The 288,358-nt window shown below is 44.5% G+C and overlaps 3 protein-coding genes across 20 annotated transcripts; 2 read left to right on the top strand and 1 right to left on the bottom strand.

Annotated features, from left to right (window-relative positions):
• Positions 1-93,403: 93,403 nt before the first annotated feature.
• On the top strand, positions 93,404-200,437 carry Trim9 (tripartite motif containing 9). 17 transcript variants are annotated; one of them, XM_051147125.1, is made up of 14 exons: positions 93,404-94,403; positions 151,895-151,990; positions 153,990-154,112; positions 164,972-165,082; positions 166,168-166,321; positions 175,104-175,249; positions 178,339-178,477; positions 179,283-179,315; positions 191,691-191,879; positions 194,296-194,337; positions 194,741-194,764; positions 195,544-195,847; positions 198,292-198,454; positions 200,273-200,437. In XM_051147125.1, the coding sequence occupies exons 1-14, from the start codon at positions 93,582-93,584 to the stop codon at positions 200,333-200,335; spliced, it is 2,409 nt and encodes an 802-aa protein (XP_051003082.1). In that variant the 5' UTR covers positions 93,404-93,581; the 3' UTR covers positions 200,336-200,437. The 17 variants fall into 17 exon arrangements, with proteins under 17 accessions (XP_051003082.1, XP_051003098.1, XP_051003143.1 ...); XM_051147155.1 differs by having other exon boundaries at positions 93,405-94,403; positions 175,092-175,249; positions 179,286-179,315; positions 195,544-195,793; XM_051147119.1 differs by having other exon boundaries at positions 93,405-94,403; positions 175,092-175,249; positions 179,286-179,315.
• A 22,297-nt stretch (positions 200,438-222,734) lies between these two features.
• On the top strand, positions 222,735-257,677 carry Pygl (glycogen phosphorylase L). 2 transcript variants are annotated; one of them, XM_051147108.1, is made up of 20 exons: positions 222,735-223,124; positions 227,491-227,592; positions 230,653-230,731; positions 234,117-234,220; positions 240,076-240,207; positions 243,084-243,195; positions 243,893-243,975; positions 246,633-246,776; positions 247,242-247,334; positions 248,300-248,446; positions 248,949-249,112; positions 249,583-249,697; positions 250,380-250,481; positions 250,596-250,743; positions 250,881-250,939; positions 251,039-251,180; positions 252,460-252,667; positions 253,806-253,940; positions 254,329-254,395; positions 257,474-257,677. In XM_051147108.1, exons 1-20 carry the CDS (start codon positions 222,882-222,884, stop codon positions 257,645-257,647), a joined length of 2,553 nt encoding a protein of 850 aa, XP_051003065.1. In that variant the 5' UTR covers positions 222,735-222,881; the 3' UTR covers positions 257,648-257,677. The 2 variants fall into 2 exon arrangements, with proteins under 2 accessions (XP_051003065.1, XP_051003058.1); XM_051147101.1 differs by lacking the exons at positions 222,735-223,124; positions 254,329-254,395; positions 257,474-257,677 and adding an exon at positions 223,193-223,322 and having other exon boundaries at positions 253,806-253,971.
• A 761-nt stretch (positions 257,678-258,438) lies between these two features.
• Abhd12b (abhydrolase domain containing 12B) lies at positions 258,439-287,536 on the bottom strand. Its single transcript, XM_051147090.1, has 13 exons — positions 287,414-287,536; positions 281,775-281,902; positions 279,941-280,040; positions 277,489-277,608; positions 274,774-274,804; positions 272,787-272,832; positions 272,517-272,646; positions 271,946-271,983; positions 269,695-269,774; positions 260,784-260,866; positions 259,266-259,344; positions 258,676-258,794; positions 258,439-258,594 (listed from the first exon to the last, which is right to left on the bottom strand). Exons 1-13 carry the CDS (start codon positions 287,506-287,508, stop codon positions 258,567-258,569), a joined length of 1,077 nt encoding a protein of 358 aa, XP_051003047.1. The 5' UTR covers positions 287,509-287,536; the 3' UTR covers positions 258,439-258,566.
• Between the last annotated feature and the right edge of the window lie 822 nt (positions 287,537-288,358).

Raw genomic sequence — 288,358 nt, 5'->3', positions numbered from 1 at the left:
TCTCTGGGATTGGAGATACAGAGTTCCTGAGCCCCATGTGGGTGCTGAAAACCAATGCATGGATCCTTTACTAGAGCTGAGAACCATCACTCCAATCCCAGCTTATTCACTTTTAAGATCTGTATTCTTTCCTCTCTTCTTCAGCTCCATATCTTTTTCTTCCTCTCCCCCCCACCCACCCCTGGCCTAACCCCTAAACACAAAGCATGGGTATGGGACAATAGCACACTTACTCAAATCTGTTTATTTTTCTTTCCTGCTAACCTTTCACTGCATTGGTAACAAGCCCTATAAGAGCTGAAGTGAGTAGACCTGCCTTGACCCAGCACTGGATCCCCCAGCATATAGCAACACATGCGCCACACATTAGCCTTCAAATAATCCCTGCTCTCCACATCCACCCAAGGACAGGCAGGTTCTTCTATTCACTCTGGCCTTCTACTTGCCTATTTGATTTCAGATAGTCAACCTTGTAGTTAGGAACTACAGCTTTCTAACCACTTCCAAGATTGACCGAAAGACTTAGAAAATGTTCGAGAACATTCTGGAAAGTTCTAGATAAAATTACTCCAAGCGGCTATGAATGGCACACTCTTGGGTGAAGAAGGATGCATATCGGATGACCTTGTTAAGACTTTCCTTTGCTCCCATCAGAAGGTCTTCCTCTTTGCCCTCAACTATTGTGGACGCCTCATTAAGAGCTTCTTTTCAGAGGCTTGCTACCCAGCTGCCTTTGCTGTCAGCAGTCCATCTAATGACCTGCTTCAGCTCCTTTCACTAGAACTCCCTCTGTCCTGTGGCCTTATTCAGCTCTCACTAACTTTCCCGTTAATGCACCTGGTCTTGGATGCATTTTATTTAAAATTATAGGTGAAGATTTTGTCCTAACTCAAACCAACACCCACACCTGAATTTTGTGTTGCTGTTGAGCATGTAGAAATATGAAATAGATGCAGTTAGACTGCATACTTTCAGGAGAAAGCCATTTATAACTCCTAAACTGCAGATTATTGTTCAAGGGATTTTTACATGAGTGATTTTTGCCTCCATCCCCATAATCTTCCTAAGATATTTTATGATAAAAATGCTTCAGGCATCTCTACCTAGTTCTTTTATTGACGCCGCCAAGAATAATTTGGCTAAATATACAAATTTATATCTTCAAATAATCAGAATGAGAGAAATGAAATGGCAAGATGGAAATGCCCTTTCAATGACCTGGTTCCTAAGTTTCTTAATAACCAACTTGGCATCTTTTATCTTAAGGTTTCACTGCCCAGGTTATTTTTAATAGATTACAGATCATCACTAATACATCCTCTGGGAAGGTGGTTCAGCATCTGGCTTAGGCATGGCCAATTTTGGGGATAATGTAATTGTTCAACACAGGCCCTGGTGGTGTCCCAGCTGCAGAGCAGATGGTGCAGCGAGCAGAGGGCAGCTGAGGCGGGGGCAGGGGGTGGCGGGTGGCAGCCTGGGTTTGTACTCACAGGTAGCAGTAATCTCTTTGTCTCTTTCTGCCCATATACTTGTTTCCTTTCTGTTTATTTACTACTGTAGGCTCAGAACCAGCCCCTTCTGCCTCCCCTCCCCAACTCCCAATACAGACCGAGATGAAAGATGACTTTTTGTGCAATAAAATACTGTAGAATGACTTGCATGATTGCTGACATTGTTTTTGAATGTAGGGAAAAGGCCTGCGCTCAGGGGCTTCCCTCAAGAGCAGGTGTTGCAGTATGTTTGGATGGTGTGCCATCTGCTAGGTCACAGCCACCTGCTGGTCACAGCTGGCTGCCTGACACATTGGGGTGTCCCTGGTTAATACATTACATGAAATGTATTAACACTGTGGTTGTAGGTCATCATGGCTAGCATGGCGTGGAGTTGAAATGAAGAGAATAGGCCATAGATGACTTGCTGTGCTTTGCTGTGGTCTGATGTGGCAGCTTGCTTTTTTCTGTTGAGCACTACTGCATGTAGCTAGGAACCCTGTCTCATTTCCTCTCTTACATTATGACGTTCCAATGACACTAATCTTACAAAATGTAAAACTCTTCCTCTATAAAAATGGACATTTTTATACAACCAGCTGATGTTCTACCCAAAAGCATATCACTTGGAGATCTAACTCTTTAGTTAAAAAAAAAAAAAAAAAAAATCTCCCATCCTTAAGCCAGAATTTTGTGGTGTTACCAGAATTCAGGATTTGATTTCATGACTATATATGACTGTAGTTACCTTGTTTTGACCTCACTTGAATAGGGATCTTTTGTCTCTTAGTTCCTGCTCATGTTTTGAGTAGCATAGATGTGTGGCCACTCGCAGCCATTATCTACGTTTTCAGAATATTTTCTATGTTATCTGGGAGATCTGCTGACTGCTCTTACATCTTTCAGACAGTAAATTACTGTCCCGACTCTCTACCATGAAATACAGCCGACAGAAACTAAGGAAGCAGTTAACTACGGGGAAACATTATGAATGGATTATAATTTTCATTTCCAAAGGGAACACAACTATTTAGACATGGGAAATATGCCGGGGAACATAAACTGAGCGGCAGGAGCAACTGGATCCAGAGTAAATGACAGATCTTGTAACTTCAGTGAAATTAGAAAATCTCTTTCCTATGAAGGAAGCCATAAATAGAGCACAGCGTTCTGTTTTCTTTTTCAGGCTCTTCCTGTTTTTGTAGGAACTACAGTCATGAGTCATTTAAAGATGGGGGTGCATCACGTGGCAACGTCACTTCACCACTGGATGCGTTTACGCAGACCTAGGTGGTTAGCTTAATAACTCATTGTGGCTTCTCAATGCGCTCCAGAGTCAAGGTAGGTACGAGATGCGCAGGGCTACTGCCCGAATGACATGGCGTACCCTTTCAGTTACATGTTCCCTTAAGAAGTAGCACTGCACTCTAAAATAGCATCAGAAGTGTAGTGTCAGGTATTATATGTTGCACATAACAATGCGTCATGTGTTTTCTCTATGACAGACAGTAAATTTGTTTACACGGCAGACACAAGCCCATGAATGAGGTATTACACTGAAAGGCAGATCTGGCCAGACCCTCACACCGTGGGAATTTCCCGGCTCCTTTTCAATCTTAAGGAACAACTGCTGTGTGTGCAGTCTGCCACCAGCCATGTGGTGCGTGAGTATACAGATGGCCTGTAGTCATGTAGCCACACTCCTCAGGAGCAGAAGTTTCTGAGTTTTGCCTAGAAACCCTCATCCGGGCTCTTTTCTCCTCAGTGTAGAGCCAACCAGGTCTCCAGGAGTCTGGGAAGCTAGGAGGAGGATTTTGAAATACGATCCAAATGTCTCATGGACTCCAGCTGATCAGTGTGGGCCTCAATATATAATCAGTGCAGGCATTCAAACAACAGCAGTTGGGAAAGGGGGAAAAGAGACTGAAGAGAAAAACATAGGAAGACATAGTTCACACTTCCATGGGAAGAGCCCACTTTTGGGTGAAGGGGCAGAGGGATGGGGTGGGGTGGGCCTCTTGGTCCTGCACTGGGGGAATGCCCACATACATGAAGTCTCCATAAGAAGACTGACACTAAAGTCCAACTCCCTGGATCCTCTCCATAAAATGGAATAGCCTTCCAGCAGCAACTCTGTCAGGCTTTCTCTTAGGGCATGAGGGAAAATGACACAGCTGCTGTCATTCATAAGTAGTGCCAGAACATTCTGTGGCTTTATTAGCTGCGTGCCCTCTGGATGACACAACTCTACAGAGAATCTGATTCCAATGAAGATGGGCATTATTATAATTAGATGAACTAAAGGGTTTTTTTTTCCTCTAAAAACAAAATATAAATTTAAGGTGCTGTATGCAGCTGATGAAGGGGAGCGGAAATCCGAGCTGTGAGCTGTGCTCTAAGGAGGCATCTTCTGCAAAAGCAGGGAGGGATACAAAAATAGAAATCCTGGCAGTGGCTCACAGCCAATTTTATGCCATTTGTATTGAGAACAAATTGTACCCACCACATTCATCTTTAGTAAAGAACACATCCTGCCCAAATAGGCTGCCTGAGTATGATTTACGGGGCACTTTTGAAGAAAACTTGACTTCTGGGAAATAAATGAGAGAGAATCAATGGAACAGCTGTAAACAGTGATTATTAAAATTCAGGAAGGAGCTGGGCGTGGTGGCACATACGCCTTTAATCCTAGCACTCGGGAGGCAGAGGCTGGCAGATCGATGTGAGTTCGAGGCCAGCCTGGCCTACAAAGTGAGTCCAGGACAGCTAAGGCCACATAGAGAAATCAGTCTCAGGGAGGAAAAAAAAAAAAAAAAAAAAAAAAAAGACAAAATTCAGGAAGAAAATTCTGGAGCCATATAAATGGAAATTTAAGCAGAAAATGTATAGATGAAATAGCTTCAGACCACAATGCATCTCAGGTTCTTGGAGATGAAATTAGCATAACCAAGTCACACTCCTGGCATTTTTCCAAAGAAGATAAATTATAATTGTGTATGTCCTGAAATTACAGCTGTTTCAGGCTTCTATGTATTAAGTGCATATGCGCTCTCGCGCGCGCACACACACACACACACACACACACACGCATGCACACACACTAGCAATTTCATAGTTAAGAGAAAAAATCACCCACCAAAAGGGCATCCAGTCCACTTAAGAAGGTCAAGTTTAGAAAAGCGTAGGTCCTTTTAAGGATACAGTGATTTAAAAAGCTCAGGCGCGCTGGTCTGAAATCCTGGAAGGATCTTCTGCTCTCAGTCTCTTCTGATGGGATGAAGCGATTCTGTATTTGAGAGTCACACCAGATACTTAGTGTAGGGAATTCTGAGCCATCAGAGCTGTGGTTCAGACTGGACTATAATGAGACCACACTTACGCATGCACACGTAGCTATACATGCATACATAGCTACCCATTCTGTGCTCCATTTGACGCATGGAGCTCCTAAAGGAGTTATAACATCCTAAGTGGCAGGGGTGCTGGGCACATCTTTTGGTGTAATGTTTAGTTTGGTCCTTGCTTCTTAGTACAGAGTTCTTTTCTCTCTCTCTCTCTCTCTCTCTCTCTCTCTCTCTCTCTCTCTCTCTCTCTCTCACACACACATTTTGTTTTTTAAATAACTTTTTATTGATTCCTTGGGAATTTCACATCATGCACCCCAATCCCACTCACGTCCCAGTCCTTCTGTATCTTTCCTTTACCCTTGTAACTTCTCCCCAAAAGAAAATTTAAAAAATAAGATGAGCTGGGACTAGTGGCACACGCCTTTAATCCCACCACTCGGGTGGCAAAGGCAGGCAGATCACTGTGAGTTCGAGGCTAGCCTGGTCTACAAAGTGAGTCCAGCACAGCGAAGGCTATACAGAGAGACTCTGTCTCAGAAAACCAAACCAAAAGCCAAACACTCCTCCCCAAATCTCATCAACACCTCTAGGCAATGACCTGTCCTCTGCCAACCCCTGCCTTCTCTCTCTCACATGGTCACAGCTGTCGCGTCTCCAGTTCCACTGTGCACGCATGATTCCGCCCCTTTCTCTCTCCTACCTCTCTCTCCATCATATATTCCTTTGGTGGAGAAGGTTTGAAGCTTCCATGTGTCAAGCCGTAGCCCTTTTGTCCAAACAGCTGTTCTGTTTGTAGGTTTGTTTTGGTTTGGTTTTTGAGACATGATTTCTCTGAGCCCCAACCCCTAGAGTTCGGGGATTTTGTGGCAGCTTCATCATGTAGGCGTGAGCAATTAGCAACTCTATCGCCAATCTTTCTCTCCTTGGAAACACAAAGGTGGAGGTGAAAGTTCTGGCATTTTATTCCTGCCTTAATCCTTCTAGTAACCAGGTCCCATCAAGTAACTCACCCAGAGTTACCCCTTCAGGGCAAAGTAGGCGCATACTACCCAGGAAATCCTATACAGTTAAGAACTCTGACTGGAGAAGCGACTGCAGCAAAGAATAGCCTGGTTTGTTTTTTTGTTTGTTGTCTTCTTTCGTTCGTTTGTTTGTTTTTTGGTTTTTTGAGACAGGGTTTCTCTATGTAGCTTTGGTGGTCCTGGACTCACTTTTTAGACCAGGCTGGTCTCGAACTCACAACGATCCGCCTCCCAAGTGCTGGGGTTAAAGGCACACGCCACCATGCCCGGCCTACAACAGCCGATTTGAGTGGCTTGCACTGCCACCTGAGATCATAGTGATGCCCGTGCTCCTGTCAAGGGCTGTGTCAGGGTTCATGATCTTACTGTAGCCAGGTCTGTGTCCACCATGTTACCACCAAAGGCCATGTGAATGAACATCCATGGTCTGTACCGCAGCCTAAAGCCATATTAATGTCAAAAGCCACACTGAACCAGCCCCTCACCCTCTGCTACGTGTGGGAGAGCTGGCCACGTCCCTCACCTGGATGGCAAAGGAGAGCTGGACATGGCGGCACAGGTGCAGGAGAGCCGGAAGGATGATCAAGTCGGCTACCATCCAGGCTCAGATCCAAGGCTTTGAGTTGGCCCACCCCAACATCTACCCCATGTAGGTGCTTCTAGAGCGTATGTAGGAGCCAATCCTGCAGAACCAAAGCCACAAGGTCTCCATGACACAGGGTACCATCAGGATATTTGAGAGGAGTCTTGGTGAGGATTCAGTATTGATGGGGTAGCAGAAGCCAGAGGCCACGAACCAGACCAGTGACTCATTGAAATGAACATTTACAAGTAAAGCTGTTTGGATAGCTGGGTGTGGTGGCACAAGCCTGTAATCTCAGCACTCAGGAGGCAGAGGCAGGCAGATCTCTGTGAGTTGGAGGCCAGCCTGATCTACAGAGTGAGTCCAGAATAGCCAAGGCTACACAGAGAAACCCTGTCTGGAAAAACAAAACAAAACAAAAACCAGTTAAGTAAATGTTTCCGTTAATTCTCTGAATCATTCCAGCAAATGAATTGAACCCCAAAGGGGCTTCTTGGAAACCCCTTCTTATAGTTGTTGGTCAGTAGTTCTGGAGACCCAGACAAAATTGGCATCTGACGTTGGAGACAGTCTCATAAAGCTGAGACTTGAAGCTGTAGCATCTGACTCTAACTCCAAGTAGACAGTGCTAGAGTTGAAGTGTATGGCGTCCATTTGGTATCTGCGCAAGACTTCCTAGGTGGGGGAAAATCTTGCAATCTGGTGTCAAGTGAAATACGGTGATGAGCAGTGTGAGTGTGAGAACAGGGGAAACGATTGAGCGTCCAGTTCTTCTTCTGTATAACAAGCCCTCAGTCCACACTGTGCACAATCTCTGGCCATGGCAGGGATGCAACTCTTCAACTGCCTTCATCTTCTCTTCTCATAGCCTGCTTTCTGGCCACCACTGGCTGCTGTGGCCACTGTGCAGCATTTGTTAACATGACAGAAGGAGCAGTGAAGAATAGGAAGAGCCAGTGCTGGTGGAGGATGGGACCCTGGCTGTTCTTCACCAGGGAACTGCCCCTAGTCTTCACCTGATTCCGGCATGTCTTCAGTGCCCATGGGTGGGCTCTTGGTCTTCCAGTACTTGCTTGTGGGTGGTGGGAGGTACTTATGGCAAGGAGAGATGCCCATCGTTTTCACCATGACTTCAAGAGATCATGATTTCATCATTTACAAGAGAGAACTGCCAAGCTGAAGTACTGTAAGACCCAAGAGCACACCAGCTAACTTCCAGCTCCCCAACAATATGTTCCCGTACTCAGAGCCAGAATTTCTGAATAAAAATGTGGTCTCTGTATAAAGTGACTTAGCAAGAGGCCGGGGGGGGGGGGCGTTGGGGAGAGGAGAGAGAGAGAAATTCAAATGTAATAAATGTGTAGTAAGAAGGAAATGTATACAGATTGCATTCAATTTTTCATTGATATTTTTCTCGGCTAGTCATAAGGAAGTGAGATCTATCTATCATCTATCTGTCATTTAACTGTTGACTATGAAGATTTTCCAAAATCTCCCAGCACAAAGGTTATTACTTCATGTAAATGTAATGAAATAACAATAAGCAATAGCTTATTCTGTGTTCATAAGTATTACAAAATAATAACGGTGGTGAACAATAATTAATCAAGGAAATATAGGTATGGTAATCACTCTTTAATATATTTGCATAAATATTTTAAGCCATGCGTGCAAGGAGAAATCTGCCCTCACTCCAAGACTTGATTTTTAAAAACAAAATAAAGATTAAAAAAGATTTTTACATTCCTAAGTTGAGTAGTCTCGAGAATTTCAAGGTCTCTTATGAGTTAGATTCACTTAAAAACTAAAATAATCAACATTTATACTACACTAATTTTGTACCTGTATTTTTTTTTTCTGGATATAAACAGAAACTCCCACTTCATTTGTAGTATCTGAAAAAAAAACTATTAATAAATGAAAATAATCAATGAAATTGGCATATGCCAGGGGAAATTAAGAACTATTGTACCTCACTTATGAGTGCCACTAACTTAGAGCCCTGGTTTAAGGCTCTGTATGTGAAAGGGCCCTGACTTGCTTAATGGACAATAAGGGGACTTGTATCTGATGTTTAATAAATTATTCTGCACACTTGAAACGTGTTTTTATTAAAATTCTATGTAATGAAAGTTATACCGGTGCTTCATATATTCAGAGGGGCTGTGAGCACATGCTGCTGGAGACTTGCATCTTAAAGGCTTGTTAAACTCGCTCACTCTCCCCTTCACCTGGGGTAATTAGAGTGTGAGCCAGTAAATTCTACATTTACCTACTTGCCATGTTTTACTTCTTTCTTCTGATACTGTGGGAGTATGTTACCATTACAGGTAATGTTCTTTCTGGAAATAATACATGGGGAAGAAGCCAGAAATTATTAGCGATGAGTGAGTATTGTACTGCAGGTAGGAAGCCTTGGGAATTCAAAGCCTTCTCATGAAACCAAACTCCTGGGACATCCATCCCTCGGAGGCTTTGTTTCCCCGTGAAGGTTCTGCTATGCTTCTCTTAATAACTCTTGCTTTGCTTCCTGTGGGATATGGGTGGGTAAGAGAAAAACCCAGTCATTTCAAGCTAGGAAGGGAGTCCCATGCATCACTGTGTCCTGACGCGGTCTTAGGAAAAGCTTGTGCCAAAAGGCTCTGGAAAGGGCATAAAAGATCACACAGCAGATTCCAGCTAGACATACAAAGAACCTCCTAAGAGCCCAGAACAGGCTATGAGCTGGCTTTTACATAGAAGGTATTTATTAAAAATGTCATTGTCTACTTGTTTTGGATAACCATAGCAGCTTAACTACAGGCAGTAGCTGATGAGTATGGACAGCTGTGCATCAACAATGCTTCCTATAGGGGCCGTTTACCCTGAGTGAAGCTCCGAGTTCAAGCCCTGGCTCTGGAAGGGAATATTTGTCTCCACAGAGCTTTTTGGACAGCTAAGAGAAACGGTGCAGGGTGTGTGCGGGGGCATACGATTATGTGGGCATGCAGGTATGTGGAGGCCGGAGGTTGACACTGCCTATCTTCCTCAATTACTGTCTACTGTACTTTTTTGAGACAGGGTCTCTCACTGAGCTTGGAGTTTTCTGGTTTGGCTGAGCTGGGTAAGAAACAAGCTCCAGGGAACCTCATGTCTCCACCTCCCCAGTCCTGGGATTGCAGCTTATTTAGAAGAGCATTGGAGGTTCTGGGGGTCCCAAGGATCAAACTCACATCCTCACGCTGTGCAGCAAATAATTACTGAGTTATCTCCCTGCCCTCTACATCTGACATCCCTTTTTAAATTGCTAGCACAACATACCTATGCTCAAAGGAACATTCTGATCACAAAACATTGGGAGACTGATGAACCAACTGACTTCTGGGACAAGAAGACAAGTAATTTTTCTGTCTGTTTTCAACAAAGATAATAGATTAAAAAGGGAAAAATACTTATTTTTTGGTCCACATATGCAAGAATGTCTTGCATTCCTCAGGCTTAAATTCATTCAAGTTTATTTTGTATTCATCTAGTACATTCATTTCCCAAAAGATTATTTCTTAAATTATACTTAAAAGTTTAAAAGAAACGGATGGATAATGAAATAAAGAGAACTGTGGTTCTCCTGGTTGAATGAGAACAGCCCTCCTAGGCTCATATGTTTGAATACTTTGTCTCCGGTTGGTGGAACTGTTTTGGAAGGATTCAGAGGTGTGGTCTTGGAGGAGGTGCGTAACTGGGGGTGGGCTTTGAGGTTTTAAAAACCCGTGTCATTCCCACGGTGCTCTTTGCCTCCTGCTCGTGGATGAAGATGTGAGCTCTCAGCTACTGCTCCAGCATCAAGCCTGCCTGCTGCCATGCTCCCCACCATGATGGTCATGGACTCACTCTCTGAAACTTTAAGTTCTCAAATTAAACATATCCTTCTCTTAGTTGCCTTGGTCATGGTGTCTTATCACAGCAAAATTAAAAACATAACTGTGGAGGGCTGTGTAAAAAAATCTGTGAACTTACTGTGCACTATGGATCGCCACACCAACTCCAGTAGATTTTGTGTGACAAGTTGCACAGACTGAGGCATTCACTTCAAAGGAAGGAGGTCTCCTGGAACCGGTTGTGGAACTCTTGGCTGGAGAAAAAATATTGAGCCATAATTTTCATGACAATTAATCTATTCTATTCCTCTTCTTATCTATGAGATGTTTCTGATAGCCTAGGCTGAGATTTTTAGTGAGAAATTGGATAAAAGACCATCCCTTAAGATGGAGTCACTAGCCATGACCTTATCTCCAGGAGAACCAGCACTTCATTTTATAAATCATTTATAAAATTACAAAACAGTATCATGATTGATAAAAACTTTCCCAACAACAAAATATCATATGTTTATACATGTGTTGTTGGAAGTGGGCTTTGGTATATAGTTAAGAGAGCCTTAAATAAAACATTAAAATAGTTTAAAATCACACCTTGAAGATTCACAGAAATATAGGTTAGATACTACTGACCATAAGAATTTTTAGCCTGCCCTTGGAATTATGCCATTTGCCTTGGATAATTTTGTACTTTCCTGTGCCTAATAGCGATGATGTTCTCTGTCCTATCCGTGGTTGCTTCACTACACACGTCTTCTGTCTTCTGTGGTCTATTCGTGATTGCCTCACTGAACACAGCTTCTAAGAGTTGTAATACTTGTTTCACTGTGTATAACAATCCTTGCTTGAGAGCTGCAAAATACACTCTGATTCAAACTGCCTCTGTTTTGTTTCTGTTTGTCACTGCCGAATCCTTACTCACCTAGTCTTCTAGGACCCTCATCCCAGGGACCCCATACCTGGCTGGGGTGGTCCATGGCAATGGATGGGGCAGAGAGCAGAGTCTTCTCATAAAGTAGCCTAGAAAGAACTTCATAAACCATAGGTGAATGCCCTTGAAAGCAAGGACATAAAGGGACTACCTTAACATGTCCACATTATCTCTGTGGGAAAGACAAAGGCCTGGGAGGAATAGTATTGATCTTTTCACATGACCAAAGATGATAAGACATAACACCAGGTGTATTCCCGCACTGTACTTATATTTGTTTAAGCGAACTGTTAACATCACCTCATGTTTTACCTGCTTTAATAATAAAAGTGAGAAGTGGTCTTTTTCACTACTCTTGAGCTCAAAATGCTTGGAGTCTTCTGGTTATTCCACAGGCCTTTGGCACAGCCTTCAGCCAATGGAGGCCCTACCCTTACTAGCCAGGAGAGGTCAGCAACTAGAATAGGGATGAATAATTGTGCCCTGTAATATCTTTGGGAGAAATTGTTGAAGTTGCAGGCTTAAAATCCCCTTATGAGATAAACACTCTTTCTATCTACTCTGTGTTCTAACATAGAGAAAATTAAGTTAATGGAGATTAAATTGCTACCTGAAGCATGACTGGAGATATTTTTGAAAAGGAAATGTCAAACTGCCTTAAGATTCCAGATTCGTTAGGATCACTGCTTACACTGAGTTCTTCCTCAGAGAAGAATACAGGCAATTGAAAGCAAGCCAGGAATAAAGTTAGTGAAGTATGGCTGATCATGTGCAGAAAAAGAGAAGGGAGTCACATCTAATCCCAGGGCAGCCATAACTAGACTAAGGCCACAAAGTGGGAGGAATCCCTGAGTGAAACAATTAGAAAAGAAACACAAGAAACATATAAAATCAAGGCAACATGACTCCTCCCAATACAGCAGGTACCTTAATAATGGAGTATAATGAGAGTAAATTAGAGTAGTTCCCAGATAAAGAATCCAATACAATGATTACAAGAATGCTTAGCAAAACCAAGTAGGACAGATATAAATTTAGATAGTTCAATGACAATACAAGTAACTAAGTGAAACAAGGATCAATATAAGATATGGAAGAAGACTTCAATTAAAGATAGAAAGACTTAAAGAAGTTAAATTGACATCCAGAAATAAAAACCTTAGTAAGTCAAACAGAAAATTCAATATAAAGCCTACCAATGGAATGAACTACTGGAAGACAGAATAGAACATATTGGAAACAAGGTAGATGAATTAAAACATTTAGACAACAGTAAAGATAAGGGTAGTGGTCTGGAGAGATAGGTGGATAGTGTTTTTACAGAAGATGGAGTTTGGTCCTCAGCACACATCAGGTACCTCATGATTGCCTGAAGCTCCAGCTCCACAGGGATATGAAGCCTCCAAAGGCACCTTCACTCACATGCACATTAACTCACTCAGACACATGCACACACACATCATTATAAATAATAAAGTATTTTAAAAAGATAATAATATGAACAGAACATGAGCGTTCTGGGGTGTAATTAACAATTAAAAGTATGAATCATGGACATAGAAGGAGAAGTATAAGCTATAGGTGTAAAATATATTAAATAAAATCATACCAGGAAAAAATTTAAATCTAGGGAGATAGGCTATCATCCATGTGCAGAAAGCATTTAGAATGCCAAACAGACAACACAAGAAAAGAATCTTCCCGCATTGCATTATAAAAATACTAAGTACATTTAACAAAGAAAGAATATTGAAAACATCAAGATAAAAACATTAAGTCACACAAAGATAACCACATCAGAAAGTAGCAGACTTATAAACAAAAGCTAAAAGCCAGAAGGGCATGAGAAAAAATATGTTAAGCTCTGAAAGATAGCATATGTTAACCCGGATTACTATACCCAACAAAACTATCCCTCTTTTGAAGAAGAAGTAGGAGGAGAAGGAAAAGGAGGAGGAGGAGAAGAAAGAAGGAAAATCTTTCCATAACAAACAGAAACAAAAAGGATTAATGACTGCTAAGACAGAAGGATAGAAGATACTTAAAGGAATTTACAGACTAAAAAGAAAGATAAATACATCCACAAAGAGTCCAGAAAGAGTAAGCTGCACTAGAATAGAAGAGAAGCAATTAAATATTATGAGTGTACCAAACATGAAGAATCAAAAAAATGACAAGAATTAATGTCAGGTCTCAAAGAAACTCAGGACAAATGGCTGTGTTGCCTGTTAACATACGAAAGTGCACACTGGTGACCAGGCTCACATTACCTGTGGCTCATCTCTGTCCTTCTCACCCCACCCCCTACCCTAAACATCTCCAACCCAGGGCTTTGCTTCCCTTCCCCAGCTTCTCTTTCCTATAAAAACCTGCCAACTTAGCCACACATTCTCTTTGTCCTCTTGGTTCTTCGTCTCTTGCTTCTTTCTCTTCCTCTCTTGTTTGCCCTCCCCCTCTCACCCCTCATGGCCCACTTCAGTCTACTGGCCATGTTCTTTCTGGACCATTTCAGGTGTCTCTGGCTATACTCCTCATATCTGCAATAAAAAATCTTCTCTTTAATTATGTCAAGGATTGATCATGTCCTCATTTCCAGTCAACTAATACATACCTTTCCATGGAAAGTTTGGATGGCAATGGTCCTAACTCTCCAAACAAAAGGAACAGAGTCATAGAATGGATTGAAAAATAGGAGCCATCTATTTGTTGCATACAAAAATTAGGGTCCTGGTGCCAGCCTGCTTACCTTGGCTTGTTAGGGTTGTCAGGACTCAGGCACTGAACACCTCTAATGATAGGTCCATTTCACTTTGTGAAGTCTGCCACCTGGAAAGTAACACTTCCTAGGAGAGACTCTCAGCATCTCCCCCACTCCTTAGGCTGGACTCTAAGTGGCTCCCCAATGTATTCATTCATAGCATTAATATAGCTTAATTACTCCTTGGTCTGCAGTTTCCCCAAATAGCCACACATGGAGACTATGATTTATTCAAAAGCTAAACACAGCCCTGAGCATAGAATCTAATCTACTACCCTACTATCAGTTCACCTTCCACCCATTCAAAGTCCTCAATAATTGCAGTTATTTTCTTCTCTGAAATCCGTCCTTTCTCCTCCCTCCTGCATCTCTCTCCTCATGGTCTCTCTCTTGACCACCCCCCCAAACCATGCACCTTCACTTTGCCTCCCTCTCCCTGCTCATCCCAGTGTCAGCAATTTTATTATCCAACCAGGGATAATTTGCAAGGCAAGAGTTACAAAGGTCATTTTGGGTATGTGCGTGTGAGTGTCTGCTCGTAAAAGACAGCAAGTCCACCTTGGGGGAACAAAATAATTAACATTAGAATACATAGCACCAGACCAACCCCTAACATCCCAAAGTCCTTCCATGGGAGAAGCTCCAGGTAGCACAGCTTTTGCTGGTTGCATACTTTTTCTTTCCTCCTTCTTCATTCTCTTATCATTGCTTCTCCCACCTCTCAAATAAAGAATGCAGGAGCATTCTGGTCTAACATGGGAAACCCAAACTAACCAAACATGTGGAAGTTCATTGTGTCCATGACCACTATAGACTAGTAAAATACATTTGATTAATTAATCTCCTTATAATTTGATAATATTCTATTTGCCTTATAATACTTGCTATTTTTCTTTTCAAGGATGTACATGCATATTTTTTAAACCATACATACAATGTCCTAATTCAGTGTTCTTTCACTTCCAGTTTTTCTTTTAGATGCATTTGCAAATTAGAAAAATATTACTTTACAAGAGAAATAACACTTTACTATTGGTAGATACCTACCACTGAATGCTTAAGGAAAAACAAGAAAAATAAGGCTGTTTTGGAAGAAAAAGAGTGAGGTGAGATAGGAGGTTGAGACTGAGATTGTGTGGTTGAAGGTGTTAATTACTTCTAGCACTGAAAACAGGCCAGATTGTCTGCCTGCACCCTGCTAAGTCACTACCTAACAACTGCTCTAGAATTGGAAAGTTCTGAGGGTTTCTTTTGTCTTTGTTTTTTTGTTTTGTTTTTTCTCCACCCCCCCCCCCCCTTTTAACTGCTGTAGGAAAATCATCTCAGTGTTTCCAGAGCTCCACACCTTAGATGAGAAGAAAGGGGCTTGGGACCGGCAGAGGGAAAAACACTAGTCCCACCCTGCATAGTTAATGTAGTGCCTTACCCATGGAACACCCTTCGAGGCAGGTAAGCGATCCAGGTTTTTTGTTTGTTTGTTTGTTTGTTTGTTTTTTACTTTTTTGAGATAGGGTTTCTCTGTGTAACCTTGGCTATCTTGGACTTGCTTTGTAGACCAGACTGGCCTGGATAGCACAGCAATCCACCTGCCTCTGCTTCCCAAGTGCTTTGAGTTGGGGGTGAGGGAGTGGGGGGCAGGGGCCCCCTACTAGAGAATCCAGGTACTCTTTCCTGTTTCCCATGCAACCACACATCAGCAAGAGAAAGTGGCTGCCCCAATTAGATATGCTGATGCAATAACTCTGATCAAAACTGGTGACCCACCTACACTAGCGCCAAGCAGATTTGTTCTGGGAAATGTGACTGCTGAGCCAAGACATTTCAGAAGTTTTTCTGGGGCAGCCACAGGGTGATCATATGCTGTCTTCTGTTGGCTCCTCAAAGGTCAACCAGGAATAGGATTTGCATATTGCCTTGGGCCATCTCAATTCCAGAGCAGATTCTCTAGTTTTTCTGAAGACTCTTGGGCCACTCCTCTTACTGGACCCACTATTTTCAGCTTGACCTAGATAGAGTGAATTCTACCTGCAACCAAGAACACATCCTTCAAATGAAGAGCTATAAAGAGGTTGGGTCTGTGAAACAGTAGTAAGAGAGTGTCCTGATTGTGCATGTGTGAACTTAGTATAAGCTAGAGTTCTCTGGGAAAATGAACATCAAATGGCTCCAATCAGATTGCCTGTAGGCAAGTCTGTAGGGAATTTTGTGATTAATGACTGGTGTAGGAAGGCCCAAACCACTGTAGGTGGTACCACACCTGGAAAGGTGGTCATGGGGTGTATAAGAAAGCAAAGTGGGGGAGCCAAGGGGAGCAAGCCAATAAGCAGCACCCCTCCATGGACTCTGATTTAGTTCCTGCCTCCTTGTTCCAGCCTTGAGTTCCTTCCCTGACTTAATGGACTGCTACTTAAAATACACAAGCCAAATAAAAACCCTTTCTCCTCAAATTGCTTTTGGCCAGTGTTTTATCATAGCAATCTAAGACAGAAATAGGACCCAGGGTTTTGCAATGTTGAGGTGGCAGACCTGAACATGTTGTTTTGGGGAAGACTGTGGAAAGACTCTGGAACTCTGGTCTGGAAAAGCCACTGAGTGCTGAGAGTTTAATGCACTATTGTGGGGACTTGAAAGATAGGCATGTTGAAAGAAATGCAGATAGTAGACTTGTGACATTTCAGAGGGAAGCAAAGACTCTCTTGGGCCAATTTCTATGATGTTTTGAATTAAGACTATGTAGTGTCTGGTCATCTGGGGCTGAAGAAATGGATGTGATGAATAAGGGACCAGCACCGCTAAAATGAAACCTTTGCTTGCTGGAACAATCCATGCTGGTTAGCTGGAGCTGAGACATTACTGGTGATTACAAAGAGACCAAGAGAGTTGAGGTGACATCTTCTGGGAGCATCTCATCAGAATCACACACAGCAGCTGTGCTCCAGAAGGGGAGAAGCTTGTATCTATGCTGGCATTTGAACTTGATACTATGTGACAGTCACCTGGGTGACACTGGCATCAGTTTCCATCAGTTTCTGGGTGAAGCATCACTGATGACAGCTGTGCTAGGCTCCAGTCTACAAGTATAGCAGAATATCATTAATAGTGTCCGGGGTAGGCTTCCTCCCATGGCATGGGCCTCAACTGGGCCAGTCATTGATTGGCTCTTCTCTCAAATTCTGCTCTATCTTTTACCCTTGCACATCCTGTAGGCAGAAGAAATTGTGGGTCTAAGGTTTTGTGGCTGGGTTGGTGTACCAATCCCTCCATTGGAAGTTCTGCCTGGTTACAGGAGATGGCCGGTTCAGCAATCCCCAGTGCTAGGAGTCTTAGCTAGAGTCACCCTCATAGATTTCTGGGAGTTTTCCTTGTCCTAGGTTTCTAGCTCATTCCAGAGACACTCCCTAAATCCAGTTGTCTCTCCAGTGTTCTCTCCCTCTGTCCTCCCCCACCTTATCCCTTCTGTGCCCATCCCCACCCCCTCTCCGTCCCCTCCCTCCATCCACCACCATTGTGTAGTCTATTTCCCCTTCTCTGTAGACTCAGTGTCCCCCCTTGTTACTTAGCTCCTTTGGGTGTGTAGTTTGTAGCATGATTATCTTGTACTTTATGACTAATACCCACTTATAACTGAGTACATACCATGTGTGTCTTTCTGAGTCTGGATTACCTCATTCAGAATGATCTCTTTTCGGTCTATCCATTTGCCTGTAAATTTCATGATATAATTGTTTTTAACAGCTGAGTAATACTCCATTATGTGAGTGTTCACATTTTCTTTCTCAATTTTTCAATTTCTTACTATATATTGTTTATTATCAAAAGAAATGGCATTTTTTATTTAGACAGAAAAGGGGAACTTTTGGGGCTTGGTCTGGTGCTATGTATTCTAATGTTGGTCGGCTTGCTGTCTTTTTATGAGCAGATGCTCACATACCCAAAATGGCCTTTTTGTAACTCTTGCCTCCCATATTATCCCTGATTGGATAATAAAATTGCTGACACTGGGATGAGCAGGGAGAAAGAGGCGGAGCAAAGGTGTGCAGTTTTGTGGAGTCAGGAGAAAGACCACGAGGAGAGAGACGCAGGAGGGGGAAGGAAGGATGGTTTACTGAGAATATAACAACCGCAATTATTGGGGACTTTGGATGGGTGGAAGGTGAACTGATAGTAGGGTAATAGATTAGATTCAGCTCAGGGCTGTGTTTAGCTTTTGAATAAATCATAGTGGCTATTTGGGGGAACTTGCAGACTAAGGAGTAATTAAGCTATATTAAATCTATGGATGAATATTAAATATTAATATTCATCAACACCAATGAGTTCAAGGCCATTCCCCACTTTCTCTTCTATCAGATTTTGTGTACCCTGTTTTATGTTGAGGCCTTTGATCTACTTGAACTTGAATTTTGTGCAGGGTGATAAATATGGCTCTATTTGCATTCTTCTACATGCAGACATCTGGTTAGATCAGCAACATTTGTTGAAGATCCTTTCTTTTTTTCATTGTATAGTTTTGATTTCTTTGACAAAAGTTAAGTGTTCATAGGTGTGTGTATTACTTCTAGATCTTCAATGTGATTCCATTGATCAACCTGTTTCTTTTTATGCCAGTGCCATGTGACTGTTATTAGTATTGCTCTGTAGTACAGCCTGAAATCAAGGATGATGGTATCTCCATAAGTTCTTTTTTGTACAGTATTGTTTTAGCTATCCTGGGCTTTTTGTTTTTCTACATGAAGCTGAGTATTGTTCTTTCAGAGACTGTAAAAAATAGTGTTGGAATTTTGATGGGAATTGTGTTGAATCTGTAGGTTGCTTTTGGTAGGATGGCCACTTTTACTATGTTCATTCTGCTGATCCATGAGCACAGGAGATCTTTCCATCTTCTGATATCTTCTTCAGTTTCTTTTCTCAAAGATTTGAAATTCTTGTCATACAGATTTTTAAGCTGCTTGGTTAGAATTATACCAAAATATATTATATTATTCATAGCTATTGTTAAGGGTATTAGTTCCTTTTGTTTTTCTCAGCCCACTTATCGTTTGTATACAGAAAAGCTATTGATGTTCTTTTAGTTAATTTCGTATCCAGGCTCTTTGCTGAAAGTGTTATCAGCTGTAGGCCTTTCTTGGTAGACTTTTGGGAGTCACTTATGTATACTATCATATTATCTGCAAATAGTTATACTTTGACTTCTTCCTTTCCAGTTTGTTTCCCTGTGATCTCCTTTAGTTGTCTTATTGCTCTGGTTAGAACTTCAAGTTTATATTGAGTAGATACAGAGAGAATTGCAAGCCCTGTCTTGTTCCTGATTTTATTGGAATCGCTTTGACTTTTTATCCATTTAATTTGATGTTTGCTATCAGCTTGCTGTATTTTGTCTTTGTTATGCTTACGCATGTGCCTTGTATCCCTGATCTCTCCAAGACTTTTGTCATGAAGGAGTGTTAGATCTTGTCAAAGTCCAGAATCTAATGGGATGATCTTGTTGTTTTTCTTTGTTTGTTTATATGGTGGGTTATATTGATAGGTTTTTGTATATTGAACTATCCCTGCATCTCTGGGATGAAGCCTACTTGATGGTAGATGATATTTTTGATGTGTTCTTGGATTTGGTCTGTGAGTATTTTATTGAGTGTTTTTGGGTCAATGTTCATAAGGAAGATTTGGTCTGAAATTCTCTTTCTTGTTTGAATCTTTGTGTGGTTTAGGTATCAGGGGGACTACAGCCTCATAAAATCAATTTGGCAGAGTTCCTTCTGTTTCTATTTTGTGGAATAATTTAAGGAGTATTGGTACTATATCTTCTTTGAAAGTCTGATAGAATTCTACACTAAAACTGCCTGGCCCTGAGCTTTGCTTTTTTTGGGGAGGGGGGCTGGAAGTGGGAGACTTTTAATGACTGTTTCTATTTCCTTAGAGGTTATAGGTACATTAACCTAAATATTGTTTACCTTTATTTAACTTCAGCAAGTGGTATCTGTAGGCTTTGATCTTTTTAAAACCTACTTTATTTGCAGCTCTTTAATGTCTCTACCTCCCTTCCAACCCATCTACCCTAGATAGGAGAGGAAGAAGGTTAGTATGGACAGTAGACCTTTTTAGATTCAGTTTTTTAGGGGCAATTCTGCTCTTCGTAGTCAGGATTTCAACAGCAAACACAACAGCAGGAACAAAGAGCAGTGGAACTCAAAGTGTTCTCTAAAATGTTTCTGTTTAGGGTGCCTCAAAGCAGAGTGATGCACAGCCAAGGGATTCAAAGCAATGCAAAGTATGCAAAGTGATGTCTTTCTGTTTTCTGGGCTCCTATTTATCTCCTCTCAGAGTCTGTTCCAGGATGTTTTACAACTGGCAAAGACCATGTGAGCACTCTCTCAAGTCTATTTCTGGGGGACAAATAACTTACACCCTCACATGAAGCAGTTTCATATCCCACACTTGGGATCAAAACAAAAACATTTTTATATCCACTACAAGTATCTATCAGGAAAACAATCCATTTCATTTAGATTTTCAAATTTTATGGAGTACAGGTTTTTGAAGTAAGACCTAATGATTCTTTGGATTTTCCAGTGTCTCTTGTTATGTCCCTTTTTTCATTTCTGATTTTGTTAATTTGGATATTATCTCTCTGCCTTAAGTTTGTCTATCTTGTTGATTTTCTTGGAGTCAACTTTTGTTTCATTGATTCTTTATATTCTCTCTTTTTTTTTTTTTTCTATTTTATTGATTTTACCCCTGTGTTTCATTTCCAGCCATCTGCTCCTCTTAGGTGTGTTTGCTTCTTTTTGTCCTAGAGCTTTCAGGTGTGATGTTAAGTTACTAGTGTGAGATCGCATTAATTTTTTTATGAAGGCACTTAGTGTATGAACATTCTTTTAGCCTTGCTTTCATTGTATCTGTAAGTTTGGGTATGTTGTGCATTCATTTTCATTGAATTCTAAAAAGTCTTTATTTATTTCTTCATTGACCCAGTGGCCACTGAGTAGAGAGTTGTTCATTTTCCTTGAGTTTGTAGGCTTTCTGTTGTTCTGTTGTTGTTGAAGTACTGTTTTAATCCCTGGTGGTCTGATAAGTTGCAGGGGATTATTCCAATTTTCTTGTATTTATTGAGACTTGTTTTGTGACCAAGTATATGTTCAATTTTGGAGAAGGTTCTGTGAGCTATTGAGAAGGAGGAATATTCTTTTGTGTTTAGGTGAAATGTTCTGTTGGATCCATTTGAATCATAATGTCTGTTAATTCCATTATTTCTCTGTTTAGTTTCTGCTTTGATGACCTGTCCATTGTGAGAGTCAGACGTTAAAGGCTCCCACTATTAATATGTGGGGTTCGATGTGTGATTTAAACTTTAGTAATGATTCTTTTGCAAATGTGGGTGCCCTTGCATCTGAGCATAGATATTCAGAACTGAGATGTCATCTTGGTGGATTTTTCCTTTGATAAATATGAAGTGTACTTCTCTATCTCTTTTGATTAATTTTGGTTGGAAGTCTATTTTATTAGATATTAGAATGCCTACTCCAGCTTGCTTCTTGGATCCATTTGCTTGGAAAATCTATTTCCAACTCTTTACTCTGAGGTAATTCCTTATGTTTGGTGTTGAAGTGTGTTTCTTGTATGCAGCAGAATGTTGGATCCCTTTTTTGTATCCATTATGCTACCCTGTGTCTTTTTATTGGAAAATTGAGTCCATTGATGTTGAGAGATATTAATGACCAATGATAATTTAATCCTGCTATTTTTATGTTGATGAGGGAAGAGAGAGAGAGAGAGAGGAAACATGAGTGTACACATGCTCTCTTTCTTTTGCTTTTGCTGATATAGGGTTATTTATTTCCTGTGTTTTCCTGGATGTAAATAGACTCCTTGGGTTTTCCTTCTAGTATCTTCGGTAGAGCTGGATTTATGGATAGATATTGCTTAAATTTGGTTTTGTTGTGGAGTATCTTGCTTTTTCCATCCACGGTGCTTGAAAGTTTTGCTGAGTAGAGTAGTCTGTGCTATTATCTACGGTCTCTTAAAGACTGCAAGATATCTGCCCAGACCCTTCTGGCTTGTAGAGTCTCTGTTGAGAAGTTTAGTGTAATTCTAATAGGTCTGACTTTATATGTTACTTGGTCTTTTCCCCTTGCAGCTTTTAATATTCTTTCTTTGTTCTGTAGATTTAGTGCTCTGATTATTATGGGGTGGGAGACTTTTCTTTTTTGGTCCTATATATTTGGTGTTCTGTAAGCTCCCTGTATATTTATAGGCATCTCTTTCTTTAGGTTAGGGAAAATTTCTTTTATGATTTTGTTGAAAATATTTTCTGAGCCTTTGAGATGGGAATCTTCTCCTTCTTCTCTTCCTCCTCCTCCTCCTTCTCCTCTTCTTCTTCTTTACAGGGTTTCTCTGTGTAGCATCGGCTGTCCTGAACTTGCTTTGTAGAACAGGCTGGCTCAAACTCACAGTGATGCATCTGCCTCTGCCTCCCCAAGTGCTGGGATCAAGGCATGCACTACAATGCCTGTCTTATTCCTGTTATTCTTAGGTTTGGGCTTTTCCTAGTGTCCCAAATTTCTTGGATGTTTTATGTTAGAAACTTTTTAGATTTCACATTTTCTTTGACAATATATTATTTTCTTCTATTGTATTTTCTACATCTGAGGTTCTCTCTTTCATCTCTTGTATCCTGTTGGTGATGCTTGAGTCTATAATTTCTGTTCTCTTACCTTGGTTTTCCATCTCTAGGATTCCCCAAATTTGTGTTTTCTTTATTGCTTCCATTTCCATTAGGTCTTGAATAGTTTTTTCTTTTCCTTCAATTATATTTCCATATTTCTTTAAGGGATTTATTCATTTCCTCTTTAATGGCCTCTATCATCTTCATAAGATTGGATTTAAGTTTATTTTCTTGTGCTTCAGCTATGTTAGGATATCCAAGGTTTTTTGTATTAGGATAGCTGGGCTTTGGTGGTGCCATATTGCCCTGGTTGTTGTTGACTGTGTTCATATGCTTGTCTTTAGCTATCTGGGTTTTCAGTAATTATAGGCTTAGAAGCTGATTTCTGAGTTTATCTTGTTGAAGGTGTAATTTTTGGATTTCTCCCCTTGGTTTCTGCTTCTTCTCTGTCATATGGCCTGAGTGGCCTGGATTTCTGGTGACTAGAGAGTCTCCCTGGAGTTTCTGTGGCCTGCATGGCCTCTGGGTTTTTGGATGCTAAGCTTGCCTCTGGGATTCCTAGTACCAGTATGGCTTGGGGTTCCTGGTACCAGAGTGGCCTCTGGAAAAACAGGCAGAGTTGTGTGCCAGAAAATGGAGCACAGGGGGCAGGGTGTAGTTTACTGTTGTTGAGTGTGCTTTAGGGGGCCTTCACTTATTTTATTAATTAATTAATTAATTAATTAATTATTTTTAATCTCACAGTTGAACCTACTGTTGAGGAACTTTGAATCTTTAACAATTTGTTAGATTTTTATAAGAGAATTGGAGATTTTAAAAAAAATACTGTGTGACTTTTAAAGTTATTTATGATTTAAATTGTGATATTAATATTAATATGAGATCTTGAGGATAAATAAGAAAGGAAAGGTTATGATTTAACAATAATGTGTTCACATATCATGTTGACAGGGGGCCAATTTTCCTGGTTGTGTTTTGTTTTTTAGTCACCTTGACACAAGTAGAATTACCTGGAAAAAGGAACCACAATTGGTAAACTGCTTCCATCTAGATTGCCTGTAGACAAGTCTGTAGAGTGTGTTCTTGATTAATGATCAATGTGGGAAAGCCCAGACCACAATGGATGATGCTACTTCTGGACAAGTAGTCATAAGGTGTATATATATATATATACATATACATATAAAACAAAGTGGGCAAGCAAGGGAAGCAAGCCAGCAAGTGGAATTCCTTCATAGCATCTGCTTCAGTTCCTGCTTTGACTTCAAAGGACTGTGACCTAAAATGTGTAAGGCAAATAAATCTTTTCTTCTTTAAGGTTTTTTGGGGAAGGCAGTATTTTAACATAGCAATAGAAGGTAGGCTGGCTAAAACAGGTGGAAAGAGACAAGGTTGATGACTGCAATATACTGTAGGCTTGGAGATGGCAGAAGACTAAGGTGGTCGGGGAGAAAAAATTCTTTGGCATCAACCCTAGGACAGATCAACTGTGAATTGTGTTGTTATTTTGTTTTGCTGAAACAGGGTATTACTATAGTCATGCTTGATCTCAAACTTGTGGTCCTCCTACCTCAGCTTTCTGAATGATAGGATTACAGATGTCTAATAATATGTCCAATGTGAACAGATTTTCCTTGAACAAGTTTCTTAATATCCGTGTGTCTCCATTTTCTATCAGTAAGAGTAGGGACAGAAATACAACCATACTACAGTGTTCTGAGAATAAGAGACTTATTTGCTTCTCTATATCCATTCTTCCTTCTAGGAATACGACATGAGACAAGATAAATAGCTACAATGTACTGTAGAGTTGGATATGGCCAAAGTCTGTTGTAGGTGAGACTAAACTTCCTGGAAGCAACTCATGGCCAGATCAACTGTGAACTGTGTTGCTGTTATTTTGTTCTGTTGAAACAGGGTCTTACTGTAGCCAGGGTTATCCTCAAACTTGTGGGCACTAGATATTATGTTACTGACTAAAATTAGATCAAAAACAATATATACAACTTCAGATTTCCTTGGTTCAAAGGAACCAAGGCTTACATTATCTTGGCTTACATTTTTTTCTTTTCTTCCTAATTAGTGGTAAATGGATGATGAGTAGTGGTGAAGCTGAAAACTGAGAACATCAGCATCATCTGACTTGTCTGGAGTCTGGATCACTCTGTGGAGAATAACCCATGCGGCATTATTGGAAGGCTTAGGGAAGAAACAAATGTCTGTATTATTTGCTTATTGTCTTAGTTACTGTTAGATTGCTGTTAAGAGACACCATAACTAAGGCAGCTTATAGAAGAAAGCATTTAATGGGAGGCTTGATCACAGTTTCAGGGAGTGAGTCAATGACCATCATGGTGGGGTCTGTGGTGGCAGGCAGGCAGGCATGGTGTTAGAGCAGTAGCTAAGAGCTTATACCCCAATCCACAGGTAGAAAGCAGAAAGAGAAAGAGAGAGAGAGAGAGAGAGAGAGAGAGAGAGAGAGAGAGAGAGAGAGAGACCTCCTTCAACAAGGCCACACCTTCTAATCCTTCTCAAACAGTCTACAATCTGGAAACCAAACATTCAGCTATGTAAGCCCATGGGGCCCATTCTCATTCAGATTACCCAGCACACTCCCATATTCAACCATACTGAGAACTGAAGCTGGGTCCTTGTGTGTGCCAGGCAACTGGTCTACCACTGAGCTATAACATCATCCCTTTATTTTATTTTTTTTAACTTTCAATCTTATTTTCAGGCTGTATGTTTATTAGTTGCCAAGGCTGGTGGCCTTGAACTCTATCTATAGCCTAAACTGACCTAATCTGTGATCCTCCTGCCTCAGTCCTTGGAGGAGCAGAGATTATTTGTTTATACCATGAGGTCCAGCCAGAGACTATATCTTTTAGTCCTTTTTTATATCACCAAGATGCCCTGTCACTCAGGAATTTTTGCTTTTATCCTAAACACTATAATTATTATTGTACTAAATATACATGCTTTATACATCATAGCTAAGATAGTACCTGACTTGAAGCATGCACTAAATATGTTTTAGCTAGTTCCACCTTTCTTTCATATGAAGACACCAAGGCCCATTTCAGATTAAGCATGGAACATTCAACACGTCAGATTAAAGATTTCAGCCTTCAACTGTTCAGCTAGCTATCTGCTATGGAACTACACATGAATTTCAATTTCTGATTTTTTTTGATATGTTATTATTTTATGCAAGTCCTACACCTAGATAGGAATAATGAATCACCAACCAATCCTATGATCCAGGACAACTGAAATGTGTTAGATGTGCTTGGAATTAAGAGATGTCTTCTGTCCTAAGCTTCCCTATATGCTATCAGAGGGGCAGGGACTGGGTGATACTTAGGTGTCCTAGGCTTCTCTATACGCTATCGGAGGGGCAGGGACTTGGTGATACCTAGGTCTGTCCAGAGTAGGAGCTGATGGAAGTCTGTGAGACAAGGAGTCCAGCTAGCTAGAAAGAAAAGGAGCACAAAAGAATCAGGAGTTTTGAGCACAGGGACTGGCTGGCTGCCACTGGGAGGCTAGAAAGAGCAACCGAAGGACAACAAAGACAGAAAGGCAAGGCCATAGGGAGTGGTAGTCATAGCAGAGGAATTTAGATTTAACATGCAGTCTGCGTCGGTTTTTCTCTTTCTTTTCTTTTCTTTCTTTCTTTCTTTTTCTTTTTTCTTTTTTCTTTCTTTCTTTTTTTTTTTTTTTTTTTTTGAGTCAAAGTTTCTCTGTGTAGCCTTGGTTGTCCTGGAACTCACTCTGTAGACCAGGCTGGCCTCAAACTCACAGATATCCACCTGCCTCTGCTTCCCTGATTCCTGGGATTACAGTATGCCACTGAGCCTGGCTTCAGTTGTTTTTTTTCCTTGATGATATGGACATACTTATTTTGATTCTACTTTATCAGCCAGTGAGATTTTCTATAACTTTCATGAGAGAGTAAATTGTTTCCTATCAGCATCTCATATAATTTCCCTATAGTGAGCGTATAAAGAGATTTACTCATTTACTGGTTTATTTGCTGAGATTGACCCTTGACTACCCATTCAGATAGCTTTTCTAGGCTCGATTGCATATGGGTCTCAGGGCTTGACTGATAGCTATACACCAGCAGCAGAGCCTCTAGGGTTACAAAGGAAGGGCAGAAGGAACTTGGATTCAGTGAGCACCCACTGGTATACATTTGACATTTTGAGCATATAATTTTCTTTGCTTCTAATTACTCATGACATTTTATTATCTCAGTTTTTAAGGCGAGAAACCTAAAGTTCCAAGAAGTTACATAACTTATCAAAGATCACAGATTTCTCGAGTGGAGGAAGTGCTGTTCAGGCTCAGCCCCCTCTGACTCTACTCTGTGGTCACACCCATGAAGATGCTGGCTTTCAGACAGAACTAAAGTTCATGCGGAAAAAATGGGAGTGGTAGAGGTGCTCACCCTGTATAAAAGTGCATGATGAATCACACATGACTCTGCTTAGAAAGCATACACAAACTTCCTGCATAAAATCGTGAGAGTGATAATGATATTACATTTGTTTATTCAGGTGTGTGTGTGTGTGTGTGTATTTGTGCATGCACACACACACAGTCCACAGTGACTATGAAGAGGTGAGAGAACAACTCTCAGGAGTCATTTCTTTTTTTTTCATTACATGAGTTTCAGGGTTAAGTTCATGTTGCTGGGTTAGCGGCAAGTATCTCTACCCACTGAGACATCTGTCAGCACAGGGTTGACAAGGTTTTGATGATAGTTCATTTTTAATAGAAGATGTATGTGGCCGGCTTGTCAACCTGGTTGGGTCTCTAAACTATGGGTTCAGAGAGCTGGACTAATTGCTCCATGTTGGCATTAAGTGAAGAGTTAGATTAAGTCGAAAAGTATGTAACAATTGACTTTTCTTAGTTGCTCCAGAAGAGAAGCAGAAGAACAAGACTAAGTTACCAAAAGACAGACTCCAACAATACCAGAAGGGGGAATTCTAGTTGTGTAAGGAAATGCAGGTCACTGGACATATCCAAACTGCCCAAGGGATCCTCTAGGAAAGATGATGCATGACAGCATCCTGCACTGGCCTCCAGACTCCAATAGTCCAATCCTGTCTCCTTACTGAATGCATCTTCGTTCTGGGTTGGTTAGAGCCACTGTCTACTTCCTGGGTAATTTCAGGACATCTCAAACTTTATATGGATTATGCTGGGTTGAAGACTGTTTTCTTCTTCAAAAGCCCCTTTCCCATTCGTCTTTCCCTGCACCTTCTGAGGGAGGAACCGTGGTGAGCATCTGCTCTGGGACTCATGTCCTGTCCTCCAGCTATGCAGAACACCCCCGTTCCTGTGGGGGCGGGAGGCTTGGCTCTCCTTTTAGAAGCTCCCTTCTGTGCTGTGCTAATCACACCCTCAGTACATTTCACATCTTATTTTTAGGAGCAAAGCATAAAGAACCCCAGCACCAACAGCAGTTTCTGTGGCAACCTGCATCGCCCCCTTGCTTGTCCAGCTGTGCAGAATTAAACTCTAAAAGAGGCCATTTGCATCATGTAAAGGAGATTCGTTTGCAACAACGGCTCCTTTGAAAAGGTCTTCTAAGTGAGAACTAGATAGGAATTAGGTTGGGGGGTGGATGGGTGAATGAGAGAAATAGAACCTTTACTTAGAACTAGAACTATTATAAAATCCCAGGTGTGCCTAGGCATGCCCTAGTTGCCTTGATTTCCTTTTTCCCACAAGGCATCATCTCAGATGCAAAAATAGGATTTAGACCAATGAAAACTAGTTTGAATATTTATATCGCAGAGGTTTGTTGATGAGATCGCCTCCACTCTCTCTCTTCACAGGGTCTTCCTGTAGGACCGTCCAGGGCTGGAGTAGATTATGTTGACACAATTCTGGAGTTTTCTTGGCTCTCTCTTTCAAATCAACTGTCCTAGTTCTCCAGGATGCCTTCAGCAAACCCTCTCTTCCTGGCAGTCAATGCAAGCTAAGCTTTCCTAGGCCAAGTACAAGGGTAGGCCTGTGGAAATGCCTTCCTAAAAGTGTGACTTGGGGGGACACCCAAAGACAGCCATCCCCCAATCATCCCCTCACCCCTCAGGATTACTATGGTAACTACTGTTTGGGGTCAGATTAATTGATTATTCATGACTCTAAACAGGTGCACCCATACGCTTTGGAACGGGTGATATCTTGTTATCTTTTTTCTATTTTATGTAACACCTGCTTTTAAGGGGGGGGAAAGGCACAACCGATATTTAAAAAATATCTCTTTTCTAAGAATGTCTGCACAGACAAACAGGAATAGATATGCCCAGGCCTAGGGGGTGTCATTGTTTCCTTAACTAATAATTGAGCTACGAGTTTACAGAAGCCATTCAAAGAAAATCTTTATTATAAACCCTTATACAACTACATGGTTTATGTCCTTATATAGTTCAGAAGCCTACAGTTGGTAGTCTAGAAACCAATACTTAAAAACCATGTGAAAAGGAACCTCAGTGCCTGCCGCACTGTCCTATGACAGTTTTTCATTAGTGTAGTATCCAGTGTGTGCTGGGTGCCAGAAGATGATTTTTTATAAAGATTAACAAATTAAGTGCTGATCTTAAGGAACACAGACTTGATTTTTTAAAACGTGGACTAAGTTTTCACGTCACCTTTAAATTTCAGTGGTGCTACAGTATCAGCAAAATTGATTTAGCTGAAACAACGTGAGACCCTTGTTCTCTGTCTTTTACCTCAAAAAATAGTAGCAACAAAGATAGATCAATGTCTCACAAGGCCGCTGGAGTATAAGCAGTGTGATGGGTGATGAACTGTGTCTGAGGACCAACGGTTAGGGAGCACAGTGGGAAGAGAAAGGAGGCCAGTTCATCCTGGGTTAGTCTCTCCATTGGATCATCACAGGTGATAGACACAGATGATCCATTTTGGAATCCTTGATATGTACATACCAACACGCAGGACATCACCAAAGGAGCTGATAAAAAAACTAATTACTCAAAGTGTAATCTGTAACATTCCATCAAATTTCACATAGCACTGACCTAGATGGGTACCCTTCATGATTTTGGAAGGGAAGGGAAGACCCCTGATGAGAAGGGAGGTGGTGCTCTGTGTCTTCATCTCATGACAGTGTGGCAGCCGCTGACCAGTGGTGTTCTCTTATTTCTTTTTGTGGATGACTTGGGGGGATTTGTGTAGTCTTCCCTGGCAGAATGGCTTGCACTTGGGGCCCGGTTCTCAAAGCAGGTACTAGCGATCCAATGAAGTCTAGCCAAGTATCCTCACAGGAAGCTAAGACTAGAACGAGTGACAATAACAGCAGGCTCCTGCCCACAAGCAAACACCCAGAAACATCCAAAAGCTGGGGGGGGGGTTCTCATTCCCTCTATCCCCGGGTAACCCCAAAGGATGATCTTTTTTCTTCACCACTGATAGAATCAAGTCTGTGTTCTGTATGTCTCCAGTGGCAAGAAGCCCCTCCAAGGCACAGTTACACAGATTTCACTAAATGTACAGAGGTCAACGCTGCACAGCACGTGCATGACTTCCCTGTGCTTGACCTCATCGAGTTGAACTTGACCTGACCACTATCACCTCTCCTCTCCATCTCTCTGATTAGCCACGCTTATGTGAGAATTAAGAGCCTTTTGGCTCATTCAGGGAGTTTTCTCCATCTTGCTTTTGGGTTGAAGGATTATTCGTTTTCTTAGTCAATTTACTAACACCTGGAATTTGGCACTTTGAGTTTCTGGAAAGTGTAGTTCTTCATTTTCTGGGAAAATTCTACCCACACCAAATCCTCTCTGTTGTTGCTCCTCTGAAGTTTTTTTTTCCTCTCTCTCTCTCTTTTTTGTCTTAATGCCCCAGATTTCCCAACAGCTCATTGTTAGCAATGATGCCTGACTCACTGTCTTACCTGATGAATGCTAACATATTTAGCAGAGAAGTGTAGCCCACTCACATTTATTTTAACCATCTATTTTTAGTCATATTCCTGACTTTACATTCTTTATTTTTCATATTTCCTATATGCTGGGTTTCTCCCCCCCCCCCTTTTTTTTTTACTTTTACCTGGTGAACCAGCTCTTCTTTTTCTTTCTCTCTACAGCAGAGATTCTGTTTATTGGGGCTGTGTGATAGCGCCATTGTTCTAGGACTCAAGACCCTCTCTTAGGGTGCTGGCCTTGGCACTGCCTTCACCTTGAAGGGTCAGTCAGTGGAAAGGAGGTGGAGAACCCTTCTCCTTGGGTAGACATCCCTGCAGTCAAAGTTAGCAATGGCACACACTTGGCTTGTAAAAGGACCTGTAGATATGCAGCCAAATTCTGAGTCATATAATGGCTACAGATTCCGAGAGTATGGAACAGGAAGGATGGATATTTGCAGACAGTCTGGCAGCCTTTGCTTCTGCTGAAGTTTTGACTTGCTGACTTGCTGGAAGGATTAATTGGCAACCTAATTCCTTCTCCAATCCAAATGAAGCCATCAATATAGTGCTATGTTTTACATAAGTGCTCTGATTCAGTGCAGTTTAATATGTTTAACCTCAAATGTCCATTTGCTAAAGGTTTGGAGCCCCAGGCCAGCCCTATATGGAGGGGGTGGAACTTTTAAGTGGGGTGAACTTGTGGAGTGTCCTATCTCCCACGGAATATAGCTCTGAAGAGGATCATGGGGTCCATGCCTCCTTTTGCTTCCAGATCTGTGATGTAGGTGAGTTTGCTCTGTCACTTGCTCCCTCCCTCCCTCTACATCTCCCCCACCCCATTTGGGGCCGGAACTGCTAGGACTATGAACCAAATAAACCTTTGCTCGTCATAAGCTAGCTCAGGTATTTTGGTATAGTAGCATGATGCTGACTAACACCCATGTATCAGCTTTATTCAGGTGCTGCTAGTATTCTCCTGAGGCTCAGGTGTTTTCAACTCCCAAGTGAGATTTTGGTGTTTCATTTCTTCTTCTTCTTCTTCTTCTTCTTCTTCTTCTTCTTCTTCTTCTTCTTCTTCTTCTTCTTCTTCTTCTTCTTCTTCTTCTTCATCTCCTCCTGCTCCTCCTCCTCCTTTTGTTTTTTTGAGATAGGGTGTCTCCGTGTAGCCTTTGCTATCCTGAACTTGACTTTTAGACCAGGCTAGCCTCTAATTCACAGAGATCTACCTGCATCTGCCTCCCTGAGTGCTGAGATTATAGGTGTGTGCCACCATGCCTGGCTTCATACCTTTTAATTAATAGATATGGCTTTTATTTTTAGTGCTTATTATTTTTTATTCTTCTCTCAATATTACATCCCAATCACAGTTTCTGCTCCTTCCCCTCCCCCTAGGCTCTCCCCTCCATTCCCTCCCCCCTCCTCACCTCCCCTCAGAAAAGAGCAGAATATCCACCAAGCACACCATAACAAGGCACCATCACATCATGCTGGACAAGGCAACCCAACAGGAGGAAAAAGGTCCCACGAGTAGGCAAAAGACTCAGGGACAGATCCCATTCCCACGGTTAGGATTCCTACAAGAAGTCCAAGTTACTTATCCATAATAGGTATGCAGAGAACCTAGGTCAGACCCGTACAGGCTCTCTGATCTCTGCAAGTTCCCATGAGCCCCAGTCAGTTGATTGTATGGGCCTCATACTCCTGGTGTGTCCCCGACCCCTGTGGTTTCTCCGATCCTTCCTTCCTCTTCTCCACAGGACTCTCCAAGCTCCACCTCATGTTTGACTGTGGGACTCTGCATCTGTCCCCAGATGCAGTCTCTCTGGTCTGTTTGATGATGATTCTGCTAGGCTCTGGTCCTAGAACACTCTTCAAGCAGGAAAAGCTGTAGGTCAAAAGTCTTGTGGCTGAGTTGGTTTTCCAATTCCTCCACTTGAGGCCTTGCCTGATGACCAAAGATGGCCACCTCAGGCTCTGTGTCCCCCATTACAGGGAGTCTTTGCTAGGGTTCCTCTCATAGATTCCATGAAGTTTCCATTGCATTAAGTTTCTATCTTGTCCCAGGAATGAATATACACACACCCCGCCACCAAATTCCAGTCATTTCTCCCAGTAATTTTTTCCTCCCTCCTCATCACCAGATCCTTTCTGTTGCCAACTTTATCCATCATAGTCCACCAGTGAAACCTCTTCTAATTCCCCTTTCTAGAGAGATCCTTGCATTCTTTCTTACGCTGTCTTTGTTACTTAGCCTTTATAGGTCTTTGGATTGCAGCATGAGTAACTTTTACTTTACAGCTAATTATACCATGCCTGTCTTTCTGAGTCTGGGTTACCTCACTCAAGATGATTTTTTTAGTTCCATCCATTTGCCTGTAAATTTCATGAGGTCATTGTTTTTAAAAGCTGAGTAATATTCCATTGTGTAAATGTCCCCCATTTTCTCTATCCATTCTTTGCTTGAGGGACATCTGGGTTGTTTCTAGTTTTTATCCAGTTTGTTATGAATAAAGCTGCTATGAATATAGTTGAGCAAGTGTCCTTGCGATAGGATGGATCCACCTTTGGGTATATGCCCAGGAGCTGTATAGATCAATTTAGAGTTTTCTGAGACATTGCCATATGACTTCCAAAGTGGTTGTACAAGTGTGCATTGCCACTAGCAATGGGGAAGTGTTCCCCTTTTTCCACATCCTTGCCAGCATGAGGTGTCACTTGAGTTTTTGATCGTAGCCATTCTGACAGGTGTAAGTGGAATCTCAGAGTCCTTTTGATTTGCATTTCCATGAAGGCACAGGATATTGAACACTCTTTACGTGTTTCTTGGCCATTTGAGATTCTTCTGTTAAGAATTCTCTGTTTATAGCTGTACCCCACTTTTTAATTGGGTTATTTAGTTTGTTGCTGTCTAGTTTCTTGAGTTCTTTGTATATTTTGGATATTAGCCCTCTGTCAATATGGAGTTGGTGAAGCCCATTCTGTAGGCTGCCATCTTGTCCTGTTTGGCAGTGTCTTTTGCCTTGCCAAAACTTTTCAGTTTCATGAGGTCCCATTTATTAATTGTTGATTTTAGTGCCTGTACTATAGGTGTCTGTTCAGGAAATTGTCTCCTGAGCCAGTGCATTCAAGATTACTCTCTACTTTCTCTTCTATCAGGTTCAGTGTATCTAGTTTTATGTTGAGGTCTTTGATTCACTTGGACTTGATGATTTTGCAGGGTGATATATGTGGATCTATTTGTATTCTTTTATATACCAACATTCAGTTAGACCAACACCATTTTTAAAAGATGATTTCTTTTTTCCATTGTATAGTTTTCCTTTTTTTTTTTAAATAAAAAAATCAGATGTATATAGATGTACAGATTCATCTCTGGGTCTTCAATTTGATATCATTGATCAATGTGACTGTTTTTAGTACCATGTGGGTTTTATTACTATAGCTCTGCAGTACAGCTTGAGATGAGGGATGATGATATCTCTAGATGTTCTTTAATTTTCAAGATTGTTTTAGCTATCCCAAGCTTTTTGTTTTTCTATATGAAGTTGAGTATTCTTCTTTCAGAGTCTGTAAAAAATTGTGTTAGAATTTTTAAGGGGATTGCATTGAATCTGTAGATTGCTTTTGGTAGGATGACCATTTTTACTATGTTAATCCTGCTAATCCATGAGATGGGAGATCTTTCCACCTTCTGATATCTTCTTCAATTTCCTTCTTCAAAGATTTGAAGTTTTTAATCATACAGTTCTTTTATTTGCTTGGTTACAGTTACTCCCAAGATATTTTATATTATTTGTGGTTATTGTGAAGGGTGCTGTTTCCTTAATATCATTTCCAGTTCATTTTTCATTTGTACATAGGAGGGCTACTGATTTTTTTTTTTTTTTGAGTTAATTTTGTATCTAGCCACTCTGCTGAGGGTGCTTATCAGCTGTAGTAGTTCTCTGGTAGAATTTTTGGGGTCACTTATGTATACTATCATATCATCTGCAATTAGTGATACTTCGACTTCTCCCTTTCCAAATTGTATCCCTTTTATCTCTTTTAAGTTGTCTTATTATTCTAGCTAGAACTTGAAGTACCATATTGAATAGATATGGAGAGAAGGAACAAACAGCCTTGTCTTGTTCTTGACATTAGTGGAATTACTTTGGCTTTCTCTCCATTTAATTTGATTTAGGCTATCAGCTTGCTGTATATTGCCTTTATTATGTTAATTATGTCTCTTATATTCCTGATATCTCCAATACTTTTATCATGAAGAGGTATTGGATTTCATCAAAGGCTTTTTCAGCATCATGTGTGTGTTTTTTTTCTTTCAGTTTGTTATATGGTGGATTACACTGACAGATCTTCATATGTAGAGCCATCCCTGCATCTCTGAGATGAAGCCTACTTGATCATAATGGATGATATTTTTTATGCGTTCTTTTGTTTGATTTGTGAGTATTTTTGCATCAATGTTCACAAGTAAAACTGATCTGTAATTCTCTTTCTTGAATCTTTGTTGGTGACTGGCCTTATAGGATGAATTGGCAATATTCCTTCTGTTTCTATTTTGTGGAATAATTTGAGAAGTATTAGTATTAGATAGTCTTTGGAAATATGGTAGGATCTATGCTAAAACTATCTGGCCCTGGTCTTTTTTTGTTGGGAGACTGCTTCTACTTCCTTAGGGGTTATAAGTCTATTTAAATTCTTTATCTTATCTTGATTTAACTTTGGTAGGTGGTATCTATCAAAAACATTGAACATTTGTTTTAGATTATCCAATTTTGTGGACTATTGCTTTTTGAAGTAAGACCTAATAATTCTTTGGATTTTCTCGGTGTCTGTTGTAATGTCCCTCTTTTGTTTCTGATTTTATTAATTTGGATAGTCTTTCTGTCATTTGAATAAGGATTTGTCTATCTTGCTGATTTTCTCAAAGAACCAACTCTTTTTTTTTTCATTGATTCTTTCTATTATTTTCTTTGTTTCACTTTTGTTGATTTCACTGAGTTTCATTATTTCCTGCTGTCTACTTCTCTTAGATGTGTTTGCTTCTTTTTGTTCTAGAGCTTTCTAGGTGTGCTGTTAAACTGCTAGTATGAGAGTTCTCCAATTTCTTTATGAAGGCACTTAGTGGTATGAACTTTCCTCTTAGCACCACATTCATTGCATCCCTTGTTTGGGTATGTGTGCATCCATTTTCATTGAATTCAAGAAAGCTTTTAATTGCTTTATTTCTGCCTTGACCCTAAAGTTGTTTAATTGGGAGTTGTTCAGTTTCTATAAATTTGTAGGTTTTCTGTTGTTGTTGAAGCCCAGCTTCAACATGATTTTCTGATAGGATACAGAGGGTCATTTTTTATTTTCTTGTATCTGTTGAGACTTGCTTTGTGTATATGGTCAACTTTTGAGAAGGTTCTGTGAGGCTCTGAGAAGAAGGTATATTCTTTTGTGTTTGGGTGAAATGTTCTGTAGGTATTTTTTGGGTCTATTTGATTCATAATGTGTGTTAGATCCATTATTTCTCTCTTTAGTTTTTGTCTGGATGACCTGTCCACTGGTGAGGCCTGGGTATTGAAGTTTCCCACTATTAATGGGTAAGGTTTTATGTGTAATTTAAGTTTTAGTAATTTTTTTTTAACAAATGTGGATGCCTTAGTGTTTGGAGTACAGATGTTAAAAATTGAAACATCATCTTGGTGAATTTTTCCTTTGATGGGTATAAAATCTTCTTCTAATTTTGATTTGAAGTCTATTTTGTTAGATTTTAGAATAGCTATACTAACTTGCTTCTTATGTCCATTTGCTTGCAGCCAAAATCTTTTTCCAACCCTTCACTCTGAGGTAATGTCTATCTTTGATACTGAGGTGTGTTTCTTATGTATGGCAAAGGACAGATTCCATTTTTATATCCTTTCTGTTAGCTTGTGTCTTTTTATTGGGAAATTGAATCCATTGATATTGAGAGATATTAATGACCAATGATTTCTAATGTGAGATTATTTATTACATGTATTTTCATAAGCATACTTAACCTCCTTAGGTTGGAGGGTTTTTTTCCTAGTACTTTGTGTAGTGCTGGATTTGTGGATAGATGTTTAAATTTTGCTTTGTTGTAGGTAGAATATCTTGTTTTCCTTATATATGGTGATTGAAAGTTTTGCTGAGTATAGTAGTCTGGGCTTGCATCCATGTTTTTTAGAGTCCTCAAGACATCTGACCAGACTGTTCTGGCTTTTAAAGTTTCCATTGAGAAGTTGGGTGTAAGTCTACTCGTTCTGCCCTTATATGTTATTTGGCCTTTTTCATTTGCAGGTTTTGATATTCTTTCTTTGTTCCGTTTTATGTTCCGTATTATGTTGTACAGGAATTTTCTTTTCTGGTCCGATCTATTTGGTGTTTTGAAAGCTTATTTTACCTTTATAGGCATGTTCTTTTTTAGGTTAGGGAAATTTTTTCTATGCTTTTGTTAAATATATTTTCTGGGTTTTTAGCTGGGATTCTTTTCCTTCTTCTATTCCTATTATTCCTAGGTTTGGTCTTTTCATAGTATCCCAGATTTCCTGCAGTTTTTTGTTAGGAATGTTTTAGACCTAATTTTTACATTGACAAATAAGTCTATTCCTTCTATTGTATCATCAGCCCCTTGAAATTCTTTCTTCCATCCTTTACGTTCTGTTGGTGATGCTTGTGCTGTAGTTCTTATTGACTTACCTAGATTTTTCTATCTCCAGATCTTCTCAGCTTGTGTTTTCTTTATTGCTTCTGTTTCCATTTTCAGGTCTCAGTTTTCTTCACCTGTTTGTTTGGTTTTTCTTGGCTTTCTTGGCATTCTTTAAATGATTTATTTATTTCCTCCATTTCCCTTCAATTTCTTTAAGGGATCCCCACACCCCCATTTCTTCTTTAATGACCTCTATCATCTTCATAAAATTGATATTGTGGTCGTGTGTGTGTATGTGTGTGTGTGTGTGTGTGTGTGTGTGTGTGTGTGTGTGTGTGTTTCAGCTACATTGAAATAGTCAGGTCTGGTTGCCATCAGACAGCTGGGCTTTGGGGGTGCCATATTGCCCTGGCTGTCATTGGTTGTAGTCTTACACTGGCATTTAGGTATCTGGGTTTGGGAAGCTTATAGATCTAGATGCTGATTTCTGAGTTTATCTTTGTTGGGTGGGTGTTTGTTCCTTGGTTTCTGTTTCCTCTTTGGTATTGTGGTCTTCATGGCCTGGATTTCTAATGGCCATGGTGACCTCTAATCTCGTAGGGAGTCACTGACTGGGGGAGGGGATAGTAGAATGGGTTTGGGGGGGTACTTAGTCTAGGGAATGGGGCAGTTTTTCTGGCAGGCAGGTCACTTTCCTGTTCTTCTGACTGGTGTGGTCTTCACCCAAGCACTGGCAGTCTGCAGGAAGTGGGGCTGGGGCCCAGCTGTGGAGCGGGTAGTGAGATGGAGTGGGGGTGTAGAGTAGGTCTTTAGGAATGGAGTCTAGGAAGTGAGGCAGTTCAGCTGGCAGGTGGGTCCCTCCTAGATGTGATGTATTAATGATCATTTTCTAGTATCTGACCTCCAAACTCAGAGGACAATTAGCCTACATCTTCCTCATTTTTCTTCATGAAGAAAAAGAAAAAGGAACAAGAGAAAAGCTTAAAATATTTGCTTTGTATGGCCTCGGTTTTAATTATGGTAATTTCCATGTGAGTTTTGTGTTTAGTGGTGGATGACATGAAGTGAAATGTTTGCTGATGTGACATGACACTAAAGGAAGAAAACAGCCCTCCACAGACAACATGCGCCAGTGAATTAATTCCCTCTGGTGAGAAGTGTTCTCAGAACCTCAGCACCCTCTGCCTCTGTGAATAATTTCCCATCCATATGTATGTCTGACAGTTTGTTTACATGTGCTATGGGGGAAAAAGCCAAAATTATTTGGCTTGCCATCAAAAACAGTCTATTTTTGTTGTCTGCTGTGCCCTGATTGGATGCATTTTAATAAGCTTTTAACAATGCGTGAATCTGAGTCCAGGGAGCTAGAGGGAAGGCTGGGGTAACACTAATTTGTCATAGGATCTAGCAGGCGGAGATACCATCTATTGTTTGCCATGCCAACAGCTCTTAAGTTAATGCCCTTCTCTGCCAGAAGTGAAGTGTTCCCGTTATAGCTGGGCACACATTGCTTAGTGTAATTTGCTGAGTCTCTATAAAAGCTTTTAACTCTGAAGGCATGCTTGAGTTGTTCTCCAAATTTCATCTCTTCCATACTGACATCAAACCTTCAGTTGGGTCTAGGTTTGCAAGGCTTCTGCCCTCCATGACAACTAAAAGTTGCAGTTCACTGTGTGCATATAGCTTGATACAAATGTAGGCAAAGGGTGAAAGGAATGTCACTTCAGTAAAGGAAACAATCCCTTTTTTTGGACGCTTGGCCTCCTGCTTTTCGGAATGACATGGAACCAATTGTGAGACTTCAACTGTACAGCAATGACTTTTTTTTTCTTGACTTATAAAGTAATTTGGAGTCTTTCAGCAAGCCAACTGATTCAAGTTACTGCAGCTTTTCTCTGCTGCTAGAGAGAGAGTGTGAATTTTAAGTGGTCAAAACAGAAAACCTGCCATGTAGAGTTCTGTAACCAATTTCTGGTGTGCTAAGGTAGAAACTGCAGTATGTTCTGCAAGCAGATTCTTATTGGGTTTGACATTGCAGCTAGAAGCAAGGCAAACTGTTCTACATTGATTAGGGCAAACTCTAAACTAATATAAATACAGATGTTTCCAACAGATGTTTGCATTCAGTTTAGTGGTGGGAGCTGAACAGGTCTGTATCTTTCAAATGTAGTCCTGGATTCACTTTATAGACCAGGCTGGCCTCAAACTCATAGAGATCTGCCTGTCTCTGCCTCCCTGAGTGCTGGAATTACATGGATGTGCCATCTCATCTGGATTATATAGTTTTTATATCATAAAATATTTATTTTTATATATTTAAATATATATGTATATATTGTATATATGACCTAAGGGAGCCATTTTCATTCAAACCACCATAGATAGAATGAAGAAATGTGGACTTTGGGCTTGATTTTGTGCATATATATATGTATATGTGTGTATATATATATAGAGAGAGAGAGAGGAAGGGAAATATATACTTAAGTGTATACACACACACACATGCACACATACATATTATAAAATTGAATGTTGTTCTAACAGTGTACCTATTTAAGAGTGACTTGGACTTTAGTTAACATGCTGTCCATCAATTACTGCAACTGAGGTCAGAAGGATGGCTCAGTGGTTAAGAGTATTGCCTATTCTTCCAGAGGACCCTGGTTCATTCCCAACATCCACACTACAGTCACCATGGTCTGTAACTCCAGTCCCTGGGGACCTGATTCCTTCTTCTGGGTTCCATGGGCTGTGTACACAAGGAATGCACATGAAGGCAAACCACGCATACAAATAAAATGTAAAAAATGGAGATTTGTTTAATTCCTTATAGTAGATGAGATGAGGCATTGAACCAACACTGCTTTCCCTCATCAGTTGTGTTTGCATGGTGCCTTAGTTAGTGTTTTGCTGTGAAGAGACACTATGACCACAGCAACCCTTACAAAGGAAAACATTTGATTGGAGCTTGTTTACAGTTCAGAAGTTTAGTTCATTATCTTCATGTTGGGAAGCATGGCAGCATTCAGGTAGACATGGTGCTGGAGAGGTCGCTGAGAGTTCTGCATCCAGACTGGAAGGCAGCAGGAAGAGAGAGAGAGTCACTGTACTTGGCTTGAGCTTCTGAGACCTCAAAGCCCCCACCAGAGACATTTCTCTCCAAACATGCCACATGCCATCCATACATGCTAATCCTCTCAAATAGTGCCACTCCCTGTGAGCCTATCGGGGCTATTTTCATTCAAACCACCACAGATGAAAGATGGACTTTGACTTGAAGAAGGAGAGTGTTCTCCACCTGGAAGACTGAGAGCAGTGAAGCATCGGGCCTTTCAGAGGAACTGGCATGGGATGCATCAGGCCTGTTTATACCGACATGGCAGGAGAAATGATCTCTAAAGAGGCACGTTCCATTCGCGTTCCTTTCTATAGCCTAGAATTGCCCAGCTTAATCAAACAGGGCATCCCACCCATGGGTCACATTTGTTAATATACCACAGAATATGCCACGAGGATGGTGCTAGCTAGACTTTATCATGGCAGTCATGGAATCATCTGGCCCTTTCCACACCATGTCGGGCTCCGGTTCTGAGGACCTGAGGACCTACATTCTCACATGGATGCATGCAGATGGCTGCCAGGTCCTGAAAGGTCCTACATTCTCACACGGATGCATGCAGATGGCCGCCGGGTCCTGAGGTCACACTGGAGGACGTGCTGCAGACTGACATGGACTTGTTCCTCTTAGTGTTTCTAGAGTGACACAGACGTTGAGCTCATACCCTGCCTGAGTAGCACATGCGGGGCCTATGGGTTATGAGGACACAGAGACACCCTGCTGTTACAGATCCCAGGGACAAGGCTCAAAGGACAAGTCACCTCATTTGTAGCAAGACAATATTAGAAAATGGGCAGTATAGTTTCAAGCTTCCTCGTGGTGCTGACCATGTACAACTCCACCACGTTTTGTTTTCAAGTATGAAATAATTGAGGGGAGATGGCACATCACACATTAGTATTAGTTGTAGTGTACTGTCGTCTTGTCACCTCCTGAGCCATTTGGGCATGCTGGGCCTTGTCATAGCAGTTTCATCATGTAGTTAGTTGAATCTGAAGAGACTCAGCCATTAGGTGGTTTGGGATGTAAAGCAGCAAACAAATGGTTTTCTTGACTGTTTTGGCTGAGTTGATGAAATGCCTCAGAAAAAGCAGAAATGGCTCACTGTGCGCAATTTACATTTTTGCTTTCCAGTAATTATAGCGTGCGTTGAGCCAGGACTCCCAAAGGAACACCGCGACATGTTCTGAATGGGTATGTCATTCGCAGAACACCATTCTCTTCATTATAGTTACTGAAATAAAGAGTGACAAACACGAGACTGAAGTGCTTCAGAGCAGATGGGCGGCCTGTTCCCCCACCAAATTTCAACAAGAAAAGTTACGAAAAGTTACTCTATCTCTGTGGCTCTTCGGAGATTTGAAAGTGGTACACAACACCCCATCAGCCCACAGATTCAAATATACGTAAGATCCTCGAAGTCACTGCCTCTGGGTATAGCTGCTTACAGTCTCGAGCCCCAAGAAAACATCCAGGCCACTTAGCCTGTGTTTCAGAGACTTAGGGCGCTATCCCCCTGTCCGGTGTCTTGTAAGGTGCATCTGTGGCTGTAGGGATGTTGAGCATTCATCACTCAGCCATCCCAATGGGAGAAGTGTCATTGACTCTGTGGGTGGAAAGCACTGGCCACTGGTACCATTTTGGGGGCCTAATTCCTATGGCTGCCTCTAGCCAGTTACTAAACAAGATAATGAAATAATCATGACACTTGAATGCCCTGGTTATTGTTTGAATGTGCTGGTCCTACCAAAATGTATGCTGAAACCTAATCAGCAAGATAATGGTGTTGGCAAATGGGTTCTACAAAAGATAATAAATAATAAAATAAAATAAAAATAAAAATAAATAAAAAAGGACTCCACCCTCGTGAATGAAGTAGTGAACTTCAAAAAGGATGTGTTGAAACGGAAATCCTTCTCTCTACCACATGAAGAGATGGCAAGCATGCCAGGCCTGCTGCCTTGGTCTTGTGCTTTCCAGTTTCCAACCCTCTGAGGAAATTGATCTCTGTTCTGTCTCAGCTACCGGAGTATGGGTTACTTCTCTCATCACTTTAACAGGATACCTGACAAGACAACTTGAAGGAGGGCTTTTTTTATTCTAGCTGACGGTTTCAGTACGTGACGATCAGGGAAGGCATGGCCTAGTGGCTCTGTGGCAGTGGGAACAGATGGCGTGGACTCCATATTACAGTGGACGGGTCACAGGAAATGAAGACCAGAATTACAAACCTGCCTCTCAAGAGTGACTCTGCCAACCAGGCCCCACATCCCAGAGGACGCACACCGTCCCGAAACCACACCAGTACTTGCACATATGAATCTGTGGGGGATATTTAACATTCAAACCACCACTGCATTCTGTCCTTGGTCAGGGGCACACGTCATGGCACAGCGCAAAACATTCAGTTCCGCAGAGGCCTCTTAGTCTTAGCACTACGATGACTACTCAGGACACTATCTGGAAATCCTGAGATTAAAGTCTGTTCTGAGACCGAAGGCAAATTCTTACTGGTAACACCACAACACCAAAAAGGATGTTAGATACTTCCAATATATGATGGTCTCATATTCCACAAAGGATGGAAAGATCATGAAAAAAGCAAGATGGAAACCCACAGGGAAAACAGTACACCCTCTGGTTCCTCATCTTACACTTCCTTATTTGAGCTCCACGAGACTTGAGTGGGATACAGATATTTCTCTTATGCTGACTCCACTCGGGCGCCAGCAGCTTTCCTCAGCAGACATCCCATAGTCTTAGCCCATGCAACACCCTGGGGTTCCCATTGTGGCTTAGACTTCAGCTTTGCATGTGCATCCCACTCAGGAGCGCCATGCAGGAAATCCGACCTTGCTGCACACTGTGTCCCCACATTTTTGCAAACTTTGCTGCATGCCCTGTAGTCAAGTAACTCTTGCATTCTGTGAGCCTGCAAAACCAGCACCACACGGACAAGGTTAAATTCTGCTGCAGCCTGAGATGTCGCTTTGAACCCAAGCTTCAGGAGCCTCTGGGTACCTACATCACAGAGCTTGACAAAACATTTCCCTAGGTGGTCATTTTCTGAGCAGGGGACCCCTGGAACTGCTCTGTATTTCCAGCCACTCTTTTATTGAAAAGGATAGTCTTTTAAATGTATTTTTATACCCTTAGCCCTTTTATGGGAAGATTTTCAGCCTCCGAGAACCTTTCTCATTGTCCTGATTTAAAAAAAAAAAGTGTTCAGCATCCTTTCCAAGGTGCTAATTTGTTTGGCAACTGCCCCCTCATGGTCCCCAGTGTTTGCTCTGTTCACAACTTTAAGCATATTCACGATCTTTTCCTTAATAAGCTGCACATGGGGGTGCTGCATATGTATCTGTGGAGGGGTGCATGCGCACGTGATGTGTGTGTGAAGGTCAGAGACAACCTCAGGTGCAACTCTTTCTTATGCTGCCTCCCACCTCTCATTTGAGAAAAGGCTTCTCGTTGGCCTGGAACTTTGCCAAGTAGTCTTAGCTGACCAGTGGACACCTAGAGACTCACCTGTCCTCCGCTTCCCAATGGGGTGACAAGTGTGCACCACGATGCCTGACACTTTTTTATGTGAAGTGTGGAACTCAAACTCAGGTCCTCATGCTTGTGAGGCAAAGGCTTTCCCACATGAACATCTCCCTGGTGCCAAACTATGGATTCCTTTTATGTCACTCTGCTCTGCTTTTTCTCTACCTCACTGTAAACAACAAACAATAACAATGCCACATCCTAAATACGCTGGCTTGAAATTTCCTCTGCCGAATAAGTTAGTCCACTACTTTTGAATTTGGCCTCATTCAACTTTTCAGGACAAAGGCAAAACACAGCAAGATATTCATCAGGAGACCACAGAAATGGCCTCTAGCCCAAGCCCCGGTGGAGCTCTTGCTCCTATCGAAAACCTTATTCATTATTCACCTTCCATCCTTCCTCACTTCCACCAGAATCAACCACTAGGCCCTGCTTCTGGCATTCTGGGGTTTCTCCGGTCTGCATCTCCAAACTCTTACACATCCCTCCCAGGTCTGAAGGTCACACAGCAGTGCTCCACTTCTTACTGGGAGTCTTCTGTATTTTCTCATTATTGTGACAAAAATGCCAGCAGGAAGCCCTGTAAGGGGAAAAATGATTATTTCCATTTGTGGTTTCAGAAGGCACAGGGCCCCATGATGGGAAAGGCAGGGCTGAACAACTCGGTGCCGGTAAGATTATGTGGAGTGATTCCTTACACGGTAGTGGGTGTTGCGGAATAACTGTGAACCCCAAGATTGTGTTGTTTGCTAGAAAAACCTGTTTCTAGTTGTAGTGTGGCTCAGCCCTAGCACATTCCTTCAATCCAAGAGCTTTCTGCTTGATTATTGTAAACAAGATTAAATAAAGTACCGCTAAATCAAGAGGCGGAGCAAGCAACCAGTTGACAGGAAGTGAAATAGGTAAAAAACATAGAGAGTAAGAGGAAGTCAGGAGGATGGATAGAGAGAAGCACAGGAAGTAGAAGGGAGGGACGTTCAGCTTGAGGGTTTTTAAGATAGCGTGGAGAAGGAGAGCTTCTTTTGGGGATATCAGCTGACGAGGAAGTTCTGCTGGGTGCTTTCTCTGCCTCTCTGAGCTAGCAGCATCTGGTTCCCGAGTCTTTATTGGTAAAATGGAGCGAGTAAGACTTTATTGGAAACAGTAGGTGGATAGGTGCACATAGTACAGACTGGAACGAGAGATGGGTGAGGCTCACCTCCAGTGAGACCAGCTGTGCCCCGCATTCCTGGGATTCCACAACCTCCACACTGCCACCAGCTGTGGGGCCAAGTGTCCAAGCACAAGAACCCATAGAGACATTTTACGGTCAAACCATAACACTGAATCTCAAGTGTTCTGTTACAGCAACACATGTGGACAGAGAATGTCTTTCAACGCACAATTTGGCTTGGGGAACTGTCTCAGAGCCTTGGTAGACGGTGGGTTGATGACTTCTTTTCTCCACTGTTCACTCTTTCCCCTTGTCCTTCACCAGGGTTCTCTCAAATTTCTTGAGGTGAATTAAATATTGAAAACATTTAATATGGCAATTGCTATCCGAAGACTCAAACAGTGTCTATGAATTTTATACCATTATAAGTAAAAAATTAGGAAGAATATTATTCATAGGGAGAACAGGGTCTGGATTAGGGTAAAAAAAGAAATCTGAACATTTAACCCCATTTATTTGCCCAGTTTACAGCTGAGGTGTAAAACCATTTGTGTGTGCATGCATATGTGTGTGCATGCATGTGTGTGTGCATGTGCTCTGCAAACACTTAACACTACACATGCAGACGTATCATCTTGCTTTTCTCTATGTCTCTGCAGCATTACCAAATTTGTATTTTTAATGGCTACACACTGTTCCATTTTCTAATTACCCAACTATTTACTTAGTATCCCTTGTATTCTGTCCTTAGACTGTCTCTTATTTCCTGGCTAGTATAAGTAGCCATATACATAAGGCTTGTTTGCATTTAGGAATTTTCTCCTCATTTCCCCCCATGAGTCTGTATCTGAGAGAAAAACCCACAGGCTCGCTCCCCATATGGTGCATTAGAAGAGCATAGCCTGGGGGTCAGAAGCCTCATATTGACTTGCTGAGTCTCTTTCTTGAAGCAGGCATCTTCAACCATGGTGTCTATGACCACAAAGCCGAGGAGTTACAGTGGACAATTGTCACATCAGAGTTTAATAGTCATTGCTTTGCTTCCCATCCAATGCCATCATTTTTCTTGTTCAGGGTAGATACAAGGAAGGGATGCCATTGAGGATGGTCTAGGGCATAGTGACACTTGGTGGCCTGGCAAGTCCTCACCATTATAGTACAGTAAGGTTGATTCTATTCGTCAGAGAACTAATTGTCTGTGTCATTATTTGATTTTGTCTTGTTTTGAGACAGGATTTCTCTGTGTAGCCTTGGCTGTCCTGGACTCACTCTGTAGACCAGGCTGGCCTTGAACTCACATAGATCCGCCTACCTCTGCCTCCTGAGTGCTGGGACTAAAGGTGTGTGCCGCCACTGTCCGGTTTGTCTATATGTTTTAAAATTACCTTTGGTTCAGATAGTGAAGTCCATTAGAGCCACAAGATCCTGCTCTCCAAGCCTCACACAAACCATAGTTTGTTTTTTAGATGCCAAAACTTCACACTTAACGTGTTCCTTTGTGTTTACTGCCTTTATATTTGACTCAACCTTCATTTTTTAAAACGCTGTTTTAAGTGTCTCTCTGGCATAGCCTGTGCCAGGAACCAAGCTGCAGAGACACCACTTTGAATGTCCAGGAATTTCCATTCGAAGGGTCAGGACACCGAGGAGGGGCAGGGAGGACAAAGGGACATCTGAGCAGCCAGTCTGTGCCTCGGCGCCTGCCAAGGGCTGCCGCTGGGGACGCAGGAAAATGAGGGCAATGACAGATGCTGATCTTGGAGGCTGGAGCCAGTCCACATCCTGCTCCTCAGAGCTGAGCAGGCTCCTTAGAGCTCCTTAGAGCCAATAATGTTTCTGAAGCTTTGCTGTACCATGGCAAGACTCCAGGCCTGCCGGGGCTAGCATTTCAAGATTTGAACCCTGAATATATGGACGTCGTTTCTGATAGAGATGTCAAGAGAGCTATGTAATGTTTTACAGAACGAAAGCAAGACAGCTCTGGGATAAATAGGAATGACAAAAAATTAGGTTGTAGTGAGTGGCGGATGCACCACCTAGTGGGGACTGCGTGGAGAATGGCAGCTCAGGTGTTGGCTATGGCAGTTCTTGCCAGTTGTGCCACACTTCTGCCTAGGGATCCTCCTAGGGAATGCAGTAAGGGGTCGTTCTAGCCTCTGCTCTTGCAGAGCCTTATCCGGCTTTGTCATTAATAACTCCAGGGGCCTTTGGGAAAACACAGACCAAATGTTGCTTTCCCTGAAAACAGGTTTTGACAACAGAGGATGAGCTGTAGGGAGCTGCAGGATTTTGAGCGTGCTGGTGTCAATCAGTGCTGAGCTATGACATGTTTTCTGAATGAGATTTTTAAAAATAGACTTAACTGGTACCGAGAATACCATGCTACCCAGACATGAGTTTTATGGTCCTATCAGTCAAGCACAGAAGACCGTCTGATGAGGTTCCTCGGAAAACAGCCCAGACAAGGCCTGGGTGTGGCGGTGAATTTAGGGAAGGATCCTGGGGACCAGGAGTGAGATTGTGGAAGAAATGACATAGAACTAGATAAAAGGCCAAGGCTCAATGACTGTGAACTGCTGAGGACACCAGGAGGCCAGTCCCTACCACAGACCCTTGAAGGAACTGAGAAAAATGTCCCTCAGACTGGCCCATTGAGAAACAGAGTTAGGGAATTTATTTGCTAACTTCTGTTCCCTATTCATTGAAGATTGTCCCCAAACCAGTGGGCTCTCCAGAAATTCTAAAACAATAAGAGACAGATTAGATAGATGATAGGAGAGAGAGGGAGAGAGAGACAGAGACAGAGAGACAGACAGAGACAGACAGAGACAGAGACAGAAATACAGTTTGTCAGCTGAAAGCTGGAGAGCTGGGGGTGCTGGGAATGCTGGGCCTATAATTCAATCTGAGACCCCCAAAACCAAGTACCAAGAGCAGAAGAAAACAATTTTTTAAAACTTTTTAAAAAGGAGTAAAGAAGAAAAACAGAAAGAAAAGAAAAGAGGTGGATAGCACAGATTAAGGAGTGACCAGAGATGTCGCTTGTTTTCATCCGTCTGTTCCACCAGACCTTCATGGTGCTATGCATATTGGTGACGATAATATTATCTTAACATGCTGACTCAAATGCTAACAGCTCTGGAAACATCTTCACAATCATACTTAGAAACATTTTTTTTCCAGCTACTGGGCATCCTTTAACACAGGTGAATGCAAAAAGTTAACGGCCACAGTGTCCTAAAATATCAACCCCCTTCCGCTTTCCAGATCTCCTGTGTGTGGGATCAGGACTTTGGAGAAGATCCTTGGGGATAAAACAAAACAAAACAACAACAACAACGACAACAGAGAGGTTCCCTAGTATGTTCTTGAGGCAAGATGCTGTCCTCTAACTAGTTCCGGTGTGCCGCCTTGAGTCTGCCCTGGAGTCGATGGTTCTAATCTACAGAAGATCGCCACCGTTAGCTTCTCAGTCAGTGCCTCCCTCACTGCTAATGAATGAGGGTAGGTACGTTTTAAGGTCTCTGGTAAACCAAGAAGCCAATGCTTCTCAATCTGTGGGTCACAACCCCCACAGGGGTCACACATCGTATACCCTGCAGAGGAGATAGTTACATTATGACTCACAACAGTAGCAGAATGACAGTTATGAAGTGGCAATGAAAATAATTGAATGGCTGGGGGGGGGGGAGGGTCACCACAACATGAGGAACTGGAGCAAAGGCTCGCAGCGTTCAGAAGCTTGAGAACCACTGAGGTGAGGCAGTTCTAACATGCCTTCCTGGCTCTCCTATCCACGGGGGTAGTAGTGGCACATCTTCCTCAGCTGTTGTCATTCTTGTCCACACATTGAAGAACCTGACTCCCGCAACCTGGAAAGCTCTATAGGAGGCTAAGCCCTAGGTCAATAAACAACTTCCCTAGATGACTTTACTTTCCACCCCCCTCTCCCGACACCTTCCAGACTCACTCCTACGCACACAGGCTCTCAAGTTCCTGCTGTACATATTAGTAATGTCCCATAGTCCTCCGGAGAAAGACTGTCTCCTCCTACAGCAGACACTGTTCAGGCCGTGCTGAGAATGGATCCAATTAATACAGTGGAAATGATGGCAGGTGGGGTAGATCTTGAGAAAAGCAGGAATAGTGTTGCAGCTGAGACTTTTCTGTGCTTTGTTGGCAGGGGTGTGGGTGGGGCAGGGTTGGGGTGGGGTGTGGGTGTGGGTGGGGCAGGGGTATGGGTGGGGCAGGGTTGGGGTGGGGCGGGGGTGTGGGTGGGGCAGGGTTGGGGTGGGGCGGGGGTGTGGGTGGGGCAGGGGTGGGGTGGAGCAGGGTTGTGGGTGAGGCAGGGGTGGGGTGGGGCGGGGGCGTGCTACTACTTTCCAGCTGGGTAGCAGGGACTGACTCTTTCATCCAGTGAAGTATGGACTTGGATCTCCTCAGGTACATCTACCAACACGTCTTCTCATTTCTCAGCATCCTGCCGCTTCTGTACAAGGCCTCTGACGTCACCAGAGGACATTTGTCCAGGATGAGTGATCAGAATCCACAGAAGCAAGCTGCCCGGCATCAGCAGGAGATATGCATTCCTTTAGTGCAACCATATACTTTCTGGGCTTCATGGCTTGCCCTAACCTAAAGGTCTACAACCCTCTTTCTTCAAGGTTCTAGAGCCAATAGCCTATCAGACAACTGAGTAGTCTCCATGCTCAGCCTCTCAAGCATAAGCACTTCAGAGAGGTCAATGTCCCCACACACCGCTCATCTGCGTCGTGAGCCACTGGGACATGTCACTGCTGCGGGTTCTCGGCAGCTCACATATAAATGGCAGCAAGGTCCCTGTAAGTATCTCTTTTCACTGTTCCATCTGGGAGTCTGAAACAAGGAATTTGTGTAGTGGCTTGAAGGATGACCCCAGAAAGCTAAAGCAAAGGATTATTGAGTCAGACTAAAAAAGGGGAAAAAGAAAGTGGGAAAAGGGCATCCATTTTGATGGGCTTAATTTCCTTTGGCAATTAGAATGATGGGTGCTCACCAAGAACGAATCCAGAAACATATTTTTATAGCCATGCTTATAGAGCTATCATTCACAATAGCCAAAAGGTGGAGATGACCCAAATATCAGCCAACAGGTGAACAGATAGACAGAAGCTGGCCTGTTCACGGTGGCTGTCCTACTTTGGTTTCTGTTGAATGGGGAGTTGTGCTTTAGTAACACTAAATATCAGTGGGGACACAGAAGTGCTCTGGGTATGGATGGTGGTTGTTGCCCAACACAAGTACCCTCGAAACCACCGAGCTGATGTTTAAAGTGGTTAAAGTGATGTGTTTCACGTTATATACACGTGATTATACTTTTAAAAGCAAAGAAGAGAATAAGAAATCCTGAAAAGGAAAGCAGGATTTTGCAGACAAGATACATCAGGATGCCTTTTTCAGTCGCAGCTGCCAAGAAGTGGCATGGTTTTCACTCAGGTTTTTGTCCAGCAGCCTGGACACCTCCCTCACTGTCTGGCCCGAACGGAATGCAGAAAGTGAGGTAACAGAACCCAGTCCGTTCAGGGGGATGGGCCTGCCCAAACTCTCACTGCTGTATTGTTGCTATTAGCTCCTTAGGGAATGAAGTGACTCGCCCATGAGTGACCTCCCAGTCACTTCTGCATGGGAGTTGTCCTGGTGGCACTCCAAATCTTTTCCCACCTAGGTAAATGAGATTCCGTGGTGTTGAATCATTTCCTCGGGCTTTGAAATCATTCACAGGATAGAAACAGCAGCACCTGACCCTCCAAACTATGAAAGCACCTCTCTTGTTGGCAGCTTCTCCTGGGCTGGCTTCTGGCTAGACTCTACCTGGGGGAAGACTGAGTCAAGAGCATGTACGTGTAGTCCATTGCAGCACCTCACAGGACACTGGTCACCGTGCAGGAAACACTGGTGTGGTCTGTGGTCTGACACTGCCAGTATTCCCACTCATTCCATAAGACCTCCCCGCATATGATAGGAAAATTGAAGGATGGGAAAATATACCCTTGTCCACATTGTATAAATAATATAATTAAAAATACATGATTCCCAATGAGAAAGGGAATGAAAGAAAAATATTTTCTACATACAATAATGAAAGCAAAAGAGCATAGAAGAAATGATTTAACCATGAAATCACCATACTATAAATATTTAAAATGTTTTAAAAATATTTTAAGTGTGTGTGTGTGTGTGTGTGTGTAAGTGTGTACTTGGGAAGGCCACAAGATGGTGTTGAATCTTCTAGAGCTAGAATTATAGGCAACTCACCAGCCTTGGTTGCTGGGAACCAAACTCCTATCTGCTGAAAGAGCAGCAAGTCTCTTTAAGTGCCGACCCATCCCTCCCTGCTTCCATTTCACCATGTTTACGTCATAATTTATTCAGGAGTAGGATTGGCAACTCCTCTTGAAGCCCCTGGGTAAAAAGTTTGAGAACAAGATAGTCTCATCATCCCAAAGTATCACACCACGGATCATTTTTAATTAAAAAAGGAGGAAAGGATGCCTTTACAATGACTGCATCTGGAAGAAACTCTATAAATAAGAAACCAGATGTGATTACTTTATGGCTACCATAAGGAGTAGGTTCCTCTATGGGTGTGACTTACCACTATATAATAGATGGGTATGTCTTTCAACTGACCTTTGAGAAGCTTCTTGTAACAGGTGGTAGTTAACACAAGACCCACAGTAGGCTAAATGGAAGAGAGAGAGAGACTATAGCTGCTCGGCCTTAAAGGGAGCAAGTGTGCTGCACCTCCCCACCTCCTCTCAGGGCTCAGGTGTCATTGCAGAAGAGGGGGCAGAAAGAGTGGAGGAGCCAGAGGTGGTGGGTAAATACAAGGAAGGAGAGCAACCTCACATGTGAGTGCACAGTGACTGTGACAGCATGTACAGCATCTGTCCAACTCCAAGACAGACCAAATGCCGGTGTGGAGACACCCTGTCCCATCCCTCGCAGTGGCGTGAGTGGCAACCATTAGCTATGGGGGGGCGTGGTCTGTTTTCTTTAAGAGCAAAGCCCGGATAAATTGGCCACCCTCCAGTGGAAGACCACAGATCTAAGAATATTTGGACAGTCAAATTGGACTTGGAGTTTTTTTTTTTTTTTTTTTTTTTTTTTTTTTTTTTTTAAGTACAGAAGGTTGGGTGGGTAGAGAATGGGATGTGGGCTTGAGAAGAGTTGCAGGGAGGGAGCAGTGCATATAGTCAAAACAGTGTATGGACTCAAAACTCTCAAAGAAGTAATACAGTTTAAAAAGAAAAGGACAAATGTCGAAGAATCGAGGTTTTTGTCCTGTCTTCCTACAAGTACTGTAGCCGAGAACATTGCTTTATAATAACAATTTAACCAAAGAATGAGAGCAATTTAAAAAAAAAAAAAAAGAGTATTTCATGGTGTGGACATACAGCTCGGTGGTTAAGAGCACTGTCTGCTTTTCCAGGGGACGAACAGAGGCCATAGCAGTTAATGACTACCAGTGTCTCCTCAAATAAACCATGAGAACTGCCCCATGTCTCCTCACCAGGCCAAAGGAACCAAACTGGGACTGTTATGGTTTCTGGGAGCCAGCTGCCAATTTTCAGGAACACATGAGCATTGCAGGGGTGTGTCTGATCAGTAAATCACCGTAGAGGCCCAAGGGACCCCTAACCCCCACCCCAAAAAAAAGAAAGAAAAGAAAAGTATGATCATACTGAAACTCCAAACATGTCTTCATTGATAGTCACGACGGGATTATATAATGTGCAGGCATTCAATTTGGTGAGGAAAGTCTTTACACAGCAGCAATTACTATAAAAGTTTTGAGAGAAGCCAGGCATGCTCCAGAGGCAGAGGCAGGCAGATGTCTGAGTGCGAGACCAGCCTGGTCTAGAGAGTGAGTTCCAGGACAGCCAGGGCTGCCCAGAGAAATCCTGTCTCAAACCAAAAACAAAGTGGAACCCACCACGGAGATAAGAAAATGTGGGAAGGCTTCTAAAGTGGAGAACAAGGTTTGTTTATTCGTTTATTTATTGTGTTGCTGAGGCTGGCTTCAACTGTGTTATGGCCTTATAATCCTGATCTGCTTCCTCAGCCACTGATGTTTGGAGATTATAGACATGCCTTATACTATCCTGACAGACAAAGGTCTGGTTTTTACTTTGTTGTTGTTAGAGTGATAGTTGCAAAACTGTTATTTTAATCCCAGCGCTCAGGAGGAAGTGGCAAAAAGAATCTCTGTGAGTTTGAGACTAACTTGGTCTACAGAGTGAGTCCCAGGGCAGTCGGGGCTACCTGGAGAACCTCTGTCTCAAAAATTAATACAAACAAACAAATAAATATAAAATAAAAATTCATTCTTATAATTTTATGTGCATATGCGCACACGTGAGGGGGTGTGCACATATGTGCACGTGCAAGCTGTTGTATGTGCACTGCACAATTGTGTGGAAGCAACAGATTAGCACTGGGTCTCCCTCTGTATCACTCTGCCTCGGTCTCTCACTGAATCTGGGTCTCACTAATTGATTAGGTAGGATAGCTGCCTAGCAAGTCCCAGGGGTCCCACATCTCCACCCGGGCAGTGCTGGGATCAGGGTAGCAATGGGCACTGACTCTCAGGTCCTCATACGTGGGCTGACTGCTGCCTTTGTGTGATCTCATATATCTTTGTTTTACATCCTAAGTAACAAAATTTAACTCAAGTGGAGTATATCAAAGATACAAATAGCAAATTTAATTTTGGTTCTCACTTGGTTCCTGATTTAAGTAAACCAGAAAAAGATGTATTTATGATGTAAATACATTTATTATTTTACTGCACTTCTTACATTCTTTATTAAACAGATTTTTATTTCTTTAAAAATTTTTATTAATACGAATGTCTACATGTGCATGTGTGTGCACACACGTGCACATGTATGTGTCTGTGAGTGTGTCACAGCATGTGTGGAGATCAGAGGACAGATTCTGGGAACTGACTCTCTCTTTCCACTGTAGGTTCTGGGGATTATACTCAGTTTGTCAGGCTGGGGAGATAAACACTTATATGCACCGGGTGATCTCTTGGGCCTTGATCTTTTATATTTAGAAATTATTATATACTTGTAGGCACAACAGTGGTATGATGTGTTTTGGGAAAAGTCTGTATTGAAAATACATATAAATGTTTAGATAATATTCAGGATTTACTTTAACATAACCCACTGGGAATCGAACAAGCAGGCAGAAGTGAAATGACCTGGCTGTATGCTGATAGACTCTGACTGTGGGGGATGTGGCCACTCTTATGCTATTCCCTCTACCTCAGTGAGTACTGGACATTTCCCACAAGACAAAAATGTCTTGTATCTGTATGATTTGGATGAGAAGTTCATGGCAAAAAGAAAGGCGCATCCCACAAATCTTGTGTGTGAATTATCAGGCAGCGTCCTCTCTCTTTAATGAACTATTGAAGAAAGACAGTTAGGCAAGCAGAGCATTCAGGGCATGGGTCACCTGTCAAGTGTCCTTGAGTGTCCACTAGCACACTGCTTCTTCTGGATCAGACTGGAATCAAAACAACGCATTCTACCTTCCCCATGAAGGGTGTCATGGGTGTGCAGGACAAGCCCGGACGCCTAGATTCCATTACCTTGCAGGACAGAAAATGGCATTCCGCAGCGTGAAGCCCACGCCTAGAGCCTGTCTCTACAGTGCCACCCACACTTGCCAGTGGCTGCTTAGTCTTGTGGACACCCAAAGTAAGACACAATAAAATGTGTTGTTTTCAAGACCTTGCTGCTTTCATTCCCGGGCTGGCAGCAGCACCATGTGCCTTCTGGGGTGTCAAGCTGAGGAGAAAAATGTTTTTACTACCACCCTGCTGCTTTTCAAAATAACACATCCAGTGAGCCAGCTGTGGTAGGACAGGAAGCATCGCAGTGCTTCTGCAGTTGGTGTCGTGTAACCAGTTCTAGAACTTTCCTCCTGCTTTCCCCTACTGCAAGATAAGCACCACATGCATGGCTTGTGGGACGGGGTTAGTTAGCAACAGGACATTTGGGAAGAGCATTGTTCCTATCCAGAGGTGGAAAACTTTCCATTTCTACTGTAATTTTAAATAATTTTAAATATGGTTTTGAAAAAATGGCGCATATTTTACAGAGTAGTGCTATGAGTTCATGAAGCCCCTGTGTGATTCATCTTCCTGAAACTAGAAAGAGAGAGAAATAAAGGACTGCGCTCTGCATCTAACTATTAGCGTTGAGAATACAGATCTAGGGAGAGACAGCATGTCTGTCGGATCAGCAAGACTAGACTAGACGAGGATGAGTATATTCCAGTAGGCAAGGACTGTGTTCTTCCCAATGTGCAGGGGTGGTGAACTCCCGTAAAACAGAACAACAGTGGCGTAACATGCTAAACCATACCCAGGGCTCTGGCCTATGAGACACTGATGCCCACATGGGTTTCCACCTAATCAAGAGCCCTCACAGAGGCTTGAATCTTGAGTGAGTCAAGGTCTTGTCAAGTTAACAATCTTAGCCACCAGAGTTGCCTCAACCCAAGGCCCTGAATGATGTAAAGTAAGACTCGTGACAAAGGCCACGTCTGCTATGATCCAGAGGCATCAAACCTGGAAACTCAGGGTATGCAAACTAGAGTGTGGTACCCTACTAACCTAGCTCGTAGGTGGGTTTGTTTGGCTTCTGTAGCTTTGTTTTTAAATAAGTTAACTAGAAATATATTTTAAAATGAAAATAATTTACATAACAATTGCCATATTTTACTTTTCTTTAAAATGCCCACATTCTCATGTGGCAAACAGTTGAATAGAATTAATGAACTGTCTCCAGCAGGGTTCTTTTTCGCTTCTACTCTTTCCTCATTCTTCTTTTTTAAATGTATTTATTCAGATTATATCTCAATTGTTATCTCATCCTTTGTACCCTCCCGTTCCTCCTTCCCTCCCACTTTCACCCTATTCCCCTCCCCTATGTCTGTGACAGAAGGGGACCTCCTCCCCCACTATATGCTCATAGGGTATCAAGTCTCATCTTGGTAGCCTTCTATCCTTCCTCTGAGTGCCACCAGGCCTCCCCACCAAGGGGACATGGTCAAGTATGGGGAACCAGAGTTCATGTCAGAGTCAGTCTCCGCTCTCCACTCAACCGTGGAGAATGTCCTGTCCATTGGCTAGATCTGGGTAGGGGTTTGATGTTTACTGCATGTATTGTCCTTGGTTGGTGCAATAGTTTGAGTCTTCCTTCGTTCTTTCCTTTGCACCTGTCTTCTTTCCTTCCTGTCTGTTTGTGTATATGTAAATGTGTGTGCATAAATGTGTATGCATGTGGATAGAATACAATGAGTTGTTCCTTGGACGCCGCCACCTTTTTGCTTAATTTTTCTGTTTTGTTTTAGAGACAGGATCTAGCATTGCCTGGACCTTACCAAGTAACAAAGCTGTCTAAACAGCAAGCTCCCGGAATTCATGTCTCTGCCTCCTCAGCCATGGATTGCAGGCACACACTATCTTATCCAGCTTTTCTTTTTTTTTTTTTTTTTTTGTTTTTTTTTTTTTGTTGTTTTTTTTTTGTTGTTGTTGTTGTTTTTTTTTACATCTTTTTTTTTTTTTATTAATTTATTCTTGTTACATCTCAATGTTTATCCCATCCCTTGTATCCTCCCATTCCTCCCCCCCCCCCCATTTTCCCATTATTCCCCTCCCCTATGACTGTTCCTGAGGGGGATTACGTCCCCCTATATATTCTCATAGGGTATCAAGTCTCTTCTTGGCTACTTGCTGTCCTTCCTCTGAGTGTCACCAGGTCTCCCCCTCCAGGGGACATGGTCAAATGTGAGGCACCAGAGTATGTGAGAAAGTCGTATCACACTCTCCACTCAACTGTGGAGAATATTCTGACCATTGGCTAGATCTGGGAAGGGGTTTAAAGTTTACCTCCTGTATTGTCCTTGGCTGGTGCCTTAGTTTGAGCGGGACCCCTGGGCCCAAATCTGCCTATCATATTGTTCTACTTGTAGATTTCTAGGACCCTCTGGATCCTTTTATTTTGCTGTTCTCCCATGCGTCTCTCATTTAGAGTCCCAATAGGATGCCTTCCCCTCTGTCCCAGTTTCCTAGTAAGTGAAGGCTTTCGTGGGACATGCCCCTTGGGCTAGTATGCAGATATAAGTGAGTATATACCATTTGATTCTTTCTGCTTCTGGGTTAACTCACTCATTATGATCATTTCTAGCTCAATCCATTTATCCACAAATTTCGGGAATTCCTTGTTTTTAATAGCTGAGTAGTATTCCATAGTGTATATGTACCACAGTTTCTTTATCCACTCTTCTACTGAGGGACACTTAGGCTGTTTCCATGTTCTGGCTATTATGAATAAGGCTGCTATGAACATGGTTGAGCAAATTTTCTTGTTGTGTGCTTATCCAGCTTTTCTTAATATGGGTTCTGGAAACCAATTCATTTAACTGACTGAGATCTCTCCCTCAACCACTGTTCTCTTTCTTGTTTAGTTCTTGACTCCCTCAGGCTACCACCTTCCACTCATCATCAGTTACTCCTGCTTCCTGTATTCTTAGACCTTGCTCCTACAGTCTCCTTCCTGATTCTAACTTGATTTCTTTTGACGGTCTTCTATAGAGAGATATCAAGTTTGCCTTGATTGGAGGACTCCTATTTATGGGGAAGTTTTATGTGTGACACTATATAGAAGAATGTTAATTCAGAACATGGCTGTTCTGGCAAGAGATCACATCCAAAGATCTTCTAGGTCTGTGTGATCTAGCTGGAATACAGACACTCGTTAAATCCAGGAGACAGAGGCAAGCAGATCTGAGTTCAAGGCCAGCTTGGTATAGAGCAAGTATCAGGTAAAGAAAAGCTTAGGTCCAGGCATGTTGGTACATGCCTTTAATTTCAAATGAAGGTAAAGTTTGTTTGTAGAAGGAAGCTCCCATGTTTGAAAGTGATGTCTAATTGAGTGGCAGAAAAGGTGGTGAATCAGAGAAGATTTGACAGAATAGGATACGCTCAACTCTCACAAGAGAAAGGAAAGGGAAACTACTTAAGAGGTAGTTTTTCAGAGAGAAGAGGCAGTTGTACCAGGGCGGTAATAGAGAGATGGGTTGGAGAGATAGATAGATAGATAGATAGATAGATAGATAGATAGATAGATAGATAGATAGAACCAACTAGGGGAAGACAGAATGAGCTAGAAAAAGAGAAGAATCCAGAAGATTAGAGCAGATTGCTGAGTCAGTTTGATGCCAAGCAGAGCAATTCCGGGCCAAGATAGAAGCCAGATTAAATAAGTCAGCTGGGAGAAGAGCTTGAGCCAGAACAGCTGAGTTGAACCAGTCATCCCAGAGCTCAGAAAGAACAAGTAAGGGTGAGCTTATTCAGCAGTAAGTCTCCAAGACTGAAAACATCCTAGGCCTAGGTTAGATTGTATAGAGACTAGAAGCTTCCAGGACTAGGCCTAGGTTAGCCAAAGGAGGCAGTAAACCTCCCAGACAACAATTGAGCCAAGAGAATAAAATTACATTTACAATACTGTGAGTTTGGAAATTGACTGTGCACCTCAGTTAGTACAAATTGGCCCTCCAAGATCACTGTTGTGTGAGCAAAACCAAGTGTCAGCCTTCAAAGTTAAAGATCTCAGCTTTGTCACTAAGTCCACTGTGGTCAAGTTACTTGAGAGTAAACTACTCAGTACCACCATGTTTATATTTAGAAGGTACTTTGTGAATTGGTTAGTTTTGGTAATATGACATTTTATGGTGTGTGTGTGTGTGTGTGTTGGCATGAAAGAGCACAAAAGTGAAAGTTTCAATTAACAAAAAAGATCTCTGCCTTTGTAGTCACCACTTCCCGAAGTGCTGGGTATGTATTTTCAATTGCTTTATTTGATTAGTGTTGCATTCCACGGCTCTTTGTATTCTGAGAAGGGATTTTTTTTCTAACTCTGGAACTGTCTTCTCTCTACTTCGTTAATGCCGTTGCCTCTGCAGTCACCCACTAGCCTCCTTTATTTCGTAAATCTAGAAAACGTCCACCTACATACTGCACCTTAATTGTGTCATCTGCCAAAAGAGAATTTTAAAAACACTTCCTACACATTCACACATTGTGGAGGCCTTGCATCACGGGCACTCTGGAGTTCCACTGTGTCTGGAGAGAACTTTAGAATGATTCACGCAGAAAACAACTTGGGAAGGATGAACTCTCGAAGATTCTCCGGGGTGTGAGTGTCAAGAGTTCTGGCTCACAGATCATCTCCAAAATGGTCAAGATCTTTCCTCTCTTCCCCACCACAGCCTGGAGAGCAAGCATTTCATTCATTCATCCACTCAGTCAGTCAGTCAGTCAGTCGTCAGTCAGTCACTCACTCACTCATTCATAAAACGGGCATGAAGGATTCACCTGAGCAAGTGGCTAGAGAGCCTGTATGTACCGCGTACAAGTGGACTGTGTCATGTCTTGGGTCCTTTGTATATAGGCACTGCTTTGTATTTAGTAATAGATGTTTCCTAAGCTCAGAAGCAGTTGGTGATGTTGCTGATGATAACAACACAGACCAGATATCTCCTGTTTGCTACCACATATGTGAGCGATCACAGTTGCTTTGTTTCCTACACTCTGGGGTAAAGCCATTTGGCGGCTCGCAGGGGTTTCCAGAAAATGCCAAGGAGATTTCACTTGTACTGTGTGTTTGCCTTGTGTAAAAAGGCATCTTTGGATGACAAGTTGGATATTGCTATAAAATTTAAGCTAAGATAAGAGCTGAAAACTACTTAAAGACTATTTCTAACTACCACTTCCAAATAACCAAAAAGCGAGACAAAACACCAGAAATTAAACTTCTGTCTATTGCCCCCCTGCTGCTGCATCCTGAAGGGAGTGGCAACTGTGTGGCATGCTGAGAAGACAGTCCTGAAGACAGTTTATGAAATCAGGTTCTCGCTTGATTAACAAATCAGTCACAGAAAGAAGGGTCCTGCCCGAGCAACGGCTCAGACTTCCAGTTCCTATAAATTCAGGATTCCAGGAGCCTCGTTCTCGCAGCTGCTGTAGAGCAGATGGCAAGGCCACTACGCAAAGACTCCCAAGATTCTGTGACCCCCCCCCCCACACAAGCTCTTCAGGCACCCAGATTCTAGGAAAACAATGTTAGATTTCAGACCAGATGCACACAGACATGCTCCATCTTGCTATTTCAGCCTTCACAGCTGAGTCTGAAGTGCCCATTACTACACAGAGAGGGAGACTTCCCGCCGCTGCCACCACCGAGTGACCTTTTAAGACAGCCCAAGCAGCTGGATTTGAGGAAAATGGTAGATGCTATTCTCACTCCCTCCAGGAAGGTTTCTGGCCCAGACTACTGGGCTCCAAAACACCAGAAGGCTGCTAGTGTAACAGGAACACGTAGCCAAATGTCCTTCTCCTTAGTACTCCTGTAAGCTCTAAGGCACACACTAACAAAATTCCTTCTGCCTTTTCCAAAAATGCAAAATCTCCCTTCTCCTACCACCTAGGAATCAGAGGCCACCTAACACCAGCAGTCCCATGGACCATCAACCCAGCCCTTCCTCCGAGACTTGTAGAAAAAGGTCCACATTCTGCCTCGTGGGCTTGGACTCAGGGTCCCACCAGATTGTCTTTCTGTGATATTAATAATTCTGATAAATCTGTTGTCTGTCCCAACTCACATTCCACAAGGTCCCCCCTTACCTAATTTAAGAATCTTAAAAAAAAAAAAAAAAATAATAATAATAATAATAATAATAATATGGTGGCAGATACTCCCTAACATGGAGTCTGCTTTGACAGGCAAGGACCAAAGTGAGTCCATCTCATGCCGGAACCACAGGCTTCCAAATTCAGCATTTAAGATCTTTGTGACTTTGGCCAGTCCTCATAGTGTTAGTCCAAAAATTTTCACCTATAACTTTAATAAATTCTATTCTATCAAGACAGAATCAAACTGCCTATCCCATAATGATATAAAGCTACTGTAGGGATCACATGAATCTGTGCTTAGGACTATCCTTCATTGATCCCAAAAGCAAAGGAACAGAGATGCCCGCTTGGGGCAGTGGGGCTCTAGCCACTGCCCCCAGTTTCTGCTACAGGAAAGGGGTATACACTAGTGTCATGAAGGATTCGAGGATCTTATTGGTATTGGTGAGATGCCATTGAGGGAGCGGGCCTGCCTTCCTGAGGAGGGCCAGCGGACAGTTCCTTATAGACACTTCCGAGGAACAAGTTGTGCTGGACTTCCCAGGGTAACTTAAAATGTCACTACCACATAGCAGGCCTACATAAAGCCCCTTGTCCTCAGTGTAAGTGGGGTGGATGTTCCCCGTGCTAGCTGCCCTGACTCGTGTCACTGCTCAGACCTGACCTGCTTGATGGGTCCTCTGACCGCCATCCTGATTCTCCAGGGGTTCTCTGTGTTCCCCTTACCTAGCTCTAATAACCTGATATTTAAACAAACAAACAAACAAATCTGTTTTCAACTTTACTGCATCTGGATAAATTACCTTTCTGTCTTTTCCAAGCTGAAATATCACCTTCTTGTGGGACAAGAAAAAAAATCTCTGTCTATTTTGAACCTAATACAATTGACAATCGATTGAGTGAACAGATACATGGGTTGACTCATAAACTCTGTGCATGTCCAGAGACAGTCTGAAAGCTCCCTCAAATAGTAGGTCACAGAAAGCTGGGAGGTCTGGCAGAGTTGGAAAAACGGTAAGAGGAAGATTTCAATGTTTGCTTTTTTTTTTTAACTATGTAAGATGCATATTTGCATCTCAGACGTCACTCTGACATCACCAGGCATCTTGAATATGCCTGACTTATCTTTTCCCCTCACTCTAAAGAACCTTCCCTCCCTTTCTCTCCCCTATACCCCATAATTTCTCTGTCACATCTCAAAATAGCAAGTGTCCTTCCCACTGTATACGCATCTATACATATCTTTTTTTGTGTAAATGAATGTTTTAAGAGAAGTGTGAAAATGAACTTCAGTTTCAAAAAACAGAGATGATCTAATTAAATATGCCGTTATAACAAAACGTCTTGAGTGAGGACTCACTGAACAAGAGCAGCGACAAAGACTGAATTGATTGACAGAGGAAACCAAGCCTCTAGAGGTCTCTAGAGGTCTGAGAAAACTAATGTAAGCAAAGATGACTGCTCTGATGGGCATTAGGTCTCATTGCAGAGGCCAAGGACGAAGGTCCATTGAGTAGCAAGTAAAGTGAGCTTGGGGTTGGCCGTGGGGTTCTGGGGTACTCACCAAGCATTTTTTCTAAGGTCAGGATATCTGTCCTTCCAGGCTCCAGACCTTCATCCTATGACCAGAAAATTCATTGGTGCTATGACATCTGTGGCAAATGCCTCAGGGAGAAGAGAGAAGCAAGCAAGCAGATCTGCAGCACAGTGCAAAGAAAACAGAAGGAGAAATGAACACGGGATGCGGGGGGGGGGGGGGGAGTGGGGGGGGGGGAATGGGAGGGACGTTCGGTGTTATAAATTTATTTCCACCGTCGGCAGCAGAAGCAGCGTGATTTCAAGACAAAGATCCCAGTATGTGGAGACCTGATTGAAAATTTAAAATATATATGCATTGTCTTTATCCTTCCAGCCTCTTTTTTTTGTTGTTGTTGTTGTTGTTGTTGGAGACAGGGTCTCTCTGTGTAGCCTTTGTAGATCCGGCTGGCCTCGAACTCACAGCGATCTGCCTGCCTCTGCCTCTGCCTCCCAAGTGCTGGGATTAAAGGTGTGCACCACCAAGCCTGGCCGGCCACCATGCCCGGCCCAGCCTCTTTTTTTTCACCCCTTTCCTATACCTTTCATCTACTTTAGGCAAGTGAATTATTGTTCTACCCTAATTCGTCCAGCAAGGAAACCATAAACAGTATCCATTTTCATCCCTAGACTGTGATAAAATACCTCGGACACTGATGGTACCAGCATTTTACTGGACTTGGCTCACAGGGAGCTCATGGCCAGCCACTAATACTCTGTGCTAAGCAATGCACACATGTGGGATGCAGCCTCGTGAGGAGCACCATGAATTCCAAATTCTTAAATCTTTATGCAGAAAATGAATTTCTTCTTACTACATGAAGATCTGACTAGCTCTAGGTCCAATATCTGATTTTCATATAGTCTATGAATTTTAGTTACACAAATAAATAAAGCATAAAGGGGTCACTTTAAATATAAGACGTAGTGCAGTGAGCATCAAATCCCTACCCAGATCCAGCCAATGGACAAGACATTCTCCACAGTTAAGTGGAGAATGGGGACTGACTCTCACATGAACTCTGGTGCCCCATATTTGACCATGTCCCCTGGATGGGGAGGCCTGGTGGCACTCAGAGGAAGGATAGCAGGCTACCAAGAAGAGACTTGATACCCTAGGGTCATTTGCAGGGGGAGGAAGTCCCCCTCAGTCACAGTCATAGGGGAGGGGAGTAGGGGGAAAGCAGGAGGGAGGGAGGAATGGGAGGATACAAGGGATGGGATAACCATTGAGATGTAATATGAATGAATAAAAAAATACAATAAATAAATAAATACAAGACATAGATATAGTTCTCACAAAATTATTTTTATATATAAAGAAGTTAGTAAATTCCAGTGCAAAGAGCATATCAGAATAATACATCTCGGTGATCTAAAAATGTCTTGAATTAAAATACAGCCAAAAAATACTTTAATTGATTTTTTTGGGCTTATATTCACTCCATTGACATAAACAGTCATGTTGGTGTAATTGAAAACAGCATTATTTAAATTTTTGTGTGATGTTTCTTAGTGTTGGCTATGGCTTCTATCCTGAGGCTTTGACGTGCAGTGTGTTCTCCTAACAGGACTGCCACGTCATGCCAGAGCAGGAAGAAGTGGTTCCACTCCATTCATATCTTTGCTTCTCCCCTCCACCATACACACACTTGCTAATGATTTCTCAACTGCAGAACTGGAAGGAGAGCAGATCCCCCATGCCTCCAACTTACATCTGTACCTATCCCTGGGGAACACCCGTACCCCAGAGCCACTGGACAGCACCCTCACTGCAGGCGCTTCTCACTGGAAACAGCAACCTTGCTATGAGACGTGAAAAGGAGTAACATCTCTCTTATACTGTCAAAGTGCCCTTCAGTCTGAATACTGGGTCCTCCCAGAGGAGCCAGCAGTCACAGCTCAGTGGCCAAGGGCTGGAGGAAGGGTCCAGGCAGAACCCGGAGCTCTAGCGGTTGCCATGGCAACAGCAGGACTATGTAAAGCTTCCAGAAGCAGATCCCTCTCAAGAGTTTATAATGCAGCCATATGCTGTCTGTGTGCAACACTTGCCTAGGGAGGGGGCGGGGAGAGACTGTTTTTCCACAATTATTTGCTGACATCTGGAGACGCAGATCAGATGAGGTTTCTGACCCAGGTCTTCAAAGGATTCTGGAAGAGGGAAGGCTTGGCTCTTTCTGCTTGTTTGGAAAGAGGATGGATGACAAAGCAGACACTGCTATGTGTTTAGCCATTGGCAATATGTCTGGTCCTGTGCCAACGGATACCCCTTACTACAGTAGAGTGGTTGATCTAAGAGCAAAATTGATCCCACTGTTGTGGACAGAATGTGACCTTGCCTTAGACTGGGCCCAAGGTGAAAGCAGTCTTGGGTGGCTTGACCCCACTGAGATCCCACTGAGACCCAATTGAGATAAAGATCTTAGAGAGAGACTCTTGTATTGCAAAAAGGATCTTGGGTTAAAGATTAGGGGCATCAAAGAGAGAGGCATCAGAGGTTCCAGCCACCCGAAGGCCTGGGGTTGGAAGATTCACCAGTGAGGGGGAGCTTGGCGGAGTGCTCCGGATTTGGTCTACGGATGGTGCGGCTTCTTCTGCCAGATAGAAGGTCTGCTAGACTCCTGAGGATTACACCAGAGGATCTGCCCCATGGATCTGATACCCAGAAGGTTTCATTCTTGTTCTTCTTAATCTCCTTTTCCTCCTATTTAGGGTAGTCAGGTTTAAGGGAGGGACACTCTCTCCACAAAGTAACAGGATTACTTAGAAATACTAGGAACTGCTATACAGATGGTGCAGGGGATGCGCCGCAAATGGACATTTAGTCCAGAAACAGCGACAGAGGCTTATTTCCCTTCCTTCCTTCCTTCCTTCCTTCTTTCTTTCTTTCCTCTCTCCCCATCATTCCTCCCTTCTTTTCTTTGTTTTCTTCTTTCTTTTTTCACTGCCTCAGGTGTCCCAGCCTGCCCTTGAACTTTCTATGTACCTAAGAATGACCTTGAACTTCTGATCCTGCTGCCTTTACCTTTCCAGTGATGGTATTACAGCTCTGTGCTTTCTACAGCGCTGGAATGGAACTCAGGGCCTTGTGCACTCTGGGCAAGCACTCTACCAGCTGAGCTGGGACTTTCCACTCTATCCACTTGAGCTGACCGTGAGCTTCCCAGATTAAACATTGTTTCCAGCTCTGGTCCCCATGTATTTCCGGATAAGAACAGCATTTGGGTCTGTGAACTTGCCAAAATAGATTGCCCCACTCAGTGTAGTGTGCTTTCCCATCGTCCTCCAAACCTTGAGAATCTGGATAAAATAAAGGATGGAAGGGAAAGAAATTGCCTTTCCCCTTTCTTTGCTGAGCTGACACCTGATTTCTCTTCCTTTTTATTTATTTATTTATCTATTTATTTATTTATTTTTCATTCATTTGGTGCCAAACAAGATGAATGAAAAAACTAAAATAAAAAGGAAATCCTCTCCCACAGTCAGAGAGAATGGACTCACGGCTGCAACCCTCACCATCGCCCTTGTGAGGTCACTTAGTGAGAGAAGGAAATGCCTACTGTCAGGGAAATCAATCACCGAAAACTGCAGTGAGGAAATAAAAAACAAAGCAAGCTGCATGAATTCTTCCCTGCTCCATCTGATGCCGTGGCCTTTTCGGCAATCCCATTGATTTAGCCTCAAAAACCCATTTTTGGTTTTGGATGGAACTGATACTGTAAGAGATCCACAGGGCACCATCGGCTTAAGTTACTGCCAGCTAAAGGGAAAATATCAGCTAGACCATGGACGTCCCCCCCCCCCCAAGTAATTCCAGAAATGTAACATTCCCTCAGCCAAAGCCCTGTGCTAACCAGCCAGAGAGGTGAGGGAGATGGGAACAGGGTGGGGCAATGTGTAGGTACAGTCTTCTCTGTGTGCCTGGGACTCCGCCAATGTCCTGTGCACACCACCTTGTCATTTCCTCATAATTGCCCCACAGTATATGTGTGATTCCCTAAATTAATAGATAAGAAGATTGAAGATCTTTGCAAGTAAAAGAGGTTGCTTAAGAACGCCAGTTAGAAGACACCAAATCTGGGAGGGGGCAGGGGAGGGGCTCGGTTGGTAGAGGGCTTGCCGTATAACCATGAAGACTGGCGCTCATTCTCTGGAACCCATACGAAAATGCAAGTGTGGTGGTGCACACTTGTAATGCCAGCACTAGGAAGACAGAGCTGGGCAACCCCCTGGGACTGGGTGACCAGTCAAGCTAGCCTCCTTGATGAGACCTTGTCTTAAAATAAAATAAATAATATAATATAAAAAAATAAAAAAAAAAAAAAAATAAAAAGGAAAGAACAAGCCTGCTCCTAGGTATGGTGGAGGAAAGCGTTTATTGTAGGTGTGCAAAAGAGTGTAGCCAGAGGCAGGGACATCTGGGAGAGTTCAAAGTCGAGGTGACCCTGAGCCAGGCCATGTGGGGAGAGGGGAGAGAGGGGAATCAGGTGCAGCAGCCAGGAGCTCAATGGTACAAAAAGAGCAGGTAGCCAAAATGGTCTGATTACACAGGGAAGAGCAACCCAACCCCTTGGGCCCTGTCACAGCTAGGGACTGAGGGATGCTGGGAGGACCTGACTGCCAGCGTAGACTTTGCTATGATAAACAGGCACCTCAGGTATTTGTCTCAAGTTTGCATTAGAGAGTCAGGTGCTTGTACAGGCATTCACAGTAGCCAAAAGGTGAAAAAAAAAAAAAAAAAAAAAAAACAAACCCAGATGACCACCAACAGATGAATGAATGAGAGGAGAGACGCATATATTAGGGTACACTTCAGCCTTAACAAATGAATGCAATTCTGATATATGCTACAGCACGAATGAACCTCAAAGATGTTACGCCAAGTGAAATAAGCCAGCACAAAGGGCAAACAGTACATTATTTCTCTTATACCAGGTATCTATGAGATGGCCAAAGAAACTCCGTGTTATGCTAGGCCTCCATTTTGATACCCAATAGCTATTTGTCTCTGACCCAAATACCTGGAAGGTAAGTTCCCCAACAACTGAACTCCTTGACCTCCAAGCAGAAATGAGCAGCTATGACCTTCTGCTGTGTTATGATATAACTAACCACGGTGGTGTTTTGTTTGTTTGCTTTTTGCGTCTGTAACTCACTTAGCGGACATTCAAGAATTGTTTTGAAGTCACTTTCACTGTGTAATCTTGGCAGAGCAGAACAGCTCTTGTGTTTTCACCTTTAAAGACCCTTCCTTCATCCATCTCTGTGTGGCACACATGTCATTTGGTTTAGAGGCTGCAGCCCTGCTGGCAGTTTTTAATAAATTTGGCTAATTGTAATCTAGGTTGAGTCTGGAGGTCTTTCCCCAGGGGTCGTGGACTCTATGACATCACAGAGCTTAGAGTAGGATGTGGTTGCCAGAGGCTCCATGGAGGAAAGCCCATGACTTCATGTTAGGTACCGAGTTTCTCTTGAATTGCTGAGCCGTCCTTCTGAACATGGATATAAATGGTGGTTGCACAACATTGGGAATGTCCTTAATGCCACTGAATACTCATTTGACAAAAGCTAAAATTGTACATTTTAAGCATATTTTACCAGCATCATAGCAACTAACCAGTTTGAAATTTCTTGGGATAAAGGAAAAGTGGGATTTGTCTAATGAGCAGACTTTTCATCTGTAGGCCTGGCCACTTGTCCCAAAGAAAGATCTACATTTCCAAACTAAGCCTATTTTCTTTTCTTTTTGTACTAGACTTGGGCAGAAGGTTGGGGTGGGGACTGGCTCAGATGACTGTGGAGACTGAGGTGCTCCACCTCCCACTGCCTGCCTGCAAGCTGAGCCTGAGGAAAGCCAGTGGGTAGGCCAGTCTCCAAAAGCCTGAGGTCCAGTGTGCCTGCTGGTGTAAACCTCAGTCCCAGGACTAAGGAAGGTGGAAGATGAGAGGACAGGTGTGAGGCTCAGCACTGAAACAGGGGGAACACAATTTCGCCCTCCCCTTCTCTTTATTTTATTCAAATTCTCAAAGGCTAGATGATGAGAAAGCACACCAAGTAGAGTAATCACTTGCTCACTCCACAGACTCAAATGCTGCTGCTCTCTGGCAGAAACAATGTGTAATCTGGGAAGTCCATGTCACCTCAAGTTTACTAATTTAGATTATTAGAAACCCAAGGGTGTCAGTCAGTCTGTCTGTCTGTCTCTGTCTCGCCTCTGTCTCTGTCTGTGTCTCTCTGTCTCTGTCTCTGTCTCTCTTTGTGTCTCTGTGTCTGTCTCTGTCTGTCTGTCTCTCTCTTTCTCTCTCTCTCTCTCTCTCTCTCTCTCTCTCTCTCTCTCTCTCTCTCTCTCTCTCTCTCTCACACACACACACACACACACACACACACACACACTTACACATGCACTTATATTTTATTGAAAGATAAAAGGTTCAAGTATCAAGTATTTCCTGAGATGCACATTTTATTTTTATTTTTTATTTTTTTGATGCACACTTTAAGAATTTAGTGGTTGGAACAGTATGGTTTTGAAGTCAGGCTATATTATGTTCAGCAGTGTAGTAATCAAGAGGAAAGTGATTATGAACAAATTAAAGAAAAAAAAACATTTGAAAAGATTTCCTACAGTCATCAGTTATGGGTTGTCTGTTATTTCCCCCTCCTATTCTGGTTTGCTCAGGACCTCAGTTGCTGCTTTCAAACACAGGAAAAAGAAGTGTGCCCACTGTGAATTACCCATGGTAAAGTTTTTTTTTTAAGCAGAAACTTTTCAGATTCAGATGACTACAGATTATGCCTTCATTTTTATCTTGAAAATTCTTCAGCCACTTTTGCAATGTTGTGTGACACAGATTACAAAGTAAGTTAATCATTGTCCTCACCTTTACATTTGAAAAGCCTATGGAAAACCTACACTGAAAAGGAAGAGTGTTTTAAATTAATCAGCCCCTCTCTGCTTAAAGCTTTTTCTGGAAACTGTCTTTTCCTAGTATGGCCCTTCCCCCCACCCTCAACTTTTTTTTAACAGTCCTCAGTTTTTCACAAAAAAAGAGAAAAAGATGGATTGGGACCTTCATTTGTGCTTCAGGTACCCTGCCCTTGTTCTTAGGAAGATGGAAAGCCTTTTCAAAACCCCTTTGTGAATGGGGTAACTCCAGGCAGTTACTCTCCTTTTACAGAAATGCAAAACAAAATGTACCATTAGTCATTCAGTCTATCATCTCCCCTTGTGAGACCCAGCCGTGCCAAACTGGAGGATCATTCACATTTACCTAGTGGATGGAACTTGATAATCCCTCCCTATGCTAACACTGAAGACCAACATGGCAAGCATTACCAACAGATGCTAACTAGATAATTCTCAAGGATGAACACTGCTAAAGCTTGAGAATTAATTGCCGCAATCCCTTATACCTTTGCATGCGATTAAACGACTTCAAGAGTGCTATTTACAAAATTGCTTCTTCCAAAGCCGGTCGATGGAAAAGTTCACCACCCCAAGCAATGTTTTGCTGATACTTAGATCACTAACGAATGGCCTGCCTGGGTGCCTTTGTCAATAGACGAGCAAAGAGGCCCCCTATTTGCACCATTTATCTCCTAAAATAGTTGACACCAGGACTGAGGACCATCAGTTGGAAAGTAGAAATCTCCAGAGCAGGAAAATCCAAGACACTGTCTCCAAGTGCAACGCCATCTTCTATGGTCATCACCCATTCTCGAAGCCTCTATACTCCCTGCAAGTACGCTGTGTACGCAAGAACCCTCCTCTAAGAAGCTGAAATTTTCTACTAATTTTACTCAAACTCGTTTATTGGGCAATGATTTTCTTTTAAAAATTAATTTTAAAAAGTGGCAATGGCAGCCAAAAATAACATTACTCAATGGCAGCATTCCACTGTAAAGAACTTGTCTTAAAAAAAAAAAGACTTTTTATTGATTCTTTGTGAATTTCACATCATTAGCCCCAATCTCACTCACCTCCTAATCCCTTCGTGTCTGTTCTCTGCCCTTGCAACCTTCCCCCTCCAAAAAAAAAAAAAAGTTAACTCCCCTCCAAAATCAAATGAGACAAAAAGAACCCACACCTTCTTGTGGAACCTGTAGTGTGTCACATGTGCCCCACAGTATACCTTTTTGTCCACAGATCTTTACTTACAAATGTTGGTTGCAGGAGTCATTTGGTCTGGTTTGAGACCTCTGGCTTTTGTTATACCATCTGTTAGGGCTCTGCTTCAATCCCCCTACCTGTGATGTGGCTTACCTGCCACACGGAGTGGCCCTGCCCAGGGCATATGAAAGAATAGACCCTCCTCATGGTCTCTACTCTCTCTTCTTCTTACTCTTCCTGTCTCTGTCTCTGTGACTGTCTCTGGGGTACCCCTTCCCCTTTCCTTTCCCCCCTCCCCCTGCTCATTTAATAAACTCCTCTACAACATATCTGGTATCTTTATTACTTATCTCATCATCTTATTACCTTATATCTTACTACCTTAATTATTAATAAAACCATCAATACTGGATCCTCACCGAGACTCCTCTAGGATACCCTATTGTTACCCTGTGTCATGGAGATCTTGCAGCTTTGGATCTACAGAACTAGCCCGTTCACTTGCTCTAGCAGATCACAGATGGTGTAGGTGTTGGGATGGGTCAACACAAAGTCCTGGATCTGGTCCTGGGTGGTAGCTGAGTTGGTTAGCCTGACATCTCTCCTGCACCCACACCACCATGGTGAGCTCTCCAGCACTTTCCTGGCTAGCTCACCTAATGCTGGAGCCCGCAAGGGGTGGGGGAAGCTCTCCCATACTCACACCCTCAGAGCCTGCTCACCACACCCCTGCCGTCAGTGCCAGCTCTACTGTGCTGCCCAGGGGAGGTGCAGAGCAGTCGGTGAGAGGTGGGGCCAGCTCTGCATGGCCTTTGGACATCAACTTGGTCCCAGGTGGCAGCCCAGAGCAGAGATGCCTTTGATGGTAATATGAGAACATTGACACAGCCCCTGCTGATGTGTGGCCACTGACTCAGGTAATGGCCCTCAGAGGCAGCAGGGGCTGAGACTTGACCATGGCCTCAGGTGGCAGACTGCTCACATCAGGCTGTTCCTCTCCACCCTGGAGTCTCCAGTTCTGCCTTTCTTCACAGTGCTCAAACCATTCAGCTTCTCTTTCTCTCTGTCTCTCCACCACATACTTGCACATCACAGTGGCTCCTGCTGGGTGTGGACCTCTAAACCCTGTATTTTTGCATCAATAGCCTCTAAAGTAGTCTCTCTTCAACCCCCTTTCTCTAAACTTATCTGGGCATGACATGGCAAGACACCACTGTTTCTTTTTAATAAAATTAAACTCAGGTTGTGATTCTTTGGCGTGCTGAGAGATTCCTCTTTTCATATCTGTTGAAGAGGCAGTTCAATGGGACACGGGGCTGCGGGAGGGGGAACGTAAGCCCACTTTTCTATGAGCTAAGTGTGTTGCAGAGTGAGCCCTTTCAGTCCTTACGCCCACTCTGCAACTCAGAGTGGGTCTGTAGTTATGGAAATCAAAAAGATGAAATGACTCACCCAAGGCCACATATAGAATCAGTATTTGGTCCTACATGGGTCTGCTTTCTTCTTCTTCTTCTTCTTCTTCTTCTTCTTCTTCTTCTTCTTCTTCTTCTTCTTCTTCTTCTTCTTCTTCTTCTTCTTCTTCTCTCTTTTGAGTAAAGCTCCTGACAGAATTTCACTATGTAACACAGACTGGTTTTGAACTCCCTGCGTAGGTCAATAGGTCAGGCTGACACCAAGTACCAGTCCCTTGTCTCAGCCTCCTGCCTGGTGGGTCTTAGGTATATGCTGCCATGCCTGGCTCAAATCTTTTTTTTTTTTTTTTAATTCCCTTTGAAATTATTTTTTTAAAATTTTTATTAATTTATTCTTGTTACATCTCAATGGTTATCCCATCCCTTGTATCCTCCCATTCTTCCCTCCCTCCCATTTTCCTCTTATTCCCCTCCCCTATGACTGTTCTTGAGGGAGATTCCCCCCGCCCCATATATGCTCATAGGGTATCAAGTCTTTTCTTGGTAACCTGCTATCCTTCCTCTGAGTGCCACCAGGTCTCCTTCTCCAGGGGACATGGTCAAATACGAGGCACCAGAGTACGTGTGAAAGTCATACCCCACTCTCCACTCAACTGTGGAGAATGTTCTGCCCATTGGCTAGATCTGGGTAGAGGTTTAAAGTTTACCGCCTGTATTGTCCTTGGGTGGTGCCTTAGTTTGAGCAGGACCCCTGGGCCCAAATCTGCCTATCATAATGTTCTACTTGTAGGTTTCTAGGACCCTCTGGATCCTTCTACTTTGCTATTCTCCCATGCTTCTCTCATCTAGAGTCCCAATAGGATGTCCTCCCCTCTGTCCCAGTTTCCTGGTAAGTGAAGGCTTTCCTGGGACATGCCCCTTGGGCTAGTATGCAGATATAAGTGAGTATATACCATTTAAGTCTTTCTGCTTCTGGGTTGACTCACTCATTATGATCATTTCTAGCTCAATCCATTTGTCCACAAATTTCGGGAATTCCTTGTTTTTAATAGCTGAGTAGTATTCCATAGTGTATATGTACCACAGTTTCTTAATCCATTCTTCTACTGAGGGACACTTAGGCTGTTTCCATGTTCTGGTTATTATGAATAGGGCTGCTATGAACATGGTTGAGCAAATTTTCTTGTTGTGTGCTGGAGCATCTTCTGGGTATATTCCAAGGAGTGGAATAGCTGGGTCTTGAGGAAGCCCTATTCCCATTTTTCTGAGATAGCACCAGATAGATTTCTAAAGTGGCTGTACTAGTTTGCATTCCCACCAGCAATGAAGGAGTGTTCCTCTCTCCCCACATCCTCGCCAGCATGTGGTGTCGCTTGAATTTTTTATCTTAGCCATTCTGATGGGTGTAAGATGGAATCTCAGAGTTGGTTTGATTTGCACTTCCCTGATGACTAAGGAGGTTGAGCATTTCTTTAAGTATTTCTCAGCTATTTGATATTCCTCTGTTGAGAATTCTCTGTTTAGTTCCAAGCCTCATTTCTCAATTGGGTTATTTGGTTTGGTGGTGTATAATTTCTTGAGTTCTTTATATATTTTGGATATTAGACCTTTGTCAGATGTAGGGTTGGTAAAGATCTTTTCCCAGTCTATAGGCTGTCGCTTTGTTCTCTTGACAGTGTCTCCTGCCTTACAGAAGCTTCTCAGCCTCATGAGGTCCCATTTATTAATTGTTGACCTTAAGGCCTGGGCTGTTGGTGTTCTGTTCTGGAAGTTATCTCCTGTGCCAATATGTTCCAGGCTCTTCCCCACTTTTTCTTCTAAGTGACTTAGTGTCTCTGGTTTTATGTTGAGGTCTTTGATCCACTTGGATTTGAGTTTTGTGCAAGGTGACAAATATAGGTCCAGTTGCATTTTTTTACACATAGACATCCAGTTAGACTGGCACCATTTGTTGAAGATGCTATCCTTTTTCCATTGAATGGATTTGGCTTCTTTGTCAAAAATCAAGTGACCATATGTGTGTGGATTCATATCTGGGTCTTCGATTCGATTCCACTGATCAACCAGCCTGTTGCTGTGGCCTGGCTCAAATCTTAACAAAGCTCACTTGGTTAACATTTATATTCACCAAGATTCCTCTAACGTAATTTCTAGAGTTTAATTTTCTTTCTTTTCTTTTTCTTTTCTTTTTTTTTTTTCGGGACAGGGTTTCTCTGTGTAGCCTTGGCTATCCTGGACTCACTTTGTACACCAGGCTGGCCTCAAACTCACAGCGATCTGCCTGCCTCTACCTCCCGAGTGTTGGGATTAAAGGCATGTGGCACCATCATCCGGCTGAGTTTAATTTTCTAGAGCTAGAATTTCCCCTGTGTTTAAATTGCATCTTTCTTCTGAGACTTTTCATTGCCCCAGATGTAGGTGGTGCAGTTAAAGCATCATCTCCCACAATAAACCAAGTTGCCGTGGCCATAGGCTGGAGAACCATCCCTGTCTATGCACATCTGGAGGAAGCATCCTGTGGGGGTCTGCCTCTGGCATCAAGCAGGTCTGCGTTCATCTAGTGAGCAGTGATGTAACTCAGTAATGTTTTCAGGATGGCAAAAAAAGTGGGTCTGCTCACTGTCGCCATTACATAGCCAGGAATGTAATGAATGGGGGAGGGGGAGGGGAGGAGAGAAATGAGAAGTAAAGTGATGAGGGACACCAGAAAGATCCTTAGGGCCACAAGGTGAAGGCACACTAAAAGTACAGAGACCCAAACTTCTACTTTGCAAAGCCAAGGACAGTGGCTTTTCCTACTGTCTGAGGCTTGATAAAGCTTCCTTCTGTTGAACCTTCCAGCTCTCACTTGAGAGGAGATAGCTAAGCTTGGCAGATAAACAGCGCTGTGATGACAACAGTGCTCAGACATCACGCCTGGTGACAGAACAAGCTGCCGGAGTTCGTACCCTCCTCTACCCAGGATATCAAATTCACAAATGTCTTCTGCCACCTGCATGCATGGCAGATGTATTTATTGATGACTTTATTACAAATTAGGGTTTTCCACGTGGTGCTAGCAGCCCCTGCCATTTTGACAGGTGGAAGGGAGGCGGTGGAGGTGGGCTTACAAATGGAGCCACCATGCTACCCCCTGCCATGCCACGTGGAGGATCAGCGGGATGTGCCAACGACTCAGTTCCTGCTGGTATTTTGTTCCATGGGGGGCGGGGGGGGGGATAAGTGACAACTGCTGCTAGGAAAAAGGCTTTCAGACTGAGAGCGCCACCACCCCTGGACCCCCTCCTCACACACAACCCATTTCTCACCCCCAGGCTTCCACCCTTCCCGGGAACTCCGCTAGGGAGCTCACAGTACTGTGAGCAGGCAAGCTTGGCTGTACCGCCTTCCACAGTTTTCTTGTTTATCCACACACTGCTCTTTTGAGACCATTACTGATCTTACCCCCAGTTCACAGGAGAGGATGCTGAAGATCTGAAAGGTCAGCCAGGTTGGGGCCAGGGGGCTGTAATAGTGACGCGCATGCGCTCTGGGATCAGACAAAGCTTTACAGTGTTTGGAGCCAGCTCTGAGTAGTTTCGTAAACTTGGGTGGATTCCTTATTTCCATCTAAACCTCCGTATCACCATTTGGAAGGATACTGCTGGTAGTCATTTGCTCCGGCCCAGCCAGTAGCCCTCTGTAATCCTCCTCATAGCATTCTCTGGCTTGACATTATCTAGCTGTCTATGCGTCTGTCGCCTGCCTTCTTTAACTTGAGTGTAAGCTCCTCCAGGGCAGAGGTCACCATTGCTTACTGCTACATTCCCAGATGCACAGCACAATCTAGGTGCTTGTTGGCATTGTGTGGACTCAGTCATGGGAAGATGATCTTCCGCAAACCAGGAAGTCTGTGTTGTAGGCACGTTTCAGGAAGGAAGGGGTACACTCAGGTCTTGGGTAATGCCCTGTAGCCCACAGGCATTGAAGAGCCACTTTCTTGTCTATAGTGGCCTGAGCTCAGACCCTAGTCCCCACACTCAGTGGTTGTTCCAAAATATCTGTGCCAAGACTGACAGGGTTCAAGTCCCTGCTCTGGCTCTTACTAGAGCCCACAATTACCAAATGTCTTTCTCCTTACAGCGTGGTTACATAGGACCTTTCCTAAAGAGCCACAAAGATAAAAGGAAACAATACATGTAACAGACACAATGTGAGGCTGCAATAGGTTTTAACCCTAAGTTTATTGCTTGATAAAAACATAATTTATAGGTGACACACTATTTCTTACCTGGGGCAGACCTCACTAATTGATTAAGGCATCCCTTTGACAAGAATTAAAAAAAAAGACAGACAGACAGAAAGAAAGTCTCACAGCTTGGGCAAGACTGTCCTTGCCTAGACATTCATGGCCAATCAGTCACTGGGAGTTGGCGTGCAAACAGAAACCCATTAGCCCTTCCTGACTCAGGAAGCTTTTAACAAGCTGTCAGGCGGGATTATTAACATCAAGCTTGGGGTCCAAAAGCAAACTGGGAATTAATTTTTCTCTCTGAGCAAATGGCAAATTCAGCAGTGTGCACCCTTGGGCAAGTAGTAGCAGCACAGGAAGGGAAGGGAATGGGGACTCAGGTCTTGCTGAGTGGTGCTCCTTCCTCCCCCATCGGACTCTCCTGCCACCCCCATTGGCTCTGTCTCCCAGAGAGGTGCATGTTCTGCAGCCCTGATATATTCCTTAGGAGGAAGTAACTCTGGTGAAAACTGAGTGTTACCAGAAATAGTTTTCCATGTCGTTGACCCCTTATGATCCTTATGAAGCATTACACATACCTTCTAACAATGCTTAGATTCCTGTCTCTACCAAAGAGGCCTACACCTTTAATAACTTGCCTTTAAGTGACCATCTTGCAGGTTACTATTTTGTTGATTTTTTTTAAGACTTGATCATGGGATTTGTTAAGAGGGTGAGGTCTAAGCCCTGAGTGCCCTGTTAGTCATGGAGTAAGAACACGGAACAGAACTGGGAAAAGACGCTGGAAAGGAGGAATCACAGAAGCAGGGAGAGAAGGTGACACCTGTATTTCTTTATTTTCAGAAGGTCAGCCATATCAATAAAAGAAATTAGGAGATGCTGGCCCCTCGGGCCCACAGGGCTCCCTCTTCACCTCCACCTCTAGTGGAAGCAAAGCCTCTTGCTCTCCTCATCAGGTTCTCCATCGAGTTCTGTCTTCATGAAATCACTTGGGGCACACTAATTCACACCGGAAAGGAAATGGCCATGTGGCCAACTATCTCCGCTTCTATTTATTCCTCCACATAGGAATTTATGTTTCATGACTCTTATGAGGTGAATTGTATTTTATTATTTTTCCTTAGTTTTTAAAAGAAAATTTTTGGGCTAGAGAGATGGCTCAGCAGTTGGGTGTACTGGCTGCTCTTCCAGAGGACCCAGGTTCAATTCCCAGCACCCACACGGCAGCTCACAATTGTAACTCCTGTTCCAATTGAACCGACACCCTCACATAGACATATATGCAAGCAAGACATAAATCCACAGAAAATAAAAAATAAATTAAAAACAAAATAAATAAAGATGTTTATTTTTCAGATTTGTATTTTTGTGTTGAACGTGTGTGTTTGTATGGGTGTGTGCATCTGAGCACTTGTGTATAGAAACCAGAGGAAGGCTGGGTGTAGTCACACACACCTTTAATCCCAGCACTAGGGAGGCAGAGTCAGGCTGATCTCTGTGAGTTCGAGGCCAGCATGGTTTGCAAAGAGAATTCCAGGACAGCCAGGGCTATTACACAGAAAAACCCTGTCTCGAAAAACGAAACAAAAACCAAACAAACAAAAAGAAGAAGGAGGAGGAGGAGGAGGAGAAGAAGAAGGAGAAGAAGAAGAAAAGAAAGAAACCAGAGGAGGGTGTCTCTCCTTTGTCACAATCCAGAATCTCTCACCAGATCATGAGGTAGGCTAGTGACCAATGAGCTTCACCCATCTTCCTCTCTCCACTCTCCACAGCCCTGAGGTTGCCTGCCTTTTAAAGAGGCTGACAGAGATTCAGAGATTCGTGCTTAAGTCCTCATTCTCCCATCGCGAATCCGCTCACCCACAGAATCTTTTCCCAACCCCACAGATTCTATGCTAACCAAGAAACCAGAAGTTCTGCAGTTCTCAATTGTTTTTTAGGTTCATAGAGGAATTTGAGTTAACGTCAAAGGGTGTTACAGATTCTGTAACTGCTGTTATCTGTTGCAGGGTGTGACAAAAATCATATGTTCTCACAAGCTGTCGGTATATGGACACCATTCAGGAACACTCCAGAGGCTACAGTTAGGAGCGGCCTAATCACATTTCCCTAAGAATACCAACGAAGTAAACCAGAGGCTAAAAGGTAACTAAAAGCAGCAAATACAACAACGCACTACTCCTTACAAGCAGCAGGTAAACACACACAAGCAGATCCGGAGCTGAAGAGGAAGCCAGGCTGTGGCCGAGGAGAGCATCCGTCAGACTAGTCACTGGGGAACCACGGATGGAGTTCTTATCCAAGATGGGGCTCTCAGACCCTGCAGCTGGTGATGAGGGTGCCTGAATAGGGGAACAGAGACGGTTGAGATGTATTGTTTAGAAGCAGTGATAACATCAATGAAAAGATTGCTTTTGTTAGTAAAAATTGCCTGATCGAGCAAATGTTCATGCATTGTTTCTTGGAAAACTCCCTAGACAGCATTTGCCAGACTAAGTACACTTCAAAATGAGATGTGTCCTATTCTGCTCAGCAAGGAGAGTGGGATTTTGCTACAACAGAAGGAAGTTTAAACTCTTTATTCCTAGACTGTACTGTCTTTTAGAAGTGTCATTAATTGTAAGGCTTTTTTATTAATTTATTTATTCACTTCACATCCTGGTTGTAGCCTCCTCCCTCCTCCCTCCTCTCCTCCGAGTCCCATTCTCCCTCCCCTAACCTCCCTCCCCCATTCCTCAGAAAAATGGAGCCCCCCTACCCACCCACCCAGCTCCTCAGGTCACATTAAGACTGAGCTCATCCTCTTCCCCTGTGGCCTGGCAAGGTAGTCCAGCCGGGGGAGGGGGGAGGCGGGAGCTGAGTGAGGTAAGCCAGACCCAGAAAGACACACAATGGTATGAACTCATTTATAAGCGGATTTTAGCCATATAGTATAGGATAAACACACTACAGTTCACAGACCCAAGGAAGATAAGTAACAAGAAAGAGCCAAGGGAGGATGCTCAAATCTCACTCAGAAGGGGAAATAGAATAGACAGAGGGAGTGGTTGAAGAGAGGGAACAAAGTAGGAGAGAGAGCACTGAGAGATGTAACGATCAGACCTGGGGAGAGCAGGGGCAGGAGGACAGAAGGCCTGCAAAGAAGAGAGAAACTGTGGGTAGGGCCATCTCTGTGACAAGCTGGAGAGCTAAGTCAGGATAGGCCTCTGGGAGGATATGAGGGGGACTCTAGCTGAGACTCCCTAGTAGCAGGGGCCATGGAGACTAAAGAAGACACCTTCTAACTAGACAAGACGATACTCTGCTATGCTTGCAGACAGGAGCCTATCGGAGTTGTCCTCTGAGTCCTCTGAGACTCACAGCCAAACACTGGGGAGTCTAGTGGAAAAGGGGGAGCGAGGATAAAAGGAGCTAGAGGCAGCAAGAGCTCCACAGGAAGACCAACAGAGCCAACTGACTAGGGCCCAGAGGGGCGTGTGGAGTCTGAAGCACCAACCAAGGACCATGCAGGGACTGGATCTAGGCCCTCTATACAGATGTAGCCAATGGGCAGCTCAGGCTTCATGTGGGTCCTCTAATAAGGGGAGTTGGGGGTATCTCTGACATGGACTCAGTTGCCTGCTTTTTGACTATTGTAATAGTTAACAACAACCACAACAAACCCTGAGTATTTCAGGCTACAGAGAGGGGGGAATGAACTTTCTGGAGTGTTCAGGGTAGAGCAGAAGCCTGGCAGATGTGAACTCACTGTTGTGGAGAATGGGCATCACCTCATCTCCTCATCAATTTCTAGTGATAAACAGGGACCGCTCACCTGCAGTAATCTTCTAACAGCAATGGAGGTAGGACTGTGAGGAGGGCCTGGTTCCCCTTTGCTATGAATAGCCTTGAACTCCACTGTCTCTGCCACCATCCTACTAACCATCTTTTCCTACACCAGCATTTTAGACCTTGGTCATTTCACTCATATGTGCTCCTCCTCTCTGACCACGGCTTTGTCCTAGCTTCCTCTCCTGGAGTTCATGGCTGTGGTGATTTGAATAGGAATGACTCCTATCAGGCTCATGGATTTGACTGCTTGGTCACTAGAGAGTGGCACTATTAGGAGGTGTGGCCTAGTTGCAGTAGTATGGCCTTATTGGACGAAGTGGGTCCCTTGGGGGTGGGCTTTGAGGTTTCAAAGCTCAAGCCAGGCCCAGTGTCTCTCTCATCTTGGTGCCTGACGATCCGGATGTAAAACTCATGGCTCCTTCCCCAGCACCATGGCTGCCTGTGTGCCACCACGCTTCTCTCCATGACGATAATGGACTGAACCTCTGAACTGTAAGCCAGCCTCAAGGAGATGTTTTCCTTTATCAGAGTTGCTGTGGCCTGGCTTCTCTTCACAGCCATAATAACCCCAACCATGGTGAAGTTCTAGATCTCTCTCCTTGGAGCTCATGTTTCTTAGCTTCTGACCATCTTTATTCAGTGTGGCCACATGGGAAGAGGGAAAAACTATAGAGATGTAGTGTGTTGCCCCAAGTGCATCTTCAGGGGCCTGGCAATAATGACAAACTAGTTTTGTCTTTTGTTCTGGATGAAACCAGACTAACTCTTACATGGTGGGTTCTTATGACCTCTTTCCACAAATTAGAATCACCTGAATGAAGAACATCATCTGAAGAATTGTCCTGGTTCCCTTAACCGGTGTGGGAAGACACACTCCGAAGAGTATAGTGGGTGCCTTCTGACAAAAGCCCAGATTTTTTTTTTCAAGTGCAGCAAAGGCAAGACTGTTTGCCTTTTGCACCCTGAGCCTTCGCTTTTATCCCTGACTAGATTCATTCAGTTGCTGCTGCTGATTCCTTTAATGATATTAGAAACAGCCTTTCTAGGCTTCCACCCTTGACTGAGGAGGACCAGTGGCTTGCTGGGAACCTTCCAGGTTCTTAGCATCAGATTGGGACTGCCGAACCACCCAGTCTTGTGGATTGAGCAACTGCTGGGTTCTCAACATCTCAGTGTGAGACCATTTGTTATTAATTTAACATAAGCTGAACTAATTTTTAAAATTAAACATTTAAATGTGTATGTGTGTGTGTGTGTGCAGGCATTTGCATGCATGTGTATCTGTATGTCTCCGTGTGCATCCATATGTGTTCATCCCACCAGTTCTTTTCCTCTGGAGAGCCCTGAGAAGCACTTTCTTTCCTAACAAGTCTAAGAATCTGAACCCAAATTATTTGTGCTGGTCAACTTTGCCTCGCTTTGACAAATTCCTAAGAGAAGTCAGCTTCCATGAAGAAAGACTTACCAGCTTTCGAAGCTCCAGTCCACTGGCCCCATTGTTTCTGATTGTCCAGGTAGGAGGAGGACAGCATACAGCTCATCTTAGGGCAGACAAGAAGCGAAGGAGGGAGGGAGGGAAGAAGGGAGGGACAGGGACTGGGGATAAGCCATATCCAGAACACAGTACGAGTGACCTTCAATGAAGTCCCACCCCCTACATTCCCACCACCTCCCATAGTCCACTCAGCCTTCAGTCTGTTGGCGGGTCAACCCGTTGAGGAGATTCAGAGCCCTCATGATCCAGTCACCTCTGAACATCACAGCATTGGTACCCAAGACTGAACACATGAGCTTTTGAGGGCACTTCAGATTCAATCCATAACCTACACGTGCATCCTCAGTGTATAGAAAGGAGCTTATAGAAAGGCAAACTGAGTCTTAAGATAATCAAGAAACTTGTAAAGTGAAGAGCAAGGCCATAGTCATCTGCTTTTTCTGATGGAAAAGCCTCTGCTATGAACCTTGAATTGTTTCACACAAAAGCTTTGTGACCAAAGCCATAGAAAGTGTGACTGGTGATTAGAAAGCCTCTTTAGATCGGCTGCTTTCACTTGGTAACGTGCATTCATGGCTCTTCTTGTGGCTCGATCAGTCGCATCTTTGTGTTAAGGAGCACTATTTAGCTCTCTGTACGTTCCACAGGAATGGCTGTCCTCTTGCTTACTGAAGGGTGTGTGGATTGGAAATTATAAATAAAGCAGCTGTGAGTATGCGATGGCCCAATGTTTGTGTCCTCCAAACTTCATACGCTGAAATCCTAAACCCCAAGGTTATGGTAGTAGGAGGGTGGAGCCCTTGGGAGGCTCTGCCTTAAAGAATGGGATCTGTAACCTCATAGGAGGCCTCAGAGAGTCGGTCTGATCCTTCTACTACAGAACTGCGAGGAGGTGTCATTAATGACTCAGCAAAGCAAACCCTCACCAGACACTAAGCATGTGGACTTCCCTGCTTCACAGCTGTGCAAAGTTCTGCTGTGCAAAGCTCTGCTGTTCATGGTTTACTCAGTTCCTGGCCTTTTGTTATAGCGGCCCAATCAAACTGAAGCAGTACAGGGACATTGAGGTTTCAACACATTTAAGTAAACACCAAGAAGCAGAGTTGCTGGATTACATAGTAAAACTTCGTTTTACTTTGTAGGAAACTGCTAAATTCTGCAAAGTGATGTATTTTGCACTCATCAGCACTAAATGAGATTTCCTTTTGCTCCACATCCTCAGATGACTTGAAGTTCCCTTTTCAACACGCACCTGCTCCCCCGCCCCACTCACTCAGTAGTTATCTTGATTAAGTTTTTCCAGGAAGCATGCCTCCAGAAACAAATTTAAGTGCAAGTATTTTATTTAGGGTTACTCCCAAAGAGTACCATTAAGTCAATGAAGTAAGGAAAGTTTAGGAGGTATCAAGTTAAGGGTGAACTATGAAACCACTCTGGCTTTGTTCATTCCAATGCAAAGCTTTGAGGTATCATACAGGAGACACTCACCTACTTGGCAACTGTCTTAGTTAAGCTCTCGCTGCTGTGGACCTCGACAACTCTTATAAAGGAAAACAGTTCACTGGGGCTGGCTTACAGTTTCAGAGCTTCAGTCCATTGTCATTGTTGCTGGAAGCATGGCAGCCTGCTGGAGAAGCTGAAAGTCTACATCTTGATCCTCAGGCAGCAGAAGGAGACTGTGTGCCACACTGGGTGTAGCTTGAACATATATGAGCCATTAAAGCCCGCCTCCACAGTGACTTACTTCCTCCCACAAGGCCCCACCTACTCCACACCCACTCAACAAGGCCACACCTCCTAATAGTGCTACTCCCTATAGGGCAAGCACTCAAACACATGATTCTTTGGGGGCCATTTCTATTCAAATCACCACAGCAACCTTGTTTGAGCTATTCTCAATCTCTCTCTCTCTCTCTCTCTCTCTCTCTCTCTCTCTCTCTCATGGGTCGATATGTATGAGAATGCCTGTGGTGCCTTCCTTAATTACTTTCCACTTTAAGTTTGAAGATAGGGCCTCTCATTGAGTCTGGAGACCATAGATTGAGCTAGGCAGGCTGGCTGATGGGCTCAGGCATCTGCCTGTCTCTGCCCTTCATTGTGTTGGAATTACAGACACACACCAATGCGCTTGTCTTTTATGGCAGTTCTGGGGAGCCAAACTTATGCCCTCACCCTTACATGGCAGTCATTTTATCAACTGAGCTCTCTCCTCAGCCCCATGGGCTATTCTAAGGGAATTTCCTCCCTGAAGCCTCAGTTTGTCTGGTATGTGGATTGAGTCTGCTTCTCTGGCTAGAAAAAGTCCTCCAAGAGTCACAGAAGTTTTGTGATAGTCTTTGTCATGAAAAAAGTGCATGCTAAGAAAAACTGCATGAGCTATGCTAAACTGTGCAGTGTTATAGAAATACAACCCTCACGTATCTGGTTATCTCAGGTTAATTTCTAGGGAGGTAGAAATGGGTGTTTTGAATGGCTTCTACCCTCTCCTCCAGTTCCAGCCTGGGATCTTCAGGTGACCATGGTTTACAACTTGGTTTTCATGTTTCAATAAGTTCCTACAGGGTTATATAACCATATGAAGATATATACACATATGGATACTGTTAAAAGGACATTGTCAAGTCTACCTAAACCTTTTGGTATCTTGTGTATGTATATTCTTGTTATGGTTTGATATGAAATACTCCACTCAAGATCATGTATTAAAACTGGGAGCTCTGTTGATATTTTGTAAAGTTTTGGACATTTCAGAAGGTAAGATTGTGTTGGGGTAATCTTTTGTATGCTGTGAGAAGTGATTCTCTGTATTTTCAATTGTTCATTGCTAAACTGGCCGAGAGCTGAGTACTGTCTGGTTATTCTTATAGCTCATCACTTGTCTCATATTTTGTAAACTCTCTTCCTCCTTCACCTTTTGATTGGCTTAAAAAGATCTGATGACCAATATCTAGGTAAGAGAGGAAAGGTGGGACTTCCAGGCTGAGAGAGGGTCTCTGGGAGAAGAATCAGACATGTGCATTTGCTATCATGACATAGAGAGGAACAGGACCTTGGGCTGAGTTAGAGAGAGGTAACAGGTCATGTGGTGGGTCTTGGATTAGAATACACGGGTTAATTAAGTTAGGTAAACTAGTTGGGAGGTAGCCCAAGCTAAGACCTAAACTATAATAAAAATTATTAAGTCTTTGTGTCTTTATTCATCTGTTGGCGGGTCAGCAATGCCCTGCTACATACCTGGAGGAAACAAATCACTGTTGGTTCCTTTTTTTGCTTCCTGCTAGCCATAATGTGAGTGCTCTTTTCTTTTCTTTTCTTTTCTTTTTTAAAGGTTTATTTATTTATTATCATGTATACAGTAGGCCAGAAGAGGGCATTAGATCACATTACAGATGGCTGTGAGCCCCCATGTGGTTGCTGGGAATTGAACTCAGGACCTCTAGAAGAGCAATCAGTGCTCTTAACCTCTGAGCCATCTCTCCAGCTCCCGAGTGCTCTTTTCTGTTACACTTTCGACCCATGATGGACTGACACCTCTGAAGCTGTAAGAAAAATAAATAATTCCTCCCTGTAAGTTATTTTCAGATATTTTTGTCTCAGCAACACAAAAGTAAAAAAATTCCAATGCAAACTACTTGTCTCAAGTAACAATATTTGATAGACATTCTCTTAATCAATGCAGATAAAGACTCCATTTTTCCCTGGTCCCTATGCCAGTAGAACTCAGTACTCATACTCCTGAAAGGGAATTCAGATAGAAAATAATAGATCCAATAGTCAAAAAGCTTAATTAGAGCAAACAAGGAAGAATATATTCTTTAGAAAAATAAAAGGGCAGGAGTTGAACAACAATGACTTACCTTTGACAGAGGGGAGGCTTTTATGTCTCTTTTACCCATGCCTGCGTGAGCATTTCCAGGAAAGGGAATGCTTTTCTTAGAAGCCCATTTTACCCAGAATTCAGTCTTTTATAAGTAGATGTACAAGATGTGTGAATACGTGTCTGGGTTTAGTACCCCTAAAGTTGAGAAAGCCCTGAAGCTGATTTGAATTCAACCAGAAAGGGGGCACTACCAGCTATTGTTCTCTGTATTCTGTTTTGGGTCCTGTCTTAGTTAGGATTTCTACTGCTATGAAGAGGTGCCACAATCATGGAAACTTTTATAAAGAAAAAAAAATTTTTTTTACGATTAAAAAAAAATTTTAATATTATGTTTCTTTTTAACATATACATTTATATTATTACACACAAATAAAATAAACTACATACATCAGGAAGAATCGAAAAAATCAGGAACTATATAAATGTTACATTCATAGTGATTTGGCTATTTGTATTTAGCAAACTTGAAGTAAACATCTTTCCTATCTTGTTAGGTCTAAATTTCTGAATGAAGATCTATATCTATCATATCTCATCTCTTATAACTTAAAACATCTATCTTGGTCTAAAAATATCTTAACCCCTAACCTATTAAGCTTAATTGAAAGACTAAGTTATCTGGTCTTCGATTGTGGTTGGCTTACAGTTCAGAGGTTTAGTCCATTATCATCTGTAGTGGACGCTTTTTAAAATTCAGTTATGCTATGCAAAATGTTTTTGTTTTAATCCTAGGTATAGGACATGGGGCTCATTTAGATTGTCCACAACAGCCAACTATTTTCCTCATTCAGACTCTGAGAGGGGTGTGATCTTTGCCAGCTGCAGATAATTTAATTCTGAGGACTCTGAGAGGCAATAAATATAAGAGCCCAGAGAGAGTCTGGAGTGGAGTGGGGGGTGAGGTGGGGGGTGGGGCTCCAAGAAAGAAGAATGCTGATATTACCCCCTGCTGCTCCTGGTTTCTGTTGTTGCAGTTTGATAAGAAGGAGTTGGAGATATCCTGAAATGAAGATTGGACTTGCCCCAAGGAACCCAATGACCCTAACCAGCTAAAGAGAACTATGCCCCATCTCCCCTACTAAGTTTCTTTCTCCCCTACCTGGTTGGTGTTGGGCTGCTGGAGGGGATTGGAGTGGAGAAGGGAGAAAGTGATAAAAGAAACCCCAATAAAATAAAATAGATATTGTTAGCTGGGCTTGGTGGTGCACACCTTTAATCCCAGTACTCGTGAGGCAGAAGCAGGCAGATCTCTAAGTTTGAGGCCATCCTGGTCTACAAAGTAAGTCCAGGACAGCCAAGGCTACACAGAGAAACCCTGTCTCAAAAAACCAAAAATAAAATAAAATAGATATTTTAAAAATAGCATTACCATCATCATGATGGGAAGCAGGGCTGGGCACACATGGTGCTGGAGAAGGAGCCAAGAGTTCTACATCTAGATTGGCAGGCAGCAGGAAGAGAGAAGGATACTGGGCCCTGCTTGAGCATTTGAAACCTCAAAGCCCAGCCCCCATGACCCACTTCTTTCAACAAGGCCACGCCTACTCCAACAAGGCCATACCCTCCTAATAGTGCCACTCCTTATAAGCCTACGGGAACCATTTTCATTCAAACTACCATAGGTCCTGATCTGGTCCATTTGAAGGGGCTACAGCAACCTGTATCTTGGCCACCAGTCAGCCATGACCGTTATTTTTACATCCTTTTCCAGGACTTTGAGATGGTCCATTAGTTCTTCATTATATCCTGTCTTTGTGAGCTTGTTGGTTAATCTCCTCCCCCAAGAACTAACATCTTTTAAGTGGTTTCACCCTTTTCTGTGGTGAGACATAATATAATCTATTTGATAATATGTTCAGTTAAATGTTATTTATCTATTCATTTGCTTTTTATTTATTGGGCTGGGAATAATACAAATTCTTTCTACAGGAATATACTTACATTTTGATGTTATTTTTGGTTTTTTTGTTTTTTTTGTTTTTTGTTTTTTTTTTTTTTCACTTTGCTTTTGAGATTGAGCCTCTCTGTATGCACTGAGCTGGTCTCCAATTTATAATTTTTCCTGCCTCTGTCTTCCATGTGCTAGGATTACAGGTGTCCACTATGATGACTGGCTTGTTGATGTATTTTATAACATAGCTTCCTGCTAATTAAATTGGTAAACTGAAGATTAGATATATTTTTAACTTCAATATTTCCATAACCTTACTTAGAACTAAGTTACCATTGATATGTGAATTCTTTTGTTTCATTGATCTCTGTGTGTCCATAAGTGACTAACACAATACCTTAATTATTGTAGATTTAGAGTAGGTATTAATCAGTATAAATATTTTAAATAAGATCTTCTTTTTCAAAATACTTTAGCATTTTTGCACATTCAATTAAATATTTGAATGCTTGTCATTTTCTCCCTAAAGTAAAACTTTTGGGAGTATTGACCACAATAGCACTGGCACTGTTGATCAATTTTAAGTTAATTGTCATCTTAGCTATATTGGATTGGGCAAGCTATAAATATTATATATGTCTCCATTTATTAAGGCCATCTTTGTTTTTCCTCTGAACTATGTAATAGTTTTTAGCATACAGATAACATTTTGTTAATTCAATTTCATCTTTTTTGATGCTACTTTTAAATATCATAGAAATGGTAGATTTTTTGTATACTCCTCGCTGCTATTTATTCTGACTAAAGGGGAGTATGAATAATTCCTGGTCCTTTGTTGCTCTAAGAATTGTTTGCATTGCAATTACACGGATGGGTCTTTTTTTTCCCTGAAGTTCTTACTATCCAAGCTAGTGGGGACAACCTCCATATGTACCCTCCATGCAGATACCTGAAAACTCTCAGCTCTTCCCTCTCCTCCCTGCCACCTCTACCTTCCTCAGCCTCCTCCAAATCCATACTCTATTGAATTCATGATGACTGCTGGACTTGACTTGAATCCCTCTTCTCTCCTAGTCACGGTTTCTATTGCTGCAATGAGACACCATGACCAAAAAGCAAGTTGAGGAGAAAAGGGTTTATTTGACTTACACTTCCATATTGCTGTTCATCATTTAAGGAAGACAAGACAGGAACTCAAACAAGGAAGGAATCTAGAGGCAGGAGCTGATGCAGAGGCTATGGAAGACTGTTTCTTACTGGCTTGCTTCCCCTGGCTTGCTCAGCCTGCTTTGTTATAGAACCCAGGACCACTAGCCCAGGGATGGCACCACCAACAAACGTCTTGGCCTTCCGCCATCAATTACTAATTGAGAAAATACCCTACAGCCTTGCCTATAGCCCAATCTTATGGAGTCAATTTCTTAATTGAGGGTCCCTCCTCTCAGATGACTTTAGCGTCTGTCAAGTTGGCATGAAACTACCCAGCACATCCATGTCCAAGTTCTATGAACTGTCGTCTTGTAGGAAGCCTGCCTGGAAACAGACTCACCTCCGTCTTCCTTCTTGTAGTGACTAGTCTTGTTTCCTCTCCTATCCCATTGCTGACAATTGTTATGTCCTGAAGTTAAGCCTGATTTTTGTCACTTATGGAAAGAGGAGTATTTAAGCCAGGTATAATGGCCTATGCCAGCAGCCTCAGCACCTGGGAGAATGAGGCAGGAGGATTAGCATGTTTGATGCCAGGCTAGGCTATCCAGTGAGTTCCAAGGCCAACCTAGACTACACAATGAGACTTTGTCTTAAAAAAAAAAGCAAAATTAAAGCCAACTTTTACGTTTGGTTTAAAGTCTTGTTTCAAATATTTTTGTCTAATGAGATTCGTGATTGCTGTGTTTCCTTGGAATCTTGTAACTTTCTCTCTTTGGCTTGAGAAAGGCCCCCTAGTCTCAGAAATGCCTAGCATGTACTATGATTTCACTGTGTCTTCCAAAATTCCTGTCCTGGGAAAATTGATCCTTGATAGGGAGAACTGGGATGTGGAGCCTTTAAGAGCCGCGTTACGGGGACGCTACTCTGTGAGGGAGATTTCCATATGGCAGGAGCAGAATCCATGTTAAAAGAACACACATAGTCAGCCTTGATTTGCCTCCTCCCTCTCGCCTTTTTTTTTTTTTTTTTCCTACCTTCATGGCATGCACAACAAGAAGGCTCACACCAGATGCTGTATTGTCAGCCTCTCAGCTACCAGAACTGTGAGCCAGTTAATTTCTCTTTTCTGTAAGTTACCGTTTCTGTATTGTTACAGCATCAGGAAATGGTGATTAACTTCATATTCTTTTTGCCTTTAAGGGTGTATTTAAAAAAAAAAATCCAGAGCCATTTTTGTTACCTGCTAAGTGAGGTAGGGATTTTTATGGGGGACCACCTATCTTCAAAGTCTCCTTTCATTTTGTTTCAGTTAAAAGTTTAGGGGCTAGAGAGATGGCTCAGCAGCTAAGAACGGTTACTTCTCTATCAGAGTAAAGTCCAGATCCCAGAACTCACCAACAAGCAGCTCACAAACTCCTGTAATTTCAGTTCCAAGGGATCTGGCACTCCCTTCTGGCATCCATGAGCACCTGTGTGTACACACACACACACACACACACACACACACACACACACACACACCTCACAACCCCACTACCACACACACACCACACATACACATACCCCCACACACACACCACACACACACCACAACCCACGCACACCACACACACACAATACACACACATCACACATACACATACTTCACACACACACCACACACACACCACACACACACCACACACATACACCACACACACCACATACACACACCACACACACACACCACACACACACACACCACACACACACCATACACACACATCACACATACACATACCCCAACACACATAACACACACACCACACATACACATACTCCCACACACACCACACACATACACTACACACACAAACACCACACACACACCACACACATACACACACCACACACACACATACCATACACACACATCACACATACACATACCCCCCACACACACCACACACACACACCACACACACACCATACACACACATCACACATACACATACCCCCCCACACCACACACACACCACCACACACACACACACACACAGAGAGAGAGAGAGAGAAGGAGCCTTGGCCAGCTCCTTTCATTGCCCCTCACCCCCACCCCCACCACACAAACACCAATACATCTAAGGACAAATAGCTCTAAAAGAGAATGTGGAGAGATATCAGAAAATCCTTTCTTCATTGTTTCCATCCTTTAGACTCAAAAAGAATATGGAATTAGTCATCAAGCATCGTAGTTAAACAAAGATACAAAAGAGATTGAATTTTTCATTAGAAAACATTCATCTTTTCTTAAAAAGTGGAAAAGTTGCCAGTGTGCACTTCTAATTTGTTCAACTCATTTCTAAAGAGCACCATTTGGGTGAATAGTACATTTCATGAGATCATATCCGGCACTCTATGCAAATGAGGACATCTGCAGTCACCACCCCAGGGATGAGGAAACTACAGGGCCAGCAATCCCACACCGCAGGGCCCAGCTGGAACAGAAAACTTTCCTGGTGGGCCAGCACTTCTACAATGTCATCAACTGCATTCAGACTTTTTTAAATGGGCTTAAAGTATATTGTGGCCAATTGTACAACATGAGAGGCCATCCTTAAAGGCCTACAGAAATAGAGAAATGAATTCAAGAAAAATGGTAAGCTCTCAGAGAAGGTAAGCAGGATAGGCAAAGTGTAACAATGTCCCTACACACAGAACCTGACAAATGCAACTCAGTATTTATTTGGTGAAAGAAGAAAAGGAACCACAGCCTTTCTTAGTCGTGGGCTCAAACCGCCAGCCTCAGCAGTATTGGATCTTAAAAGATTGCTCTAGGTTCTTAGCTTTGGGGATAGTTGTGCCTATGTGTTCTTATTACAAGGATTGAATCAAGTCACGATGCTGGAGAGGAGACTTCTCAACAAAAGGCAGTCATTTTGAAAGCTCTCTCCTGGTGGGTGATGAGCTAGGTCCTGACCAACCAGATCTGCCAGTTCATCCATCTCAAGCTATTTCCTAATAGCTTAATAATAGATTAACTGTTCCATTAGTCTGCATCATTTTGAGGCTGTTTGTAGCTGACATTGAATCCTATCGTTGGACATTCCCTCAGGCCACCCTTTCCTGTGAGCCAAGCATAACCAGCCTGCTAATCACCAGACAGACCTCTTACATGGTATACCGTGATAGGCGAAGCCAAAACTCGGGAAGAATGACAGTGCCTCACTTCACTAACCAAGGTTTCTGTGACTTGTGCAGGTGAATGCAAAATACATGAAAGGATTGTAACTCCCAAGGGAACGAATATTCCTTTCCACAAATTTCTTAAGAATGAACTACTTGATATACACAAAGTATGACTGGAGTAATAGAGTCTAGGTAGCCTGCAAAATATAGATAATGCCCCAATCAAACCTGAAGAAACTCTTTCCCTACAAACAGACTCCATATACCTTTAGCAACTCTGGTCTCAATTAATTAAAATCTGGGTTTAGAAATAAACCCTGTAGGATTTGTGACTAACATAGTTTTAAATAACAATGCGAATTTTCCTCCCACACAGCCAATGATCAACTACTGTTGTCATCATACTAAACTATATATTTGCAAGATAACCCAGTTTATTTGTACTGTTTCTCCAAAGGCAAAGAAGAACATAGAAAGTACTTCTTTTAAAGGCGAAAAGTGCTTTTAAATTATACATGTAGCTATGAATAATCAAGTTATCTTCTGGAAGTTGAAAATTTGGAAAAATCCCACGGAATTTGAAAGGATTTTTGTCATTTGCTTCATGAATCGCTCAGAAAATCAACTATGTATGCCCCCAAGAACAAATTACTTCCTTGGAATGTCACTGGATTCAAAGATTCCACCCATTGATTAACAGGCTAATATCTCCATTCAAAGAGTCTATGGTCGTTGTCATCTCAAAGGTTTTGCAGGCAAGGAGCGGGACCCATTTTCTGATGCAAGTCTGGGGAAAAGAGAAATCTGCTAGTACGTAAGAGCTATCATTGGATCCCTCATCACTTCACAGAAGCAGGAAAAAAGCCTTCCCGCCCCCCCCCCCTCTTTTCTGGAATTTATGGTAGATGCTCAGAGCATGTGACATTGGATAATGTTGTTTGGAATCAAACATTGGGAATCTGCAGTTCTACAGTGATTCGTTCACACAGTTACCAAACGATAGGCACTCCAAAATACACAAACTATTCCTGCCTCAACTCAACTAATATTCCTGGGCTCCCTCGGAACCTCAAGCAGCCGCTGAAGGCCGAGCTTTAGGAAGCTGGGAGGGTGAGAGAAACCGAGGTACCTTCACCCCGAGGCGTAGGAGGTCACCGCACACTTAAAGCTTGTGGAGATGGTGGCACAATTTTGGAGGAATACTACGCCTTTGCCTCAGTGGGGTTTTAAAAAGCAACCTGGGGCGCAGGAAGTGGGCACCGCAGCTATGGCACACAACCAGCTCCTTCAAACATCCCGCAGCGGGCGCTCCAGCTGCTCCTGGCAGCTGGAGAAAAGCCCAAATGCCTCCAGGAAGGCCTGGGGGAGGTGCCTGCTCGCTGCACGCAGCGGAAGGAGAAGGGGCATCCTCCGCGTTGCACAGCGCTAGCGGGGATGCGTCGGCGCGCAGACCAGAGCTGGAAAGCAAGCGCCGAGCGCCCGCGACAGGCAACAGCCGCCCACTCGCGACTGGGAGGGGTTCTCACGCCCCATGCTCCGGGGTGACTGCACCCTAGCTCGGAAGGAAGCGGGCGGAGGGATGAATCATCTCGCCCCAATCCTCCTTCTCCGCCCGCGCGCCAGCCCCTTTCCGAGATCCCGCAGTAGCTAGTTGGCGAAGCTACCGCTCCAGCACCGATTCACTGAGCCCCTGGTAGCCTGCAGAGGAGCGGAGACAGACAGGGCGGGAGGCCAATGAAAACGCCGCTCTCACGGCCGCCGTCCAATGAACCTTCGGCTCTCTAGAGGGGCGGAGCTATCCGCGGGAGGGGGCGGGTCCGGGCAGGAGCGCAGCGCGGAGGCTCGGCGGCTCACAGAGAGAGCGCGTCGCGGGGAGTCGGCGCCTGGAGACGCGGGAAGGCGCCACCACCGCCGCCGCTGGCCAAGGTGCTGGACACCACAGGCCCATCGGCCGCTTCGCCAGGTCAGGACCCCCTCTCTGCTGCAGCCGCTGCTGCCTCGCTTCCAGCCAGGTCCCCATGGAAGAGATGGAAGAAGAGTTAAAATGCCCTGTGTGTGGCTCCTTCTATCGGGAGCCCATCATCCTGCCTTGCTCTCACAATTTATGTCAGGCGTGCGCCCGCAACATCCTGGTGCAGACCCCGGAGTCCGAGTCCCCCCAGAGCCGTCGGGCCTCGGGCTCTGGGGTCTCCGACTATGACTATTTGGACCTCGACAAGATGAGCCTGTACAGCGAAGCGGACAGCGGCTATGGCTCCTACGGAGGTTTCGCCAGCGCCCCCACAACCCCTTGCCAGAAATCGCCCAACGGCGTCCGTGTTTTTCCCCCTGCTATGCCGCCACCGCCCACCCACCTGTCACCGGCCTTGGCTCCGGTGCCCCGCAACTCCTGTATCACCTGTCCCCAGTGCCACCGCAGCCTCATTCTGGATGATCGGGGCCTTCGCGGCTTCCCCAAGAACCGCGTCCTGGAAGGGGTCATCGACCGCTACCAACAGAGCAAAGCTGCGGCCCTCAAGTGCCAGCTCTGCGAGAAGGCGCCCAAGGAAGCTACGGTCATGTGTGAACAATGCGACGTCTTCTACTGCGACCCTTGCCGCCTGCGCTGCCACCCGCCGCGGGGTCCCCTAGCCAAACACCGCCTGGTGCCCCCGGCCCAGGGCCGCGTAAGTCGGCGGCTGAGCCCGCGCAAGGTCTCCACCTGCACAGACCACGAGCTGGAAAACCACAGCATGTACTGTGTGCAGTGCAAGATGCCGGTGTGCTACCAATGCCTGGAGGAGGGCAAACACTCCAGCCACGAAGTCAAGGCTTTGGGGGCCATGTGGAAATTACACAAGGTGAGTCCTATACAACCCATCCCTGATCCCCCGCGCCCCGGGTTTGCAGCAGTGGGTTCCTCTTAGGGTCACAGCGCATCCAAGTGGGGGCGCAGTGTAGGTGCCTTTGGCGTCTGCCTTGCGATCTGGTGCATTGCAGGAGGCTCCGGGGACGTTTGAGGCGACGCAAGGAAGTTGCATGTCTCCAGAGCTGTTACAGGGATGCCTTAGCGTGGGTCTCCCTCACTGGGTACCCCGCCTGTGAGCTGGGCCCAGGGCGCCCCTTCTTCAGTCTGCAGCCTATCTATGGCCGCCACTATTGTAGGGCAAAGCCTACGTGGCTTGACAGAGGCGCGCCGGTGGCAAAGGGCCTCCGGGCAAGTGCCAGTGCAGGGTGGCTTGGGGCCCGGGAGAAAGGGGCAGGCGGGGCGATCGCGTAGCGCGGACCTCGGGGGATTGTCTCAGCAAAGAAAGCAAAAGAAGCCCTGGTGCACGGCGCTGGTAGGGAGAGACTCTGTGGGTGGAATACTGATGAGTCCGCTCTGAGCTGGACCTGAAGCCCCTGCTGGAAGGGAAGCAGGTCCCAGTCCCTGAACTCGAGATGGCTGGGAGGTCCAGCGGTCCCATGGCATATAGTCTGGGCTTTGGCCCTCGGGGGGGCGGGGGGAAGGGAACATAAGGCTGAAGCAGAAGGACCAGGTCACGTCCTAAAACCATCACTTTCCCCAAACCCTTATTCCGCCAGGGTTCAGTAGCTGCGTGTACAAACTTTGAGACACCTGTTAGCAGATTTATCTTTTGGGCCCCTGTTGATAGAGCCTCTCCCAGGGCTACCAAAAAACCAATGCCATTAACATGTTGCCATGCAACTCCTCTACTCTGATGGCTTCTTGTGGGTTCTCAGACGGTCCTTAGAACATTCTAGCAAAGCCTACTTGACATGTTCCTCTTGGCCTCCTCCACTGATTGACCCCTCACTCTCTGCTTCTGTGTTTTTGCTGTTGCTTAACCAACGCCAGAGGCCTGCCCTCGGCCTAAGCCTTTACATTGAGTGTCCTTTCCTGAAATTCTCTTCCCTAGTGCATAGACAGACGAAGGCTTTGATGACCAATGATTGCCACCTGCCTCAGACAACCCTTTCCTCCCTGTTATATTTTTCTCAGCAGTACTTATCACCATGATAACATGCCACATATATTAATTATGCCGATTTTGTCCTTACCTATTGGCCCCTCCCCCAAACACAAAAAACAGGAAGATAAGCTTTGTGAGGAAAGAGCTCTTTTGATTAATATGTCTATGTTGCTTAGAAGAAAGGAGACCACTTTCCAGAGATGTGCTTTATGTCAACCTTACTTTTCAAGTATTCCGCTTATTTGAAGGCAGGGGTGGGGTTGTTTTGGGGGGGACATGACAGCTGCCCAGCATTATCAAAGGAGAAACTGTCTTTACACCACAGGTTGTATGTCCACGAATGAGGCAGTGAACACAGCCTTGCAATCCTTTTCTGTGTCCCCACCAGTTTCCGAGCATTCCTTGGAGACTAGAAAAGCTAACTTTGAGAGATGCCCACTCTGCAGTTAAGATTACAACAGCAGTAATAATTGTGATACAAAAGGCAAATGCCAGCATTTTCAGCTATCACTAGGGTCTGTCTCAACTCTTTCCTTGTCTCCTAAGTAACAAGGAATTTATGGAATGTGCTACCATGCTCAGCTCTCCAATTACACTTTTTTGAGTGACATTTAATTTTGAAAGTTGAAAAAAATAATAGTTCTCAACCAATTTTCCCCCTTTAACTGTAGTCTGGACATAGCTGACCTGTTGTTGAATTTCTCTACAAAGTGTCTAAAAATAAATAAGTTAACCACTGTGCCTGGCCAAAGACCTTAGTCTTATATGCTAATCAGGGTGGTGAGAACCACAGCATTGCATGCTCATGAGGAAAAATCTATATTCAATCCACAAAGACCAGAAAGAACCTTCAAATCTCTGCCACACCCCATGTGTGGTCGAAATGTCAAGTCATCTGTTGAGGCTGATAATGGAAATTGTGGGTGGACATTATGGTTGAAATTTCTATATATGCTTTTTTTAAAACCCTGAGAAATGGAATAAAATGGTGAGAAGACCAAGGACTGTCTGGTTTTGGCATATTTTTCCAGAATAATGAATCAGTATCATTTTTGTCCGGTCAATATCAGAGTAACCAAATGGCCTGGAAAAGCTGAGTGGAGAATGATGGGTTTTACAATCCCATTGTCATTTGTTTAAAAAACACTGGACATGACTCCTTAAGTTTATTTTTCCTTAATAAGATAATATGGAACTGCTGCACTGTGCACAGCTAGACTCTGTGCTAATGCTTCTGTCTCTGTTAATGCTCCTGGACCAGAATTGCTCTGACCTTCAAAACACAAGAGAACAAAGCACTATACTTCCTTCTCTCAGAGTTGGCACAATCTGCTATGAGTATTTGTTCTCAGTCTATGATAGTAATCATTTCTGTTTCTGAAGAAAGTCCTATAAATAATGTACCTGTTAAGATCAGCCCAAACCTTGGCATCTAGGGAAGAAGAACCTTCTATGTGAAAATAAAATGTGCAATAGCACAATAGTTGCAAATAATATCATGTTAAAATCAATTTTATCAGAGACTGCTAGTTGTAAAGAACAGGAGGCAGCCTAGGTGATATATGAAGGTTTCATGGGAAGTGCAACAAAATCTGCTTTCCCAGGGGTGAGACTTGGGTGCTAGAGGTCACCATGAGGTCACCATGTCGGCTTAGACCAAGTAATGCTGTGGTAATAATCTCCAAACCTCGGCAAACAGGGACCCCTTTTTCTCCTTTAACTAGTTTCTCTGCCACTTTCAAACTGATAAATCCCAAGTTACAAAAGTGTGTGATTTAAAAAAAATAAAACACTTGGCCATTTGCATTGAGGATTCTAATTGTTCTTAGTTTTAGAAATTGTCTCTGGAACACTGTACTTACATAGCTGCACTCTGATGCTGTAAATACAAATACAGAGTCAGGGTTGCTGTGGTGAAGCAGAGCTGACCTTAAGTCTACCTGTTGACTTCTATTAGCTGACTTTTTGGTTTGGTTTTTTGTTTTGTTTTCGGCTTTTCGAGACAGGGTTTCTCTGTGTAACCTTGGCTGTCCTGGAACTCTCTTTGTAGACCAGGCTGGCCTCGAACTCACAGAGATCCACCTGCCTCTGCCTCTGCCTCCCGAGTGCTGGGATTAAAAGCATGTGCCACCACCTCCCCACCCGGCTTCTTTGGTTGCTTTTATTGTGAAGTTGTTCTCAAAGAAGTCCAAGGGCAGCTTTATTTAAAAGAACTCTAAATGCCCAGTGTGTGCTCTGATGCCATGTTTTAAAAGGACCATCTCTTTTACATACTAGACCAATAATCAAATTATGTCTGTTTCAAAGGCAAGAAACTTCTCATGACACATAAAAATCCAGAATCCAGTGTGTGTGTGTGTGTGTGTGTGTGTGAGAGAGAGAGAGAGAGAGAGAGAGAGAGAGAGAGAGAGAGAGAGAGAGAGAGAGAGAGAGAGACATGCATGCAAATGCTCCATGGAGGCCAGAAGAGGGTGCTGGATCTCCTGGCACAGTAGTTTCAGACACTTGTGAGGTGCCAAATGTGGGTGCTGGGAATTGAACTCCAGATCTCTGCAAGAGTAGCAAGTGCTCTTAAGTGTTGAGCCACCCTCCAGCACCACTGACCTATACTCAAGGTCAGAATTTCTTAAACTATATTCCCAGCAAGGTTGCTTCCATAGTTAAATAAGTTTGGGGCTCTCCATTCTAAACATCCTCCTGACAGTCAGTTCCTGTTGCACATCATCATAGCTTCATAATTCTATACGGTGGCCTTCGTTTGTCTATAGTTTCACTTTCTGTGGTTTTGGTTGCTGAAGCCAACCAGAGCTCAAAAGTCTTAAATAGAAATTTCCGAAAGTGAACACTTTCTAAGTTTTAATTTGCTTGCCATTCTGGGTGGCACGATGAACTCTTGCACCATTCTGGTACATCTGAGACAATCTTGTACCATTCTGGTCTGTCCCATGCAGGATGTGGTTCACCCGTTTCTCCAGAGTATCCACTGCATAGCCTCAGTTACTAGTTTGGTCCATTATCAGATGCACTGCTGTAGGACGGCAATGTCTGAGCTTAACCCTTACGGAGCAGCTCCACATTATGTCACAGTGCCAACATCATCCACCCCAGTTCTTTTCATCATCTAGGCATGGCACACATCATCACAAGAGCCACAAGTACAGCATATTTTGAGAGAGACCTATACACATGTCTTTTATTTTATATTATTATAACTATTAACGTTTATGATTGTTACTAATCTCCACCTAATTTACAAACTAAATTTTGCTGTAAATATGCATGTGCATAAAAATACACTATATATGAAGGGTTTGGCATCATACACAGCTTTGGGCATCTACTGAGAGTCTTAAATCTAGATCCCTCAAAAGAGGATAGAGAGAAAAGAGGGAATACTATGTATCAACAACAAAGTAGCTACTTGTTGCAAGGCCAGCATTTTCCAACTTAATTCAACTTTGGAAACATTTTTGAGTGGTTCAAATGTTTAGGAAACATTGTAGGGTCAATGATTAAGTCAATAACTTATTTAAGGGAAAGAGTAATTTTTTGGGTTTTTGTTTGTGTGGTTGGTTGCTTTTTTGTTTTGTTTTATTTTGTTTTTTGCCTACACACAATAGAATTCCAATAATTCCAGAATAGAATTTCTTCCTGAGGAAGAAAGCCCCTAGCAAGCCCCTCTTCACATCTTATGTTAATTCTTAAGTAAATGTTGAGTTAATTTTTTACTCTCCATATACTAAAAGTCAAAGGTAAAGAACTACCTAATCCTGTAATGCTTATATATAAGAATCTGGGTGCATATTGTCTTCTTTACTATTGTAAATACTGTAATTTCTTAAGATGATCTTAGGCATCAGAAGTCTAATGCTGTGTAATGAAAATTAACAGATCTCCTTTAACTGCTTTTGGGCTTTATATACATAATGCCAAGTGCAAGTTTAACTGAGTTTCTCACTAAACTTTATTAGGTAGAAATAGATTATTTTGAAAATGCTTTTGATTTATAAGTCAGTATTTAAGAGGTAGAGGGCTGCAGAGATGACTCAGCGGTTAAGAGCGCATACTGCTCCTCCAGAGAACCCACATTCAATTCCCAGCACTTAACCACAGCAGCTCACAGTTGCCTGGCTGTAGGGGAGTGGTTCTCAATCTGTGGGACTCAATCCCTACAAGGGTCAGATTTCAGATATCCTGCATACATTATCTGATTGCATCATTCATAGCAGCAGCAAAATTACAGTTATGAAGTAGCAACGAAATAATTTTATGGTTGGGGGGTGGGTCACCACAACCCTAAACTATGAGGAACCATATTAAAGGATTGCAGCATTAGGAAGGTTTACTACTATAGAGGAACATAGTGCCCTCCTTCCAAGGGTACACACACACACACACACACACACACACACACACACACACACCTATCCCAGCTGCTCAAGCCAACTTATAGTTGCTGTCAGGTGACTGACCCTTTCTTCTGCAGTTGTATCAGGGACAGGAGCACAGTATTTTTATTTGGCCATGGATTTGCCATCTTTCACCTTTCTGGATCAAAGCGCAATGGGTTGGCCTAAGGTTAGTCATAGTCCTAATTAACTTCCTTTTTCTTCTCTCCCCATCTGACCTCCTGACCTTCCACCTATCTCCCTACCCACTGGACTTACCTCCCACCACCTTCTTAGGCCAGAGTTTCACATCCCTAAGTGCAGCTTGAATGAGCTCGCTCTGCAACTTTGCCCCTGGCCCTCCTTCTCACCGAAAACCATGCTTCTCCCATCCCTGCAAAGGGTTCCCTTCATCCTTGGTCTCTATAACTACAGATGGCTTTAACTGCAGAGCTTTAAAAATTAACAGAAAAAAAAACCTGTAGACAGAGAAATTCCCTTCATTTTGATTTGATTACTGTTAATCTGAAAATGTAAGAAAACTCTCCTGTGTTTTTGATCTTGAATATATGCATCCTATTATATCTTATATATTATATATTGTCTGTTATATATTACTGATTTCCTCCTCTCTTCTTAATGCACCTGACTTTAGAAACTCTTCTGCATCACGGTTTTGACACCTGAGTGTTTGAAACAGACCCACTTATGTCAATGTCTTTATCTTTTCTGGTCTGATCCCAAACATCTCCCCAGCCCTGCCTTCTATTCACCCTCCTCCCTAGGGTTCCCAGTTCTGTGTTCTATAAGCGAGCATCCTTTGTTAAGTATCTGCTTATTTGAATATTTCACTCTGGAACCAAATCACCCTGTGCCATAGTATTTTTCCCCCCTGATTTTATCTTTGTCTCCGCCCATATTTTTGTCCTTAGTGGATGTTCAATAAAGATTTATTTAATGAAGGAAAAGATTGGTGAGAGGAAGATTAATTGCTAACAGCATAAGGCCAGAGTTTTAGGTTTATACGTTAGCCAGCCAGTGCTCATCAAACCATAAAACTTTTATTCAACACTTGCTGTTAAAATGCACTGAATACTCACTATATGCAAGACACTGTTAGAGGCCACTTACAGTAGATTGTTGTTGTTGTTGCTTTAAAAACATTGATAATCTACCTAGCTTCATGTGAAAAAGTATATAGGAATGCCATTAAATCGCACCAGAGCCAGAATTTGAACCTAGGCCGTCTGATTCCAGAGCCCACGCATCGACCGCTCTCCAGTTGTACCTTCTGACAAGCAGGAAATAATGACCTGGCTACCGTAACAAGTAGCCAGGATCCTTCATTTCTCACAAGATTGCTAAGAAATTAAAAGTCTTTTTTTTTTTCTAAGTTTCCTTGTGACAAAATCTATTGCAAGAGGAAAATATGAGTGAGGAAAACGGAGAGCTGAATTTGTTAGCATCCCATAAGCTAGATCATCTGAGGTGATGATAAACAGGCAAGATTAGGTCCTGAGGGGTCCAGCCTATGCCACAGACAGAACTAGGTGGCAGGTAGGGACCTGTTAGCTCAGCCACAGTCGTCTTTCAACAAAACAATACATCTTAAATTTTATAGATGAAGATAACATAAAAGAATAAAGGGATTTTAAAAATGAAAGGGGCACAGGAATACTTTGTGTCTACATCTCAAATATTTATGGATGCATGTTTGAAAACACAGCTATTTATTGAAATGCATGATCTGTGTTTGCTGTCAATCTTTTCCTGCATCCTTGTCTGTGGGACTCAATCGAGCTTCTTAAACTTACTCTCCCATGGTCCCTTTTCACCCAAGAAAATTCAACACATGTTGAATACACAGGCACATAACACAGGTACGCCAATTAAACACTTACTGATAATAAATTGCAAAGAAACATATCGTAAAATAATCCTTTTGCATACATATAATCATACTATTTATTAGGGACAGATGCAAATTTGCACACTGATGGGATGGGCGTGCCATATTTTTGCATAAGAAATTACATCCTGGCTGAGGGCTTGATACTGCGGGTCATAGAATATCTTCAGTATCTTTCAGAGTTGATCGATATTTTTATAATTAATGTTGAAAACACATAAATAAGCAAAAGGATGGCAGAAGCATGTTCAGAAACATGGGAGAAACTGCTGGAAATTCTGTCCTACTCTAAGCCGTTCATTCCATAAATTTTTAAATGAAACTCAAATGTCAACTTTGAATACTAAACACTCTAATCGAAAGGTCCACTAATTTGATACTTACATGCTTATGAATGCAATAGGAAATATTTTCAAGGCTTTGTTTCTGGAGATTAAAATATCATGTTTCTATAAGAGCAGGAAAGTTTGTAGGTACATGGCAAATACTGTAATTCATAACATTTGGGAGCCTCAGATCTGAGTGAGGTGTCTCAGGTAGTCTATTGGCATTGCTTGGCTTGGCCGTGCCCACAGTGCCAAGTGTGAATGCTCTTTATTCAGAGCTGAGCTGCAGGGAAGCCATGCATTAAAAACACCTCACATTCGTTATGTACACCTAATCAGCCTCTGTCCGGAGGCCTTTTACTGTCCCCAAATTTTCTACGACCATCACATTCAGTGCCACATAGTTAAAGAAGCCATGGGTAGTCCCTTTCACGAGCAGTCACAGTTTAGAAACAGATTCAAGCTCTGCCAAATAATATTATGATTCATAAGGCCTGCTGCTGTGAGTCGAAGGTGTCCCCCAAAGTCCATGTGTAGACCTTTATCCCCCGGTACAGCACAGTTGAGATGTGCGAGCGTTAAGGTGTAGTCAGGTCAGAGAGCTCTGCCCTCAGGGATGGATCAATGGCTTGGATTGATGGCTTTGTGATGGGATGCTGGACTAGTTACTGAGAGAGAAGGTGATGAAAGTGTGAGTTTGGCCCCTCCTTACTTTCTTTCACTCACGACATGCGTTCTGCTGTGTCATGATGCAGCAGATGGCCCTCAGCAGCTGCAGCTTCGGATCTTCCAAAACTGTGAGCCAAACACATTTCTGTTCATTATGAATTCCCCTGCCTGTGGTATTTTGAACGGCAGCACAAACAGATAAGGACGCTTGCATAAAATCAAAGCTGCACGCTCGTGCTAATGGCTCTGACCAAAGAAGAAGCTGTTCCGTAAGGACTTCGCTTTGCAAAGTTTTGCTCAACTTTGTTCTTCGATGTGGAAGCATCGTCCGTGAGCACAGATTAAGATGCGTAGGTGGCTGGTTCTCATCTGCGGCTGCTGCATACACAGAGGCTCACATTCTGCCCTGATGGCTACCATTTGGCCTCATTGAGATAGTTGCTCCTCTTCTTTTATTCTTGCTGTCCTTGAAGAGGCACAGACAAGGCGTACTCGTCACTGTGTCCCACGCTTTAGGAGAAGTCTGAGAGAGGCTTTGAGCTGCCATGTGTAATTTTCCAAGACATTTCCTGTCCTCTGAAGAAAGCAGCTGGCAGAAGTGGGTGAAGGCGGTGACCTAAAACAAGTCTTCATAGCAGGCTCTGACTTCAGAGTAAGTAAAACCCTGGCCAGTCAAATAAGAGCAGGCCCAAGAGCAAAGCTGAACAAGACTCCAGAGCATGCCCTGCCGTAATCTCCCTTTGATGGTCTGTAGTTTCTTTTCATGCCAGCAAGTGACCAACAGCTGACTGTACTACACACCCACATCTTCTGTCGCTTACTAATATTTATGCCATTGCCAGGACAGAATGGTCCCTGGAGCCTATAAAGCCATGTTTGCTTACACTCGACCATCCTCCCTCTCACACCTGTGAAGTGGCATTCCCAGAGCCTTGTCACATAAAGTCAGGTATAAAATCAGACTTCAACCTGATCTAATAAATCTGTGGCCGAGATAAGTCTGCGGAGCTTCTAACAAGCAGCTATTATTGATTTTATTGACCATCAATCATCTAGCCAAGGTTTAGCAAGGAAACACGGTAAACAGCTCTCAGCACATTGTCGGTGGGGAAGTATGGTGCTTAGAAGCTGCCCGTTGGGTCTAGCCCATTTTCTGCCATTGTAGGAAGCCAGTCCACATTGGTGGAGCTAAAATATGGGATAGTTCTTCATTTTCCACTTTGAGGAACAAGAAAAAATAGAACATTGAAACTTGTATGAAAGCTGAATTTCTAGGCTGGCTTTTATTCAAGGGTACCATATTTGACCATTCTCTGTAGATCCAAAATGGCACCTGCATGTGTATTCCTAGCATAGGGTGTGGGTCCTTTGAAAGCTACTTTTGGGAATGGCACCTATGACCTCTCCCAAGTGCTCTACTATTGAGCTATGTCCTCAGCCTGTTTCTTTTTCTTTTTTGAGACAGAGTATCACTAAGCTAGCTGCCCAGGTTGATCATGAACTTGTGATCCTCCAGCCTCAGTCTCTCAAGTAACTGGGATTACTACTTTTATTTAAATGTATTTCAAACTATCAGGATTTCACGGTTTTTTATAGTTGAGCTCATGTTTAGCCATTAATCCAACATTTGCATTGACTCTAGTGTCTGCAGTCCACTGGAACCTTCCTTTGGATGGGCCACAGCTGCCTCACACTTAGCACATCCAGAGCACAACTCATAGTCTCTTTCTCACTGGTAACCATGGGTTACTTTTTTATTCCAAATAAAGGTCTGAAGGATGCAGTTCTACAGTGGAGTGAAATTCAAACAAGAGAATGGAGGAGCAGAGTGAGGCCTAAAGGACCTTACCCAGAGTCTTAGAAAATTAGAATATGAAAAGAGAAAATTGGCAAACAGGAGGGCTGGGCCCCCTGTCTCACCCAGCTGCATGCCAACTAAAAGTAGCTGGAGCCACTGGCCCAGACAAAGAGGTGCTCAGTGTCCAAGAGTTGCCTTTGGTTGTTTTAATACTAAGATGCACACCTCTATGTGGAGATTTAAGATGCTGAGGTGTGTGACCCATGAAGTTGTATTTAGAACTAAATGTGTGGAAAAGCTGTGCTAAACTCAGGCTGTGTTTGACCCTTAAAAGCTCCCCTGTGATGTCCCCCACTCGCATCTGAGCCACTATGCACCTTTGTGAGGCCTGCTTCCTCTCTTGAAGTTTATTCTTCCTCAGTCAGTGCTCTCACTTTGCTGGCTGCTGTCTGCATGTTTGGTGTCATGTCTGAGTCTTAGTTCTGGGGCAAAAGAACTTGGTAATCCCTCAAAAGGTTTCCACCAACCCCCAGATCTGCTGGGACCAAAGTGAGGAATCCCACTTTCAAAACTAAAGATACCAGATTAAGGACTTCAAACTTGCACATACTTCAGAGCAGCAGCATTATAAAACTGAGACAACAACTCACTTGGTAGAGAACCATGTCAAGTTCTAGAATCATCAAATGAGGCAATGAGGCTAAGCAGGAATCCTGGACATGGCTTTAACGACTTTGACCACTTACACGCAAGCACGCAGAGCTCTAGGAGCTGAGGCAAGGACTTTCCCCACAGTCGCAGGTGGATTATGTCCACATTATGAGCCAAAGACCGTGGCCATCCTCATTACAAACGGAGAAGCAGACATTATGAAGCCATGAAGCCCAAAGGCTCAGCTAACAGGCGCTCAGAGTCATGCTGCTGGCTTTGTGCAGTCATGACTGCGAAGACCATGATGTGCATGCGCCTCTGGCTCTGCTCTGTCTGTGCTCATCCTCAGCCTGTACGGATGCTAATGCTCATCTGGAGACATCATGTCTTTCTCAGTAGATAAAAAGCTCACTGGAACATTTATCCCTTTACATGCTAACTCAGTAGCTTTCAGTCTACTTGTTCCCACACATGTGCAACCAACACCACCGTGAAATCCGCATTTCATCACTTAAAAAGAATCCCCATGGCCATTCACGCCCTCAACACCACTGTGTCCCCAGCTGGAGTGCTTTCTGTCTCTGTGGACTTGACTAATCTGGGTATTTCCTACAAATTTAGTACTAGGCTATGTCTACTTTTGTGTCTGGCTTCTCCCTCTCAGTGTGGTTTCAAGGTCCATCCACTTTTAGCACACTGGGGTACTTTCTCCTTTCTTGTTACGGGTTAATAATCCATAGGATTAGACATGCTTGTTTCTGTATGCACACGTGGTGAACATGGTTGCTCCCATGTCTCAGATATTATACATGGTGCTGCTTGGATCTCTATGCACAAGTTTGTGCATGGGTGTGTTCTCTATGATCTCCAGTGGGGTATAACAGACATATTTGGATCTTGTCCTTGCTTCCTATGCTGGGGCTCATCATGCCTCTACTATCCCAAATGAGAAAAAGCCCTTTTGTCCATATCCGAGTCTGTGCTAATGAGATGAGTCCAGGTGGGCCCCACATAGCTCCTAGAAACTGGGCCCAGAAAGACCAAATGCAAAACTCTCATGTGTCCCCACCACCCCTTGGCCTCTGATCCATAGAGATAGGAGGAAGTTGAAAGCTCAGTTCTGTGAAAATTCCTGAACAGCAAGATGCAGGGGCTGCAGGTGGGTAAGCACATAGGCCTTGAGAGTGCAGCACTTAGGCAGAGGACATGTGAGCTCCATTCTCTTCCTACCTTGTCCATTTTCTGCGTTCAGCTGTCCCTGAGTTCCTCGTTCTATGAGTAGCCTGCAAGCAGGGTGTTTCTGAGTTCCTCTAGTCGCCCTGGAAAATTATTGCACCTGAGAGCGAGTGTCCTCAAAGTTGCCACCAAATCAGACAGAAATCCAGGTAATCTAGGGGTCGGTGGTCTGTGACTGACATCTGAAGTGGGAACAGGCTGTGGGTCTGACACAGGCAGCTCAGGTCAAAACCTATTGATATTGGAAAGTTGGAAAATACTAGAAACGAGTATCTGGGAGTGGAATTATTGAGCCATTTTGGAGCTCGGTGTTTGGCACGCTGAGGCTGTCAACTGTTTTCTGAAGACACTGTACAATCTTGCCTTCTGGTCAGCAGTTTATGCCATTGCAAGTTCTTGCCGCCCTTGTCAACACACGCTATTGTCTCCTTTTGCTTACAGACACCCTCAATGGTGTGAAGTGGTGTCTCTGTGGTTTTGATTTGCGTTTCCCCGGTAACTACTGATGTTGTTGGGAATTTTTTCATTTGGTTTTGCTCTTGTCCCCCTCTTTCTTCTACTTTTCTTCTTAGTTTTAGGAAGTCTGTTCAAATCCTTTGCCCATTTTTAGTCTGATCATTTATCCTTTATTTTTGAATTTTGGGGAGTTTGTTATGTGCCCAGCACTTGCTGATCTTCACAACAGAAGGGTGAGCCTTTTGCCTCTCCAAAACACAGGAGTAGAGCAGACACAAAGCCAAGAATGAGGGGACTTACTTGTCAGTGCCCATGGCAAGTCCCTTGTCCAATAAACCCAAAGGGCTGCTTCCAAGGTAGAGCTTAGATGAGCTCCATCCAGCCTGGCAGAAGACGTTTCCCCGGTATCACAGCCTTCCTCCTCCTTACCCCAAGTTCCACATTTCGTGCCTGTGGTAATGAAGTTTCCTTTTGTATACCACCATAAAGTCTAGCCCTGCTGTGGTTTCTGTTAATTGAGAGTTATCATCATGGTATTTTAAAAAGCAGGTTAAGGTGCCAAAATGTAAGATTCTTCCTGCACAATTGGAAGGTATAAACTGATAGAATTGGGGCACTAGGTCTTATCCAACTCCTTCCGAGATCAGAAAAAAGAAAAAAAATAATCGAGCACTTCTTTAAATTATCAAAGTCACATAGTATTCCAACTATAAAGTAAACAACAAAAAACAACTTTATTTTATGGAATTTACATGAAGAATTTTGAATATTTAGGATCCTACTTTTAGTTACTTCTGGGTGTATGTGTATGTGTGTGTGCATGGGTGGGTGCATGAGTGTGTGTGTGTGTGTGTGTGTGTGTGTGTGTGTGTTTATTCAATGAGGCTCAATTCAAATGATTTTTCCCCCCTTTGGAGGACTCTTTCATGATCCTTGACATCCATAATCACAGGTGGTTTTTTGATTGTTGGTTTTCTATATCTCTAGTCCTGAAGTTCGTTACCTTTTTGTTGTTGTTACTGTTGTTATTATTCTTGAAGTGGGAATAGTGTACATCTATGCCATTACATTGATGATCCTTATTCATCCTAACATACTCTATTCCTATGAGCGCTAACTTTCAGGAAGTCAGAACTTTTGTCCAAAGGACCAGCCTCAGACCTCCCCCCCCCCCATTCCTCCCCTCTCTCCTGTGGTCCTCCGTGAATCTTTTGGTTTCTGCCAAACTGTCTGCAAGCCAGCTTGCTTCAAATATATGCACTTCTTTCACACTCACTGTGGTGGTTGTTTTGCAGTGCTGGGACCAAAGCAGGGCTGCCAGCATGTTAGGCAAGCACTGTGGTCCTGAACTGCATCCCAAGCCTGACTTCTTGGCCATCTCCAAGGCTTGTTCTCATTGGTGTGTCTGTGGGAAGCTCAGCCAGCTGCTGATCCTTACGCAGGGTCTGCTGGGGGATCTTCCTAGCCACCCCACGTGGCTTGTATGTCCTCTACCTTCGCGTAGCCACTGGCTTTCTCAGCCCTGGCTTCATTCCCACTGAAGGTCCAAGTGATGACAGCCCCTCAAATCATATCTAGTGTGCAGCCGCCTTAGGGCTGGCACCGATCCCAGCAATATATTATTGTAATGGACTTGGCCAACAACATGTAATGATAAAATAAGATTACAACATACACATCGGGGTTATTTAAAATGTGCTCACACACATGCATCTCAGTTTGAAAGGTGTCGTAAAGTGGTTCAGCTGCAACACAGAATCTATTGACGTATAGCCACTACAGATACGAAAGAGAATAGAGTTGTGGGTGGTGATGATTCTCGGGATTAAAACCAGGGGCCCATGCCCTCTACGCAAGCACTGTAGCTGCCGAGCTGCATTTCTGTTCCTTTTTTTTTTTTTTTTTTTTTTGAGACAGAGTCTTGCTAAGCTGCCCTGACCAACCACTACCTCCCATTCTCCTTCCTGCCTCAGGCTCCTGAGTGGCTGGGAGTCCAGGCATGCACCACACTGCCCACGTTAGAACAGATGCTGAGTGGAACCTGGCTATTCTGCTCACTGAGGGAGGCCTGGAAGTACAAAAATTATTTATAAATTTCAACTGCAAATGAGAAATGACTGAGTTAGTCAACAGTACATTATTAGCTAAATTGAAGGCTGACAAAGACTGGCCAATTAATTAATTATTCTTTCTGAGTATGGCCAAAGAGTTCAATTATATTTTCATTCCATTAAGCCATATAAATTGTTATAACAATGTTATCAATGTACTTTTAAAACTTCTCTTTATTTTGAATCATGATCTCTTTATAGAGTCCAGACTGGCCTCACACTCACACAGTCCTCTTGCCACAGTCTTATATGTGCTGGAACGGTCATGTACTATCAAACTCAGCTTCGTTTCCTTATTTAATTTGTATGCTGCAGCTTGAGATTGCTGATCTTTAAGTTTTCTAAAACTCAGTAAGTGTAACAGGCTATATGGTAAAATAGTCATAGAAAATTTGTATTCTATTTTTTTTAGATACACTTTATTTTGTATATTTAGTGTTCACAACATGATACTGGAAGACACGTGAAAACAGTTAAGTAACCAGTGGCGTGAATCAGATTGGTGTACCTGTCATCTCACATTGTTACTTTTTGTGCAGCTTTCTTTTTTATTAATTTATTTATTTATCCACTTTGCATCCTGGTAATAGCCCCATTCCTTCGCATCTCCCAGACCCATTCTCCCCCATCCCCGCACCTAGTCCTCAGAAAAGGAGAGCCTCACTTCCAGTTTACCCAGCTCGTCAAGTTGCATCAGGACTAAGTGTGTCCTTTTCCCCCTGTGGCCTGGCAAGGCAGTCACACCACAGGGGAGTGATCAAAAAGCTAGCAACAGAGTCCATGTCAGAGACAGCCCCCCACTCCCCTTACTAGAGGACCCACATGAAGCCTGAGCTGCCCATCGGCTACATCTGTGTAGGGGGCCTAGATCCAGTCCATGCAAGGTTGGTGTTTCAATCTCGCACGCCCCTCTGGGCCCTGGTTAGTTGGCTCTGTTAGTCTTCCTGTGGAGTTCCTGTCCCCTCCAGGTCCTTTTTTCCTTCCCCTATCCACACTTTTTCACAAGACTCCTACACGTTGCCCAATGTTTATCTATGAATCTCAGCATCATAACACAGTTTTCTTTACTGTAGTTCTCAAGTCTCCCGAGGCTCAATTATTCTGTGAATCTGTGGTATTTCATCATTTGACCTACAAAGTTTATTTCCCCTTACAATATTAACTTCTTGTGGGCATACTACATGTTAACAATGTCTCCAGACTCATCCATACACATATTGTGTCAAATGGAAGAATTTCCTTTTCAAGGCTGAATAACATCGTGTGTCTGTGTGTGTGCACACGTGCGTGTGCACGTGTGTGTGCACATGTGTGTGTGCACATGTGTGTGTGCACATGTGTGCATCATTTTTCTTTATTTCTTCATCCATCAGTGGATACTTAGCTGGTTTCCATACCTTGGTTATTGTGCATGTAAATAATCACAACATGTTTTTGAAGAAATTATTGAACTAACATACCTGAAAAGATCGACATAAAGCTGATCATGGTGGTGCATTCCTTTAATCCCAGCACTCAGGAGGCAGAGGCAGGATCACAGTGAGTTCAAGGCCAGCCTGGTCTACAAAGCCAGTCCAGGACAGCCAAGGCCACACAGAGAAACCCTGTCTCAAAAAACAAACAAACAAAAAGATGGGCATAAAATCTACAGATACTGGTGTCTTACTGACTGAGTACAAATCACAACCAGCATCACAACGCTATCCACGGCAGGGGGACTATGAGATATCGTTCAGGGACTCAGATTGACACACAGGAACACATAAGAAATAGGGACTAGAATGGACACAGCAGAGACGCTCACGTTAGTCTCTGGTTAGGTCTTTTCATGGCAAGTCTGAAAATCAGAGTTAGGGCTAAAGGACTGGGACTCAGTGAAGAGGTTTGTCCTGATGAAAACATGGCAGAGACCCACTGGTGTATCAGACAGCAACAGAACGGGGTGGGGGGGGGCAGGCGGAAGTGGAGGGAAGCAGGGTTTACTTACTAGGTCTACGACAATCTGGGAAACGCCGTGAAGGGTGACAATTATGTGGTGGTTAGCTCCGCATGAACTTGGGTTTCTTTGCGTTTCTCATCTCTGAAATGGAAATTGTAACAGATCCCACCTCCAAGCATTGCAGGATTGAATGTCAGATGCCTCCCTCAGGACAATGTACTAAAGCTTCGGTTACCAGCAGGTGGAGCTAATTGGGGACCTTATGGAAACTTCAGAAGGTGGCGTCCTGTGGGAAGTAGATTATAGGGCCACGCTTTTGAAAGGCATAGCTAGCCCCGTCTCTGCTCTCTGTCCGTCTTGATGTGAACAGTCTCCCTCACCACACTCCCATGTGATATCTGCCCAAGTGCCCGGGACCAAGCTACTGCAGACTGAGCTCCGAAACTGTGAGCTAAAGGAAGTCCCTGTGAGGTGCTCTCATTCGGTGTCACAGCGATGCAATCCTAACTGGTGCGGGAACGCTAGACATAGAGCCAACGTTTCATTATGTAAAAATACATAGATAGGGTCTGTCACTACAAGGCCGGGGTAGTATGGCCGCACTGCTTATGCATGGTTTCCTGAGTGTATGCGTCGATCCTCTGCGAACCAGGGGGAATCAAACAGCCAGGCACTGAGTCTTTTTCACCGAGCACACACGGGGTGAAGAAACAGAGAGACAAAGGGATCCAGGAGACATAAGGTCACCCTTGACCTTGAGTGCTCCCATTCTTTTTTTTTTAAGATTTATTTATTGATTATGTATACAGTGTTCTTGTCTGTATGTACACCTGCACACCAGAAAAGGGCACCAGATCTCATTATAGATGGTTGTGAGCCACCATGTGGTTGCTGGGAATTGAACTCAGGACTTTTGGAAGAGCAGCCAGTGCTCTTAACCTCTGAGCCATCTCTCCAGCCCATTCTTTTCATTAGAAGAGGCCAGTGAATCCTGAGAAGAGGCCTGAGCCTCGGTGCCAGGAAACCATCATCTTACTTGACTTCCTCCATAAGTGATTAGACAAACTGGTCGATGCCTCGGGTGAGTTCGCTGGACTTGCTAGAGCGACCTCAGAGCTTGTCATTGCAAAGTCCCCAGCATTCGCATGTTTTGAATAAATAACACCTCATATTATTAAAAGCCATTCAGCTCTGGTGTTCCTGTAAGGATAATGGCTATAGCAATAGATCTTTAAAGGCCTGCCCACCAAGTAAAGCTATTAAACACCCACTTGTTAGAATACCCTTTTAGCTTTTACTTGGCAAAAAAGGCCACACCAGATTTCGCAGTCGGTAGGTTCTGTACCAAATGCAGGTAAACTCATTGCTCGGAGGTTAGCCAGTAACAAGGAAAAATCAAGAGAGATCGGACTAGCCACCCAGCTCCAGAATCTTGGCGCATTTATATAGCTCAGTCATCCCTGAGGGACTTTTTTTTTCCCCCTGAATTCTGTTCAAGATCCCTGACTCACATGTGCCAATGGGTTTGCTAAAAATTTATCCCACAGTTTCAAGAAGAGCAGCAAAAATGGGAGAAAAAAAAATTAGGCTAGTTTGGAGCGAGCTGCTAACAGGGTGTTTCTGGAACACACTCCTAAGATGGTATGAGTTTCCAAGCCCGTTGTGCATACTGGAGTAGGTTTTAAACTCATGAGAGACACTTTTGCTGTGAAGATATCTTTGCTGTATATTTGCATATATAAATAAACACGTATATAAACACATTACCTTTGAACCCAAGACACCAACAAATTAGCAACATATTCTTAAATGTTTTTCTCTAAGAAGAAACAACAAACGGGAGACGGAGGTCCCAGAGGCAAGTGTCATTAGAATCCAGGTGTATTGCTGTTCCTCCGAGTCTTAGATAAAACTGCAAGCTGCAGGCTGCTGGTGTCTTTGTGAAGACACTGCACGGCTCCAGTGTTTCAAGTTTCTCAGTAGGGGCTTCAACTCTTGAGGATCAAAGGATGACTAGGGGCAGCATCTTCAATTCCCCTTTTCTTACGTGGGCCTTGGAAGTCTCCAGAGGGCTATACAGCCCTGCTGGACCCTTGTTAGAGGGAAGGGGAGAGAGGGGGCGGAAAGGCAGTCCAGTGGAGGGGGAGGGCCACATGCTGGCTGATTTTGAACTCTTTGCAGAGTTACCACTCACAGGCTCATCAGTCATGACCCCAATAGCCTTGTTCTGTAGACCATCCTTCTGCCGTTTCCTTATAAGGAAAGACAGGGGTGCACCGGAGAGGCAAAAAGGAAACAAAGGGCAGGTTTGGACAATTTACTTCCTAAAACAGGAAGTGAAGAGTGAAAGCAAAACAGGTAAATATGTATCTGCCTTCTCAATCTGAGCAGGGGACATGCAGGACTGAGGTGGGGTGTGAACCCGAAATTCTTTACCTTGGGATAATAATAATAATAATAACAACAACGATAATAATGATAAAGTGATATTCATTGTAGAGGCCAAATATGTCGCCTCCAGTCAATGTGCTTAGTGTCCTTGTCCTTGCCTGTTGGAGATAGTCAGTACTGAAAACACCCTGATTCCTGGCCTGTGCCTTGGCTGACCTCAGACCACCTGCCTGAGATCACTGCAGCTGGGAAGGACTGATCTAAGCCAATCCTAGCACAGCTTGTTGTTTTTTCAGTTTATATCAGGCAGAAGGAAAAGAAAGATTGCAAGTTTTCTAAAATTATTTCTGAAATTATTGAAGCCTGCAGCTGAAAAAAAAAAAAAAAGAAAAAGAAAAGAAAAGAAAAAGAAAAAGAAAGAAAGAAAGAAAAAAAAGTCAGAAATTTTCAGTGTAGAACCCATGAATGTACAGTATGAGAAATTTTTTACCCGCCCATCACACTTGAACAATTAGCACTGACTCAGAAAACCAAGGGCTCAGCTGAGGAAAGGCTCCTCCTCAGGCTCCCTTCCAGTCAGCAGCCCCACCCCCACACCGGCCAGAGGCAGCCAGCACCTCCACTTCTAATAGCTTGACAGTTTTACCTGTTCTTATTCCTAAAGAGAAAAAGGGATAGTTGATTCTGGAGCTACTTTGAGTGACCATGGCTCAGAAACTCAGATTTAGGTTACTCTTAATTCTACGTTCCAATGTAGAAGCCATTTCATGATGTTTTTATAGTTTTACAGATCAGAGAGAGTTATAAATCAGGGCAAGTTTAAAATGCATAGGCGGGTACCTCAGAGAGGCAGATGCAGCGAGATGGGGGACGCTTCCCAATAGGCTCTGGATGCTGTCTGATGGGGCTCTTAGCTTTTCGATTGGTAGAAGTATGCTGCCTAGGGTAATAGATTCTAAAAGCTTTCATATCTCTTGTCACAAGATACTAGTTCTGTCATGGGGAGAGGGGAGGGGATGTGTGATACGGGTGGAGAACGCCTTTTGGAGGGTTGGCCAGAATTTAGCCCGAGATGGCCTCTGGACCTGCAGTACTGACATTGTAATCAGCCAACCCATCTCTCAGGCATTATACAGCCTATGGCTTCTTTTGCTCAATTTTATTTTTGCCAGACTCATTCAAACTGTTGCATGTAGTTTTAGACCAATCATTCTTTCTCGCCCTTGTATAGTATTCCTTCATATGACTCTTCCACAATTCATCCTCTGTAGTGTTCCTTGGCTTCTGGACAAGTTTCAGATCTGGGCCATAATCAGTTGCATAGTAGTGAGCGTTACAGGTCTTGTCTTTTGTGTACCAAGGCAAGGACTCCTGTTGGGTGTACCTCAAGAGGAGGCATTGCTCTTTAATGGGACACCAGTGTGACTGAGAGAACACCATCCTGCAAAATGGTGATACTAACGGATGGTGCATCCTGCCAGCACCCTCACCCTTACCAACACTTGTTATTATTTGTCTTTCATTTTCACTTTCTTGGTGGGTGCACGGTGCTATCGGGATGCTGTAGTAATCAATGGTGTTGAGGTTTCCATATATTTTCTGGTCCTTTGCATATTCTCTTGCTCTGATGTCAGTTGGATTGTATTGGACTGTCTCCCTTTTTCTTACCATTTGAATTATTTTTAAAATCCATAAGTGCTTTAGCAGTCAGAACAAAACAAAATTTAGTTTCCAGCCTCACTGATTTTTTTTTCTTTCCTTGCCATCTTTCCTTGCAACCCAGAGAGGGTTTAGCATCTCTGTAGCGCCTCACAGCAGCCCCTCCCATAGTGCGCAGTATGCCCTCTCCCTTTATACACCATAGCTCCCTTAGACAGACCAGACAACAATCCAAGGAGAAGTGTTCTTTTTTTTTATTATTAATTTATTCTTGTTACATCTCAATGTTTATCCCATCCCTTGTATCCTCCCATTCTTCTCTCCCCCCCCATTTTCCCATTATTCCCCTCCCCTATGACTGTTCCTGACGGAGATTACCTCCCCCTGTATATGCTCATAGGGTATCAAGTCTCTTCTTGGCAACCTGCTGTCCTTCCTCTGAGTGCCACCAGGTCTCCCCCTCAACACACAACAAGAAAATTTGCTCAACCATGTTCATAGCAGCCTTATTCATAATAGCCAGAACATGGAAACAGCCTAAGTGTCCCTCAGTAGAAGAGTGGATAAAGAAACTGTGGTACATATACACTATGGAATACTACTCAGCTATTAAAAACAAGGAATTCCCAAAATTTGTGGATAAATGGATTGAGCTAGAAATGATCATAATGAGTGAGTTAACCCAGAAGCTGAAAGAATCAAATGGTATATACTCACTTATATCTGCATACTAGCCCAAGGGGCATGTCCCAGGAAAGCCTTCACTTGCCAGGAAACTGGGACAGAGGAGAGGACATCCTATTGGGACTCTAAATGAGAGACGCATGGGAGAAGTGTTCTTAAGAGCATGAGTCTGGTTTCCCCTTTCTTTAGCCTCGGGGTGGGGCGAGGGGGCAACAACAACCAAGCAAAAACCCTTTCTCTTCTATCTGCAATTCTTTAAAAACCAAAAATAACAAAACTAGGCTGCTACCATTCCTCCAAGGATTGAGTGTGGCTCCTCCCACCCCTCCCTGAGGGCTTTATAAGTTGTTAATGGTTGTCTGGGAGGGAGAGACATTTGCTGCAGACATTTCTAGCCTGTGCTGCCACAATAGCCCTCGCACATGTCCTGTAAGCAACCCTACCTGAACTCGTTGAAGCACCGGAAAATACAAACACAGTTAAGTAGGAGAACAACCAGTTGTGGATAAAGTGGGGATCAGTAGGAGCAGAAGGCGGAACAAAAGAGAACAATGTAGGATAAATACATTATATATATATATATATATATGAGAATGTCATAATAAACCCATTATTTATAATTAATAAATGCTAATGAAAGTCTTCAACTATTCATTAAAAAGTTCATTGTTCCTGGGTATCGTGTGGGTGCCTTGCTTTTTAATAACCCATCTTTAAATGCTTGGGTGCAATCTATGAATCTATAACTGATTCTATGGCAAGATCAACAGCTTTCTAGACAAATCAAAGGAAGAGAGCGCTACCTGAGGGCAGTGTGGAAGTGTTATGAATTAGCGTCCTTCAGTGTATTTTTTTATGGAATAAAATAATATGTGAGTCTCAAGACTTGTATTTCAAGAGCAATAACTTTCCATATGAAGATAAAGAAAGACATTTCCATAAACATTCTGGAAAGAATGGAATATTCTCAGATCCCCCTGATAGCTCAGCCATACTCCTGGAAGCCCAGCTCTGCCCAGTTCTCCCACTGCTTACGGCTTTGGCAACACAGGCAAATTGGGAGGCCAGGCTCTCCTCATTCACTCTGCTCCTCCTATGGGGCCACTTAAATAGCAAAACTGCCAACAAGAATGCAAAAAACTATAGTATTGACTGCACACAGAAGGAGCCTTAATTACTGTTGGGAGAGCGGACGCCAGAAGGCAGAGTGAGTACACATCCATCCTCAGCTGGACACGTGGAGCCACACGGGTTTCACTGCGTTTCCTGTGAATAGCCACGGAAGTGCTGTGTGTGAACTTTCATTTCGAGAGAAGGCCATTTCCAAACACGGAATCTGCAAGTGATAAAGAAGGAGTCCGTTATTTTACGCTGAGGAAAATAATAGTGCAAGGACAACGGTAAGTAGTAGCATGCGGTGCTGGAGCTTGGTGACTGGAGAGAAAATGAACGTTCTAAGACCGACCCCACCCGCCACCCTCACCCCTAGTTACAGTGAGATGTTGCTTCGGAGAAATGTGGCCTCCGTATGCAGACCTTCCAAGATGAGCCAGTGGGGGCCTCTCTGGTTCTAAAAGTGTTCACCACGGGACTGGGGAGATGGTTCAGTAGCTGCCTAAGCATGGAGTCCTGAGTCTGGATTTCACAGCTGGAGTGGCCACCTGTGCACATGTAACTAACCCTAGGGAGGGCAGAGACAGAAGGATGGCTGGCACTTGCTGGATGCCAGCCTAGCTCCAGGTTCGATGAGATAACCTGCATCAAAGGACTAAGGTGGACAGTGACAGAGCAGGGCGTGTTCTCCAATGACCTCTGCATGTGCACACACAGACACACAGACACACAGGCACACAGAGGGGGGTGGGAAGGAGAGAGAGAGAGAGACAGAGACAGAGACAGAGAGACAAAGAGACAGAGAGACAGAGAGACAGAGGGAGGGAGAGAGGGGGAGGAGGAGGGAAGGGGAGGAGGAGGGAGGGGAAGGAGGGGAGGGGGAGGGAGAGGGAGGGGGAAGGGGAAAAGAGAAGAATGCTTATTTAGGTGAAAACACCACCATACAACTCTCTGTGTATGACTTGCCTTGGGGACCTCCACTTTGTATTTTCTTTCGTGGCCTTGGATGAGGATCTTTCTCAGCCTCAGCACAGTGAAGGTGGATAGTTCTTTGTTCTGACCAGCATCCCGGCTACATAACATAAGGTGCCAATCCCATGAACCCATCACCCACCCTGGAGTTTTGAAAACTAACATTGCCTCCCGACATGGCTCCAAGTCCTGTGGAGCTAAGAGGAGATAGCCAAGGGACACAGGTGACTTACTTTATAATCCCCCTGTCTATGCCCCCCCCAAGATCCATATTTCTCCTGTTTCTAGTTCCTCAGTTAGCTCTGTCTTCTCCCTAAAGCCACCTCACTTGCCTGTGTCCTCTCTCATACAACTCTGGTAGATAGGTCTCCTCCCTGGGCACCACGGTCTACCCTCTGTCCTCTATGAGGTCATCACTGCCAAGCTGGTGTTTTCAGTGCCAGCTTCAAGGCCATGCTGTCAGTCTCATTCACTGCAACCCTCCCTTTAAAACATTAATTGATGCTTCACTGAACCAGGCTCTTTCTAGAGCATCCTGTGTAGTTGCTTATCAGCAGAGGCAGTGGCACAGATAGGTGTGTCCCAGAGAGTCAGGCGTTCTGGCTAAAGTGTTCTGTGTCACGAACTAACACCGTCACACACCTCCTTTTAAAAATCTTCTTGACCTTACAATGTGGTGGCAGAATAAAGTCTAGCTAAAGCTTTGGCTATGAGATGATATGTTTCTTAGCCTTACTGAACTTCTTTGGTGTGTGTGTGTGTGTGTGTGTGTGTGTGTGTGTGTGTGTGTGTATGTATTAGAAAATGTGCATAAGTGTGAGAATTCTGATACTTTGTCCAAATTCTTCTTAAATTCTGATAAATTTTTCTTAGCTTAGTTTTAGTGGCTGTTTCAGGATATATATATATACGTACATACTGTAGTTGCTAACTGACCCCTGTGGCATACAGGCAAATTCACATAAATCATTAAAGCCTTGCACAGTTCAGGTGGCTTCTCCTGCCTTTTGCTGTTTACCATTGCTCTCATGTGTATTATACATGCATATCTTGTAAAAAAAAAAAAATACAGAGCTATATTCTTGTCTTTAGCAATCACATGCCTTTAAAATAGATTAGGGGAGAAAATATGTAGTCTTTTCCTTTGCTGCCCATGCATATTTATGCCCGTTTTAGTGCTTTATTCCTTCCGGTAGATTAAAATTGCCATCTTACATCATTCCTCCTCACCCTAAGCGACATTTACATTTTCTGCAATACAAGTCTACTGGAGAGTTTAGCTTCTGTTTATTTTTAAAATGTCTTTACTTTGGGCCAGAGATGGCTCAGCATCCAGGCCATCTAACTTCAACATGCAGATCTCATGGAGTGACAAGAGAGAACTGACTCGTGGGAGGTGACCTCTGACCTGAGAGGTGCTGTAACACGAACACACTCACTCTCATACTCACTCACACTCATACTCACACACTCACAAGCACACACAGACACACAAGTATGCACATACACACAAGCACACACACACACATTATAATAAATATAAAATAAAATTTCAAAATATATTTTATCCTCATTTTTAAAGGTTATTTTTTGTTTTAATTAATTTATTCAGATTACATCTCAGTTGTTATCCCCTCACTTGTATCCTCCCATTCTTCCCTCCCTCCCTCTCTCACTCTATTCTCCTCCCCTAGGTCTGTGACAGAAGGGGGCCTCCTCCCCCACAATATGGTCACAGCCTATCAAATCTCATCCTGGTAGCCTGCTTATCCTTTCTCTGAGTGCCACCAGGCCTCGCCACCAAGGGGAAGTGGTCAAATATAAAGCACCAGAGTTCACGTCAAGGTCAGTCCCCGCTCTCCACACAACTGTGGGGAATGTCCTGTCCATTGGCTAGATCTGAATAAGGGTTGAAAGTTATTTTTTAATTTGGATTTTTTTGTCGAATTTTTTTCTTTATCATTTAAAAAGTTTAGCTCTAACCTGTCTTCCTTTGCTTCAGCTGCTGTTTGTCCCTCCCGCTCATGCAATGTGTCTTTCCTGGCAAATGTCATCATTTTTTGTTTAGCTTTGGCTGTAGGAATCTACAATGTGCTCACATATCATATGCATGCACGTTTATACCATATAACTAAACCTAGGTTCTACGGGTGAGAGCAATCGTTACATTTTTCCTTCTCTTCTCTTCCTCTGTCCAGGGTCTGGCTTCATATACACTTCTTTCATCACATCCACACACAGATGTCTGGGTTCAACTCACAAGAAAAAAAATCATCCTATGATCCTTGTCTTCCTGGGCCTGGCTAACTCTGCTTAGCATGATGATCTCGGGTTCTCATTCCCTCCCTGGAGATGACATCATTCCCTTCCTCTGTATGCTGTGGAGCCAGTGGCCCTGATCATTCCTATTCCCTTTTCTTTCAGCTTGTGTAATTGCTATAGATGGCTTTCCAGAACCCTATGTTCTGCCTACTGTATGCTGTTAAGCCCAGTAGTTGGTGCTTACCATTTATCTGCTTTTCTGCCTTAATATCCCACATGGTCCTTTTTAAAATGTCTATTTTATAGCTCCAATTTCTTTTTTAAAATTCCTGTCTGTTCATTCTTGGTCTGTCTTTGGACATAGTTATTAACCTTGTTAATTCCAACATCTGCTTATCACAGAGCCACTGCTTGTTTGTTTGTTTGTTGGTTGGTTGGTTTGGTTTGCGTTCTTTGTTTGTTTTTATGAGACAGGGTTTCTCTGTGTAACCCTGGCTGTTGTGAAGCTTGATCTATTGACCAGGCTGGCCTTAAACTCAGAGATCCACCTGCCTCTGCCTCTGCCTCTGCCTCTGCCTCTGCCTCTGCCTCTGCCTCTGCCTCTGCCTCCTGATTGCTGGGATTAAAGACATGGGCCACCACCACCTGGCTCAGAGCCACCTTTTATTGCTTCTTTTCCTCCTTTCTTCTTCTCAGTTGTGGCTCTCATTTTCTGTTCCCATACATGTTTCAATAATGTTTTATTATTTACTGAACATCTGGATGATACATTAAAAACTCCAGCATCTGCTTCCTGTACCTGGACAGTATGACTGTTACCAATAAATGACCAGGCAATCACTTTGGCCTCATAGAGGCTTAATGTTCTGCTTTGTCACAGTGATCTCTGGAAGTCCCCAGGTTATAATCAAAACTCCATACCGTCAGGGGTCAAACGCTCATGCTGCCTCCTCGGACAGCTGAAGATCCCTCTCCTTGACTGCGTCACCATGACAACGGTTGCTTTCCTCTAAACCAGTGGTTCTCAACCTGTGGGACAGGGGTCGCGGATCAGATATTTACATTACGGTTCATAACAGTAACAAAATTACAGTTATGAGGTTATGGTTGGGGCTCACCACAACATGAGGAACTGTATTAAAGGGTCATGGCATTGGGAAGGCTGAGAACCCCTGCTCTAGACTCCCCAGAATCCCTCCCGCACCCTAAATTCAGGAGCTATCCAAAGATTTGGATGGCGGTAAAATGCATATTTGAGGTTTTCCGTCTCTGTGGCACTCTTCTTCATAGGATAATTTGCCCGCCCCCATGGTTTGTAACCATTTTGGCAGACTGGCTATGAGACCTCAGTTGTTCTAGCTGACGTTGCCTTAGAAGAAAACATCCTGTAAAAGTGTACTTTCCATCAGTCTTGTTTCAATCGCTCTCCAGAGCCTTCAAATAGATTTTTAAATACGTTTTTAAAATATTTTATTTGTTATAATTTATTCACATTACATCCTGATTGTTATCCCCTCGCTCTTATCTTCCTGTTTCCACCCTCCCTCCCTCCTCTATCCTATTCCCCTCCCCTAGACCTCTAACAGGGGTGCCCTCCTCTTGCTACTGTCTGCTCACAGCCCATCAGGTCTCATCAGGATAGCCTGCATCCCCTTCCTCTGTCTGCTCACAAGGTCATCCTGCTAAGGGGCAGTGATCAAATCATGGGCACCAGAGTACATGTCAGAGGTTCAGCAGCATCCCCCCCCCCCATCAAATACATATTTTGCCCAGGGTTTTGTGATAAAAATCTATACAGGCATTACTCACATAAAAGCTAGTTTTCCAGTGAGCACTTAGGTTGTTCTTTACAATGCAGTGTTTGACATATAGCCAGTAACTATGAGATATTTGAAGAATCCCTGGTCAAGATAGGAAGAAGTCAACAAAGGCCCAAAGGTGGTCCTGATGTTGGTGTCATCAGATAAGGATCTCTAATACAGATATACACAGTAAAGCATTCAGTACAGAAATTAGTTAGCATGCATAGATGAGTGATTTCATCAGAGAGGAAACATGGAAAGAATTAGTATATTACTGTACTGGGCATGGTTTACACCCATAGCTGTTGCTTTCTTCCAGGCTCCTTGGAACGGCATTCTCTCTGCATTCTCAGTTCAGGGATTAGCCAAAGGTTTGGGCAGAGGTTAAAAGCACAGTCTCATGAAAGTAGAGCCTGCCCACTTGGCTTTGTAACTGATGTGGTACAAAAGAGAAGAGAAGTGATGAACAAGAGAACAAACCATCTGCTGGGAAGCCAAGAAGAAAAAGAAGCAAAGACACAGAATAGCGGGTTTGAAATTGGAGGGTAGTGTTTTCTGTAGTCTATTGTATGATGCATGTTTGGTGTTGTCTTAGGATTTCTACTGCCATGAAGAGACACCATGACCAAGGCAACTCTTATAAAGGAAAACATTTAATTGGGGCTGGCTTACAGTTCAGAGGTTTAGTCCATTATGGTCATGGAGGGAAGCATGGTGGCATACAGACAAACATGGTACTGGAAAGGTAGGTGATCTGGATCAGCAGACAGCAGGAAGAGGCAGTGAGCCACTAGGCCTGGTCTGAGCTTCTCAGACCTCAAAGCCTGCCCTCAGTGACACACTTCCTCCAACAACACCATAACTACTCCCACAAGGCCATGACTCCCAATAGTGTCAGTCCCTATGAGCCTATGGGGCCATTTTCAGTCAAACGACAAGTGGCATCAATATCTCATCTCACATAGTTTATATCACATATATTTAGCATCATAAAATATTATTAGACTTCATAAAGATAGAGAGGGGAGGGCAATAAAGAAATAAAAAATTGATGACTGTGAATTTTTCAAAAATTAGGAAATTACTTCAACCCTCAGACCCTAAAGTGAACAGAATCCCCAATGGGATAAACGAGGCTAAAATAACCAGTTAGTGTGTGGAAATAATGATTAGCAGGGTGCCAATTGCTATATTTATATACACATACATTAATTTTAGCTAGACCATAGCATCAAAATGTAGGTATAACCATTATGGTTCTAAAGAAAAATACAGAGGAATATCTTTGCAATTGGGGATGAGCAAAACTATATATACATATTTTTTTCAAAAATTTATTCTATAAATAAAAAGGTATGAAGGTATAGACTGGGAATAATATGACATATTAAGGGGTTACACACATATTGTATGTGTATGTGTGTGAATATACACACATATACACATATACATATGTATATATTCCTATAATAAACAACAATTTTATTTTAAAGCTGACACAGACAGATGCTTTATAAAAATATACAGGAATGTCACTAAGAACATGAGCAGATTCTCAGCGTTAGTCATTGCCATGTAAGCATGAATAATGGAAAGAACACGGAACAAGGAAGCCCCCACCATGGTAAGAGAGTGAAATGCATCTTGAAAAGCTGTTCCTTTTTTACATAACAAATCAATAAAGCCACAGTTAGGAATTTACCCAAGAAAGATGAAAATGCACATCCATAGCAGACTTGCCAGAGTGTTCACAGCTGTATTAACAGTGAGAAACCCGAGTGTCTGTTAGCAGAAGCATACATGAATAGAGGAAGAAGCCAGGCCATAGTGGTGCACACTTGTAATCCAAGCCCTCTGGAGGAAGAAGGAGTATGCAAATTCAGGGCCAAAGGTAAAGACCACCACCAAGAAATTCAATATGGAACACCAATGTAATGGCATGCTACTCAACAATGTAAGGAGTGAGCTTACAGTACACTTACAAGGTATGTGAACCTCAAAAACATTACATTGAGTGAAGTCAACTCACACACAGTATATACTGCCTGGCTCTGTACAAATGAGGATGGTATTCCTAATCCAAAAGATGAGAAGAGAAAGACCATTGACTCAAATCATCATGGTTAAATTAATTATAACCAACTAATTAAAGCAAGCTTTTTTTTTTTTAATATTTGTATACACAGGCTACTTCCCCCTAAGGGAGGGTTTGTGAGGTCAGCTTTGGATGTGAGGGAGACAAGACTGTTATAGCTCGGGGTGGGGGGGTGGGGGGGTATGGGATTTCCAAATAGGGGATTTGGTGGGCAAAATAGATGGGGTTATAGGAGCAGACATAAGCATAAGTTAGTCATAATGGCCTCCTGAAACAAAGACATGGTTGCCAGGTGGGCATAACAAGGTAGTCATAGCAACAGGTAGTCATAACAACAGGTAGTCATAAGGTAGGCATAGGTGGTCATATAGCCTTTTGAAACAAAAATAGCATTGCAAGATGGTTAGAAACAACTTTTTTGAAACAAAGGCATGATTTCCATTCCTGGACAGGCAGTACAGAACCATTTGTAGTTAAGGTGACAGGTAGACCACAGCTCAATCCTTGAGAAAGAAACAGAGGTTTAATCATAAACAGGAATGAACCTAGTTTGTCTTTACTACCAAAAAAAAAAAAAAGAAAGCTTCTAAGCCTAAGATGGAAGTGGGCTGGCTTTTCAGTGTGATACATGCACAGACTTGCTAAAACACTGACCTAAGAAACAGTAACAAGAAGGTGGACTGACATATGACTGTGAAGACCTAGCTGTGGCAGAAAAAACTAACACTAGATCTCAGCAGGTAAATAATAAGGTGAAATCGGTATGTCTCCAACATTCTCCTAGAAGGCAAGTGCAGTCTGATGTAGGGGGGGAAGATACAGCTCTGGGAAGCACATCCTGATTCCGACATGTTCCAGAGAGAAGCTGGTTCATCTATGATGAAATACCCTCAACAATCTTAACACGAAGATGGACTTCTTTTACAGAGTTTGCTCCATGTTTTCTTTTGAACGCATTACTAGGAGAGTTGTTGTTGTTTATTGTTATTTAGTTGGTCGGTTTTGCTTTGCTGGAGGGGGAACTCAGGCCCCCTGCATGCATGCTAGGCAAGCACACTGAGCCGCACCCTAACCCTGGGACCTTAAGGAGGTTTGCTGGTGGTTAGACACCCTCAGTAGCAGAACGGGCCCGTCATCTAGTCATTCTCCATTGCACTCCCAGTTCAACGCTCCGATGGGAATGTTTGTGAGCACATAGAAAACAACAATATTGAAAGAAATGCCTCCCTCAAGTGGGTGTATTTTTTTCACAGATGGCCAGCATTTCTTATTATTAATGAAGGCACCTGGGCAAACTTGAGGCTTATCGGCTCCCACAATTGCTGTTTCTGTAGAAACTAATTCAGAAGTCGTGTAGTAACCATAGCAACGTGAGGGCAAGTTGCTGTAGGGTTTAGAAGGAATGAAAAATCTTTCTCTACCCTGTTCCTTCCCTCCCAGAGGGAAGAGCTGGTTTCCAGGACACTGGAGCAGGGGTAGGAGGATGGGAGGAGGCTGTGCTGATATCAGCTTCCTGGTCATCAGTTCTTCCCTTACAGACACATTAAATAACAAGGAATCACCTCACAGGTGCTGCAATCTTAGAGGAAAAAATGCAGGCCCTATGAACTTTTTTTTTTTTTTTTTTTTTTTTTTGCATGAAGGGCTAAGAAGGACTCAATAAATGTAAAACCAGCTATGTTTTTCCTATTGTATGAAATATGTCAAATCCCTTCCATTATCTTCAGGGCATATGTCATTTTGAATTAGTGTGATAGAGATGCACCCGGCATGTTTAAACTGAAGGAGCTTACATCATTTCTCTCCTGGAGCACTCAACTGAGTGCCCTGTTAAAGCCATCTTTGGAGTCTGGCATCTTCTGTCTGTCTCTGTCACCTTCAGGGTCCAGGGTGGCTCACAGTGACATCTGCCTTCTTATCTCCACATTGGGTGAAGGAGAAGAAGGCAAGTCCCTCATGCGGCATGTGTCACTTTTGTCTCAAATTGCTTTGGATAGAAGTTAGAGTCCCAAGGCCACACCCAGCTGAAGAGAGGCTAAGAAATGCAGTCTTCATTCTGGGGAAAGAGGTCAGTTTTAGACATGGTTTCACTTGCTGGGAAGGCAGACTTCCCCATGTGGGGGTGTGTGAGAGTACAAGGTAGGAAGTGCTAATGCTTGGGCTGCATTTAAGCCTGCCTCCGAGTTCCAGAGCATAAAATGGCCCTGTAATCCTTATGGTGCTGAACCCAGATCGAGAGGTCCCCAAAAAGCCCACCAGGACTCAATACCAATGCAATATACATGAGGACCTTTAATTGACTTGAGTCTGGCTCTGACCAGTCACCAACACAGTGGTATCCAGAAAGAGCCCGGATCTCTGAGCTGAGGGTAAATATATAGGTTCCTATCCCTCCCGGTGCCCCAAAGCAGGGGAGTTCCAGTGACTATTGGCAAGTGCCTATTGGTTGGGTAACATAAAGAGGCCTAATGTTAAAGTGGCAGGCTTCAGAAAAAGGCACCAAGACTGACCGTGGCTTAGCTTTCTTTGTTCTCATTGTCCATTGGAAGTGTCTGGTTTCTTATTAACCCTACCTCAGGAGGGCAGGAAGGACTGTGGCCATAAAACTGGGTCTCCTGAGTCTCTTATCAACTCTATCTCCAGTGGGACCCTTGGGGTCAGTCACTAGGCAACGCTATCTCTAGTGGGGCTGCTTTTTGCAGCTGGCCAGATTATCTCCTGTAGGCCTATTTCTTACCCTTTGCCCCAGTAACCCTGAAATCCAATTTCAGTTCTTCTGGTATCTCAATGGTGGGAAGCTGACGTGGACTAGGCCACACTCCTCCCCAGCCACTTTGCTCAGTTCTCTGCTTCTGCCCCAACTTCTTTCCTGATGACTTATTGGGTATTACTTCTTGCTGTAATCTACTTGGAGAAGCACCCTTTCTAATTAATTGTGGGTTTAAAAACTAATCATGGTAGTTGGGATTTGATTTAAAACAATGTTAAAATTGGCTTGGACTTGGGGCCCAGAAATCCCTTTTTGAATAAACTATCTTTAGTTGATCTTCATGGATAAGTGTGAGTATCCACTTGGCTCTGAGGATATTTTTCACTTTTAGCTCTAGCCTTTTATACACATGGTTTCTTGTTAAAATGTTTAAAGCCTAAGAGTTTTATAAATGTGGCTGAAGTTTTAGTCAACAGTCTACATTACTAAGAGAAAGGTAAATACACTCAGATTAAAAGATCATTTAAAAAATGTTTACAATAAAAATGGGGAAAGTAGACCTGCTTTTCATGCCTTCTGAAATATTTTTATGCACAGTGCTATTTACACCTTTGTTTCAGCCATTTGAATGGGTCATAAGTTAATAGGTGGCAATCAAATCCTCAAATTTTAAGAAAAATTTAAATATGACAAATCATCATTTTAAGGTTAGTGTAGTCTATTTAGTGCATAGAATACTGTTTTTTAAAAAAACACAGAAAATCCAAGTTCTAATAATACTAACTACAGTGAGTGCTAGAAAACAAATCCCTTCTTCCCGGGAAGTGACGGGAGCAGTTCAGGGGAACGCCATCAATTGCACTGGAAGATAAACACATTTCAATTCTGTAAGGAAGCGGTGATACTGGTGAGCTGAGCAGCGGCAGAGTAATTCCTTAGCTGTCAGCCACTCGAGTCATTGGTTTCTCCGTGAAAATAGGGGCAGCTTTTGCATCAGGGGTTTTAGGATTTCATGGCAATGCAAGTAAGAACCGGGAGGCTTGGAGCTGTACAGGCATCTGCAGTCACACAGACAACACTCATGCCCTATGCTGGCTACCCAAAGAGCTTTAGTAATGACCACTCCAGAACAGACGGCTCCAAAGTAATTTTTGCTAATGCATGAGAGACTGGTTCATTTATTTGCTTTTTCATTTGAAGGGCTGGGTCAAGGGGAAATGAATCTTAACAGGCATGAGACATGGCCTCAAGTCTCCATTTTGCTTATTGGATATCTGCTTCCTTGCTGTCAAACTTAAAACATCAATGCTTTGGATTGGAAGAAATATAAGAGAAGACTCCATCAGACGGAATTAAGCTGGACCAAACAGTAGTGACCGAGGAACCGAAGAAGTGGGGGGGGGGGGGGGGGGGGAGGCCAGGAAACTGATGGAGAACACAAGGCTGCAGATGGGGTGCAGTTAAGATATTGAAATCCTGGAATTAGGAAGTAGGAAGATGCATAAGAGTGAAGCCAAGGTTGTCTGATTTCGTCTGCTAAGCTGTGGATGCAAACCAAGTGCCTCCTGGGTCGGGTACTTGATTGTGAGTGAGCAACCCATGCCTGGTAGCTAGCTGCACATGCGAAGTGACATTTCCAAACTGCCGGGAAGTCTGACCTTGTTTGCTGAATGGCAAACTTTATATGTGAGATTATGAGGGCAAAGATCCGGTATAACCTCACTCCATGAGGGATTTTTTTCATGTTAAATTCCCTTACTTTGTTTTGTTTTTCAGACACTCAGCATCAGATTTCATACCTTTGAGAATGGTAGATTTGAATAGAAATTAACAGCTAATGTACTGAGACTCGAGGCTAATATAAGAATTTGATTGTTTTTTTCTAATTTGGGAGGCAAATAAATATCAATTTTTTTTCATTCCCCAATAGCCTAGTCCCTGATTACCAATTAATTTATGATCTACCTAGAGAAATGAGAACTGAAAAAAAAATTACTTCTGGAATATTCTATCTTTAATCTGAATCAAAACTGAGTAACCCACAGGCATAATTGTCTTCTTTTGTGAAGGTTTGCTCTTACACGCTTGTAATAAAGTGGCCTGACCACCAGAGATGTGAGTGGACTGTAGGGTCACAGGTTAGTGTCAGGTCATGCTCATCTAATTTTATAGCCCTTCTGGGAGGCTGTGCCTCAGAGTGCATGGTGAAGCTTTCATGATTGTCTAAAATACTTAGTGCATAATAACTGAGTAAAACTCATGAATTTAAGTATCAAATGAAATATAAATATTGTCGCTTCATATTTGTAGGCGTCTGTACATATGCGTGGGCTCCAGGGTTACCGTGTCTTGGTTTCCTTGTCTTTGCATTAGCCATACAAGGAGTGGCTGCAACAGACACGGATTTATTCTCTCACCATCCTGCAGGGCAGAAGGCTAACATCCAGCTAGTCTGAGTTGCCTTCCTTTCTGGAGACTCTGGGACACAACCTACTTTCTCCCCGCCCAGCTTCTAGAAGCCACTCCTGTTGCTTGTCTCATCCACTCCCTCAGTCTTCAAAGCCAGCACATATTTCCTCAGGCGGGTCTTCTCCTGGCTCTCCCAACCTCCCTCTTCCACCCTTGAGAACACTGACTAAAATCCAGGCGCTCTCCCCGATTGCTTATGAGGAAACTAATTTCACCTACAATTTTACCTCCCCTTTGCCTTATAACGTAACATTCATGGGCTCCAGGGATTAGGGTACGGACAGGTTTGGGGCACCATTATTCTACCTACTCCCTATTGTATCATCTCACCCATCAAAATGTGTTTGACAAGGGCTAGAGAGATGGCTCAGTGGTTAGAAGCAGGTACAGCTCTTGCAGAGGACCAGAGTTAGGTCCTCACAGCTGCCTGTATCTTCAACCCCAGGAGACCTGACATTCTTTTCTGAACTCCAAAGCACCTGCACTCAAGTGCATAACACACACACACACACACACACACACACACACACACACACACTAATTTAAAAATAATGAAATAAACCTTTAAAACAATATGCTTTACAATCCATGTACTAGGGCCCTTAAATTCAGTGACATAGTAATAAGCCAAATGAGTACACCTCAGGATTAATTCATTTTCTTCTTTGAATCATAAATCACTCTCCTAAGGTGTCAACTTATTTCCACAGAAAGATAAGTCAATTCTGTGATCAGTTCCTGGACTTAAATCACCAAATTTTAAAGCAATCATTTTTTTAAACCTCAGATGGACACTCGGTTTTCTCCAGAGATGTTGGCTGATAAAGTGATATCGTACATTACAAAAGATTTATAAGGCAATAGGCTCCTTGTAAACTCACTTCTTTTTAGTGTGTGTGTGTGCGCGTGCGCGCGCGCGCATGTTTGGGGAATGGCTTGTTCTTACTGGTCATGTATATGCATATGTGAAGTTCAGAGGGCTATCTGAGGAATCACACATCTCAAGAACTGGGTGCTGGGGATCAGACTCAGGGCTCCATTCTTACACAAGTACTTGACCAACTGAGTTATTTCCCGAGCCACCTTTTTACATTTTATAGCCAATCTTTACTTTTTGATAATATTTTCTCATCTATATGAATACCTGTTGTAATCAACTTTCCATTGAACTTGCGTTTCTGAGAGATTCTTAGGGAGTGTTGAATGAACTTCTCTGCATTTGAATAGCAGTATCCCTAATGGCCAGTGCGCACTGCATAATGCTTCCCTATTCTCCAGAGTCCCAGCCGCTAGAAGCCCCCGCTGAAGGAAACAGCTGTGTGTCACTGAGTGGCATGCAGCCAACAGTGGACTGTATGTGTGATAGTGGGCCCATAAGATTCTATCACTTACCTTAACTTGGACATGACACTGATGCAAACGACAGATGGCCTCACAGTGCAGCTCTCAACACCTCCCCTTGATGAAGCCATGAAGTGATGTAAGAGAGTACCAGGAAGAGACTGAGGACCTCCCTTAGGACCTGGGGAGGGAATGAGTATTTGAAATGCTAACTTATCTCAAGACTCTTGAGGCTCTGATAAGTACCAGGAGAGGCCAAAATAAAGTCCACTCTGTTGTCATTAGTAAAACAGGCTGGTTGATCAATGGAATCGAATCAAAGACCCAGATATGAATCCATACACATATAGTCACTTGATTTTTGACAAAGAAGAAAAATCTATTCAATGGGGAAAGGATAGCATCTTCAACAAATGGTGCTGGTCTAACTGGATGTCTACATGTAAAAAAATGCACTTAGATCCATATTTATCACCATGCACAAAACTCAAGTCCAAGTGGATTAAAGACCTCAACATAAAACCAGAGACACTAAATCAGTTAGAAGAAAAAGTGGGGAAGAGCCTGGAACACATTGGCATAGGAGACAACTTCCTAAACAGAACACCAACAGCCCAGGCCTTAACGTCAACAATTAATAAATGGGACCTCATGAGGCTGAGAAGCTTCTGTAAAGCAGGAGACACTGTCAACAGAACAAAGCGACAGCCTACAGACTGGGAAAAGATCTTCACCAACCCTTCATCTGACAATGGTCTAATATGCAAACTATATAAAGAACTCAAGAAATTAATCACCACCAAACCAAATAACCCAATTGAGAAATGGGGCTCAGAGAATTCTCAACAGAGAAATAGCGAATGGCTGAGAAACACTTAAAGAAATGCTCAACATCTTTAGTCATCAGGGAAATGCAAATTAAAACAACTCTGAGATTCCATCTTACACCCATCAGAATGGCTAAAATCAAAAATTCAAAATATCTCATAAATATGAGTAAAATGCCTGTGTAGGGGCTGGAGGGATGGCTCAGTGGTTAAAAACACTTGCTGATATTCGAGAGGACCTGAGCTAAGTTCCCAGCACCCATATCAGACAGCTCACAACCACCTGTCACAACCACCCCAGTTCCAAGGGATCCAACATGCCTTCTGGTCTCTGTGGATTCCTGACACACACACACACACACACACACACACACACACACACACACACACACACACACACACACACACACACACACCCCGGCAGAGGGACAGAGAGAGAGAGAGAGAGAGCAGAGGAGAGGAGAGAGATGGAGGAGGAGGAGAGAGAGAGAGAGAGAGAGAGAGAGAGAGAGAGAGAGAGGCAGACAGACATGCATATACACATAAATAATTTTTTCAAGTGCTCTCTGTGATCTTCATTGGTTGCTATTTTTAAAAAATATGTATTTATTATTTATACAGCGTTCTGCCTGCATGTAAGTCAGTAGGCCAGAAGAGGGCACCAGATCTCATTATAGATGGTTGTGAGCCACCACATGGTTGCTGGGAATTGAACTCAGGACCTTCAGAAGAACAGCCAGTGCTCTTAACCTCTGAGCCATCTCTCCAGCCCCATTGGTTGCTTCTTTATGGGTAGCGAAGTGGCAATTCATTCCATGACCACCAGGCATGAGATCACATGACTGAAGTCATATGACTGCTTACCACCAACTCTCAACTCATAGTGATTCCTAGCTCATTTTGTCCGTGTGTAGAGTAAAAACTGTGGCTGAACAGAGAAGCAAGGAAGTCTGAGTCCATTCCAGCAGCCACTGAAATGGACATTCTGAGTCTGGGCAGCCTCTGCACCAAACCAAAGTTCTTACTTTGAAATCAAGGACTAGTTGCTGAAGTGACAATAGGCCAAATAGACACAGCTTTGGGCCATAACAATCTCTTCTTTCCTTCTCAAAATTAAATCCATAGGGATTAAAGATAAAGTTCATGTTGCTAATAGCAACAGTAGCCAGAAATAACTCTAAGGGCTGGGGCTGTTGATCATCCAATTTAATTCCCAGGAGAAGAGAAATTCTAGCAGGCACACAGTAGAAATGGAAAAGGCTTTGAACACAGGTTATTAACTCCAAAAGTTAGTTCCTAATTACAGGCACAGACCTTGGATCATGCCTCTCAGGGGATTCTTCTAGTGTTAGGGAGTCAATGTTTATAGGTAAATATTTCTCTTTTAAACCATACTGGTGATTTTGGGGAAAAAAATACACGTTGAGAGGGTTAGTTGGACACCAAACCAGGTAAGAGTTTTAGTGGCTATTCAGTAGCTGGATTGTTGCAGCTATTGCATCAAAGACCTTAGATATGGCTGGCTTACCTATTCCATCTTTTTCTTTAGCAAGCCCATATTTATAGCTCATTAACAATGACAATTTAGGAAAACTGAGCTACTTGTATTATATTTCTCTGCTAATTACACCCACTCTAGTGAGTTACGTAAATGTGTGTCTTCTAAGGAGCTTTGTGTAAAACTTCCCCCACCTTCAATGTGCAGTGAGGCATTCCAGGTAAGGCCTGTAGCTTTTACCCAACCCAGCCCAAATTCCTCTGCATAGCTTGTCTCTCCACTGCCATACTTTTGGCTAAGAAACAGATCCCTTGACATTGGGTGAGAAGCAGGGAGCAGGGGGCCCCTGAGTACAGTGGAGGCTTTCTTGTCTGAGGTGAGCATCATAGGATGAGTTAGGATTCCAGCAAACAAAAGCCACCAAAGCCACCCAGACCAGTGGCTTCCAGGTCCTTCATCTTAAAGACTTGAAGAGTGTGTTTTATGAGAAGAGAGGCGAGTTTTTAGGAAGGGGTTTTGTTATAGGTAAGAGCTTAAAACAACGAGAACAAGCTGTGCTCCTGTGTAATGAAAGTGCCGTAGCGGAAGGGGCCTTTCCAGGATTAGTCAGGCTTCGCTGGGTTGCCGCTTGGTGGGCCTGAGCTGGCACAGTCAATTGTCCCACTCCAAGCTACATCCGGCTTCTCTGCCCCTCGTGTGTGGACTGGAGTCTCTAACGCACCCTCAAATGCAGCTTCCAGGAGAGAGATCTGTAACCAGGCTTAGAAGACATGTAAGGCCATTTCTGTCACATCTCTTGGGTTGGAACAGATTCAAGGAGCGAGAACACAGATCCTTCCTGATGGTGGGTCACATTTATGAAAGCACGTTTAGAAAAAGGATTACTACATGGGTGTGAGCATCTTCAGAAAATACAGCCTTCCACTGGGCAGGCTCCCTGCAGCCAGAGCTCTGTAGCTGTGTTGAACTGTTAACTCAGATCATACCAGTCTCCTGACGAAGGCTTCACCCATAATCTCTTCCAGACAGACTCTCTTCTTTATTATAAGTAAAAATTGAGGCGCCTTTGTTCATATTGTATTATCAAACCCACATCCTTGATATTAATACATGAAGAAGCAACGGGGATTGATCTTTCAAAAGACATTTCCAAGTAGCACGGAAATAAACATGCAGGGAGACCAGGGATGCTTAGAAGCCCTCACTCTGCTGTAAGTCACTGTGAGCCCCGATGTGACCATTTCAGTCTCAGTAAAGGCATGTGAAAAGTCTATCATGGTGTTTATGCAAGCTGGAAATGATTTGCTGCTGAGATGGGGTGAGAATTAATTTGTAGGTTCTGGATCTGACCTAGTCATTTTGCTTTCAAATTCCTCATTCACTCAGGCCAAACTCAAAAAATCATCAAGGCTTTATCATAGTGGTTACATGATACAGGCACATCACAGGACTTGACAGTCATGGTAAATAGGTGCTCGAATGGGTGGTAAGGCTTGTCTCTCGGAGCCCTGGACACAGGGGAACTGTGCTAACAAGACAGTATTCCGGGCCATCCCTGCGCTAGCACAATACAAAGCAAGAAGTGTATGTGTGGTGGCTAGTTGAGAAGTTTGATAACTAGTTAATAATGGTGATGGTGCAGAGAAGAAAAACACCCAGGCACCTTTGCACCATCTCTTCCCGTGGCCTTGCCCACATCCCCCACCTGGCTAGGCCACTTACCCTCCTGCCTCTTCTTGTTGGCTTTCCTTCTCTGGAAATTCTGCATCTCGTTCCTTGTATCGGCCACGGCTCAGCACGCCGGTCTTCATCTCCAGGAGTTCTGGTGAGACATGGAGTAGACGGATGCACGCAGCAGCAGAGGCAGAAAGGGGTGCTGTTGGAGGGGTGACCACCTCTTTCCTGCAGCAAGCCAGGCATTTCAGCGAAAAGGGACAATGGACTCTAGAGAGAGGCTAGATGTGTACATGCCCAGAGCCTCAAGGCCACCAGCACCTTTTAGGGTAAATGCTGGCCCACAGGTGGTAGCAGCCAGGACTTGAGCAATGATACACCATACCCATACCTACCATCAAACAGTGTGTCTGAGGTCACTTATTGTCCTATGACTTTCTGGGCAATCTCTGTTTTCCTGTATTTACCTACCCTATTATCATGTTACTATTTTCAGACTTTCCAGTGTAAAACCCAACACTGCGGTGGGTGTTTAGAGTGCTGTGCAAGTTGTGCTGTGGGGTGGCAGGGAGAGGTGCAGGTATGTCACAGCATGTCTACTGTGGTCAGAGGAAAACTTTCAGAAGTTGATTCTTTCTTTCCACCATGTGGAGCCAAACTCAGACCATCAGGTAATTTACCCACTGAGCAATCTTGCCAACCCACTCTCATTTTAAATTGAGGTGATGTTCATTTTGAATTCGTATGCAGTTGTAAGAAATAATACACTGAAAGTCCTTGATACATTTTTTATTACTTTACTCAGATTACATCTCAATTGTTATTCCCTTGCTTGTCTCCTCCCATTCCTCCCTCCCTCCCTCTTTCACGCTATTCCCCTCCCCTAGATCTGTGACAGAAGGAGACCATGATATGGTCACAGCCTATCAAGTCTCATCTTGGTAACCTGCCTATCCTTTCTCTGAGTGCCACCAGGCCTCCCCACCAAGGGGAAATGGTCAAATAGGGGCCACCAGAGTTCATGTCAGAGTCAGTCCCTGCTTTCCACACAACTGTGGAGAATGTCCTGTCCATTGGCTAGATCTGAGCAGGGGTTCAATGTTTACTGCATGTATTTTCCTTGGTTAGTGCAGTAGTTTGAGAAGACCCCGCTGGGTCCTGATCTGCCCATCATGATGTTCTTCTTGTAGGTTTCTAGGAACCTCTGGATCCTTCTATTTCCCCATTCTCCCATACTTCTCTCACCTAGAGTCCCAATAGGAGGTTCCAAAATCTATCCCAATCTCCTGGTAAGTGAAGACTTTCATGGGACATCCCTTTGGGCCTAGTGTTTAATTATAAGTGAATATATACCATGTGAGTCTTTCTGAGTCTGGGTTAACTCACTCAGTATGATCATTTCTAGTTCCATCCATTTGCCCACAAAATTCAGGATTTCCTTGTTTTTAATAGCTGAGTAGTATTCCATAGTGTAAATGAACCATAGTTTCTTTATCCATTCTTCGACTGAGGGACATTTAGGTTGTTTCCAGGTTCTGGCTATTATGAATAAGGCTGCTATGAACATGGTTGAGCATATGTCCTTGTTGTGTGATGGAGCATCTCCTGGGTATATTCCAAGGAGTGGAATAGCTGAGTCTTGAGGTATCCCTACTCCCCATTTTCTGAGAAAGTGCCAGATTGATTTCCAAAGTGGTTGTACAAGGAAAATACAAACAGTTGAAGGAAATCAATAAATTCCTTGATACATTACTTAGTGTGCTTACATGCTAACGTGCATGTACCACAACACACACACACACACACACACACACACACACACACACATGCACACGCGCAAATCCCCTTTGCCATTTTAAAGGTAGTAACTCATTGAAAAAAAGCACTCATCTAGCTAAATCTGCTTTCTGTCTTTCTTCCACAGGGACATTGTGTTAGAGTCATTGGCATCTTTGCATAACCACATGATAGTTGGTTTGGTGGTGTTTCCTTCATGTGAACTCACAGTGGTTTCCAGGAAGTGCAGTTTTCACTCTAAATGAGCAGAGCTCTATGTGCAGTAATGGCTTCAAGGCTTTGGGATTTCCTTGGTTCACATAGAAAGTGGAGCCTCCCACCTGACCAGTCTCACTTAGGTTTTCTGTATCTGATATTTTGTAATAGCTTTACAGAGATGATTCACTTACCAAAAAAGTCACCAGTCTAGCAGGTTTTAGAATAGTCACCGCATGGGACAAACATCACAGCCATCTAAATGAGGAACTTTTCAGCCACCCTGGAGAGCAACTAGTGGCCATGAGCAGTCATTCTCAACTTCCGACTGCCCCTGCCACTGACTCCTCATCTACTTTTCTTATCCTGGATATCTGGTTTGTTTAGAACCATGGGACATGCAGCCTTCTTCATTTTCCTCCCTCTACTCTGCATTCTTTTAAGGGTCATCCATGCAGTTGAATAAATGGGTACCTCCTTTCTTTGTAGCGCATTCCACTGTGCAGTTTCATCCATCACTTGGTGGACATTTGGGTTGCCTTAACTAGTATAAAATCTTTTCTGTGGATATGTGTTTTTACTTCTCTTGGGCAAATTTAGGAATGGATTTCTGAGTTGCTGTGTAACTATATCCCTGAGTAACCACCACTCCATCTTCCATAGCTCCTGCACCATTTTACACACTCACCAGCAAGGCTCAAGCCTCCTGACTTCATATTACTGACACTTTGTCCTGCCTTCTTCCTTTATTATCTCCATCCTAGTGGGTGTAGAGTGAATTTTGTGTTTTGATTATTTATATGCACGGTGTTCTTTGTGTCATCAAAGGAGACTTAATCTGTTTATTCTAGAATTAGATGGTTTCCACATCCCTATAAAAAGTATATAACATTTTTTAAATTCCTTGAGAATTTCATACAATGTATTTTGATCATTTTCACCCACTTCCCTTCCCCCTAACTCCTTCCAGATTGCTCCTCACCTTTCTACCTGTTCCCAACACCCTGTCTTCTATTTTTTAAAATAATCCATCAAATCTGATTTGTGCTACCTATGGGGGTGGGAATACTGGAGCATTTCACACCGTCTTATCCTTCTGTGTTGAGTAGGGTTCAGTCAAATAGTTGAAATCACTAAAAGATATACTAAAGAGCAAATGAAACTATGGAGGGAGAGGGAGAAGGATGGGGGATATGGACTTACAAGGATTTACTTTATGCCACTGTGGGAGGAACTGTTCGCAGTCTCCATAAAGTCGTTGTCCCCACATGTGATCTTGCAAACTTGCAGGCCACAGGGTGGGTGGATGGGTGTAGTGTTGGGGAGAATAGGAAAGGCTGAAACTCACAAGCACCAGCTGGAGCCACTGAGGGTGAGGTAAACCTCACTTTGCTTCTTGCATTTCAGTGAAATGTTAAAAATGTCTTGCAGACTCTGGGGTCTTTTTCGTGGAACCAAAAACATTCACTTGCATGCATGCACACAGGCGCTCACGTACATCTGCCAAATATTTTCCCCCAGCCAAGTTTCAGGTGAAGCTTCCATGCCGCCCATCTCCTTTTTCCTCCAGCTCTTCAGCATCAGACTCCCTAGGGAGAGTGAATGAGAAAAAAAAAAAATAATAACTTTCTGTAGAGACTGATTGCAACTGCAGGAAGATTGGAGTGTTGTGGGTCCAAAGTCTACCTTCACCTGAGCTAGTTTCAACACCCTCCCAATCGTTCCTTATCCACCTCTGCATCAGAACCGACATCCTGTCACCGATACATAAAAACCTTTTGGAATGTATCAACTCAGCAGACTCACTGGCTTCACCAACCCCAAAGCTAAAAATGTCTTCAGATAGCATCTTAGGCCTATAGAAGAGCTTCCCACAGCTTGCTGTGATCGCCTCTCTGATGTACTCGCCAAGGCATTTTAAAACTCACCTTGATTTATGACTTTATTTGTTCTGCAAAACTATGAAACTACTTCCATGTAACATAGAATTTGGGGGTAACCTAAACCTGTATTCCTGGTCCATAGTCACTCAAAATGGCCACAGAATAAATTATCTCTTGTTCCCTTTAAGATGAAAGGGGTGGGTTTTGTTGTTGTTGTTGTTTTGGTTTGCCTTTGTTTGTTTTTGTGTTAACTACCTAGCTTTCTGGGATGCAAACAGGCCAGGCATGGAGCTGATAATTGATCCTCTGGGATCACTAAACACCACAGTGCTACCCCAGGATCCCAAGCCTGATTCATCCACTCTTTCCTCTCTATTGCTCCTGCATCCGTCTTCCTCCTTTGGCCTTGCTAGACTTAAAATAACACATAGTGTACACCTGTTCGATCCTGCCTCTTTCCCTCACCCCCTCCGTTCTTCACACTTAACTCCATTCAATTGGTCATTAGTCAAACCTGAGCTCCTTTTTAAATCTACAGATAGAAGTAGGCAGGAGGTAATTGTTCTAAATAGAAGACAGCTACATCTGTTTCCCCAGTTACTTCTCTCATTGCTGTGCCCAGACACCTGAATGAGAAGCAGCTTAAAGGAGGAAGCGTTCATTCTGGCTTACAATGAGGAGATCGTGCCATCAGGCTGGAAAGGACACAGCAGCAAGAGCAGGAAACTGCTGGCCACATCGCATTGGCAGTCAGGAAGAGAAAGTGAACTGGAAGTGGGGGCCAGACTGTAAAACTCCAAGGGTGGCTCTCAGTAACCTACTTCCCCTAATAAGACTCTGCCTTCTAAGGGTTCCACAACCTTCCCAAACAGTGCCATCAACCAGGACCCAAGCATTCAAATACCTAAGATATGAGGGACACTTCACATTAAACAACCACAGCAACCAAGAAGACACCTGTCAAAAAAAAAAAAAAAAAAAAAAAGAAAGGAATAACAAACAAACCCAGTGTACTTCAATGAAACATTCAGAAGAAGAGAAACAGTAGCAGATGCAATATATGCATTTCAGGGCCTTGTTTAAGCAAGGTGTGTGAACAGTGTCAATTAAAGGCTTAGGTGATGTTGTGCTGTGTTCAGTTTTGCAGTTGAAGAGATTGAAACCAGGGCCTGGACATGCCAGGCAAATGTTCTGTTGCTGAATGATGTGCATCTAGACCCTTTGTGTTTTATGCCTGAGATGGTGGATTGAGGGATGTAAACACACACACACACACACACACACACACACACACACACACACACACACATCTGGATCAGAGAGAAGCCAAAGTCAAAAGCAGCAGGTGAGAAGGCCAGCCCTGTGTTCACGGTTCATGCAGAAAATGCTGGGAGTGGGTCTGGAGTATGGGGAGCAGCCAGCAGCAACCAAGCAGACCATACCCAGCATCCTAGGGAAGGTTCATCTGGAGGCATGAATTCCTCTACCACTTCTGGTAGGACCAGGCTGCCAATTCCCTCAGAGGAATAGTCCTACCCCACAGCGGAAGATGCCCAGAGGAGAGAAATAAAAGACTTCATCCTCCAAGACCAAGTCACATTTGCCTTTTAGCCAGCAGTGACATTAAAGGGACATCAAGCCTCCTTTCCGCACCAACATTGTTCCAACACTTGGAAGTTCTTTGAACTACGGAGTCTCATTTGACAATCAGAAATGAAAGATTTAAAAGGGAAATCTTTGTTTTAGATAAAAATTTAATGTGAATGAATTTCCTTGAAAGGATAATGGGTTTCTAATGGAGGAGTAGAGATGGCCCCAAGGGATGGCCTAAGAGGACAAGAGGAAGATGCCAAGCGGAGAGGCTGGAACTTGGCACCGTGGCAGTCATTATCCTCTGCTGGGTGGGGACAGCACGGGTTAGGTACTGAGGGACAGTGGCTTTTAGAGCCAGTCTCCTTATATATGTGGCATCATGCTGGGGGCTGATATGGCCTCTCTCTCTGCCCTCCACAGAGCTGTGAGGAGCAGTCACAGACAGTGGAAGCTGCACACGCATCCTTCCTCAGGTCTGTGCTGACAACCTCAGCTAGCTTCTGTGGGCCTGCTACTTCAGCAGGGAAGCTCAGTTCAGAAGAAACCCTGTGGTCAGTGTCCTCAAGGATGTGAGGTCACGTGGAATTCACTTGGTGAATTATATTCCACTGGATTGGGAGCTTTTTAAAGTTTCCCACAGGTAGGAATTATTCATTTATATGAGTGTTACTAGCAAATGTATCTATAAAGTATTAATTTAAGACACTTATTATCATTTTAGCCTTTTAATTAAATTTTTAAAAATTGAAAAGTTTTGATATATTTCTAAAGTAATGTAATAAAATAACAGGGGTTGCTAAGAAGGAGAAATGGGGGTAAACGCACAATAGTAACTGATAACCTTAACTGAGCAGCGGATAACTAGGAATTCTTGCCTCCTGGTCACCTTCAGAATAGCTCTGGGAACCTCATATTTTCAAGGAAATAAGAGAAAAGGCAGGTGGAGGGTAACATGTCCTTACCGAAAACCTTCTCTTTGTCTTGAATTGAGCCTTCACTGTGATTCTGGAGAGGTCCTGGGAGGAAGGTCCTGGGATGGAGGGAGCTGCCGCCTAGCCAAGACATCCTGTGCATTTCTGTGTGATGTCAGCGGTAGGTCACTTTGCACTACCCACCCCTGTTCCTGCTCCCTGTTGCAGGCTCTTCTTTGGAAATCACCACACAGTTATTTAGTCACTTACAAAATCAGCCAGGTCCCACGGCAAGATGCATTTCTGTGGGAGTCAAACCTTAAACTGTACCTCATTGAGAGAAGACTGTTGTCATGGCAACCATTCCTATTTTCACTAGGATGGAGCTGTAGTTCACTTGCAAGGAAATAGGTTGATAAAGATATTGAGCAGAAGGATGAAAAAAGTCAGATACAGCTAAATCCATCTTCCCGGCATTATTGATGACCCCTATTAGTGTTAGTATAGATAGAAATCGGCCTGTAAATACTGGATTCCAGCAAAGCTATTTGTCCTGGTAAGGCAAAACCTAAATCTAATGTAGATACTAGCTAAGGTACCCCAATGTTTGTCAGCTATTAGAATAAGATTGCATTTTAACTTGTTTGTGAAACGATGGTGAGAGGAAGGGTTGTGTCAAGGACAATTGACTTTCTTTGTGTTTGAGTTTTTTCAATGTAATCTTAGGATCGCCAGAGAAGTTTGTGTGCTTCGCCATTGATAAGAAAGGGACAAATGTCTCCAACTCATAGTCAAAGACAGGGGTGAACCACACATGCCAAATGCTCTCCTTACACTAGTTGCATTGTGACTTGGCCAGGAGGGACTGCATTGTGTCACAAGCCTTATCGTGTTGAGGGTCACTCTGAAGAGTAGAATACTTTTCAGGGTGGGTGAAGGAGTGTACAGAGGTGGTATGTGTTGTGACATGCCTCACTCTGCAGTCTAGACTCCCCTGCTCCCCAGATGGGAGGGAACACATGGAGGCAGAGGATGGTGGTCCCATAGTGCCCACTGTCAGGAAGCAAAGAAAGATGAATGCTGACACTCACCCCATCCTCCTTTTTGTCAGCCAAAGATCTCAGTCTACTATGGTACCACTCCTATTTATGGTAGGTCTTCCGACCTCAATTTAATCTGGATAATCTCTCATAGACATACCCTGAGATGTGTATCCATGGTGACCCTAAATCTCACCAAGTTGACAGTGAAGATTAAGGGTCACAGCCAAACTTCCAGTTAGGCAGAAACAAAATCATGTGTTTGTGGGAGGGACTCGCCTCATAGAAGCAGCATTTGCCACGTGACTAGGTTCTGAGTGTTTCTGGGTCCCAGCAGCAGAAGAAAAGCTGGCAGCTTGAAATCAGAGCATCTGCTTGGCTCTCATGTGAGGTTACCTAAGGGCCAGAATGCCTCTGCTATAACACATCACTAAAGACTAGAAACCAGAGGAAAACCCGGGAGCTTTAAATAGGGTAGAACTAGAAAGGTGACCTTGTAGGGCCAAGGTGGGCACACCAGGAGATAACAAGGAACCTGGTGCCTCAGTCTGTCCACTGAGATGTTCATCGGTGAAGATATGAAGACAGTATGCTCAGGGAAGAAACAATTAACCACGTTCCATTTCTGCCCTTCTTAACTTAGTTACAGGACGTCCTGAGTGGCCCTATGTTCAGGATGGGTGTTTGAGACAGGAGCTAGCCAACTGAATTTTCTGAGAGTTCACTTTTAGCTTTGGTTTGTTTTGAACCATGGCAGGGGCGGGAGTGGGGTGGGATAGGGGGCATGGGGGAGGGGGAGGGGACTAATTCTATTTCTTGCCATCGATGTGCCCTCTAGCTTTGTGACTAGTCAAGGGGCCCCAGCTGCTCTTTAGATTCATTTTTAACCCAGCAGTGACAAGCAGCTTGAGGCCTGCTTGATGACACGCAAGCATTTGAAAGCTGTAGGTTGTCTCTTGGAGAATATGCCCCCTTTGCCAGTTCCCTACCTCTTTGTCTAACCCCAACGAAAGAGCCTGAGACGTAAGTGAAGGTACCTCCATCGACGGCAGCGACCGTCTCGGCATGGAAGGCTTCTGCCCTAGTTTGCTTTTTGTTGTTGTTGTCCCTCCCCAGCTTGGGGAGGGAAAGGTTTGTTTGTTTGGTTTACACGTCCGGGTCATGGTATACGGCTGAGAGAAGTCAGGGTAGGGTGTCCAGAAGCAGGAACCGTGGCGGAGGCTATGACGGGGTTACTCTGAAGCTCAGGCTTAGCTGTACAGCCCAGACCCACCCACCTTGGCTTGGCGCCACCCACAGGAAGCTGAGCCCTCCCTAGCCAACCGTTAATCCAGACAGGCCAGTCTGATCTGACCTATGCCCCAATTGAGAATCACTCAAAAGACTCTGGGCGGCTGACCCCCAACTAGAACTGCTCCCCGAACCCAGTTCTGAAGAAATGGGCCAATCTTTCTATTGACCCCATTGTAAGTGTCTTGAGGGTCTTGTAGATAATCTATTAAAACTCAGAGATCAGAGTGGAGAAAGTAAAGCTACCCGAGTGACCCAATGAATCAATCCAGTGACAATTCTTAAGCATGTGTTATGTGGACTGGTCGTATGTATGCCCATCTGTAAGGGGAGAATGTATTCTTAGGTGCCTATTGAATGCTTATGGAAAATGACCATAAACATGCTTCCATTCACAAAATAATGAGGTTCTGCAGACCAGACACTTCAGCCATGAGCTGCTAAAACAGGAACACCATGACTTCTGTTCCTCCCCACCAGACACTGGCCCTTCCAAGTCTGTGCTCAGCTTTTTTGGTTTTCGGGGAAGCTTGTTTCACAAATGTTTAGGAAGCTCTTTGTGCACCAGGACTTCTTCCAAATGCTTTGCAAATGCCATCTGTGTGAATTTTCCCCTTAGCTGGGGAGAAGACTAGGAAGCCTGGGACAAAGCTCATTTCTTTCCCAAACTGAATATTAAATATCACACCAGCAATGTTTAAGTGTAAATTTGAAAACTGAGATTTCTCTTCTAATGTTTTATAAGATATATTCTAGTTTATGTGTGTTTGTGTGGGGCTAAGTGTGTGTGTGTGTGTGTGTGTGTGTGTGTGTGTGTCTGTGTGTGTGTGTCCCAGGAGCCTACAGAACCAGAAGAAAGTATTGGATCCCCTGGACCTACAGTTACAGGTGATTGTGAACCAGGTGGGTGCTAGGAACTGAACACAGGTCCTCTGCAAGAGCAGCCAGGGTTCTTAATTTCCAAGCATTTCTCTATCCCAAAGATTGGTTGAGTGAATGAGTGATTGATTTCTATTTATTTATTTAGTTAGTTAGTTAGTTAGCCTATCAGATTACACACGCCCATGCCACTGATACTGTTTGCAAGTGTTAGTCTTACCACCTTCTGCGGCAGTAGAAATGGTCATTCCTCGGGGATAATTTTGCAAACTTGATTTTGCAACTCTCTAAGCAGGAGTGTTTGTTGGTGGACCAGGCATGTTTACCTCTAGAGGTAGGAATAATTTATACTATATTCACACAGCTACAATACAAATTTCATTTCAGCTCTTTGCTACAATATGAAAGCAATGTAAATGGTAAAAATAAGAGACTAATTGTGTAAATTGTGGTGATCTATAGAGTGCATTACACTCAGCTCTGAAGTTAATAGCATGGACTCTGAACCCAGCCTGCTTGTCTTGGAAGCCAGCATTATGACTTCTTCTTCTTCTTCTTCCTCTTCTTCTTCTTCTTCTTCTTCTTCTTCTTCTTCTTCTTCCTCTTCCTCTTTCTCTTCCTTCTCCTCCTCTTCTTCTTCTTCTTTTGGTTTTTCGAGGCAGAGTTTCTCTCTTTAGCCTTGGCTATCCTGGACTTCCTTTGTAGACCAGGCTGGCCTTGAACTCACAGAGTTTAATCCCGGGTGCTGGGATTAAAGGCATTCAACACCAAACCCAGCTGACTTCAGAACTCTTAGCCTTTCTGTGTGATTCTGTCACCTGCAAAAATTGCCTCAAAAACCAAATGAGACAATATATTTAAAATGTTATAAACAGTTCTAGCCTCTAGTGACTACTATCTAAGTGTTCTGAAGCTACTGAAACTAGAAAGATATTTGTGTTACAGCAAATGAAAGAGGGGTTCAAGACAGCAATTAATAACCCGCATGACCCAACTTTTGATGATATTCACTGCTTAGGGACATGGGAATCTGCATATAAATATATACAAGGTTCCAAAGGCAAATATCAAGGTGTTTTTTCAAAGTTATTTAGTATATTTCTAAATAAATTGAGAAGTTGTCCTTCCAAATTTACTACCTAATTTTTGCTTTTGAAATAAGAAAAAAGTTATTTCTTAAATAAAAACTCTTGTCTTCACTAGCTAGCCAGCTCTCTCTGGAAACTGAGTGATGAGTGGGGTTTCCCTGTTTTAACACTTTACCCTGAGTCTGGAAGGGAGCAGTGAAAACCTTCCTATGTAAAAAGCACATTTCCGCAATTGACTGGCTCCATCCCGTTGGTTTCTAATAACAAGTTTTAATTGGTCAACAAAAGTCCTCATTGTGTGACTAAAAGTTTTCATCTCAAGAGCTGTTGGCTCATCTCCAAACTGTTCCCCGAAGTGTCAGAGAACAGATGCTGCTCCAGCTGTAGGAACAGTGTGACAAGAAGGCAGCAAGGGCAGCCCAGGGAACCCAGAGAAGATGACTCAAAGTCTGCTGGGGAAAGCTCTCCACAGGAAAAGGCAGCATGTGTGGAAAGGTGGTGGCCTCATCTCTAGACCAATAAAATCCAGTGTTTGTACACACTAATATATACACACACTAACATATAATATGTTCAAGAAAGGCATATTCCTGAGCCCAAGCTGTTCATAATTGGTAACACCCCAGCAGCACACATATTCAAGTTAGACTATACACAGACTCAGGTATCCTCTGCCCAGCCCTGTGAGGAGTGCTGCTGTCCTCACAGACTGTACCCCACCACTTTATTAGTTTCCCACCTTCCGTCACAGCAGACCCTGTGTGAAGTCTCTCACTGCCCCAAGCACACCAAAGCAAGGAGCCAAGGAGACCAACCAATCAATTTCACCTAAGAAACTATAAATTCTGAGCAAACGGGCAGCTTGTTTTAACTGTGTCCCGAGGCCAGAAGGGAAGCCTTTTATCTTAATGAAGAAAAAGCCTGTCATGTAGAAATAGGTCTCTAGTTTGAGAGCCTGTTGTCCGAGGCAGCCTGTAGGGCTCAGAAGTTAAGAGTACTGTGTGTTCTTCCAAAGGTCCCAAGTTCAATTCCCAGCAACCATCTATAATGAAATCTGGTGCCCTTTTCTGGTATGCAGGCACACATTTGAGCAGAATACTGTATAATAAATAAATAAGCAAGCAAACAAACAAACAAATCTTAAAAAAAAAAAAAGAAAAGAAAAAAGAAAAAGAAAAAGAAAAAGAAATGTGCCTGTGATCACACAGCTAGAAAAGGCTGGTATCTGAGTACTGGCCTGTCTGACTTTAAAATCTGTCTTTTGAACTCTGATGCTATATTGACCCTGATGCCCTATCTATCTGGTTCAGTCGCTGCTGATAGAACAATAACTTTCTGATAGTTCTTAATGGTTTAAAAATGAGAGTAAAAATTGGCACACTTGGATATGACTTGTTGAGCAAAAGGAAGGAAATGGGACTATGCATTCCTAGCATTTTGCTGTATGGTCATGTATGCAAGTTGAGCGATACAGAGGGGAAATGACATGTAAGGGTTTATCAGGTCAAAAGCCTTCCACCTATTTACCCCACGCACAAGTCAGGGTCAGGTTCATAGACATGGTGAGCTTTGTGTAATGTGGGAGGAAAGTGAGGGCTTGGTGGGAAGCTAGCATCCCCCTATGGGGCTCCCTCATACATGCTTCCCGTGCCTTCTACAAGGGAAGCTCATCGCCCGAGGACCGCATGGTCTTCCTGGGTCACAGCAAAGTTAGCAACTGGCAACAACAGACAAAGCCAGAAGCTAGTTAAAGATGTGGCAGATTCTTAGTAGGCAATCTTGCCTGGCAACAGAGAAAACAGCCTAGCCGGAATTAAACCCAACTTCCATTTGTACCAAAGGGGCTGAAGGATGGTGTGAAAGGGAGAATGTGGGAGCAGAGAGGGGTGAACAAGAACTCGATATAGTCAAGGTGAGAAAAAAAAAAAAAGAACTGTAAAAAGCAGGAAGGAAATGGTTCATCTACACAAAGCCCATCTAAGTTTGCTCAGTGACACTTACTAAAGTCAGCCCTCCCTCCCCACCCCCCCCCCCACCCCACCACAAAGACTGGGATACGAGGATCTGTCTTCAGGTGTTGGATAACTATATCTTGTGTGGCCTTGGGCTTTCTCAAGCAAGTGCTTTCAGCTGGGGGAGGGGTTCATCCCAGGGATCCAATGCAACTGTGTTGATCATCCCAGTCCTACGAACCAAGGCCGAGGCCTAATGGAAAAGGAGCTTCCAGGAGCCGTACTAGACTTTGGGAAAGAAGACAGACTTTGTCACAGTCAAATTAGCAAGGAAGATGATTCATGTTGATTGTGAACTGGACAGGGTCTGCAATTACCTGGCAGAGCAGCCTCCCAGAACAGCCTCCATGGTGACGCAGCGAGAAGCCGTGACCTAATAGTGGTCTGCAGTTTCCCTGGGTTGGGTCCTAGACTGTATACGAAGGGGAAATGTGCTGTAAAGATGGCTAAATGGGTAAAGATGCTTGTTCTGTAAGCCTGGCAGCCTGAGTTCAATCCCCAGAATCTGCAGAACGGACTCCAGAGCTGTCCTCTAAGCTCCCTATGTGCCTCTGTGACACATGTGCCTATATGTGCAAACACACACACACACACACACACCAATACCACCACCACCACCAACAGCAACAACAACAATAATTAATGTTTTTACTGTAAAGAGAAAACTAGGTGAGTAGAGACAGCAACTGCTCTCTGCATCTTTAATATGATGCAGTGTCGCCAGCTGCCTCAAACTCGTACCACCCTGTTTCCCCCTCGCCCCCCACCATGATGGACTGGCCCTTCAAACCAAGAGCCAAAACAAACACTCTCCTTTAAGCAGTCACTGGTGTCAGAGTTTTTGTTTCTTTGTTTTAATTATGCAGCTAAGACATGGGGAGACGTTTGTATATAATATAAAATCCCTAGAGCTACATACACACACCTCTGAATCAGATTCACAATAAACGTGGCAGAATGTATTCACTGTATCCCTAGCCACAAGCCCTCTGTGACAGTAGTGTCCCCCCCCCCCGCAAAGCCACCTGCCTCCCCCTCCCACCCCACCGCCCTCTGATGCGCTATCACACAAATGCAAACATTTCACACTCACACACAAACATCCCCATAGGACGGGGGGGGGGGGGGGGGGGGGGAGGGAGGGGGGGGGAAGCAAGCTGAAAGGGGAAGAGGGGGTGGGTTTGTTTTTCTTTTCTTTCTCTGCTTCAGACTCAAACAATGTGCCTCCTTCCAGAGAGTCCTTGGTTATTCCAAACATGTCCCGAACCAAGAAATCCATCAGGGTGTCTGCGGCTGCCTCGTTGTAACAATATCCTTTTCTTTCAGAGATCATCTCAATGTAGAAAACAAATACCCAAGAAATCCAAGTGCATTGGCCTAAGCTTTACAAACAAACTTTAGAACTGTACCTTTCTCCCTCTCCAGACTATGTACAGCCAAGGATGCTAAGAGGAACATTCACACCATGGGTTTGCATCTCCACCGCACAGGCAGAAAAGTCACAGCGCTGCTCTGTGGTCCTGAATACAGAACACCTCTGCTAGCACAGGCTAGAATTCAAATGTTAAAAAAAAAATCAATAAGTAATAATGTTTAATCAGATATGACTTATAACTGTGCTCAGGAAGTGAGCCTATGAAAACAACACACATAAATCTTCACAATATGGTGCTTTCTGCTGATAAATAGCTACCAGGGGTTTTTCACTGTCTGCTGCTACATTCTGCAAGTGGACAAAGCTTGAGGAAGGTTTATAGATCTTGACCTTAGTTATTTATAGTTGTTTTTCAAATATCAAACAATTGTTAGCTCGGGGGAGGGCACTCAGCCTCCAACACAGACACAAAGAGACTGACTCTGAAGGAAAATTGATTTTTGGAGCTCATTTGCTGCTCTGACATATAAGATTCTGGATGAAGACAGAACTTTGTCTACTATTAAATAACAAAAAATGATGGGCTGGAGAAATGGCTCAGTGGTTAAGGGCACCGCCTGCTCTTCCAGAGGTCCTGAGTTCAATTCCCAGCAACCACATGGTGGCTCACAACCATGTATAATGTTATCTGATGCCCTCTTCTGCAGATAAAGCACTTCTATGCAATAAATACAATAAATAAATCTTTAAAAAAATAAAAGTAAAATAAAATAAAATGTGGTGGTGGGGAGGTATCTGTTCAAGTTTGCGTTGGGTGGGTGTGTGCACTTTGCGCATGTGGGTATTCACACATAAACGCGTGTAGAGGTCAGAGGTGATGCTGACTGGCTTCCTCGATCACTTCCCATCTTACTTTTTGACACAGGCCTTTCACTGAACTTACAGCTCATCAACTCAGCTAGACTGGCTGGCCAGCAAGCCCCGCAATTCCTCCTACATCTGGCTCCCTAGCACTGGGATTACGGACATGGGCCACTGAGCCTGGCTTTTCCTGTAGGTGTTGAGCTCTTGCTTATACAGCAAGTGCCTTGCCCACTGAGTTGTGCCCAGACCCCACCATAAATTTTTCTAAATATGTAAAAGTACGCAGTCAGCAAATCTTTATGGCTTAGTGTAATAATATACATTACACAGACATAATAAATTTTGATGGTGGAATGTAAGAAATTGGGTAGTTTAATGTGTGTATAGCCAGATGAATTTGACTCCTGCTCCCAAATCTCCAAGTGCAATTACTAAGGAGAAGAAAAACATCTTTGTGGCCCAGCAAACCTTCACTCATTTGGAAAGATGACGAAGTAGAGTTCTAAGGGTAACAGTGAAAACCAAAATGGTCTCTCATTTTTATTGCTGTGCTTTTTAAGGAGACCTCCCTTTTCTTTCCTGAGATCCTGGAAATAGTAATTAAGGAGAAAATTAACCCCCACCTCATGGTACCAGTAAGACATGGTATTAAAGAGCTGGATGGCCCCTTTGCAAAGAGGACTCATATGCTCTTTGTCTTGGCTGTGCTGCCATGCCCTCAGGGGGCAGGAGTGCACGGCAAGGGGCAAGTGGACAGGGGTGTTTCCCAGCAGATCTTACTGAGGAACCTGTCCATTGAGTCTTTCATCATCAGGGGTTTATGGGCATAGCATTGAGGAAAGCACATATGAGTTAAAACCACCCAGCATCTATTAAGGATGTACCTGCACTTACAGGGCCCTGGCCAATAAACACAATATCTCAAGCAATGCCCGCATTGTACAAGAATAATTAGAACTCTGGTTCTTGTCTTATGAGAGAGGCAAGCTATGTATAAATGTGTAAACAGTCAGTAGTTGGCACCGTCTGGGAAGTGGCTGAGTTCCCATAAGCACTGCCCTGGGTTCACAAGAGCCCAATGACAAAGTGTTGTTTCAATGCTTGCTTTTCCCATTGGAGTAATTCAGACTGAGGTGCCTTTCTTAGGGTCACTTAGTAAAGCATAGGGCCAGAATTTAACCCCTTCAAGCCCTGTTTTCTTTCTACCCTCCTATATTGCGTCCACCCAGCATTTGCCCTGCATATTTTAAAGAAAATGCAGTGTTCTGTTTCATATTTACTAAGACAAGTTTAAGAGGAAAAAAAATAATAATCACGGGACCAAAAGCTACCACTTTGAGGTTTTTGTGTTTGTACTGAAAGGAAAAGTAAGAATGGGTTTTGGACTTTCAAGAAGACACAGGAAAGAGGAGAGATGAGAAAGGTGTGCCATGGCCTGAGGGACAGAACAGTCTGCCCAGCCTGCTAGGAGAAGGAATCTTGTATCCAAATATTTTGCCAATGGCTTCAAGGAATGAAGAACCTCAGCATAGGCCTCAAAAACCTTTCATTCTTTCCAACAGGAAGCAGGGAATTGGGAGCTTTCCAATACTGAGAACCCAGTGTCCTTACCCCTCCATAGTCACTATATTGACCTCCTTCAGAGGATACTGATTTGCCTCCAAGGCAGAAACCAAAGAGGAGAAGCTACACGGCCACTGTGGTCCTGTGCCATCTTTCCTAGACCTTCTTTCCCCTGGCAGACCTTCACCTAAGCTCTCATTGATCAGCGGTTTGGGTGTCAGCCCCCTCAGCAGGTGCCAAGGCTAGAACACTGTGCTTGCCTGGACACACCTTGCCAGGTGATTTGGTGGTGTGGGGAGTTAGGAATAGGGTAGGTAGGCCTTGGCCTTGGTTAGGAGGCCGGTGTGGGGCGGACTAGAGTAAGTGTACTTGGGAGAAGGAAGAGGATGCTGGTGGGGTGTTACACCCTCCTAGCCTTTATCTTTGCGGTTAGCATGTTTGCAGCCGCAGAGCATCACACCAGAGCCCAACCCTTCCTTCTTCATCCCGCACTTGATCGGCTTCATTATGTCTGTGTCACCCCCCACCCCACCCCAATGAACCTTTGGGCTAAGTACTGTCAAGAGGAATCAACTCAACTGACTCACTAGTTTGTTTCTTATCCCTAACAAATGAAATAAATGATTAACGAACTAATGAAGTGAGGGCCCTAGGTAGTGAGGCCTTTGACTCCTGTGGCCAGGAACATTTGCCTCTTCAGAGGGAAAAAAAAAATGCCCAGGAGCCCAGGGGAGGAATTCCTGCTTGGCTACAGGAACCCACCCCGACATGTGTTACCGTAAAGACCCTGCCCCAGACAAGAGGACTCAGGGCAGGCTAAATGGCTCCCGGGTTTGGGGGGGCCTATAGCTTGGAAGGAACCCAGACATGTCCCTGTGTGACCCTTTCTTCCTTCCTTCTCTCCACAGAGCCAGCTCTCCCAGGCACTGAATGGATTGTCAGACAGGGCCAAAGAAGCCAAGGAGTTCCTGGTGCAACTCCGCACCATGGTGCAACAGATCCAGGTACAGCAGCGGGTGAAGCCGGCCCTGGCTGACAGCAGCTGAAGAGGGGCAGGACCCTCTGACATAACGCACTCTGAGGAAATCCTGCTTACTTCCTTTCTGCCCCATGTCCTCTACACTGGCAGACACACACACAGAGAGGCCAGTGCCACACATGCTCCTTGAGTCGACTCTTCTCTCCACAAGTCAGTGTTGTCTGTCTCAGGTGCTTCCTGTCTTCCACCCTGAAGGCCCAAGCTGCTACTGTAATACGTTTGGACAGAGGCCTATTTCTTTGCAAAATCAGGTTTTCCCCCCAACGTTTCTGAAACCCTAGAGGTCCCCAATCCCCCTTTAACTGAAACCCTGGAGGTCCCCAATCCCCCTTTAACTGAAACCCTGGAGGTCCCCAATCCCCCTTTAACTGAAACCCTGGAGGTCCCCAATCCCCCTTTAACTGAAACCCTGGAGGTCCCAAATCCCCCTTTAACTAATCATCTCTTGTTGTCCTCCCTATCGCATCTTAAGGTTTCTTACTTCTCAGGCACTTGAGTGTTTTCTAGCCTCAGTCCCCTGGTGACTGTTCCTTCAGATGGCTTTATGTTGACACACTGACCAGCAGGTCAGGTCAGCCAGCGCTTGAGAACGCATACATTTCCCACTGTAGCCGAAAAGGAGAAACCTTAAAATGCATGAGACACTAAAATATTGGCCCTTCGGCACTGTTTACCATTCTTACATGTTTTAAGGTTTGTCTCATAGGCACTACCTTAATTCTCTGGTAAACTGGCTTTCTGAACAACCGTTTAACCCATGTCAAAGCAGAAATGGATTTTTAATGTAAGCCAGCCTTTCAAAGCACCACACACTGGTTTCGCTGCCTGCTTTTATATGCACACCCCTGTTTAAACTGTTGATTCCCTGGCAGTTTTGTACACTTCCTTCTGTTTTCCAAAGCAACAGAGTTTATCAATCAGCCCTTTCTTAGCACTTGCTGGCACAAACTAGGCAGCCCCAGGCTTGCCCCTGCCTTGCCTCTCAGTCAGAGCAAAGTGTTCTTTCCATAAGAAAACACTAGCACAGTCTTCAAGACGAAGACTCCCTCCCACCCACCCCCACCATACCCCCACCCTACATAGGGCACAGCAAGCTCTTCAGTAGTGAAAGTCTTCTTCAAGGACTTTCTCTGAGGATTCAAAGGCTGTTGCCAGAAAAGCAGAAATTAGCATCCATAGGAGCTGTTGCTCAGTCTAATGCTGCCTCCGACAAAGACCCTGTATTTGAAGAAAGCTGTTGAACTGGAAAGTATCCAAGGCCCTTTAATAAATGCCTATATCTTAGAATTGCTAATTAAAAGAACTATATGGGTTAAAGTCAGGTAAAAATGTTATAGCCAGCATTCAATTTAAATATCACTTCTTTCATTTTTCTATGGAGCTCTCTTTCCATGGAAGCTATTATGTCCTATCTGGGTTTTGTAGCAAGAAAATGCTGCTGCCAATACAAAACAATCTCCACTGTCACCCTTCTTCATGCAAGGGACAGCCAATTTTACCTATTATTCTTATATTCTTCTGTTATCATTGGAGGCAACAATGGGTCATTGTTTACTCTGAAGGACCTTTGTCTCCTCTTCAGTTAAATTTGGTAATTCTTTCCTTCTTTCTGCCTTAACTATACTCTCTTCCTCCTCCTTTATACCACTTTGCAGCCTGCAGAACTGAGCACATACACCCCTCACAAGCCAAAGCTTTCTTGTTGTACTTACTGTAATTCAAACCACAGAGATGGTTTCTTTGGATAAAAATTAATTTAAGTAACAAATACCCACCATTTTACATATAAATTTAAAGCAAAACCCTTATACTATAGAATACAGTTTACCAGCAGTTTGGAAACAGTGTGCTCTATGGACAGAGCTCCTCCTCATCTCTTTGGTGGGGAGGACCAGGGGGCCCTGGTTTCTCTGACTACCCAAGCTACCCACTCCTGTGCCTGAGCCATGTGCTCCCTCATTCAGGAAAACAGTGTGGAGTTCGAGGCATGCCTGGTGGCCCAGTGTGATGCGCTCATCGATGCCCTAAACCGAAGGAAGGCTCAGCTGCTCGCCCGCGTCAACAAGGAACATGAGCACAAGCTGAAGGTGAGTGTCGCCTTGGGGACAGCGGGAAGCAACCGTCCAACCTCCCAGGGCAACCATGGGCAGTCACAGTGGGGAGCCATTCCTCACTGCATGAACAGGGCCAGGCATAACCCTTCACTTTCCACTCAGTCCTTCAGTTTCATAACCAAAATTTGCTGAGTAGCTTCTCTGGGCCAGGATATGGGTGTGGAAACAATAAGTATAAATAAAAATATCTGTATTGGTTCTTTTCTCCCAGGAGGGGCAAGTGTTAAGAAAGGCATCCAAGGAAAATATATCCTAGGCTAGTTGGTTTTGTTGTTGTTTTGTTTTGTTTTGCAAGAAGAAGCGATAGTGACTCTAAGAACAGGATTGAAAGCTTAGGTAAGGGTAGCCACACAAAGGCAAAATGTGTTCTTGAGTAGGTAAGTAGAATATTTCGTTTCTAAAATAAATAAATAGAACTTGTTTGAAACCTTTTTAATATAGACTTTGGCCACCACAGAGTAAAATCAGTGCATTGAGTCTGGGGTCCCATTGACAGAACTAGTCTTGGAGACATGTGATAATCTGCCTGTCACCCACTGGCAACAAGATGGGGAGTGAGAGCAGAAGGGAGTCCAGTGGTTGACCGTCAGCTAAGGACTACACACATGACCTACAAACCTTAGACAGGCTGGGGTTAAGGTAGACGAAGCTAGTTCCTTCAAAGTTGTTGGGTTGGTGTCAGGAGATACATGGGCCACTTCAGGGGAGACAGTGGTAGGTCAATGGCTCAGTGTCAAATATTACCTAGTAGGCCAGTTACCTAACAAGAACAAGAGAAATATCATTTCCAAATCAGATCCCAGAGGGTAAACCAAGGAAGTTTCAACAATGAGGAAATGGATGAACACAGTATCAAGGTTCATGGTGAGGGTAAAGGACACCCAAGTGTAGCCCGCTTCTCCAAGACTCCCTTCCCCCGCCCCTTGCCATCTGCAGCTCCTTAAAGTGCACTCATAGCTGCAAGGATGTTGCCTCCCTGGGCAAAGTCAGGACAGGATGGCAATGTAGTGAGAATGCAAACCTTTCGCCCCTGCTTTGTGACTTGGCTTGTCACTCAGAAGACACTGTAAAATGGAGGCAGTCAGCAAGCTATGCTGCGACAAGGTCTATCCAAATAGGAAAGGCTCATGAGAGCCTCGTCACTTAGTGAAGTAAGTGGCCTGACCCCCAGCGCGTATTCACTGTTGCTGTACCTCTGTGGCTTTTGCAGAGAGCAACGGCACGATGTTATGAAGGAGCCAGATCCTTAGGTAAAGGGAATGGCAGATCTTGAAACCAGCATATAAACCTAGGTTTGGGATTGGAATGGGAGGAGTACCCAGAGCACTAAGGTTATGGAGCCTGTAGGTCTGGGTAGAAAAGAAAGGCTGGTGATCATCAGAGAGCAGGCACACTTACTCCTGGGGGGGGCGGGGGGTCTAGTGAAAAGCCTCTCTCATGTTCGTCTCAGGATGGACTCAAGCTCCTAAATGGTGCCAGATGAACCCCCTCTACAAGGAACCTTCAAACAGAAGCTGAAGGGACTAAGGCTTAGCTTTCCCAGGGTTGTACCTCCTGTGGCCTGTGCATAGCAGCCCTCAGAGTCCTAGATGATGGAGTCCCTCCTACATATCCCTGTCCTGACCAGTGCCTGCTGGAGCAGCAACATCTCCTCTTCTGGTGCCTAATTATTCCCCTGGGAATTTCTTAAGGCGAACCTGAGCTGCAGTTCACGGCAAATTGTATACTAATTCTTTAAATGAGGGGAGAAACTGAGGGAAGTTGTGCAAGTGATATTGTGTGAGTCTCTATCTTACAGGTTTACTAATAAATGATTTTTTTTTTTGAAAGACCCACATTTATCTGAAGTAAAACCTCAGCCTCCTGTGGTACCTAATTCTGTAATCGCCCAACAAGGACACCAAAGAGCATCCTGAGTGAGCAGGCCCAGGCTTTGATAATAGCAATAGTGGAAGTCTGGAGAAAGTCTTTGCGGCAAGAGTGCGTGAGTTATATTACAGGGACCACCTCGATGATTTTGACGGTAGCTCTATGAGGTCACTGTCATTCCTGTTCCTGAGGGGAGGGAATGATGACACCATTAATTAAGAACTGGCCTCAAGGAGCCACAGAGCCCTGAATCCGAACAAAAGCTCCCCACTGCTCATGGAAGAAGTCCCATGAAGAGACCAGGCAATTCTCCTCAGCCAGCCAATGGGTTAGAGTGCTGAGAAGGGGCCCAGAGGAGGGAGGGACATAGTGGTGACTCAGAGTGAGCCTTGCCCTACACACAGATGGCTCCAACACAAGTGAGCAGCAAGCTTTCAGGGGAGAAGTGGTCAGTGCCATTCACATTGTATGGATAAACCACTGGCAACTGTAATGGTCCCAGGCCACCTTGTGGGAGAGCTGGCATCGTAGCTGCCTAATCCGTAGGAGCTGTGTGCTAATGGCCACTGCCTTCCTTCCCGTAGGAGGAAAGCTGCCAGGGAAGATGATGGTGACCTTGACTGTCATTGAGACTGATGGGACTTTCTGGTGCCATCCCCTGCTCTGGTATCACTAAATGACCATCACTGTAGCTCTTTCTTCAATTCTCTATGGAAATGAAGAAGTATTCCTTTACAGAAATCCTCAGAATATCTAGTGCATTTTGGGTGTGTGCATGCCTGTGTGCATGTGTGTGTGTGTGCACGCGCGTGCATGTGTGTGTGTTATTGAGCCTTGAACCTACAACCTCTCACACACTAAGCAAGCACTTCTACCACTGACCTACACTGTCCACACTTTCTCCTTTCAATTTTTTGAGACAGAGTCTTGCTGAATTGCCCAGGCTGGCTTTGAACACCCTCTAGCATAAGCGAGCCGTGAACTTGTAACCCTTATGCCTTAGTCTCTATAATATTTGTACTCACAACATGTGTCACTAGACCTGGCTTCAAAATACCATCCAAGTCATGCAGAGATGTGTGGAATCAAGCTGTGGCTGGGTCTGGAGCATGAGCTGGACAGCTGGAGTTGCCCCACTGAGAACCAGGGCAAGGATTTCAGTACCTAGCTGCACCATTTCACCTTTTTCTTAATGGAGTCTCCTTTTAATCAAACATAGAAAACACTGGCACCACATCAGAGAGCACAGTGTTCTGCAGTGCTGTTTATTCCCTGTAGAGGTGACTATAGCTGCTCCGTATGGAAGAAACAGGCCAGCAGTCTCTATGGAAGAAGGAAAAGTGTCGTTGATCTATGTCATGTCAGCTAGCATCAGAGGGCCCAACAGGTCCCTGGTCCCCTTACTTGGTACCATCTCTGAAGGATGAGACTGAGAATCTCACCCATGGCCTGTGTGCAGTGGCTAGATGCTCAGGATGCAGGAGATGCTTAGGAACAGCATCTCCCACACCCAGGGCCTCCATGCCCTCCTACTGTCCTCATCCTCCCCCTGACAGAAGGGCTGTACTGCAGGCCACATGGATGCCACAGGACTACTGAGCAGAGGATGCTGATGCCCTCATTTTAGCCTCCTCAGATCTGGAGGATGATAAAAAGAGACAGGTGGCCAATTGTTGCCCCCGGTAGCAAAGCTGTTCTGTCTTCTATCTCTACGATTCATCTGTCATTTTCAGCCAATTGTATCTGTTGCCACTTCTAAAGACAGCCACCGATGCCACTGCTACCATAGCTACTGACACCAGCCTCCATGGGCTCTCTTCTTTTGTCCCTGTCTGTTCTCTTTCTTGTTGTTTTTGTCACTACTGAGGCTTGTGAGGGAAGGCTGGCCATTTAAGGACACTCTCACTGAGCACAGCGCTTCTTTCTTTGTTGGCTGTGTGGCAGTAATCTCATGCTCTTCCATTTCCAAGGGCTGCTCTTGGCTGACAAAGAGGCGGTAGTGTGTGTGTGTGTGTGTGTGTGTGTGTGTGTGTGTGTGTGTGTGTGTTGTGACACTGGGAAACCAGTGTGTAATTACGGTGCTGAGTACTCACTCATGCCCATCTCTTAGAGCAATTCCTGCCTGCCTGAACAGATGTAAGGGCTCTGGTGAGACAAGATGAAGTTGGGTGGGGAAAAGCCTAGAATCCGTGTTACAGAGACCACATTGGGTGAAAGGTCACACTTTGTCACTAACTAGCTCTCTAACTCTCTGTGGTTTCTCTGTGTGTGAGGTAGAATGCAGACAGACAAGCCTCCTCTTCTTTTTTCCCCCTCTCTCTCTTTTATTTTTATTTATTTTTTATTTTATTAATTTATTCAGATTGCAGCTCAATTGTTATCCCATCATTTGTATCCTCCTGTTCCTCCCTCCCTCCCGCTTTCACCCTATTCCCCTTCCCTAGGTCTATGACAGAGGGGCACCTCCTCCCCAACGATATGGTCACAGGCTATCAAGTCTCCTCTTGGTAGCCTGATTATTCTTTCTTTGAGTCCCACCAGGCCTCTCCACCAAGAGGAGGTTGTCAAATATGGGGCACCAGAGTTCAACATGCCTCCTCTTATGGGTTATGATAAAGGTCTTACCACAGTATTCTATGTGAGAAGTCATATGAGGACTGAGCATTGTCCTCAGTGTAAAGCACCTGAGACTGTGCTCAGTATGGAGCACTTTAAAGTGCCTGGCAGAGTACCCAAGGTTTATCTTTCACCTCTGTTGCTGAAAGAACAAACGGAGTTATGATACCGTGCATCACACTGAAGAAGTGTTCCTAAGAACTTATTTTCCATACACACTGTTCATAGACAGAATGAAGCACGCACTGTTATTCTCTTCAAACCCGTGGGCTTTTTTTTTTTTTTTTTTTTTTTTTTTAGTGGCTTGTGGTCAATAACTCGGTGGCCTGACTATTCTATGAGTTATTTTACCAATTTTTGTTGTGCTATTTAAGGTGTGTTATAAAACTAAAAAGGTAGAAAGGTTTAGATGAGAGATGTACAAGCGCGGCCGCATTTCGGGCTCGCCTAAGTTGTACACTGAAGTCACTGCGGTTCTGTGTGATAAGCTGGAGCAATTGACAGAAAGACATTAGAAAAAATACCTGTGAACTCCCTAGAAGCAGTCCTCATTCATGTGTGGAATTAGTTGTGCACTGTCCTGCTGTCAGCAGAGAAGCCAGATGTGACCTCCTTCCCAGGGCCGTCCCCTCTGGGAATGGCCCCAAACTGGCCCCATTTTTCCTGATGTGCTCATAAGGAATCTGTGACAACATTCATCAAAATGTGCCACTAATGAAATCAGTACCTTTTGTATTTTACAAAAAAATTATATATTTTTCCCTTCCTTTTGAGAAGTTCAAAGTATACCCTGGGAACTGATTTTTGCCTATAATACCTTAAAAACTTGAATTCATTCTGAAAGCATCTTTAGTGTGTTCTGTCTCCAGCATTTTCAGATGATCCGAGTTGAATAGTACAAGCTGATAGGCATCTTCTTGTTATCTCCCAACAGTGCGGTGCCTTGGAAGCAATAAGCATAGTTGTTCATGATTATTTGAGACAGAGTCTAATCTTCAATGTGCTTGTATAGTTGGTGAATTTGACATATCAAAAAATTATTCAGTGAAGCTGTAATGACAAAGCTTGATGGGTTATTGAAATCCATATTGGTGTAGGGCTTCCATATGTCCACTATGGTTACATGTAGGATGCTTCCTGCTGGAGCCTACTGTATCACTGGGTTTTGTTAGACTAGTTCTCATTATTTAAAAAAAAAAAATCTATGTGGCCATGTCACTAAACATGAAAACCTCTGTCATGAGTGTTACTGGCTCAGAAGACTGCTAAACTGGCCTATGTTCCCACTGTTTCACAGCAGGCAAAAACTTTTTGATTAAGGAATGGGAGAAAGAAAAGAAATATAAGTACATGTACAAGGAAATCTTAAAGTGATTCAGTGCAGCTAGTGTCAGCAAGAAAAAGAGATGAATTCCCCAAGCACCAGCCCAGTCTGGGGAATGCAATTACAGGAATGCCGAGTTGGGTGGACATTGGGATAAAGACTTGTATAAAGGCTGAGCACCTGGAACAAGGTAAAACCTTTACTCATCCTCTGGCAAAGTTTAGAGGGGTCAACACTAATAATCTATCCACAAGTGTCCCTGATTTAAGGTCGTTGCTAATGCAGAATTCCTTCCATAGTTTCATTTGGCAAGCTCTGTGGTCCTCTGCTTCCCATACATGAATAAAGCTGAGAAAGTCTATGTAGATAGGGCTCGCACTGTCCCCCAAAGAACCATCGAGATGCCACCACACACAGCCAGGGCTCCCCATGAAAAAGGAGCATACTTTAACACTCTAGCTGAGTGTTAATGAAGGGCAGTCTCGGGTTGCCTTTGACGTCCTTTGTCCAGAAAGGAGTGAGCCCCATTCTCTAGGAGGCAGCTGACTCACCCCACAGAGATGAAAAAGTAACCCTATTCAGCTTGCACCGCACCCTGCAGAACACCATGGTGCGGCACTCTGGTGCGGCCACCACCCACTCTGAGCGGTCTCCTGCGTGGACAGCGTGCCACCACATCTTTCTCTTCCCAGAGCTTGAGCATCTTCCCTCACTAAACTTTCTGTGGCAGGGCACAGTCTTCTATACAGCAAGCTTCGCGTATTCCACGCAGTGTTTATCGATAAGACTGCCGGTGGCAACCACACTTTAGAATAGAAATCTCACAGCCTTGCTGTTAAAAAATCCCAAGCTCTTGGGCTGGAGAGATGGCTCAGCGGTTAAGAACACTGTCTGCTTTTCCAGAAGTTCTGAGTTCGATTTCCAGCAACCACATGGTGGCTCACAACCATCTATAATGTGATCTGACGCCCTCTTCTGGCATACAGAGTACTGCAAATGGAGTACTCATATACACTAAATAAAACAAAATCTTTTTTTAAAGAAACCAAGAGCCCAAGCTCTCCTTAAAATAGGTATGCACTTTACTTGCTTAATAGGCCTAAATGATTACTTTTTTAAAATAAAAACTCAAAGTTTCAAACTTGTCTTTGAAACATTCATACAGAAAAGGTGGGATTAGAGATTGGGGAAAACATTTGCCTAAAACCCTGTCAGACAGTAATGACATACAGCATCCTTCCTTAATTTAAATTTCTCCAAGTTTTGAAGAATACATTATTTTATTCTTTAAAGAATAAAAGAATAAATAATATTTCACTTTGGGGCGGGGGAAGCAGGAGAAGAACTCTCTGTTTAATCAAAGAAATCAGGCCAGGACACGTCACCTCTGACTCTGGTGAGGCCATTCAGAGCATCCTCAGCCAGGCCTTGTTCTTCCAAACCTGGTTGGGTGCACAGAAACTCCCCCACCAACCAGCAAAACAGTGGGGAGGAAATCCTTCAGGCTTGAAACTTGAAAGCGCATGTGCCTTAGACAGAGTAAGAAGGGCTAAAGGATTATGCTGGGGGGGGGGGATGTTGAATCTGTGATAGGAATAATAGATTACATTTAGAAAAAAAGCTAAATAGGAGAAAGAATATTATTATTTACTCAGGCTGAAGACTTAAAAGTGATCCCCCTCCAGCATGCCGGGGTGGGGGTGGGGGGAGGAATGTGATTTAAAGTTATTTAGAAGAAAAACTAAAGAGAAAAATTATAGACATATAAAAATGGAGAGGTAAGTAGGAGTTGGGGATGGGGACTTATCTTGTTCAGATAGAAGAGTGGAATCCTCTTCAGGATTGTATGGGAGGAGTGCAACTGGTCTACCGTTAGTGGGGATGGAGTGCAATCAGAAAACCACTTACCTGAGTGCATATACAGTCTCCTGAGTGGCTCTGTGCTACTGAAAAGGACTGAGCATTCGGGGAAATAACAGAGCTTTCTTAGACTGTCCTTTTCCAAATAGGTGCTCGTGCCATGTCCTGACCCAAGGAGTAACCCTCATTACTTTTGCTACCTATCAAAATAGAGTTGTTCAAATGACTCATAGACACCTTCCATCCTGCAGGGACCACTGCTTTTCTAATAAAGTTCTTAAAGCTTCCCCTGGAACTGGAACCGTGGGCTACAGACCAATCCACTGTCCCGTGGGAACTGGGTTAGGCTCCAATGCAGATGAAAGCAGAGGCGACTGTTCTCCCAGGACCTGTTTGTGTCACTCCTGTGACGTGCATAGTACCCAGGAACAGGGCTCGACTCCTGCCAGCTTCAAGCAGTGCCAAATGGTTCTCTGGAGCACCAGCCTCAAAGTCCAAAAATGTGTAACTCAAGGCAGGGGGGAAGAAAGACAGCCTTGCTTCCTAGGAACTGACTTCAACAAAACCACGAGCAAAAATACAGAACAATAAAATGTAGAAAGAATAGCCTGACCAGAAAGCTAATAGGTGAAAGAGCTGAGAAAAGACTTGACCAGAGGGTAAAATATATACTCATCAGTGAGACTGAGGAGATAGCTTAATGGGTCAAGTACTTTGATGTGCAAGTGTGAAGACCAGAGTTCAGGTCCCCAGCACCCACATTAAATGCTGGGTGGGTGTGGTGGCTGGCTTCTAATGGTAGCAACTTGGGAGGCAGACAGTGGGATTTCCTGAAGCAGGCTAGTTAGCTTGCCTGACTGACTGACTACCTAACAAGATTACCTGAATTGATGATCTCTGGGTCAAGACACCTGACGTCAACCTCTGGCTTCCATATGCACAGATGAACACTTATGAATGTACGCACACATGCATATATACCACGCACATACATGCAATTTTTAGGGGATGGGGGTTTGTTGGTTGGTTGGTTTATCAAGACAGGGTTTCTCTGTGTAGCCCTGGCTGTCCTGGAACTCGCTCTGTAGAACAGGTTGGCCTTGAACTCAGAGATCTACCTGTCTTCGCCTGCTGAGTGCTGGGATTAAAGGTGTGCACCACCATTGCCTGACTGCTAATTTTTTTAATTAAAAATTAAGTAAGATTTTTAGGTCTTACAAAGTGATTATACTCTTGAAAGAGCTAATTATTTGGCTGTTCTCCATACGATAGGAAATATCAGTTCAGAAAATGGAAGTCAGTGACAGCACATCCCCAAAACACTGTCCTGAGAACGCTGATTGACTTCATTTTTACTGACGATTTTCATCACTATTCTGATGGGTGGGATGGCTGGTAAAAATGTAGCAAGATAAACAAAGTCAGCCCTAAGGGGCAGCCTCTGAGGAGCCCATACCTGTTCTGCATGCGGTAGAGTCACCCGGCTCTTGTGCAGAGCGATGAGCTTCGCGGGAATGGGCAAAGAGTCCCACAGTGAGACAAGCAACAAGCCCCAAACCAACCTTCCTTGAGAAGGAAATTTGGTTGAAGGTGCTGTCTTTTTTTCCATTGTATGGTTTTGGCTTCTTTGTCAAAAATCAAGTGACCATAGATGTGTGGGTTTATTTCTGGATCTTTGATTTGATTCCACTGACCAACCAGCCTATTTGTATGCCAGTACCATGCTGTTTTTATTACTGTTGCTCTATAGTACAGCTTGAGTTGGCAACTTGGCCTCGAACTCAGAGACCTGCCTGCCTCTGCCTCCTGAGTGCTGGGATTAAAGGCGTGCACCACCTTAAGAAGGAAAGTTTTAGAGCAGATGCAGACCTTGAGAGTGCTGAATGTATCCCTATTTCAGTACATGCATGCCATAAATTATCACAGTACAAGAACAGAAGCCAGGAGTGAGCAAATGGCTGGATAGAAAACTATGAAGACATTAAATGCCCTGTAACAAGGAAATAGAAATGGCTGCCATTGCCCGCTGGCTGGGACAGCTACACGGCCAGCAGCATCACTGATGGTAGCCGCATGGAAGATGCCTGTGACGTGGTATTGGGTGTGGGAAGGTTATATGTAAATGACAAGGCTGGAACAAGAATTAAGTCTGGTTCCAGAGAACAACTAAACGCAAGATCAAAGTGCTTTAGGTTTTTACAGCAGGTTGCTGAGGTTCCCGTCAATTCCCTGACTCTTCTGGGAAACAGGTGTAATAATCCTTAGGGGAAAGGGAACTGAAAATCAAAAAACTGAAAGGAGCAAGGAAAAGGTTTTTAATAGTTATTAACACTTTTCATATTATACATAAAGTTTAAAATACTGAAGTTGTATTAATAGTATCAAAGAAGCAAGTGTCTGTGGTTCCTGGGAGATCTGTGCTTTTATTCCATTTTTCAAATGCACTCAGGACTCACGTCACCATGCAGAAGTCACAAAGATGAACACCTCTTGCTGGGCTGTAGTGCCTCATGCCTTTCCCCCTAACACTCAGGAGGCAGAGGCAGAGGCAGATCTACGAGTTCAGGGCCAGCCTGGTCTACAGAGTGAGTTACAGGACAGCCAGGGTTACACATAGAAACTCTGCCTCAAAAAACAACCCAAAAAAGGAGCACCTCTAATGAGGGAAACGTCATACTTGTGTCGCTGAGCAAAGACAATGTCCTAGAGGCAGAATTCTTGCTGGAGAAAAGTCCACCTAGGCTAAGACAGACTCAAAGGTCTGCAAACAGGGCTGACTTGAAAGGCGCTCTGCGGATGACACGGTGACTCTTAGGTGGGCCCATCTGCACCTGTCATCTTTCTCTAGCTCATTCGTTGCCACCGTGGCCATGCTGTACGGGCTCTACCCCAGCTGTCTGGTGCTCTCCCGGCCACTTTAGGAAAGACTCAGATGAGTGTTCCTAGGGTTCGGGTGCGGAAACTCTTTAGAAGGGAAAGCAAGGCAGCTGTAGCTCCCTCACAGACAGCTCGCCCTTCACCCTAAGAGCCGCTCACAGAGATATCAACTTCAGAGAAGAATGTCTGCAGAAGATTCTGCCTTGAGGGAGCTTCTAAGGTCCCACTGCGCCTCCCTTCTACCCCCTGCCATGTTCCTACCTTTCCGTTCTCTCGCCAACCTCAGGTGGTTCGGGACCAGATCTCCCACTGCACAGTGAAACTGCGCCAGACCACGGGCCTCATGGAGTACTGCTTGGAAGTGATTAAGGAGAACGACCCCAGTGGTTTTCTGCAGGTCGGTATTTACTAGCCTCTGCTTCCTGTTTCAGATAGCCCATAGCGCTGAGTGTAGGATGCGTAGATGGGGCATCCAGCAGCCTGGGTTCGCATGCCTCCCTCAATTGCAGAACCTACCTGCGTACTCACTGAGTGTGGGCGAGCCTGTTGCAGAACTCCGCTGACTTCCTGGAAGTCTCCGCCACCCTATGTACGCTACAAGACTGAGAAGAAATGCTTGGGCTGAAGTGGGGGAGGGGCACAGGAGGCATTTGTTCTTGTGCTTAACCATGAAAGCGTAGTTCCCTATAATCTACTCCAAAGAACAAAGTAGTATTGTCTCACTTGAGAATTGGGCCCTCTCCCTAACCGTTCTGAGCAGTCAGGTCGGCTGAAGTCTTTATGTACCTTGCTGCCACCGCCTCCTTCCTGCTCTGGAAGGCTGTTTTGGTTTTGCCTTTTTTCATTGTCAGTTGTGAAGTGCTATGGCGTAAGCCGGGGTTTACTTACTTTTTTTTTTTTTTTTTTAATTAAACCAATGACAAGAAGCTCTTTTTACCGAACTAGGACATGTACATCTCTTCCAATTGACACTCTGTAGCCAGCCGAGAGTGACAGATGGGGCTGAGTATAAGACATGAAAGAGGTCCCTTCCAAAGAATCAAGTGATAGACACAGGATGATGGTGTGCCGGAGATGTAAGAGGACTTGCGAAGCTCACTCCCGAATTTTGTCTGGCTGCCCACACCTTGAAACAGAAGGGTGGCGCTCTTGATTCTGTAGGATAAAACTGCTTCCCACTGTATCACCGTCTTCAGAGGTGACAGCATTTGGGAGCTCAGTAATAGATACCTGAGCATATTTCCGTGTAAAAATCAGTTAACAGCTGCTAATTAAGTATAGTGCCCTCCTTCTGACTAAAAAACAAACAAACAAACAAAAAACAAAACAAAACAAAAAACCCCGTTCAACGTTGCTTCAGAAACTGTGGGCCACCCCAGCCACGACGAACTTGAGGTCCCCGTGGTTTGGTGGCAATGGGAGCCACGTGGTGGCTGGAAGGCAACGCTGCGTTTCTTAGGCTGTGCTCTTTGGTGTGGTTAGATTTCAGACGCCCTCATAAGGCGAGTTCACTTAACTGAGGACCAGTGGGGGAAGGGCACGCTCACGCCCAGGATGACCACGGACTTTGACCTGAGCCTGGACAACAGCCCTCTGCTGCAATCCATTCACCAGCTGGACTTCGTGCAAGTTAAAGGTGCGTCCTTGTGTCCCCAGGGGTCAGCAGACTGTCCCGAGTGGGTGCCCCTGTGAGTCCAGAGTGGGTGTCCAGAGTGAGCCTGGAGAAATGGGCCCAGCACTTACGAGCACTTGCTGCTAGGTGTGGTGGTGCGCACACCTATAATCCCAGTACTTAGGAAGCAGGGGCAGGCAAATTTCTGTGAGTTCAAAGCCAGTCTAGTCTACTTATTGAGTTTCAGAGCAGACAAGAGTACATAGTAAGACTTTATCTTAAAAAAAAAAAAAAAAGAGGAAGAAAAGAAAAAAGACACTTGCTTCTCTTGCAGAAGACCCACGTTCAGTTCACAGCACCCACTTCAGGCAGCTTACTGTAATGCCTATTTCTGACATCTGAGGGCACTTGCACACACACACACACACACACACACACACACACACACACACACACACCACCTGAATGAAATCTTTTTAAAATCTAGAGTGACTACGACCTCTGCCAGGTAATGAAAACACATCCATTCGAGCCGTGTAAGCTGAGCAAGTCAGATAAACTCTGATGCACTCAGCTCTAGATTCATGGAGAACCCAGGAAAGTTGACACATCCGTAGCAGAGCCGCTGACACACACAGAGATAGTGAGGAGGGATGTCACCATGTACAGCTAAGCTCCTCCCACAGGAAGTGACCCCCAAAATAGTATCAGGTATTGAAAATATCTGGCACTAGAGTGAAAGCTTCCTCTTGGATGGAGAGAGTAAGGCGGATGTCGAGTGTGGGTGAGTGGGAGGTGAGGACGGCTGAGCGATGGAAACCTGAGATAAACTTAGAGACGAGCTTATGAAACTAAAGAATATGGCAAGATCTGTTTGAAATTTTTGTTCTCCATTGTCTTTTTTAATGTTGGACACCAAAAGGAAATGCAAGTACTTCTATTAAAAATTCAAGCCAACTATACAAGGGCATCATTTACGGCAATCTGAGCAATCCAGCTGAAAACCATTACTGGTATTCTTTAGACATATGTTTTGAAATAGTAAGGAAAGGTCCTCTGTACCATTTATCCCCTTTCCCTAGTGGCTGCATCTTACATGGCTGCACTGCATTAACGAAACAGTTGACAATGCTGGGGTGTCTATGACATCTTATGACATGTGTGGAATCCTACAACTACTACCACAATCAAGAATAAAGATCTATTCCAAAGCCGCGTACAGAGGTGGAGATCTATAACTCCAGTGATGAGGAGGTAGAGGCAGGGGGATCATGATTTCAGACCAGAGCAAACTAGATAGTAAGATTCTGTCTCAAGAACAAAACAGAAAGGAAATCCTCTTCACTTCTTCAGCCCATGCTCACCCTCACTCAAACCCCTGACAACTACAGCTCTGTCCTCCACTCCTACCATTTTAACCGTTTTAACATTCTCTGGCCTGTTTTGAAAACTGAAGAAATTGGGCCAGGCACGGAGGCCCATTTCCTAATCCCAGCATTCAGGAGGCAGAGGCAGATTTCTTTGAGTTCCAGGCCAGCTTGGTCTACATAGCAAGTTCCAGGCTACCAAGCTTTACCCAGTGAGATACTGTTTCAAAGAAGTAAATATAAACCTTTCAAACAATTCAAAGCTGGAAACAATACTTTTCTGGGCTGCAAAGGAGACTCAGCGATTAAGAGTGCTCTTGCAGAGGGCCAGGATTTGGTTCCCAGGACCCAGTCAGGTGGATCACAGCTGCCAGAAACTCCAGCTCCAGAGGATCTGACAGCTTCTTCTAGCCTCTTTAGGCACTGAATTCACATCACAAACCCAAACACACACACACAACTAAAAGTAATAGTAAGGTCTTTTTTTTTTTTAACTGGGGAGATTTATTTGAATTCTTCATCAATCACTTAGGCATCCACATTCTAAATACGTCCTAAAAGTAAATGCTTTGCAAATTGCATGTTGGGGGAAAAAAATCTACCTGTTTCCACTTATCACCCAAAGAATCCTATAACCAGAGAAGTTTTAATACCCAGTGAACTCACACTTGTGTTTGGTACCCACACATCTTCTTTTCATGACCCTTTGCTCTTGGTTTCTCAGTTTCCTCATTGCTTTGAAAGTTAAAATGTTTCGTTGCAGTAACAAAAAACGGGGGTACTTATGGAATGTTAGTCAAACCAGACATTAGCACAAGTGCCAGTGATCTTTTTTCACCTCCATTCTCAGAGCCCTAGAAGTCAGCTGAGGAAATTGGGGCACAGGAAGCCTATGTTACAGCAAGTGAGGGGGGCACCCCACTTGCTGTACCCCAGGAAGCAACTTCAGAGCGCACTAGTGCCGTTTCCATTTCTTCTACAAAACTAGTGCTTTCCAGTTTGGCTTCTTTCAGAAATACCAATTACCTTTTATACATTTAAGGGGTGTGTGTGTGTGTGTGTGTGTGTGTGTGTGTGTGTGTGTGTGTGTGTGTGTGTTGCAATAATCTTTTATTGCTGTTTAAGATCTTTCCCTGGCACCTATATGGCATGGTCACTAAACCGTCTCTTGCAGAATATAGAACCCGAGGTTAATTTCCCCATCCAGCCTCTGTCTATCTCCCACCCTTTCAACAAAATAAAGCCATTAGAAAGGTATGTCTCAAGTAGGATGGAGGAGGAAACATGCCACAAAAAGAGCTTTAAATGTAAAGGCTTTAAGTGCAAGGAAGCCCAACTCACCTTGATGATAAGGCAGGAGGAAAGGTGAGTTAGAAGGTAGAAGCCTCGTGGTTTTGGAATGCTTTGATTGGCTGGCAGATCGGTTGGTATGCTCCCACAGTCATTGCCCTTCTGAGTCTGGTGCATCCATCTGCCCACTGTGGAGTCCAGGCTGGGTGGCAGGATGGATCTGGAGTGAGCAGCTCCTGTAGCTGGTATGAAAACCAAGGTTCATGTGCTGTGCATCACAGACCACATTTCTGAGAATAGTCACATGTTCACTCAGTAGTGCACACAGGCTGGAGAAAGCTGTATGTGTAGATTGCTCAAGTCTGTTCACACAGCAGAGAATGACAACTACACTACAAGCTAAGATGCAGAACACCCCACGTGCGCTGACCTGGCACCCAGAACACCCAGAACAATTCTTTGTGACGTTAATAGAAAAGACCACTTGGTGTGAGAGTATAATTTCTGTTTAACACTTCATCTTGATTTAATTCAATTTTGATCATTTTCTCTCTGCCTTGTTAATTTATGTGTCTTGCTTTGTGTTCATTAAGCTTCATCAATTCAGTGATAGCCTGGTCCTGTTTAGTCGGAATAATTTTTACCTGCCAGGTGCTTGTGATGAGAAGAAAGAATCCTAAGGTTGTGCCACAATATCTGTTGAGTGGCTGTAGCTGAAAACCCTCGCTGGCCTTCGGGGTGTTTGTTAGCACACCGGCAGCTGCTCCTAGTGCAATGTCAGCCTGCCCATGTTCTAAAGGACTTCTTGGTCACTTAATGAACTGCCCCTTCACTGCTTGTCACTATGAAATATTTCCCTAATACTGCTTTCTAAGTCCAGGCGCAAAAGATCCCAATTAAATGGCCTTTGGAATAGTATTGATGGGATCTGACCACTATGAAATAACAATGTCACCAGGTAATGATGTTACATGAACACAGGACAAACTCAAAAATATTTTTAAGAACTTAAAGCGTGCATTTACAGTTCTGATGGGTTTATGCAGACACTATCTGCTTATGTCTTCACAAAAGATTTTCCCATCTTCCCGGTTTGGAAATTTCACCGGAGATGTTCCTTCTATTGTTGTGGGAGAGGACGATCTGCTGAGAGTGTGCGCAGGTCTCTCTCAGGCAGCTGCTGCTCAGCGAGCCACTGCCTCACTAGCTCAGGAATTAGCTGCATGGCCCTTTCCGGGTCTGTCACCCCAAGCAGGCGAACTCCATCTGGAGGGCACTGGACTTCCATTGCTCAGGTGTCTGAGTTGTCTGGAGTGCTTCTGGCTATACTGTGACTGGAAAACCATCTCGCCGTCTTTCCAAACCACTGGGAGTGGTGTTTGGGCTCCTTGCCTTTAGTTGTATAAAAACAACGCACCAAGTTTTGTCTCCTGCTTTTATTAGAGATTCTTTTAAGAATTTTTTTTCCCTCTGAATTCTCAGTTGATATTGCCAACTCTTTCCCGTGTCATGGGAATAGAGTTTTGAGTGTCTTCTCATAGTCTTCCAGGGATTCTGCTATACAGTAAGAAGAGGTTTCAGACATGTGCTTTCTCCAAAGAATATTACCCTAGGATTGTGTGAGCATGTAGAGCATCTGAGTCACATTGCTAAGATCAAACACCTGCATGTTAAATCCGCATCAGAGCTGGGCGTGATGGTGCACGCCTGTAATCCCAGCACTCGGGAGGCAGAGGCAGGCAGATCACTGTGAGTTCAAGGCCAGCCTGGTTTACAAAGTGAGTCCAGGACAGCCAAGGCTACACAGAGAAACTCTGTCCCCCCCAAAAAAAACCATAAATAAATAAGTAAATAAATAAATAATCCGCATCAGGACAAAGCTGTGACCTAAAGCTGCATGAGCCTCTGAGCACATAGGCCAAATAGCTGTTAATTTCCTTAAGTGCCTCTCCTCCCTGGAGGCTCTATTAATCTTCATTAACTCCTCCTAAATGCAATAGCCCTTGTTCTATTCCAAGGTCATAGGCAAGGACAGAGCGATCTGAACAGACTCCCTTTTGTAATGCAGGCAACAAGCTGCAGGAGAGGGCTGGCAGAGATGCGTGAACACACACATATGCCCAGGCAATCTGTTCACATGCAGAGGTTTGGGGGCTGAAGTGAATTTCCTCAGAACATGTGTGATAGTCACCCTTTCCAATGGACTAGTGAGAACTTTCTAGAAAATATCCTGCATGTCCTCTAGACTAATGGTCCTCAATCTTCCTAATTCTGCAACCCTTCAATATAGTTCCTCATGTTGTGGTGACCCCCCAACCATAAAATTATTTCATTGCTGCTTCATAACCATAAGTTTGCTGCTGCTGCTGTGAATCATAATATAAATACCTGACATGTAGGATGTCTGATATGTGACCCCAAAGGGGTTGCAACTCACAGATTGAGAACCTTTGCTCTAAAGCTGAAATGCCACCATAGAGAGGAACGAATGGTCAACAGGCAACCTTCAGAGGTGATGCTATGAGATGGGGTTTCTGACCACAGTAACTCAGAATGGGATCTACTTCAACGGCGACAATAGCAATGCTTGGAGACCTTTGCCATCCATGGTATAAGAAACAGAAAGGACCATGTGATACAAGGTGTGGAGACTTTGCTCTAGCACAAACCTCCCGAGCCACAGCTGCAGAGTCTCCACAACAGCACACTGTGTCCAAGAGACTTTTCAGGCTGTAGCTGTTTATAGGCCAAGAGAATATGAGAGGCTGCAAACCTGGTCGGACCAGGAGAGAGCAATCATAAAGGAAAAACCAAAGGTGCCCCAGAATGAACACAAGATGCAAAGGCTGAGAGAGTTGGGGAAGGCCCAGACGCAAATGTCCCAGTAAAATAAGCGTTCTTGGACGTCATCCCCGAAACTGACGTGCTGTATCCATGCCCGTGCTATAAAGTACAGAATGACTAAAAATACTGCGCATTTCTTTTAGTCTATTTATTTCATACCTAATAAAATGAAATATGGTAACATAGCACCCACCATAAAAATCTGTTTTCTAAATGTCAACCCGAGCCTTAGCTAACCAGACTATGCTTTTGCCGCACGTGCTTTTTATATACATCATCTGGGGGTAAATGAGGAATAGATAAACTTTCAAAATGAAAAAAATTGATTCTTAACATGTGGAGAAACAGCTTCAGACACACAACAGATTCCACCACTGTCTCTGTGTAGCCCCACCCCCCACCTGCTTTGTTTTGTTTTGTTTTGGTTTGGTTGTTTTGTAACTGTTCAATCTGAGACAATATTGAGATCTAAACACTGGTGATGTTTTTTTCTCAAGTTATTTGCTCTTTGACAATCTTCCTATTGGGGACTCAAAATGAAGTTCTAGCCTTTTAATTACATGTGGCATTATGCATTTCAGTTAGTCATTTAATAATCCCTTTGTCTAAAAGGGAGATTTCTGTTTCTTCTCAGACATTGCAGGCATTTGTACGATTTAAGTTGAAACCATTTTGTGATCTTATTCTTTGATTTTGTAGTTGAGGAAGTGTACACCTTCCTGTAGCATAAATGAAGAAATGTGAAAGATAGATATGGAGCTAATGAGACAGGCAGTCCAAGGAATGGGCTTAATGACAGACCCAGCAGAATAAATACCCTAGGGAGATTCATCCATGTCTCTAGAAGCCCACTGGGCAACAGTTTAGCTAACAGTTTAACTCCACCACAAATGAAATATATGTATTTGTTTAATAACGGAAACATAAATTTAATAGCAAAAGCTTCACGTACCAATAGACTTGATGCTATCCCCCAGTAGTGACACTCAAGTGATGCCTGTTTCTGCATGGATGCTCGATACAGCCTGTAGGCTTTGTTTTTTTTTTTTTTTTTTTTAACCTACTTTATTTTGGGTTCCTTAATGCCTCTACCTTCTTCCAACCCACCACCCCTATGTAGGAAAAAAAGAAGGGTAGTAGGGACAGGGGATGGTAGACCTCTTTAGACTCAGTTCCTTGGGGTGGTTCCACTCTTTATCACCAGGATTCTGGCAGTCCAGCTAAACAGCAAACAGCAACAGCAGAATGATCAGAAGCAGCCTTCTCAAAGCGTTCCCCAGAGCATTTCTCCATAGGAGTGTCTGTCTCAAGTGTCTCTCTGTCTCTGTGTCTCTGTCTCTGTCTGTCTCTCTGTATCTCTGTCTTTCTGTGTCTGTGTCTCTGTCTCTGTCTCTCTGTCTCTGTCTCTCTCTTGTTCTCTCTGTCTCTGTCTCTCTCTGTCTCTCTCTCTGTCTCTGTGTCTCTGTCTCTGTCTCTGTCTCTCTCTCTCTGTCTCTCTCTCTTTCTCTCTCTCTCTCTCTGTCTCTCTCTCTCTGGACTTCTATTTATACCCTCTCAGAGTCCACACCAAGATGTTTTCCAGATGGCAAAGACCACATGCCCCGGCCCCCAGCCAGAAGCAGTTGTAGTTGACAAAGATCACATGCCCGCTCACAAAGCTGCTAAAGGCAGTTTTACGTCCCACACTTGGGATCAAAACAAAAACATATTTACATAACATAACCAACAATTTCACCACAACAGCTTTTGGGAGTTATGTCTTCTGTCTCCTTTTCCCATCTAGTTCTGGAATTTGCTCTTGAACTAGGCAATGTGGTTCTTTCCTTTCCTCCAAATTCAGCTGCTCTGGGCCCCCTATGGCTGCAAACGTCACTGGTCTCTTAGAAGATTTTGTCCTATGCCACTGACACTTGAAGCAAGACTTCCCATCCTAAAATGGTCTCACACACACCCAACTAACTACTCCCTAATTTGGCTTATTTAATGCCTGATTTAATCTGGTTCCATTGGAAATCTTTTCCTAAGCATAAGGCGGCCTCTCTTACCTTCACATCATATATATGGTAGCTGCTTTTGTCTTCTAGGTCACCCACCATAGATCCTGCTCCTGAACTGCTGTTAAAGCACCACCATCCTGGTTGGAATGACTGACAGGAACATATTTAAGCCAGTGCATGACACAGCAAGTTCAATGTTGGTGCAGCATAGGGGTTCCATAATTAACATCTGATCGTCTAAATGTCCCTCAATGTGAATCCTTGCCTGTTATTAAAGTTTTGGGCTATGAGAAATGCTCTGACACTAATTTTTTTAAAATACTGATAAGGGACTGGGAAAGCTAGCTCAGTGGTTAAAAGCACTTGCTGCTCTTGCAGAGACCTTGAGTTCAGTTCCCAGAATCCATGAAGTGGCTTACAACTGTCTGTAACTCTAGTTCTGGGGCATCTAGACACCTTTTTCTGACCTTCATGGGCACCAGACATGCTAGGGGTGCCCATATATACATGCAGGAAAAACACTCACACACACACATATATATAATAAAAACAAATGCCTAAGTTTTAAAAAATAATTGCTAAAAATATTTCTCTCAGCTACCTATATTGAATTCCTATGTTGGGAACTAGGGTTTCCAACCAGCATTTTTATGACCATGTGTCTGAACATTTGGCTACTCTATTCTTTTAAGTAATAAAAAAAAGAAGAAAAAGTCTAAAATATAGATGCTTTTTAACTCAGCAATTCTCACAAGACTTGAAAACACCAAGAGCTCCCTGTCATATTCAGATCTGCTCCTGGGCTCCTGGGCTCCTGGGCTCCTGGGCTCCTGGGCTCCTGGGCTCCTGGGCTCCTGGGCTCCTGGGCTCCTGGGCTCCTGGGCTCCTGGGCTCCTGGGCTCCTGGGCTCCTGGGCTCAAAGCCAAACTGTTCTACATCTTAAAAACAGGTGAACTTGGCCTTTCACTGTTTCAGGCTACAGCTGCTATGAGAATATATCGTAAGGTTCTTCAGAAGTTTCAAATCTGACATGGCTTGTGTCACTTGGTACCAAATTTCAAAAATCCACAGCTGTGGCTATTTATGAGCACAAGATCTGGAAGACCACTCGTGAATGCATGGATGGATGGATGGGTGGATGGATGAACAGACGTGTGTGGGGTGTGTGTGTGTGTGTGTGTGTGTGTGTGTGTGTGTGTGTGTGTGTGTTCAGACTTCTTCCTTATCAGAGGTGAATTTGTCATTACAAGACAGCGAAGCAGTACAGAAGCTATCGACGCACTGATTTCTGTTTAGCTTCCTCTCCAGTCCCAGCAACCCCCATTCTACAGCTGGAGGAGTGTTGCACCCACAACAACAGTGCTACACTGTCCTGGAAACAGCCCCCTCTGTCCACTGTGGCCGCCGAAGGATACATTCTGGAGTTGGATGATGGAAGTGGTGGTCAGTTCCGGGTAAGTAGACAACCCACTCCTTATTAAGCAGTGCCAGGTACTCCCTTGGAGGAGTGCAGTCCTGGCATGGTTTTCCCATCTCTCCTGGAGGTGGACCGCCCCAGCAGGCATTGCTTGTCTTGTATTGTCAAAGACGGATGGGGTCTTTCATATCATCCTACTCCTTCAAAAAGACAGTTTAGCTGTGTGGTGGAGCCTATTTCTTGTCTCTCTGAGCCTTTGGGTCCTCATGTGCAAGACAGCAATAACACGTATGTGGTGTGTTGCTGCTTAGTGTCCATTAGATAGTCCATAAAACCAGCACGATGAGCATCCATGATGAGCCTACAATATCAGCTCTTACTATCACCATCATGATGAACTGCTAATAATTTACCATTGACCGTTGCCTAAGCCTTGCTCCTGCAACAACAGATCCTAGTGTCTTGGACCCACGCTTTTCTTACCTGGCAAGCTCTTCTAGCACGGCCTCCTTGCTGTGAGAAGTTTTTCTAGTCAATCTTTTTCCTGCTTTTTTTCTTCCTGAGCCTTTCATCAGACAGAACTGGTGCCCCAAACTTATTATTCCCACAAGGCAAGAGAGTGCTAATCACACTGGGATGTCATGGTTCCTTCTGATTATGAGGAGTGACTGCTTCTGTCTCAAACACACTGTATTAGGGTTCTCCAGAGGGACAGAAGTTTTAAAATGAATATATACTTATAGAAAAAAATACATACATACAGAAGGGTGGGGAATTTATTAGAATGGCTTACAGGCTGTGGTACAGCTAATCCAATAATGGCTGGCTGTGAACGGAAAGCCCAAGACTCTAGTACTTGTTCAGTGCCTGAGGAGGGATGTCTCAGCTGGTCTTCATTGTACACTGAATCCTAAGGAAGTGGGCTCTGGTGCCTGTGAAGGGATGGACATGCCAGTGAGGGTAAGCAGGCAAAATGCGAAGCTTCCTTCTCCTGTGTCTATGTGAAGGCTGCCAGCAGGGTGGCCCAACTTAGAAGTGGATCTTCCCACGTCAGGTAATTTAATTAAGCAAAATTCCCTCACAGGTGTGCCCTGCCATTTTGAGGTTTTAGTTAATTCCAGATGTAGTGGAGTTGACAACGAAAACAGTCCTCTCTCTCCCTCCCTCCCTCCCTCCCTCCCCCCCCTCTCTGTGAGTGAGAGAGAGAGAGAGAGAGAGAGAGAGAGAGAGAGAGAGAGAGAGAGAGAGAGAGAGAGAGAGAGCTTTATTCCTCTCTCTCCTATACTTACAGCTTGCATTTTACCTTCTGGGTACTGAGGCCCATCTCAGCACTCCTGAAGAGTTGATCCTGTTCAAAACAAACCTCAAGCCCTAAAAGATGAGGTTTTCTTCCCACCAGTAGCTAAGGGGCCACGAACTTCCACAAGCAAAGCCTACAAAGGCCTCTTCCTCCTCCTCCTCCTCCTCCTCTTCTTCCTCCTCCTCCTCTTCCTCCTCCTGACTGGCTTTGTTCTATGCTAGGATTACATACTTTCAATCTCCTCAAGATTCTCTAAGAGCCTTGGTGTGTATGTGTGTGTGTGTGTGTGTGTGTGTGTGTGTGAGAGAGAGAGAGAGAGAGAGAGAGAGAGAGAGAGAGAGAGAGAGAGAGAGAGCATGTGCACATGTGTGTATGAAGCAGTCTGTTTGTAGGTTAATTTCTTGCCTCTACCTTTGCCTCTTTAGTTTTTGGTTCATTTTCTGAGCCTTTCTTTTCTTTTTATTATTATTTTTCTCCTTGCTTTTCTCTGTCCCTAAAGCAGCTGCCCCCATCGTCATATTGATATCGTGGCAGGCTATGGCCATCCCAAGCTCTCCTGATCTCCTGCTGCCTCACCACCACGGGCGCTGAGCACTTCCCGTCCATCTTTCATCCACACATCTTGTGTAATAGTCAGGTCATTCTACCTGTGGAGAAAGTTCTGCTTTGACACATCGAAGCCAGCCTAAGCTTAACATGTAAACTAAACCACTCACTTCCTCACAGCTAAATTTCCTTTCCAGCTATCCTTTCTCAGACATTACTTACTCTCAGAATCATAGCGCCAGCTGGTTCCCCTCACCTTAAGGCTCAGAAGAAAAACAAAGCAGCCCCTGGTACCCTCTAGTCAAACCATGCCTCTCACCTCTAGGTCCCCTCACTTACTCCACAGCCACCATAAGAGGGGGTCACCCTTGTGTTAGGACGTGACTCCTTCAAGGACCCATCTATGTACCTGGGGACTTGTTAATGATGCAAAGTCTCAGACCCTATCTCAGGGACCTACGTATCAGCCATACGATTGATGGGTAATTCATATGCACCGATGGTCAGAATCCCCGAACGAGAGAGCGAGCACAATATGCAGGTTTTGCCAACTGCCACAGCAGAAACGAGTTAGTGGAGGGGTAATCCAGGGCCACGAGCAGAGAGCTGCCACTTTAAAGCTGTGCTTGGAATGCACACTGCTCTCACCCACCACATCAGCGTAACTTTGCAAAGTATGCAGTCAAAGAGGGAAGCAAGTGCCCAACCTATGCAGAAGATGATGTGAGGCTTTATTTTAAGCCTTGGAAATGTCACCCTTCCTCCCTCCCCCTTCCCCCCATACTGCGGTGCAAACCTCCATTCCAATGGATTTGACTATCCTCCTTGTGTCTGTTCCTGAAGTTAGAGAGACCACAGCTTACAGCCTGCTCTATGTTTTCATGTTTTTAAAAAGATTTTGACAAACCACACTGATGGGAAAAGATGTTACATTCTCTATACACATTAAGAATAAGCACAGTCTTAACCACACACTCCCAATTATGACTTTATAAGCCCTAGCAGCTGATCACTATCAAGGTATGAGCCCTTTTAAATTATAATAACCACATATGTAAAGTCAGAGTACTCTTACATCCACCATGACAAGTAGGTGCTGATGTGTCCATTTGACAAATTAAGTCACTGAGGCTTTACACAATAAATTAAGCAGCCCGATAACTCATAGATTCAAGTCTGGATCAGACAGATACCAAAGTTGTGCTCCTAACCACTGAGCGTCTCTTGCTGCTGTGTTTCTCTCGAGATTCATGAAGTGTTGCCCTGTTTTCTGTTGACAGGAAGTGTATGTTGGAAAAGAAACGATGTGTACCGTGGACGGGCTTCACTTCAACAGCACATATAATGCTCGGGTTAAGGCCTTCAACAAAACAGGAGTCAGCCCCTATAGCAAGACACTGGTCCTCCAGACGTCTGAGGGTAAGACCCTTCAGCAGTACCCCTCAGAGCGGGACCTACGTGGCGTCTAACGTGGCTGGCAGCCTGGAGGTAACCCCATCAGTGCCACATCCCTCAAGTTTTTCCATGACTTGCACTGTCATCGGCCCCAGAGCCGCTGTCCCTCTCCTGCCTTTAGAAGGCCCATGAGATGTGGATGTGAGAAAACCAGAGACCCCCCACCTCAGCAGTTCCAATGGCTTCCTTTGCTAACACTCTAAGCTACAGTGGAAGAAGCTGAACGTGCGAGAGCCTGAATGCGCCCCTGGTGTCTAAAGTGGAGGTGCTTAGGCTCTAGAGCAGGCTCCCCCCACTTCTCTACCAAGCCACATCAGAGGCCACTTTTGACCAAATGATTCTCCATGTCTTTGTAGCACTTGCTTGCTCCTGGCGGGGCTGGAATGTAGAATCTTTCCAGCTGTAGATCTGTACGACTTGAACGTGTTTCCAGTGGGTGTGGGGTGCTAGAGCCTGTTGACCGCTTCTGGCTTAACCAGCTCGGACTACTTCCTTTCCTACCCAAAGGCCAGGCCATCAGCACCAGAACTGACATTTCCTGTGGCCACCAAACAGGAAGAGACGGGCAACTCTGCTTTATCTCGCCATGTGGGTCTTTGCTGGTCCCTCCAGGGGTGGTGAGGGGCTGCCTAGTGTCACTGTACAACATTGTCTTTCTAGAGGATACTTGGTTCTTGGCTGTACTATAAATACTCTGGTCATCAGAGACAATGTGCATTTGATGGCCTGGGATAACCTCTGAGGCATTAATTTTTTTTTATTTTACAAGCAGCGGGAGCACATGAGGCTAAACCTATGAAGGGTATGTGTGCCTGGTACCAAAGCATATTGAGACTTTTTGGTGTTGTTTTAATAGTGGACGTCACCTCCTACCCCACTGTTCTTGTGGGGTTTCCACAAGTAGTCTCTGATGTTGTTGACTTTGTTCAAGTTCAAGACGTTAGCTAAAAGAACTGTGGTGGTTTCTCCTACCTTCCACGGGCCTCAGCATGTGTCAGTCACCCCTAAAATGTTCCACATGGTTGGAAACAAGCACAACTTGGAATCGCACATGGAGGGTTAGAGGCCCATAGCTGTGGAAGCGATGCTTTGGGGGAGCGGCCCTAAGTCTAAGTGAAGCTATTCCAGGAAGAGTGTGTTAAGGATGAAATGCTCATACGACCTGTACCCACAGAGGTGACACTGAGGTGCCATGCGACCTGTACCTACAGAGGTGACACTGAAGTGCCGTCTAGCTCTTTCCCCAGATTTAACATTTTAGCAACTTTCTTGTGGGATGACCTGTCGGCTCGAGAGCTGCTGCCTCTTTTCCTGAAATAGTATACTAAACGCTAAGGGCCTCCAAGAGTTCTTTCTAAAAGCAGCTCTGAGGCCCTTGATGGAGCTGGCCACATGCCCCCAACGCACTGACAGCTATTTGATGAGATGGGAAGTGCATGGCAGCCAAGCAGGGAGAAACCGTGCCAGGGTTACTAATATTTGTCCACAGAACTATATGGAAACTGTTTCTCTTTGGACTAGATTATAGAACCCAGATTGTTATGTTCCGGTCAGTTTACTAGCAACCCGAGCACTTCTGCCTGTCCCTTCAACCTCCAGGAAGGTGTCATTTCTTAGTCTCTTTCAATGTTCACGAGCTACTGGTGTCTATTATTAGTTACAGGATATGGACCTGCGATCCCCTGGTACCACAGTTACAGGACTGGGGGCCATTTTCTAAGTGAAACTAATGGAACACGTTCTCTACGAACAAAGAAACTGTATTGTAGAAATCCATTCCTCCGTGAATTTATATATACATATATATATTATGTGCAAATATAAGGTATGTATGTGACTATGAGCCAACCCCGGCCATCATGTAGATGTCAGTGTCTATGTTACTGCCCAGAAGTGATTCCCTCATGATGAAATAAAGTTCACACACATTCTTTCTCCATACTTTGCTTTGTCCTGTTTGTTCTCCCTCATTTAAGTAGTGACACAAGATTTAGGGAAGTGAGGGGAAATGTAGCAAAATTTGCCACATGTCGAAAGAGGTCCCATCAATCTATCACACCAGAGAAAACCCATCTCCTTATTTCCTCTTGGGTTCCCTAGAAATTGGTGGGGAAAAAAAAATGCCATCGTAGACAATTGAGAAATCCACCACTCTTGTACTTTATCCTGCTATTTCTGCAGTTTCTGGAAGATTTACTTTAGAGTTTGTGGCTGTTTGTGTTGCTTTGTTGGTTTGGGGTGGCTGGGTGGTTCCCTCTAGCTTTTGGCCCCGAGAGTCTTTCACGTTCTTGTTAGCAAGAATCAACCCCTTTCCAGGCTTCAGAACAAAAGGTCTGTGTCTCAGATGAGCACATTTCATACGTGACAGCAAGCCCACGTTAATGACGTACATGTAGTACATAGTTTAAGTCACCTGTCACTCATACTCAATCACACAGTCTTCTGCAGGCCAGGAGGTGACATTACACAGGGGTGATCGAATGTGTGCATCGTCAAACGGTTTGCCCCACTCGAAGTCGAGTGTTTCTGTCTGTCTGTCTTTCTATTGCAGAGTGTTTGGTAAGTGCCCACGGCGGGTAGAAAGTGTGGAGCCACTGATCCCTTGCTGTGAGGAGCATACAGGCTAGTAAGGGAGAAGAGTCTTAAAGAGACACATACATAGCTGCAAAGAAAAGAAAGATAGCATACACATAAGAAAATTGGCCCAGAAACAATACACAATAATTTTAGCCAAAGGAAAGTGCAATGTTACATAGGCTCAAGTTAGGTTGGTCCACTGAAGCAGGTTTCTCAGATGTGTCCAGGACTGACACGTGAATGAGGCCAGTCCTAGATCTAGAACAAATCCTCCCAGCTTAAGAAGAAGTGTGAACATAAGCGACTATAAATTTAGTGCAATGGCTCTGACAGGGAATCTCAGCAGGGAAAGGCGCTTGCCCTCTAGACTGAGTGCCTGAGTTCAATCCCCAGCCAGGCGCCATAGGAGAAGGAGAGCACCAACTCCAGAAAATTGTCCTGCCCACACAGGCACGACAGTGCCTCCCCCATGCCATACACAAGTAAACAAAAGATAAATTATTTGAAGAACTTTAAGGAAATGTTGAAATAAGGCTTGGTTATGTATGATTTTGTTGTGTTTTAATTAACTTACCAAGTATCCACCCTGGCTACGCACTGCCTCTGAAGCCATCTGCAAAAAGAGTACTGGAGCCATTACGTAAGAAGGCTGTCTTAACACACCATGTACTGAGGCTCATTCTGTGTGACAGACTGTACCCCAACCAAAAATAATCAGGCAAAGCTGGTGAGGAACATCCTGTTTATTTTCCCATGATTCCCTCTGCCTGCCTGAAACAACAGCCTTTTTTGCTTGTCTGTCATGATCTGGAGAGGCTGATGTGATATCCCCGGGGCCATGAGCTGACTGTAAGGATAGGTTCCCTGGGACTCCCTTCTGCAGAGCCTCTGCCTTTAACATTCACAACTGACAGTCCTGCAGCGGAGGTGGTGCTGCCCCTCACTTGTCCCCCAGAGGGAAGTATAGGATTAAGCCCTCCACACAAAACCTACTCTTTAACTCTTTCTTTATGTGGAAGGTTCATCTGGACAGGTTCTTGGGTATAGAAAACTACTTCTGGGCATTTTTGAGGCTCTTGACCTGTGTTTCCAAATTGCTTTCCGGATAGATGGTATATCAGGAACTCGTGGATTGTTCCAGAATAGTGTATCACCTTAATTCTACTACCTAAGGTTTAATTTAAAGTAGCAGGTAGTTGCTTCTAAAAATAAATGTGTTCCTAAAAGAATTTGACCTTATTTGTTCAAAGAATTGCTACCTACCATGATTGTTTCACACCTAGTAGCCACATGAAAGAAATTACAACACATTTTGTGTATGTGTGCTGGGGTGGGGTGGTGGTAAGGAGGATTTCCCAGAAAAGATGTAGAGGGAGACAGAATTGTGATGCACGAGGCAAAAAACGTCAGAAATCTACTTTGACACCAACAGTAAACTTGATCACCCCAAAGCTCTAACTACCTGAGCATCTTAGTTATGTCAGGAACCAGCTGAGCCCCATGTTCACAGAGATGGCACAAAGTAAGTCTCTCTGTGGCTTCTGGGGGCCTCACTGCTCTTTTGCAGCTCACTCAGATCTGCGTGTGGTGCCATACCTCTCTATAAGCTGTCTGCCCTTCAGTCTAGAATGCCATCTTGAAATGGGGAAATAAGAAGAGGGGGCCCTGGTTAGCAGGAGGAAAAGACACAAAGTCTGGGATCATTGATTCCTAGGCGCCCAGTTTTGATGAACTCACTGACTCATTGCACATAGGAGACAAAGCTAGGAACCAGCTGTGGTAGCACAGGCCTGTAATCCCAACACTTGGCAGGGGAAGGCAGGAGACTTAAAGAGTAAAGATCTTCTTTGGCCACAGGGTGAGTTAAGTGAGCCCAACCTACATGAAATCCTGTCTCTCTCACACACACACACATACATATATATGAAAAAGAGGAAATTGTTAGACAAGTCAGGGCTGTTGGGGACATTAAGCAAGGAGGAAAATAACCAGAAGAAATTGTAAAAGGGCACACCCCCAGCAGATCCAGAGTGACTTCTGTGAAAATTTTAAAAGATATATAGTGCATTGTGGAAAGATTTCCATCTCAAGCTGACTTAAAAGTTAGCACGTCCACCAGAGCCCCCAGCGGGTGTCAGGCTTTGTAGAATCCCACCATGAAGTAAATACAAACAAACAAACAAACCAAAAACTATCACCTTTGACCTTTGCTGAGCTGCTGAGAACTTTCTGCATTGTCCATCCGAAAACTCCATGAAGAAAGACAGTTACATGAGAGTCAGAAAACAGTTTTGGAGATAGTGAAATATAACAGTGAAGTCATATAAACACTATTCGTTGTGTGGTTGGGAGGTGGCTCAGTTGGTAAAATACATGTTGCATAGACATGAGCACCAGGGTCATGCTCCTGGCGCCCACATAAAGAGTAGGGTACAGCGGCATATGCCTGTAAGCATGACGCAAGAAGGCAGAAATGAGAATCCCTCCGCTTGTTGGCCAGCCAGTCTAAGCCAATTAATGAGATACCCCGCCCCATCTAAAAACAGAAATGGCATGTGCACCTTAGGCTTCCACATGCATGTGCATACATGTACATACACACATACACACTCTACACATATATACATGCACGCACACATGCCTATTTGTTCTACATTTCACTACAATATAGTCATGCAGTTTTTTAAAATTATTACCCACCCCCAAGGCAGTTAAGCAGACTACAGTCTACACCACCTCTCTGTACCTGTCACTGATGCCTACACACACACACACACACACACGCACGCACGCACGCACGCACGCACGCACGCACGCACGCACACTCTGATGAGGCAACAGTCCTTACGCAGCTAATGTGTTAGTTGTCTGCTGCTGTAACAGGTTACCAGGAAATTAATGGTGTAAAACAGCACACATGTATCTCCGCAGACTTCTAGAGGTCAAAATCCTACTAGGAATGACACTGAGGTGGCAGCAGGACTGGGTTTCCTTTAGGGACATTCTAGAAAAAGCATCTATTTTCTTGTCGTTTCCAGGTTCTAGCAGCCACCTGCCTTTCTTGGCTCATGAGCCTTCTATCTTAAGATCTAGCAGCATGGCATCTTCCAGCCTCCTTCCAACTCTGCCTTCCTTACGTAAGGTCCCTTGTGATTACTGTGGTCCCACGTGGGCAGCCCAAGATAGTCTCCATAACTCAAGAACCTTAATGAAACAGCTGAAGGGTAACCCACTCAGAGGTTTCTAAAGAATCAGACGTGGGCATTTTTGGATGGACCACTAATCCATCTCTCACACCATACAAGGAAGCTGTTCTCCTACCTCATATGGGGAGACTAAGCTTCTGAGAGGTAAAGCAATACTTCAGTCCCAGTCGTTTTAGAGACCCAGTGCAGCACACGATAGCACTGTTGTGTTAGAAAAGTGTCATTTGCTTTCGCCCCCGCAAAGAGAAAAAAAACTACCCTGAGTCAGCCCGCAGTCTAAACACATCCTTCCAATGTGAAGATGCTTGTAGAATCACCTTGTCTATTCTACTAGCCAGAACTAGAACACTGATATTTCCAGAGTCATGGTAGACCTTTGTCAAAAAGAATATAGCCTCTTTGTAGAAGTGGCTTTATTTCCAGTATCTCTAAGCCCTGTAGCCAGGCATCTCTGTTCATCCTCCAGGTCCCACTCCAGGCGAGTACTCAGCCTAGAGAAGTGCTTCTCAACCTTCCTAAGGCTGCGACCTAATGGTGTGGTGACCCCCAACCATAAAATTCATTGCTATCTCATAACTGCAATTTTGCTACTGTTTTGAACCATAAAATATAAATATCGGATATGCAGGACATCTGATATGTGACCCCCATGAAAGGGTTGCTCAAGGTCCAAAAGAGTCCCGACACACAAGTTGAGAATCCTTTCTCCCCAAGTGTTAGCGTGGATGGTCCAGGCAGGAGGTGACGGTCACTGATTGGCAAAGAGAAAGAAGGTCAGAGAGCTATGAGCTCCTCAGAAGCTACCACAGATGAGGCCTTTGGCTTGAAGCCAACTTAGAGAGGCACCATCACAGAGCAGTTCATTAGTGGAAGGTTTCCAGCCCTCCCGATCTCATCTTAGGAAGGAAAGTAAACGAGAGAGAGAGAGAGAGAGAGAGAGAGAGAGAGAGAGAGAGAGAGAGAGAGAGAGAGAAGGGATCTAAGGGAGCTATTGTTTACACAAGGCTCTACACTCCCTGCAGCACTACCACCAACTGTGGGTGCTGGGCACTGAGGAAAAGAGTGTTCTCAAGAACTCTTGGCGGGATGTCCACAGTAGCCTTCTTTCCAGAATCTACCTGAGCAGATGCTCAGCCTCACACTGTCCTTTCCATGGCAATAGCTTCTTCTCCCACAGGTCAGAGGAAACCACCTTGAACTATTGAGTGGTACAGGCAGAATCTGCCTCCATCTGTCTGAACACCACATGGACTCAGGTATACCTGTCTAGACTCCCTTTGTAGGTTTAATTTAGGCGAGCCTAAGTACTTCTTTTTAAAACCCTGGTGTACTGAGATTCCCTCCATCCCATAGAAGTTGTAACGCTGTGAGGAAGACGACGGCAAGGGACACCACAGTCACCTACTCCTACGGCCAGGATCCCAGGGCCTAGTGGCACATTTGCCTTTCAGTTCCTAACCACTGCTGTCCAGTGAATAACCCTGATTAAAGAGTAAAATATTCATCCTCAGTGCAGTACAGGGTCTGTGGTTGATGCTAAACCATCCCCTCAATTCTAGATGACCTCATGCCATTAGTAGGCGCACCATAGGCCATGGCATTAACTTTGCCTTTTTGTACTCTTATAAGACTTTTTTTAAAAATAGCTTTGTCATTCTCCAGTTCGATCCAGCAGGAACTGATCCTGCGACTCTATCTTCAGTGCTGCCTCAGCTGAGCGCGTGACTTATATGTGTTCCTAACCCTTTCTAGGCTTCAGTTCTGTCATATGTAAAACTCTAAATTCCTACCATTAGTGCTTCTGTGCTCTCTCTCTTCAGCATGGCTGTAAAGCACTGTTACTGTATATTGAATGCAGGTCAATGTCACATGCCACTCACCTCCTCCAAGGTCTTGGTGGATCTAAAAGTTATGTTTATGCTGAATATTCAACACTAAATTAATTATTTGGGGAATTATCATATATGGAAAAACCCATGTCTTCTGAATATATTTTTTTTCCGTGCCTCTACTTTGCTTTGTCTGACTCAGAACATCCCAGCTTTCCCAAAAACTAACTTAATTAGAACATTCATTCCTAGGACAAACTCCTCAAGGTAGGTAAATTGTACTTGACCCAAATTTGGGTAAATTTTACCACATAGAAAGAGAGAATGATAATGATACATTTCAGAGCCCAGAAGATAAAAATTTCGTCCTTTTAATTTTGGCAACATGTGGCATCTCATGAAATTTCCCAAAGTTTTTCCGTAAGACTGAATTGGATGTACAGCTCTCTCTGTGGATCTGGAAAATGTGTTCTCCCGTCCTTTGGGAGTGTGTGTATCTAATAAAGTGTGAGAATTACCAGGTCTCCTGGTGAGATCTGCTTATAAATAATGCCGTGGTGTTGTAAACTGGAGAGGAGCACTGGGCAAAGAAGCAGACAGCTGTCCTCAGGCACCAAGAGCCAGTTCATCATTTAAAAAAAAAAAAAAAAAAAGGTTTTCAAAACAGATTTGTTTCTTACTGCTCAACAGCAATTACTGCCACTCTTAAGAAAGCTTAAGGTGTCATCTTTTGTTATAAATTATACACCAGTTGGACATAATTGTGACTTCAGCTGCTCCTTCAATCGGTTGAGAAAACAGGCCCCTTCTTCATGCACTTCCTTGTGTCTTTTTAAAATCTTCCCAATGAGAGCAGATTATTTATTTCCCAGCTGGTTTATACTGCAGCAGGCCTCATCTTTCACACTGTGCCTTGCCTGTTGTGCTCTGAAATGCATTCCCTCCTTGTCAGGCTGTGGCCCAGTGGCTGCTCAACTTCAAAGCTGTGCCTGCTCCACGGGAAGCCAGCCAGGCCTCCCACCAGGACACAGTGGAAGAGGAATTAGTGAGCTTTGTGTAAGAAGCTTGAGTCACTTCACTCTTTCCCTTTGAGTCTCCAAACAGCATATTAAAGACCATAATTTATTAGGCTGGAGAGATGGCTCAGTGACTAAGAATGCTTGCTGCCCTTGCAGAGGACCCCAGTTCTGAGAACTCACTTTAAGCTGCTCACACGCACCCGTGACTCTGGCTTCATGGGATCTGATGCCAACTTCTGGCCTCTGTGGGCATTTTTCACACTTGGCATAGACACAGACACATCTTAAAGATGGAATCATTTACATGTACAAGTTATTCTCTATCCTTCTAATATTTAATGCTTTAAGTCTGCAAATACTTAGAAATCTTTAGTACTCTGTTCATGTTAGAATAAAAAATGCCACCTACAGAAGTATAAAACTTATTATAATGATTGACACATTTTTCTCCTGGTTATTAATTTTTTATAGCCAAGTGTCAAACAATTATAATCACTTATATTAAGTGTCAGACAATGAACAAATCAAAGATAGATGATACACACAGGCTGCATCACCTAGACCTTTTCTTCTTGACCCCAGAAGTCAGTAAAGAGCATACATGGTCCCCAGCGGGTCTTTGTTTTGGTAAATCTTGATTGCTACCTTAGAGTAGAGCCCTCTTCGGTTATCAGGGTCTCCACTTCCGCACGCAGTGGGAAGAGAAGGAAGCCCAGGGAAAAACAAGAGGAAACCATCAGTCCTGACAGAGTTCATGGACAGTGTGAACAGACAGGTTGCGCTTGGATACAGTTCTCCTCCTGGACTTATCAACATGAGTGAGGATGAGGAGATGGCTTAGTTGGTAATGTGCTTACCCCGTAAACACAAGTACATGATTTGATCCAGAACCCATGTTGAGGGGCGAAAAAAGAAACTGGGTGATAGTTCTTGTAATTCCAGCGCCAGGGAGAGAAAAATAGGCTAACTGGGATTCATTGGCTGACCAGACTTGCCTAACGGGCAAACTCCAAGTCACTGAGAGACCTTGCCTCAAAATACAAGGTGGATGGTGCTTGAGGAATGGTAGCTACAGATGTCCTCTTGCCTATGCACACGCACACACAAAAGCATCATACGCTGTCGTGCACCCCACACCCCCACTCCCAATGTGAGTGCAATCTCCACCTTCAGCCGTGAGGACAGGTTTCTGCTGGTCTTTCCCACTCAGCTGCTCTTGCTCAGTAAAGTTCGTCCAGGCAGGGGATACAGATGTGATGTGTATGATGAGGCAGTGCCAGCGTCCTAAGATGCCCCTGTCTTTCTCTCGTGATTGTCAGGTAAAGATGATCAGCATCATCACAAAGATTAGCTTCCTGCCCTGTGTTCTGGAAAACAAAACTAAAAGCCCCATTCTTCCTCGTCTTGACCCTTGACAGCTGAGGAGCCTTCTACTGGAGGCCACTGAGCTCCAGAGTTGTGTTTGAAAGAGGATGTGAGGAAGTAGTTGGTTTATATGCTTTCTTCCTGCATCCCACAGTAGAACATCGAAAACACACTAGGGCAGTTGTATTTCTGTGCAGTGTGAGTTCAGATGCTTCAGCTAAACCGTGAGGTGACAATACCAGTCTTTGTCTCGCCATGTTGTACTTGTGCCTTTGAACTTGCCCAGAGGAGCATATGACCAGAAAGGCCATCCAGTGTTTAAACAGTGGTGGCAAATATCTACTTAGGTTAGAATTGGAATGCTTTAATGATAATTGATGGCTGACGATGTCAGTGCTGACAGGGCTAGTGGTCCGTTCCACTTGGCCCTGGATAGTACCTGGTGGGTGGAGCCTGAAATGAATATATCTATGTCATTAAAATCAATAACTCCAAACACAAGGTGCTGGCTGGAGATCTGTCCTTCAAGGGGCTTTGTGAAAAGCTTGGCAGTTCCTCCTCAGATGTTTGTGTGTCTAGCCACCAAGACTCCTGTGGTGTAAAATCATCATAAGTGGTCTAAATGCCCTGCAGAAACTGATTAAACACACCGCGTGCCCATGGGAGAGGCTGGGAGGGAGGGCGGTCACCTGTTAGTCTGGCTGGAATTGGGTGGAAATTACCTTTTCTCTCTCCTCTAATCTGTGTGGAAAGTTCTCATAGCAAGGTAGGTTTGCATTTGTGTGGCTTGTTTTGCTTCATTTTGCTTGGGGGGAAATGGGGGCAGGTCCCACCCAGTTGGGTATGAAAGGTCACAGTTCAAAACCGGAGATGGAATGGTTGCTGAATCTCTGTCTACATAAAGGGCAAGTTTAAGAGTAAGGAAAATATGGCTAATTGATAGTCAATCAATCAATACCCATAAAAGAATAGGGGAGAGACTGTCTTATTGCCCAGTTACTAACCTCAGGAACATGCATGGCTACACTCAGCCCCAACCTCAGAGTTCTTGGCACTGAGAATAAAAAGGGTAGGTGCTCCTCATGATGGGTTTGGGTCTGATCCTCACAATACCGGTGCAACTGGTGAAAGATACATTTTCAAGCAAATTCTTGTGAATTTTAAAAAAGTTTACTGACATAAATAGAATAGCAGACATGCTCAAACTAATAAGAGCTGGCAGCTTTGTGTGGTTATGTTTCCAATCTTTTTATTACACTAAGAGGTTATAGTTTCCTTTTGATTATAACATAAATGATGTGGGGGCCAGTGAGACAGCTCAGCAGGTAGCAGCACCTACCACCAACTCTAATGATCTGAGTTCAGGTCCTAGAGCCCACAGACGAGACAAAGACAAGTAACTCCTCAGGTGGTCCTCTGACCTCTGCACACGTGCTTGGCTCTTGAGTGCACACACACTCACACACACACACACACACACACTCTCTCTCTCTCTCTCTCTCTAAATAGATGGGAAGAATAATGACATTTTTTTATATCTGAGCAAAGAAATGGTCATACATGCCAAGTCACCCAAACGATATCAAGTTTAAATGGAAACTTCAACATATTACTATTCTTGGGCTATAAAGCTTTAGTCTCATATCCTTTTCTCTGATATTTGGTCCACAGAAAAATCAAACCTCCCCTCACGGATAAGAGTGAAATCTGAAAAGCTAAGGTTAATAGTGTGAGCTCAGAAATGAAAATGAGGCTGCTCCCTTGCAGTATTAAAACTTGTGGCTGCACTTCTTAGGAAGTCTCCAGATAGGATTATGTTCTGCATAGATGTGCATGCACCTACACACACACACACACACACACACACACACACACACACACACTCCCTCACACAGTCACACATACACTCAGGCACACATGCACTTACACACAGCATTCTCTCTCATAGACACACACATTCACACTCACATACATGCACACACGCACACTCACACATGCACATTCTCACACAGTCACACATACACTCAGGTACACATGCACTCACACACAGCACTCTCGCATGGACACACACATTTACACACTCACACACATGCACACACACACACTCATACATGCACTCTCTCACACAGTCATACATGTACTCACACACAGCACTCTCTCTCATGGACACACACATTCACACACTCACACACATGCACACACACACACACACACACACACACACACACTTTTGCTTGAACCTGTGCAATATAGCATTTTGACCAGAAAGGGCTGTATACAAAGACAGGCTGCTAACAAAACAAAACAAGCCCAGTAACCTCCATTGGTACCAGAACAAAATTACCTTTCCAATGAGAAAATGTTTCCTTGGGAGCATGCAGCATGAAGTGCCATCTGCACTTCTTGAATTTCACTATTAAATTGAGCTTTAGAGGGCTCCCACTAGTGACGGAGTCCTCACTGTAGTACAATAGCAATAGTCGTACCTGGCCTTTCTGAAAAGAAACAGACACCTCACTCCTATGCACCTCCCCTCTGCCCGCCTTCTGTTCATTTTTAGAGCTCAGATGGGTTAAACACTGCCCATAGGAAACGAGACTAATTCAGAAATAAAGAGAGGTCTTATTCCCCAGTTGCCTCTCAGGCCTGTCTTCCTAGGGCACTCTGTATTTCTTCCTCTATTCAAAGATCAAACCTCGAGTGTCCTAGGATTAAAATACTCTCATCCATCTAAAAATGGGGGTTGGGGGGTGCACTAGTAGAGAAAAAGAAAAATATTTCACAGTTTCTAAAAGTTATCATCTCCTAAATTGAAACCCTGTAAGAAACCATTGTTAAGTGCTCAGTAATTTGGGGAGTGTTGGTTTTTCTCATCAGTGGGGAAGAGGTACGCGTCTCCCTCAGTGTGTTTCACTTGACAAAGGGAATCTTCCTTTGTGCTTTTCTATTCCTAACAGTTAGAGGGAAGTACAAAATGACTGCCGGTGCTGCTGGCTTGTCTGCTCTGGGGTCCTGACCTCCTGGGAAACCCCAGCCTCAGACACACCACAGTCTGGCTAATACCTTTGGGTGGCTAGTGCCTCAGGGACTGGTGAAGCTCTGTGTGAACGCTTGCTTTGGGAACCTGGCACGGGCAGCCAGCAGATTTCTGATCTCTGGTTTGCATTGATCTTGCATTTAGACACAGATTCAGAAGAACAGACCCTCCCTTTTCCAGTGCCTTCGGAAAGATTGCCGCTCCGTAGAATGAGTCCCTTCTCCTCCACCCTTAACCTTCAACCCAGCTTTCCCGGAAGATCCTACTTTGACTTCCGATCCTCACCCCACCAGCTGAGCTTGCATTCTTCTTTACAGTCCCTCAATGCACCGGGTGAGCTGAGCTGTCAGATCTTTCTCTTCATCTCTATGTCTTGGAGGCATCTCTGAAACGCCTGTGTTGTTCTTGCCGTTCATTTGTGTGCGTGGTGAGGGGGTGACTAGCGTCTGTGTCTGTGGCTTCCAGTGTGGGGGAGCATCTGGCTGAGGGAGCTTCCTGCCATTCTTGTTTGTATGGTGGAACAACCCACCCTGGAGCTGTGGTCCATGAGGGATGGCATTGGAATGGGATGCAGGAAATTGTTCTTTTTGCATCAGCTGGTACCACCATGGAAAACTTGCTCATCACATGCAGTGGCATAGCAAGGTACAGGCTAAGTAGAGGCGGTGGTGGTGTGGAGGTTTGCAACCTTCTGTATCCAGGAAACCAGCTGTGTCTGGGAGACTGGATCAGCGCATCCAGCGTGGAGTGGTCTGATTAAACATAGACTCAAGAGATCTTTACCAATAAAAATAAAAGCAAAAACATGTCGGTAGCAGAATAATACCATCCTACAAATCAGGGAAAGCAAATGCCTACAGTGTACGTACTGGTAGGACTGTGGGCCCACAGCAGGTCACTTTCCCAGCAAAGGGCAGGAACCACTGTTAAATTAGAAACTGGTCAGCCACGATGCCTATGGCCATAGATCCTGTATCTAAATGTGCAGCCTCCAGAAGTTGTAACAGGGCTTATGGTTGATTCCAAGGAAGCTAGACTCACATTACTTTGCAATGAGCTCTGTCTAGCAAACAGAACCTTCAAATTCCTAATACGCAGACCTGTCTGATCTCTTCAGGACTATATTGTAATCATGGACACACATGACGCACATCTCACGTTTCCAAGCATTTCTTTTGGATTTTATTTTATTCCTTTGCTCATCCCACATCCTGGAATGAAGAAGGCCACAGCATGACAGTGCAAACAGGATGCAGGGACCTCAAGCTCCCTTGAAAAAAAATTTTTTCCCTTGAAAAAAAAATGCATTTTTTTCTTGTGTTTTACGTTTCTCCTTGTTTTTTCTGTGCACTACTGGCTTTTCCACATGCTTTGTTATGGAGCCCTTTGCTTGTCTCTACTGTACTAAAATACTGTTACGGTCTTTGTAATGTATATTGTCTCAAGAATAAAATGAAATGAAATGTTGGGTCTGGGTGTTTGTTAGATGCATTTAATAGCCTTGTTCTATTGTATCATTGAATCTTAAGTGTATGGTACTGTATTTAAATCAGTGAGAAAAGAGTTCAGAATATTTGTTTTTTAACAGACTCCACAAGGCATGATTCATTTAAAAATCTTGAAAGCCCTATTCAGATTCCACAAATTTACTTCCAAACCTGGGTATGAAATTTGGTTTTAAAATTCTTTATATTCCATACGTAACTGTGCTCCAATTCATAAGGAGGAATAGAAAAGACAGTTGGCAAAATTTAAACATAAAAATCAACCATGAGCTGGAAGAAAATGAATGTTTCCCAGAATAAAGTGAGCTAAGCAAGAAGAAGATTATAATATTTAACTTTGCTGACTCACTCCTCTTTTATAGCAAGTTGCCTTCTTAATTCTTTCAAGTCAATACCTTATCCTTCCAACTGTTTTAGAAATTAGCTTATAAAGACAATACTAAATTGAAAAAAAATAGTATGATTCTTTCCCCTGAAGATTCACATTTCCCAGACTAGTCAACATCACTGGAAACTGTAGGTCATACACCTGTGGACATTCTAACTCCGAATCCATTTCCTCAGCCTTGATATGGCTTCTCATCAGGAGGGCAGCCACGCCCACAAGATATTTCTGTAAAGCTCTGAGCCCACATCCCACTTTACACAGCTTTCCTCCTGTCCCTCGGCTGAGAAGAGCTGCTATAGCAAAGCAAGCTAAGAAGGGAAATGTGTCTTCGGCTTATGACACTCAATCCGTGCCATTGTTGATTGTGAGGTATCCATTTGCAGGTGCGTTAGATTCCACACTCCTTTACATATGGACTTGGGCTCATCCCAGAAAATAAGGGCAGTCTGGAAACTATTGATACGGGGCAGGCTTAACCCCTACCTGCTTCCACTTCCATCAGGAGAGTGTTTCTTCATCTTTAAAAGTCGGCCTCCTCTGTTCGCAAGGGTCACTGTACAAAATTGAACCAGGAAGATCATAAAACCTTAAGCCGCAGCATTTACAGTCAGTTGGACAAAGCTTTCGCAAAGATGTAGAAAGATGAACTTTCTGTTTGGAAAGAGCACAAAAGCAATTTATACCCAGCCAAGAAAAGGAACATAAAAAGGGCTTTGGCTTCTTTGGGTTTTGTCATTTTTCATGACTCAGGCCTCTGGAGACTATATATTCAGTTGGTGCTTTCTAAATGAATGCAAATTATTTTTATCAACCTGATTGTCACTTCATAGCCTTGATGTGTAGTATCTCTTTATAGGATGCAATTTTGAGACACAGTCTGCATCTTACTCTCAATTAGGCAAGTATACCTGCTGTGATTGTTACCTTCTGCCTGTGTGACCGCTATGCTCAATTTCTTTTGCAAAATATATGGTGGCAACTTTGTCATGTCAATAAAATTCTCCAAATGTCATTCTAACTCCATTATAACCGTTTCTCAATTACTTAGAAAAATGCCTGTCTTTTTTTTTTGTTTTGTTTTGTTATTCCTCAATCCTCGTCCCCTTTTATTCTGCATCAATGCAAAACATTCTTTATGAGCACTGAATGTCAGTAAAGGCACAAGGCAGGCCTGCTGTTGTGTAAATGTTCTCAATGGAGCCCTTGTTGCTATTAGTCTGTCAAAAGAAACATGCTTTCTTATCAATGTCAATTTTGCTTCCTGTTTCTCTCCCCCATGCCTTTCATTGGAATGACAACAGTTGACATTAAAAAGCTGTTGGCAGGTATGGAATAACACTATTCTCTTACAAATAGCCGAGACGAAGTGCATGCAAGGTGGCTGCAGGCTCAGCACATCCGCATTCTTGCCTCTCCAGACTGTTCTATGTAGGCAATCTGTACAAATTGGGGTGCAGTTGTGTGTATAAAAAAACCCTCATCCTCTCTGCACTTAATGCCCAAACTGCTTCTGCAATGTATAGCACATGCCAGTTTTAGGAGTAACATTTATCGATAAATTATAAAGAAAACAATCTGTCCTGCACCCAAGTCACCGTTGCACATGAAAATTAGTTTATATTGCTTTGTAGCTTCAAGGCTTCTGAGCAGGTGCTAGAGCTGAGGATGTGTCCGGCCCTTCTGCCTAAGCGTATTTCCTGATTTCACTCCATGTGTTTTATGCCTCCTCTATCCAAGATTATAGATCTAACCTCCCCCACCTCAGGGTTACACAGGCATCCTAGCGGATCCCCTCACCCCTATGTCTCTGGTGTACTATTGTGCCAGTCACCAGGTGAAGGGACTTGATGCCACTTCCCTCCCGGATCAGCTGGTTGGGAGTGCAGTCTAAGCCAGGTAACCCCACCTCACCTGGTCGTGTGTCCTCCATCTATTCCTGGTACAGAGTACCAACTCCCAGGATGTGCCCCATCTGCTCACTTATGGCAACTCTGGCCCCCGAACATAGCAGCATGAAAATATGACACTACCCGCCGCGCTGCCCAGAGGCAAGCTACGACACGGAGGCATTACCAATAACTCACTTCCCTTCTGTTGTTCTCAGTGGCTTGGTTCGCTTTTGACCCCGGCTCGGCACACTCCGACATCATCCTCTCCAATGACAACCTGACAGTGACGTGCAGTAGCTATGATGACCGGGTGGTGCTGGGGAAAACTGGCTTCTCCAAGGGTGTCCACTACTGGGAGCTAACTGTCGATCGCTATGACAACCACCCGGATCCAGCCTTCGGCGTGGCTCGCATCGATGTGATGAAGGATGTAATGCTGGGAAAGGACGACAAAGCTTGGGCAATGTATGTGGACAATAACCGGAGCTGGTTCATGCACAACAACTCGCACACCAACAGGTACCCTGCAGCCCCACACCAAGCCTTCTTCATGGTGGCTTGGGCTCAAGAGGGAGAGCCTGGCTCTATAGCCTATTACACAGGCAGCATTCAGAAATAGGACAAAGTGGTCTTCATTGAGTACGGGGTCCTACGCTGAGTAACCTCTTAGCTCAGCCCACTCTACTAGTTCCCACATTGTGTAGAGATAGCCTTGTGTGCCTTCTCCGTAGGCTCTTATTGTTAAGTTCCACCCAGGTTAAAAAAGACAATCTCTAGGCATATCTATTATAGGCCAGCAAACCCAGGAATCGAAAACCCAGACCTAGAACTTACCAGAAAAGTATTTTGGGCCAAGGTACTTCTTTTTTTCTCTGAATCCCAGTGTGTCACTCCTCCAAATTCATAGACTAATGTTTCCATGCAGGAGAGGTTGGAAGACTTCATGAGATGAGATATACAAAAATGCCTTGCGATGGAAGTGCCTGGGAATGGAAGTCATTGTTCTTATTGTCATTGTCACAATGCTTCTTGGCATAGAAGCCATTAGCTAAACTTGGTGTTTGGGATGGAAGTCTGGATAGCTTCAGACCTGAAGAGCTCACTTGTAATTGCGTGAATTACAGCACCCAGTCTGATGAAGAAAGAGAATATAGTTAGCTCCTTAAGTAATGTCTCCATCACCAAAATATAGATAGTTTTAACTTAATGCATTTCCATTTGTTTGTGTTCTCTTCAAATGAATTTTACTCATATTTTCATACACTGGCCTGTCTTATTCTCAAACATTCCCTCCAGGGTACTTTCTCTTTGGTGTCTCTGGAAAAAAAAATCCAGTTATGTTCTGTAAGATCAAAGGAAAAGCAGGCCCAGCAAGGGCAGAATAATGACCCGACTGTATTAGCTTCTCCTGTCAGCTCTCCCATGACCCTTCAGTAGCCAGTAGACTCCCACAGCTCCCAGGCACTCAGACAGTCTCTGTCCGACACCATTCATGGGCTTCTTATTGACTGCCCCTTGAAGTAAGGACACAAAGCAATTCTTTCTGGTACCAAATCCAAGTGAATATAGACAGCAGTGATCTCCAGCAATTCACATTTTGGGGGGCTCTGTCACTAGACTCCTGATCCCATCGCCTATGCCCTTGTGTTTAGCCTCTTGATTTGGAGTGAAGGGAGAAATAAGAGGACCACCATCACACAATGCAGAAAAGCACATTCTGGAAGCTGAACACATCTGCTTGCATGCAAACTGCATGTCACTTGTGCTGTCATCGACAAGCCTGTAAATAGCAAGATGTCGTTTGTAAGCCTGTCTGTGACCGTGTCCAGCCTGTCTTCGGCATGCTGGAGAAAGGAGTGATGCTTTTAAACTTCTGTGCTCTGCTGAGATGAAGTTCAGTTTTGCTAAATCTCAAACTAAGGAGGGAAGACAGGCCTGTTCGTTCCTGTCTAATGCCATTCTGTGACGTCATCAAACGGCATAGTTCTTTGTAAGACGATGTTTTTTGTACTTGGGTCTCTGGAGATCCCTACGTTCCCTGTAGTATAAACGGGCCTCAGGGAAGCATCTCCTTCAATGCTATCATTTTACAGAGAGACTCTAATGTCTTCATTCAAGTTCAACATGCTAAAAGATTAGCATCTCTCCAGAGTGTTCACATCACGAAATGGACAGCAGAAGGCTCTGAATCCAGGGTCTCATGCATGTATGTTCTGGATTGGACCTACATGCTTCTTTATTTTGACTTTCAGATTAAGTCATTCTGTATTAAATGCTGTTAAATCCACACTGTGTATGCAAGGTGCACAGTATAGCTGGTGCACAGTTGTAGCTGAGAGGCTACTTTGACCCCATCTCCAGTATTGTTTTTCTTTTGCTGTAGCTCAGTAGTAGAGAGTCTGTTTATACCAGTTCACTCTCAGCAAGGCACAGAAAACAAGGGAATGCCATGAGGGGTGGCTGTCACTGCAGGGGAGTAGGAATTTTGGGGGACAAAACTATCTAAATCATAGTTTCATGTGTATAGCACAGATACACAGTATCTAAGTAGTATATGGTGTATCTAATGCTTTAAAGTGTTGCTCTAGAGCAAAAATGTATAAAAAGGCTGAGCAAGGGGGGTATATGTAAATATGTTACAACAGTCTGGTTTCACTGGGCCTAGTGAGACATGTTCTTGAGTGTTGGAGGCAGGAGGATTGCAAGTTTAAGCCTTGTCTGGGCTGTGGTGAAAGTTCAAGGCCAGCCTCGACAATTTGGAAAGACCCTGTCTCAAAATAAGAAATAAAAAAGAGCGCTGGGGATTAAAAACAAAAAACAAAACAAAACAGTGGCAGAGTGCTTGCCTACCTTACTTGAAGCACTCGGTTCAATCCCCAGTACTGAAAAGCAAACCAAAACAGGAAGATTTTAGAATGGCAGCAAGCAGGTGAGACTCCATTTTTTTTTTCCTTTTCCGGCAGAACTGAAGGAGGCATCACAAAAGGGGCCACCATCGGGGTCCTCCTCGACTTAAACAGAAAGACCTTAACATTTTTTGTCAACAATGAGCAGCAGGGTCCCATAGCATTTGAGAACGTGGAAGGCCTGTTCTTTCCTGCAGTCAGCCTCAACAGGAATGTACAGGTAAGCACCCGGCCCCGGGGACTAAGGGCTCCTAAAGATTGCTGCTTCAAAGTCTGCCCAGGGCCAGTAAAATCCCCCAGCTCCCAGAGGACTGCTGATACCAGGCCCAGGGTGAGACAGGATTCCACGACTGCAGGGTCATTTCTGGGTACGTGCCACGGTCTGGTTAGCCACCCGTGGGAGACAGAAGCCTTCTCTCCCCAGTCTAGTCATGCTTTGCTCTAGTTTCATCTCTAAGTAGGCTTGGCAGGAAAGCCACTGCGAGCACCAGGGATGCCTAGGAAAGCAAGCATTAGGCCCACATCAGAAGGCCAAGCTCTATTGTAATTACTTGATCTCCATCAGTGGGAGAGGGGGGAAAAAATCAGATACAAATCTTACCTTCCTAAGCTTACATTCTAGTTACAGATAGAATCAATATCCACAGTGATGCTATTTATAAGGTACCTTAGGGCATCACGGTAAGTTAAGGGGATCAACAGTGCTGGGGGTATGCTAAACAGCCACAGTCTTAAACATGGTTGTCAAATAGGTTGGCCTTGTCTTGGTCACTATACTGCTCTGAGTCCTAAAGGAGGGAAAGTGGGAGGCTGTGCAGAGCTTCCCAAACAGAAGGCCTAGCCCAAACTTCAGACGTTTCTAAGCGATGAGGGGGCTTCGGGCAGGCTGAGAAGAGCAAAGAGGCCAGGGAGCTGCTGAGGAGGGTTCAGAGCATGCAGGGAGCCTGATTAATGTCTTGCCAACCACTGTTAGAATCTAGGGCTTCACCGCCCTCCTCAGTTGGGCCTTCTTATTACGCAACATAAACCTCAACACCCTTCAAATAGGACTTGAGAATCAAAACCCTGTAGAGGATTCATGTCCCAGCCATAGCCACGGTCTTTAAACTCTTTTAAATTAATTACTGTCTATGACTATATGCAGTAAAAACTGTTTACAACCCAGCAACACCTGCCTTCCGGCTTCCTACAAGTAGTAGATGGTCTGGAATCTAATTCTTCAGAGGCCAGTTTGCACATCAGAAGACCGAAAACCACAAATTGCCATAGAAATGAATCTAAGGGGGAGAAAAAAATCTCATTCAAAGTTTTCCAGCTTTCCAGCCGTTTCCTTTCCAAAGATCAACATACCAATTCTGCTTCAGGCTCCGTAAGGATGTTCTGGTGTCTTTAGTCAAAGATTCTTGCTGAGAGTGATGTGGACAAGAATGGAGTGATGGCCACGTTTATCAAATCCTTCTAGTCTTTTCCCATAGCCCTCCATTGTAGTTTGAGGTTGACTAGACATTGGCAAAATAGCATAAGTGCCCGCTTTTTCCCTTCTAAAGTCCTTTGTTCAATCCCAGAAAGGCTTGCGCACAGCCAGAACTGTTCAATCCCAGAAAGGCTTGCGCACAGCCAGAACTGTTCAATCCCAGAAAGGCTTGCGCACAGCCAGAACTGTTCAATCCCAGAAAGGCTTGCGCACAGCCAGAACTCATGGACAAGCTAATCTGGTCTGTCTGTGCAGCCAGCTGTGGTCGCTGAGTGTAGGCAAAGCCTTCCCTACCTGCAGATGAGTGGCCTGTCTTTAGCCATAAGAAATGCAGTCGCCCAGAATCCTTTTTTTAAAGAAGTGGCTATTGTGTCTCCCGGGTTTGGAGACCCACCATGGTAGCCAAGGTCTTACCACAGCTAGAATCCTGCTAGAAGTCCCTTAAATGTCTTCTAGATAATAGACGTTCAAGAGAAGTGAATGTGCCCTTTTAGAGCTGAGGGCTCACAGACTGCATTGTGATGAGGTGTGGTGCCCTGCACAGCTTACAGTCTTCTTCCCCAGGTCACACTTCACACTGGGCTTCCCGTCCCCGACTTCTACTCCAGCAGAGCTTCCATAGCCTAAGGGCGCGCTGTGGAGGCACCAGCTGCCCCATGGAGGGACAGCACGGAGCCGCCACCCTCTGCGGACACAGCTGGTAGAAGAGAGAGGAGACCATCTGGTCCTCAACCGTCTTCTCCACCCCTACAGCTCCACCCTTTCCCATCAGCCTCTCTGCATCACTAAACCTGAGCTCCCTTCCTCCCCCAGAAGCTCTAACCCACAGAAGACCTCCGTAGCCCACCACCTCCCTTCGTTTCCACTTCCCCGTGTTGCTTTTCTTTAATTTTAGGGTTTTGGTTTTGTTTGGTTTTAAATGTAGGTTGAGTCCGTTTTTTTTTTTTTTTTTTTTTTTTTTTTTTTTTTTCTGATCATGTTTTGGTGACTTACCTACCTAACTGGCACTGCCAAGAGAAAAACTCGCCTGGAAACTTTTTTTTCTTAAGCTTTTGGTCAAACAGAGATGCTACAGGGGAGCAGGTAGGAAAAAAGTCAAATTCAGAGTTCACCATCTGGCTCCTAGGATGTTCTTGCCCTGATTCTTGTCAAGGCATGTCAGCTCTTCGTGGCTACTTCTAGGGAGGTGGGCAGTATGCACTTAGCATCCAGAAGTCTTACAACACCCTGAAGCACAAATACATCAGCCACACAGGTTCATGGCAGGGTAAGGACCATTCTGATAGGCTCTAGACATTGGGAAGACCAGGGGACTCAGTGCATTGATTCATTTAGTTAATAAAAGTTTTTTTTTTTAATTAAGAACTGCTATGGACCAGGCACTGTCCAAGACATAGAATTCTGTGTTCTGGACACTGGGGAAGAGCAAGGAGAAAGATGAACAGTCTCCCTTCCTGGAACTTATATTCTCATATAACAAAGCAAACAGATAATGTCTAGTTGTTCTAAGTACCAGAAAGGAGACAGTAAAGAGTCAGAGAATCCTTAGATGGATGCTGAACCCGTGCACTCTGGCCACACCAGACACACACCAATCCAATGCTTGTTCCACTGCGCCATCTTAATTATGGCCTCTGCCGCCACTCACCACAGAGCCCTTCCTTGGCAGAAATGACCTCAGCATTGCTACTCATTAATGCTGCAGTCATAACAAGCCTTAAAAAAAAAAAATGAATGTTAAAAACAAAATGACCAGAGGGCACAGGACCCACTCGTGACACCAGGGCTCCTGAGTTGCAGACCACAACATCCTCAGGACCAACACACCATCTCCATGTATACTGTCTGCGCCTGTTACAAATAAGAATCCATCCACTCACTTGCAGTCACAGACTGACTCTCTAAAGAAGCTCAAATCGGGTTTGGAAAAGCATGAGCGTGGATGTCATTCCTGGGATTGACAGCGGAATAGCCACGCCCACAACTCCTAAGAGAGGCTTGCCCTTGAGAGGCTGTCATTTATCTTAGAACCCGGGAAACAAACTTCCGACCAGGGCTCTAAGTACTTTCCTCCGAGGCAAGGAATCCACTAGAATAATGGTAAGCGACAGAGGTGGGATAGGAAAGCAGACACTGCTTGGGCAAAAAGTAATCTATGTAAATAGCTCCTTCTCTTCTCTTGTGCTTCCTCTAGGTCATCTGTCACTATGATGTTTTTCTAGTTAGAACCTAATTTATTGAATGGGTGCTATCTTGTCTATGTCTGTCTCGGGTTCTCGTGACTACAGAACACTGTTGCGGGACAACATTAGTTTGATCTTCGGTTTGTGCTCCAATGAGACTCGATGGCTGGGCTGTTAGTTACTTCTTTATTAAATTCATCCCACTGGTTAGAGCTCTAGTGACTTGTAACAAATAGTTACATTGAACTACAACTATAGATGCATACAGCTACTGTACTAGAAAAAAAAAAAAAAAAAACCTGTCGTCCGTGGTATCCCAATAAAGGGTTTTTATGAGAGGAAAAAAAAATGTCTCTAGAGAAGTTCTTTCTAAGTGTGTACACATTTGGGGGCACAATTCACCTTTGCCAGGGCAGTATGACAAAGTGTGACCAGAAAGTCCCCAGAGATCTTGAAGGAGAATGTTCTCCATGCATTTCCATGACAGCATGGCTCTGCCTCTGGGGTTTGCACAGTCCCTAGCCTGGCCTTGACATGACGTGGGCTCATATGGGATGCTTTGGAGTGTGTAGTGGATGTAAATATATTTTTGTTTTGATCCCAACTGTGGGATGTGAAACAGACTTGTGTGAGTTGTGAGGGTGTGCAGTGTTTTTCCACTGGAAACAGACTTGTGAGAGAATAGGTGATGTTTGTCCACTAGAAGAGGAAGCTCCTCTTGCCAGGGCATGGTCTTTGCCAACTGGAAACATTCTACTACATATATATGAGCCCTAAAACAAGAGGGTTGGCTTTTTTGGTCTTGGCTGTTCAAGATGGTCCTAGAGAAAACCATTCCAGCAAATACTTCAAGGTTCTGGCTGCTGTTCCTGGTTCCAGCTGCTGCTCCAGGTTCCAGTGGCTGTGGCTGCAGTCACCTTTGCTGAATTGCTGGTTTGTGCTTAAGGGGTTGGCTGAAATCCTGCAGACTATGCCAGTGGAATCGCTCCAACTGAGTCTAAAAGGTCTACTTCTTCTCTTCCCTTTAACCTCCTTTCTCTCCTATCTAGGGTAGGTGGGTTGGAAGGGAGGTGTAAGTATTAAAGATCCCCAAATAAAGTAGGTTTGAAAAAGTTCAAAGCCTACAGGTATGTGCCTCCACCCACTGAGATTTGACTTCAGTAAGCCTGCTTTTCAAATGGCACAAACTTGTACTGCAGGATGAAATAGACTATCCCCGGCTCCTGTATCTTTTTAAAATAGCTACACAATTGTTTTCATGTAACCGAGACACTGCTCGTCACCTTTCACTGTTACTAGCCCTTTACAGTGAACCTCCAATGTTTCCTATTAAAAGAAAAGCAGGGACTGGACTGATTTCTCTGTCAGGAAAGTGCTTGCTGGGTCTGACTCCAGTCTTAGAACCCAAATAAAAACAGGCAGGCATAGTTGCCCATTCTGTAATCCCTGCATGGCAGAAGTGGAGACGGCAGGTCCCTAAGGGCCTGCTGGCCATTGGGTTTAGTCTGCTCTGAAGTTCTAAGTGAATCAAAGACTGCATCTCAAAAAAAAATCATATATATAGATAGAGAGATAGAGATAGAGACAGGGAGAGAGAGAGAGAGAGAGAGAGAGAGAGAGAGAGAGAGAGAGAGAGAGAACAAAGCCTGAGAAATAATCCTTGGAATTTTTCTCTGGACTTCACATTGGTGTGTACACATGTATACATGAACCTGCACCTACACACATGTGCACACATTGGGGCAGGGTGAGGGGATTGGACTAAGAAAGCTACTGATCTGGTTGCAATTTCACACAGTAGCACAAGGAATCGAGCCAGCAGCTGCTGCCCTCTGTCCATTTGGCCTCTGTCTGGTCTTGTCCTTGTCCCTTAGTGGGGGATTTTTTTCTGCTTCTTTTATTTGTCCCGTCCACCCTTGCCAGGTTTTCTTCTCTTCGCTATTTAGTGAAACCCATTAGGTCCTTTGCATTTTTCTCTGGTGCTAAGGTTAATGCACTTCCTGTTCGCAGCGTTTTCTCACAGGAGTGATGAAGTGCCTTGCTAGAAATCACCCTGTTTCCCAGCAATGGTGGCTTTTCTTCTCTTCTGCCTCTAATGTGTGCATTTATCTCACATCCACATACTCAATTCACACACATAGAAGGGGTTTGCTATTGTATCAAGATTTCTGCTTAGAAGAGAGGGAACTAACTATAGCAGTAAGGTTTCGGATTGCACCATTAAACCACCACTATGGACACTAGAGATGACTGAAACTATTTCTCAAGTACCCATTCCAGCTGCTCCTCCCAAGCCTGGGACTCAGACAACCACAGATCCTGTACTGTCCTTATCTGAGACTACCTCCATCTTCCGTGTCTCTGAAGAACTTGCTTTTGGGGACAAACATGGAATTTGGGTGATGAATATGGGTGAAAATGAGAGTGCCCAGGATAGTGACCGCTCCACCCTGCTGTGCTCAGAAACACTGACAAATACATATGTGAGCTGTTTCTCTGGGAAGAGAGGGGTAGGAACCAAAATTTTGTCAAATTTCCTTTATAGAATTAGATATCACAGAATTGGACAGTGATAAAAATTGTCCAACCGTGTTAACATCTGAGAAGCCATGGGGGTGCATACTCTGAGGGAAGGAGTGGGGGCCTAGGTTGGTAAGTGTGCTTGTCTTACATGCACAAAACTTTGGGCTCCATCCCAGCATCATATATACCCAGGGTTATGGCAGACATCTCAGCAAGAAGGAGAAGTGTGCTTAGCTCACTCTTTAGCAACCCAACAGTGTGTCTGACAAGCTAAGGCAGCTAGTAGGTGTCTAGTGAGCAAAGGAGCAGGTAAAATACAGCCTGGGATACCCTGATTCATGGGCAAGATAGATCAGGATGGCCTGTGGTTTTAGCACACCATTCAGAGGACAGGACATCTCTCTCTCTCTCTCTCTCTCTCTCTCTCTCTCTCTCTCTCTCTCTCTCTCTCTCTCTCTCTCTCTCTCTCTCTCTCTCTCCCCCTCTCTCCCTGTCCCTCTCCCTCTCTCTGTCCCTCTCCCTCTCCCTCTCCCTCTCCCTGTCCCTCTTCCTGTCCCTGTCCCTCTCCCTCTTCATCTCCCTCTCCCTCTCTTTCTCCCTGTCCCTCTCCCTCGCCCTGTCCCTGTCCCTGTCCCTGTCCCTGTCCCTCTCCCTGTCCCTGTCCCTCTCCCCTGTCCCTCTCCATCTCCCTGTCCCTGTCCCTCTCCCTGTCCCTCTCCTTCTCCCTGTCCCTCTCCCTCTCCTTCTCCCTCTCCCTGTCCTTCTCCCTCTCCCTCTCCCTCTCCCTGTCCCTCTCCCTGTCCCTGTCCCTCTCCCTGTCCCTCTCTCTCTCCCTCTCCCTGTCCCTCTCCCTCTCCCTGTCCCTCTCTCTCTCCCTCTCCCTGTCCCTCTCTCTCATTTACTTTTTACTGATTCTTTGTGAGTTTCACATCATTCACCCAGTCCTGTTTATCTCCTTGTCTTCTCACATCTGCCCTTTGCCCTTGCAACCTCTCCTCCAAAATAAAATAACTCACAAACAACAGCAAGAAGAAAAAAGAAAAGAAAGCTTAGAACTATCTCATTGTGGAAGATGTAGCATGTCACTGTGTATCCCACAGTGCATCCCTCTGTCCACACATCCTCCTTGCAAATGTTCGTTGAAATGAATCATTGGTCTAGTTCAAGATCCCTGACTTCTGTGACACCATCAAAATTGGATCCTCATCGGGACTCCTCCTGGTTATCCTGTCGTTGATCTGTGTCATGGAGACCCTAAGCTTTGGATCAGCAGGACTGGCCCTTTCACAGATACCAACCATTTGCAGATGAGATAAATTTTGGGGTGGGCCAACTCAGAGCTCTGGATATCGGCCTGGGTGGTAGCAGATCTGGTCAGGCGACCACCTCTCTCTTATAGGCACCACCAGGGCAAGCTCTCCAGCACTGCTCTGGCTAGGCCACCCAGTGCTGCCATCGGCAGGAGGCAGGGTCAACTCTCCTACTCTCCTGTCTTCAGGCCAGTTCTCCCAACTACAGAAGGTGGTGATGAGCGAGGGAGGGGAAGGTATCACACCCACACCCGCACCACTTCAGAGCAGATGAGCTCTTGGCACTGGCCCGCCTGTGCCCACTCCTCTCTTATGCTCCCCAGGTAAGGTGCAGGGCCTGCTCTTCCAAGCACTGTAGCCTTTGAGGGACAGTACCTGCAGCCAGCTCCCCTGGCTGCAGCAGGTGGTGAGGGTCAAGAAGGAGAAAGTATCCTCCCCGCCCTCCACCCATTCCACCTCAGGCAGAGCAATGACAATGACAGGAGCCAGCTCTCCTGCCCTCTTACCCTTGGGGCTAGCTTGACTGCACCCCTACCATCAAGGTCTCAATTCTGCTGTGCTGTCCAAGCAAGGTGCAGGCCCTGCTCTCCCAAGTGCTGCAGCTGGCTAGGGGGAAGACTAGCTCTCTCAAGCACATGAGCCATGACCCTGTGGGCCAGAGGTGGCAAAGGGTGGAGGGGGATCACCTCTATACCTGTGCCACCCACAAGTGGTAGAATCAGCTTTTTACACTCACCACCACACCAGGGCCAGCTCCATTGTGGTGCCCAGGCAAGGCACAGACAGGGCCTGCTCTCTTGAGTGCTGCCACCAGTGAGAGCTGAGGCAGCTCTCCAGAGCACTGCAGCCAGTGAAGGGCAGGACCAATGTTCACAGCCCTTGAACTTCATCCACATGGTCCCCAGTGGCTATCCCAACCAGGGACATCCCTGTATTCTCTAGTGGTGATGTGAGCCACAGTCATTGATACTGAACCCTGCTGCTGCACAGCCACGGACTCAGACATGGCCCTCAGCAGCAGCTTGGGCTAGAACCTTGCCATGGCCGCAGGTGGTAGGGCTGGCCACACCCAATAGGCTATTCCTCTCTACCCACCGGTTCTGTCTCTCAATGCTCAAGCTGCTCCACTTCTCTTTCTCTCCCACATACTCACACATTGTGGTGGCTCCGCTGTAGGCTGGCCATGTGCCCGGAGGGCTCTGGGTGGCATTGTCCATCAGAGCTGCATAGCGTGGCAGTGATCGGATGTCTTGGGCCCTCCTGTGCCATGTGCAGATCTCTGTCTGTCTTCCTCTTCTCACTCCACTGCCTGGATTTGGTTTGATTTTTATGAATCCTAGGCATTAAGGCAGCTTTGGCCACCAAGCCAGGCATCAAGAACAAAGGACAGCCATCTGCTCTGCCCCTGACTGACATAAGGACAACAACAACAACAACAAGGTGTCTTTTTTTTTTTAAGACAGTTTTACTACATTTCCCTGGCTGGCCTGACACTCACTCCATAGACTAGGCTGACCTTGAACTTGCAAAGATCCTCCTGCATCTGCTTCTAGAGTGCTGAGTTTACAGGCATACATAACCATGCCCAGCCCAGACAATTTTCAACTTATGAATTGTTTGTTTCTGGAAGCTTCTATTTGATATTTTTTCAGATTGTGCTTGGTCGTTAAGTGACTAAAACCATAGATGACAAAGCTGTGGATAACAAGCAAGGGACTGATGTGCCTGCACAGCAGAGGGGCACACAGGGAGGGGAAGCACAGGAAAGTGCTTTGAATGGTAAGAGGAAAGAGATGCCAAACAAAAGAATGTGTTCTTAGGTAGCCTCTACTCTCTGCCTCCTGGCGAGGTGATGGAAGAACCCGCTGTTTGAGGTTGCGGTCCTTCTGGTCCAGATAGCTACTCTGAGCTTTAGGTGCCAGACTCCCGCTCCCCATCAGGGCCCCTGGCTCTCTACCTGACTCCATCTGGAGTGTCTTTAGACATAGATGCCCCAACCACATTTGATACATGGCCCTTGATACAGCTCCCTGCTAGCTCTCCCCTCCCTGCCCTATAGGATAATAAGGTGCTGTGTTCCTGCTCATATGATAGGAGCGGGCTGCCAAATACAAAACAAGCATCCTTAAAGTGCCTGGTTTTCAAGCAATTATGTGCACCTGTCCTGGTAGCCCCCGACCCCCACCCAGGGCCTTCATTCTCCCTGATTAAAGTTGAACTAGATCTTAAGTGGTTCCCGGAGTGTTTGATCTCCGTCATGCTTACAGCCTTCCAAGCCCTGCACCTCATCTTCTGCTTCTCCTGTCTTGGTGGGTGGGTGGCCAACAGCCCCCAAAGGAAGAGGAGAACCACAAAAGGACTCGAGAGTAGGTAAGTCCAGTGTCAGAATGCAGTGACTGCCTGGGCTCTGGTTCATACCATGCTGGCTATGTGTGCCCAGGTAACTGATGACTCACCCACAGTGTCCGCATCCCTAAAGTGGAGATGGCCACAGACTTTTTCTGGGGGTTTAATCAAATAATGTTAGCAACAAAAATCAAAAGAGTGCCAGGTTGTTCCCTAGGAAACTAAAACACCCTCCTGAGAGGAGGAGGGTGTCCAGGAGACTCAAGAAGTAAACAAAACTTGCAAATCCAAGGGAGGCAGAGGCAGGGGATCTCTTCGAGTTCAAGGCCAGCCTGGTCTGGACAGCCAGAACTACAAGAGAAACCCTGTCTCAGAAAAAAAACAGAAAACAAAAAACAAAACAAAATTGTAACAAACAGCAAGAGAATCCAAATACTTATATAATCTTTCTCAAGGAAGCTTAAACTTCAGTCCAAATATTTTATTCAATAGACTTCTTGATTTTTTAAAAAGTTCTCCCCAATTTTTCCCTCTGGTTTATGTTATAAGCCCTCTTTTGATAGCCCTACCCATAAATGATAATCTTCTGCTTTCTTCTTTAATTCTTTTTTTTTTAAGATTTATGTATTTATTATTTATACAGTATTTTGCTGCATGTGTGCCCACACACCAGAAGAGGGCACTAGATCTCATTGTAGATGGTGTGAGCCACCATGTAGTTGCTGGGAATTGAACTCAGGACCTTTGGAAGAACAAACAGTACTCTTAATCGCTGAGCCATCTCTCCAGCCCTAACTCTTCAATTAATCACATATTCAAAATTTGCTGATGTATTGTTAGATCAGCTCCTAACAAACTGTTTTGGTTTTGTTTTTTTTTTTTTTTCCCTTTGTTTTTGTTTGTTTGTTTGTTTGTTTGTTTGTTTCCGAGACAGGTATTCTCTGTGTAGCACTGGCTGTCTTGTATCTCACTCTGTAGACCAGGCTGTCCTCAAACTCTGAGGTCTGCCTGCCTCTGCCTCCTGAGTACTGGGATTAAAGGCGTGTGCCACCACTGCCCCTGGCTGAGCACTTACACTCTGAAAGCAAGATACGGTATTCTATATGGGAAACCATGCTTCTGTTTCTGAGCTGTGTTTTCAACGGAGTGGTTAACGAGTTTGTAACCAGGGGCTCAGCAGCAGCAAAGGATGAATCGCCCCCCTGCGATGTGTTTCCCAGGGACTCTCGGCACCTTTTCCTAGTTGTCTTCGAGCAGCACAGCTGTCCCTGTGAAGTAAAGTAAGACTCAGGCCTTATGGGCTGAGGACGAGCGAAGGTTAATTACCGCTTCTCAAGAGATTGGTTCCTTCATCAGCATTTGGTAGATACGACCGGTTTTGCAGAGTATGTAAGCTTAGTTTAGGCACAGCAGAAAGATGTGAAAACATCTTCATCAGAAATAAATCCATCCTCAGCCCTTCTGAAGGAAAGTCGAACTCCATGCCACAATCAACTCCACATCAAGATTTCAATTCAGACCAAGAATGAAAATGCAGCCAGGTGGTGGTGGCTGCAGTGCACGCCATTAATCCCAGCGCTTGGGAGCAGAGGCAGGTGGATCTCTGAATTCAAGGTCAGCCTGATCTACAGATCAAGTTCCAGGACACCCAGGGCTACACAGAGGAACCCTGTCTAAAATGAACAAAGGACAAATGAAAGGGCAGTGCAGTTTCACTGTGGACACGTTTGCTTCTGGTAAGCTAGCTGCCCATCTTTCCAGCTGAGAGATGCTTCCCTTGCTGTTCAGAGCATCTAAGCATCTGCTCAGTCTGTCTGAGGATGGAGGAAGCACTGAGGGCCCTGCCCTGAAGCATCAAGATGTCAAACCAGGGGACCAAAGGAAGCACCAGGATGCAGGAGATGGGAGCGCAGCTGGTGACAAGTTCAAATCCATTCCACGCAGCTCTCTTTTATTTGGTTCCCCTACCATTCCAGAAGTCTTGGGCATCAGGGATCATTCATCCAAGTCTTCAACAGGTACAAACAGGAAACGTAATAATCACCAGCCCCTATTACTCCTAGAAACATATTCAAAGACATCATAAAATAGAAAAACTGAGGAATACTGGTTCTCCCACAAAACTCGTCTACCCTAGGGTCACACTTGTTATGGTCTGAAACCTCCTGCAGCTAAATTAACAACAGCAGAGACTCCAGACACGTGTACTTCATTATTGCCCAAATGCAAAGGACACTTGTTTCTTTCCATCATTTTTCATATTTAGCATCTTTCTAATGAAGACATATTTTATTAACTGGACTGTGTAATCCAGGCACTTTCAAGACGGAGGCAGAGTGATCCTAAATTTGAAGCCAATCTGGGCTACACAATGAATACCTCCCTTCTCCCCACCCCCACTTCCCAAAAAAAGGAAAAATAAAAATAAAAAACCAACCCTGGTTCTCAACCTCTGCTGTCTCACCTGTGAGATCAAAGCTGGGGCTGAGGACCACTCAGTTGGCAAAGCACTGTGTCGTGCAAGCATCAGGACCTGTGTTTAAGCCTCAGAACCTACGTGAAAAAATCCAGGCACAGCACTGCACTTCTTATCCATCCCAGAACTGAGGCTACAGAGCAGGGAGGTCCTGGGGCTCACTGCCTACTGGTCCTGCCTAATCAGCAAGTTCTGAGCCAACCAAAGACCGTGTCTCAAGAAAGAAGGGTCTTGAAGAACAATGCATAAGGTTGTTCTCTCATTTCCACACACATGCATGAGCACCTAAATTCACACGCTCACACACACACTTGCACAAACACTAATGCCACACCACCACTCTAATTGCTCTGGGATGCGACGCGGTCTGAGACTCTGTGGCTGTGCAGGTCCCTCTGGTGATTTTAGTAGCACAAATTACTAAAAGGCCCCTGAGTGAGGACTGAGTGAGTGACGTACACTTAGCAACAGTTATTATCACCTATGGTTTACAAAAATAGCAAAACAGGAAGGTATGAATTCCATCAGTTGGTCACTTCTGTTGTGTCATTTCTGATGACTTAAATTCACTTCCTAACTACTATTTGTTTTTGTTTCTTTGATACAGGGTTTCTGTATCCAGGTTGGCTGTCCTGGAACTCACTCCATAGACCAGGCTGGCCTCGAACTTACAGAATCTGCCTGCCTCTGCCTCCCTGGTGCTAGGATTAAAGACATGCGCCACTGCTGGGCTCCTAACTGCTATTTAAAGGGGCTTCTAAGCAATGCCAGTGTGAAGTGGGGAAGATGGCTTGGTGATAAAGTATCTCCTACACAATCATCAAGAGATGAGTTTGGATCGCCAGCACCAAATAAAATGCAGTGTGTGTGGTGGACACATGTGGACGCAGTGACAGGGACAGGAGGCAGAGACAGGCAGGTTCCAGGAGAGACTCAGCTCAAAAAATAACTTGAGATAAATAGAAAAAAGCACTCCTCCATACATGCAGCATACGGTGTGTGTGCACACTCATGTACACACATGCAGGCGCACGCGCACACACACACACACACACACACACACACACACACACACACATACACACTCCATCATGATGTACATAAAAAGGAAAAGACACACTGCATGTGCCTAGAACAAGTGGACATACGCTGGAAAATACATTAAACTAACCTACCAGTCTTCCTTTTTTTATTTAAATGTGCAACTGGATATATAAATTGTTATCACTTAGAATACCTTCAGATGACTGATAAGGACTCAGCATTGGTGAATACAAAAATTGTTAGTATGCAGCTACCGTAAATAACACCCACTTTTTTCTTTCTAGTCTATTAATCAGATTCCCTTTTTTAAAATCCCTTTCCTTCAGAAGACTGCATATCTGAATCAAAATGTCTTAGTGAGTTTTCTGTTGCTATAACAAAATGCCTGGGTACTTACAAATTTTAAAAAGCTAGTTTGCTCTGGTTGGGAGACTCAATGTCCCAAATTAAGCAGTCTCATCTGTTTGGCGCTAGTGAAGGCTCCCTTGGGTATGTCACATCATCATAGCGAGGGCTCGTGCAAGAAGAAAGCTGTCATGTGTCAAGAAAGGATGGAAGAAGGGTCAGAGGCCAGGCTTGCCTTTTTATACAAGAACCACACTTCCAGGAACTAACTGGGTTCCGAGAGAATAGACCCTTTGCAAAGGCAGTGTTCCTAATAGCCCAGCCACCGTCCCCAGGCCCCTGCCGCTTAATGGTTCCTCTACTTTAGTACCGCCACACTGAGGGCCAAGCTTCCCAGCACATGAACCTTTGAGGGACACATTCAAGCTACACCCAAATAATAAGCACCAAACTACATTTTCCACACACCATATTTAAAAAAGAAAGAAAGTCTCATTCAAATATACCAGATCTAGCTACTACAAAAGAAATAAATGCATGTGTGCAATTTTAAAAAAATACACACAGAAGTATTCATGGCAGCTTTGGTTGGAGCCCACACTAGATATAACTCATTGTCATCATCGTTGTTTCTTTTCTGCTGTTGTGACAAAAAGCAATATAAGGAGGCAAGGTTATGTTAGCCCGCAGCCCACGGAAAGAAACATCACGGTGCTTGGAGCTTGAGATCAATGGTCACATTACATCCAGGGTCAAGAGACAAGAGTGATGAATTCATGCTATTCAGCTTTCGGGGGGGGGGGGTCACAACCTGGGCCCTAAGTCGTGCCTGGGCACCAATCCTCAATAAGCCAATTAAAAGAACCTGATTAAAAGTGGAGAGTGGGATAAAAATGATTCATCCAACATGACCGCGTTGGGAAGAGGAACAAAGAGGTCCGGTGAGCCCTCAAGTCTGGTGTCAGGGTCTGGAAATGAGCCTGAGGTTTAAACAGAGAGCCAAGGATTTGTATGCTCATCCGAGGTGTCCCTATCGACGTGTGGGTCCGCCCTCCGCTGACCCTGCGTTGTCTGGGTTTCAGTCTCAGGTGAGCTGGCAAGTTATGTGAAACCTTTTTCTGAGAGACAAGTTCCCTCTCTGGCTGGTGCCTTTTTCTTCCCCCAGCATGAGATTTCTGGAGGAAATTCCCTTTTCTTTGAGGTCCCTCATTTCCACCGGTCTAACAGTCAGATTGAGATACTGTGTCTCTCTAAAACTCCCTCATGTCTGCCAGGCTGCTTACTTTAAGACCCGCTAGGCTAGTGCTCCATTTTACACAACCCCGGAATGGTCCTGCCCACACTAAAGGCGGGTCTCTCCGCATCAGTTAACTTAGTCAGGACAATCTCCTACAGACACTTTCAGAGGCCAACCTGACTCCAGAGCAGTGGTCTTAACCTTCCTAATACTGCTGGCATCCTTTAATACAGTTCCTCACGATGTGGTGACCCCCCAGCCATGACATAATTTGGTTGCTACTTCATAGTTGCAAGTTTGCCACTTTTATGAACCATACCATAAATATCTGATATGCGACCCCAAGGGGGTCACGACCCACAGGTTGAGAATAACTGCTCTAGACAATCAAGGGTGTGCCCAGAAGCCTGCCTCCTTGGCATCTAACTGGGCATCACAACTCAAATGCCTAACGACGGTAAAGCTGCACCATGTTATGTCCTGGAAGCCCTACAGTAAAATGAAAGCATATGAATTTCACAGGAAGACAAAACTTGCACACATGACAACTGAATAAATTAAGTCAGATCAACAGAGACTATGAGAGTCCATTTAACAACAACAAAAAAAAATTAAAGCAGGCATAACTAGTCACTTACACTAGGCTTGCTGGCTTGTACCTGTGAGTCTGGCACTCAGGAGGCAGAAGCAGGGTGGTTGCAATTAGTTAGAGACCAGCTTAGGGTGTAAGACCCTGTATCTGAAAAAACAAACAAACAAATCATTTGTAGTTCTGGAAGAATGAGATAGCAACTGTCTGTAGAAGAGACATGACTAGAAGGGGACACAGAGGGACAATAGTTAGGAGTTAACGACTGCTAACACAAACTTAAGATTTGACATCCGCCTGCAGATGTACCTCGCTGATACGAACTACCTCCCCAAAGAGAGTTTACAGAGAACTATACATCAAGGGAAATATCAATTAATTCAACCCATCTATTAAATGAAACACCAAGAACCTGGATGGTAACAGACTTGATAGTTAACACGTGTGTGATATATCATGTAATACACATATGGAATGTAAATTTACTAAGTCCTCATGAGTGTAAAGCTGAGGACACCTCATTAATTCCAGCGCAAAGGTCACCAATTCCTGCTCCCAGGGTGCTGAGAAACTGTCAAACTTGGCGTACCAATGTCCTGTATTTCCATATATCTCCAGAAGATGTCCCCATAAGCTCCCACTCTGCTGCAATGCCTCACCCCTGGCCCCACAGTCTGCGTGCTCCTCTCTAAGCAGTGCTGAAGGTGATATAAGAGGCTGATACCCCTGTTCCCGACAGACGGTAAAACAGCGCTTGTGAGATCCGGATCCGAGTATTTATTATAAAGCCCCGTGGGAAAAGTCTCTCGGCGTTTACTGGCTGCCCGCCACAGCCCTGGGGCACACTGGCTTCTAGACAGCTGAGCCAGGGAACAGAATCAAGAAAACTCCCACAGTCAAAATCAGGGCTCCGCTGACAAGCAAGACCTGGTCAGGCCAATCGTCAGACTCCTGCCCTTAGGGTGAGTTCTCACCAGAGAAGCTTCTGAACCCTCCCCAGCCCAGCCATCCACAGCTCTTAATCCCAGCCATGGGTGGGATTTGACCGCTTTCCCTAGGACTCCACTCCCCTGATCCCACTGATGACGGTGGCCTGTCTCAACAGGTCCCAGATGTGTCCGGACAGGCTAGACACGTGTGCTAGATGCCACCAGAGCCCCCTTACTCTACTATTCTAATCTTGTCAGACACAGTGGGTGACTGGGAGCTCCAAGACCTCCAGACTTTGAGCATCTCCTAAATCTAGCATAACAATATTGAACTCCTGTGTTTTTATTTATTTAATATCTCCCAATGCTCTGCATTGCAATAAATTATTATATCTAAGGCTTTGAAAACAATCGTCTACTTTATGCTCTGGGTAGTTTGGTAAGAATAATAGAGATTTTTTTCCCTCTCTTCTCCTGGTTAGGGGTCATTTTCTGTGGGTGTTTTGGGGGTGTGAATATCTGGAACAAAGGGGGAAAACTGTGATTAAAATGACAGTCCCATCCTGCTGATGCCCGGGAGTGCTCACTGTGTGTTCAAAAGACAAAGTCCCCCACCTGCTGGTCTCAGGCAGCCTCTGCAGCTCCAACACACACAAAGGGCCTGTAACCTTTCCACCAAATATCTAAAACAATGGCGAAAACTCAGAGTTGAGGGCAGCCTCATGTTTTTATCTTAAACTGGAAATACGCTGCAATTAATGACTGAGTGGTGTCATTCAAGAGCAAGGAAACAAAAGAAATATTATTTCTCTTCAAAGAAGATATTCTTTTCGTCCTATAACCAGACTTCTGGTTTGAACTACTTGTATTGATTTGCTTGTTTCTTTGTTTATGTTAACATTTTCTGATGGTCTAGCTCCTATTTGCCTGGGACTATGGAGCTCCAATTTTAAAGCCCTTGATAAAGAGAAAACTGGATGTTTTTGGTTGCTTAGCAGCGAGCACAGAGTCTGGAAGATGATGCTCAGTCACTGACTGCTTTGTTTGGCATTTCAAGCTGACCAGTACCTGCAGGTCCTTCCTTCACCAGAGATGGGAACTGACCACAGAGAGTCATAACTAGGTCAGACTGTAGAGTGAGCATGTTCTTCATTGGTAGATGCATCGCACCTAAGTGTGAGAAAGACTCAGAGCTAGCCTACCTGCAATCCAAGACATGCAAAGAAGTCCTACACTGGTGCAGGGACTGAGCCTTACGACTCCCAGCCTTGATCCTTGAAAATATTATAAGAAGCCACTTTCTGTATATATTTTTGCAACTTTTAAGCTAATGAAGATTACCCTTCTCTAGCTAAGCCCTTTACTGTTAAGGCTTTAAAGAGAAGTGAATCACAAAGATTAAAATATTTGGCATTTATGAATCTGGGCTTTTTAAGTCTTTCTATTTGTTCTCTGTATGGAACGAGAATCTACACACAATATGGGTTAGGCTGGGGTCTCTCTGCACTTGTTTTTAATTGTTGTTGTTTTATTTGCTTCCTTGTGGTGCTCACAGGAGGTAGACCTGCTAGGGGGCTTGCACATGCTCAGCACATGCTCTATCACTGAGCTCCATCCCTAGCCCCAGGAATCTCCTGTGCTCAGTTGATTGAGTGCAAAGTCACGGTGTGGGTTCCAGGAGCAGTTTGCTTTCACAAAGGTCCTGAGAAAAGGTGACAGGAAGGTCAGCCCTTGAACATGTTGCATCACAACACTCTGTGGAAACCCTGTGCTTACCACACTTGTCACTGCCTTCCTTGGTCAGGATTTTGTTCTCTGTCTCTTAGCACTCTTCCAGAATTAATCTTCTCATTCATTCCCTTACACAGTTAAGTATGGGTTTTGTTTGTTTGTTTGTTTTGGGGAGGGGCTCGTTTGTCTTGTTTGTTTGTTTGTTTTGTTTTTCTGAAACCCAACTCTGTGTTGCATTCATAGTGATAACAGAGGTAAAGTCAAACTGCATGTTATACAGTTGTGCATAACACGCAGTGATTATATATATATATATCATCGTGTATACATATATACATATTTGTACATATACATGTATGTATACATAAGTACATATGTGTATACATATACATGTGTGTGTATGTGCCATCCAGTATGGGAAAACATAATTAGTTCACTCAGCTGCAGACCCCTCAGCAAGGGTTCCCTAGAGCCAAGATACTCAGAGCTAGAAGGAGGGGCTGAAAAGCCTGTCCCCTTGGGCACCCACTGAATTAGTTTTTAGCCAATAGCGCCCCCCTCACCTACAAGGGACCAGGAAGGTGGGCCTTATAAACACATCTATGACGGGACTGCTGAGGCACTCCAAGAAACCACTTCCGGCCTGGGGTTCTCTACCTGCTCAGGCCCCTCCCAGGATATGGTGTTCAGTCCCTGGATTCTCTGACATGCCCAGGCTACCCATCAATCCTGCTCCAGGATCCTCAGTCCAAAACTAGTGGCATACGTACTCAGCCCAGTGCCAATTACTTCATCGCCCCAGATGCTTGCCACACAGATTAACTTGCAATTCCAACCTAAGAAGCTCATGCCTTCCTCACAGACAGTAAACACACACACACACACACACACACACACACACAGACACACACACAAGCATAGCTCCTCAAGGGACATAGAAAAAGCAAAGCAATCAGGAGAAAGTGAACTATTTTGTATTCCAAAGGTTAAGTTTTCATCTCAGTAACGCCTTTAGCATTTCCTGGCACTTGGGCACCCATCTCTTTTCCAAACTAAGCTGTCTTGAGAAATGAGAAGGCCGGGGCATTTCCTGGGTTTATACCAGCTGACATTAGGACCCTGATTTTTCTGGGGTCACCAAATTTTATATTGACATATGAAAACCACCCATGATTTGAGGGACAGGTTGTACGTCCCCTTCCCCCAGCTTTTCAGGAAGAACCTCTCCTGGACCACCCCTAACAAGCCCAGCTCCGGTACCAATGACCGAATCAAATATGGCAGGAAATAGGAGTGCCAGGAGGTGGGCTTGCTCCAGATCAGCAGATACACAGGAGGTCAACAGCTACTGGTTGCAGTCACAGCTTCTGTGCCGTGTGCCCACAGGATATTTGGTAGTCTAATAACCCTAGGCACTCAGTTGTCATTCTAAATGTTTAAAACAGCAGCATCTGGATAGGGGCATTGGCAGTCAGAGTCCTACAGTAAATGCCTGGATTAAAGTGCACTTACTTCTGCTCACTGAACACAAGCAAGGCTCTGATGTTCCATTGTCCTTCTCTACAGGCCACGTGACCTGTATGTGGGGCTACTTTGGGCCATTACCCTGGGCTTCAGGACTGATTAAAAGCAGGTCAAAAGGCCAACCTGGAGCACAGAGCAGCCCAAGTGAACAGAGGACATGGGTTAGCTGAGGTGCAGTCAGAACTCAGGCTGACTCAAACCCCAAAGCTGCTTCATGCCACCATCTGTGCTCATGCATGTGAAATGTCTGCAACCAGCTTCTGAGCAAACCTGAGAGCCTCTAAGCCTCAGGTCCCTCATGGGTAAAGTGAGGAGAAAGGCAGCAGTTACCCACCACCGCGCTGCTGAAAGGATCGAATGAAATATGGTATGTAAAAGTAATTCTATTCTCCTGGCTCAATTGTTGTCTGGGAGGCTAACTGCCTCCTTCTGTTGACCTAGGCCTGGTCCTGGAAGTTTCTAGCCTCTGTATAATCTAACCTAGGCCTGGAATATTTTCAGCCTCTGGGACTTTCTGCTTAATAAGCTCACCCTTACTTGTTCTTTTTTAGCTCTGGGCTGGCTGGCTCAACTCAGCTGTTCTGGATCAAGCTCTTCTCCCAGCTGATTTAATTCAATATGGCTTCTCTCTAGGCCTCAAATTAACTCGGCAATCTGCTCTAATCTTCTGGCTTCTTCCCATTTTCTGGTTCATTCTGTCTTCACCTGAGTTCTCTCTCTCTCTCTGCAACCCATCTCTCTATTACTGTCCTGGTTTAAAAAAAAAAAAAAAAAAACTGCCTCCTATCTCTGTAAAACTGTCTCCTATCTCTGTAAAACTGCCTCATGGGTAGCATCTCTTTCCTCTCTGTTCTCCTGAAAGTTGGGGGTATCTTTACTCCGTCAAATTTTCTCTGATTCATCACCTTTTCTGACACTCAATTAGACATCACTTTCAAACATAGTTGCTTCCTTCTACAAACTAACTTTACCTTCATTTGGGATTAAAGGCACGTACTACCACACCTGGACCTAAGCTTTTCCTTACCTGATACTTGCCCTATACCAGGCTGGCCTTGACTTCAGATCTGTTTGCCTCTGTTTCCTGGATTAAAGGCGTGTTTGTATTCCAGGTGGATCACATAGACCTAGAAGGTCTTTGGGTGTGATCTCTTGCCAGAACAGCCATGTTCTGAATTAACGTTCCTCTACACTGGTACACTGAAAGCCTAACCCGAACAGCTGGGTCTGATGGACAGCTCAGGCCTGGAATCCCAAGAGAACCTGAGGCAGATCTTTATGAGTGTCAGGCCAGAGCAAACTGCAGTCTGAGGCATTCTCTAAGAGAGACACAAACAGAGTCTAACTAGAGTCCTGGGAAATTTTTCTCACAGTTTTGGTGGCTCTGAATATGGATGGCACATAGCCCTGCTTTGAGACAGGGAAGATATCCAGCTATCTTAATGTATCTTGTATCTTTCTGGGATGGGCCTCCCAGTCACCTGCTACTGTGGGCAGAACCACCCTGGGGCTCTTGAAAGCCTGCCCCCCCTATAGTATGCGAGGCTGCATACCAGTGGCTGAGCACATTCCAAACAGTCCTCTAGACAGCTGTGCAGCCTCAGAACTGCCCTGTAGTCTTAGGGGAATCTTCCTGGGACTCAGTCGTCTAGGACAAGTAAGTCTACCACCTGTTCCCTCCCTTTCTCCTTCATGGGGTCACACTTGGATCTGACTGCACTCACTTGGCCAGCATGGCTCCCTCTTGGCTTGGACTCCCACAGGCATTTGCCCTATGAAGAGCCTTGCAAGTCAAATCCTGTCCCCAGCGTCTGTGTCTCTGAAGACCTGAGCCAACCTAGGTTCCCATGGTTCTGTTCTGACAGTGAGCAGCTTGTGCTTGTCCTGGGAGGTGTGGACAGGCTGTTTGGCCACTCACAGAAGCCCTTTCATTACACGGTGAGAGAAGCAGTGAAGAGGGCTTAATACAGGTCTTTGTTGGAATCGTGGGCTTGTGGGCAACTTAAACCTGCTGTATTTTTGGAGAGCCATAGTGGTTTAAAGGTGAGTTCTTTAAATATATTAATCCTCTTGGCCCAGTAAGTTAACTCTCACAGTCTTGGGTTCATAGCCTAGGACACAAGGAGTAGATGGTAGGTTGTAAGGGACCTGGAGCCCACCTTGGTTCTCAAATATCACAGGCCAACACCACACTTCCCCCTTTTTCTTTCTTTTTTTTTTCCTTTCTTTCTTCCTTCTTTTCTTTCTTTTATACTCACATACCAACCCAGATGATCTTTCTAGATACAAGTTTACTTTAGCATAAAATTTAGAAAACAAATTTGTATCAGAGCAAGAACCGGGAAATCATCATTTTCCCAAATGGGAAGCAATGGTATTAATTGCGAGTTAGGCGCTGAAACCTAAAGAAAGCTAGAGTCCAGCCCTGCTTTCTGATAAAAATAGAATAACCAATGCTAAAGACTGCTGGGAAAATCTAAAGGAGCAGGTAGATGAAGATGGCTCTCATGTAAGATCCTGTCTGCAGAGTACTTGGTGTCATCTGTGAAGATCACGTCCTCTTTTATGTATGTGTCTACGAGTATGTTCGTGTGTGCATGTGTGTGTGTGCGTGTGTGCGTGTGTGTGTGTGTGTGTGTGTGTGTGTGTGTGTGTGTGTGTGTGTGTGGTTACTTACTTTGAGACCTGTTCTTCAGGCGCCAATCATGGTTTTTAGGGGTCTTGGGGGTGTTTTTTTGTTTCTTTTGTTTCTTTTTTTTTTTTTTTTTTTTTTTCTTCATTTTTAAGACAGAGTCTCTCAGTAGCCCAGAATCATCAAGTATATCAGGACTCGCCCATCTTTGCCTCCTCAGCTCTGGGATTATAGACACATTCCACACTGCCCAGCTTTTCCAATGTTCAAGGGCTCCATCTCAGGCCTTTGTACTTGCCTTCCGAGCCCTTTACCCCAAATTATCTCCATGGGCCGAGCCATACCCTCTTTAACATGGTTGGTGGCATGGTCCCTCCTCACACTCCATAGCTGGAACACTATGAGGTCTAGTTGTTTTCCCATGTAGAAGAGATGTCGAGCCAGGGTTTGGGCTGGGCTCGCTGACTAGATACCCAATCAAGAAAATAGTACGGCTACTGTTATCCTTGCTTTCTGAAAGAATTCTGTCCTCTCACGTAGACAGGAGAGCCAGGACTCACCTGCATGAAGACACCTCTAACAAAACTAAAAGGTACCTTTGCCTTTGGGATCCTCCAATGTCTGGACGGTTTAGATATAGTCCACGACAGCAGGGCAGTCATGGCAGCATGAGGGGCTGGCCACACTGCACCCGCAGTCAGGAGGCAGAGGTGAGCACTGGGGGTCTGCCATTCTCTCCTTTGTCCTGTTTTATTCATTCCAGGACCCTTTCACACGGACGGCGCCAACCACCTTCAAAGTAGATCTTCCCTCCTCATCTGAAAACACCTCACACACCCAGAGCTGTGTCTGGTCGTCGGTTACTCTAACGCCAATCAAGTTCACAATGAAGATTCATCATTACAGCATTCAAAGACGTCCACTTTAAAAAAAAAAAAAAGCCTGATTTTGCAATCTGCCAAAGGACCTTCTTCTTCAAACTCCACCAGTCGGCTCTTAGTTTTAAGTCAAGCATTCTTAGCTCTGGGTATCTCTGGCCTCTTTCAAATCCAGCCCTTTCCCTATCTCACATGGTCACGCTTTCCTCTCAGCCACTGTATAAAGCCACTTCAGTTGTCATCTGTCCCAAAGGCTAGACCAAAGCCCTGGAAAGCTGGAAGGCTGCAGCCAGAACTGTGAGGACAGAACTTTCATTTTTAGGGCAATGACTGATTCGGTATGAATCAAGTAAACTACTCCACCACCTACTCAAAATAATTAGCTTTGTTTTAAAAAGAAGGAAGGAAGGAAGGAAGGAAGAAGGAAGGCACCTGCTGCCAAGCCTGACCACTTGTGTCATCAATTCCAGCAACCGCCGACCTCTACATGCCTGTGTGCACATGTGAGAACACACGTGCAAAGATCAGAGGCTGGTATGTCTCCTGAACATAGAGCAGCTGATACCATGAGTGCCGGGTCTCTGTCTCTGACCACACACCTCTTATCCCTATGTTTCTTGTTGTTTTGGTTTTTTTGGAGACAGGGTTTCTCTGTGTAGCCCTGGCTGTCCTGGACTCGCTTCGTAGACCAGGCTGACCTCGTCTCACAGAGATCCACCTGCCCCTGCCCCCTGAGTCCTAGGACTAAAAGTGTGCACCACCACCAGCCAGCCCTATGTTTCATTTGTTTAAAGCATAGTGCAAACATAGGGTGTCAAGTCGAAGTCCTGTCCCCCGCTGAACTTGAAGCTTCTACTCAATAGATGCCTTTCAGATCCCTTGACTTTTACACCTAGCCACAGACTGTGGCTGGGGGCTGGCCCAGCCTGGGTCTAGGAGTCAAGAAACCCTAGCTGAGAGTCCTCAGAAAAATAAATAAAAAGCAACTGGGGCTCCCTAAGAATCCAGGATGAATTGCCAAAGACTGGGAAGCAAGACGGGGCAATCAGAGTTAAACACACTGAGCCTACCTCTAGTGTGGCCTTGGGGAAGCTACAGTGGAGCCCTGTCGAGCTGAGAAAAGGCAATGGCTTTGCTGGGATCTCATCAGCGAGCCTCCTACCTCACCAGCAGAAGCTGTCGGAGCCTCGGCTAGCTACGTGACCCAGACGTTCAGGGAGGGGCCGGGAGGCGGTGCCCGTAGCCGCAGCGCCGCCTTAGGTGCTCCCACCCCTCCTAGAGAGTTTGCTCTGGGCGCCGCGGGTGGGCGGGAGCCGGGCGAGGGGCGGATCCCCAACTCCTCAGACCCTCAAAAGCGGCGTGCAAGGAGGGCCAGGCCAGTCCTGCAGCCCAACGCCCGGCTCTGTGGTCAGGCCGCCCAGCAACCATGGCGAAGCCCCTGACCGACCAGGAGAAGCGACGGCAGATTAGCATTCGCGGCATCGTGGGCGTAGAGAACGTGGCCGAGCTGAAAAAGGGCTTCAACAGGCACCTGCATTTCACGCTGGTCAAGGACCGCAACGTGGCCACCCCCCGCGACTATTACTTCGCCCTGGCGCACACGGTGCGCGACCACTTGGTGGGGCGCTGGATCCGCACACAGCAGCACTACTACGACAAGTGCCCCAAGGTACCCGGCGAAGGGCATTTCTCTTCCCTCTACCCACTGTCTTCGTCCTGAAGTCTTAGCGGGAAGCGGGTCACAGGCTCAGCTATCCGTCCCACCTCCCCCGCAGCTCTGTGCCACCCGCACCGTTGTGCTGTGAGATCCCAACTGGTGGCAAGAGCCCAGGCCTCCCACTCCCGTGAACTTTGAAAACTTTATGGGGTGACTACACAGCATTTAATCAGGGGGGATGGGATGCCTCCTCTGCGACGTGGCTAGCGAGGTTCCAGGACTCTGACAAGCCGTCCCAGGCGCTCGCTCGGTGGGTAGGGTGGGTCGGAGTGCGCGCATAAGAAAAGCAGAAAAAAACAGACGAAAGCCGGGCCCTGGAGAACCAAGCTTAAAGTTTAGGAAGGGAGAGGGAAGTGAAGCGTCCCTCTAATAGTGACCCTGCCCAGGCCTCAGGGCTGCCTAGTCTAACTGCAGCTGCGATGGGGGAGGTCCCAGCCCAGACCGGTGAGAGGAGTCTGCAGTTCCTGATCTTTCTGTTTCCTGTAAGATGGGCTGTGGCAAGCTTCTAACCTGCAGATAGCCCTGTAAAAAACACCCTTCTCCCTTCCAGAGGCCTACCCCAGAGCTGCGGGGAAGGGAAGGGGGCGCCTTTTGGGGACCCGCTTCCCTTTCTGCCAACGGCCGGCCGGCTGAAGTGCAAATATGGAGTATCTGACTTGTAGAGGGAGGAACTCCATCCCACCATCCCACCCTAACCAATCTAGGTAGAGAACAAGAGCTAATAAGAAAGGCTAGAGAGAATCTGGCAGGGCAGGGACTGTGCACACAGTGAGAGTGTGAGACTGGAGCCCTATGGAGGGCAGTGAATGTTCTGGAAGGGAAAGCTGGAAAAACTGGCTATGGAGTCATGTTGGAAAAGGTGAAAGCAGATCCTGGAGGCAATGGGAAATTCGTATAAATAGGTATTAGGCATTTTAAATACATATTTTAAAAATCGAAAAAAGTTATCTCTACCGTTTGTGCCTGAGAATTATAGGAATTTCTAAGACTGAGAGATAAAACTCCCATCGTAAATACTGTGGTTGTAGGAGCCTAGTGGACTGCTACCCAAACACAACAAATGCTTAAGTGTGCATGTGTAGCCTTCCAAATCTAAGCATGGGCTTAGAAAACACTTTAAGTCTATATTCATCTACTGTATCTATTTAACACACACACACACACACACACACACACACACATACACACACACACACACACACACACACACACACTTGCCCACCTTGTAGCACTTAGCATCATAGCGCAGAGAGATTCCCCTTTCTCCTCCAGTGGTAATCCTGGTTCTCTGCCTAATTTTCTCTGTGACAGGGTAACAAGGTAACACTGCAGGGCAGCATGGCCATGTTGCGTAACTCTTCTTAGAAGAGCCTGGAAATTCTTAAAAATTCATTTCACGCGGGTTCACAGTGTTTCCTCCACGGTGGCCTCCATGGAAGCAGGGTAGCTACAGACCTCCAGAGAACTTGGGTAAAACCAGGAGGTGTGTCCAAGCTCCTTCCCCAGCCGGGCTCCCAGATGGGCCCCCAAGTCACCAAGTCCAGTTCTCTAGCCTCGCCCCCACCCCCCGCCCCATGCAAGCTTGCCGATGGTTTAAGAATACTGAAGCCTCTTCCTGCCTCTCAAATTCAGCACACAGAAACTCAGTCGTGTTCCTCACAATCCAATTCTGACCTGCCCCCCTGGGTTTTTTAATTTAATGGCCCTGTGTCACTACCATGACAGTCACTCCAGCACAAAACTTTGGGCTTGCTTTTGACTTTCTTTTATATTCACCTTTCAAATGTATGCATGTAACCTCCAAGCTCCCCACTCTCTTCCAGTTTTGTTTTCTGCCTTTCTGAGAGGCACTATTGGTCTGTTGTAATGGGGCATACACCCCTTTGCCAGGGGGGCACCTCTGGGCAGTTTAATTCCATGGCTTCGGGCAACGGTCCTGCGTGCTCCAGTGTTTCCAGATGTTTTGGGTAACTTCACTTACACCTTTCTTTTCTCTGTCAGCTCCTGAAGGCACTGTATTTGCAATCCCACTGCAGGCTAGGCCTGTGTCCAGCTGCCCGTCCTAAAGCAACACACTGTGACTGTGCTAAGGTTGGCTCCGGACCCTGACATAATCCTTAAGTGCTTCAAGGTCATCTCTCAGTGAACAGATCATTGTGTCTGACCTGCCATTACCTGCCTGGGTCCACCTTCCTCTCCTACTCTCCTACTCAGCCATTTCGCACTCTGGCCCTCTGCTCACCCTCCCCCCCCCCCCCCTAACCCACCCCTCCCACCCCCACCTCCACTTGAAGTGTCCTTCCCAGCAGGAGTCTCTAGGTACCACTCCTGCCTGCCTGGCAAGTCTCAGGTTTGTTGTCATGGTTTCTAACACCTGACAGTGTACCCAGACAGAACCTCCCACTAAAGTATTTGGGCTTGCTTTTGGCTTTCTTTTATATTCCTCTTTCAATTTTCTGCAGGTCTCCTCCAAACTCCCCACTCTCTTCCAGTCTGGTTTTCTGCCTAGCTGAGAGTGCTGTATCATCTTTATTCTATCTTTTCCAATGTTTTGTAATTGTTTTTGTAGATACAATATTAGGAGTGGTGTGGATGTGTGATTTACAAAGTAAATGAAGATATTCAAATCTTCTATCATTAGGAATATGTAACACAGTCCATAAGACATAAAGGGAACAAAGATCCATTTTGCAAGCTCTTACATATTCTCAAAAATAAAGTATTTTTCTCTCAAAAGAAAAAGTTATAGGCAATTGCCTATAGTTCCTGTCCTCAAAAAGTCTGAGCAATCCTATCTAGAAGAACTGGGAATACCTTAAAGATGTTTTCATGCTAATGGCCCTTAAGTCAGTGCTGTTTGGGACTTAGCACAAATGTCATCCTTTCAGGGCTGTGACTTCACAATTGCAAGTCCGTGGTGTGGGTATGTTTACAAATGAGCTTTGTCTAGATCCCTAAAACAGGAAACGTGCTCTGTTCCATCAGAGAGGAAATGAGCTGCACACATGGAAGGCTGAAAAGAGCTGCGCTAATCGTGTCTGTGGTTTGGCCTGCTTGCTGCTCCCTGTGGCCTCGTGCACAGGAACCCAGGGTAGGAGTAAGTAGGACTCTGACCCTTTGGGCCCTAAGTGTGTCCCAGAGAGATGCCTTTCACGAACACACACAGGCATCTATCTGACAGGCTGGCATGGGCCCAGAAATTTCCCCATAAACATTCAAAGAAGCTGGAGAAAATGCTGTGCTACAGAGCACAGCAGTATTAGATGCCCTGGCAGGACACACTGTTGACCATGTTTGTGAAGGTTCAGAATTCATAAAATGAAAGTGAGAAAGAATGAAATTTCTGAGTTACTGCAATGCAGTGATTTGGTATGTGAGCTCTAGTACCATCATTACTATGATCGTTATTATTATGTATTGGGTTGCACAAATTCTTTTATTTATTTATTTATTGCTCTTAGCCTGTCTAAATGGGGAAGGGGGAGGGGCGTGCCTAAAATCTGAAGCAACTTGAACAGACTTTTACTGTTCTGGTGTGTGTCTGTTAGAGAATAGGATAACTGATACAGCGTCCCAAGTGTCCCCACAGAGGACAGCTCGCAGTCGCCACTTGCTAATCTATTCTTTTAAATTAGCAAACTGAGCTTGCATTGAAAATGGTTTTAGGCAGGTCTGAACTTTGTACCTCTTACTTCTGCCTCTGCTCATATTTACCTGGGTTTTCCCATGCCAAAGGCAAACAGTTTCTAAGTCCATAGGGAAATTTACCATCTCATCGAAAACAAACGCTTATAAGCCTTCAGAAGTGGGCTTGCTTAAGGCACTGCTACATAGATTTCCTGGGGTAGTCTTCGATCCAAAGGTAAGCAGTCAGTGAAGGAGGAATATTCTCCAGGCACCGAGTGTGTGGAACTAGTCTGTGTGTTTCCCAGATGACAAGGTCAGAACCAACCCACCTGACCCTTGGAGTGAGAGGTGAACGAAGGCACCGCAACCTTTTTCTCCATGAAGCTCATAAGCAGGGGGGAAAAATGAATCCAATTAGCTAGGATAAGAGATACCAAACTACGTGGCCAAAAAATAGTGTGTAGCGTGGCTTCCCATGCTAGCAGTGGGGAGCTGTCATGCATCCAATCAGGGGACTGCAGGAGTCTCACTGGAACATGAGTTAAGTAGCCCAAGTCCTGATGGGTGTTTCATGGGTGGCCTAACATCATAGGAGTGCTATGTGCTCCCAGCATCCGAGTTTGCCTTTTTATGTGTGTTGACAAATATGGTTGACCTCACAGAAGAACGGTGCCTTTCCTCTCTATTTCAGAGGGTTTATTACCTCTCGCTGGAATTTTACATGGGCCGAACGTTACAGAACACCATGATCAACCTTGGCCTACAGAATGCCTGTGATGAAGCCATTTACCAGGTATGTTATTTTCACCTTTCTCCTATCTTCCTGCTCTCGCAGAGGACCCAGGTTCAATTCCCAGCACCTCCTTTGCAGCTCACAACCATCCGTAACCCGCGTCCCAGGGAGTCTGGTGTTCTCTTCTGACCTCTGCATGTACATAGTCCATGTACATAGTCCACCTACCAAGTGCAGGCCAAACACAAGTACACATAAAAGAAATTACATCTTTAAAAGAAGCACCTTTGATCTCAGCACTCAGGAGGCAGAAGCAGGTGGAGCTCTGTGAGTTCGACTACAGCCTGGTCTACAGAGTTAGTTCCTGGACAGCCAAGGCTACACAGAAAAACCCTATCTTGAAAAACTAAAACAAAAAAACAAAGTCTTGGATAGTTTTTTTTTTTTTTAAACAAATTATATTTTTTAAAGGAACCTTTTAAAAGTCTTTGTTGCCTGTAAGCCCAGCCCTTGGAAGGCAAAGGTAAGTAGATAGACCCTTCAGTTTTAGGACAGCCAGGGCTGCACAGAAAAACCCTGTCTCAAAACAAAAACAAAAAACTAACAAACAAGCCTTACTTTAGGCTTATGTCTACCTTTTAAGAAATGATTGAAGTTTGATGGATATTCATGTATCAGACAATAGGAAAATGATAAGCTTTGGAAAATCAATTGTCATGATTCTTCTCTGGCCTAATGAGATGTAAGCATACTTTACCCTTAGGGCAGTCAGTCCTAACTTGCTGGTTCACTTAGGTGTGACTCTCTGCCAAAACCAAGTAGCCTTTCACCTTTTTTATGAGACTGAAAGGAGGAGAGTATATTTACAAAGACAAATCTTTTTTTTTTTTGGTTTTTTTGAGACAAGGTTTCTTTGTGTAGCCCAGGCCCTGGCTATCCTGGACTCACTTTATAGACCAGGCTGGCCTCAAACTCAAAGATCTGTCTGCCTCTGCCTCCAGAGTGCTGGCATTACAGACGTGCTCCACCATGCCTGGCTATAAAGACAAATCTAAATAAGACGCTCTCATAAAGGCCTGGGCTGGCCCCTTGTGTGGCCTGCTACATCTTACTCAGGGCTGGCACCCATCATGTGGGTTAACACTTCCTGATCAAGAACCACTGCAGCTCTCCTCCACTTCCCTTTCTTTACTTCCCTTAATATTAACAACAACAACAACAAAACAAAACAAAAAAAAAAGCACAGTTTCCCTGGAGTAGTGTGTAAGCATGGCCTGCATCTTCACGGTCAAGGTTTAGAGCCATTTCTCGATTTTCCACTTTGTAACTTTCACAGTCCTGAGTGTTAGTTTGCATGGACCACTCGCTGTAGAAGAACACTGGGATCCCCAGTCATCAGGGAGCAAACCCAAAGGCCCCATCCTCCTGAAATGATGCAGAGCCATGTTTGCATTCCTATAAGATGAACTGTCAACACTTCCATAAGAAACTAATGGGACAGAAGAGGAGGGATCCAGAAAAGTGACTCATAGAAACTGTGGTCGTCACTTTAGGAATTTCCTTCTTACGCATATGCTTTCAATATTGAAATCAATTGCCCTTTCAAAGCTATCCAAGGGCCCACGCCATAACTCAGCAAGTAAAGGTGTCTGTGGCCAAGCCTGATGACTCAGGGTCAAGCCCCGAGATCCACATGGCAGAGAAATAGAAATGACTCTCACAAGTTGTCCTCGGACCTACACATGAGAGGCGGGGGGGGGGGGGGGGGGGGGGGGGGGGAGACAGGAGGAGAGGAGAATGTTTTAAACCTATCTAATTTGGAGGGGGCCACACGACTTTCAGATAAGGACAGGGCTGTTTCATAGCAGACTACCCTTTCTTCAGAGAACAAGCCATTGGGTTTACCAGAAGGAGAGTTTCCTCATAAGATAAGAGATCTACAGTGTGCTCTGTGCTGCAGACTCTGATGGGGATCCAATACTAGTGGCTTCCGGAGTGTGAGCTCCAGCACTTGGGAGAATGGAGCTAACAACTGTCCAAGTTCAAAGAGGCGCATTGGTCTTCCACCCTAGGGAAAAGGAGGGGATTCTGGCGGCATCCGTTAAGCTATAGATGAGGCCTCCTGCTAGCTGCCAGGGATGGGGGCTCATGGGCCATGGATCACTAACTGGCTTATCAACTTTTGACTCCACCGAGTCAACACGTTGTGAATGAGCAAAGATGAACTCAAGTCTGTCCTAAAAAGTCTGACCTTGTGCTTTTTGATCATCCTGTCATCCAGTTTGGAACTGGACTATTTCTGAAGTTTTGCTTTAATTTTTTGTTGTTTTGTTTTTTAAGACAGGGTTTCTCTGTGTGTCCTTGGCTGTCCTAGACTCACTCTGTAGACCAGCCTGGCCTTGAACTCACAGAGATTCATCTGCCTCTGCCTCCCCAGTGCTGGGATTAAATGCATGCACCACCATGCCCAGCTTTTTGCTTTGCTTTTTTAAAATCACATTTATTTATTTGTGTGCGTGCACGTGTGAACACATCTGTGCTATAACGTGGCAGCACACATGTGGAGGTCAGAGGACAACCCCTGAGAGTCTGTTCTCTATTTATGTCGTGTTTGTCCTGGGACTCAAACTCAGATCATGAAGGTTAACAGCAAGTGCTTTTACCCCCTGAGCCATCTCATTGACCTCATACTTTTTCTAAAAAAAAAGTAACAGTAGCTAACATAGGACTTATCTGTCCAAGACTAATGCTGTTTTTTTGTTCATATACTCTCATTTGACTCACAACCCTAAATTAGGTAGGTATTTTCTTCCTCCACATTTTCACAAGGCAGATTTAACAGCCTGCCTAAAGGCCAATGTCCAGGAAGTGGCATGGTCCACAGTGGTTACCTAGGACTCTTGCTTCTCTGTGCCCGGCTGTCCCATCTTGTACCACTGGCACCAACAGTTGGCAGCTTCCGCAGTTGATATGCAGTGCTAGAGCGACCTTCAAGCGAACCGATGCCAAATGCAGCACACAGATAACCCTGGTGCCTGGCCAGTGCTTTAGTACATGGCTATTGTCTCTGCAATGGCCTGAGTGCATACCCACATCCAATACTGTCTTCCTGTCCCTCAGCTCGGATTGGACATGGAGGAGTTAGAAGAGATTGAGGAAGATGCTGGACTTGGCAATGGTGGTCTTGGAAGGCTAGCTGGTGAGTGACAGCAGGAGGGGGTGGTCTTGTCTGGGAGATCTGTGCCTTCATGGATGCCACACACACACACACACACACACAAAAGCATGGCCTCACTGTAGATGCATCTGTCCTTGCCTTTCCCCTGTGGCCTGCTCAGCTCCACATAAAGAAGAGAACTTGAAGAAAAGATGTGTTGCTCAAAGCCTTTTCAGACATTGCCTAAAACCCCCAGGCTAACCAGATCCTTCCTGTTCACTCAGGGGTTGCCAAAGCCACCCGTTTACCTCACTGCTGTTTGTTCACTGCTGGTCAGTTCCCACAAATTCTACTCCCTGCAGGCTTCAGTTTGCTGGTCGGATTGAGTGGTGAGCAGCGAGGTCATTAATTTACCTCTTTTAGTATGCATATAAACTGACCTTTTTTACTTTACTTGAGGAATGGCTTCTCAGCAAACAGTGAAGAACATATTTAAGATATAAAACTGGCTCCACTTGCTGTGACAAAACACCCAGCATGCACAGTAAAAGGAAGGAAGGGTTTATTTTTGCTCACAGTTCCAAGGCACAGTGGGGAAGTCATGCTAACAGGAGCCTGACCAGCTGGTCATGTGCATCTGTAGTCAGGAAACAGAGGGAAGTAAATGTTTATGTTCAACCAGCTTTCTCCTGTGTATTCAGTTCAGGACACCAGACCATGGAATGTGCCCTCCACGATCAGGGTGTGTTTCCTCATCTCAGTTAACACAGATAATCCCACACAGGCATACCCAGAGATTTGTCTCCTGAGCTATTCTGGTTGGCCTGATTTTAAGCGTCATACCCCATAACCAGGCATCTCCAATGCTCAGGAGAATGTCTCCAAAGCAAACACGGAATGTAGGGTGCACAAGAAGACAGACAGAACAACAGGAAAGTGTTGTCCCAGTGCTGTTTCTAAAACTACATCAAAAGTAGCCTAACCTCAAAGAAGAATGTCGGTATAGACATACTCGCCTGCTTGGTGAGCTTGGCTGTGTGAACCACCAAGCTCAAAACAAAGCAAGCCTCAGACATTTATATTCGTTTAAAAAGTAAATCTTTGAGAGTCATGTATATGTAAAGACACAGGGGGGAGTCTAGAATTTAAATACTAAATTAAGTTTAAGCATTAAATGTTCCTGGTGACTCCTAGAGAGGAGCATGGGATTAAAGGACTCAGTCAAAGAGGATGCTAACATAATTCTTTCAAAATAAATCTCTTAATTTTTTTATCTACTCTCAAGTTATGAGAAAGACGTGTGTGCATCTGTTTTATTTTATGGAAGCCTTTCTACATCAGCGGCAGTGTGCTTTAGTGTGGCCACTAGTAGTAAAATATAGAAAAGTACTTCAGGTAGGCTGTGAAGTTTCCTATCTGAGGATTTCCCAGGCTTCTCTGGGCCACAGGAGTGTGACAGCGCTAGTAGAAAGAAAGCCTACCTAAGAACAAGAATTGGTCTGCTTTGCTTTTCGTATGAAACCCAGACTTCAGTACTGGCTAGCAGGGATCATTTTGTTCTGGACCTGGCTTTAACAGCCTGGCTCCTTTGCCGTTTGGGAAGACAGAGAATAGAGCTACAAGTGAGGCTGAGTAAATCTCAGATAACTGCGGTTCTCTTCTTCCCTGCGGGCTGATGGCCACCAGCTCACAAAGGCAGAAGCAGAAAGCAAAGTGCAAAGCTTGGAAGGCCGTGAGCATGAAGGAGAGCGAATACTCCAGGAACCATTTCAGGGAGATAGTTCAACTTTACTTAGGGAGAACAAAGGCTATATAACCCTTGGGGGAGTTATTGGGGGGAGGGGGAGCTTCCAGGATAGGTGCACACAATTGGTTGAAACCAGGCACCTTAAGGATGCTTGTTCCACGCTTGGCAGCACGCTCCTATCACATGAATGGGAACACAGCACCTAATTATCCTATAGGGCAGGGAGGGGAGAGTTAGCAGCGAGCTGTGTTAAGGGCCATTTATCAAATGTGGTTGGGGGCATCTATGTCTAAAGACACTCTCCAGATGGAGCCAGGCAGAGAGCCAGGGGCCCTGCTGGGGAGAGGGAGTCCTGCACCTAACGCCAAGCTCAGAATGGCTATCTGGACAAGGACGACGGCAACCTCAAACAGTAGGGTCCTTCCAACAGATGACCTGGCCTCTTGCCTGGCCATGAACGTTGGAACCCCACCTGCTCAGGCTCTAGGGGTGAACTCGGAACCTAGGGGATGCCAAAGATCTGCAGGCCAGACAAAGCAGGCACCGGTCACGGTCGACCTACTCGAGGGCCGTTTGTGCCTGTGGCTCTGTCTTACAGGTAGACTATGAACCCAACCCCAGCCCCTTTCATTTTGAGTTAATAGCTTTCCAGTTCTTTCTGGTCTGAATTCCTCCTGTAGGTTTCCTCATACCCTAAAACAGCTCAAATTCCCAAGAAAGACAGTCAGATTAATGTAACCCTTTGGACTGTATCCAAGCACTAGAGAGAGATAGGTCCCTTCTCTGTTTGCTGATTGGCCCTTCTAGCTCAGATGCTCTGTCGTTAGGTAACAGAAAATCTAATTTAAAAATAAAAACAAGAGAAACCCTGCCTCGAAAAACCAAAATAAATAAATAAATAAATAAATAAAAATAAAAACAAGAACAAACAATAGTTACATCAACAATGGAATGGTTGAGCTGATTTATTCAGCAGCTCTATTGTACCAGGACTCTGAGTTCTCTGTGGCCCTCCACAGCTTTCCTCCACTCACAGTTGCAAAAGACACAGACAGACCTGAAGCCCCCCACTCTCAGAAGAATTCCTAGGACTCTGGGTGGATTGGTTGCTGTTGTTGCCAACGGCTGTCACTGGTGAAGGAAATAAAATCGCTCCAGTTGGTTAAAAGGATCACTGAAATGGGATCTGCTTCCTGGTCCATATAATCTACTTCCTGCGGCACACGATAACTTGTGTCCCAAGAGCAGTGGAATTCCATCAGTCAGTTGACTGATGCTATGACAGAACAGGTCTCACAGAAGTTTCTGTTTCTTGGGGGCAGTCATAGAGGCAGCACCCCTTAGAAAAGCAATTATGGCTGAAGCTTCCATACCCACTGTAGGCAGCTTCCACATTTTCAAACAATGCTAGTATGTGCACAGTGGTTATTCAAGATGATGAAGAAGGATCTATTTTCCTTAAACGTGTTCACATTTTCTGATTTCTCTATGGTATTAATTCTATAATTAGAAAAGGTTATTTAAAAACCCAGTGAATCCCATGCAGTGATATATCTGTATTCAAAAACAAATCATTCCTGATAGAAGTCTTATGCCCCCCCCACGCACATTTTAATAAGAGATTTGACTTTGATGCTAAGCTTGCTGATTCTGTCCATTTGTTCACTGGGTCCAATTCAGCCTGCTTCCTGGACTCCATGGCAACCCTGGGACTTGCAGCCTATGGATACGGCATCCGTTATGAATATGGAATCTTCAATCAGAAGATCCGAGAAGGATGGCAGGTATGCACACCGTCTTTTACAGTGCTGTCACCCGAGCTCTTTCTTTGTGCTCTGGTCAGAGTATAGTGCAGGGGTTTTATACAACACTTCACTGATTTCTCTGCCATTTGGCTGACAACAGTGGACACTGACAGCTCCCCACTGGAGAACGTGCCTCAGCTGAGAGCCTGTCCGTGCCATTCACCACCTCTAGACTGATGAGCACCTGGCATGGTGCCTGGCTCTCACTTGCTGGCTTGTGGCCCATTTCTTAACCTCTTTAATTCTCAAATGTGCCATCTATAAAACAATAGCAGTATATATGCCTCTCATGTTATGATTAAGAAAAGTAATACTCAGTAAATCACCCATGAGACTCACTATAGTGAGTGTTCTCTGTGTTGGAGTGGCTGCCCTCCTTCCTGAGAGCAGGATGGGGTCTTGGGTTTTGATGCGTTGAGAGTGAGGCCTCACAAGGGAACTCTGAAAATATTTACCATGGAGCCATGACTGTGGGCCGCTCTCATGTGCAACATTCCTTCTCGAAGCTTCCAGAAACACAAATGAAGGCTTGTGGGTTAGCACCTCTTCGTCAGTCCTCTACGGTAAGGAACACGCTGGCAATCTGCAAGCTAGAAAGCTGACTGTCCTCCAAAGCAGAGCTTCCCCAGAGTGCACTGCTGGTCAGCAGGGCTCCGTGTCCACGGGTTTCCAGATCCATATTCAATATTCTTGTTTATGTGCAAGTCTCACCCTCCTGCTTCTGACTCTTATAAGATACATAGATGGAATGTGCTTTTATACAATAAACTTGGGTAATCTTGTTGACAGTTAGTAAAACGGCCCTGACACATATTTAATACTGTGCTCTATATAAATATGCACGAATCCATCCAGACTGTTGTAGTTATACCATTTTAGATCTCGGGAATTGGTTGATTTCATCTCTGGTAGCCTTTTGAGTCTACACTCAAGGGCGCTGTAGAGTTTCCCTGATATTAAGTACAGGCTGTGCCCGCTCCTTCTCTGTGCTTTACACACACACTGTTTGGTAAAAGTGTATAAATTGCATTTCCAAAAAGCTGAGCTCTGTAAGCGTGCGCACGGGGGGTCGGGGGGGAGGCACTGAGGGGGCTGCGGAGGGGGGATGTAGAGAGCTCAGAGGTTGGCTGGGGGGTTGTTTAAGGAAATGAAGCATACTTAATCAGGGTGAATAAAGTTAGGGGCCCACAGTCCACTTTCCCCTCTCCCAGCACTTAGTCACTAAGTAAGAAAGGAATTAAAAGATTTGGTGTGAACTTTGAGTGAAAAATAAGGATTATGAAGGAGGCCATTGGGAATGGAATATGAAAGACATGTAAGCTATAAGTAAAATTCCAAATCTTGCTACAGACAAGTGTTGTGTGTGTGTGTGTGTGTGTGTGTGTGTGTGTGTGTGTGTGTGTGTTTTAACCTAGCTCTAAGTAATTAAAAACTATAAGGCAGCATGGAGTAGAAGAAGGGCTTGGCACTAATTATTAATTGCTATCTAATCTCTTTTCCTCATAGAAAGCATGACATGTCTATTATAACCATTGTTACCAGTGCTCAAGTAGTTTTATTACAATAGGAAATCATTTATGTTATTTGGGGACAAAAACGATATAGAATTATATGGATGGGCTGACTACCTCTATCCAGGAGAGGACAGGGGAGAAAATGTTTCAGGAAGGAAAATACATGAGGAGCAGAAGACATGGCTCAGCAGTTAAGATTAACACATGTAACACTCTTGCAGAGGACACAGGTTCAAGTCCTGGCACTCACATGGAAGCCTGCAACCACCCGTAACTTCAGTTCCAAGGGAACGAACTGCCTCTGGTCTCCACAGGCTCCACCTGTATGCATGTGGTACTCATGAAGTCACACATATACATACATTAATAAATAAACAAGTGAATGGCCAGGTGCAGTGGCTCACGCCTGTAATCCCAGCACTTGGAAGGCCGAGGCAGGTGGATCTCTGTAAGTTCGAGGCCATCCTGGTCTACAAAGTGAGTCCAGGACAGCCAAGGCTACACAGAGAAACCCTGTCTCAAAAAGCAAAAACAAACAAACAAACAAACAAAACCCAAAAACAACAACAACAACAACAACAACAACAAAGAATGAATGAATACATATTTTTAAAAGAAAAGAACGTGTACCAAAGCTCCAGCATTAATTTTCTTTGGAACATGGGTTGCAGGTAATGTTTATTATCTTCTATCTGTTCTCCTACATGTCTCGTAGTCCATAAGAAATGTGGGCTTTATAAACACAAAAAGCTATAGAAATGAAAGAGTGACTTCCTTCCCCAATGGCATAACTAGCGTTTCATGCTGCACACTGAGCCTAGCAGGGATTTTCCAATATGGCCACCGTTTCAACACCACCTCACCAAATGACGAACGCATCCATCCTCTGTCCTAGGAAGTAGACTATGTGCTACTCACTGTATTCCAGACTGTTTAAGATGGTCATTTCTTAGTTTTTAAACTGCTGTTGTATGGAAGACTTAAAAGAAATTCAGCAAATAAATCTCAAAGTCTTCCGATGCATTTCCCTCTCCAGCTTCATTATAGATCAGGGAGGTCTGTGTTTACAATAGCCTCAGTTTTCAGAGAGCCTGGGCTATCAGTGTAGCTTCATTGGTAGTGTGCTTGCCTATCATGCACAGAGCCCTGGGTTTGATCTCCTGCCTCCAGCACTGAATAAATGAGATTGTGGCGGCACACACTTATAATATCCAGCACTAGGAAGGTGGAAGCCAGAGGACCAAAGACCAGCATCCATTCATCAAGTTAAGGCTAGCCTACACTACATGAGGCCCTGCCCAGAGAGGGGAGATGAGAGGAGGAGGAAGAGAAAGAGACTGATAACCTCAGCTAATTCCAAAGTTAGCCCTATTAAACATCTTCACGTCTTTAGTTGCAACTTAAAAACCGTATGAGCAGAGCATGTAGTTTTACTCACCATCTGCATTATTTCCCATCATGGGATTGTAAAGAGCAAATGTAAAATATGACATCATCAAAAGAGCATTTCCAGGAAAAACAAAAAGCATATACCAGGAAGTCTGTAGCCCTTCAGACTATGATATGGCCTCATTCCTCCTCCCTGCTCACCTGCACCCCAGCTCACTTATACCCTGTTCTCCTGCATCTCAACTCACCTGCACCCTACTTGCCTGCACCCGAGTTCCTTCAACAGCAGATACAGACGATGATGATGAGAAAGCCACCAGCTGGGGAGATTTTTAAAGGTTGATGGACTTTCAACTTTTGAACCCATTCAAAGACCATTTGCAATAAAATGTGTTGACTGAACCTCTGAGGAAAATAATTATATGGTTAAAATTCTGGACTTGCCCCAACTCTAAGGAAGCCTGGAAGCTGATCAGTGATAGTTCCTCGTGAAAATTCCTGGCGGTTAGAAGGAGGAGGGGACGCCATTAAGCAGCTAGCAGGTGTCAGAAAGGCGCTCACAGATGCATCTCCGAGTTGAATGACTTGCTGCTGGGCCCCTTTGGTTTCCTCTTAGAACCTGTGCCAAGCCTGTTACAACCAGCCTCACGGTTCCCACTGCCCAGCGTGCTTCTCGTCGTCCTTATTGGATTACTCGGGTTCCCCAGAAAGGCTCTTCAATTACTTATGTTCTCAGGAAGCAAAACCTCTTGACTTTCTCGGCATTTGTTCACATCTTCCTCTAGGCCCCACATTTGAGGGAAAGTGTTTCCTGGAATCCCGTCTCCTGTGCAGTGCGGGAGTGGACCCCCCGCTTTGGGCTGGCTCCACTTGATCCCACTGAGTCATGCCTCCAGGGAGATGCCCAGTCTCCAAGGGCTCCCAAGAACTACAGTTGCTATGAATCACCCCACCCCGGAGCCTCTGATGGAACAGAGACCTGAAACCTATTTGGATACAAGGATCAAAGCTCATCCCCTACCCGCTCCACGTGTTCATATACCTCAGCGATTCGCGCTTCCAGAAATCCCTGTGGCTACATGAAAATCTAAATTTACAGCCTGATTTCTTAATCCACAGGAACATTAAGAAATCTTAATCTTTGGAAAGTCAAGAGGAGTTTTTGCTGACCCCACAGCAGCACTGGTCCCCGTCGGGTCTGCTGCAATGAGCCTGTAGCTGTGACATTCCTGCCTTTTAATCCACCTTAGAAACCAGCCTGAGAAAGTTGAAAGTGCCATTCACTGATTTCTTTCTGACTCAGCAAGGCATTCGGAATGAAAATCAGCAAACAAACCTCCTTACAAAATTTGCCCACAGGAAACCAAACAGCCGTTTTTGGGGCAGGACAAATGAAGCCAATATGTAATGACATTAAAACTGGCCAGCTCTGGGGCTGGAGAGATGGCTCAGAGGTTAAGGGCACTGACTGTTTTTCCAAAGGTCCCGAGTTCAATTCCTAGCAACCACACGGTGGCTCACAACCATCTATAACGTGATCTCATGCCCTCTTCTGGAGTGCAGGTGTGCATGCAGGCAGAGCACGTAAACATACTAATACATAAATAAATCTACTGGTCAGCTCAATGGACCGTGGTGGTACACCAGTTCGAGGCCAGCCTGGTCTGGTCTACAGAGTGAGTTCCAGGACAGCCAGAACAAGACAGAGAAACCCTATCTCTACTGGTCAGCTGACTGTTTCTTTGTTCTTTGTCATTGAAGAATGTATCCTCACAAGCAGAGGCCACTCAGACTTGGAGTAGGGACAGGAACAGGTGTGAGATGCCATCCTGTGCCCTGGGCATTTCTGTTCTTGAGAGTAGAATAGTCTCTGATGGAGAGACTTTTCTTCACAGAAACATGGCATCAGTTCTCCAAGCTCATGCCTGTGTATCGAAAAGTCATTTCGGCCACACTTCCTCTTGTGCTCTCTGCTATAGTGTGCAGCAATAGCACCAAGTGTGGAAAGGAAGGCACCCTGTTCACACTAACCACCCATCTGTGTATTTATTTTGTGTCTAAATCTGTGTGTTTGCATGTGAAGGGCAGAGGTTAGCACATCTCCCCCATCCCGCTCCATCTTATGTTTTGGAACAGGGCCTCAGTGAACCGAGAGCTCAATGGTTTGATTAGTATGGCTGGCCAGCTGGACCTGGATCCATTGTCTCCACACCCTCCCCAACAGTGTGGGGTTACAGATGCCTTCTGCATGTCTGATATATATAGAGAGAAGGGGGGGGGGAGATAGGAACTGGGGATCCCAACCAAGGTTCTCACTCCTTGCTTTTTAGTATAGCGCATCTCCAAAATGAGTCATCATACATAATTTGTTACCAAGCCGAAGGTCCATACGGACTAACGCGGACAAAGGCTACGGAATTCTCTGTACCTACATTGAAATGAGCTCCAGTAAGAGAGCGAGCGGCCTTTAAAAAGCATTTCTAGGCCCATTTTGTACATTCCATGTGCCAAGATATTGACTGAAAAATGTTGTGTATGCAGAAACTCAGTGGTTGGCTGCCCCAGAACACCTCCCAGATGTGAAGACGTGGGCTCCAAGCCACAGAACCAAAGATGGCTATTAGCTCTGTCATTGACCTTCTGTGTGACCTTGAGCTGCTATAGTTCCTCAGCTGAAAGGAGTGAAATCATAGTCTCCTCCTATAGGGTTGCTCTGAGAATTAAATACAATAAAACGTATAAAGCGCTTATGTCATTGTCAATGAGCACTGTCATTGTTGTCATAACAGAGATGAGGTTGGAAGAGCCAGTGTCCTTTCTTTCCAAAGCAGAACTCTTGAGTGTCTGTAAAAGCTATTTTTGTTGTGATAGGACTGAAGGGCTAGAACCATGTCTCGTGAACAGTGGATTCTAAGCTGCGTCCATTTGCAGGTAGAAGAGGCAGATGATTGGCTCCGGCATGGGAACCCTTGGGAGAAGTCTCGTCCTGAATTCATGCTGCCTGTGCATTTCTATGGAAGAGTAGAGCACACCCAGACTGGGACGAAGTGGGTCGACACCCAGGTAATCAGGCTCTTGTGACAAGCGTTTTGTTTCACACAGCACAGTGAGCATTACACCGAGCATACAGTGTACAGCACTCTTGTGTGCACAATGTCAAGAATGACATATTGGCCAGGTGTGGTGGCTCAGGCCTTTAAATCCCAGCACTCAGGAGGCAAAGGCAGGTGGATCTCTGTGAGTTTTGAAATAGAGTGATGTCTTGTGTGTCACAAAGCAGAGTGAGATTATAAACTAAGCATGCTTGTCCTCTTCGATCTGTCCACTCCTTTAGGAGATAAGGGCACTGTGGCCAACACGGAAATTACTTCCCTGAGATGAACTGGTTCACCAGGGTCTTTTTTGCAATCAGCTTGCCGAGATTAGCCAGCTCTGTAGTACCTCGCACAATTAGTCCTCTGGATGCTTAGCTCTCAGATTTTAGGAAAGTTCTTGATACCAAGGCAGAGTTAATTTTCAATGCTTTTTCTCACTCCATCACTGTACGTTGTAGTACTGTAGTTTTCAAAAGATGACCAAGCCTTCAGCTGATGTCACAGCAAGTGTACCATGCCAGGTCCCCTCTAGATCAGGGATGCTGCTGTTCCTTCAAGGGCACTTCCTCTGGAATGACTCTTTCTCCCACCATTCAACTTGCACATGGCCTTGTCACTGTCCGGAGGCATCTATGATTCCTTGCCAGCATATTTTCTGGTAAACGATCCTGTTCTCTTTTGGGCTGTCTTGTCCAATCAGCAAAGCTTCACTTGATATATTTGCTTAACAAGGGTGGTCTCGGGATGGTCGTTATCTTGGGTGCTCTTCAAAACCCTAGGGAAAACCAACTGAAATATTGCCCTTACATGTGGAATGTCGTGGCATGCTTTCCCATACCTGGCTTGTGGCTGACTTCTTTTTGTAACTACTGGTTTATTTTGCTAATCCTTAAGGAGATATTCAAAGTTTAGAAAAATAAGACTTTAAAAACTGTTTCCTCTCTGAACGGAAACTGACATGGCATACCAAGTGACAAGTGAGAAACAAACACAAATAAAAATGAAGCTCAGTCCCTGCTTTGCTTATTTTCTTTTGGTTTTCATATTGGTTAAATATCTGGCCACAGTCTAAGTTGCATTTGGTCACAAATGCTGTCCTGTGAAATGTAAACAGACCAGCTAATCCACTCTCAAGAAACTGTACGCGTATTTGGCATTAACTGGTATGTGGTATAGAGTTTTATGCCTGCAATTTCATTAGCTTCTGATCTATGCAAAATTATTCAGCTTACACAATCAGTGTCAGAAGCGTTCGATCTGGACTATGGCACCTGCTGACGGGCCAGCTTGTTTTCACAAAGCACCTCTGGATAGACTCATGGCAAATGCAGAAATTCAAATAGAACCTACTTGCTTCTGTGTCTAGAGAAACCAGGTTGTGTGCCAGAGATCGCATACACGAGCTCACCAGAGCCTTGTAGGACTTTATGGATAAGAGAGGCATCGCCTGGATCAACCTGACATTTGTGGCTGGTGAGGTCAGAGAGCGTGAGGCCAGACACACTCTGAGCATGCAGGCGGTGACTCCCAGCAAGTGGAGCTGTTGGCTTGCTATTACGCAATTCAGGTCTGCAGGGAAGTGGATGCCTGAGAGTGTGAGCTGTGCTAGTGGTGGGTGGGGGGAGGGGTAGGAAGAACTAGAGCAGCAGGAAGAAGTGGGAGGTCACCACAGTGCAGAGGTGCCACCTATGGAAGAGAAGGAAGGGTTCTTGAAAACGGGCTGCAGCACTGTGGCCACTGCAGCACTGCGGCCACTGCAGCAAGTGGCCGTGCCCAGGGACTAAAGCGGACCTGTTGGAAATGCCGTAGTGTTCTGAACATGTTGGAGCATCCCAGAGATGACACGCAGCCTTGGGCGAGCTATGGAGGCGCTGGGGAAAACATGTTCTCTCTGCAGCCCCTGAAAGGAGATCTGAACTGCGTGTTCCTTGGACTGCCTCTGTAATGCTGGGAGGAGCAGGGGGACAAGTCTTGTTTAAACCCAGAGTCATTCCTAATCTACAAATGACCTCCTGATTGGTGACAATTTGCTTAAAAAATGTAAAAATATGCAAAGACCTTTGCTTCCTTGTGAAAGATACTCAAGTAAGAGTGATTTATTACATCAAGGTCACAGTGCATGGGCTGAACCAAATGAAGTATCCTTTCCTTCCATACAATCATTCTGTCATTATCCTTCCTTGGCCTTTGATGACAGAAGGAATGAAAATGGGTCGTTTTTCACATGAATTTTAAGTGCTCTGTGAAATAATTCACTTCCCTGTCTTTCTGCCTGAACGGTTGTCACAAAAATGGGCTAGATTTTTCAAAGCTGGTATCTTGAACCCAGCTCAGCTAATTATCACCTGACTTGGCAGATCACGATTAGAGTCACTAAAATAGCTCTTTGCAACATCAAAAAAGCTGGCTAGCACAACGTTTTAAATGCCATGGGGAATGTATCTCCATCACTTTCCTGTTCTGTTGATTTTTTTTTTTTTTTAGCATCTTCGACTTCAGATGGTTGAGTGACCTACACCGAGCATGACAGCGGCTGCCCTTCAGTGGGCCACACTCATGTGCATCACGCTGCTTACACACGTTTAGTACCTCAAACCCCTTTCTACCACCTAAGTCCCATCCAGTGTCCCTATGTCAGAGCGAGAACTCGACATAGAAATGCTCTGAGGAACCAGCAATCCAGTGACCTCACATACTCCCTCGAGTCCTGAGACACACTTCTTGGTCCTAACTTACACAATCTGAGTGTGTGATACAGCCAGGAAGAGAATTCCATTGCAGCCCCAGCCACTGTTCCACTTGCATCATCATCCTGTGAGTAACTGCTGATGTTTAATCCCTCAGGTGGTCCTGGCTTTGCCCTATGACACCCCTGTGCCTGGGTATATGAACAATACTGTGAACACTATGCGCCTCTGGTCAGCACGAGCACCAAATGACTTTAACCTCCAAGATTGTACGTACAAACTGGTCTCTGTTTTCTTTGTATACTTTGCATCTTGATGTCTGGTTAGAGATTAACTGGGTCTTAAAAAAAGAAAGCCTTGAGTTTCTGATCTTTGATTTTTAGTAATGGAGAAGGTTATCATCATCATCATTATCATTGGTTTTTGAGATAGGATGTCACAATGTAGCCTTAGCTGGTCTGGACCTCACTTTGTAGACCAGGTTGACCTTGAACACACAGAGACTGCTTGCCTCTGCCTCCCCAGTGCTGAGATTGAAAACATATGCCACCATGCCTGGCTAAACTATTATTTTTTGCTATAAGTATGGAAGACTTTTTTTTTAAGGTTTAAAAAAAATGTTTATTGATTCTTTGTGAATTTCACATCATGCACTCCAATTCCACTCATCTCCTAGGCGAGATACAGGGCTGTAGCTAGTGAGGAACAGGGCCAGCTCTCCCGCTCACTTGACCTGCGGGCTAGCTCTCCCATCTGCCACCTAGTGTGGGCGTGGGGCACAATACATTTTTTAAAAGCCATACTTCATTCTGGCCTTGAACTCTTGAAAGTGTTAAAAGTTTGTTGAGACCCTTGGATTTTTAGAAATCTTAAGAATTGTGCTTGTCAGGACATTGGATGAGATCAAAGGACTTGCTCCAACAGTGGCCTGCCTGTCTATTGACTACTTTTCTACATTCCTTTCAGTTAATGTTGGAGACTACATCCAGGCTGTGCTGGACCGGAACCTGGCTGAGAATATCTCCAGAGTGCTCTACCCCAATGATAATGTGAGTGATGCAGGGCCAGCTTGGATAGCTTACTTCCCAGAGCTTTTCCAGTAACCTCTGAAACACATGGGCAGAATAAGCTGTGTCCCTTCTGTATTTCCCCCTCCCAGTCAAGTAAGGGAAACAAATTTGTACAATTCATGAGATCAGATTGGTATTTTGCTTTGACTATTGGCCCCATCGATTGGGAAGGCCCATAAATGCATTTCAAAACAGAAGCTAGACATAAAAGATGAACGATGCTAAGAGAGACCGACTTTGTGTCAGACAGAAGCTTCGTTGGCAAAGTTAGAATTGGGGAGATCCCCTTCCTAGTCTCCATGTGCCCTGCCTGAGGCACTGAGAGACTTCTGATGCCATGCGTGGTAGACACAGCTCTGACCAATGGCGAAGTGACCTTGCCCAGCACTGAGGGTCCAAGGGCACTGGCAGGCTGACCACCCTATTCTTTCCTACCCCCACTGAGCCTCTCCAGGCACAACTGTGACCCTCTGTGTTTATCTCACAAATTCTGACTTATCTTTAGGACCCAAATCAAGGCTAGATTATCCATATTTCCAAACTACTGTAACTTAAAATTTTTAAAGAAATTGCCTTCGTCACTACTAAAGACAGATACTTTCATTGCCAGGACTTGAACAATCCTCTAGATTAATAAGTTCTCATCATAGGCAGGGTTGTGGTGCTTTTTATTATTTTAGAACAATACCTTCATTGTAAATTGTACAGTGATATGTACTATTAGAAAAAAATTAAGCAAGCTAGGCATGGTGGCACATGCCTGTAATCCCAGCACTCGGGAGGCAGAGTCAGCGGATCCCTGTGAGTTTGAGGCCAGCCTGGTCTACAAATCAAGTCCAGGACAGCCAAGGCTACATAAAGAAACCCTGCCTTAAAAAATAAAACAATAACAACAACAAAAAAGAAAACAAAGGAAAAAATTAAGCTATATAAACCGAAGAAAGTTTTAAAAAATGTAATTCTGCCATCTAGAAAGTCTCATTGGTATTACCATCACAGACAATCTTATTTTAATGACTAAATTGCAATTTCCTTTATTTTTAACAAGGATATGGATGCTTGGACAGGCAAGCAGTCACCCATTTCCATGAAACTATAACTTCAGGAAAACTAGCATAAGCTTATTTCTACTTTATGATGTTTCCATGCCCACAATTGTTTGTTTGATCCCCCACTAGTTAAGACAAGCATAAGGCTCATTTCCTCACATCCGCTCACTGTTGTCACAGGAATGGTCCCCATCTCCTTCCCTCAGCGCGAACACCAGGGCTTTCCCTGGGCTCCTCAGTGTTGCTCACTGCTGTCACAGAACCGTTCCTCATCTCCCTGGGCTCCTCAGTGTTCACTAGGTGTAAATTCATGTCCCTCTCCATCGCCCAGAGGGCTTGGGCTTAACTCCCATCTGAGGTCATTGTTTCTAGGCTCCCACGTCTCTCAGTTCTGGATTGGCTCACCATTTCCTGTAGTATACATTCTCCCAGACCTCCTGGGAACCGGCATTTGTGAGCCGAGTTTTCCTGGGACCTTGGGTGTCTTGAAAGTGTTTGCGTCCTGGCCACACTGATGGTTCGCCTGGATCAGAGCAGATCCTACTTCTATTGCCTTCGAGTTTTATTTTTGCTGACAAGTCCAACATAGTTTTGATCGGGTCAGTTCATGTGAATGATCGATCAGTGGGTGCCGGTAGAATCAAGAGCAGCTGTCTGTGTTCTGCAGTCTGACTGGGAGAAGACTCAAGCATGCCAACACTCAGACGTCAGCTTTCACTTACTTTCACTCGCCACATTTTTCAATATGAGATCCTCAGCATCCGGCCCTCACTGTGCAGTCCACTGGAGACTTAACATCTCCTGCAAATCTTGCTTCTGCCTGAGTTAAGAAAGGAGATGGTTCAACTGCAGGATCTCTGGTGGTCCAGGATCAGCTGTCCCTTAGGCAGCTCTCGCATGATCTTTTCTCTCCACCTGTATCCCTACTTTCAAAGGCGTTAGTGCTGCCAGTTTCTGAGCAGCCCCTGTCCCAGTGGGGGAGCTCTGATATATAAACCAAAGTGCCTCGTGGCTCTTCTCCACTACCAGGTGACAGTTGGCTTTTCTTGAGTCTTCTGGCTGGATCTCCAAACTGTTTCTCAACTGTCAGAAGGTGTCTCTACTGGGCTGGAGAGATGGCTCACCAGTTAACACCGGGCACTGCTCTTGCAGAGGACCTGAGTTTTGTGCCCTTACCCACCATCAGGTTATACCACCTGGAATTCCAACTCTGGTGCCCTCGTCTGGTCTCTGAGGGTAGTGCATTTGACTGTGCACTGGCACTGGCACACAGGATTAAATTAAATTTAAAGAAATAAAACTATATCAAGTAATATTATTTTTAAAAAGTGTTAGAACTATCTCTCCCAGCCTCATTATCTGTTGTCAGAACACACACACACACACACACACACACACACACACACACACACACACACACACACACGAGCCCTTGATTGTCAGTGCAACAGGCTTCCAGGGGAGCAAAGGCTGATACTTGTTCGTTCTCTCTGCCACCTCTCCCCAGACATCAGGCAGGGGTCCCTGGTCACATTTTGGTCTCAGCCCCACTGCGACCTACTCTCACTCAGTTTTCCTGGCTTGAAGTTTTTCGAAGGGAAGGAGTTGAGGCTGAAACAGGAGTACTTTGTGGTGGCTGCGACCCTGCAGGATGTCATCCGCCGTTTCAAGGCCTCCAAGTTCGGCTGCAAGGAAGGCGTGGGAACCGCGTTCGAAGCCTTTCCAGATCAGGTGAGTGTGCAGACCAGCAGCTCTCACCTTCCCTAACGCTGCAGCCCTGTAATACAGCTCCTCATGCTGTGGTGACGCCCAGCCAAGCCATACAATTATTGTGTTGCTATTCATAACTGTAATTTTACCACTGTTATGAATCATAATGTAAGTATCTGATATGCAGGATATGTGATATTCAACCCCTGTGAAAGGATTGATTGTTCAATCCCCAAGGGGGTCTAGGCCCACAGGTTGAGAACCCCTAGTTCAGAGTGTAGCCACGGGCAAGGCCCACAGGGGGGCTTTCCATCGATTCACCCTCTCCCAGTGCTCAGGAATTAGGCGGGCAGAGTACATGTTTTACTCAAGCGTTTCCCAGGAGGTGGGAGTTTTGCTTAGCGCTTCTTCCAGATGTTTCTGAGGACAGGAAGCCAGACGCTGGGCCCCCAGTCACCTTCGCATTCGTGTCTTTTCTCTACCCAGGTAGCCATTCAGCTGAACGACACGCACCCTGCGCTCGCCATCCCTGAGCTCATGAGGATTTTCGTGGATATTGAAAAGCTACCCTGGTCCAAGGTCTGGTTTGTTTGTCTTTAAACCATTGAGAAGATCTGGGCCTTGATGCTAACGTGTCTCTGTCCTTAGCATTTCACATGAGTGCTAAGGAAGATGCAAGCCACCGCAGCAGGAGACAGGCCAGTAGCTGCCTTAAGGATTATGTCGTGTTGAACATATTTTGTTTAATCAAGTAATTTGAAATTAAATTTTCTATCACCAGAAAGACTGGTAATTTAAAGTGTCCCCCTATGGCTTTGAGAGTCAGCATTTTACATGGACGCATGCTTGTGTGTAGAGGCCAGAGGACCACCTTGGGTGTTGTTTCGCAATGGCTATCCACCTTGTGTTTTGAGACAAAGGCTCATCAAATAGGTTAAGATCCTCTTGCCTCTGTCTCCCCAGTGCTTTTGCTGTTTTATGTGAGTGCTGGGATCAAACTCAGGTCCTAGTGCTGTGAGGTGCTGGGAGTCAGAAATTTAAACATATTTCGTGCCTGCTAAATGGTACTTATGGTTTTAGTCATCTACTTTGAGCATTTGATATTTAACAAATAAAAGGCAAGCGATGGCAGTGGAAGCAGCTTATCAGGATGCTGTCTAAAATCTTCCCCCCGCCCCCCGCCTTGGGTTTTCGAGACAGGGTCTCTCTGTGTAGCTTTGGCTGTCCTGGACTCACTTTGTAGACCAGGCTGGCCTTGAACTCACAGTGATCCGCCTGCCTCTGCCTCCCAAGTGCTGGAATTAAAGGCGTGTGCCACCACCGCCCAGCACTGTCTAAAATCTCATCAGACAGTTTTATATTTCCTTTCCTCCAAAAAATAAAGTATAATACTATTACCTGGACCATTAGGAGACTCGGCAGACTCCATTGTGCCTAACTGTGCACCTTCAGAAACGCCTGTGGCACACAGTGGGCCCTGAGAGTCACTTGGCTCTCCAGAGGTGTGCACCGATGGGACAGCCGCTGACCCTCTCTTCCCGCAGGCCTGGGAGATCACGAAGAAGACCTTCGCCTACACCAACCACACAGTGCTCCCGGAGGCCCTGGAGCGCTGGCCAGTGGAGCTGGTGGAAAAGCTGCTGCCTCGACATTTGGAGATCATTTATGAGATAAATCAGAAGCATTTGGATGTAAGTCCTCATCTCTCAGGAGAACGTGGCTGTAACATCACATGGCCACAGTGAGCTCCCTTCCCAAATGGGGCCTCAGCATCTTTCAGTCACTGATAAAAGTGCTCAAGTGTGAGAGGGGCCCTGTTAAACCCGTGTTCTTGAAAGTGTAAAAAGGGGGGCTGGCATCTCCACAACTAGCTCTGCCTCTCTGGGAAGGTTTCTTGAGAGATTTTGCTCAGGGCATGAGTAGCATCCCAGGGCTGCTGCTGCTGCTGCTGCTGCTGCTTCTTTTTCTTCTTCTCCTCCTCCTCCTTCTTCTTCTTGTGGTTTTGGGTTTTTTTGAGACAAGGTTTCCCTTGGCTGTCCTGGACTGATTTTGTAGACCAAGGCTGGTCTTGAACTCACAGAGATCCACCTGCCTCTGCCTCCCCAAGTGCTGGGATTACAGGCCTGTGCCCTGGCTCCCAGGGCTACTTTAAAACCTCAGTGGCCAGCAATGTCTGTGTCTTCCTTTCCCTAGAGAATCGTGGCTTTGTTTCCTAAAGACATCGACCGCATGCGGAGGATGTCTCTGATCGAAGAGGAAGGAGGCAAAAGGATCAACATGGCCCATCTCTGCATCGTGGGCTGCCATGCAGTGAACGGTGTAGCAAAAATCCACTCGGACATCGTGAAGACCCAAGTGTGAGTGATGATGCTGGAACTGTGGGCCTAACCCAGATCCACGAGAGCAACGACGTTACTTAACCGGGTTCTGCTTCCAGATGAGAAATGGCCTGGGAAATGCTTTCAAGTACTGTCTTACAGACAGAGAACTGTTTTCTTTAAAGGAAAGACAGACACAAATGCCTTCTTCCCTGTACCTTCCTAATTATAGATTTATGAGCAAAAACTAACTATTCTGCTGGGGGGGGGGGATGTGGTATATGTGTCACAGCCAGGATGTCAGATGGAGGGGACTAGATTTGGGGCAATTGTTTTGAATTGCAAATGAACCTCTTCTATTTAAAATGACAGTCATAGCTGCTGCCAAGACCTCCCTTCACCTTTATTTGATTTTTCTGAGCCCACACTTGGCTTCTTGAATACAACTCGGAACTTTACCCAGCACTCAGGAACCTGCCCGTTTCAGCCAGAGTCGCTTTTATCTCCAGATTCAAGGACTTCAGTGAGCTTGAACCAGACAAGTTCCAGAATAAAACCAATGGGATTACCCCGAGGCGCTGGCTCTTACTCTGCAACCCAGGCCTGGCTGACTTGATAGCAGAGGTAAGAAGAGTAGCTGGGCTGAAGAGGGGGGGCAGGTGGGAATAGGGGGAGGCAAATGAAGGGAGAGAGAGAGAAGGAAGATCCTACTTGTGGCTTGAGTAAAGTGGCTCATGGGGCTGTGCAGGAACATCTAGATTTTATTGGAATTTTATTTTTTAGTTATGTGTTTAAGGGAGGAGTATAAGTGTAGGTGCAGGTGCCCTTAGGGGCCAGGATAGGGGTCACATCTCCTGAAGCTGGAATTACAGCCAGTTGTGAGCCTGCCCCAATGGGTGCTGGGAACCGAACTTGGGTCCCCTGCAAGAACAGTCTGTGCTCTTAACCACTGAGCCATCCCTTCGACCCTCCATCTTGAAATTCTTCAATTTTGAACAAGGGCCTCACAGTATGTCATGGCCAACAGTATCGACATGGCACAGATGGAATAGGGTGTCCGCCAGTGATGAAGGCTAACAAAGCTCAGAAAAAAAACAGAACCTGGGTTCTTGGTCATCCACGTATGAAGATGTCTTATACTTAAAGTTCTTCCCACACAGCATGTCTGGCTTCTTTTGTGAGTGAAAACAAACCGTAGTGTGACCTGCTGGGCATGAGAGCCACTTACATAAACTGGTTAAAAACCTGCTATGATGTGTTTCATTGCTGTCTCAAATTAAGATCACCTTTCCCTTTAAATTGACAGAAAATTGGAGAAGACTACGTGAAAGACCTGAGCCAGCTCACAAAGCTCCACAGCTTCATGAATGATGACATCTTCCTCCGGGAAGTAGCCAAAGTGAAGCAGGTGAGACCTCCAGGCGCAGGTCCCCGCCCTCACCTTGGAGTTGAGGTTTTGGGGCCCACGCAGACACCCAAGGCTTCCAAGCAAGGAGGGCTCTGGCCTGTTCACTCTCCACAGGAAAATAAGCTGAAATTCTCCCAGTTCCTGGAAAAGGAGTACAAGGTGAAGATCAACCCGTCCTCCATGTTTGACGTCCACGTGAAGCGCATCCACGAATACAAGCGGCAGCTCCTGAACTGCCTGCACGTGATCACCATGTACAACCGTGAGTCTCCCTGGAGCACGGCCCCACCCCCACCCACCCTGGAGCCCCCCTCGGGGGTGGAAGCGGCACCCTCGAGGTGGGCCCCACCACCTCCACACCGCTTATCTTTCTTTCTTGTCTGTATCCATCTTTTCAAGGCATCAAGAAAGACCCTAAGAAGTTTTTTGTGCCAAGGACAGTCATAATCGGTGGCAAAGTAAGTCGGCTGAATTTCATGGGGGCTTATGGGATCTTGGCTATGTGCCTTCCCTCATCGATGGGGCCTCCTCTCCACACACTGCTGTTCTTCCCCAAGGCGGCCCCAGGATACCACATGGCCAAAATGATCATTAAGCTGATCACCTCCGTGGCCGAAGTGGTGAACAATGACCCCATGGTCGGCAGCAAGTTGAAAGTCATCTTCCTGGAGAACTACAGAGTCTCTCTGGCTGAAAAAGGTAGTGTTGTCACTGTAAGGCATGGGGGAGGGGGGCAGGGCAAGATCTGGGCTTGCTCAGAGTGGAAAGGGGGGAAGTTGACTCCAGGGAGCTATCAACACAGTAGAAGGCAAAATAAGACGGCTTCTACGATGACCCAAGTGGCCTATGAGGTGGGTGTCACGTGATCACATTTGCAAGTGCCTGCTTCCTCCAGCTGGGGAGCCTGTGATGGTGGAGATGCTGGAGTTTGGCCATGGTCCTCTGCTAAAGGGAGTAAAGGTCATCAGTTGCCAGCCCAGGTTTTGCAAGCAAACATCAGCTCCCGCCTCCCTCACAGATGATGGCCCTCTGATCACTGCATGGGAGGAAGGGCTGTCATTTGTTCCTGTTGTGACAGCGAATGAGGACAGACATGACCTTGCCGAAGCACGAGGCTTAGATGTGCACTCAAGAATCACACACAGAGTTCCCACACAGGGGCGGGCAGGCAGGGAGCCAGTGTCCCTTTCTTTACCACTGGGACCTTTGTTTATTCACACTCATACTGGCAGAGAAGCCACCCACCAGTCACTGCCAACTGTGTAGTCACCTACTTCCCAGATTGGAAAAAAAGTGAAAGTCAACTTTCTCTATGTGGCATTTTGGGGTCCCATGGGGTTACTGCTTAAATGCATACAGAAGAAGGAGCCAGGTTCCTAAAATTATAAATGAATACACATCACATCCACAAGTAAGCTCTCAGAATAAGCAAACCCTTGTGGTGAAGGGGCTTGGAGGTTCAGGAAGATCTGATTTGGGTGTGCCTCAGACTGTAGGGGGAGAGCTTGAATGTCTATCCCCAGACACAAAACACCTCAGTTGTGGTGGCAGTGAAAGGGGCATGGGAAGAAGTGAGACAATTCAGTCCCTCACCAAAAAACAAACAAACAAAAGCAAAACAAAAACAAAAACAAAAAACAAAAAACCAGAGTCAAGGAGGTTGCAATTGTTTTAGAAAGCTGAAGAAACAGACATGGAGAGGAGAAAGATAATGTCCCATTTATAGCTCAGAGCAAGTAGACACTCTTTTACAGTTATAGGACAGGAGAGCGTGGTATAATAGTAGGTACATAGTGCATCCCAAATAGGCACAGTAGCTGCCTGGGTCATGGAGAAAGTGAGAGCTGCCCTTCTTTACCACTAAAGACTTACCTGGATATGCACATAGTCATCATCAACAGACCAGCTAGGTCAATGCTCACGTTAGAGTAAGGATCCAGAGAGGAAGAAGCACCATACTGACATGGCCCGCTTACAGTCATTCCAGCCACAGATCTGTCGGAGCAGATCTCCACCGCAGGCACAGAAGCCTCCGGGACAGGCAACATGAAGTTCATGCTGAATGGGGCCCTGACCATTGGGACGATGGATGGGGCCAATGTGGAAATGGCAGAGGAAGCCGGGGAAGAGAACCTGTTCATCTTCGGCATGAGGGTAGACGATGTGGCCGCCTTGGACAAGAAAGGGTGAGTGAGCCCCCCACCCTTGGTTGGTCACCCCCATGAAGGGACATTATCTCCAAGGGTTTACTCCTCATGCAGGCATCCCATTGAGACCTGGTCTCGTGAGATGTAGAGACAGAACATCTCCCATGAGAGAACAGGACCTCCTAGCCAGAGGGTAGGAGCCTTAGCTACCCAGCCAGTGTAACTAAAGGACGCTTAGAGCAGATGTAGGGAGAAGTTGCACATAGTTGCCAGCCATGGCAGCTCAGTGAGCCATCCAGCTTCCTCAGTCTGGGATTTTTACTTTGATCAAAAGACAACAAAGCAATATAGAATTGGGTGTTTTGTCACATTAAACCATACCTGGTGCTCCTTTAAGACAGTGGTTCTCAACCTGTGGGTCACAACCCCTTTGAGTTTGAATGACCCTTTCGTAGGGGTCACCTAAGACCATCAGAAAACACAGATATTTACATTACAATTATTCATAACAGTAGCAAAGTTACAGTTATGAAGTAGCAATGAAATAATTTTATGGTTGGGGGCTCACATCAACATGAGGAGCTACATTAAAGGGTCTCAGCTTTAGGAAGGTTGAGAACCACTGCTTTAAGACCCTCTGAATGATGGACCAAAACAAGGCGGAGGGTAAGCAGAGATGTGTCCCAGCAGCATTTGTTCTCGTTTAATATTTAGTTGAGTTTATTAACCTGAGTTCAAGCCAGAACCCAAAGGAGCCCCAGGAAATTCAGAGGATGTTAAATATACGTTCTGACTCTTAGAAGTAAATTTCACTCAGTAGCATCAAATCTTATGAATCTGTGGGTTCAAAGAAAACAGCTAGCTCCTAAAACACCAGGCTGTTTCGAGCCCTAGTCTGCTTTAAACTAAATCTTACCATAGACTATCAGATTAGACTAGAATCTTCATCATCTACCATTCTTAATGCTTTTGACTATAAGGAAAGAGTCTCTTGGGAGGAGGCCAATTAGAATCTAGCTAGAAAGATAATTTATACCCTGGTTAAAATCTATAATGATTTCCATAAATGCTGGTGTTTCTGTGTGTATTTTACAGCGAATGAGACATCTGGTGTTCTGCACATCAGACACAATAGCAAGGCCTTTCCCCCTCATCACCCACCCACTCTTTGCCACAGGTATGAGGCAAAAGAATATTACGAGGCCCTCCCAGAACTGAAGCTAGTCATCGACCAAATCAACAATGGCTTCTTTTCTCCCAATCAGCCTGACCTCTTCAAGGACATCGCCAACATGTTATTTTATCATGACAGGTGAGTTAAGACAAGATATGATTTGAAGCATGAAAATGGGACACAAGCCTCTCTAACTAGCAGCAACTCGCAATTTAGCACGGACCTATGATCTGATTAGCTATCTAAGCTTGGGGGCGGGGCATCCTTCACAAATGCTTAAGGCTTGAGAATTAGACTCAAATCTTGTGTTCCTTCTCTCCACTGATATGTTCAACCCTCACACGCATGCGCATGATGACGTATTTGCACACGGGAACCCCTAATGGGCGAGTGTTCTTACTGGTAAGCCAGGCACGCCTGATGTAAGCCAAGATAACTTCAAGTGGACTCTCTGTTAATGAAGCTGTTCGGTTTGTTTTTCTTCCAACCTCCCATATGCAAAAACAAAAAACAAAAACAAAAACAGATTCAAAGTCTTTGCAGACTACGAAGCCTATGTCAAGTGTCAAGAAAAAGTCAGTCAGCTGTATATGGTGAGTATGTCATGGATTTTAAATAGTTTTGCTATGAGCCAGGACTGGTGGCCTGTGCCTTCAGTCCCAGCATTCGGGAGGCAGAAGCAGGTGGGTGGGTCTCTGTGAGTTTGAGGCTAGCCAGGTCTACAAATCAAGTTCCAGGACAGCAAGGGCTACACACAGAAACTTTATCTCAAAAACAAAAGGAAACAAAAAGTTTGCTATGGCTCATTAGTTGTTTTGTTTTTATGAAATCCAAATAACAGGGCCCCACTGACCAGGCAAACCTAACAAAGTACCACCAAACCCTCCCGCAGTACCACCAAAGGGAAAATAAAGAAGAGATAGAAAGCAAAGGAGAGAACTTTCCAGATGTTCAGATCAAAATCTGACTTTTCTTCTAGTTTACAAGACACATGGGAAGGGCTATTCCAGAGGCTAGAATCTGAGGTTTCAATAACAATTGTAGGATTTTACACTACTCTAAAGAGAAAATAGTGGCTGATTTGTATTCATCCTGCACCTACTGTGTGGCAGGCCTGTCCCAGAAGCTCAGGATACATGCCTCAGAGGTGTTCTGCCCCCTGTAACTCCACTTTCTTAACCAGAACTTAACCCAGTCATCAAGGCTGCTGTTTCATACCCTTCTCACAGCAATACCCAGGGGTGGGTAGAATCCTCCACTGATATTTGAAATTTTTACCAAGATTATTCTAGGCCCAAGGCCCAGTTTAGATGGAGAGGAACCAACCTGGTGTTCTTCGAAATTTGCAAAATAAATTTCTCCCCTGGGCCCAGTCTTGTGGCGAGGCCAGATAATTAGAATATAAATGTACTGAAAGTAGGGAGGTTTATATATTATTATAAAACCAGCTAGAGCCATGTGAATAAGTTTCCACGTACAGTCATGCTTTACCAACTAGCCCTCCAGGCATGTCTTGTAAAAGTGCAGAAGGGTTACCAGAGGAGCCAGCTCAGTGCTGAGACTCCATTGTTTTCCATCCCTTTCTCAAGGCAGCTGATTACCCTCAACAGCCCTGGGGTTTTTCAATGAGATCCTCCAAAGCTCCAAAGCTTTGCAGCCAACCCTCATCTCCTAGGTTGAGTCAGACGAATCTGCTAACAGAGGGTAAACCTAGGTTTAAGCTCACGGCTGTGAACAGCGAAGCATCACTGGAGTTAAGTGACTTACTGGCCGCTTCCTGAACACGGGTGAGAGCAGCCCATGCAGACCCAGGAACTCAGAGGAAAGAAGATCAGCTGCCTGGAGAAATAGAAATCAATAACAATGGGAAAGGAAAAATAAAATGAACAAGGACAAGGACAGATGTCAAGGCCAGTTAGATACGGCGGGTCTTCCATTAAAATTAAGCCCAAATCCTAAGAATGTCCATTGGGAGTGCAGCATTCCATTCATTTCTGTGTGTTCACTAGTACAAATTGCAGCTTCCTACTCTTGCCAGTAACTGCATCGCTGAGGGTTGGGAAATATGACCTGCGTGGCTAGGAAGTATACTTGCTATCCATTTCAGCTGTTGTTTTTATTTTTTATGCATCAGTCTCCAAGCCTCAGTGGGCTGTCAGGCTCTGTTTCAGCATAGCTTAGGGTATGATGGTAGTTTAATTATTATTTTAAATTTTTCCTAATGTGGCTGGGCATGGTGGCTGCGCATGCCTGTAATCCCTCACTCAGGAAGGCAGAGGCAGGTGGATCTCTATGACTTCAAGGCTAGCCTGCTTTACAAAGAAAGTCCAGGACAGCCAGGGCTACACAGAGAAATCCTGTCTCAATAAGCCAAAAAGAAAAAAAAAAAAAAAAGAACGAAAGAAAATCCTAATGTGTTAACAACTTTGAATAACTTCCAATAACCTCACAGAGATCCAAAGGGTGGGGGCGCGGGGAAGCTGTAAGCTAAATATATTTTTATATACTTTTGTTTAAAAATGTAAGATTTTGAAATATTTTTGATTGAGAGAAAGTCCTTAGTTCGGCCTGTTTTGAAACCCCAGTGGGGTTGTGGGGACTCAGAACAAACCTATGACGCACAGGCCTTCAAAAGGAACAAGAAAAGCTAAGTGGGTCAGCTAGGCTTTCCACTGCTTTGCTTGCTAATGGTCACTGTTTCTCAAACTTTTTGAGTCAGAGGTTAAATCTCTTTGCATGTCCTCTCACAGACAGTGAATAGCAGTCCCTTTCTTCACCTGTAGCTGAGAGGTCATTCAGCTTGCTTTTAAGATTCATATTTTATTTATGTGTCTGTGTGCATGGATGCCAAGTGTGTATGGGTGCCCAAAGGGGCCAGAGGAGGTGACTGGGTCCCTTGGAACTAGAGTTATAGGCAGTTATGAGCTACTCAGTAGGGGTGCTTTGAGCTGAACTCAGGTCCCCTAAAGGAGTGACAAGTGCCCTTAACCACTGAGCCACCTCTCCAGCCCTAGGTCACTAGGTCATGGAAAATATAGCTTACATGCTAAACAACCAATTAGAGAATTCCCACCACAGATTCCGACCCCCCTTCCCCCTGCCCCCTACCCCTCTCCTTTCCCTTCTTTCTCTCCGTCCTCCTTCCCCCTCTCTGTCTCCCCTGTCCCCTTTCCTGTCTCCTTGTCCCTCTCTCTCAATTCCGTCTCCTTTCCCCCTCCCTGTCCCCACCCCTCTCCCCTTCCCCACTTCTCCTATCCCCTCCCTCTCTCCCTCCCCCCACCATGTTAGTGCTGTAGTTCTCACTGGCTTGCTTTCTCACCCTCTCTCACTCTTTCCTTTACTCTCTCTTGAGAGAGACGGTTTCTCTATGTTGCCCAGGCTGGTTTTGAACTTGAGATCTTCTTGCCTTAGCCTTCTTGAAGGCTGGGATTACAAGCATCCACCACCACGCCATGCTCTGAAAATGAAAAACACTTGTTCATCCCTAAGAGAAATATACTCTGAATATGCAGAAAGTGTAGCCTGCTCTAGCTGGATGCCAAGAGCAAACTCATCCATGCATCATTCTCATCTGCCCCTGTCATTCCTCTATGAAGTGGTTTGATTTAGTGTTTGTCAAGGCTTGCCAGGCTCATGGGCCCTGGACTGTGCATTGTTTGTGTTATTGACAGAATCAAAAAGCCTGGAACACGATGGTGCTCAAAAACATAGCTGCCTCGGGGAAATTCTCCAGTGACCGAACCATTAAGGAATACGCCAAGGACATCTGGAACATGGAGCCTTCAGATCTGAAGATCTCCCTCTCCAACGAGTCCGGCAATGAGATCAACACCAATGGGAAGTGAACAGTGATGGGGAAATATCTCTCAAAAAAGAGTGACTTCTTATTGAACTTGAATGTTTCTACCGCTTCATTGATTCTGTTTTGTTCTTGAATAAGTAGTTAAGTGTCTCTGGGAATGGGAAGGGGGAATGTGTGGCTGTATTCGAGCTAAAAATAAAATGCCGGCTTCCAGTTGTCAATCAGTAGCCTTGTAGGATCACTTTCCTCAACAGTAATCAGCCAGAAAACTGCTTGGAACTGTTTAATGCCGTTTAAATGAACTGAGGTAAAATATCTTCTTTCTTACACTACGATCAGAGTCCAAGCTCCAAGCTGCTAGCTCTGTTGCCTCAAGCTGTTATATAACAAAAGGTGCTAATCCAGATAAATTACAAACATAAATTTAGTCTCACAGTTCTGGCAATGGGAGAAGTCCAAGATGAAGAGGCCCACAGGTTGAGTGTCTGGTGAGCCACTTTTTGGTTCCTAAATGGTACCATTTTGTCCTGTCCTCTCCCGGTGAAAGAAACAGAGAGAGCCCCTGTGGACCTGTGCTGTAGGGACCTAATTCCATTCATAAGAGCCCAGCTCTCACGACCTAATCACCTCCAAAAGCCTCTGCTTCCTGATACCATCACACTGATGGGTAAACTCCAACACAGGAGCTTGAGGGCAGACACCAAGTTCATACACCAGCAGCCGCCTTGCTCACAAACATCCCCAGCAGATTTCATAAGCAGACACTGATAGATGGTCCACATTGAATTCGGCATGATTCACAAGGCAGACATGATGAACTAAAACACATTCCATACAGCTTTCTTTATTCAAATGGCAGGTGACCTGTGGAAGAGTCGAAGGCTTCAGCTCCTCCAAGGAGCCCAATGTAATCTTGCATGAAGGAACCGCACAGCTCAGGCAGCCACATCTGCTACCAGCTCTCATGCCCACTGCTGCCTCAGGAAGTCTCTGCAGAGAAAGCACTTAGGTCAGCGCTGCCCTGGTCACCCTTACGACCCAGGGGTCATGATTAGCAAGAGTAGTTCTCACCTTACGCTTCTTAGCAGCATGGGACTGTTACAAAGAAGGTTGTGGTGGAAGCCAGGAGGAAAGACAACCATTTTGACCCTGTCTTTGTTCCTGTAGGCACTGCGTGCAATTTCATAGAGCTGCAGGAGAAGCAAAGAGTCAAAGGGGGTCCTACAGCCATAGGTCTCCTAGTCCTACTCTCCTAAAAGGGAAAGGAACTTGGGGGGGGGGGGGGCGGTGGGCTGTCTCTCATCAAGTCAGAGACCTAGGGACCCTCCCAGGTCCTCAGTTGGCTGTTTCTACAGCAAGGACCAGAATGCCTATGACTAACAATATTAATGAACCCTCATTCTTCCTCTGACCACACCTCATAGGGGCCCACTCCAGCACAGGAGGAAAACATTAGCGATATCACGGGGCACCCACTTAGCCACAGACAACGAGTGAGGGACCAAGGTCTACCCATAGCCCCAAACTTCTTTAAGACACTCATTGTTCAGATCAAAGAACACAGCTCTTTAGGGGTGTAGAGGATCCCCTGTAGTGTCAGAGACCTCTAAGCTCCAAGCAGAGGTCACCTAGATGACGAAATGGTCGCGCTCTTGGGATACCTGTTTCCCACATGCAAGAGGCACCGTCCTGTCGTCTTCTCCGTGCAAGATGAGAAGTGGGGAGGACAGGAAGGTCACACTGGGGCGGATGGGAGAGAAACACCCAGTTTAGGAATTAAACCCAAGTGCTTAAGTTCCAAATTCAGTGACACGTGAAGTTTGCCTAAAGCACAAAAAAAATAAAGTCTTCCTTCCAAAACGTCACAGCATCATGTGTGCAAGCCTTCACCCAGTAACCTTTTTACACGCCCCCCCAACCCATGTTCCCCTCTGTCTCATTTTACTCTTACAATTGAATCAAGTTAATTCACTTCTACATGAATTTTGATAATACTGAAAATTGATGACACTGAATGTTGATAATATTGAAATAATGGATTTGCATGACATTAGTAATCCTTATCTTTAATTCTACTTCATTGTGTAATGTCAGAACTCTCCTAACTAAAAGTCTATAAAATAGGGAGATGGCCCTGTGGCTAAGTGCACTGGCTATTCTTTCTGGCAACCTATGGCAGCTCACAAACATTTGTAACTCCAGTTCCAGGGGATCTGACACCCTCTTCTGGACTCCCTGGGCACTATACAGACACAGTGCACAAAGTACTCACACATAAAATTAAAATAAATCTTTAAAAGCCTGCAAAATAAGATAACTCAAAAATCACAGAACTGCCTGAGACCTTCTTGTAGCAATTCATTTACATCTCCCCATAAAAGTCAAGAGTGGACGTGCAGCCCCAGATGTGATTAGTCACCTGGTTGCCCCAGTTTGGCAATACAGAAGGTTGCTGGCATGCAGACAGATGTCCACTCTTAGGGCCTAGGCAGACACTTCCCTGTCCTTCCAAATCCACCACTAGAGTTACTGCTCAGAGAGCCAGCTCTCCTCAGATGTTCAAACAGGAAAGAGGGGATAGTTGCCTATTTGGAAGCATTGCTTTTAAAAAAAAAAAAAAAAAGATTTATTTATTATATATACAGTGCTCTGCCTGCATGTAACCCTGCAGGCCAGAAGAGGCCATTAGATCACATTATAGATGGTTGTGAGCCACTGTGTGGTTGCTGAGAATTGAACTAAGGACCTCTGGAAAAGCAGTCAGTGCTCTTAACCTCTGAGCCATCTCTCCAGGCCCTTGGAAGCATTCTTAAACTATTCCTAACTATTGGATCTATTGCTGGGTCAGCTGGCTGGTATGGTCTGAGTTTAGGCTGCATGAGGAATAAGCCCTAGCAGTCAGGGGTCCCCCCGACAGACTAGACTCCAGCAGCCTTTCACATGGTCTATATAGATACATCTTGATGATGTCAGAGAAGGTACTGGATTGGGGAAAGCACTGACTCAGACATAAGGAGAACAGCAGATCCTAAGACGTGTAGAAAGCCTACTCCAAATCTAGTGCCCATCCCAAGAACTAGCACGAAATCCAGAGACAGGTAAGACCTACACCCCAGGCTCCCATCTTGTATGACATGCTGGTTACTCAGGAGCGAGAGCAAGCATCCTGATCGGCTTACTTTTCATCGTTAGGGAAGACGATTTTGTCTTCTTTAAGGGCATCCATAACCGCTCTTAAACATCTTGGAAGCTTCCAGTAAATCTATTGGAAGGAAGGAAGAAAGGAAGAAAACCCAAAGATATTAATGCTTGTCCCATCACAGTCTAGAATACATGGTTGCAGGGTCTCAGAACAACCTTCCCAAGCAGGCATGCAATTTGCTACAGCCTCTCACCTTGTGAGCCCTAAGTAGCAAGAGAACCACCATTCCCTAGCTACACTAAACTTAAAACAAAACAGAACCACTTTTGGGATATTCAAAACTAGTTCCTTTCATTGAAGAATTTGGAGGGGGGCGGGAAACCAGAAATGAGGAGAGAAACAAGCCACCTATGAGTTCCACCATCAAAACTCTTCACTATAAACACTCGGTTGTGTCTTCCTACGCTGCGTCACTGCAAAAGCATGTGACAGCCAGGCTCCTATTCCTCTGCTCACAAAGGAGCAGCAACACACGAAATCTAAAGTTTGCATCTATCGCCAGCAGAATTAATTAGTTTGTTTAGGGAGCAGCACGCAGACAAATACATCCTGGTGAGAGTATTTGATGCATAGATAATCGGTTTGAGAGGATTTGAACATTCCAAATAGTTGGACTTGGTTTGTTATCATAACGCTTTAAGACACTTCCGGTCTTGACAATGGCGGACAATATCCCAGCTGCCGTTCTGCCCTCTAGTGACAAGCTGCAGCCAATAGAGTAGGAGCTGAATCCGCCTTTCTACACAGTGATTACGTCATCACAAAAATTAGTCCATAAGCCCTGAAAACTTCCGCTTCAGCTGAAAACGTGGAGCAGCGGACAGGAGCCATGCACATCATAGTACCCACCTCCCACCTTCCTGCACCCCCAAACTGAATCCCAAATCCAATCTTTGCCCTCTGTCTCCACTGTTGCCAGCCACGCCACTCTATCTCTGGACGGATGCAGCCCCTGCTTCCCCCCTCCCCACCTGTAAATCAGATCTTAGCACTGGTCAGCTTAACACCCTCTAAGGATGCTTGGGTTGAGCCAAATATAGCACCTGGGCCTTTGAAGCCCCGTAGACTTGGGTGGCTGCCTCTGTTCCCAGGCTTTTGTCACTAAACCCTTTGCTGGCTTTGTCTGATGTGGCTGCCTTCTGCTTCCAGACTTCATCAAAATGACACCATTATTTTTGCCTTTTTTGTGTCCATAGATCTCTAGATTTTTGCCTATTCCCTTTTACTTTTTTTTTTTTTTTTTGAGATTATAACTTAATTAAAATGTTTTTCCTTTCCCCTTTCTCCCCCCCTCCTTCAAATTTATGGCTCCTTTTTTCACTAATTGTTATTCCATGCATATATGTGTATGTGTGTAAATGCATATATATATATATATAATACTTATATGTTCCTAAGTATAACCTGTTCAGTCTGAATAATGTTATTTGTATGTATATTTTCAGGACAATTTTACAGAGGTTTTTCCAAGCCAGCTATGAAGTCTGGCCCTCAGCACTCCCTGTGACCCTGTGACACAAGGTTGTTTTCCCACAGCTGGTCAGTGTTGCCTTATTGGACCTGCCTTCTCTTTCACCTGCGAGGATACAACTTCTTCACTGGGGCCAAGCGGGGGGGGGGGGGGGGCGGGGGGGGGCCCAGGGGGGTTGTTGTGCACAAGACATTTTTCTTCTGTTACCCGCTAGATCTAGAAGACTCTCTGGTATACAACAGATGTTCAATAAATATGTCATAAAGGTGGAATGAGGCCTCTTTATGCAAATGTCCCTGTGTATACCTTAGGCTGTTAGCTATTTTTCCTCGGTGGGCCTGCTTCTTCAGGTTTCGTTCTTAGAGTAGAGTTTTCCAAAGGGAAGACCAGCAGAATCTCACACGGTTCCCCTCCTGCAGCTTTGAGGGGAAGCTGGAAGGATGCAATGTAGCAAGCAGGGCACAGCCAAAGGGCTAAAACGGGCATGGAATAGGCAGGCAGGGCCAGCAAACTTCACGTGGTGTTTTGCTTTATTTTGTTTTGTTTTGTTTTGTTTTTCTTAGATGGACTCTCACAATGATGCCAGGCTGGTTTTGACCTCTTAACCTTTCTGCCTCAACTTTCTCAATAGCTTATATCATAGGTACACGGTGCCATGCTTTTGAAAATAAATTTTGCACTTATTTAGAGTGTGTATACATGTGTGTGTGCATACTCACATACCGCCCCACACACACAAACAATCATGGGCCATGTGAACCTGGAGTTCAGAGGACAACTTGTAGGAACTGGTTGTCTCCTTCAACCATGTGGGTTCTGGGGATCACCCTTGTCATCAAGTTTGGCAACAGATGCTTTAACCCAGTAAACCACCTCCCCTAGCTCACCAGTTTTAAAAAAAAAAAAAAAACCACATTAAAATTGGCCTATAACCTGCCACCTGATGTGTGCTCCTAGAGCTCCCATGTGTTACGGCTATTTAAATATTTTTTTTTCTGATCTTTTGGAAGGGAATTCACAACTCCATAGGGAGTTTTGCTTACCAGATGGCACAGGACAAGTAGACTCCTGTTGCATACCTAGCGTGCAGGCCGTGGCTTAGAAAGCCTCCTCAGTTCCCAGGACCTGCCTGGCCTGCACATTTTCCAGCTCTCTGAGGATGGTCTGCATTCAGGTGTGTGCTGGTCATCTAACTCTGTCTCTCCTCTCTTTCTTCTCCCTCTGTTTCCAAAGCTAAGGGCAAAGGTTACCAGGTTTGTTTTCTTTTCTTTGTCTCCTAATTCTACTTCTCCTGGAACCGGGACTGGTGGGAGAAAAATTCAATAAGAGAAACCCTTCAGCAATTCACCTCAGGTTCTGAAGGAGTAAGAAGAAAGCAGACCCAAGCCATTCTCCCATCATGCCTCACTACCTACCAAGGGAGACAGCTTTTGAGACTAAGAGGTCAGGTGGTTACGCCTAGACCAGACCACAGAGGCAGACTCTTTATTGGTCTTCCTGCCTCCCCCTTTCTTCTGTAATACTTTTTAGTCCACTCTGAAACAGAATGAGTGAGGAAAGGAACAGGCATTGTTGGTGTCCTAGTGGCAGCTGGGTATTCCCACGCAGTGTCTCATTTGTTTTGGTTGGTTGGTTAGTTAGTTGGGGTGTTTTTGTTTTTGTTTTTGTTTGGTTTGGTTTGGTTGGTCTGGATTTTCTTTGGTGTTGTTACTGTGTTTTGTTTTTGTAGCAATGCTGTGCATTAAGCATTGTCAACCACATTATTTTTCCTTAGTGGGAGACTCAGGACAGTCAGGGTCGGGGTTGGGGTCAGGGGAGCCATTCAGGACTAGTGGCAGAGGCTAGATTTGAATCCCAATCTGTCTGAACCCATAGTCCATGCTCATCACTTACACCATCCTAACTGACAAGAAGAACTGAATCTCTGTGGTCCCTTCCAACCAGAGCATGAAGCAGAGGACCCGAGCCCCTCTCTACCTCCACCTATGACACGGCCCTCGTCGTGTCTTTACTCAACAGTAAAGATCAGGGTCTAGCACCACATGTGCAAAGAAACAACTCTAGCCCACTGAGTGCTTATTAAGTAGGTGCAGCTGTAGTTGCCTTTTGTATGTATGTATGTATGTGTGTGTGTATGTATGTATGTATATTCATTAATTTGTCACAGCAAATCTGAATAAACTTTTCTAATCCCTGTTTATAGATGAAGCCACTTGAGTATTAAAAAAAAAAAAAAAAAGAAGCCCCAGCTGTGAGTGATAATTCAGAAAGTTAAACCTGGACAGTTAGATGCCAGAGCCAGGGTTCTTAAGGACTGTGAAACACTACAGGACAGTAAGCTTCTAGTCATGGGCTGCTTGTTATATCAGACGACTCCTGGTTTGCAGTTTTAAACTGTACCAAGGTGCCAAAGTAAAGCTTTTTGAGGAGAAGGTGTGAGCACGTTGAATGCTGATCTTTCCCTGGACCAGCAACATGCAGGGATGATCCCGGCTGCAGCGGCAGTGCCCCGCCAGTCAGCCATGTGATCAGAACATCCCAGGCTCCACAGCGCAGTGCCTCTGAGCTGCCATGCCGGCAAAGAAGGTGCGATCAGGGCGTGAGTTTATCATTGCGTGTCAACAAACATCTGTAAACTTCATGCCACTTAAAATTGAATAGACTTCTTAAAATTGGGAGAAGCTGGGTGTATTAGCACACACCTGTAGTCCTAGCTACTTGGGAGGCAGAGGAAAGAGGAGTTGTGGGCTATAAATAGCATTCTTCTATTGTCCCCCTCCAGATTCTCGCCTTGAGCTCCTACCCTGACTCCCCTCAGTAGGGAGTATAAGCTGTAAGATAAAATAAACCCTTTCCTCCGCAAGTTGCTTTTATCACAGACACAGAGACCCTAAGACAACAGTCTACACCTAGATGCTGATAGCGTTGATGAAGGAATCAACAGCACATCTAATAATAATTCCCAAAAATTATATAAAGGCTATGAAAAGTACTCCTATATGGTCAAGAAGAAATCACAATGATATTATAAAATATTTTAACTAAATGAAAAGTAAAATATTTATTTATTGCACGTCTGTGTGTGTGTGTGTGTGTGTGTGTGTGTGTGTGCCGCAGTGCAGATGTGAAGGTCAGAGGGCAACTTGTGAGAATTGATTCTCTCTGTTCACCACGTGGGTTTCCAGGACCAATTATAGGTTATCAGATACAGTGGCTTGAACAAGAATGGCCCCACAGCCTCATACGCTTAAATCGCCCCCCCTCCCACCCCAGGATTAGGAGGTGTGGTCTGATTGGAAGAGGTGTGTCACTGGGCATTCTGCCTCCTGCTTGTGGATGAGCTGTGAGCCCCCAGTGACTGTTCCCTCCACCTGCTACGTAGCTGCACCCCATCTTCATAAACTCTAACCTCCTGAAGCTATAAGCCCAGGTAAACTCTTTTTCTTAATAAGTTTCTTTGGTCATGGTGTTTTACTACAGCAATGAAAAGTGAATAATACATCAGGCTTGGTAGCAAGTGTCCTAACCCACTGGGCCACCTTGCCGACCCTTGAACTAGCTGACAATTAAAACAAATTTCAAAACTTGCGGGATTCAGAAATGTGGCCTAGGGAGAGTATATCCTAATACACAAATTAGAAAAATGAATCCTCTAAATAAATTATTAGATGATGCTGGGCATAGTTGTGCACTTGGGAGGCAGAAGCAGGCGGATCTCTGTGGGATCACAAAGCAAGTACCAGGACAGCCAGGGCTACACAGAAAAACCCTGTCTTTAAAAAAAAAAAAGTAATATCATCTCAAGAAATTTTCAAATGAAAAATTAAATATGAAAAAATACAACAAAGAGAATAATGATATACTTATTCTAACCCAAAAGGTTGGAAAGAGACCAGCAAGGAAAGATAAAGGAAAAGATGAAATTAAGGGAACAGAAAGCATTCCATCTGATGATTAGAAAACTTGACAAAATTAACTGCCTTCTGCTATGCCTGTGGGCTGCCTGTGGCTCACAACTGCTTCCTCTTGTCCTGGGAGACAGAAGCATGGTCTCTGTCCTTCCTGAACTCTCTACCACAGTGGGGGAGGGGCGAGGGGAGGACAGGGACACAGCATAGCATAGCATCCATGGGGTTCCCTTGGAACTTGCTGCCTGTTCTGTCCCCTCCTCATCCAAGCACCCCATTCACCTGTGGGGCTTTCCTCGATGCTCTCCCACAGTCAGCCATTCACAAAGTCCTTGCTTTGGGCTAGCTTCTCAGAGAGGGAGTTAGAAAGCAAAACCTAAAGAAACCTAAATGATAAACAAATAAGCAACTAAACAGAAATGCAAACAAAAGACAATAGAACATTTGTGCATCATCAGCATTTGGAAGACTGATCAATACACCCAATGCATCCCAGTCAAAGTTCCAGAATTTGTTTTGATAAATTGACAAGAGTATCCCAAGATAGATATACAAGAACAAAAAGGGTTAAGAATTGCCAAGGCACCAGGCAGTGGTGGTGCATGCCTTTAATCCCAGCACTAGGGAGGCAGAGGCAGGGGGATCTCTATGAGTTCAAGGTCAGCCTGGTCTACAGAGTGACTTCCAGGACACCTAGGGCTACATAAAGAAACCCTGTCTCAGGAAAGAAAAACAAACCAGCCAAGGGAAGACAGGAGAGATGGCTCAAAGAGCACTTGTTGCTCTTGCAAGGGGAACCACGTTCAGTCCCCAGCATCCTCACGGTGACCCACAGCCATCCATAACTCCAGTCCTAAGGACCCCGACATCTTCTTCTGGCCTCCTTATGTATGGCATGCATGTGGTGCACAGACGTGCATGCAGGCAAAATACCCATCCATATAAAATAAAAATTAAAAAAGGAAAAAATTAAGAATACCAAGGCAATGAATGCTAAGTATGAACAAAACTGAGTGAGCTGTACAGCAAACATTAAGATATTGTAATAGTCCGTGGACAACGAAGAGAAACGAGACTCAAGCAACTGTGCGTGTATGTGTATGTGTGTATATATATATATATTTATATATATCTCCTCATACAGACCAGCCCATGTAAATCCTGGTACCACTGCAGAATGAGCAAGTGGTCCTGGTCCCACGGATACCTCCCTCCACACAAGCATCCAAACCTGTGACTTGTGGCTTTTAACATAAAAGATAAAATAGTTTCTAGAAAGATATCTGCATAAACTTGAGTAATCAGAATTTCCTCAGACAAAGCACAAAATTGGTGAGTTTTTCCGCATTAAGTTTAGGAATAATTCTTCACAGTGACCAGTAAGGGAGTGGAAAGGCCCGGCAATATACCATAATGGACCTGCAATACGATTCCCTAAGGACCCACGCTAGCATCTATGAAGAGCTTCCACAAGTAGAATACAGCTCAATTTTAAAAAATGGGGGCGGGGGAGAAAAACACGAGCAAGTTCACAGGAGATGATATCTAAATGGCTGATAACCATCTACTTGTCACTCGCCAGAAAAACCTGTGGGCAAACCTGTGATACAAGTATGATTCTCACACACTTGATGAGAGATAGGCTGGTAATCTCACTTTTAAAAAATGCACAGCACTGTAAGAGCCACAGCACAATCTCACAGGCAACAATTCAGCCCTCACGCTCACCCAGTGACAGGTTTGCACATTAGCAGAACACAAGTAGGAAGCTGGAGAGATGGCTCGGTGGTTAAGAGCACTGGCTGCCCTCCCAGTGTCCGAGTTCTAGCCCCCACATGGCAGCGCACAGCCACTTATAACCCCAATCCCGGGGGATCTAATTTCACCTTCTGACCTCTGCATGCACTGCATGTACATGGTGCATACAAGCAAAACACTCACAGAGACAAGAAAGAAATAGAAGCAAGTGTAAGAATGCATGCCAAGGTACGTAGCTTGGTGGTAGAGCATTTGGCTACCACCTGTGAGGCCATAAGTTCAAGTCCCCCCACAGACAGACAGACAGACAGACAGACACAGAATACACACCAACAATGTTATAAATTGCCTCTGACTGAGAGTGACTTGAATGTAAGTAACAGGATGAACCTGTAAATGGCGCTACGTGCATTATAACTGAATACTATATAACAATGGAAATGACCAAACTACAGTTTTATACATCCAGAATAAAGTCTCATAAGTAGAATGTTAGGTGAGAAAAGGAAATAGAATGTAACCTATGTAATTATATAATTTATATATGAAGGAGCTCAAACAAGCCATTCCTCAGAGACCCACACATTGGCAGTACCACAGCAAAGATAGACATGGATGTGGCTACCTTCCCCTGAGAGCCCGTAAGCAAACTTCAGAAAAGTCTGTGATGGCTTACGGTACAAAGCATTTTAGAAATAAACAGAGTAAAATAGCCCCACGATGCCTTATAGCCGCAAATGATTTAAAATTTGTGCCTGTGTTGCCTCTAAAACTATTGCCTTTCCTCCAACTCCTCTACTAAACCTTCATTTGCTCACAGTTGTCAGTATATGACTACAAACAATGGAAATCAGGCCTGGAACTTTGAGACAGGAGGATTGTCATTGGTTGGAAGTCAGTCGATGCTACACAGTGTGAGTTCAAGTGCAGTCTGGGCTATGAAATAAAACCTATCTCAAAATAATAATAATAATAATAATAATAATAATAATAATAATAATAATAATAAAAAATAATAATAATAATAATAATAAAATAATAGCAGCAACAACCAAGAAGAGACTTGATACCCTATGAGCATATACAGTGAGAGGAGGTCCTGCTCACAGTCATAGGGGAGGGGGAGAGGAGTAAGGGGAAAATGGGAGGGAGGGAGGAATGGGAGGATACAAGGGATGGGATAACACTTGAGATGCAATATGAATAAATTAACAAAAAATATTTTTTAAAAATTATAGCAACAACAACAATAATAATAGGATAATGTACACAACAGATTTTTTTTTTAACTCATCTCTGTTTTACTTTCTTGAGAAGACCATTGTCCATATCTGGAGTGCCATGTAAAAGCATTTTCTCTAGAATCTTCTTTATGATAAAAAAAAATGTAAGAGACATGGCTGTCACTCATAGAGCTAAAACATGTATAAAATTGTATTACCAATTTAAAATGAATAATTACCATAGTATAGCTATATCTAATGGGTTTAAAAATTATAAAATATGTGTTCACTTCAGCAATGCATGCTCTAAAAATTATAAAATATATACAGTTAATTGGGGGGCGGGTGGCCTTCAACTTAATCAGCTCCTCAGTCTCTTAGAACTCTTGTGCCTTCAATAGTAAACTGACCAAGGCTAGAACGACTCATAAACATGAAGCTCACTAAGGAAGTGGGCTGTATTCATAAACGCCTGGGTGTAGAAACAGCCTGCACTTTGACACAGGGCAAGAGGAATGAAAGACTCGCCTTTAGCAGAGGATAGTTGAGGAGTTCCACCCAAATATTGGTAAATGGGGCTTCTAAGACAATGGCATCAGCTGGACATCCTAGAAAATAAAAATGATTTTACGAAACAAGTAATTCAAAAATAAGAATAAATAAAAAATGAATAATTCTCCTCTTCAAATACCGAAATGCCACCCTCCCTAGATAAGGAAGTGGCCCTCAAAGGCTTGTACATGAACTGACTATATTAAAACCATTTCTGAAGTGTTTCAATATGCAATCTCTAACTCCACACCATACTTGGGGGACAGTCTTGGTGCAGGGACTAAGAACGTATGTACACACACACACACACACACACACACACGTTCATTTTGGTGCACATGTATATGCAAAGCATGCATATGCATGTGTACACATAAATGTGGAGGCCAGAGGTCAACCTCAGATGTTGGTCAACAGGAACCATCCACCTTGTTTTGTAGATACAGGTGTGCACATACACACATGTGTGCACACATACACATGAAGACACGTATGCACAGGCACATGCACACACACGCACACATGCAGACATATGTGTGCACATACATGTGAGCACACATACACATACAATTACTAACTATTCAGGGTATAGTTAGTAACAAGGAGGTGGGAAGACTTCAGACCAGTTCTCTGAGTTTTGGCTGTGACCTCAACGGACTTCATTCTAGGAAAAACAGTATGTTAGATATAAAACAAGCGGGGCAGAGGCTGAGTCCAGCTTCAAATCAACTTAATCTCTGATTTGATCATGGTGACTTTATCTCCACCCAAAATGCTTTGAAAGAGAAAAGGAGAGTATTCCTGGAAGAAGAGAGCATCGCCCCAAGTTCTTGATCTAGCACTTCCTATCAGCAATTACTATCACTTAATAAAAAAAATAACTAGGTCTATAAAGAGACAAGGTTGTGACTCAGTGGTGTTGCAATTGCCTACCATTCCTGAGGACCTGGGTTCGATGTCCAGCACTGTTAAATAATCAACAAAGCACCAGGTGATGGTAGCACATGCCTTAATCCCAGCACTCAGGAGGTAGAGGCAAATGGATCTCTGTGAGTTTGAGGCCAGCCTGGTCTATAAAGCAAGTTCCTGGACAGCCAAGGCTACCCAGAGAAACCTTGTCTCAAAAAACAAACAAACAAAAACAAACAAACAAACAAACCAGACAGACAAACAAACAAAAACCCTGAAGTCCAAGGACATTTTTACTGGAGTTTCAGAGAAAAACAACAGGTTAGGAAAGCTATTAAGTTCCCACAGCTGCCAGAAGTCAGGGGTGGCTAAGAGGGAGAGAGAAACATGGAATTAGTGTGGACAGCTGCACTGTGGGTGTGAGAGAAGAGTGAGAACTGTTAGAGTGTTAGGGTAGACACACAGGATTTTCATCTTTAGACATAAGAGATAGAGATAGACAATAGATAGATAGATAGATAGATAGATAGACAGACAGACAGATAGACAGACAGATGATAGATGTTACATGTTTCTCAGTCAAAGTATACAAACTTAACAGTGAGGATCTGTAAGCAACTGCCAAACAAAACAAAACCACAAGCAATTGGTCTTGAGATTTTTTTTTTTTTTTTTAAATTTCATAGCAGCATTAGGGTAAATAATGGTTTTTCCCCTATCATCCACCACTTCTATACATGGAGGAAACACTATTTGGTTTTTTTTGTTGTTGTTGTTGTTTTCTTTTCTTTTCTTTTTAATCTTTAAACAAATGGTCTGGTCCTATTCACAGAGATTCTAAATTCATAAAACCAGTTAGAAAGCAAGAAAGTCAGCTGCGTCCTCGGACTCTATCAGATCTCTTTGATGAACACCAACTTGAATATTAGGAAAAATGGCTCTAGAGGGTAGTGTGGCTATTGTTATTATTTCAGAATATATTATTTTCCTGTCCTATGATTCAAATTTACATCACTTTAGAAATAGGACTGATTGAGACTAGCACTTGCTATGTAGCTCAGGCTACCTCAATCTCAAAATCTACCACCTCAGCCTCCTGTGCTCCCATGACCAACAAAGCAATTTTAGCTAGTATTTAGTCTTAATTTCACAGCCTAGAAAAGAAGCAGTTATACTGTTTGTTTGTTTGTTTTAATCCTTCAAAATTGGGGCACCTGGGAATCTGTGGTCAGTGTATAAATAAATTTCACAAAAACTCTTGACTTTTATATTTTTCCACCTCAAGCCAGAAGCCTTCCATTTAAGAAGTTTCCCTTACCTCTCTCCTCTAATGCTCTGGCAGCATTGGTTGCAACTCTGTAAGACAATGACAGTGTGCATGAGAAACATGGCAGTCGAAAGGATGCTGTGGCCTCCACAACCCAGAACCAGCAACTGCTGAAAAGCTCCAGGTTCTCTGCCTAGAAAATCCAGACAGACAAACAACTGTACCCAGAATTTCAAAGGGTACCACAGACCTTAATTTAAGGATCTTATTCTTTAATGCTCTTGTGAATTCTTCCAGAATAGATGTCAATGTCATAGTTAATGCAGGGAGTTTAAAGGGCTTGTTACTGTCTTACAAGCAGGCATATCAGCAGGGCAGGTTCTCTTACCATTTCTGGAAAGAGAGAGAGAGAGAACACGAGAGACAGAGACAGACAGACAGATACAGAGATAGACAGACAGACAGAGAGAGAGACAGAGGGGGCGGGGAGGGAGAGCGCACAAAGAACCAAGGAATCTCAGTTTGGCTTCCCTTCCTTGTTTGCAATGCCTTTAAAGACCAAAAAAAAAAAAAAAATCCCCTCTAAGGACCCACCAAAGACATCTTTTCAGCTCCCACTTACCCTGTACCCAGAGAATGGCCCCACAGACACACGGGAGTTCTACCGCTTCTTGCTTTGGCCCATTCGTAGACACAAATAGCATCTGTGGTTAGTCCAGCCTCTGAGGGCGTCCCAGTGGAATCCCCAAACCCTGGCAGCAAGAAGAGGAGAAAATAGTATCACACCCTCCAAACCAAGAAATCATCCAAAGCCTTCCACCCTGTCACATCCCTCCACATCGTTCTCAGCACATACCCCGTCACATCCCTGCACACCGTTCTCAGAACATACCTCTGTAGTCCACAGACAACACATGGAAGCCGCCATCACTCAGCACCTGGGTACCAAATGAGCTGTTATCACCTCAGATGAGAAGGCTGCTCTGCAACACATCTATGTCCCTAGTTGTCATGGGAACAAAGATGTGATCTGAGGGGCTGGGGTACGGCTCGCTGGTAAGGCACATGCCAAAGCACTTGGTTTGAACATCTGAATCACAAGGATTCTTTGCTTTTTAAATCTAGAGATGAAAGTCAATGAGAAAGGTGGACAGCAGCCCGGGTCACTTACATCTGGCCTCTGCCACCAACCAGGAATGCAGCCTTAGCCTGCTCGCTAAACATTAAAATATGTCAATACTATTCAGGGCTGCTGGAGGCTTACCATGATATTTATTGTACTTATGCGCCTGATTTCATGGTGCAATTCCATTTGAGCAAGCTCTAGAGCTGGAGGTGTGGCTCAGTGGTCCAGCACTTGCCCAGCATGCTCAAAGCCCTGGGCTTGATCCCTGAGACCGCACACTCTCTACAAGAATGAATGAGTTTCTCTGAGAAAGAAACACTACACAAAGTTGTGGGGAGAGGCAATCTCACAATGGTGAGGTGTTTATCTTGAATATGATCAAATAAAAGATATATTTTCAACTAAGGAAAAAAAATAAAAAGATTACAACTGGAAGATATGAAATCATTGCCCAGTCCCAAGTAGGTCAAAAACAAAAACAAAAAGAAAGAACTATGAAAACTTAATTTTTAACAAGCTGAAATACAACAATATACAAAGAAGAGATGTTCTTAGAGATGTGTTTTATAGATAAAGAAACTGAAGAGTCGCAGTAACTAGTTAGATGTTTTACAGTTAGTTATGGGCGGAGCCAAGATTCCAGCCCAAGCTTGCCTGGGCCTGCCTGCATCTATGCACTGTGGCTTCCTACCACAGCAGATGTGTGTGGCTAAACCTCGTCAGAGTTCTTCAACATTCAAACCAAGCTACAAGAAACTAACTGGGACTTTCAGTTTGAGCCAGGTTGCATTACCTCCAAAAAGCGAGCCAACGCACAGAAGCTAAACACCAGAGGAATGGAGGAGGAATTTCCACGTGTGGCTCGTAGCACCCCACATTAAATAAGGAGAACAGTAACAATGCTTACCCCCCGCCCAATATTTACTCCTAGGAAAACAAACAAAACATGAAAAACAAAGAGGATACCGTAAGTTTTCTGTAGCTGTACTATGTAAGTAAAGTCAAGGAAAAAAGCAAAACGCTATTGTAACATCTGTGGGCTAGTTAGCAGGTACTGATGAATAAACTGGAAAAGGATAGCCTTTAAATTGGTAATTGTCGCCCCTATATAAAAACATGAAAAGTAGAGCTGCATCTGTGATGAGAACCTAATCGCAGCGTTTGGGAGGCAGAGTCAGGCAGATCTCTATGAATCCAATGTCAGCCTGGTCTATATATCAAATTCCAGGCCGCCAGGGTTACAAAATGAGACCCTAACTCCAAAAACAGGTAAAAACAAACAAACAAACAAACAAACAAACGCCCAGAAAACAAGAAAGTGAAAAATGTTTATAAAACAATATTAAAGCACGGAACATAAATTTATATATAGGTCGAACTATAGCATCAAAGGTTTTATATGAAAGAGAAAAAAGTCCAGTGGAGGATGAACAGAAGTGAAAGTACTGGAAAATGGAGGGGGAAGGAGGAAGGACAGAAAGACAGAGGAAGAATAAAGGAAGGAATAAACGATTTGATAATAAAGACCTTGTATTTTAAAACAGTCACCTGTCCAGACAGGCTCCAAAAAATTGTGGAAATGAGATCAAATTCATAAAACGGTTTTAGGAGCCAGAGTTCTTTCCATGTACTTACTCTCCCCCCTACCCCACCCCTCCCTCACCCCTCCCCTCCCCCTCCCCCTGCCAGGACAATGGATGAAAAAAAGTACATTCATAAGGCGACAAATCTCTCTGTGACCTCTCAGACCCACCTTTACCAGCTTAATTCTGTGAGAAGCTGCCCTGTAGAGGAGAGACAGGGGAAAACACACAAGAATTAGGAACCACCATGGTAAACTCAATAAAAGTCACTCTCACCTGAGCCTACTCACACTTCCCTCCTTTTCTGTTTTAGATTCTTGTTTTGCTTTTGTTCATTCTGGTGTTGTTATTGTTGTTTGAGACAGGGTTTCACTGTGCAGCCCTGGCTGGCCTCAAGCTCCCAGAGATCTATCTGCCTCAGCCTCCCAAGTGCTGGTATTAAAGGCACATGCCACCACACCTGACCTAACAACACTGGTTTTTCTTTCTTCCTTTCCTTCCTTCGGTCCTTCCTTCATTCTTTCTTTTTTTTTTTTTTTTTTTTTTTTTTTTTTTTTTTTTGTAGTTAAATAAATAACCAAGAGAAAAAGAATTGCTTCTTAGCGGCAAGGCCAGCATGACTGAAGCCCCACCCCCACCCGTGCCCTCCCTTGGATGCACTGGTCTCTCCAGGGCTTCCCAACCTGAGCACTTGACGTACTGTAACCCATCTCCTCCAGTTCTGTGCAGCAGAACTCACCTTCAGGTCTCCTCTGTAAGCTAACGGGAAAGGTTGGGAAGAGCTGACTTCAGAACCAGAGGGTGAGATTGGATCCCCTGCACTCAACTACAGTGTATCTGAACCCCACTAACTCTGCCACAAGGTATAAGAAGAAACGAAGGACAAAACATCCCCAAAGTGACAGCATCCACTCTCACCTCAATAACAGAAAGCAAAGAATTAGCCAAAGGGCAGAAAAACCCTTAAAAAACAAAAAACAAAAAACAAAAAAAACAACTTTGGCTTTGGAAACAAAATTGTTCAGTGTTAGTGATCCATGCAACCCCTGAGCATACAGCTAAAGCTGTAAACCGATTTCCTAGAAACAAAAGTGGACCCATACTTCAAAGCTTACATACTTTGCTAGATTCTGCCATAGACCTGAACCCTAAATTCACTGATTTTGGTCCATTGACAAGATCTGTTTGAGGAGTGGTGCTCAGACCTCAGTACTGCTGAGCCCAAGCTGAGACTGAGGCAGAGGCTGAGGAGGATGTGGCCCATCAACCTGGGTCGACTGAGGACAATTTCCGGTTTACACAGAGGGTCGGGCACGGCAGTACTGTCTGCGGATCCTTTAATAAACCTACTGTAACGCTGTCCAAATTCATAAATCAGAACAGTGGTAAACAAGACTGACCACTGTTCAGTTTCACTGAAGAATCTCAGGGGACATGATTTTAAACCAAACCGAGCAAGAATGTTCCGGAGAGAAGGCAACGCTTGAGAAAGCCATCACCTGACAGAAAATGACAAAGAGGCACAGGCGAGCTAGCCAGTGGGCAGGTTCCTGAGCCTGCCACTTGGTTTGAAGTGTCTCTCCCCACACCCCACACCCCACACCCCACACCCCCCGCCCCAGCCAACTTCCCAGACATGAGGGAGATCCTGGGTTTATGCTACACTGCCCCTCCCCGCCAAGCAAAGCAGTCCTGCTGTCCCCAACTGATAATCATCTGGGCCAGAGACAGCTTTGACAACACATCAAAGGACATCAGACTTCTGAGAGGCCAGCTCTGTGACAATGCCAGGCAGGGACCAGAGATTAGACTGAAACATAAATGTGTTAGAGTGAAATTTATCAGAGTCCTCAGTTCCTGTGTCAGAGTTCCAGGTAGCTTCTCTTAGACTTCTGCTGAATGGGATTAATGCTAACTAAAGGACTCTCCATGGGCAGTTTCTGGAAGATGCCATCGAGGAGAAAATTGCCCTTTGTTGGCCCTTTAATGCATGCCTAAACCTTTTCTAACCCTTCATGGGTCTGTCAATCCATGCAATATTTGAAGACTATTTGAAACGTGCAAGCGTTACAAGCAGAACACACGTGCCATAGAAAGCCGTGCATACATTCAGAGAAATGCAGGGAAGTTTGTACAGGCCAAGTGAGGAGGATTGCAGGAAGCCACTTGGAAACAGTCATTCCTAGCTACAAGGACTAAAAGCAAAGGTGGCTCCAGGCTGAGGCTGAGGGGAGAGTGGCTGGCCAGATATTCTCTCTCACAAGAATCTGAGGTCCCAGTAGCCTTTGTGCAAGGCCGTGGTGCTGGCAAGTCTTCTGGGACAGTTCTTCCTGTTGGACATGTGTATACACACACACACACACACACACACACACACACACACACACACACACACCACACACACGCACATATACACCACACACATGCCACACACACATACACACCACACACACACACCTCTCCTCCTTCCAGCCTGCTAACTCTAGTCCTTTCTTAGTTTAAAAACAACTGATTCCATTTCAATTCAATCCATCATTCTGAAAACTCCTGAGGAGTAAAGAAACCAGTGGCTTCATTGAAATTGATATGGACATTTTGGGAGAATTACGACTCCCTCCCTTTCAGAGACAGACCCACGTCATTCTACACACAGACTGCTTGTTTAAAGAGAATGGGCTTGCCTGAGCACTTTCACATTTCAATGAAGGAACAGAAACAGGTGGAGACATGTCTATGGTTGAAAACGGCCTTCACTCTCCCTTGGCTTAGAAATGCTTTTAATCTCTCAAAGACAGACAGACAAACAGACAGGCAGACAGACAAACAGACAGGCAGGCAGACAGACAGACAGAGGATAGATATATACTCCAAGTAGACTTGCTGACCTGTTATGGGAACTGCCATGAAGATAAACAATAACGGGGTTCCCATCACAAAGGGCAGCTTCATACCAGCAGCGACACTTCCCCTCGGCCTCTTCTCCCCGGCAGCTGGGGACTGTGTGCCTGAAGAACAGGGAAAGGCTTTACAGGACTGCGGAGACAGCAACTCGCTTCCACCCCATATCCTTATGCAAGAAACCACATATCAAAAAATGACAGCTATGTGTATGCATACTTTGAAGATTTTATCTGAGTAAAACATGCATAATGTAATAATATAATCTAAGAGCACAGAATATCTGAGGGAAAATGCTCTTGCTAGCCCACCGTCCTACACAGCGTGTGTTTAAAGCCTTAATTGACTTTTGTTTCTACTAAGAAGTTTCCAAGACCGCAGTTCTTAGGAGCAAGCCACTGAAATAACAACAACAACAAGTAAAAGATAATAGATATTTACCCAGAACTTGAGCATGAACCCAAGCAAATCCTTCCCTCACCCACCCCCACCTCAGTAATCAGTGTTAATACATTTCAATAGCTGCTTACATTTTGATGCTCAGATTTCAGCATGTGAACACATGTGTGTTGAAACATACAATTAAAGATGTTCAACACGATGTGGGTGGCGTGATGCCTAATCACAGGTTGACACACCTGCGAAGACGTAAGCTCAGTTGAGGGGTGGACTCCATCAGATTGGCCTGTGGGCTTGTCTGTAGAGCACTTACTCAACTGCTAGTTGATGGAGAAAGGCCCCGCCCACTGTGGGCAGTGCTATCCCTAGGCAGCTGGTTCTAGGCCGAGTAAAAAAAGGTAGCTGGATGTAAGCCTAAGCAAGCCAGTTAGCAGCCAACTTCCATGGCGTCTGACTCAGTTCTTGCCTCCAGGTTCCTACCCCAAGTTTCTGCCTTTTTTCCTCAACCATGGACTAGACCTTGAAAGGCGAAATAAGTCTTTTCTTTGTCAAGTTGCTTTTGGTCATGATGTTTATCACAACATAAAGCAAACTAGGACAGCACTCTACTCACCATTAGTGATGATTACTTTAGAGCATAAGGCAGGTGATTAAAGGCAAGGCTATAACGTACCTCAGGAGCCTTCCTAGAGTACACACACAAATTTCTTCTCCACAGACAGGCCCTTTCGCTTTCATTTCTAAGCTACCCAGCTCTGAAATAACAACTCAACAGAAGCCATGTAGTCTGACTAAAAAAACCCAGTGGACCTGAGAGTGTCAACACCTGTGTTTGAGTTCTTCTGTCTTGTTCAACTAACAGGAGAACCCTGTCAATACAAATGCTATGTTGTGTCATCTCACAGGGGACATGCAGAACTGGCCAATGGGTGAAGCTTCTTCAGTCCTCTCAACCCCCAGGACCTCCAGAAACACAGATGCCGCTGTCTTCTGGGTGAGCTGATCATGAACATAGCTGTCTCCCCAGGCCCACGTGGCCAGTCAAGCTACTAGCTAGACTGTTCCCAAGGATAAGGAAAAAGTTATATGCACTGTTCCAGAACATTCTTCACTTGGAACTTCAGACTGACAGAAGCATTCAAACAGAGCATTAGTAATGGCAGCCAAGAATAAGCAGGAGACCCAAAAGGAAGACCCCAAGATTACCACAACAGAAAACAGGAGGCATGTGACCTCCTTTGATTTTGATTGAATATTTTCTGTATGCTAGAATTAGGATATTGGTGAACCTACCACCAGGGTCTGTCCACTTATGAATGCTATAGTCTCAATTAGGAAGGCAAAAATGAGGATGTAATATCAATATGTTTAGTCCATTACAATGGGAAGAAGCACTGGACACAGCACACTTACCTAAAGAGGAAGATGAAGAACAAGGGAAAGGAAGTTCCCAAAATTGACCAGTCAAAGTGAGACCCAAAACATGAGGTAGGGGTAGCTAGGAAAAGGAGAGAGCAGAGCAAGTCCTGGCTGTGGCGTTTGTCAGGGAGCCAGTGTGTCTAGGGCAGAGGGTTGACTGCAAGGGTAGATGGAGTAAGGCAGAAATGGGTGGGGCCAGAAACCAAGATTGCCATTTGTAAGACTTTGTACTCTAAAGCAAAACAATCTGTAAAATAAAATGAAGCAGGGGAGTTGTCACAACAAAAGGAAAGGTGTATCGGACAGCTTCTAGAAGCTTCTACCGCCAGCCAGGTTCTGCACAGACAGTCAACAGAGCCCTACCCCTCTCTGCTCTTCTAGCAGAAAGTTCTGCACTCACTTTGCTCTCTGTCTCTGCCTGCCTCTCTCTCTTTCTCTCTCTCTCTCTCTCTCTCTCTCTCTCTCTCTCTCTCTCTCTCTCTCTCTCCTCTTCTTTTCTTTCTATAGCTGATGCAGGTAAGAAGGGTCAAGGGGCTAGCATAATGATTCAGTGGATAAAGCATTTACTTGCCATGAAAGCATAAGAACCAGAGTTAGTTAGGAAGGTGTCAGCTCACTCACCAGACGCCAAGCAGTACCCCAGGCTCAGACCTGAGGAAGAAGTTCACTGTGTGAGCGATCTGTGACTCGGGTTTCTTTAAATCCACAAGGGGAATTTTAACTGTAAAATAGAAATCATAATTGACCCTCAGCATCAGGCTCCATGTCTGTTCATCATGGTTTAAAAAAACAAACAAACAAAACAAAACTTTTGCAAGCCAATTGTTCTTAACCCTTGTAATGCCGTGACCCTTTAATACAGTCCCTCATGTCATGGTGACCCCTAACCACAAACCTATTTCCTTGCTACTTCATAACTGTAATCTGCTACTGTTGTAAATCATAATGTAAACATCTATGTCCTCCAATGGTCTTAGGAGACCTCTGTGAAAGGGACATTTGATCCCCAAAGGGGTCATAACCCACAGGTTGAGAACTGCTATTGTAAGCAAATAGTTCTAAGCTGCAAGCTAAGCAAGAAAAGTGTTCATGCAATCCTTATTCTTTCTGGAGCTAAAAGAGGAATAAACCATTTCTCCAAAAAGGTAAGTCGAATTGGACAAAAATGAACCACAGGGAATATTATTATCATTATCTATAAAGCAAAATATAGCTAGTACTAACATATCACAGAGGGCACGACACTGAGAGTTAGGGCTCCAGTATTCTGTGGGGGCGAGGATAGAAAGGAATCTCTCTCTGTCTCTCCGTCTCTCTCTGTATCTGTCTGTCTGTCTGTCTCTTTCTCTCTCTCTCTTGTATGTCTCTCTGTGTCTCTCCTTGTCTCTCTCTCTCTCTTCTCTTTCTTCTAAAGTTGATGCAGGTAAGAAGGATCAAGCTGGGCATAGTAGCACACACCTGTAATTCCAGCACTCTGGGAGGCAGAAGCAGGCAGATCTCTGAGAGTTCGAGGCCAGTCTAATCAACAAGGTTACACAGAAACACCCTGTCTTGGTCAGGGTGGGGAGGAGGGGGAGAGGGGGAGGGGTCAGAGAGCTGGGGTGATACTTCAGCAGGTAACATGTTTGCCACACAAGTGTAAGAACAAGCATTAGGATCTGCCATACCCACATAAAAAGCCAGGCAGGCATGACAGCCCACCGGAAATCTCAGCAACAGGGAGGAAAAGCATAGGGTTCTCAGGGTAAACTACTGACACTAGCCAGATCTGGAACTCCTCTTCAACAAGGGAAGGGTTATGGAGGAGAACACCCAGTGTCAACACACACACAAACACACACACACATACACACACACACACACACATACACACACACACACACACAGAGAGAGAGAGAGAGAGAGAGAGAGAGAGAGAGAAGACGTACATACACACATGCACATACATATATGCACACACACATACATACACATACAAACATACATGCACACACAAACATCAGAGACATACACAGACATATATACGCACATACATGCAGACATAGATACAAAGGCACATTCTCTCTCTCTCTCTCTCTCTCTCTCTCTCTCTCTCTCTCTCTCTCTCTCTCTCTCTAGCACTTTAGAAAGATTCATGTTAACCTCCAAAGCCAATACAGTAGGTTTCCGACCATGTGAGTCTAGCCAGGGTTTTCTTTTGTTTTGTTTTCGAGGCAAGGTTTCTCTGTGTAGCCTTGCTTGTCCTGGACTCACTTTGTAGACCAGGCTGGCCTTGAACTCACAGCAATCCACCTGCCTCAGTCTCCCAAGTGCTCGGATTAAAGGTGTGTGTCACCACGCCCGGCTGGCCAGGGTTTTGTAACCAATGTTTTGCTTGTATTCTGACCCCTAAGAGCAGTGAATTCTTTATTTGGGAGGATTTATGTAGGTATATTTATGGACAATGCATACTTACGAAAATTAAAATATATTAGCATATTCATCAGAGGAGGGAGAACGTGTTCCGCGAACGATTTACTAGTGAAGCTTTGGTATTCAGCAGCTATTTTTCTCCCGAGTGCTGAGCAGGAGCGTGGGAAAAATCTGCAAAACATTGAGGAATAAACTTTCTGAGGTTTGTCTTGGTTTGCTTCTCTCTTAAGATCATATCCAGCCAAATAGGGGTGGTGAGCACCTTTGATCCCAGCACTCAGAGGTAGAGGAAGGGCTGGTCTACATAAAGTGGCCCTGAGGGGCAGCCAGCTAAGGAAGGCCATCAGACAGAGCCCCTGCCGGTCTCTACAAAAGCCAATTATGGCTAGAATGGGGGGAAGCTGTGACCATGCATCTAGGTGGGCAGCCCATAGGAGGCCTGGACGGAACCCCAAAGTCAAAGAGGAATAGCCTCAGACAGCTTAGTCCATGCATCATGTGGTGGATCAGCTCAGAGCCTCATGAGCTCTGAGTGGGCGGCTATAACCACGCCCTTCTGGCTGGGTCTCAGAAAGCAACCTATGAAAGAAAACCCCCCACCTTTGAGAGGAGAAGGACCCATGAGGAACAGGGACAGGAAAGGACCCCAAGGGGCTTCAACAGTGAGATTGCATCTCCCCCTCCTTTTTGATACTTATTTTTATTTTGTGTGTGTATTGCCAGCATATATGTGCACCAGGAGTGGCTCTCCCACCCCTGCATGCTTCTTTTTCCGTTCTCTGCAACACAGACACTTGAAGCAAAATAACATGATGACTGCCCACCCAGGCCACCTCTGTCTACAGCCACAGTTTTCATGAAGCTCAAGACTGTGTCCTACTTTTGAGAAGTATGTCCCCATGACTTGTTATGCAAATTCTTTTCCCTGTGGCATCCAGCCAGCACTAATTGCTCAATGTAACATTAGTAGAGGTTGCCCGGAACCCTCTGCTACACTAGAGGGTGTCGGGTGGCTTCCCAAGGTCCCAAACCAACGAAAGAACCACTATCCCCCAGTCTACTTGACCCCAGAATTTTGCCATGTCTCCAACGGACTGTCACAGACCCACCAAGCTCTACGTGCAAACAAAGAGGAGTCCACAAAGAGGATCCTAGGAATGATGTTGGCATCCACCAAAATTCTGTTCCCAAGGAATGGTATTTCATACTCCCTTCCTGTCTCAGAGTCCCTTCCTCCTTAACTTCTCTCCCCCTTTCCCGGCCCTGTATTTACTGGAGCCTTCTGTTATGGAAAGAACCAAATCTCTGAATAATTCTTCTTCAAGTTTTTTTTTTTTTTTTTTTTGCCTTTTTGTTTTTGTTTTTTGAGACAAGGTTTCTCTGTGTAGCCTTGGCTGTCCTAGACTCGCTTTGTAGACCAGGCTGGCCTCGAACTCACATCAATCCACTGGCCTCTGCCTCCGGAGTTCCTTCAAGTATTGATGACTTAAAAACCAAAGCACTGCCAGGCAGTGGTGGTGCACACCTTTAATCCCAGCACTCAGGAGGCAGAGGCAGGCAGATCGCTGTGAATTTGCAACCAGCCTGGTCTATGAAGTGAGTCTAGGACAGCCAGGGCTACACAGAGAAACCCTGTCTCGAAAAACAAAACAAAACAAAACAAACCCCAAAGCACTTATCTATGTCTAAGACTTGAAACAAGATGATGAACCATGGATTTTGGACACTTCTGCCCGTAGTGAAAAAGCTATGCAGCCCTGAGCAATGGGTAGCTCATCAAATATGTCACCCGCGGGAGACTGCATACCTACAGAGCCAGGGAGACATGACGAGGGTTGTTTCGTAAGATCTGAATCAGCCCCACTAAGGCGGCAGGAAGGGCAGAGCACTGCTGTTCTGGCTTTAGAGATGAAAATCTCTGCTTTGAGCCACAGATCAAGGCAAGTGGGGCAGATGGAGCTGGAGTCTGTGAGGGTAGGATTCTTTCGAGTGGGTGGCCTCCTGCTGTCTCCCCTGCATCCCTGCAACCCCCCCAACCCCCCAACCCCCACCCCAACACCTTGCCTTCCAGCCTCCCCCTAAGTTATCTTTTGAAGACAGGTAGGGTAGTCTCCTGCTAAGTTACCTTTTGAAGGTCTGTATGCTTAGGGAGCAGGGGCATTAGAAGGAAATATGTCTCTTTCTTTCATTTTTTTTTTCTTTTCTTTCTTTCTTTCTTTTCTTTTTTTTTTTTTAGGAATAATTTATGCAGGACCTTTTTCTCAAATAGCTCAAGGCACTTCAGTGTGAGCAGAACTGCTTGGGGAAAAGAAGAGAATGACCTGACACCCCAGCATCAATAATGCAAAGGCGCCTCTTTTAATGAGGGGCTTGTCAATTTGACTTCCTCTACATTGGCAGAGGATCAAAAGTCCCCAGTGGCTAACAGACCTGATTTGAGCAGGGGAGGCAGCTTCCAGCCGGTCCTGACTATAGGCTGGCTACATCAAACAGCCACCTTGGAACTTGGGTGTTCTTTCACCTGCCTTTTGATCAGCTGCGGCTGCAACCACAGGGCACCTCATAGGGGGCAGAGGCCCTTGCTGGGTGATTCTTCCTGGTGCAAACCTGCTGGAGCCAGAGCTTATGTGGAACAAATCATTGCTGCCCAGACCTGTCCACAAACCAGCTTTTGGGGCTTCAGATCAGCCTATATTCAGCCAGGCAACTATCACAAATATTAAGACATGCTGTACCTGCATCCCGTGTGGTACCTCCATCCCGTGTGGTACCTCCATCCCATGTGGTACCTCCATCCCATGTGCTGCCTGGCACAGCCCGATCAAGGACCAGGCTCTACCCTCTCCACAGGATCCATCTCTTTGCACCCTGCACGCACACAGGTGTTTCTTACTGACAAAGCCTCCACACACAGACCTTCCTGTTCTCCGGTTGCTTCCCCCGTGATCAGCTGGTCCTCTCCACTAAGTGCCAGGACCTGAGAATCATGTAGCATCACACGGCTTTATTGACATCCTTCTCTGTCTAGCATAGGACCAAGCCCAACCAGTGTCTGCTGACCCGTACAGTGAAGACTGACAGATGCATTTTCTTTACAAGGAAGGCAGCAGCAATGAGGGGGGAGGCAGTGGGGACATGATGGTTTCATCCTTTATGTTTTAACTATAATTGGACATTAATCAACATGAGCTCTGCAGGCGTAGGGACTTTTGCCTGTTTTCTTTACTCCCATGGATCCAAGACCTAGGTTAGCACGTGACAGATAAGAGATGGCCAGTACTGTGGGAAGATAAGTAAGAACTTCTGGGGGTTCTCTGCACATCATCCAGAGCAGAAATGGGATGGCTTTAGGGCAGTGGCCAAACTAAGGGGAAAACAGCCTTGAGGCTTCCTCTTGGCGTCTCTCCTGAGACTATGTTGCATGTTCCTATTTGAAACTATTTGCAAGTGAAGATTTATTCTCGTGGGTCCCACCCACCTTAGGTAATAACTATATCGGATGAACTTTTAAACTAAATATACTAACGGGGAACGTGTCTGGGTTAGTTTTTTGGGTTTTTTTTTTCTTTGTTTGTTTGTTTTGTTTTGTTTTGTTTTTTGTCAGTTTGATACTAACTAGAGTTATCTAGGAAGAGGAACCTAAATTAAGAAAGTACCTCCACTAGATTGCTTGTAAATAGTATGTGGACCATTGTCTTAATTAATGGTTGATGTGGCAAGGTCTCTAGGGGCATGCCGTCCTCAGGCACATGGGCCTAATGTACCGTATTTTTCGTATTTATATTTCGTATTTTTCAGACCATAAGACCAAAAGTACGTGTTGGGGGGAATTAGGGTGCACCTTATGGTCCAATTGCTGTTTTTACTGTTTTTCTTGTTTTAGTGCTCTAAAAACTGAGTGTGTCTTATGGTCAGATGTGTCTTATGGTCCGAAAAATACGGTAACTTTAAAAAGCAGAATGAACAAGTCAGTAAGCAATGTTCCTCCATGACCTCTGTTTAGTTCCTGCCTCCAGGTTTCTGCCTTGAGTTCATGGCCTGATTTCTCTTCATGATGGACTCTAAGCTATAGACAAAATAAACCCTTACCTCCCCAGCTTGCTTTTGGTCATGGTGTTTTACCACAGCGATAGAAAACAAACGGTAATACTAAAACACAATCCTTGAAGGTAGTGGCTGATTGCGTGGTCTCCTTCTGTCTCACACCATGGGTTAGGCACAGTGCTATACTAGGCTGGGCGTGGTCAGTGCCCTGTGATTGCTGGTGAATCCCAACTCTTGGGCTCAAAGAAGCCGTAGAACTCTGGATGCTAGAACTAGGTCTAGGCCTCAACGTGTCTTACCTTACATCAGCACTCCTCCACTCACGTGAACAATTGTGTCAGTGTGTCATTCTTTCAGGAAGCATTTCCTGAGCCACGGGAGACTTGCCTTTTATTAACTATCAGGCAAGCAGCAGAGGGTCCTCTGTTTTCAGCAATATGGCCCCCTCTCAGAGACTGAACTGCAGCTTTGTTTGTCTACCTAAGAGATGCTCTTTCCTGCCTAGTGAGGGCTAAACAATCAGCCACTGGCATTCTAGAGAACCAGGAGGGTGGGCAGCTCTCTCACTCTGCACTGGGAGCGAAGATCCCTGGTGGTTGACTCCTCCCTGGGCATTCCAAAGTGAGTTCTCCTGGCTGTGACCTTAGAGCTGTTCGTAACTATCACAAATTAAAAGGGAACAGAATAAGAAATGTAACAAAATTGCCAAATACTTTCCGGAGCCAAAACAAACAGGATAGCACACCTCCTGGGGGCACTGGCTCAAACCCAACACCTGGCTCCACTATAAATAAAACTAAGCCTTGTAGTCCTCTTCACAACAAGTGACTGAAGACGACTGGTCCTTCAGACCCTGAATTCATGGGAGACAGAATGTTTAAAAGCAAACAAAACACCAGGATAAGCAGATGTTTTCCGATGCAAGGAATGTTAAGAATTTACCCAGGCTTTGCACCATACATAGTGATTTCAATACACCAGCAGTTCAGCCAGTCCTTTAAATAGACTCCTGAGAACTAACACGGGAGGAACCAGGTAGTCATCGCTGTCTGATCTTTCTCCACCTACACAGGCCCTTGGACTTGAAAGATACCATTACCAGATTGCAGCACACCATATGTCATGGCTCCCTTTACTATTAGGAACATTAAAATCCACCTGGTAGAGTTGTAAATTGAGCAGATAAGAAAAACCATCCTTTGGTGTCTCATTTCTAAAGCCCTTGTACGTTTCTGAAAAATCAAACCTGCCTGCCTCACTGGCCCAGGTAAGATTTGAATGCTGGGATAAAGCTATCTCCAAGAGCTCCAGTGTTAGCCAAGAACCTCCCATGCAAACCCAGCCCTAAAAATTCAGTGCCCTCCAGACCTCAGAGAAGCATGGACAAGTCCTGCCGGATGATGGCTCCAGCAACTGCCTTACCACTGCCTGGGACCTGATGGAACTGGGAGAGGTGGCGGGGGACGGTGAAGAGGGGTTGGGTGGGGTAGGGTGGGCTGTGGGGATAGGGGGTTGGAGGGATAGGAGAGGTGGGGGGGAGTGGAGGAGGAAGTGGGGGGTGGGGGTGGGCTGTGGGGTTAGGGGTAAGGGTGGGGGTGGGGTTGCTGCAAAGGTGATTGACCCACCAAGCACACTCACCGCAGGTTCCTCAGGACCATTTCCCACCATGACTCCATGCAGGCACAGGCAGAGGGCTCTGGCTCCGAGGCTGCTTCACAGTCCCTGCCGCCCATCCTGAAGCGCTGCCACCACTGAAGTGCAAGCCTCAGGCCACCAGGACCCAGGCTGGCTCGCTCCTCCCCTGCTGCGCTTGGCTCCCTCCCTCCCTCCTCCCCTGCCCAGAGGAAAGCTTGGCCACCAGCCTAAGGTCCCACCCATCTCAGGAGCTGGGGCTTCCTCCCTGATTGGCCTCACACCCAGGTGATAAATAGAAACACACAGATACGTCAATAACTAAGCACCATTTTTGTTTACTTTCCTTTTTGGTTCTCATTATGTATCCCTGTGAGTTTGGGCTGGTATCCACTTTTGCTGGGCCCAGAAAATAAAGTAAAAAAAATTTTTTTTAAATCATGACAGTAATTTGCTAGGCACAAGTTTATAAGATTTGTCTGCCATTGCTGTCACACGAATTTCTTTGGCTCCCTTTGGTTAAGAAACAGTTCAGAGACTGGAGAAATGGCTTGGTGGCTAAGTGCACTGACTGCTTCTCCAGACAAGAGCACACTTAAGCTCACAACAGACAATAATTCCAGTTCCAGAGGATCCCATGGTCTTTGTGGGAACTAGGCACCAAAGTGGTGCTCAGACAGACACACAAGCAGGCAAAACACATACACATAAGATAATTTATTATTATTATTTTTTAACATAATCCTCTGTCTTGGGGGATTATGAACTCCATAATAATTACTTCAGTATTTAAAATGAAAATCTTTTGGTGGTTTGCTTACTTATCAGTACATAGCAGAGCTCATCCTTGTGCTGAGAAGCAGACACCTTGAGATGCCTTGTACTTAGTACAGGTTCCATTCAGGTGTTTTCTCTTAGGAGCAGGAGCCAGAGGCCTGCCAGAGCTGCTCT

This window comes from Acomys russatus, chromosome 1, assembly GCF_903995435.1.
Source record: "Acomys russatus chromosome 1, mAcoRus1.1, whole genome shotgun sequence".
NCBI lineage: Eukaryota > Metazoa > Chordata > Mammalia > Rodentia > Muridae > Acomys > Acomys russatus.
This window is presented reverse-complemented; position numbering and strand designations above follow the sequence as displayed.

What these genes read in the sequence shown, in the direction of transcription:
- Pygl (XM_051147108.1), top strand. Translation starts at nt 222,882, where the DNA reads ATGGCGAAGCCCCTGACCGACCAGGAGAAGCGACGGCAGATTAGCATT. An exon ending in GACATCGTGAAGACCCAAGT is followed by an intron (nt 249,113 to 249,582) that starts GTGAGTGATGAT and finishes TTTTATCTCCAG; the next exon opens with ATTCAAGGACTTCAGTGAGC. An exon ending in AAGTAGCCAAAGTGAAGCAG is followed by an intron (nt 250,482 to 250,595) that starts GTGAGACCTCCA and finishes CACTCTCCACAG; the next exon opens with GAAAATAAGCTGAAATTCTC.
- Trim9 (XM_051147115.1), top strand. Translation starts at nt 93,582, where the DNA reads ATGGAAGAGATGGAAGAAGAGTTAAAATGCCCTGTGTGTGGCTCCTTC. An exon ending in AACATGAGCACAAGCTGAAG is followed by an intron (nt 154,113 to 164,971) that starts GTGAGTGTCGCC and finishes CGCCAACCTCAG; the next exon opens with GTGGTTCGGGACCAGATCTC. An exon ending in ACAGTCCCTCAATGCACCGG is followed by an intron (nt 191,880 to 194,295) that starts GTGAGCTGAGCT and finishes ATCTCTTTATAG; the next exon opens with GATGCAATTTTGAGACACAG.
- Abhd12b (XM_051147090.1), bottom strand. Translation starts at nt 287,508, where the DNA reads ATGGGCGGCAGGGACTGTGAAGCAGCCTCGGAGCCAGAGCCCTCTGCC. An exon ending in TCAACTATCCTCTGCTAAAG is followed by an intron (nt 260,867 to 269,694) that starts GCGAGTCTTTCA and finishes TCCTTCCAATAG; the next exon opens with ATTTACTGGAAGCTTCCAAG. An exon ending in GTCTTCCCTAACGATGAAAA is followed by an intron (nt 259,345 to 260,783) that starts GTAAGCCGATCA and finishes CATCCGCCCCAG; the next exon opens with TGTGACCTTCCTGTCCTCCC.